The sequence below is a fragment of the Eptesicus fuscus genome, chromosome 4 (genome assembly GCF_027574615.1).
Source record: "Eptesicus fuscus isolate TK198812 chromosome 4, DD_ASM_mEF_20220401, whole genome shotgun sequence".
NCBI classification, from domain to species: Eukaryota; Metazoa; Chordata; class Mammalia; order Chiroptera; family Vespertilionidae; genus Eptesicus; species Eptesicus fuscus.
In genome coordinates, this window is record NC_072476.1 from 44,127,088 (window position 1) to 44,380,744 (window position 253,657).

The 253,657-nt window shown below is 42.6% G+C and overlaps 1 protein-coding gene, 1 long non-coding RNA gene and 1 pseudogene across 2 annotated transcripts; all 3 read left to right on the plus strand.

Moving 5' to 3' along the window:
- Positions 1–111,863: 111,863 nt before the first annotated feature.
- On the plus strand, positions 111,864–113,581 carry LOC114232608 (uncharacterized). The gene is made up of 3 exons (XR_003618693.2): positions 111,864–112,047; positions 112,871–112,989; positions 113,211–113,581. It is a non-coding gene; the product is annotated as an uncharacterized LOC114232608 (long non-coding RNA).
- Positions 113,582–115,257: 1,676 nt separating this feature from the next.
- On the plus strand, positions 115,258–240,038 carry SEMA6A (semaphorin 6A). The gene is made up of 21 exons (XM_054714974.1): positions 115,258–115,864; positions 181,438–181,575; positions 183,756–183,873; positions 187,816–187,876; positions 188,853–188,915; positions 189,634–189,735; positions 196,483–196,573; positions 199,345–199,464; positions 200,125–200,213; positions 201,071–201,288; positions 204,866–204,997; positions 207,411–207,566; positions 208,942–209,118; positions 209,492–209,632; positions 209,714–209,794; positions 211,747–211,805; positions 213,874–213,894; positions 214,028–214,078; positions 219,200–219,364; positions 238,051–239,479; positions 239,993–240,038. Exons 2-20 carry the CDS (start codon positions 181,476–181,478, stop codon positions 239,244–239,246), a joined length of 3,141 nt encoding a protein of 1,046 aa, XP_054570949.1. The 5' UTR covers positions 115,258–115,864; positions 181,438–181,475; the 3' UTR covers positions 239,247–239,479; positions 239,993–240,038.
- Positions 147,421–147,563, plus strand: LOC114232618 (U2 spliceosomal RNA; annotated as a pseudogene).
- Positions 240,039–253,657: the final 13,619 nt, after the last annotated feature.

Here is a 253,657-nt window from a genome sequence, read left to right on the forward strand (position 1 = left end):
ACCCCTGACTTACATAATGGAATACTCCTCAGCCATAAAAAAAGATCTTACCCTTTGCGACAGCACGGATGGACCTGAAGAGCATTTATGCTAAGTGAAATAAGCCAGTAAGAGAAAGACAAGTATCATACGATTTCATTCATATGTGGAATCTAATGAACAAAATGAACTAAAAAGCAAAACAGAGGTAGGCTTATAGAGAGCAGGCTGACAGCTGTCGGAAGGGGGTATGGATTGAGAAAAAAATGGAAAAAACAGTAAAATACTCATGGACAGAGACAACATTATAGTGATCGGGGGGGTGTTGGGAGGTATAGGGGAGATAAATCTTAATGGACAGAGACTTGACTTAGGGTGGTGAACATGCAATACAGTGTGCAGATGATGTGTTGTAGAATTGTGCACCTGAAACCTATACAATTTTGTTCATCAGTGTTACCCCAATGAATTCAATAAACAGGAAAAATACATATTTATTTTTTTAACATTCAATATTATTTTGTATTAGTTTCAGGTGTATGTACAGCATAGCAATTAGACAATCATATATTTTATGATGTTCCCCTGATATTTCCAGTATCCATCTGGTACTGTACATAGTTACATATTACAATATTATTGACGATATTCTCCATGCTTTACTTAATAATCCCATATAAATGTATTTTTATCATTTACACCTTGTCTGTTATCTTTCATATATTGCAGAAATTCTCATAACCAAAAGCTGTTAGATTTTTATCTACATTGTCATTGTTTTCAAAATCTGAGCCAGGGGCAGCTTTGGCATGCTGAAGAATGTGAATGTTACCTTGTAGGCAAGAGGGAGCTCTTTATTAAAGGGTTTGAAGCAAGTCAGTGATAAGCTCAACAGATGTTATGTTGTCAATGTTATCTCATTTCACTGAGGTAGAAACAACATTGGTTGCTCTGTGGCATAGGAAATGTAACTGAGGTACAAAGGAGTATTTACTGACAGTAACATTGGCCAAATGTTGGGATGAGTGCCTGAGAGAGGCTGGAAAGTCACCTCAGGAGGTCTTTAAGAATAGACTAAATCTTAACTTGTCTTAGATGCTGCTTCAGATATGATTACCTGTTAGGGCAAGGGAATTGACTCCAGGTCACTTCAGATTATACAGCTCTTTTGTTCACAAAATATTGTCGTGAATAGAGAGCTCTGCATTGGTTAGCAATTTGGACTTGATCCTATGGTTGCAGACAGATTACAACATGACAGAAAAAGAATGTTCACTTGAGAAATATGCATAGAATGAACATTATATGCATGGGAAGTAACTGATCTATTGAAGACAGAGCAACCTGGTTTAAGAGAGGTGAATTTTCCACTCACTCTCGCAAAGGCTCATGATTTATCCTTGCTGTACTCTATTCTTCTTAAGGTTATCTGAACATTAGAGCAGGTGCCATTGGGGGTGAGAAGACACAATAATGAGCTATAACAGAAGTGAAAGAACTCACCCTAGATTAACTCGCTATGTGGGGGTGCCTTGCGTCATTGCTCAGGAAATTAGTTAAAACTAGCTATTGTTGAAGGCGACCTCTGAGGTTATTAATAATATCCAGAAATTTTATAGTTTTAGAGTTCAGAAAGTAAGTCCATGTGCATTACCTGAGCAGTTCTTCCCAAGAAAGACTGAAGTGAGCAGGCTTTTACAAATGAAGACACAGGCTGAGAAAATGACAATAACCTGCCGTCTATACAGTTACCCACTGGCATAACCTGGGTTTAACCACCCTATGAAACACTCCCTCAGAAATACTTTATATGAATCTTAGTTCCTGTAAATCTTTCCAAAGTAAGGGAACAACAGTTGGAAAGGCAGAAGACAGAAAAAGAAGCCACGATCTAAATAAAATAAAGCTAAATAAAATGATACCAGAACTCAGTTTCATTTCAGGGTCATGAACAGTACCAAGCAGATTATAAATTTGCAAATACTTACTCTTGGTAAACAACAGCCTTCGAATTAAGAAAAATTTCCTAAAACACTGATGAGATAACAGATTAAGAAAAGGCTAATAATAATAATAATTTCACCATCGTAATGAGATCCTGTGTAGCTCCATGTGACTTATCTCATTACCAAAATAAAATATCACTGAATTGATTCATTAAACTATGTATAACTGAATTTTTTAAACTAAAATACCACTGATTATAAGATGCACTATTACCTTATGTCCTATTAAGAAAAGAACAGACACTGCCAATTAAACTGCAAAATGCCATTGATTTAAGATATGTCAAGATTCTAAGCTTGCTAAATGGAGAAAAAAATTCTACATTTAAAAATATATGGCCAGTGAGCTAAGCGGTTAGAGCAGTGGTCGGCAAACTGCAGCTCGAGAGCCACATGCGGTTCGCAAGCCGTGGTTTGCCGCTCTGTTGACTAATGAGTTTGCCAACCACTGCCTTAGGGAAAAACATTTAAAAAACATTTTAATAATGTACTAATGTCTTTAACCTGAAGTCAAAACTTCTGGGTAAGGGTAATGCCTTAGCAGTGGTCGGCAAACTCATTAGTCAACAGAGCAGCAAACCGCGGCTCGAGAGCCACATGTGGCCCGCGAGCCGCAGTTTGCCGACCACTGGGTTAGAGCATTCGCCAGAGCACCAAAGCTGGTTTGATTCCCAGTCAAGGGCATGTACCTGGGTTGCGGGTTCACGCCCTGGCCCTGATTGGGACACCTGCAGGAGGCAACCAATCTATGTGGGTCATTCCATGGGTCATGCATATATGCATAAATTCTTTGGTTAATCTCTCCCCCCCCCCCACCCACCCATTTTCCGTCTTAAATATGTCAATCTGTTTCATGCTTCAATTTATCTTCATCTCATCTTAATTCAAATGTTAAGATTATTAGCAAAGTTTAGAATATTTTCATTTGTTTGTTAGTCATCTGCATTTATTCTTCCAAATCTTCAGTTCATAGGTTTTGTGTAGTTTCCTATTTTTATTGTCTTCATTGATTTGTAAAAACTCTTTACATGTCATTGACATGATACTATATATATTTTTCACTACATATGGAAATAGATATATATATATAGCTATGTCACAGGTTTTTCCTTGACCTGTCATTTATTCTTTAACTAGAGGCCCAGCGCACGATATCGCATGGCCCTGCCCACCCACCGACCGACAGCCTTGCTGTGATCAGAGCCTGTGGTCAGGTCCGCGGGGGAGGGCCCGAGAGGTGCTCCATGCACCTCATGGTGACCCGTCGTTTGGTCATTTTGGTCGTGACGCCTCTTGGCCTTTTATTACGATATTATTTGCTGTTGTTGTTGTTTTACCATAGCAAACTATAAACTTTTATTTAGTAATAGATATTAATCTTTTTCTTGATGATTTCAGAGTTCTGTGTCATGCTTAAATCCCTGAAGATAATAAAATATTGCCTTCAGTATTTTAATTGTTCTATTTCTTATGTTTATATCTTTCATTCAATGAAATTTATATTTGATACAAGGTAGATATATAATTTTTATTTCAAAGAGAAATCCAATTGTCCTAGAATTAAATATTATAAACTATCTGCTCTATAGACTTCAAATGCAATCTTGTTTAGACCCTCTTTGCTGGCATATTGATTTATTTGTCCAATGTTTTAATAGAATTTATTAATATTTATTAAGGTAAGTCTCTCCATAGTAAAATAGCTTTCAAAAAATTTTTGAGCAATCTTGCACATATAAACTTTCAGATAATCTTTAAAAAAACAAATAAAAACTTGGCAAGTGCCCTTCTACTGTCTTCCCACCAAAACAACATTAGGTTTATGGTGGGAATTTCAGACGATTGATAAACAAATTTGAGAAAGATATATTTACCACTACATTTATTCAGTGCTATATCTTTTGGGGGAAAATGCCATTGCTGACTTCATGAAGACTTACTTACATTTCTTGTTACGTTTAGTCTGAGACTTTTCACAGTTGTTGCTACCATTAATGATATTTTAAAAATTGTTAACTATTTATTGCTGATTAACTAAACTATCTCTATATATTCACTTTGCTTCTAAACATCTTTATGAACTCTATTATTAGTTGAATGCTATCCCATTTAGATCTATTTCATTTTCTAGGCAAATGGTCATGTTTCCTGCAAATAATAATGATCGTGTCTTTTCCACTACAGATGCTATTGATTTATTATCTGATGGAATTAACTAGAATCTTCAAAAAAAGTAAATGATAACAATAGCATCTATATTTGCCCCCCACATTTAATGAGAATACATTTAGTATTTAATATGATGCTGTTGTTTATGTCTAAGATTGTTTTTCATATTTAGACATTTCCATCTCTTCCTATTTGGTTTTGACCTTCCACCAAGAGTAGGTGCTAAGTTGATAGATTTGCTAATGTTGTACTGTCCTTAAATAAATCCCATTTGATTATACTATATTTTAAAAAATAATTTAAAGCATCCTTGTACTCCAAGAATAAATCTTGAGTATGTGATATTCCCCTAGATAATTATAATGTACCATTTAAAATTTCTGTCATCATAGGTTAAGACTAATTCTAGTTTGTTTGATGTCATTGTTGTTGTTGTTGACCTCAAAGGTCTCCCATCCTATCTGAGCATATAACTCCCAGTCATTCTTTGCCCCTTTGTTGAATTTCACTTCACCAATGTTCAGCAAAGCCTTAAAGGAACCCCACACCAGTTTTGGAATTCTGTTTCTCTGTAGGTCCTTCATTTCTAGAACTCTGCACTGCCACTTCTGGTTGTTTCCGCCTCCCCAAACTCCAATCTGCATCTCCACAACTCAGCAGACTTTGTGTGGGTTTCTCCTGCCTGTGCCTATGTCTGAAAATGGCCTCCAAGTGTTAAGCCAAGAAGATCTTAGGGGATTACCTCATCTGTTCCCCTCTCTCAGGGATCATTGTGTGTGGTGCCTGTTGTCCAATATCTAAAAATAGGCAGTCCTTATATTTTGTCCAGTTTTAGTGCAGCAGCCTAAGTCTGGTCATTGTTACTCCTTCAAGGATGAGAGCAGAATCCTATTGCCTTTTTGATGGTAGATATTTAAAACTCTTCATTTCTTCAGTACTTAATTCTTTGTTTAGTTTTTGTTTTTGTCCTTTTATCTTGAAGCAATTTGTGTAATTTTAATCTCCTTACAAAATGATGTAGTTCATCTAGGTTCTCAAATTTAAATAATTATTCTCTTCCATTTATAGCACTGCCAGATTTAGCAAATAACAATATAGGACACTTCAGATAAGCAATGAATAATAATTTTTGTATAAGTAATGGGACATACTTCTATTATGAGTATGACCCATATACCAGAAGAATGTTGGATGTTTACCTGAAAATCAAATTTAACTGAATGTAGGGTATTTTATCTGGCAAGCCTATTCATTAGGCATCCTTGTGTGTTTTTTTAGTTTTCTTTTTTAAAGCTTTTGTTTTATTAATTAAGACCAGTGCTTTTGTATGCTTTAGGGGTAGGTTTTATAAAATACTAGTAGCCCTGCACACAAATCCATACACCAGTAGCTCTCTGAGGGGCCTGGCTGCTCCACACCTGCTGCCCAGAGGCTCTCCATAGCCCAGAGGCCCATCCACAGCCCGGCGCAGAACGCTTGCCTCATCACCATGGTGACGAAGCAAGCATTCCACCAGGCCGCTCATGCTGCCCCCCTCTCAGCAGCCGCTCCCCGGGGACTGGGGGACTCCGGCGGGGCTGAGAGGACTGGGCACCGCCATCTTTGTGATGGAGTGATGGTTAATTTGCATATTACCCTTTTATTAGATAGGCTAGCACTTTCTGACTTATATTTATTAATTTCTTGCTCTCTTGCTTTCACTTGTGATTTATTTTGTTATTCTTTCCCTAGTTTCCTAAGTTAAGTGTTTGATTCACTTGGATTAAAATAATTTAGAGGTTTGAAGTCATGAATTTGGCTCAGGGCAGCTCTGTCCCCATGATGGAGACGTCTCAATGAAGAGGCCTCATTTGCATTAATTGCTAAAGCATTTGCAATTTCTGTTATTTCCTCTTGATTCAAGAGTCATTTAGGAAAGTTTTCCCACAAAATTCTAAGCGGGTTTTTATTATTTTGTTTTACTATTGGAATATAATATTGTAGTTTTATAGTCAGAATGTGTCCCAGAAGTGTTCTAGTTTGGGGGAAAATGTTACAATTTCTTGCAGGCCAAGTATATAATTAAGTTTTGTGCATACTTTATAAGTATATTGGAAAAATATGTATTTCCTCTTTACTAATTTTGAATAGTTGAATACAATAATGTCAGTTAATCGTGTTATTTAGATCCTTCAAATTTGTCCTTGTTTTTGGCACAGTTCACCTTGAATAAGATCATAACAAATAGAAACCATACTGAACTTTTACTGAAGACCGGCCAATACAACAAGCTTTTCTCCACGTTTTATGAAGCATTTTTAAACATGGCTGAATGTGTCCTTTTACAGGGATTTATTAGAAACTGTATCACTGAAAGCCAATTAGTCCCTGTTCAGAAGATAGTAGAACCAAAACCATGAGGTTACACAAAGTGCTTTATACGCTCACCAAAGCCAAACTTGCTCATTCTTCCACATAAAAAGCATGATAGTCAATGTTTTCATCAATGAATTGCTTGAAGGGTTATAGAGAAGACTAAGAGATATTTTTGTAAGATTTAAATTTAACCTCCAAAGTAAAAGCCTGGAAAGGCAATATCAGAATTTTACCCTCTCCCAACAAGTTGAGGAAAGAGACAACAAAAAAACTAGAGCTTGGATGTCACTAATGCTAACCAGTGGATCACAAAAGGAAAGGAAGAGTGAGAGCCACATCTACATGTAATTGTGAAAACTTCCAAATGGAGTGGTTTTCAGTTTTCAGATGTATTAACCACAGATTTTTTGTGAAATAGACTGGAATTTCAACATGTGGAAGTTTTTGTTTTTATTTTTGTTTTTACATTTTTCTGAGCTTTTTAGCAGATTGCACTCCCTTTTGGAATGCTCCATGAAATGCCTGGGCTATGGAATGATAATTCAATTATACAAACACTAGGAGGCAGGTCTCTTTCTATGAGGATTATAGCATACTGGTTAGAGCAAAGGCTAAAAAATTAGACCTCCTATTTTCAAATTCTAGCTCTGACACCTCCTAGATAAAGTATGTAATCTCTCTCCCTAAGGCTCAGGTTCTCCATTTTAAAATAGAGATGATGATAATGCCTCTCTCCACAAACCTGACACTCCATAATATTGCATATTTTTAGAGAGTATTTTATAAGCATCATATCTTACTTAGCAAAATCTGTAAATAGAAATGGTTTTCCATGGTTTCTTTTTTAAAATATATTTTTATTGATTTCAGAGAGGAAGGGAGAGATAGAAATATCAATGATGAGAGAGAAGCATTGATTGGCTGCCTCCTGCACACTCCCCACTGGGGATCAAGCCGGCAACACGGGCATGTGCCCTTGACCACAATCGAACTTGGGACCCCTCAGTCCACAGGCCGATGCTCTATCCACTGAAGCTAGAGCTTCACATGGTTTCTTTAAAGCACTTCAACATACTGGTCCTCAAGCTTTACAAAAAGCCAAACCATCTATGGCTTTTACTAGTGAACAACCTAAATCAATTCCGAAGAAGATCGATAGTGTCATGTTCCAATTATTGCAATGTTACCACTCTAGAAAATGACGAAAGGGCTTCACCTTTGAAGCACTGACAAGGTCAATGCAACGACCTTAAGCACATAGTGCAAATGGCTTCTGCCAACAAGGCTGCTCACCGAAAATCTTCCTCCACCTGACCCAGCAGGATGCCATTTGGTAACTTACCCTACACTGGAGAAGCTCTGCAATTGGACTGCAATTCCATGAGAGCAAGATTCTGTTTTTTATTCCATGTGGTATCCAGGAGCTAGAACAATGCCTGGCCTATAGTAAATGCACTATGCATTTTTATGGAGATGTATCTGACAAATAACATTGTATTAGTTTCAGGTGACAACATAATGAGTGAATATTGGTATTTATTGTGAAATGATCACTACAATAAGTCTAATTAACATCCATTACCAATACATATTTTTAAACACATTATTGAAAAGGATACTGATAATGAAAAAAAAGTGCATTTTTAATTCTTCAAAGTTTATAAAGAAATAAAATGTTCATATCATCCTGCCAGAATCAGCCTCGCAGTCACAAATGGAAACAAACACACCTCGAGAGGCAGTGTAGCATAATGGAAAGCCCACAGGTTGGGAGTTAGAACACTTGGGTTCCAGACCCAGTTTAGCTTCCAGGCAAGTTACTGACTCTCCCTAAGCCCCAGTTTTCTAGTTTGTAAAGCAGCAGTCCCTGTGCATATGTCACAGAAAAGTTCAAATGAAACCAAGGATTAGAAGGCCTTGAAACCTAGAAAGCACTCCACAATACAAATGAGCCTTTAGAAGTGTAAAGTATAAGAACTATATTCATCACACCAAGCACATAGGAGTACAATGAGTCATAAATGGAAAATTGCAAAAAATATAAACATTCAGCAAAACTGTTTTCTTAAAAGAAAAATCCAAAAAGTATGTCTTCGTAGCTGATGTTCATTGCTTAATATTTGAAAAGAACATCTAATCATACATGTTGTATTCATTGCTGGGAAAGCCATTTCGTTTTGTATACTTTCTCCTCTTAATTTTTGTACAAAAATAAAATTATTACTTGTCTTTATTTATAGAACAAGAAATAGCTCCACTGCTTACATTGTTTCTTTCCTATCTTGTCAACAGAGCCCAGAAAATGTATGAAATATGTAGATGGAGAATTTAAGAAACCCAGAAAACACATATTTTACACTGTTCTATGCCCAAACATAACGGATTACAGAAGTAAAGAGAAAGAGAAGAGGAGGATCCACACACAGTACACAAACTCTTTCTAGCATGTCTGACAAAGCAACTGGGAAAGAATATTAGTAAACTTTCACAGTTCTTTAAACAGCTGAGATAGCCAGTGACACAACTGTTTTGTAAAGAAGTTGAGGTAATACCGAAATGAGTTGAAACAGCTTTCTTCACTGATTTTATGGAATACCAGTATTCCTTATAGTGATCCTGCTGCTTAGAAAATCTTTGGTTTTATGGATAACTATTGTGAAAATAAGCCATGAACACTGTGAGTAAACGTTTAGACCAGGGCATAAAATCTCTTGATCACAAATGTCTAAACGTTTGGTACTTTTATATGCATGTACAAACATGGCCATTAAAAAGCACACACAAGATCCATGACTTATGCTTTTGGAAATAATGTTTCTGAAAGAGAAAAAAATGTATGTATTTTCTTAATTTCCAATAGTAAAGTTTTATGCATCATTTTCTTTTGGCCAAGGTTCACTGTAGCAAAATTTATTAATTCTGTTTCTCTTTAAACACACACACACACACACACACACACACACACACACACACACACACATATATTTCATTATCTTTCCTGGAATTATCATCTCCTCCTTCTCTGCTATACATTTCCATCAGTGAAACAAACATTTTGTTATTTCTTTTGTTATTAAAGAAACTGCACAGGCCCCACAGACCTTTCCAGCTATTCCCACATTTTTTCACCTATCTTAACATCAACCCATTCCAACGCCAATTTGATCCTCACCGCTCCTGTGATGGATGTCACCTAGGATCTCCATCTCTCCAAACACCATGCTTAATTTTCAGTCTCATTATACTCAACCTTTCATCAACATTTGACACAGCTACCTGCTCTCTTCTTTTACAAATATTTTCTTCATTTCATTTCCAACTATTGCATTCCAAGTTACATAACCAAGAGAAATTCAGCTATATGTATATGAAAAGATAGGTATAAAAATATTTGTAGGAACAATATTTGTAATAGCAAAAACTAGACTAGAAACAAACTAAATACCAACAGTTAGAAGAGGTAAATAAACTGTGGTATATTCATACAATATACTGCTATTCACTGGTGTAATCAAATTAACTACAGCTCTATCTGAAACCTAATTCAAAATAATACATAGTACATAACTACTTTTAAATAAATTTTTTAAAACAAGCAAAAGTAATTCATGTTATTAGCAATCAGGAGAGTAACAGGAAAGGGGATGACTTGGGGAAGACAGGTGTGAGAGCGGCTGCTAGGGTGCTAGTAATATTCTACTTCTTGACTTCATTTGTAGTTATGTGGATGTGTTCATAGTGATACTCTATTTATTTATAAACTTATGTTTTATTCATTTTTAATATGTTTATTTACATTAGACATTTTATTCAAAAATACCTATAAACTTGGTTCATCCTGTTATTTTATTAGCCTTATATGTGTAAAGCTCAGCATCCCCATTTTCCTGACTGAATGACCATGGGCTGAATTCAAATGAACATTCAGGACAACTATAGAAGCAAAATTGACAAATGGCAGCAGTTTAGCAGTGCAGAAAATAAAATAAAGCTTCTTTAAACTACGTCAGAGAAAGTCTCATTGAATTAAAAAAATGTTTTTAAAGTAAAAATATACCTTGATCACTCAAAATACACTTAGGTTTTTTTGTTGTTCTTTTGCTGACATTTCTCAGGCAATTACTATACTATTTAGTTAGTATTTTCAATGTTTTTTTAAGCACATCAGTGATAAATCAGTATCTTGTTCATTGCTTTGTTCCCAAGGCAAATAGTTGCTTGGGACACTATTCTGCTATTTGTGTGTTATTGCTATTTTTACATTTATTACACATCTCACATGCTGTGCATATGCAGGTACGGTCCATAGGAAAAATGAGGGACAACTTATGTGAGGTAGTTATACATAAGAAATATGCACAATTGGATTTTACCTGTTGGCAGCCCAGTGCCTCTCTACATTTTCTTTTTTTTAAATATATTTTATTAAATATTTTTTATTAATATATTTTAAATATATTTAATATATTTTATATATATTTTAATATATTTTCTTACAGACAGGAAGAGAGAGGGATAGAGAGTTAGAAACATCAATGAGAGAGAAACAGCAATCAGCTGCCTCCTGCACAACCCCCACTGGGGATGTGCCCGCAACCCAGGCACATGCCCTTGACTGGAATCGAACCTGGGACCTTTCAGTCCGTAGTCCGATGCTCTATCCACTGAGCCAAACCGGTTTCAGCACATTTACTTCTACACAAATCAAACATGGAAAGAAAAATCCTTCCTGATAGAATCCCCTGCCCAATCTGATTATGAAGTGCCAAGTTTGCAGAGATTGTGCAATATATGATATCCATTTTAAGAAATGGCAACATTAACTTTACTATCTTTTGGCAAACATGAAAATTATTTTTTTTAAGTTTTTACTAGTAAGTTAAATGATCTTATAGTTCACATACACCCTTAGATGAATGGAGAAGGTGTGTGTGTGTGAGTGTGTGTGTGTGTGTGTGTGTGTAATAAATAAATACTCATATAATATAATACTACCAACAAGTGTCAATGAATAAACTTGGGTACATCTCAAACATAATTTTTAGCAAAAGAAGATGACACAAGATAGTGAATAGTATGTGGTTTGATTTTTACAAAAATTTAAAAACAAGCCAAATCAATTTATGGTTTTGGAAATCAGGAAAGCAAGAGGAAACTGACAAAGTTATATATGCTTCTATAGTGAAACAACTAATTCTACTGATTTTTCTTCATCTCAACTTTAACACGTCTCAATAATGAAAACTGTCTCCTGGCTTGATTGCAAACGTATCTCCATGAGTGCGGGACAAAAGAGAGTAGGAGTAAAGCATGAACTGTGGCTCAGGGCAGAATGGTTCATCACAGAGCCCCCCAAGTCCTGCCTCATCCTGGACCCTCCATAATTCCTCCCCTCCCTTGCGTCTGCCCCTGTTCTTCACCACAGAGGGCTGCAGAGTTGAGATGGAGCAAGTGATTTTAGCATTACACTTAATTTGTAAAGAGCTCTGCTGAATTGGGGAATGAAAAGCACTTTGGAAATCTATGTGATTATTGTTGCATTAGAAGCAAACCTAGGACAAGAGAAAATCCATTAGCAAGTGTTTTTGCTAAATGCTTTCTCAGGTGGTCATTCAGAGATACATTTGAAGACCCAGATGTAGGAGACCCAATGAACTGTTCCCAATAAGAAACACTTGGAGTGTCCAACAGGTGCTAATCACGGAAAGCCATCAGAGAACAGTACTATAATTTCTAAAACCAGGCTGGAAGCAAGCCCCTCCCTCAAGGACAATGCCTAAGGACTTGCTTAACAGAGACTTCCAAAATAACTGGCCTATTTTTACTCCAGCAAAGGTCACGATAACCACTTGATCTTACAGTTTGCCACTAGCCTGGGAGATTTGAAAAAACTGGAGTTTTTTATTACTGTCTTAAATCTGTAATACTACGCCAAAGCCTATTATTTCAAATTGAACTGATAGCAGAAATTAAGCTGTACAGTTAACATTAACAAGATATCACATTTTATTAAAAATGCTATAACTTTTATAAGTAATACATAGGCTCAGCCTTTGCATATGGGTGAAACACTTCTTTTCTGCCAAGATTTATGGTAGGCAGTTAGAAAAGACCAGAGCAAGGACAAAGGCCAGGTAAAGAAGGTCACCAGGGCAGAAAGCCACAGACGCCTAGCAAAGGGCAAAACTGGGAAAACAAGGACCTCACTCCCAGGGTAACCTTTCCTACCCCAGCATATTGCTGGTCATGAGGTTTGACCTTTCATATTGCTCGTCATGCAGCTGGGACCCTCCCCTGACCTTTCCTCCCCTGGAATGTTGCTAGTCATGGAGTAGGTTCCCTTGGAGGAGGAACAAGGGGCCCAAGAGTGGCCTCAGTCACTCCCATTCCAGCCTTCCAAAGACCACTCCCTAAGCATTAACCCCTGGGGATAACTGTAGGCCTCAGTTATGTCGCGCCTCCAGGCCCAGAAAAGCAGCAAAAGCAGACTAGCAGCACCTAGGCTGACCTCAGGATCAGCTGCATTGATTAATGACCCCCTGCCCTGGCACCGACCAATCCTTGGAGCGCACAACCCTGAAAGAACACACCTGGAAAGCTAATGAATATTCCATTGAGATCCTCCCCTTCGACCTCCCCTCAAATCTCCACCCTTAAAAGTCCTTAGTCTGGATGGACCCAGGGCACTTTCCCTCCTGAGAGAGAGCAGGACCACACATTTCCCATCCTCCTTCTCCTCCCCCTAGCCAGTTACCTTCTCTCTCCTAAGCTCCAAGGGCCCCTTCTTTTGCCTCTGTAACTTGTTACCAGAGCCTATTTCTTCTACCACTCACTTCTTCTATTTCTGTGACTTTCTAAATAAATTTGCTCTTATTTTTTTTAAAATATATTTTATTGATTTTTCACAGAGAGAAAGGGAGAGGGATAGAGAGCTAGAAACATCGATGAGAGAGATACATCGACCAGCTGCCTCCTGCACACCCCCACCGGAGATGTGCCCACAACCAATGTACATGCCCTTGACCGGAATCGAACCTGGGACCTTTCAGTCCACAGACCAATGCTCTATCCACTGAGCCAAACCGGTTTCAGCTAAACTTGCTCTTAGAGTTTGAGTCTTGGCTCCAAATTCTTTCTTAGCCAGAACTCAAGTACAGAGGTAGCTGAACCAAGATCGGGTCTGATTCTACTGGTCTAACACCTTGTGCCATTCTCTCCACTGCCAACAAAGTGAGCCACTATCTGTAAACCACTTAGTACACCAACCACATAATAGGCATCCAATGAATGTTAGTTGACTTCCCTTTTCCCTGAAGACTTCCTTGTTCTCTCAACCTTATTTAATCCAATCTGAAGGGGGAAAATAATGACAACAATAAGTATCTTTCAGTTGGTGTCTATGTGCAAACTCTTATACATTAAATACTCTCTAATTTATACAATTCTACAAGGTGAATTGTATTGGTATCCTCATTGTACATAAGAGGTTAAGAAAATTGCCCACCATTTGGATAGCAAGTTTTTAAATGGAGGATCATCTCCATTCCCAAACGAAAGTCCTGAAAAAATAAAAACTGTTATTAAAGAAGACTTGTTAGCTGTTTTTTCTCAATACAGAATTCTTCTTTCAGGATTCTGTGTTGAGTATATAACTAGACACATAGAGGTAGAGTTTGGAAACTTCTTTTGGTTTTCAGAGCAAGCTGCTTATTTTACTTTCTGTACATCATATGTTTATATGTTATATAAATATTTAATACTTATTTGAGGATATGTTTATTGATTTGAGGAGAGAGAGAGAGAGAGAGAGAGAGAAGAGAGAGAGAGTGAGAGACAAACATTGATTGGTTGCCTCCCATATGCACCCTGACCGGGGATTGAACCTGCAACCTAGGTATGTACCTGACTAGGAATTGAACCTGCAAACTTTTGGTGTATGGGACAACACTCCAACCAACTGAGCCACCTGGCCAGGACTTATATAACTTTCTTAAGGACAAATATATAGGCTTAATTTATGTAAGCCCTCATATGAAGCCCTATAAATATGCCAGATACCTTGGGGTAGCACAACACTCAGAATGTTGTCAATGCCAAGTGGAATCATATCAGAGAGTCCTTCAGAGTTCAATTCTTCTCACCCCTGAAAACAAGTTTAAATTACCTTATTAGTGAATATTGCTATATGATTCCTGATTGCTCTACCACGTAGCAATTACATGGTGTTCCATTAATTAGTTCCAGCTATTTATTAAATTTCCTGATAGAGCAAGGTAATTCTATTTGAGGGATCATTTTTCATAATTAAAAAAAGAAAGCCAGCCTCAAAAATAGGTTCATTCATTCTTAACCGTATACCTTCACTCATGTTATGGCCCTTGCTGGAAAAACCATACCCTAATCTATTTAAATTCTAGTCATTTTTCAAGGTCTAATTAGATTTGGCATCTGCAACCATCACTGACTTCTACCTTAACTCTCTCCTCCTCTTTCTCAAAGCCTCTCTCAGTGGCCTGCATATATCATCAAAACACATTGTTAATATATCATTTGTGGTCTGTAGTACCAAGTTTAGGGCTGACTTATTTGTTGTTTCACCTTTAAGTCATAGGTGTATGTCTAGCATATTTAACTGAATTATAGGATCCTTAAGGGAAGAAACCAAGGGTATACTTCTTTATTATCAAACACTGCAACTAACATGTAACTAGGAACACAGCAAGTGCTGGGAGAATAGAGCCTTAGAATTGCTCGATGTGCCACTTACCCACCCACACACGTACAAAAACATTGTAAGGCCTAAATGAGATGATTGACACAACGTTTGTTAAACAGCAAGCTCTCACCAAAAGAGCACTTACCCAGTAAACACATGTGCTCAATTTTTATTTAATCAACGACTGTCGTCTTCATTTGAAACATACAGGGTGACAAAAATGCAAAAGACAAAAATGCCCATGTTACTGGACTGGGAGAAGGTGGAGAGAGGGCACTTGGATAAACTATGAAGAATTTAAAATATCAATATAACCTTTTAGGAGGGAAGTTTGGCAGTCCAAAGTGATTCTACAACGATCATCATTTTCTTAGATCTTTTAAATTTTTAAACTCAAACTTTTCCCCATAATGAATAGGCCCATATTACTTTTTAACATTTTTACTGTTGTACATTTATTAAACATGATGAAGTTAATGATTGGTGATAAAATATCTCAAAAAAAAACAAAAGCCCAAATATGTCTTACACTAATAGGCATTGGCAGTTGCTGCATTTTATGTTCGAGGGTCTTTTTTATTAACATGCATTAAAGCTCTCCTATTGAAAATACTGAGACACTACTGTGGTAGTTAAAAGAGCACAGATGCTGGAGCCAGACTACTTATATTCAAGTCCCACTTCTGCCACTACCAGACTCTGTGCATGTGACTTAACCATTTCTATGCTTCGGTTTTCTTATCTGTAAAATGAGGATAAGAGTATCGCCAATTTAGGACTGCAGCAAGGATTGAATATATTCATGGATAATCACACTTAAAGCAATGTCATGAAATGTTTTTGCAAGGGTTTGCTTTATTATTATTATTAGAGGCCTGGTGAACAAATTCGTGCACGGATGGGGTCTGGCCAGCTCACCCCAATCCGGGCTGATCAGGCCAGGCCAGCCTGGGGGAGAGGACACAGGTGGTTGGTCAGCCGGCCCTGCCCCCAATCGGGGAGGGGGACCCATTGGGGGTAGGACTGGTGGGGGGGGAGGGGCCGTGGGATGTTGGCCAGCCTCATCCCCTAGTTGAGCTCCTGGTACCCGGTCAAGGGAACAATTTGCATATTAGTCTTTTATTATTTAGGATCACTATTTATTGAGCATTATGATGTTCCAGAGGCTCCTTATACTATTCTCATTTTTTTATTTCATTTCATTTCATTTGTTATTTTTTGCTGTTCTGATTGGATGTTTCCTGCTTCCTTCTCTTCCAAATCTCTGATTTGATCATCAGCTTCATCTACTCCACTGTTGATTCCCTATAACATAGTCTTCATTTCAGTTACTAGTTCTTTTTTGTGTTTTCTACTTCCATCTTTATGTTCCCTGTCTCTTTATTGGAATTCTAACTAAGTTCACCTATTCTTCTCCTAAGTTCATTGAGCATCTGTATAATCAGTATTTTGATCTCTGCATCTGGTAGATTGCTTGTCTCCATTTTGTTTAGTGCTTTATCTGGAGTTTTGTTCTGTTTTTTCATTTGGGACATATTTCTTTATCTTCTTATTTTGGCTGCCTCCCTGTGTTTGTTTTTATGTATTAGGTAGAATTGCTTCAGCTCCCAGGATTCATACAGTGGCCTAATATAGTAGGTGTTCTATAGGGTCCAGTGACACAGCCTCCCCAATCATTGAAGCTGGGTACTCCAGGTGAACCCCTGTGTGGGCTGGGTGCACCTTTCTGTTATAATTGATCCTTGATTGCTGTTAGAACATCAATGGTAGGGGTTTATCCCCAGGCCCATCAGCTACGAGAATTGGCTATAACCACTGTGGGGAGAATCAGCTGTTGCAGGAGCCAACTCCATGGACCAGGACTTACTGAAGTGGGGTTTTGATGCTTGCTGAGACTGCCCCTTGAGTGTGTCTCACGGAGGTGGCTGGGTGGTACTTCAACCTGATCTGAAGCGGTCCACTGTGTGTGCTGGCTCTGGGGCCTCCCAGGATGCACAAGCCAAGATCAGCTGCTACGTGTGCCCTCCCTGGGGCCACTAGGATGAGCTACACAGTGATCTTCAGATGGCTGCTATTTGCACTGGGCTTGGAGGTACCCAAGAGAGGCCAAGCTGCAAACCAAGGCCAGCTGCTACTAGTGCTAGGCCTGGGGCCACTAAGCAAGAGATATAGGGCACACTTAGTCCAGATGCTGCTTATTTGAGATATTTTAGGAAAATCTGCAGCATGAGCTAAGGGAGGCCATTGTATGGAAAAACCACTGGAATTGGCTTGGGTGGGCCCAATAGTTGGGTGGGGCATGGTCTCAGGGAATCATCAGGGCAAGTGAACAGTGTTAGCCTGATTGATAGAAACTCAGATATGGCCTCTTCCTGTCAGCTCTGTGAGGGAAAGGCTCAGAAAAGAAAAAAATGGGTGGGAGATGGGTGAAGGGGGGCAAAGGGAGGAAAATGGGGGACTCTCAACAATAAAATAAATTGTTTTAAAGAAAGAAAAGGAACACTAGGCTCTGCCAGCACTTTTGTCTCACAGAAAGTTGCCCCTCCAGCTCTTGCCCTGATGTCAGACAATTCAGTTCCTCCCCACATGTCCCTGGTGCCTTTTGAACTACTGCCCCAATGCTGGAGCTCAGAGGGAGTAAATATGAAAAAAGTCATGTTTGGGCCCTTTAAGAGGAATGCCTGGGACTCCAGCAGCCCTCAATCTCACTCAGCCTCAATTCCCACTGGTTTTACAGCCCAAAGTTATGGGGACTTCACTTCCTGGCACTGCAACCCTGGGCTGGTGGGCCTGGTGTAGGGCTGGGACTCCTCTCTCCTCTGGGGGGGGGGGGGGGTCCTCCGAGGCCAAGATATTCCTCCCAGTTTTTATCCACCACATGTGGGTGTGGGATCAACCCGTTCCACCTCTCCACCCTTCCTACCAGTCTTGTACCCTTAGTTTTAGGACTTTCATTCAGCTAGACTTCAAGCAATTCTAAATGATGGTTGTTTTATAGTTTAGTTGTAATTTTGATGTGGTTGTGAAGAATTCGAGTACCACATTTACCTACACTGCCATCCTGCCCGGAACCCCAAAGCCTAGCTTTAATAAATACCTATAATCTCCTGTCCTCTCCCCATTCCCCTGAAGTGCCACAATGTTGAAATTATGTGGGATTTTAATTCTAAATTTTATATACTAAATAACAAATACTCAATTAAATAATTAATAATCAATTATAAATTATGCTTATATTTTTGCTCAATATTGCTTCCGTAGCTTCCTTTTGAGTTCATTGTTAATATCACTGAAGTATATTTTCTATTAATTATTCCATGTAAGGTTCACAAGTGATATATTTTTAAGTGTTTTGCTATTTAAAAACATCCTATTTTACCTTCATACTTGAATGATAGGTTGATATGGTACGGAATGCTATTGTCTCACAGCTCTCTGAAAATACTAATTATACACATTCTGAAGTTTCCTCTTGATTGCTCTGTTAATTATGTATCTTCAGATATGTCTTTTTTTTTGTAAAATGTGATAGCTGTCTTTCAGGTCCTCTAACATCCTGATTTGGAGTTGTGAGGTTGTCATTTATTGCCCCTTTCTTTATAGCCTGTCTGTGACCATAGCTCGCCTCCAGTAATAAAAGGCAGTCCTGGGCTCAAGGGCTCCTCATTCCTTGTGGGCTTCACCAACCACTCTGGGTGTTGCCCTTCCTCCCGGGTTTGCAGCTATTACCTAGAGGAGAGAGGGTACCGCTTACCTCCATGATGCTTTCACAGCAAATGTCAAGCAGGCCCCTCCTCTTTCTCTCCACTCACTCTCAGCCCCGTGTTCCCCTGGGGCCATCTTGAACTCTTCATCACCCTCCCCTGCACCTTTTTTGGGCTATCGATTCCTCCTTCAATCTAATCTCATCTAAACTCAAAATTTCAGAAATTTCTCATAAATTCTGATCCCTTGATGCTATCTCTTCATATGTATTTAAAATTCTTGTCTGTTCATTCTAAGGCCTTGAGGGGTGGGAGGAAAAAAATGTGAATCTGCTCAATTCATTCCTTTAGCCTAATCCCCAATCTTACTAACATTTTTTTAAAGTCACACACACACACATGCACATCAAACATCACACACACATATACACTCTCCATAGTTTAATGCTAAATTTAAAAAAATACTAGGTCTGCTTTGCTCACTTTCACAAATGGTAACACACACTATTTCTATGACATACTTGGAATCAGCAACTTTCTTAACAATCCTCTACCAAAAAGTAGTTCCCTGAATTTATTTTTCTCTCTCGTTTAGGAGTCTTAGATTACCTGATAAGGAGATGCTGCTTCTTGGTTTGACAGCTCTTTGTTACTTTTGTCTACTTCGTTCCTTCTCTGCCTCAGCCAGCCTGTGGAGCCCTCACAGTCTGCATAGGACGATCATGGGATTCCAAGTTCAGTATGTTTTAAGGCTCCTTTCCTTTCTCTAAATCCTAACTTTGGAATTTGCATTTAGATGAAGTTACATGGACCCTGTATCAGAGGCCACAACTACACACCCAGCGCCAACAGACCGGAATATAAAAATGTGCTTCACTCAATTTACCACCACGTGAATATCACCAAGACAGGTGTATGCACTTCACATCAGTCAACCTTTCAGAGAAAATGTCTGAGGAGTGTTAGTAAGTTATGTGCAGCGATATAGATGCTTGTGCTGTGGACTGCACCTTTCTTTGGTTTCTGAGATAAATCTGCTTGTGATTGCTAAATCCTGTCACATATTTCCCCCCACTCTAATAAGAGCAAACAAACAAACAAAATATATCAGTGACTAAATACACAGTGAAAGACAATTTAGTATAATGATTAAGTGCCCAGACTCTGATTGAATTCAGATTCTTCTATTTATCAAATGTGTGTTCTTAGCCAAATGACTTAAACTCTCTGTGCCTTAGTTTCCACATCTATAAAATGGGGACAATAATAGTACCTAATTCTGAGAATTATTATGAAGATTAAATAACATAGTGTAGGCCAAGTGTCTAGAACAGTACCTGGCACACAGCAAGCCCCATATAAGTATCTGCTAATGTTACTAGCAATTGCTGCTACCATGCTCAGAAGAACAGACTAATCTGGGCCTCTATTTTTGGAAAGAGTGCGTCCCTCTTTCCAAAATCCACATGGAGATTATGAGAATAGCAATGCTACAGAGCAGACCACCCAAACGGTGTGGAGATGACAAGTCACTGTCAGACTATTGGGCTGGTGCCCAGGTGCCCCCAGGAGAAGAGTGCCTCCGTGTCCTTCAGATCTCTTAAGAAAATCCAAAACAACCCTCTGCCGCTTGGCAAACGCATCAGCCCACATCTGCTTTGAGAATCAAGTGGCCCGTAAGTGCAGAGCTGCCGTGTCTCACACTCCCCAGGTACAACTCCAAGAGCCAGGCCCCACTGCTCAGACAGCCTGCTGCTGCCAGGACCACGTGCAGGATCAGGTACTGCAGTTTTAGGCTCTGCAAATGGCAAATGGCCATAGGCCTGTTCAAGTCATACTCGGCTTCTAGATGGAGAGAGAGCATCTCTTAATCAGTCCTGGGGGTCCGGGCTGACTAGGATTGATTGTGAAGGCATCCATACTGCCAAGGCCCTGCCAAGAAGTCTCCTTCCAGTCCCTTATCTTTATTTAGCCAGAATCCACTGGATGCAGAATGCCAGCTTAAGTGCTTGTGGAGGGTAGGGAGGGACTTTTAGAAAGAAGATAAAGGTAGTGTGGCTCTTGGCTTATAGAAAAGAATAGAATCTGCTTATGGTTCTTGGGCTGGAAGTGTAAAAAGAGAGCAGACTGATGAATGGGTCTCCCCCTCCCCCCGCTTCATTTCATATTGACTGGATGGATTATAGTTTGTGTAAATTTTCCCTGGTCTTCCCCTTCCCTCTTGCATTGTTACTTTAGCCTCACAGACTCATTTAAGGATACATTTGTTTGCATGACTCAATCTTGCAACAGGTCTATTTACTAAATCCTAGAAATCAACAGTCTAGTTTGAAGGTATGGCCTCCACCTTGCTTTCCTAGAGATGGTCTCCAAAAGCATGGGGTCGCATCGTGTACACACACACACACACAGCGCTGTCATTTCTATGATCATCAGGAGACACATGCAATCCTAACCAAACAAGGTGAGACAGTAAAAGCAGCTCTAAGGTAAATGCATTTCATCAGAGTTTGCCAGAACCGGGCTAAGACAGGTGGGTGCCCTAGAGACTGATAATCTGCTTTCTCAGCCAATGGGTATTCATTAAAATATTGACAAAAGAACACCTGCCGGATGAATTAAGAGGGGATAGAATCCCTGTGGCAGCTTTCCACCTCTCTGCTGCCCAGCAATTCACCTCTTGCCTCCAACTCGCACATCCACCTCAGCAAAACAAAAGCCCATTAACTGAATCTTATGCTCTTTAGAAGGCAGTTTAATAACTTTAGGGCCCACTTAAAGCCCTTGGGTTCATTATACCGCTCCTCCACTCAGAACACCATACCAAATTATTCCAACAATGCAACCAAAACAATTGTCACCCAGAAAGGAATTCTGTCAATACAAATTTCCCCATGTCATTGCATTTCCAGGGATGCCTCTGTGCCTTTTATATATTGACTCGAGGCCCAATGCATGAAATTCGTGCAAGGGGCTCGGCCCTCACAGCCTCGGCCAGCCCTCACAGCCTCCCCACACACACACCCCCCGCAGCCTAGCTGGCCTTCGCAGCGCCTTGCAACCCCTCACAGCCTCGGCCGGCCCTTACAGCCCCAGCTTCATCCAGAAGGTCGTCTGGATGGATGTCCGGACGGTCATTCTGCTGTTTGGTCTAATTAGCATATTATCTCTTTATTATATAGGGTACCCAGGCAGCCCTGGCTAGTGCAGAAGGGAAACTAGGTGGAAAGAAGCAGGGATGGGAGAGCAGCTGCGCTCTCAATCTCCGTGCAGGCTTTCTGGTAAGGAGGGCAGGCAGGGGACTAAAACATTTTCTAAAACAAAACAAAACAGCCCGACCAGCATGGCTCAGTGGTTGAGCAGCACAGTATGAACCAGGAGGTCACAGTTCAATTCTGGGTTGCAGGCTTGGTCCCCAGTAGGGGGCGTGCAGGAGGCAGCCGATCCATGATTCTCTTTCATCATTGATGTTTCTATCTCTCTCCCTTCCTTTCTGAAATTATATATATATATATATATATATATACATATATATATATATATATATATAAAAACAAAGCAAAATAAAAATTTAAAGACTATAGGGATGAAAGTGACCAAGAATAGGAAGTCATGGTGTAAGTGCCAGCTTTGGTCATATGGAATATCACTTATAAAATTTATGAGGATTTAGTTTCCAATTTTCTCTTTGCGAACTCCTTCATAGAACACTTGAGTTTGTCTCAGAGAAAAGACATAAACTCCATCTTAACGCATTGCTGTCCAATAGAAACTAATAAGAGCCATATAATGTAATTTTAACTTTTCTAATAGCCAAGTTTAAACAGTAAAAAGAAGCAGGCAAAATTAAATTTAATATATTTTCATCCCATATATCCAAAATAACATCATTTCATCATATACACAATACAAAAATTCATTAATTTTTTTCATACTATGTATTAGGTAATGCAGTTATGGAAGCTCTTAGCCTTATGGAGAGATTAGTCCTTCTTCCCAGGGACTTTCCATTCTGAAGAGACAGTGGAAAAAATTTGAAAACCATCTGAGTGTGAGTTAGAGTTATCTGAAAGCTTATTCCAGAAATAAAGAGGTGGTATAGTTTAGTGACTAGAGGTGGAAGTTTGAAGAATTCTACCTCTTACTAATGGTGTGACTTTGGACAATCTACTTAACTTCTCCGAGCTTCAGTTTCTTGATCTCATAGGACTGTTTTGAGGCCTGGCCCTCATAAGAGAACTATTAGGTATAATAATATACATTATAAAATCTTTATTATCATCGATATTTTTACTAAGAACCTGGCATATTCTCTCATCTTCAGATCCCTGAAAAGGAAGATTTCTAATTTACCAATGAATGACAAAGCCCTATGATGAGAAAGAGAGAGAGCGATAACTAGTTAGTCAGTCAGCCAGTCAGCCAGCTAGTTGAATGGAAAAAGATATAGTGAAATTGGGAAATAGAACATCAGCATAAGAGAACAGGAATTCCCTCGATTTGTTCTGTTCTGTATCTTAAAACACTGATGAACAAATGAATTCCGGGTTTAGTAAGTGGGGACATTTCCCAACTGCCATATGGCTGGAACATAAGGAATAGAGTGGCCAGGCTAACTGGCCACTCAGCTCAGTCCCATGGTCTAGAGAAGGAGAAGAGAAGCAAGTAAGCAAGGAGAGCAGAGGCCTATCCAGTCAAGATGAAAGTAATTATAGTCCAAGCTCCTGCTCCCTGGCAGCAGAGTGGTTCTCAGAATACATCTCCCTCTTCCTTATCAGGATTTCCTCATCTCAGGACCTGTTTTCAATACTGTGTGATGAAAAGATAGTGCAAATTTGGACATCACTGGAGGTAAACACAAAGTCTCTGATGTTGTAGGAACTTAGTCCAATCTCCTATCTATCCCCCAAAAACCCCTTTCTTATAAGTTCCTGAAGGCTCCTTTATTCTATGCTTAGCCATTTGTACAATAAGCTCTTTAGTTGACAAGGTAGCTTACAGCTCTACATGTGAGAAAGATCCTCTCTCCCGCTTGGAGCCAGATGTGCTTTTGCTTTAAGTTGCATCTCACTCTTGGCCTTAGTTTTGCCCTCTGGACATGCATAATATCTCCTCCATAGACCAGTCTTCAAATACACAAAGGCAGCCCTTAGATGTCTTGATGTGTGTGTGTGTGTGTGTGTGTGTGTGTGTGTGTGACACCAATAACTTTGGTTTCTTCAGTCTTTAGTCTAGTACTTCTCTCATTAGTCAACGTCTCCAGGCACCTTCCTTGCCCTTCATGGAATCTGCTACATTTTTTTAAAATGTCCTTTCAAATCGCAATGCACAGGGTGGAACATCCTCCTCCTGACATGTGCTGGGCAGTGTCCAGTAAAGTAGACTATTGTTTGGGAGGCACAGCTTAGCAGCCCCGTGGCACGTCCACCTCACCATCCTCCCAGCTGATCAACCCTCCCTTGTCTTCTCCCATGGTAAATACTGTCTGTTCTCCTTCCACAGTGTCTCCCATATCTACCCCCAACCTCACCCAACCCCTCCCCACCCCTGCCTCACCCTGGGCTTCATCATTGCTCATCTGGATTATTAAAATGATCTCTGATGGCTTACCTACCTCTGGCCTCTTGCCTCTGCAATCCATCTTTCACCCTGTTGCCAGGTGATTCTTTCTGATTATAAATCAGTTCACATCACACCCTTACACAGAAACAATCACAACTCCAATGGCCTTATGCAGGCGTCCTCAAACTACGGCCCGCGGGCCACATGCGGGTGTTTTTGCCGTTTTGTTTTTTTACTTCAAAATAAGGTATGTGCAGTGTGCATAGGAATTTGTTCATAGTTTTTTTTAAACTATAGTCTGGTCCTCCAACGGTCTGAGGGACAGTGAACTGGCACCCTGTTTAAAAAGTTTGAGGACCCCTGGCCTTATGAATAAGGCTAAACTCATTGTATAGCATCCAAAACGCTCAGTGATCCTGCTTTAAGCTATTGTCTTGGCCTTATTATTCTCTACACCCTTCTGGCTATGCCAGACCCCTTGTCACTATCCTCAACCTCAAATGTTTTATCCTTCCTCTCTGGTAGAAAGCTTTTTAGTCATTCTCTGAAGCCCAGAATAAATGTCTTTTCTCCATGATGCCTTCAATAATCTCCTCCTTGAAAGTCCTACAGCATATTAGTTGTATTTCTTCATTGGATCATTCATTTATAATTTCTTTTGCTCCTTTATTTTTTCCCTTTTCAACCAGACACTGTCCCTGTACTCAAGGAGGTTCCAATCTAATAAGAGAACTAGACAATCAAAAAACAACAGAATTTTGAGTGCTCTACAGGGCAGTGGTGTGTCTAACCAGGCAGACTACAGGGTCCGGGAACATTTCACGGAGACCAGAACATCAAAACTGAGTCCAACGTGACTGGGAATTCCAGACAGACAGCCTTATCAGTGAAAAGCCACATGACAAGTGAGATCATGGGCCGTTTAGAGAAATAAATGTGTAACCTTGTGGCTGCTTTGTAGCATGAGGATGGGGTGTGATGAACACCAAGCTGAAAGACTGGCCACGGCCAGTTCAGACAGGACCTTGAAGACTGTGCTTTAGAGTGTGGGGAGTCACTGAAGGGTTTAAGCAGGGACTGACCTGCTGAGATTGTGAGCTTAGAAATTCCATTTTTTCAACAGTGTGGAGAATAGACCACTTTGGGGTAGAGATGAGGAGGCCTGTGATGAGGCTGGAGCAAAACTACGGATATGGCAGTAGGTCCAAAGATTGGTAAACAGACTCAAAAAATATTAAGTAGTAGGAACTTCAAACAGTGAACATGAATGTGAACAGAAAGAAGAAGGATAAATGCTGGGTCTCTGTTTACTTTATTTTGTCTTTTTTTTTTTATTGTTGTTTTTTATAAAATGACTTCAACAAAGCTTCAAGTCCCTTATAACAGGCATGATCTCTCAATCAGCTCTAGAGCCTCTGTGTTGCCTTCAGTGGTGTCCTGCACAAGTAGGGTCTAAACAAGCTTTTGCCAACTTTTCCAAAACACTTCATTTTTGGTAGGCAATTTAATGTATAATAATGTCAAGCAAGGCACAATATTTTCAAAGGAACCCTTCTATAGGAATATCACTTTGAGAAAGGCCTACAGTTGGGTCATCCCACGTCCATCCATCCACTTTTCATTCCACAGCTATTTACCGAGTGTCTCTCCCATGCAGACATCGTTTTAGGTGCTGGGATTAAAATGGTAAATAAGACAACAAGCTTCCTGCCTTAACAGAGCTTAAAGTCTAAATTCACGTAGGAATAATTGCAAGGAGAAAAACAAATTGAGCAGGAAGTGAAAATCAACCGAGGAGTAATAATAATAACTGGATGACAAGAAGGTGGCAAAGATGTGAGAAGAGTATTCTAGGCAGAGGAGAGAGCAACATGCAGAAAGCTTGTACCTAGGGACTGAAGAGGCAGGGGAGGAAAGTGCCTGGAGATGAGGTCAGAAAGGCAGGAAGCTCATGCAAGGCCTCATGGATCCTGAAGAAGAGTTTGGATGTTCAGCAAGAGATGAGTATAATCTGACCATGAAGATATATATTTTTCCCCTTAGAGGTTGTCAAAAATGATCTCCTTGGAGAAAAGCAGAACACTTTTCCATGACTGTGCCTTTCCTGGGAATATTCTACAGGGAGCCAGCCAAATCATATTTGTGACCTTCACTTAGTACAGTTTCACCTGGGCTTTGCTCCAGCATCTTTGGTCATAGTATTACGTATTCTTTAGACAGTTACAAGAATGTACACAGCTCTTGGTCCAACAGGGGGCGCTGAGCCTAGCAAGGGACAGAGTCTCTATTGTGAGCCTGCTTTGTACGCAGGCTTTACTTTTGATACCTGCCTTTCCCTGGAGCATGAGCATGGAGGTGGTGGTGGAGCAGGACCAAGCCAGCAGGCCTGTTGTAACTGGAGCACTGTATGGCCATGCAAGGGAAGAGAGGGAGGCTGGCGCACTGGTGATGCCAGAGGGTGGTGAGAGAGCAGAAGCCACAGTTGCAAATGATGAGATTGAGGCTGAAAGAAAGGGGAAATGAAGGCTGAGGAGAAAATTGGGCTTTGAGCCTCTTACAATGAGATAGTGGTTCACATCAAAGTAACAACTGTGGGACACTTGTCTCTTCCAGTTGCCCCAAGAAGAAACAGACTTGATTATTTCTGATGTTCCAATGAGGGGAAAAAAATGAAATAACCAAAGAAAGAAGTTAAACTATAACAAGAAGCTAGATGTTACAAGTCCCTCCTATTTCTCCATCCCCACTCCATTTTCACATCAAGTCTTTTCATTACCTTAAAGAGACCAGAGAATTTTTTAGAATAAGAAAACAGACTTAGAACTGAAATTCACATAAAGAGGAAAAATATCAGTGGCAAATGGTTCTCTGGATAGCAAATGCTGTTTTATTTTCTCTTATAAAGATTAAAAACAGACTGACAGCTGTCAGAGGTGAGGGGATTGGGGCTGGGTGGGAAGGGTGAAGGGATTAAACAAAGGAAAAAATGGACACAGACAATGGCATAGTGATTGCAGGAGTGGGGGGAGTGTGGGGAGGTAGAAGAAGGTAAAGAGGGAATAAATATCAACGGACGGACACTTGACTTGGAATGGTGAACACACAATGCAGTATACAGATAAAGTATTGCAGAATTGTATACCTGAAACCTGTATGATTTTATTAACCAATGTCACCCCAATAAATTCAATTTTTTAAAAAGATTGAAAATAAGAGGGCCTGCAATGGTGTTTTGGTCACTGCCATTCTGCCTCTTCCTGACCCGCTTCCCTCAAACAAAAAATTCCTCATCCATAGAAGAAGCCTGTCTTCAATTGTCTCTAGATTCAGAGATGAGTGTTCCTTTCGCTTGTTATGCATGTGGTTGTGGCCATATCATACATATGGGGTCCTGGGCTTTTTTTGCCCAATCACTAGAATTTCACCAATGCCCTAATAATTGAATGGCACCCATGTGTTAGTGATCTCACAGATCCACCATTGTAATGCTTCATGATGGTTTTCCTTAGAGGGGGGAGGTTTTGGGGGGGAGGTCCTGCATAGGCTCCAGCATGCACAAAACACTACTGTCAGAATTTCACCCCTAGTAGTAGCCTGAGCATGTCATTCTAATCACAAGGGAATCCTGTTGGCTCCTTGTCAAATGTTGAGTTGATTCTAAAATTGCTTTGATGACTTATATATTCAGTGCACAGTTTGGGGCCTCTGTTTATCTCTGCATATGAGCCTTGTTGCAGCTTGAGAGCATCTGAAGCTTGCTCCATTGGCCATTTCAAAACACAGGTTTCAGTCCCAGGGAGCATGTGCTTTCGGTTGCTATTGCGGCGTCTCACATTTGGAGTTCATTCCTGGCTGGCCTCCAAGGCACTGAATGAATAGATCTATTTAAGATGGAATTTCAGTTTTATCTTTACACAGAATGCTTTTGAATTAAACATACACATAAGTTGTGCATGATTTTATTTTGGGTTCTATAGCACATGAGAAGCTTGAAAGAAGACAAGAGGCAAGGAAAACAGAAACATCAGCCAGTTTACTGGTTAAATTGGTCACATGTTACCTGGTTTACCTTCTGGGTTCAGCCAGGTGTTCCATACAGCAGGAGGTTTGACTCTGGCCCAAGCCTCCCACCACGATAGGTAAGAAAATCTTGCTGGCGTAGAGTGAAAATTCAGAATGGGACTAGAAAGATTAGACCTGTGTTCACCTAGGAATCAATTAATAAGGAAAGGAGGAGGAAACTGAAATAAAACTCAGGAGGAAATCTGAACTGCCCATCTGAGGGAATGGCCAGGCTTTTGTGCTGTGTGTTAGATTAGTGAGGAGGATCATTAGTTGAAATCAGGAAAATGAAAAGACAGGAATCTGACAGCCTGAAAAACCAGAGTTCCCAGAGCTCTGCCTGTCCTGTCATGACTGGCTGATCCTTGCACAATTTTCCCCAGAGGGGGTGCAGCACAAAATTCCTTATGCTTATGGACATGTTTGATGGATTAAACTAAAATCTAACCTGGGATAGCCATTACATTGCAAGATGCATGCTTGATGCTGCTGGACTGAGTAGAAAATATTTATGATGGAAGGCAGAGATGAGGCGAGCCTGCTTTTTAAAATTCATAATGTTAATGACTATGGTACCCAAGGTCTAGAGAGCTAATGATTTCACTTTCTGATCATGCTTAGTTCCTATCTACATTGGAAAGAAGCCAGTTGCTTCAATCCTGTCTCCAGAGAATGAAAATACCCTTAAGTCATCTTCCTGGGTGTAAAATGATAGCCAGCAAGCTCTGAATTAGCATTTCTCACCCCCTTTCGGGGTTTAATGTGCATTGGAGAAGAGGCAGAAAGAAAAAATGATGTCACAGCCAATCCTGGCCATATTCTATCAATGCCATCATTTCATTTTCCAAAATCATGGGGCCCAAGTGCTGAATTCATTAGAGAAAAATATACTGAATTTGGGGCAGCTGGCCAGGGACAGGACAGCTGAAGTATTCACAGCTCTGAGGTTGCCAATCCAAGCTATAAAGAGATGAGACCTAAGGTCGAGGCAAAATGTGGTCAGTCTGTCTGTGCCAGCCAGCACGGTTCATAATAACGTTCTCAGTCTGAGCATCAGAGGTGGATTTCCAGTGATGCTAATGACACAGCTTCAGGACCCCTCACTTTGCACAGACCCTGAGAGGGTGACCTTGTCTCACAGTGCCCTGAACCACAAGTTCTTAAGTGGTAAAAGAGAAAAGCTTTTCACAATGCATGGGTCTAGAAGCTTTTCTGGAATGTTTTCTGGATTTGTGATGTTTGTGATATCTCATAGCTTTTTTACATGTAAACTTAATTGTGATTTCTTTCTCAATCTGAGTTAATATCTATTTTCACATCTAACTTATATGTAATTGGGTATCATTTTTTCTAAAGAACCCTGAAGGCCTGGATTCATTTCTGCCGGTGATTCAAGGTGGGGGTCCAAGAAGCCAGCCAGACAGCACCAGACATAATAGGCAAAGGGTTAGTGGAGTAAAGCTTTCTGGAACCTGAGATTCCAGAAGCTAAGAGAGGTATGCAATCAACATTCCCACAGATGCCAATGTAGCCTCCAGATATACCTGCCCTGAGCAATTCTGCCTGACCAGTTCATCAAGGGAAGGGATTTTAAACAAGATCTTTCGCTCTACACACCCCTCCCCAGGGATGACAGAGTACCTGAAGGAGCGCTGCACTCCTGCTGGGGTCCTAAGTCACATGCCATGCTCCTTCCCACCACTGCCTCCTCCTCCTAGGGCTGGACAGCGTACCCACTGAGGAAACAGATCATCTATCACCGTGGTCGGTAAACTGCGGCTCGCGAGCCACATGCGGCTCTTGGCCCCTTGAGTGTGGCTCTTCCACAAAATACCACGGCCTGGGCGAGTCTATTTTGAAGAAGTGGCGTTAGAAGAAGTTTAAGGTTAAAAAATTTGGCTCTCAAAAGAAATTTCAATCGTTGTACTGTTGATATTTGGTTCTGTTGACTAATGAGTTTGCCGACCACTGATCTATCACATGCACTTGGATAAACTCCTGTTATCACCGAAACTCAAGTCACGGAGGCAAATATAGGAGCCCCTCCCTATCACCTCAAATCTCTGTCTGTGCTCCTTCAGGATGCCAAGCTCCTCATTCCTTCCAGGATAAAATATGAAATGAAAACCAAGCTCACTATGATTTACTTAATCACTCTAACACATGCTTTCTTTCATTCCTTAGAGCTTAAGTATTCTGTTGCACAAACACAAGGCCTTGTTTAATGTCCTAACATGATTTTATTATTTTTCAACCTCTCTACTTCTTTCACAGCCCATCTATAAACCATACTCCAAAGAATGTTAATTAACAAAAGAAAGTAGCTGATAGAATGCAGTGTGGTGTCAGGATCTACGATCGCATGCTTTGTTTGATGTACAAAGCATAATTGTGACACTGATGTCCCAAGCATTTTAAGCCCATCAAATGGGTTAAAGTAAGGTATGTTCAGTATAGGCAGGCTATTTGCATATTATTCTCACACAGAATTATAGCAAACTGGAGACAATAAAAAAGCACCTAATAACTTTGAAAGAGTAAAGAATAGGCAAGCTTAAATCCCACATATTAAAACTGACAAGAAGTTTCTGGGTGTATGAAAACGCTTTTAAGCATACATGCAATAATTATATGGAAACTTTATACCATTGATGTTAGCCATGTGTCAGCAACCATGTGTCAGTTACCCAGTTGTAAACCCACATGCTCAGAAATCTGTTGTCAATTATTAAAGTAAAATTTAGTCTTGTGTTCAAAAGCATCAGACTGCAAGCATAACAAAGCATTATTTCAAATGTCCCCAAGCAAAGACAATACTAAATGTGGACACCAAACATACTAGTCTTACCCTATCTTTACCAACACCACATAAATAGTAAACCTTTACCAGCAAGATACCTAAAACTACAAACAGCATTCTATGATAGACAGTCTTCACCATGGCCACCAACCATCCTTGCCTCCTAGGATTCCCACCTGTCTCGCAGTCTCCTCCCACCTTGTATCAGGTTGGGTCAGTGTAGCCGATAGAGTACAGCAGAAGTCATGACATGTCACTCTTTAGATTACGTTACAAAAGACTGTGGCTTCTTATGAACTCTCTTATTTATTTCCTCTCTCCCCTCACCAATTACCTCCACCCCACCCAGCCCCATCACTTCCTCTGAAGGGAGAAACTGTCCATTGGGAGCAGTGCTATGGAGAGGTACATGGGGTGGAACACAGAAGCCTCCAGCCAAGAGCCACTAAGTGACTGAGGCCTGCCAACATCCACCTGAGTGGAGGGAGATTTGAGTGGTACAGTCCCATCCCCTATACCCCCTGACTTCAGTAACCTACTGGTAGAGGGCAGATCTCGATGACCTCACAAAAATAAGAAAAACCTGTGTCTGTATTTGAACATGAGAGGGTCACATGCTGAAGAAATAACCATCTCCCTTGTTCACCAAAATACAAATAAGTGCGCTTAGAGGCCATGAAAATGAGGCAGAGTCCAAAGGAAACTGTCAACAATGGTTCTGTTCCATTTCAGCTTCAAACTCATCATGTCTTTCAAACCCTAAAGAAAACTCTAAATTCAACCGCACGTTTTAGAGGCATGTTTAAATCACGGTGCACTGAATTTCTTGCAGTAGGTTTCTTTGAATATGACTTTGCATTTGCTGTGCATTCTGAGATTGTTTCAATAAGTCAATGAATGCTTTTCAGAAACTGTTAACTTATGCAATATGTCAAGTAAGGAAAGCATTTTTTAACCCACCAAGGGAATAGAATATGAAACATTCAATTATGAAAGTTCCCAAGTTAGAGGTCAATAGCTGCTAATTCACTGATATTTCTAGTGCAGATTGTATAGACAAGAAATCAATATTTCTAACCCCAAACTTTGGAAAGAAGCAGAGTAGATTTCAGTGACTGTGCATATTTTAAGCTGCCCTTTTCTTTTTCTTTCTTCTCCTTCCTATGTAGGACTCTCATTGACTTTTCTGCTACCATATTCTGGAGGTAACAGACTATGTCAAGTTCATGCCCACTCACAGTGCTTATCACAGTGCAAGCCTACACTAGACCTGTCAAATGGTTTGATTTTAACTAAGCCCTTTCTTCCCAGGCAAAACCTAATGAGATCCTATGAAAGAGAACAATAGTCAGTAGAATAAAAAGTAACATTCCAAGAAAGCAAGAAAAGTAACACATAGGCACATTGTCATACCCTCCTAATGAATTCTTGCTTGATTCAAAGATGAAATATACTCAATATACTAAAGTAGAACCAGAACTGATTTGTAACCAAGAAAGATTTAGATTCAAAGCAACATGCATTCCCTTATTCTACTAATCTGCCAGAACAAAGTAGGGGTTTTTCTGATTCCATAGAAATGACCAATTTCATACATTTTAAATAATTAAAACAAGAAAAGTGTTATACTTTTTTATGTGAAAATAGGTAATAGTGAATAATTCTTTTCATATATTTTTCCACTGAAAATGTTTTTCCATAAAGAATCAATTGCTACTCAGGCGTGGAATTTGTCGCATAAAAACCACGAAACTACTTAGTCTTCCAGGAGATAGTATATGCCATTAACATCTCATTCCAGGCAACCAGGAAATAGAACTTTATTTACAAAGTTAAAATAGAAGCTGTAATAAATAATTACTGCCAGAAATCTAAAAATAACTTTTACTCCTAATTACTATAAAAATAATACAGGGAAATGTTGGAGCCCTATTTTCCTGCACTTCCTGGCTATGCAAATGTCAAAGTGTCACTTGGCAACAGTTGGACAAACAACAGAGTTTTGTGTCAATGAAGACAAAGCAACTGATGATGGCTGAGATGCTTGCTGAGGAACGGGGGTGGAGGGCTGCGGGGGAGTGGGGGTTGGGGTGGCAGTTCCTTTATGAACAAGATTATTATCTGTACCCTACCCCAGCCCTTTCATATTTTTTGCTTTCCCCAAAAGTCTCTTATTAATTTCCCATTAGACTGAATCAAGAGGAAACATTCTCAAGTATTGAATAAGCATCTGGCCATAATGCAAAACAACTGTGTTGGTGAATCAGCACCTTTATAAAATGGAGTTTGACCAATGAAGCAAGCAGTCTATGAGAACGTTTGTGTTCAACAACATCTGTCACTAACGGAGATATTTCCAACTGCTCTAATGATGACTAAATAGTTCCTATCTGCTAAATAGTTCCCACATCGCTAGTAAGTTCAGCCTGACTTTGCTAAACTAATACTCTTCTGTGCAATTGGACATGGGGTACATGTTACCCAGCAGAATGAACTTCCCGGGTTTCAACCTTACTGTACCAATACTAGCTGTGTCCCTGGGCAAGTCACTTAATCTGATTTCAGCCATGGTAGAGAGGAGATAACAGCACCCATTTCCTAATGTCGCTCTGAGTATCAAGAGACAATGCACATATCACATGTTTGGCCAGGGCTGTGCATATAGTTAGTGCTCAGGAAGTGTTGGTGCTCATTGGTCTTGTGCTGGCTTTTTAGTCTTATTTCTGTTGTTAATATTATCACTATTGCAAAACTATGAGATCTGGCTTTCTAAAATAAATGTCCAGTGGCATAGTCACATGTAAATTTGACTATTGTCCACATTAAGAGACAATGTGCCCAGCTGGTGTGGCTCAGTGGTTGAGCATGGGCCCATGAACTATGAGATGATGGTTTGATTCCCCATCAGGGCACATGCCTGGGTTGTGGATTGGATCCCCAGGCAGGAGGCAGCCGATCTATGATTGTCTCTTATCATTGACATTTCTATCTCTCTCACCCTTCTTCTCTGAAATCAATAAAAATATATTCTTAAAAAGAATTGATCATGTGTACTCTCTTGTCCCATTTGAGTCACTGAGCTGTTCCTCCCAATATTCTGCATGATGATTATTTTGCATCTGCTATTAAAATACATTCCAACCTTTTCTTAAACCCAGACTCTTATACTCTGCATAGTATTCTCAACTTCAGTGATAGAATTCACAGGATAAGTGATGAAAAGAACTTTGAGAAATTCATCTTCACTGTAACGAACAAAACCATAGCCAACAGGGATTCTATAATTTACTCATGTCTTTATTCAAATTAAAAGATGGAGATACCAATAAAGGAAACCCAAGAATGCTGTAGGCTAAAAAATCTCTTCTAGAAAGGGGGAGAGGCTCTGAAATGAAGTCTTCTTCATAAAAGCAAAATTCCTGTAGGGCAAGTCAGCTGATTGGTTTTTAATGGAGTGCAAAGTTTAATCCAGTTACAAACTAAACAGCACCTAAATCAAATCAGCATCCCTCCAGCTGACTATAAAAGGAATCTAAGAGGGTACCATCCCTGTTGCTTTCCTAAAGATCTTACTCCTCTGTGCTACAGTCATCATTCAACAACATACAGAAATTATGTACTGCTAACTCTGAGTTAGGATTTACATTTAGCCAATTGTCTATGGGGGGGGGGGGTAACAAACAAACAACCAAAAACACCCTTTTCTCTTTCTAAGGGCAGGGAATAATACAGGGCTTTTTTGAAATAATATGAGACAATATACTTTGAAAGAGGAATATCAGTAATGCAAAAGTTAACTTTCATCTATTTTGAACTTAGCAAAAATAAACCAAATAATAGATGTGTTTGACGTTCTTACATATGGGAGGGTTATTATTTATGTCTATCAGTGGAATTCATCTGGCCATGATGTAGAGAAAAAAGAAAGAAAAAAAGAAAGAAAGAGAAAGGAAGGTTTGCCATTATGTGAGAATCTATTATGTGCCAAACAGTAGTGATTTGTGTAGACTAAGTCATTTACTCCTCAGAACAATCCAGCAGTGAGAGTATTATTGCTCCCATTTTAGGAATGAAAAAAAGAGTCTGATGTTCAAAGAACTTAAATAACTGCCAGAGTCCTACAGCTCCTAGTGATTCAGCCACAGAGCCCAGACCCTGTCCATGGTCTTTGCACTCACTGTACTATTAACCCTACAAATGGACCACATTGTTTCACACATATACACAGAAATTAACTTTTAAACAAGTTTTTAAAATTATTAACTTGGGTGTTAAGAATTCAACATGCATTTGAATATAGAGATAACATTATAAATGAGAGACTTGTGGACCAGTTTGCAAAGGGCTGTTAAAACCAGAATTTCCCCCCCAGTGCTTAATCGTTGTTGCATAATCACTGGTTATTTTGTTTTTCTTCTCTTTTCTTGGATTAGGTGTTTAAATTTGTGGGAGAAGGAAGATGAGGAATTATAATTCATGACTCCCAATATTAGCTGGGTACTTTCTGGCTGCAAGAGCAAAGCTCACTTAAATTAGTTTAAATTAAATAGGAGGAAAGGGGGACTGAGGCCGAGACCTGAAGGCTGGCAGGAATGGACAGCCCATCCTCCAGCTCTGAGGGTGCACTTCTTGTCTTTGTCTTGCTCTGTGAGGCTGCGGCTTTACCCCCTCTCTGAAGGCAATTTTCTCTGCCTCTCCACACTCAGGGCAAAGAATGTCCTACTTTATATCATGTCCCAGTTCAAATACATGCCTGGAAAAAAAAATCTCTGAATAGGTTTGCAAATAATCTTTGGAATATCTGGTTCACTGGAAACTTACATCTCTTTTCTGCTCCAGCAGCTAACAGAGAGGGGGATGGGGGAGCTCTCCAAATTCTCAGAGCATAGACTGTGTCTTAGTCAGCTCAGGCTGCTTGAGCAAAATACTGCAGACTGCAAGGCTTAAATAACAGGCATTTACTTCTCACAGTTCTGCAAGCTGGGAAGTCCAAGATAAAGGTGTCAGTGGATTTATTTGCTGGTAAATGCTCTCTTCTTGTTTACAGACAGCTGCCTTCTCCTGTGTCCTCAGATGGAAGAGAGAAACAGAGCTCTGTTCTCTTCAGCATCTTATAAGGGCACTAATCCCATCAAGGGGGCCACTCTCATTACCCCATATAAATATAATTACCTCCCAAGGGCCCATCTCCAAATACCATCACATTGGGGGTTAGGGCATGGACATATGAATGTAAGGAGGACCCAAACATTCAGTCCATAACAACCTGAGTCACCACCATCTTGGTTCACAGGTCCACTCCTCCACCACCACCAGTGCCCCCAAGGAAGTCCTGGTTCCTCAATTCCTGGCCTTCTCCTTCTTCTACCCCTAATCTTCCTTCTGCTCCTGGCACTTCTTTTTCTCTGCCTCCTCAATGGGCAAAGCCTGTGGAAGAGTTGTTGACCAAAGACTCCACTGGCAAGAGTAGATTTGGCACTGAACATTCTAGCAGCATTGGTCTCCTAGAGGGGTCTCTGATGGATGTGGCCCCAAGTGCAGCAGCCAGAGGGCAGATTTAGGGACAGCTCACTCTGGGTTTTATTCCAGGCATTAGCATCATATACAGTGTCCTGGACAAGTCAGTTCTTCCCTCTAATCCTCAGTTTAAAAGTGCGAGGATCTGAGTAGACGACCCCTAAAGTCGTCAGTTCCATGACCAGCACACAATGCCAGCTTTGCCATTCCCCCATCTTTTACAACATGAATTCTGTGTAACTATTCTTGATGCTTAACCAACACCTATCCCCATATTACAAGTTACCTTACCTGCATACTTATGAATACACTTATTTTTAGTTCTTCAAAATCACAATAAATCAAAAAGGTTATGTTGTTTTTATGAGTTTTTCATTGCTACTAGCACTCCAGGGAATTCATTTATTTTTTCACCCTTTCAACCACTGCTCAGTGAGCACCTTTGCCAGGCATAAAGAAAAATACAAGACATGGCAGGCCCTCAAAGGAAGCTGAACCTTACTGGGAAGAGATAATTGATTACCAAGAAACAACAGCAGAGGATACTAACAGCTTCTATGAGGGCTAACCATTATGGCAGGCTGACATACTTTATAAAGTTCAGAGAAATGGGGGGAAATATCATCAATGATGTTTGTCAGGTTCCCAAATGTGGCTGAGACAGCTGAGTCCTTACTGGAGCAGCTTCAGTAAGCTGTCTTCTGGGGAATTAGCAATATCACCAAGATCTACAGTTAAAATGAGCATAAAAGGGTTCGGGGAGGGAGGATTGACGATTGGTTGGCTTCTATGTGCCATCCAGCCCCAGTTCTTATTTTCTTGCTAGAAGTGGGGAGTCGTGAGGCAGAGAGGGTAAGGGTGTCAGACATCTGTCATTCATTATGCCAAACTGTAGCTGTAATAAGGACGATTCATTGAAGTACCAGGCCAGCCAGCTGTGCAAGGTCTTTCTGGTCATTTCATTAACACCCATCACCATTGCCACACCACATGGCCCAGAAACCTGTGCTTTACAAGATTGAGTTTTTCCCCACCTGCATTAGTCAGTGTTCTCCAGAGAAACAAAAAAAAATGCTTCATCTATATTTATCTAAGGTAGATATAATCAATTTTGTTTCAACAGATAGATAGGAAGAGATTGATTTATTATGAGAAATTAGCTCAAATGATCATGGAGCGTGAGAAGTCCCAAAAAAATCTGGTGTCACAATTCAATCCAAATTAGAAGGCCTAAGAACCAGGGGAGCATACAGGGTAAATCCCAGTTGAAGAGCAGGAGAAGATGAGATGAGAGATCCCATCTCAAGCAGTAAGGGGGGGGTGAGGGGGAAGTGGCCTATTCCTCTTTCTTCCATCTTTTGGTCTATTCAACCCCTGAAAACACTGGATGATAGCCACTCATACTGGGGAGGGCAATCTTATTTACTGGGTCCATTGTCTTAAATAATGCTAATTGCACCCAGCATCACCCTCATAGACACACCCAGAAATAATGTTTAATCTGCTGTCTAGACAGCCTGTGGCCCAGGCAAGTTGACACTACCTATCCACTATGGCATGGTTGTACTCTATCTGAACAGTTTATAAGGAGGGGTAAGGTGAGACAGGGGCCAGAATAATTAGAGAAATGTGAAGTAAAACCAAATATACAACTCACACAGGCAAAACAAAACTATGCTGGAAATCTAACCAAATGGCAAGAAGGATGACCTGTCCCACTCTGCTTTTCTTTCTGAATGTCTCCCGGGCCATGTTTTCCTGCCATTCCCATGCTGCCATCTTGGCTCATTCACAACAGAGCTCCCAGCTGGCTTCCCCAAGGCTATGTTTCCTGTCCTTCAATACTACTTTCAGAACTTAATGAGATTATCGTCTCCTAGCTGATTCCATCACATCATTCCCCTCTCAGAAACTTGATTCCATCTACATAAAAAAAACCAGACCTACCATTCAAAGCTTCCTGTTCTCCATGCCAGCCCAACGGGTCTCACCCCCACACAGGGGCATGCTCATTCCTGCCCCTCTGCCACCTTCTCTGCTGGAATACATGATTCCTCCCCATCACTCGCTTGAATCTTTCAGTCCTTCAAGGTCAATAAAGCTCCACTCTCTTCAGGAAAATGGGCTGTGACCACTCTGACTCTCTCCAGTTGATGGTCCCTTCAATAAATATCTATAATTCTATGTCAAACAATTTTGCAAGTAATGGTGCATTTTAATATCTTCTAATCTTGTCTCTCCAGTTAGACTGTCAATACCTGGCACTATACCTATCAAACAGTCTCAATAGGTCTTTTAATAAATAAAAGAATTAATGATGGCACTGGCCATGTCATTTATATTCTTTATCTCTCATATAGCAAGTCACCAAGCCAGTACCAACATTTTATCCAAAAGCACTTATAAATGGTCCCCAAATGTAGCACCTGGAGGAGTCCTGGAGTGGTAAGAATGTAGGCAAACCCATGCCTGCACAGAGCAGTGCACACAAGTAAGAAAGACAGCACTAAAAATGTACAAATGGTCGATTGAAAATTCTGGACATAAAAATGGTAAGACAGTTGTCATGTATGGGCTAAGGGCTCACGCAGGAGAGTGGATTTTAGGGCAGTGAGATGGCAGGCAGAACACCATGAAGAAGAGCATGGGTTAATAATGAAGAAGAGCATGGAGAAAACTGTCCGCATCCCATCTTGGACATGAGAAGGGGTAAAAGCAGGTGACAGAGGGAAAAGGCACAAGATGTATATACATCTGGTACCTGTTTTGATCTGTCCCCAAAGGATGAGTATGTGCCTGTCAGAGTTGGAGCAGGAAAGTGGGGGCTTGTTTGTTAATTTGTTGATTCTAACTCCAAGTATCTGAATATACAGCACCTATTCATTGATTCCAGGTGTTCTGTGTGGGTTCTGTTGGTGATTCATTTGTTCATACACAATTTTATTAGATACTTACTGTTTGTTAGATTCCCTGCCAGCTGATGTTAGAGCATATAAGACCTTGGGTTAGTCCTTCAGGTGAAAATAAGACTGACAGAAAGGAAGGAAAATGATAGTAAGAAAAGTAAGCAAAGTGCCTGTGGGCAGGACAAAGAGTAACCCTTGAAGTGTCCAGAGAAAGACGAGCCAATTCTGGAGGCAGCATACAGTTTATCAAGCCAGCTTCTAAGACAATTCAATCTTTTGTGGGTTTAACATGTATGTTTTTTACTTTACATTTCACTGAACCTGATTATCAGGATAATAGTAATAACAAATATTTAAATAGCACTTACTGTGTGCCAGGATTCATTCTAAACATTCTACAAATGTAAATTCATTTAATCTTTATAACAACCCTATGAGGCAGATAGTATCATCAGCCCAATTTTAAAGATGAGAAAACCGAGGCACAGAGTAGTGAAGGCCTTTGCCCAGGGCCAAAGAGCCTGTCAGTGGTGGAGCCAACCTTCAAACCAGGGAACTGGGCTCTGGAATCCACGCTCATCTGCAGCAAATTTAAGGGAATATTCACCACATACGTTGAGTATATCCAACCCCAAACAATTATGAAATCAAAGGTGTACCTTACAATCAAGGGTTCCTTCCTTAAAATCAAGGAACTCTGGATGTTGCCTCTATACTTGATACAATGCATTGAACTGGGAGTGGGAATTTGATATGATTTAACAAATATTTATTTAGCTGTGGAGGATTAAGAAATGAATAAGATGCAGTCACTCTCCTCAAGGAGGTCAATATGTAGTGGAAAACACAGATAAGTAAACAGCTCATTACAGTGCTCTGTGGTAAGTGCTTTGGTACTATTTCAATTGTGTCAACAAAGCTTGTGGGCTGCTAAAGACAAAGGGATTAATTCTGTCTGCCAAGTTTCAGGAGGCTTCACAAAGCTGGTAACTACTGAACTGAGCCTTGACAGAAGATAAGCTGCACGCAGTCTCAGGTGCATGCAGAGGGAGAGGGAGGGATGGGAGAGAGGACTTTCCAGGGGGTGGCTATGTAGAGAGCTAATAAGGAGATAATAAAATCGTACGTAATAGTACCTAAGTTCTGCTTTGGCCTCTATAGTTCTTTTCCTCAAAGGTCCCTGAGGGGTATATGTGCACACAAAAAAAGACAAAGCAAAGTCAGCTAATATTTTATTTTCAGATTCCCACCCCTCACCCTACCTCAAACCCTAGTGTAAACTGAGAAACTAAACTAGACTCCTGGAAAATGCCTTTTTCTGAGCTAGGATGGTTGAGATGCCCTGGAATCCCAATAGAAGGCTTGCTCTATGTCACCAAAAACCTAAACCCAAAATGTATGTCTCGCCACTCCTGGGGTGAAGGAAAGCTAAGCCAGAGCATAGTGCCCAAGTAAGAGGAGCCAGTTAGAGAGTGAGGGTGCAGGGACTGGCAGTGTGAGAGAGACCGGAGCCTCCCAATGAGGAGCCAGGGCTCTCCTGAGGGAACACGCCCCAGGCCTTAAACAACTCAGCCAAGGCCAGACAGTGTGGCTCAGTGGTTGAGCATCAACCTATGAACCAAGAGGTCATGGTTGATTCCTGGTCAGAGCACAAACTCATCTGAGTTGAGGGCTTGATCTCAATGATGGGGGGCGGGGTGGGGGGGGGTTGGGTGTGCAGGAGGCAGCCAATTGATGATTCTCTCTCATTATTAATGTTTTTCTCTCTCCATCTCCCTTCCTTTTGAAATCAATAAAAAGTAAATAAATAAATAAACCACAACTCAGCCAAATAAGTAGAAAAGAAGGTAAAGAACAAGAGATAGAATCCGGCTACTCCAGGGAGTGGCCTTGGTCCTCATTTCCACCCCTGCCTGGGGGATCCTTTGAAATTCTTACAACACATGCCCTGCAGCTGTTCTTCCTGTATTTTTTTACATGGAGAATAATGAAATCTCCAGCCACTAGCAGTCCTTATAAGGGACTAATCCATAGCACCTAGTTCTCCTTGGAGCAGAATAAGGGTGGTGAGGGGAAGACTGTGAGGAACAAATGTCCCCCACATAACACAGAGACATAAAATTCCACAATGTATCCAGGGGACTAGTTTAATTCTGCATGATGGGTCATATAGTTCATGCAATGAAGAGTCAAAGAAATGAGGCCATGTCCCTCTATCAGTCTTAGTTTTCCCATTTGACAATGAAGATTATCTTGAAATCTTAGCAAGAAATATTTATTTCTGAAACTCAACAGTTTTTGTTCACAGCTGGGGTGATAGAGAAGGCTTAAAGGAAAAATGGGTTTTTATTTTCTAGCTCTGTGCCTATAGGCAAATTACTCACCTCTTTAACCCTCACTCTATAGATAGGGACCTCAATAAATAGCAGTGATCCCTACCTTCTAGTGCTGTTGGCATGAGTCAATGAAAGAATGTGTGTAAAGTGCCTCAACTCACTGATTCCCTGTGAGGGTCTACTACATGAGGACAGTCCCTGCCCTCAAATTCTATAGGACTGGACACGAGTAATGTTATTTGCAGTAGGATCAGTACAGGAACCAGAATTCACCCCACGTATTTTAAGTAAAATAGATTTAACACAGGGATGAGTGGTTTACTATATCCCAAGGGTGAGAAGTGGAATTGACCTCCAGAACTAGCCTATTAGAGGAATGGCTAATTCAGAGGCACAACTAGAGCCATGGCAGTCTGCAGCAGGAGGCAAGAGCATGGACATGAGAAGCTTTGTTCAGAGATTAGAGCTCAGATCAAGATGTAGCATCACTGCTTCTTTGCACCCAGGAAACTAGAGAAGCCTGGAAGCCAATGCAGAACACCCACAGAGTTGCTGGTCAATAGACATAGAAAGCCCCATCTCTCTTCTTCTAAATCTCCTGTGAGAACTTTTATCAGTGGAACTTAATTTATAGCCAGAATCTTAGCTGCAAGGGAGCCTGGGCAATGTAGTTTCTAGGTAGGCAACTCATGTGTCAAGCCAAAACTCGATTATGAAAGAAGAGAACAGAATTTTGGAACCAACTAAATGTCTATCCCTTTCAGTACAAAATTGAAGGAGAAGGCATTTGAAGGCAGCAGACCCAGAGGAAGAAAAGAGGAGTCAATATGAACAACTGGGTAACTTGTTCTGTGCCTGTAGGCAAGTTACTGACCTGAAGGATAAGAAGGACCCTGCAAAGAAGTTAGACAGCTGACATTGTCTAATAGCTAAAATAGAGACCATTTCTGTCTTTTCACATTTTCTCTGTTTAGAACAGTGAAAACTTACTATCCTTTCTTGAAAGTTCTTCTTCCCTAGTAGTCACCAAATCTTGTTTAAGGTTTCATTAATTTGTCACTATTAAATAGAACATGCCTACCTAGGTCTGGAAAGAACTACAAGTCCCTTCCTCAAAGGCCAGCCAGCTCTGTATGGAGCTGGACCCCATGAAGCTGTACTATTTTGTCTGCTTAGTTTCAATTAATGCACAAAGCAGCTGTCTTTTTTAAAATATATTTTTCTTGAATTCAGAGAGGAAGAGAGAGAAACATCAATGATGAGAGAGAATCACTGATTGGCTGTCTCTTGCATGCCCCCTACTGGGGATGGAGCCCACAACCTGGGCATGTGCCCTTGACTGGAATTGAACCCGGGACCCTTCAGTCTGAAGGCCAATGCTCTATCCACTGAGCCAAATCAGCTAGGGCTCAAAGGAGTTATGAGCCACACCTGCCACTAGGTTCTCTGAATTTTTCTTTTAAAATTCCATGTGTTATTATTATTATCATTATTAATCAAGGTGTGCTCTTTGAAACAAGAAAGAATTTGCTTGGAGTTGAATATTAAGTGGCATGAAGAAAAGTAGACAACAGGTAACAATTACATATTTATAAGGAAACTGTTATGTTATGTCTCAAAGTGCAGCCCCTGATGGCTGGAGCCATTTTTCTTTGTTCATGCCTGTGGTGCAGGGAAGGCCTCTAGTTCTTCGCTGGTGAAAATGGGATGGCAGAAAAAAGCAAAAAAAAAAAAAAAAAAAAAAAAGACAGTACTGTTTTCAGTTCACACTGACGTCCCTAGACAGAAGCATGCATTTCTCACATTTGCTTTCTCAAGGCCTTTATTGTTTTAGCTTCCTGTTAAAAATCAAACTGGTGATGGCAGACCCATGCAATCCCATTCGAATACTGAAAGCAGTGTATTACAGTACCAGGCAGGAGAGTGAGGGCCAGACAATGGGTATAATAGGAAAGTGTTAACCACAAATGAAATTGATAGTAAGCACAAGCCATTACCATTGCAGAGCCCAGGCTATAGCTACAAAATGAAGACACAAGTATCATTGATGGAGTTTCACAAGCAAGCAAAACAGAAGAGGGTTAGGGCAAAGGAGAGAGAGATTGAGGAAACCCAGCTTTGTCCCTGCCAGCTCTCCCATGGAATTCACTATATCTCTTTAATTTAAATCAAGTCTGTGCTACCAGACACAAGCTTAGCTTAGACATTGAAAGAACAGTTTTGAACAAAGAATGCTGGAGCCATCAAACAGATAAATATGCTTGAAGTCTTTGATCTTTTTTGTGTGTGCATGCCACAGTGTGCATCACCATAACATCTAATCCAAACTCCTTCCTTGCCTGAGCAGGAGCGCCAAGAAGACAATGCCTTTCAAAAACATAGAAGATGAACTTCAGGGTCAGACCTTAAGGGCTTATAGCTAGATTCCCTTGACCCTTTAAGGAATCTAAGATCTAGTAGGCAAGAGAGAGATCAGCAAGCAGATAAACATACAAGGATAAGGATAAATGACTCTTCAGCTGGGTTTGAACATGTACCAACAGAGGAATTGTGCTGGAATGTTTCTAAATCATTATAGAGTATGTTTCTAAAGATGTAGACATACAGCCATAGATACATGTCCTCTGCCATATTCAACCTTGCACTAGAGAATGCAGGCCGTTACTTGCAGAGAAAGACTGATTTGAAATTCGTCATAAAGGTATTTATTCCAAGAAAAAAAATTAAATAAACTGCTAAGCTAAATGGAAACAGAAGAATGGATACATGGAACAGACAGCGAGAGGAGTGAGAGGGTGACTGGAAAAAGAAGGTGAAGGGATTAGCTAAGGAACATATGTGCATTCTCCATGGACATGGTGCAGTGAAGGCCAAGGGAGGAGGCAGCAGGGGAAGGTGGAGGTGGGCAAAGGGGAAGGATATGGGGATACCTGCAATACTGTCAACATAAACTATTTTTAATTTAAAAAAAAGAAAAAATTACCTTCCTCACATCCTCCTGCCTGAAACAAGTGTCAGACTTTTTAGACAGAGAGGATATATTATCGAAGGCATACAAACTTCGCAAAATATCAGGCTAGATGTTTTCAACAGAGAAGGTTTATACATACTTAACTGGTGTCAAGAAGTAGGAAACCATAAGATAATTCAAGTTAAACAAAATATTTTTGCCTTAAGATCTAGATGAATAAAAACATAAAACCTTACTGAAGGTCACAAAAGAAAACTTGAATAAATGATGAGACATACCACATTGCTAGATAGGAAGACTCATGAAAGAATTAAAAATATCAATTCTTTCCAAATTAATCTATAAATTCAGTGTGATCTCAAGTAAAATCCCAACAGTACCTCTCATGAAACTGACAGGCTGATTCTCTGGATGTCTGTGGAAAAGAAAATGTACAAAAAATAATAAACTATCTTTTTTGATGTAATTGATTAATTAACTAAAGCTATACTAATTGAAGTAATGCATGATTAGCACAGGAAAAGTCAACCACATCAACAGACTAGAATAATGTACCACATATCTGCTATAAATGTATGTGGTGTGTGTGTGTGTGTGTGTGTGTGTGTGTGTGTGTGTGTGTAAGAATTTATTTCAAAATAATGGGGAAAGGAGAATAAATGGTATAAATATAATATTTTACCCATCTAGAAAATAAAAGGTCAATCCCTACTTTATAACATACCTTGAAGACATTCCAAATGAATAATTTTTTAAAAACTAAATATTGTCACAAAAGCATTAGAACTGGAAACACAAAATCTAGAAGAAAAAGAAAATCAGATTAACAAATATAACTACGCAAAACAAACTCTTGTCAAAAAATATCATAAAACAAAATTAAAAGACAAGGAATAGGCCACAAGAAAATATTTGGAACATGTAACAGAAAAAGGAATAATATCCACAATATATAAAAAGATCCTACAAATCAATACGAAAAAGAAAGAGCACACTATAGTCAAATGGGCAAAAGGTTGAAAGACAACCACAGATGAAACTTGGCAAATAGAGTCTCCCTTGATTCCTCTCTTACTCACCCAACACATGCAATTCATCACCAAGTTCTTTTCTCTCCAGCTCCCCCATCACTACCCTAGTTCATACTACCATCATCTCTTTCCCTTCTACCATGACAACCTCCCATTTAATCTCCTTGCATCTAATTTGCCCTCTTAATTAGTCCTCCACACTGAAGCTAGACTAGCTTGATGAAACATATGTCACCTCCATGCCTGAATCAAGGCTTCCATTATTCTTAGGACTCAGAACCAAGTCCCCAGTCCTTCAAAGGTCTACAAGACCCAACAAACATTGGCTTCTTACCCACCACACTGGGCTTGTCTCCCACTGTGACAAACTTATTCTCTGGATGTTAGCCTTGCTTATTTTCTCAAATGCACATGCTCCCTCCGATTGCAAATCCTTGAAGCAAGTTACCTAGAAAACTCAGCTGCTCCAGATTCCCCCTTTTCCCTCTCCCTATCTTTTCCTAGGTGCCATCTATCCTCTGACTCCTCCTTGAAATCTAAAACCAATATCATCACTTCTTCAGGGAAACCTTCCCTGATATCCTGGATTAAGACCTTGCTCGCTAATGTAAGGTCTTATACTATGTACCTCTCCTTTATTGCACTTTCCACATTTGTAATATTATATCCACTTGTATGATTTTTTAATTAATACCTATCTCCTGTAGGCTGTTAAACTCCAGGAGGGGAGGGACTACTAGAATGTCTATTTGCCTGGAATGTGATAGGTGCTCAATAAATAATGTTGAATAAATAAATATTTATTTAAAATGTCTTTACACATATTTGTCTCTTATTTATATTTATGTATCATATAAAAAGTGCTGCAAGAATAGACACTAACTATTAGCAGAGTTTCTCACCTAGGATTTTTACTTTATTTGAATTTTTAATAGTGAGCATCCATTGCATTTAGAGGCTTAAAAAAATAAGGTTTTCAACATTTGGGAAAAAAAGACTCGAAGGTAAAAATTAAAGCTCTATAACTGTATAGCAGCTGGGAAATTTTTAAATATGCCAGACTTGGGGTAATGATGACCTATGTGCTTTCATTTTATGTTAGATGGTCCAAGGGCCACTGCTCAGGCGACTTGCTTACCTACCCTGCAGGGTCTTCAGGTCTCTCACAGCTCACTGACTTAGCTTAATTCCTGGGTCACTTCAGTTTCTCACCCTCATTTGTTGCCGTGGCTTTACTATTGTTATTATTAGCCTTTTCTTTTTTTAGTTCAGTAAGTGCCTTTTGATTGCTTACTGCAGATACCATCCACCTACCTGGCAAAAGAGACTGTCCTCACCCTGTTGGAAACCCTGCCTGATTAGGAATAATGCTAACAAAAAACTAAAAGGAAGAGAGTGGAAGAGGCAATGGAAACAAAAATACAAGCATACTTCCAAGATATTACAGGCTCAGTTCCAGACGAAAACAATGAAATGAGTATTCAATAAATCAAGTCATAATCTTTTTGCTGGTTGGAGGGTCTTGCCTTCAATTTGTAAAAAATGCAACATCTGTGCAAAGCAATAAAGCAAAGCACAATAAAATGAGGTATGCCTGTAGAGAGAAATTATTTTAAACAGTTAAGGGAAGGGCTTCTAGAAAGACGGAGATGGTCCTGATTTTTGAGTGATTGTCAGGATTCTCAAAGGTGATGCTTCTCAAATAATTACCATGGTGGAGCCAGAAAAGGTGTTAATTAACATGGAAGTCAATTACTTCCAAGATGATAGCTCTTTTCACCTTTGCATAATTACTCAGGCAAATGCAAGACAGTTGTAGGCTATCTACTCTGAGTCCGGCTCTACAATAACCCAGGAAGGGAATGGGGTAGCGTAAATGAAAGTTAATGAAACGAGATTTTAGATGAAAAGTTTTAGATTTTGTCTTCAGCATTTCTATGACTTCATTCCCCTTGAAACACTGAAAACTGTCAGGCATTGGACCACATTTTAACAAAATTAAAGCCATGTACCAATTTTAAGCCTTAGAGATCCTTACAAATCCAGACATTTGCTCTGATTTCATAGCTATTACGATATTATTACAAACCTCACCTTAAAAATTAATAAGTGACACTCCATGAGCATAATTACATTGTTCATCTTTCCATAATCCATAATTCCTCTGCGTGTAATAACATGTGATCAGTCCTTCCTGTAGACCAGCTGTTTCAAATAATTGCTTGCTGTCCTACTGAGAAAAACTTTTAATCAACAACACATTAAACAAAATAGTGCAACTCTGTTCTCACAGCTACAAAATCAGAAATTGTTTCTCCCCCAGAATTGAATCCTATGATTCTTTCTCCCTTTCACCATAGCCCTGGGTAGACTGAGGAGAGAGATTCAAATACTTCAATTAGAACCTCCACAGTTCTTCAGGAATGTGACCAGAATTTTGCCAATAATTGAAGAAATAGATAACGCAGCCTTTTGTTCAGCAGCTCTTATTTCCTTAATAGACTTTTTTTTCCAGCAACTTTAAGAAATGTGTCCCTTTGAAATACAATATCACATAATGGGCCCCATCTGGAATAGCAACTTTGCACACAAACTGAGAAATTGGAAAAAGAAAGATTCTTTTTTGTGTGTCTTTGTGTAGGGTGGATAATTGCAATTAGCTATCACAAAATCTATATATGTTACCATGATAGAAAATGAGCAAAGCTTTTCAAAGACTAGGCACTGAAAATGCCAATATCAAAGGAAAAATATCTAGTGAATTTTATTTATTCAAGTTGGAAGCCTTTTGCCTCCTATTCAGTTCTATACTACCTTCATTTTTTATAGTTCTTTTTTAAAAAAAGATAGGATTTTATTTATTTCAGAGAGAGGAAGGGAGAGGGAGAAAGAAATAGAAATACCAATGATTGGCTGCCTCCTGCATATCCCCCACTGGGCATGTGCCCTCACCAGGAATCAAACTGTGAACTCCTGGTTCCTAGGTTGATGCTCAACTACTAAGCCACACCAGCTGGGCTATTTGTTTTTTGTTTTTTTTTTTAAGATCCATTTGGAATAACATCTGAACTTTTTAATCCCTTTCTTCAAATTTGGATGGATTCTTTAAGGAAAGATGAGTGTTTTTGCTTTAAGTCAAAAAACATGGAGAATTTCACAGGAAAAGGTGGCCTCTGAAACCTTGTATGCTCTTGTTGGGGGTCAATGAAGACTGGAGTAAGCAGAAAAATTCAAGAACTGTGGACAGGAAAATACTAAATTGGAGCTGCTGGAGCACTTCATTCCATTCAGTAACAATTTCCTAGGTCCACATTCAAAGGCACATAAGAGGTATGGGTACAACTTAGAAACCTTAAATACCCTGCAATTGCATGAAAGCCAAGGCCCTATGAGGGAAGGCTAGGGACCAAAGGTGAGGGTTGAAAGGAAGCAGTAGATTACACTGAGTGGCCAGATTATTATGATCTCTGAACACATAATAATCTGGCCACTCAGTGTATATCCTATATAATAAAAGGCTAATATGCAAATTGTCCCCTCAACCAGGAGTTCGACCAGCAGGCAGGTCAGCCAACAGCCCATGTCCCCTCCCCCTTGCCAGGCTGGCCGGACCCCACCCATGCACAAATTCTTGCACCGGGCCTCTAATATATAGAGATCATAATAATCTGGCCACTCAGTGTATATGATGAGGTGATTATTATATTAAAAATCAAACCAAAGAGGTATTCCTAGTCCTGTGTGAAAAAGACCCCTAAACCTCAAATTATGTCAGTGGGATCAAACATTAGGTGGGTTAAGTGAACTCCTGAAGAATCCCACTTTGGCAGATATTCACAGTTAAGATTGCGCTGGTTGCCGGATTAGCACAACTTGGCATTTGCGTTGCCTTTCTCTGCCATCAGCATTGCAGTGGGACCCCTCCTAGGGAGCGGCTTCAGGCCGAGGCAGCCGGTTCAACCCTTTTCTTTAGTTCTAATTTATGACCTGATTCTAAATCAACATTTTTTCACCCAGTTTTGGCAGAGTTTTTTCCCTTCAGAAATTAAGGACAGGTATGTTACTTGGCAAATGAAAAAGAGAGAAGGGTAGGGCTAGTTCTAATTAAAAGGAGAACGTGAACGTGATTTGAAAGCATCGGGTCATGAATTCTCCCTTGTCATTATACCTGAGAACCTTTGTAAACCCAATCATCATCTCTGACAGTCAGAATAAGAAGGCTTCTCACTCTTCCCCAGCCTTTCTAACAAACAGTCTGGGGACTGCTGACTGTGGGAATGGAAATCCTATTACAGTGCCTGTGCGGGGAAACAGCAAGTGTCTTCCAAGATAAAACAATAAGCACTAAGCTCAAGAAGCATTAAAAGGAAGCTCTGGGTATTTTCAGACCTCAACGGACTATATATCCTTTAAAGATAATGACATTTTGGACACAAAAATCACTACTTGACAATAGAAATATCTGATATTCAATCTGCCTCTGTCAACATATGTTCAGAGCCAATGCGTGCTGCTTATTTCATTAAATCACTGTGAATCTGGGATTGGAGTCATTATGCTATCACATTGCAATGCCTTCTTCTAAAGCACAATGTTCCCCATAAGTGTTTACTTTCATTCTTTAATTCTAGCCCTCCATCCTACTTCCCCTCTCCATGGCAATTACCCATGACAATAAGAATGGTCTGATGATGCTGTTTTGTAATCCAGGAATACAGGAGATCATACCAAAGTTTTACAATTACCTCTGGGAGGTGAGATCAAAGACTAGATCATAACACTCCGTGATTGAACAAACATCTATTACCGCAGAAATAAGGTAATAACTACCTTGGCAAACGGCAAGGCTTAACAAGTAGAAATTCCTCCACTTGTGTGTGGTTGGGAGCCTCCCAGGGCGCTGCTGTCCAGCAGCCAGAATCCACAGCCTCAAATGATACCTCCCCCTGCACAAGCCGTGGGGCCCAAAGGGATCCCTGTGGAGGCACAGACACTTAGGGTGCTATGCCAAGCCACTGCAGCTCAAGTCCCAGTCAATAGAGGTGACCCCCAGTAAAAGTTCATCTTTCAGGCAAGGTCTAGAATCTATAATTAACACTTGACAAATGTTTCTCTGGAGAAGAAAAGCATTAAACACTCTACAAATTGTCATAACAACAACAAAAAAAAATGGTAACGTTCTGATTGCAGCCCACCCGCCACATAAACAACTGAGGAGCAGGGCACCCTGAGCACTCTCCTCCGAGGCCTGATTAAAGGCACCCCGCACTCCTCCTGAAATCTCCGCGTTATGACACACTCTCTGGCAAACCCTGAACCCTGTCATTACCCTCCTTCCTTCAACAACACTCAGAAACCCTGGTCCCCAGGGGCGCTGTCATGTTTCACAAAGGGCCACATTGTGTCTCTAATTCCTACTCTCTTTGTGGTTCATTTTATATCCTTTGTATGTACATTCTGATTTTCAGAACATGACTCATGCCTTTTAAGTCACTCTGTGAACGTACAAAGGGGAGAAAGGAGTAATGGGTTGGCTGATTGGAAGTGAAGGAAGGTGTCCCTCTTTCCCTGGACCGTGTGGCTTTTTAAAGAACGCACTAAGTGACTCCTTGGCTCAGCAAGATCAATGTGATGGTACAGTTGAGAAGGGACAGACAGAGCGGGTGTTCACCTTCTCTTCTCTTTAGACAGATCTTTATTTATTTATTTATTTATTTATTTATTTATTTATTTTTACTGACAGAAGTAAGTCGTTTTCTCTCCTGTCTTTCTCTCAATAAATCAATAAAATAAAAGAGAAACATAGAAAGTTTAAGCTTAGCTAGATCTTCGAGACAGCCGGGTCTAACTGAAAGATTTCACTAAGTGACCTATTTGAGATACAGTCTAAACGTACTGGACATGATCCTGTTGTCCAGGTTCACCCTGACGGGACCAGGATTTAGGTACTGTGTAACTGTTTCATGCTTTGGGAAGGAGGTGAAGACAATTTGGTCTCTAGATTCACCTAGGGAGACTCCATGGCTTGAAAGAGCTCCCTGTAGAAGATGAGCAGCCCCACCCAGGATCAGGGCCTGGGGTGCAGGATGGGGGTGGGGATGGGGGGCGGATACAGGGGTCGCTCTGCTTGAGACAAGGAAAGGAATGTGCTATTTGGCTCCCCTAGGGGTTAGGGATGTGGGGTATAGAAAGGTAGACAGAAGTAAGGAGGGAGAAGAACAGGCCTTTGGAAACTGGGTTTCAATCTCCTTTGGAAAAGGGTGGCCACTGTGGATAATACCTCCTGAACTGATGGATGCTGCCTTCACTATTGCCATGTCCACTCGCCCCCCACCCCCCGGCTCCCACCGCACTCTCACCCATGCCAGCACAATCTAATGGTGTTTGGACAGTGCTCCTGGTTGATATCAGAGAGGGGCTGAGTCTCTCTGTGCTTCGTAAGTTATGCAGCAAAGATATACAAACTCAAGGACAGAAACCATAGGAACTCGCATAACCACAGAAACCTGGGGAGCCTGCAGAAATCTCGGGGTGTTTAGTGGTTGCCCTGCTATGGAGCTGGGGATCGAGGCAATCTGATATAGATCCATAAGAGGAGAGACATTACAGCTACGTCTGGATTATCCTCTTCCCTTTCAACATTTACAGACGTTTATGTATTTCTTACATGTGTGTAGGTGTGTGTAGGTGTGAGTTTGTGTGTGTGTGAGAGAGAAAATTTGGGGTAGTATCCGACTGCCATATGAGCCCATTGCTCTTTTTCATTCTTCTTTTTCCCTGCCTAAGACAGTGCCTAATTTTAGAGAAATCTGTAAAAACAAGTTTGGGTGAATGCCTTGCTGCCTGAGAGAGAACTTGGCTTGTCCTTGCTCTGACTGACAGCTCTGATTGTCCTGGGTGAAATGCTCTGACATAATAGGAATCATAATGCTCTTTGTTCTTTAATTATTATGACTTACATTTTTATACTTTTCAAAGGGCTTTTGCATCCATTATGTCATCTCATACTGACAACACCCCTGGGAGGCAGGACAGGTATTATTATAACCCAGCCCCTCTCCCATCATCAGTCACGGTTCATGACTGAAGCTGCTGTTTCCCACAGCAGGGAAAGCAGCCAATGGCTTTATGTCCTGCCCTCCCCACCCCACCCCCAACCCCGACCCCAGAAAGGTCCTCCAAGGCTGACAGTGTGACCAGGCTTCGCAAGTGGCTAAAGGAAAGAGTCCTGAACAAAGGGTAGCCAGCCTAGATGGGCATGGACAGAAGGGGGCAGGGCGGGGGGAGGGAGAGTAGAGCTGCTGTCCTATAGGATCACTTTTCTTCTACGTCTGTGAAGGCACAGGGTCTGAGGTGTCAGGAGTCTAATGGGAGTCTTCCCTCTCTTCATTCACCTGGGAGATGATAATGCAATGAAACAGGATAAAAAAGAACAATCCCTCTGTTTTGTTTCGAGGCCTTCCTTTGGTAAAGCAGCAAGAAATAAAAAATCTCTCATTTCCAGGAAAGATGCACAATGTTCTATTTCTATTTCCCAGCCAGTGATGGTTAAGTTTAGATGTACCAAACAGTTGGACTACTTCATGGCCAGGTGAGTCATTTTTTTTTTCTTCCTCAATAATTTATATGTTCACAGCATGAGGTTAAAATAATATGTAAAGTTATCAGCCTAGTGGCTGGTACATAATACAAGTACACTAAGTGCTATCTATTATTATAATTATATGCATAAGACCTGCAACAGAGAGCATAAATTGGCATGTCTTTCCAAATGGCTAGATCTGCTACATAGCACTTAAGTGCCTAGACCTGTTTACATAAGGCTAATAATTTTAAGTAAGCAGGACAAGTCTCAGGAACGGCTGCAAGCCAAGCCCAAATGGAAAGGCCAGCACGTTTAGATTACCATCAGTCCTTCCTGACCAATCACTGCAATTGTACTGCAACCAGAAGACCACCTCCTGTGGCATTGCCATGTGAAATAGTTCATTAGAGTGAGGGAGGCAGTGCTGCTGAATCCGATGAGTCTATTGACATTTGTTTGATGATCCCCTGATTACACACAATTCTGAAGGCAAGAGTCTAAATGATTTTTAAATGTGTCCAATTCACAGCCAAGTGAAAATGTTTCCATACCAAGAATAATCTTACATTCAACTTTTTCTCCCCAGCGGCCTAAATTTAGCCAGTGGGAATTCTTTTTTTTTTTTTAGATGCTATTCTACTCAAACTTTAAAAATGAAAGATCTGATTTTAATGTAAAATCTGCATTCCATCCAAGATGGGACACACTGTCCTTTGAGTAATTATTCTTTGGAAATCAAGCACCTTCTCTACTGCATGCTCAACAGGTAGCAAGAACAACAAATTGCAGAAAATCCGATTCCACTGATGGCTTCTTGCACTGATCAAGCGCACGGGAACCCACCTTGCACTGCCAATGCTCACACGCCGAAGGAGCATGTACTGTACTAGTCAATGACGTCACTTATAAGGAGAATTTAGAGCATGAATAAGTAAAATGATAACACTTTACAAATCTATGACACTTTGCTTTATAACCCCCCAAATATCTATCGCTATATTTATTCTTTTATCAGCCCTGGGACGGAACCAGCCAGTAGGGCTCACGTAAGAGAGATTGTGGTTTTGACCATCCAGCTTGTAGGTGGTAAAGCCAAGACTTGACTCTCACCTTCCCAGAGCACTTTTTTTTTCTGTCTTGAAACTCCCTAATATATGTTGAGACTTTTGTGAATGGTGGCAGGAGGTGTGATAACTTAAGGGAGCCATTTCATAAAAAGGAAAGGGAGAGTGATCATTGGATTGGAAATCAGAGATAGCTAGACTCAAATTCTACATTTCTTACTCATTAGCCTCAGAAAATGACCTAACCTCCCCTTCCACCCAGAACGGGGAACAATACGAAGGCCCCCAGGCCCTGAAAGAGGATGCTCAGGGTGTGTTCTTGGAAACAGAAGTGGAAGGACTTAGGGAGACACTGAAGCGAACATGGCTGCCTCCATCATTAAGCCTGCCTCTGTGGTGGGAATATGGCATGACAAACACAGTGTCCCTCATCTTTAAAATCCTCTAGTGTTCCAGTGGGGATGTATAATGTGTAAAGGAGCTAAGATACCCTTATCTTCTCATCCATTTGTTATCTATGACAGCAATGAAAACCTAGAAGAAAACGTGTCCCAACAGAGATTTCTTTTAGACCCTGGGCAGACAGCTGGGGTCCAAGACTATAACTTTAAAGCAAAGGAGACTCAGAAGCAGCGCTATAAAATCCACGAGGTCAACCCTTTGGGGTCCTCTTAAGGTTTACGGACATCAGAACCATGTGTCCACATCCCCACTGCACAGCCAAAGCCAGTCGGTCCAGCAAGATATTCATTTAGATCTACTTCACTTTCTCACATAAGTAAGGTCTAAGGTAACCACAGACTGGCTAATATAGCTTATTTATATTAATTTAAAACTCCCAGAATTTTTCATGCCTGCATTACTTTCAGAGTAGCTACCCACAAACACACCCTCCTTCTCTCTCTCTTCCCCACCCTGCCTTCTTCTTTCCCTGCCTACTTTCTTTCCTCTCCAAGAATTGGTTTAGAAACCATCACAGCATTACTTGCAGAATCAGGGATCTATAGTGCGTACTGAGTGGTTGCACTTACATGAAATTCAAAAACCAGCAAAACTAAAGTATAATGTGAGAGGTCAAGGTCATAGTTAAGTAGGTGGGGGCTGTGATTGGGAGCACCTGCCAGGGAGCTCGGGAGTGCTAGTAATGTTCCCTCTCTTCATCTGGATGCTGGTTACATTATAGTGTATTTTTCTGGATGTTTATTTTACTTGATTTAAAAAACAAACTGCGAAGTGCTTTTGAGGGAGCAGACTCCTCCATTTCATCAGTAAGCCAAAAGTTCAATCTCACGAAAATGAATATTGTGTTAGTTCCATTTCAAAATTGAGTATATGGCCTAAAGAAAAAACGGTCCCCAAAATAAATGAAAAATCTATTACACCATCACATATTTTAAAATCAGCATGAATGCCTATAATGTTCTAGTATTAAATCTTTCAAAAATATCTCAAATAACAAGTCTCACATGTTCACATTAATATGGTATCCGTTGCCTACTAAAATACTAAATATATGCAATGCATGTGCTTAATTTGCATTTGAAATTTTGGGCAAAGCCAAAGCATGGTCTGAGAGCAAAGGAAAAATGGAATTCTAATCGATCTTCTGAGATATATTTCTCAGAAGAATCCCACAGTATAAAACTTCAACATAAATTGTGATATGGATCCTGTCTTCCCTGCCCAGATTCTGAACCAGTGAGGATGGGAAGCTGCCCCTGGGGAACAGAAGAGATCATGTGCTCAATGTAGCTGACAAGCCCTGGAGAGAAAAAAGGCCAGAGAAACTCCGAAAGAGGTAATTTCACACCCTCCTCTTTTCCTGTGGGAAGGAAAGAGTGAGGGCCAAGATGTGAAAACTATGAAGTTCTGTCCTCAAAGAAGGAAATAGCAGGAGGGGGGTCTAAACTTCCTCACTAAAAGATAGTAAGGTTTAACCAATAAGTCAACGGGTGCCTTTAATGAGGTGGCCATTGCTAGAAGGACACTTTATCAGCAGGGAAAGCCGGCTAGCCCACGTACAGGCCCAGCCTCACTTGGAAGCGGCTCTGATGCTGCTTTTCCGTGTCATCGACCGCCTGTCCCGGGTTAGGTTTGGCTTTGCCTCCATGAGCTCGATGAGGCACACAGCCACCCCAAAACGTTAGTATTGCTATTCTCGCCCCGCATGTGAAATAACTGACTTGCAGAAAAGTTAAATATGTGCCCAAGCGTACTGAGCGGCGGGTCCTCTCCTGCCTGTAGGACATACCAGCCCCCGCCTTCCTGCGGCCTTGGCCAGACCATCTTAGGAAGGAGAAAAGGTAGCAGAGGCACACGGGTGAGTTCTGTGGAGCTGGGGGTGATACAGTCAGGCTGTCTCCAGGAGGCCCTCAGGAACACCAGTTAGAAAGACAACATGATTCTTATCAAGCAGGTTTCCTCATAGCAGAATGGCACCAGAAGCAAGGAAGGATCAAGCTGCCGGCCTGAGGGCCTACATTCCAACCCCATGCTGCTCTAAGGGACCATCCTGGAGTGTATTGCGTATGCCCGTATGCCCCGGGGGAATCCAGAAAGAGCAACTTCTCTGCTGGGGAAAGAGCGGTTGGGCAGGTTAGAAGAGGGTGGTGGCGGGCCTATCATGACAGGAACTCAGGGGGCAAAGGAGAGGCAGTGCTACGCAATGTGGGAGCCACCACCCGGCTCCTCACCTGGGCTCAGGTACCTGCTCCAACCCCTCCAGCTGCACCAGCCCAGGCAAAGGGCTTCAACTCTGTGTGTCTCAGGCTCCTCATTTGCAAAATGGGATGACTATAACTATCTCATAGGTTTACTGTAGAGTTTAAATGACTATAAACTTTTAAAGTATTTCAAATACCTGGCATATACAAAAAGTTATGTAAGCTTTTACTCCTATTCATATAGTGTCACGTATAATAGATCATGCGGTATAAAAAAGGGAAGGCGGATTTAGAAGCCTGGAAACATGCACACTTGGCTTGTTTTGATTTGTTCTCCTAATTGATCAAGAGAGAATGCAAACAACGGTGTCCAGAAGAGTAGTAGCTGAACCATGTGAAATTGCTGATATTCAAACTTTTTTTTTCTCTGATGCAATGTGGTTTGAGCTATTATTAAGGAAGGAATAAAAGGTTTTGCTTTTCCTGAATGTTAAACTGCCAGAGCCTGCCTTGAAGCCAAGGTCAAGGATTGCATGTGGATTTGAGGGCCCTGGGCTCAGCCATTAAACAATCTTTACCCCCATGTGTTGCGTGTGCGCGTGCGCGCGCGCGCACACACACACACACACACACACACACACACACACACACACACACTGGCAAACATGGCACTGGCCCTGGGTGCCCTGGGAAACCCTTTCCTCTCACCTGAGCTTTCAGGTGGGCAGGGGAGACCGCCAACGCCTGAAGGCATCATGGTGTTATCCAAACTAACTGATGGACTTTAAAAAGTACTAGTATATACGATCTTTAAATTGAAAGGAATGTGAGCTAGCTTCCTTCTGGCACAAATCCCAGCACGTCGCTGGGACTGCCGCTACAGTTACTAAAAGGTGAATATTCAGCCCGTTTCAATGTGCAGAGTGGTGTTTTTTTTAAATCCATCCATAAAGATATAAAATAAACACCAACTCTTCCTCACTTACCCTCAATAACTGATCCCCTTCCCTGAAAGAAACACTTTTAGCTATTTCTTAGGTATTTAAACAGAAAAAAAAAGTTATGCTTTTTCCTCAATTCATGTTTATGCTTTTAAAATTTACACAAATGTGATCTTACAAGCATGCTGCTCTTCCGTTTTTTTTAACTTAAAGATCGACTTAAATCTGCCCACTATGTAGGTATAGAGAACCATGCATGAGGAGTGTCCCTGAGGAGTCAGAAAGACCAGTTTGTCTGTTGGGGAACCCTGGTTGCCCATGTTATAACAGTAGTGACAGTCCCATCATGATAGCAGCTAGAAGCTTCAGAGGCCAGAAGAGAGATCTACTTACGGAAAATTCCACTGCATAGTTGTGTCCCTAATTTTAAAAAAATGTTTTTAATTTATTAATTTGAGAGAGAGAGAAAGAGAAACATCGCTCTTTTTTGTTGTTCCACTTATTTATGCATTCATTGGTTGATTTTTATATGTGCCCTAACCAGAGATCAAACTGCAACCTTGGTGTATTGGGATGACATTCTAACCAACTAAACTACCTGGCTAGATGAAGACAGAAAAGAAGCAGTCCAGAGATGGAAGACACTGACATCGCCTTGCCATACTAGCAGTCAGCAGCTGTGCGTCACTGCAGGTTGCCCAGGACCAAACCAGAGAGGGTTGGACCTGCATTACCACCATTTGTCCACCATCCAGAACTGAAATATCATTGCTGACATGTGCACATAAGTAACTGTTTGACATTGAAATTGGGTCTCAAAAGAACTGTTGGCCCAGAAAGAAACTCACTACAGACTGATTCATTTGCCTTTCAAAAAATAAAAATAAATAAATAAAATAAACTACCCGGCTAGGGACCCCCTAACTATTTTTAAACAGTCTCTTATTCATGACCTTTTATGTTCCTCCCAGTTATTTGCTATTAAAATGTTAACATAGTATTATCTTTGGCTCGGGGATGCACTGTTTCTGAGACAATTTGTTCTACTGCAGGATACTCCTATGATTAGAAAATGTGTCCTTGAATTGATTCAACATCCAACACTCCTTGAGTTCAAAGTATTGGTTATAATTTATAATTTGAGTTAGCTAAACAAACAAAAAACATGTGGACTAATGTACTCTCAAGTTTATAAGACATTTCCAATCAACATTTCAACATGTATCCCGGGTAGGATTGAAAAAATTCAACAAATAAAAATACAAGGACCCAATCAGATATGAATTCCAGATAAATAGAGAATTTTTTTTAGTATGAGTTTGTCCCACATACTATCTGGGGCATAATTATCCTTTTAAAATATTAACTTGTTTATCTTAAATTTGAATTTAACCAGTGCCCTGTATTTAGTATCTGATAACCCTATACCTGGATTTTTTTTTTCTAGCTAAAAATGTCCAACTTCTGTGACCATATCGTGTATGATTTTATGTCAGGTCCTCTAGCATTGGGACATAGGGGTCCAAAGAAGCCCAGAGCTGGTCCTTCCTCCCATTTACTCATTCAGGACTGGGTCAGCCATTTCCATCCATCCCATAAAGATTGTGCCCCAAACAGATCTATGAGTAAAAACACACACATTTGAATCTTACTATATGAGAGAGATGGAGACCACTCACGAAGTACAGGAAACTGAATATCCATCTCGACTGTCTATAAAATGTGTCATCAGAAAACCGCTGAACCAGGAGGCCTGCTGTGCAACCTCACTTCCTTGGGCCACTATTCTCTCCAGTACAAAAGGGAGCCATTAGGCTAGAACTCTTCAATTCAAATAATCTCCATGCTCTAGTAGCACAAAATACAATGCTACTTGTACTTTCTTTAAGGCAAACACTAGACTTTTATTATTCAAACCATGCGTGAAATTTCTTTTGTACATATGTGTTTTGTAACTTTGTTGAATGGTTGGTTTATCTTTGAGACTTTTATAAGTAGCCAAAGCAGGCATGCTTCCATAGAACAGATCATATAACAGCTCAACTAATTAGTCATCAAGTTGATCGTGTGAGCTGGGGCACGGGCACTGGATCCATTTATTTTGACACTTTAACTATCAGTCTGGCTTGGCCTCTTTGCTAATCAACTGAGTTCAACTGGTTGATAATGAGAGTAAACACACACACACACACACACACACACACAGACACACACACACACACACCAGTTCATGGTATGTAGATTTGGCTCTAATTTTAACCCATGAGAAAAAGTGGTTAAGAGAGAGAATAATGTAGAGTGAAAAGGAAGGCAGAAGTGATAAAGAAAAATAGGAAGAAGTGGCTAAAGGAGGCAGAGTAGGGGAGAGGATTAATCACTCTCCCTATGCCAGGCCATTTGTATTAGGTGATCATTTTCCTAAATAGCCCTGATAAAATAGAATCATAGTGCATTTTTCATTCTGCAACCTCTGTTTCCACTCAATATCTCCTGAAGATTTTTTTCCATGTCAGCACTTTAGATCCACTCCCTGTTTTTATGACTGCATACAATGCCAGTGTAAAAATATACCACATTTGTTTAGACCCCTATTAAGTTGTTTACCTTTATTGCTATTATAAACCATACTACAATAAATATCCTGTGCATTCTTTCTCATGCACAATCAAGAGGTTTTCTTAAGTGTAACTTCTGAAAAGTAGAATTTTCGGGTCAAAGAAAATGCAGAATTTTAGTTTAAATAGATACTGCCAATGTGGAAAAAGTCTGGAGGATAATATTTTGTCTTCTGGGGATAGGATTGGTCTGACAGGCAAGAGGGACTTTAGCCTTATCTGCAATGTTTTAATTGTTTTTTTTTTAATTAAGAGAATGAATTCACTTATTATATAATGAAAACATTTTTTTATAAATGTTATTTTTTAAAATGTATTTTTTATTGATTTCAGAAAGGGAGAAGAAGAGAGAGATGGAAACATTAATGATGAAAATCATTGACTGCCTCCAGCACACCTCACACTGGGAATCAAACCCACAACCCAGGCATGTGCCCTGACAGGGAATTGAACCATGACCTCCTGGTTCATAGGTCGACACTCCTGCTTCATGGTTGACACTAGCCATGCTGGCTGGGCTGAAAACATTTTTTTTTTTAAGAGAGATTTTAGATGGACTACACCAATGGTTTAAATAACCTTGAGAATAAAAGAGATCCAATCAATCTATCTTATCAGGAACCCTGTCTAGGAGTGAAAATAGCTGAACTAATTAGAAGAGTCTGAGCTTGTTAGAGGCCTTCCAGACCCCTGTCCCCAAAACAAACACTGTCTAAAAGGCCCCCCTAAACAGGCTAAACACTTGGCTGTTCCTTCCAAACTTGGTATAAGCTGCACTTGATGGGGTTGGGATTTCTGAGGGAGTCATCAATGAGTAGCTTCCTTACTCATGTTCTGAATAATTGAAACACAGAATTAATGTAGAGGCCAGAATATATTTATCAACCTGATTCCTGTAAGTTTGAGGATGCTGATTCTATCTGTGAGTAAAGAGGTCCTACTAATACTAACCTTAGAACTGGGCACAGTGCCCGACCAGTCATGGGATGAGGGCCCTGGAGAAGGACGACCCCATGTCCCAAGCCCTATCAGTGAGAGTCCCAGCAGGGGTCAGAGGGCACACTCAAATTAGGATAATTCAAGAAGACTCCATCAAAAGTGTGGCAGGGAAAAGTGCTCTAAGATGAAGAGAGAACTATCCTAAGTTGGTGCCCCAGGAAGAAGGCTCTGAGACACAGATTAGCATGCAGGGAGTGTGTGGGGAGTCCACTCAAGACCCACACTGGGGATGGAGTGAAAGCAGTGGGATTGAGCAGAGGGAGATGTTCAACTGTGAAGAAATTGCAACAAAGGCTTCAGTTGTTCCAAAGACTGGGATGAACCTTCCCAAATGTCCTGCTCAATGCAAGGAAGTTGGGTGGCGGCTGCTTCTGGGGACAGTGTCACCTGTGGCTCTCTTCAGAGGAAGGCAGTTCCTGGAGAGAGTCTCAGCTGAGAGGCTCACTTCACACCACTAGCACTCTCAGAAGGTGGAAGAATGATCTCCTCTGTCCTAAGGCAGGATCTGGGCAGTGCCCCCTAGACCTCACCAGGGTTTAGCCCCAGGCCACTTGGGCCCATTTTCTTTAATAGGAAAACCTGGGAACGGCTTCGCCAGCATTCTGGCTGGCCTATTTTCCTGGGTAAACTTACAAGAGGAAGGTTAATGACATGAATTACAGCCCCCGTTGCTGCAGCTGTTTTTGAGGGAACTGATACACATGTGTCTCCACTCTGCTACTCGTTTTAGACTCCCCTCTCCCTTGGCTAGCACCTCTGTTGCTGTAAGAGGCTTACCTGGTGGAGTCACCCTGACCTTCAATAAGATGATCTGAGGCCCTGGTCACCACCTCCTCTTCATTCCTTAGGTACTGCCTTTGTCCCTCTATCGTTAAAACTGGGGAAGGGAGCCCTGACCGGTTTGGCTCAGTGCATAGAGCGTCGGCCTGCGGACTGGAGGGTCCCAGGTTAGATTCCGGTCAAGGGCATGTACCTTGGTTGCGGGCACATCCCCAGTAGGAGGTGTGCAAGAGGCAGCTGATTGATATTCCTGACTCTCTATTCCTCTCCCTTTCTCTCTGTGAAAAATCAATAAAATAAAATAAAATAAAAAACTGGGGGAGTTCAAAGAGATATCCCAGTGTGACGGCAGCCCTACCTCCTCCTGATCATCGGGGTCAATTACTCCTCTAGGATGGAGCCTCTTTCCCTCACCTGATACACTTGGAAGGCACCAGGGTCAGTCAGCAAGTAGAGCTTAAAGCTTAATGGGACCCCGACTGAGTTTCCAGATGGAAGTGTTCTCCCTCTGGAAATAGAGACCTCCAAACCCCAAAAAGCCTAGAAGTGCAGTAACAGGAAGCAAAAATCCCCTCAGTGGGTCAAAAGGAGTGGTATAAGCAGAGCCATTACTCCCCCTTCCCCTCCTCGGTTCCCAGACTCAGACTTGCTACCTACTAGGGACATACCCCATAAAACAGTTGTTGATGTGAGGTATTTACTGTGTCCTAGAGACACTGGTGGAAGAATGGTAGGTGAAATGATCTATGTTACCTGCTCATGTGGCTTCCTTGTGCCCCTGACCCTCTTGCAGCTCTGGGCTGTACCATAAATTGCTGTTGTTATATGGTAGGTCTGACAGAGGTCAAAGGAGGTCATTGATGTAGATCATTCAGGCTACGTTCCTGGAGCCTAGAGCAGGGTGCAGGTGGGTGGAGAGTGGACTCAAAGGACAACAGAAGATACTCAGGACGCCTCCAAACCCTGCCCACCACAGGGCAGAGAGCCCTGAGGGAATAGCAGAACCGTGTTCCTGGTGGGTAGCTCATTCCCAATTCTTCTTCCCAGATTATCCAAGCAGTAAAACACCTCCACCTCCCAGGAGTAGAATGAGTAAAGAGAAAGACAGGTCAGAAATGTGCTGTCAGGACTACTGCTTGAACCTGAGTCTTGGCCTCTTGCCTTCTTCCTCTCTGAGCAGCATAAGTATCAGCACCCGCTCCACCGTCTCCATAAACTGCTGCTGAGGGAAAATTCCTCCCAGTGGAAACCCAGAGTGGGACTAAGCATGTCTCCTCTAATAAGCAGGATGAGCTGGACTCTCTAGGCCCAGAAGGACTATGTGCAGCCTTAAGGGGAGGCCCTGTGAACAACAAGGACGTTCGATCTCCAGTGCTGTCCACCCAAACTCTTGGCAACGATGAAAATGTTCTAGAAGGTTTTGGTATCCAGAAAGATAGCCACTGGCCACATGTGGTTATGAGCAGGGATGTGTTGCCTGTGTTGTAACCGAGTCCCTTGTGACTTTAATGCCCCTGTATTTTTGGCAGCTACAAATAAATAATTTAATTCCTAATTAGGATGTAGGTATAGGCTTTAACTGAATGTTTCAATTGCTTTGGTTGTCATGTAGGTTATAGTCAAAGACTAAGAAAGTATGTTAGTCATGCCTAAAGGACTGACTATAAAGCAAACTCCAGGAGAAATGTTTAAAAGACACTTTGCTTGAGATAATAGAAAAATATAGCTAACTAAGCACAAAACAATGATAACGTAAACAATGGCTTGTAGTCACAAGATGCCTGATTTCTGCTTTTTGCTTTAAAGATAACATCACTGTAGCACAATTATGAGATATTTTGCAGAATCTTGGTTCTTCAACCCAGAACTCCTTGTTCTCACAGTATAATTTTATGTTGCTGATGTACTGTTAAGCAGGAGAAGATAACTTGAGGGTTTCAGGGTGAATTTATGAGTTTGTTTTGCAGAAAGAAAGAATGTCTTCAAGGTAGCTGTGACCAATTGCTGACGCCCAGGAGTCTGAAACGAAATAGTGTCATCTACAACTAAAGAAATACAGACTTTCCCTGGCCAGGTGGTTGGAGCAATGTCCCTATAAACCAAAAGGTTTTGGGTTCGGTTCCCGGGCAGGGTACATACACAGATTGTGGGTTCAGTCCCCAGTCAGAACACCTAGAGGAGGCAACCAATCGATTTGTCTCTCCCACATCAATGTTTCTCTTTCTCTGTCTCTCTCCCTTCCTCTCTCTCTAAAAATCAATAAAAACATATCCTCAGTGTGGACTAAAAAACAACAATACAGGCTTCTCTCTCAGTTCCCTGGAATTCCCCCTCTCCTTACTCCCTAGCCACACAAAAACTCCCTAATTTTGCATTTTGGGAGAGGCAGATTTGAGAAATCTTGCTCTCTCGTCCTCACACCTTAGACAAATAGAATGAAGCTTTCCTCCAAATACCAGTATGTCAACCTTTTGACCTACTAGCTCATCGGGTACACAAACCTGAATTTTGGGAGGCAATTCTGCCACAGTTTGGTAGAGGACCTAAATTGCTTTTGATTAATTTAAATAGCCACTGAACAGCACAAAGACTAGGGAATATGGAGACCTTGATCCTAGAGATAAAACCTTCAGAGGCTCAATCACACAAGTTCTCATGGATAATGAAGACACTGGTGCTTTCTCCTAAATCCCTTGCCTTTGATGAACCAATGCTGTTGGAGTCCAGAGTGAAATGAGCTTTGCAGTCATGGAGGCCCTGGCCCTGCTCAGCAGCTGTGTGATTTCAAGCAAGCTGCTTGCTCTCTTAGACCCAATTTTCTCTCCTGTGCAATGAGAATAATACTTTATAGGGCTAATGTGGATGTGGAATGAGAGGACATCTGTAAGGTCTCATTTCATCAGTACATCTTCTGATACCAGCCACCAGCCTCAACTTCCTACGACTCCTCCAGTTTTTCTTTAGCGAATCCCCAGTGTGTCAGCCCAGCTCTTACATCTGAGCTCGCTGTCCTCACTGCGGAAGAATGAAGCAACCAGGGCTTCCTGCTCTGGATATTCCCATTTTTTGACCTCAAGGAATTGGGGCATGGATTACTTAAGAAGGCAATGTCATTACTTTTGGGGAGGGTGAAGTGATATTCATTCTGTTACCTCACAAACACGGCATTTCCTTCCACATCATCCCAATGACATGAACAACACAATTATCTACTAAAACCCCACAGCCTCATTGCATCAGTGGAAGTGAGATTCTCACCTATTTCTGCTGCCAGTTCTCAGGAGTAAAAATCTAAAATGAGGCTGAACTTCTCAGTCAAGGGCTCTGGTCTGGGAATTACATAATCCCCGCAGGGCACACATCCAGAAGCCAAATTTGGCAACTCACCAGGGCTTACTGGAGGCTGACTTCACCTTTGTTTATTTGACTGTTTGGCACAGTTGCTTTTGTGTTGGTTTTGGGATGCTGTGATGGTGTTTTGAGCTGTGCGTATTCTCAGGTCTGCCTTTTCGCCTGTTGTTGGGCAGAAAGGAGAGTTTCCTTTGTTTATGTAGTTCATTAATGATCTTGTTATTTCTGTAGCAGGAGGTGGCAGGAAGTTCAGAGATTCAAATTTTAATCTAGATCCAATATAGGTCCTGCTGATGAATTTATGTTTTAAAAAATATTTTTATTGATTTCAGAGAGAAAAGGAGAATAAAAACATCAATAACAAGAGAGAATCATTGATTGGCTGCCTTCTGCATACCCTTCACTGGAGATCAAGACAGCAATCTGGGCATGTGCCCTGATTGGGAATTGAACTGTGACCTCCTGGTTCATGGGGTGACGCTCAACCACTGAGCCATGCTGGCTGGGCTGTTTTAGTATGTTGGCCTAGGGCAGTGGTCGGCAAACTGCGGCTCATGAGCCACATGCGGCTCTTTGGCCCCTTGAGTTTTTAGCAAAGGCCAGCTTAGGAGTACCCTAATTAAGTTAATAACAATGTACCTACCTATATAGTTTAAGTTTTAAAAATTTGGCTCTCAAAAGAAATTTCAATGGTTGATATTTGACTCTATTGACTAATGAGTTTGCTGACAACTGGCCTAGGGATTTGAGGCTAAGAAGCCTTGCTGAGTTTCAGGGGTGCATTTTAACATCAGACAGAGTCTCCTCAACTTGTTGTTATCACCTATGCAAAACCCTGTAAGGAAGGAACAAAGGAGGTCGGTCCCAGCTGTACCGACACAGAACACAGCGAAGGAATTATCAAATAAATTAAAGGCCCACCGAGGTCGCTGAAAGAGTGCACTTTGATAGGTTTTCTTGCAGCGATGACCCCGCAAGTCAGATCCATGCCAGAGGACGGACTTGCGCAGCCTCCTCACAGCACAGCAGTAAGTGAGCGCTGCTAACAGGTTTGTGTGGAAAAGAGCACCAGATATTCAGGACAATGAGAAGCCCTGGGAACCTAGAGAAACTCCCCCCTCCATACCCCCACGTTCGTTACTCTTATATCATTCTCTGCTCTTTCTTGGGGTTTTGTTTCCCAGTGTAAAATAAAATAACTTTAGGTAGTTTCCTCTGAACTCCTAAAAGTCACTTTGTACTCTTCCAAAAAATAAATCCATGTCTGAATAGAATACACCAACATTTCTCCAGATTACCTGCACTTACGGAGCTCCACCAGTTTGTAAGCTTTCTTTGGAAAGATGAGAAAAAAGGTTTTGGCAATTTGACATCTTAAAATGAACTAAAGTCAAATCCCTGGAGACAAAGAAAAAGTAAGATTAATTACAGTCCCAGTGTCTTAAAAGACAAATGTAATAAATGAAGGCACAGGGCAAGCAAAAAAGAAAAGAAGAAATTATGTCCTAACTAGAGTGCAGGGTTTCCTTTTCAGAGTTTTCCTCCAAGAGTAGCCCCAGTTGGAAAACATTTTTCTCACAGAAATAGTCTTAGCAGACAGCGGGGAGGGTCCCAGTCAGCTCTCCCCAGCAGAAAGGAGGCACCTCTTCTCTGGTTCTGGAAAAATGCAGGAGAAGCAGAGGGCCTTGTGCCTGGTCACTACACCTGGCCAGTGAAATCCCTTCTCGATTTTCTCCTGTCCACCTCCATTCACAGGGCCACGGGGAAGGAAACAGGAGATGCCCAGAAACATTTAATGTAAGTGCTTCCTTTCTCTGCCAAAGGGCACAGGAAACAAAGTTCTCTTGTTTGGTATTTACCCAACAGGTAGGGTGATCTGGGACTTTCACTCCCCTGAAGAGAACAAGATGCCTGCTCAGTCCTTTTCCCTCCCCTTCCAGCCTCCCCCAGGTCCCTGGTAGTATCTGTGCAATCAGGCAGCACGTAAGGGGCCATAACACCAGTTCTCAATGCCTCTGCAAGATCCCTTTTCCTCCCAAAGTCACTTCAGAGGGGAAAAGCATCCTCAAAGTGAAAAGGAGGAGAGAAGTAGGGCAGGTGATTTAGGAGCAGTGCCCTGCTGAGCAGGAGAATATCTCCTCCGCCCCCATCACTTGGGTCACATCACACACACACACACACACACACACACACACACACAGGCCTGCCCTTGCATCAAGCATGGAGGCGAGGTGCACGCCCGCTGAGGGCATGGGCAGCCCCTCATCCCCACGTGCAGAGCAGCTGCCCATCGTTTGAGACGAGGGCAGTGCTTCACCCAGGGCCCTGCAGACATGGTATGATGGCACAATCCCGGCCAAGTCAGAGGTGGATCCTGATTCCAGCTTCTCCCAGATGTGAAATCTTGAACAAATTACTTAACCTCTTTGAGCCTTCATTTCTTCCTGCGGTACATATGGATAACACCTCATTCACACAGTTTATAAAGATGCTCAAATAAGATAAATATCCATTCTCTCTCTCTCTCTCTCTCTCTCTCTCTCTCTCTCTCTCTCTCACTCTCTCTCTCTCTCTCTCTCTCTCACACACACACACACACACACACACACACACACACACACACGCACACGCACACACACACACAGCAACACCAGACAGAAAGGACAAAGGAGCCAGGAAAGGAATACACGTAGCCGTATATATACTAGTATGTCATTCAAGCTTCCAGGGTCACCACGTTCTCATTTGTAAAATCAGGAGTTTGGGCTGCATGACTGTCAATTCCATGAAAAACTGAACTGATCCATAATTGAGAAAGAGAAAATAAGTAAATTAAACTAAGCAGAATGGCAGGTGGGATCAGTCTGCTGAATTTCTAGAAGAATGAGAAGGCTGCCCTGGAGGGGATCAAGGCATTCCTGGTTCCTTTACAGATCCCAGCCCCGCAGGGAGGATGCAGGAAGATGCAGATGTCAACCGAGTAACTCCACTCCACAAATGGCAGGTGGGCAACAAGGCCAACAGCACACACTGCGGCTGGAAGTGCTTCCTCCTCCTTGGTTCTGTCTTGCTTGCTCAGAGCCAAGAGGAAGAGAGGTGGGCAGGTGGAAGGGGAGCACAGAGGAGAGGGCCAAGCAGGGCCTTCTCACACACTCCCCCCCGCCCCCCGGGGTTGCTCTTAAGCCCAGATTCCTTAAACAAGTGACAGGGCTGGGAGTTGTGATAACACATCAAAGTGTAGATTGTGAATGCTGAAGGGAGCATGAATTTCAAAACACACATTCTCAAGTGACATTGTGCACGTATCTTTTTTTACCTGACCCAAGTAAAACTAGGAAACTGTTGGGTCAGAAATGTCATTATGACATATATGAGAGAGTGAAAAAAATACCAGGTATTGTTCAGAATGGGCATATACACCCCATTCTCATTGGGCTCAGCTTAGGAGGGGGAAGACAAGCTTCCCCCCTCTGCCCCTGAGCTGTTCAGGAGCCCTGGGGCCCAGGGTGTGTGGCACTTCCTTCCGTGGTGTATAATATAGGACATGAAGACACTGGGTCTGTCTCTAGCTACCCTTAGGACACTAACACTTCAGTGGTAAGTGGGGGGTGGACAATGGTCAAAGAAAATACAAGAAGAAAGCAGGCACTCTGTCTTTTAGGATAGCTGTCTCTACCTTATCCTGAGCAGGGTGGTAGTCAGAAACCGGGTGGTCCTGGAGAACCACCAGCGACCCACCCAGTCAGTACCTAGTAGATAGAGTAAGCAAGCAAAATACTTTACATTTTTTAAAAAGGTGTTGGCTTGCCCAGCCGGCGTGGCTCAGTGGTTGAACGTCAATCTGTAAACCAGGACATCACAGTTCGATTCCCGGTCAGGGCACATGCCCGGGTTGCGGGCTTGATCTCCAGTGTGGGGCATGTGGGAAGCAGCCAGTTAATGATTCTCTCTCATCATTGATGTTTCTATCTCTCTTTCCCTCTCCCTTCCTCTCTGAAATCAATTAAAAAGCATATATATGTATGTATGTGTATATATATATATACATATATATATTATACGTATGTATATATATGTGTGTGTATGTATATATATCTATATGTATATATATATATATTATACGTATGTAAAAGAAAAGGTTTTTTGTTTTTCTTTTAAGCTGTTGGCTTTTGATTGAAATTCAGTTTAATTCAACAACATTCTTTCCATGTCTTCTATTGTCCTTGGGAGAGTTGAAGGCTGCCTGCCCTCGAGCTGATGATGGTGGCTTTGATGCCTTGCGTTGGACTCAGCAAAAGTGGGGGACTTTGTTTTCCTAACTCTGGGTGTTATAAGAGTTTTGCTTGGGCAGAGAAGGCCTGGCCTCTGTGCTGAACTCGAAGACAGACAGCTCTGCACATTCCCTAATGAGTGCTTGACTCTATCCAGCCAGCACCACAGAAAATAAACCCAAATCATTTTTTCCTGGCAGATTAAAGAAAAGAAAAAAAAGAAAGAAAGAAACAAAAGGGTGGGGCTCGGGGGGGAGATTAGTCCTAAAACCTGTCTCTCTCACTATTAGAGTTCTTTCCTTTGTTTTTATCGCAGGCGAAATGGCTGTGCTCTCACTATGAAACCTTAGGAGAATGAAAGACACAAAGAAAATAAAAATGTCCGGTGAAATAAAGTATCATGGCCTCCTGTCTCTCCCCACTCCCCCTCCTCCATAGCTATAAAAAAATAAAATACTTTTTACAATTTCCTCAAATTTTAACTCCGAAGAGGTTCACTGGACTCACTCAGAACTGGACCACACCGCACACCCCGCCTTCCAGCGCGGCACCAGGTCAGGTCCGCCCACAGCGCTCCGTCACCACCTCAAACCGGTGACCCTGTGGAGAGCCCCGTGGCATGGATTCGCTCTGCACCCGGGGCCTTTCTTCAGTATGTATGGATGGGAGAATGCTGACAGAGGAGAGCTCCCCTCCTTGTAGGAGGGGTCCTCCTTACTCCCAGCAAGGCTTTCATCACGCAACTGGAGAAGCGGGCCGGGTGCCACGGGAGTCCCTGGCAGTTTTCCCAGCCGCAGATTCGAAAGGAACATGTGTCCTGACCGTTTTGCAGTTTGGCCGGTGAGTGCTCTGCACCCTCCCCAGGCAGATCAGCCTGTTGTTAGAGGGAACACTGATTAGAATCCCCAAGCCCAGAGCGTAGAAGCCGACTTGCAGAGGTTGCAGGGTTGGGAGGCCCAAGTCTCAGGAGCCAGAGGAGCTTTTTGATTTAGTGGCAGCACCAATCTGATCCTGTAAATTGTTTCCTAGCAGAATGTAACCAGCTCTTTTGAAAGTCAGTCTGACTGTAATTTGCTACTAATTGTAGTTTGGAATGAGCTACTCTGGGCCCAGCTGATAGCAAAGCATAAATTCAAGTGGCTGCTTTTAGGATGTCCTTGGATTAAGGTGAGCTGTAGCATTTTCACTCCGGGGCTCCTGGAAAGTGGATCATCTCCATATCACCCTACTCATCAAATTAAGACAAACTCCCAAGCGAAGGGGGAAATAAGAGTTTTCTGGAGTGTTTAAATTCCATCAGAGAGCAGCGTCCCAGTGGCTGCCGCGCAGTTCGCCTATTACAGATGCCTTTCTCTGGCTGCCCATCCTCTGAGTGTTTTGCTGCTCCTCAGACCACTTCCTCCTTAGAGCCATGTCCACAGAATGTGGTCCATGGAGCACGCGCGGTCCTTGCAGGGATGTAGAGCTCTAGGTCCCAGTCCAAGTTACTGACTCAGAATGTGGGTATGGGGTAGGAGACAGGTCCCGGGAATCAGCATTTAAAATAGGATCCCATCAGTGCACCCAAGTTTGAGAACCACTGCCCCGTAGAGAGATTCGTTTGGGACATCCATAAGAGGTTTTTTAAGTCAAACAACTGAGTGCTGATTGTGGTGAAATCAAAATCAAGAGGAGCGTATGGGGTGGAAGTGCTAGTACAAACCCTGCCTCCCCCTCCAACCTCCACCGCTGTTCTCCCACCCTGGGCACAGATGTGCCAGCACGACTAGAGTGGATCAAGGGGTGGTATCAAGAAGGCAAACTGGCCCTGGCCTGTGTGGCTCAGGTGGTTGGGCGTCGCCTGTGCACCAAAAGGTCGCCGGTTTGATTCCCCATCAGGGCACATGCCTGGGTTGCATTGTAGGCTCAATCCCCAGTGGTCTCTCTCTCTCTCTCCCTTTTCCTTCCTCTCTCTCTAAAAATCAATTTAAAAAAATAAAAATAAATAAAGGAAAGAACATAAACCGCACAACAGGTTCTCCATCACTTGGCCTTGATCGCTTCCTCTTTCAAGCACACTCCACTCGGGCCAGGTCAGTGGCCCCTCTTCTCCTCACACGGCCATGCTCATGCCAGTCTCCATGTCTTTGCTTGCGCTGTCTCCTCCTCCCACCCAGAAAGTCTCGCCTCCGCCCCCTGATACATCCCAATCCTACACACCCTTCCTGCTTGAGTCCCAACTCCATAGGAACCTTTTAGGTCCATTTGGGAATACCTTCCTCTCTCCATTTATTAAAACTCTACTTCCCTTAGAATCAATCTTGGGTTTGTTTCTTTTTAATGAGCATTTAATCATGACATCTGTGTAAGATTCATCTTGCTAGCTAGATTTTGAAGCTCTCCAGGCAAATTTCCCACAATGTTTAGCACTGAATGCAAAGTAAGGATAAGGTGGGAATCTAATACATTCTTGTTAAGGTGTTGATGGATGGGACACCTCCCTGCCTGCCCAGAGAATTATGTGCTAATTTCTACCATTCCTAGCATGTCTGTCCCAGTCAGCACCCACTGAGTCAGCGGTATCACAGAGGACACTGAAAACTGGCACAAGAAACATGCACAAAAAGGAGAGGACTTGTGCTAGTCGGTTTGTGTCAGTGGTTTGATCGTCGGCCCTTGGACTGAAGGGTCCTGGATTCAATTCTGCTCAAGGGCACATACCTCAGCTGCAGGCTCGATCTCTGGTCCCAGTTGGGGCACATGTGGGAGCTAACAAATTGATGTGTCTCTCTCACATCAATGTTTCTCTCTCTGTCTCTCCCCCCTCTCTCTAAAAATCAATGGGAAAATATCCTCAGGTAAGGATTAACCAAAAAAAAAAAAAAAAAAAAAGGAGAGGACTCAACCATTCATTACATATTAAGCACCAACTATATGCCTGCCAGACATTGGATTAGGTACTGAGAATACAGTGATTAGTTTAAACACTTTCCTAATGGAGTCCCCACCCTTCTGTTGGAGACAATGATCCAGGTGGCCATAAAAGTGAATAGAAGACGATAACATGATACATATTAGAAGGGAACGATATATGTGGGCTCTGAAAGCAAGAGACGAAGGACCTTCCCTTCCCCACGGATCAGAAGGAAAGAATCGCTCTGTGCTGGAGACAGAAAGAAGTCTGAGCCTCCAGGTTAAGACTGCAAACCTCTCCCCCCATCCACCTCACTTAATTCAAGTTGCATGCCCTTCCCTTCAGTGGCTCCCACACAATTAAAGAGCTGCTTCAGTCCACGTGGCTGAGTTGTGACTGTCAGGTGATTAATCTGTTTTATCCCAAGATTGGCCAAATCCCTGGAATTCTCCCTGGACTTTCTGGCGGGAAAGTGGATATGATAATAGAGCCCTGCTAAACACACGCTGTGGAGATTGAGGAATGATTGTAACACATTTGAACTCCTGGGAAGGGAAAGCAGTCATGGCCCGCAGCCAGCAGAGACATAGCCCCAGATTTCTCTGCTAACCAACCCCAGAGAAAGTGAGCAGGAAGGAGGGACGAGCACTCTGTGTGTGCGCATATGTATGTGTGTGAGCGTGTGTGTGCATGTAATAAATACAGCTCAGTTGCACAGTTCAGCTGCTCTCTTGTGACTTTCTGTGGATTGCAACGAAGGGACTTTTAGGGGATTCCGAAGGGATCCTCTTAGGAAACTCTAGCGGCCTATCCAATGGCAGAGGGCACTGTTTGTCCCCGAATCGCTTTGTCAGCACTGGGCAAATTTAACAACAAGATAGTTACTCTGCGAGCTCCGTGTGTAGAAAAAGCGATAACATATGGAGACAGAGATGCGTTTCTATTACTTTTCTTTCCTGAAAGGCTTGCATAACGTGTGCGACACAGTCCCCTCGAGACTGTGTGGGAAGGGAGGGGAGGCTGGGTGCGCCACAGGAGAGGCTGGCCGGCCACATCAGATAGCCCTGTTCAGTCAGATGGGTTGTGTTATGCAAACGCACACATTGAAGACATTTCTCTTCAGCCTTTAAACCACAAGATTCAAAATAGCACTGTTATAAGACCCAGAAGATTTAAATAGATAAAGCGTCTGACTGTATTTAACAAAAAAACAAAACACTTTCAGTGACTAAATCTAGGAACACCATCCTATTAACTCTGATCGGCTTCTAAAAGCCATTTTATAATTACTCCAACCATAAAAGCAAAATACACCTGTTTTTACAAACATATGCTTTCATGGTCTATTTTGACTGTCTCTCTCCCTCTAGGATTCAAATAACACACATTTAGAAGACAATTCAATAAGAAGAAAATATATTTACATTTGCTTTCTATGTGTCAAGCACCCTTCTAAAATCTTTGGGTATCTTAACTCATTGCAACAACCCAGTGAGGAAGGGATTAGCTCTACTTCCATTCACAGAGGAGGAAACTGAGGCACAGAGAGGTTAAGTAGCTTGCCCTAGGCCACAGAGCTGATTAGTGGTAAAGCCACAGTTTGTATACAGGCATGGGGATGCTAGAGTCCACATTCTCGCCCTCTCTGCCACATCCTCTCTCTAAGGCTTAAGAAGAGGAATGGCTGGTAGTGATTATAATGGTCTTGGAGTAGGTTGGAAAAAATATAGTGTTTCCTTAGGTTTTCTGTAGGCTGGTTTTTAAAACTGTTGTTTGGCTAGATCAGTGATGGGCAACCTTTTGAGCTTGGTGTGTCAAACTTCGCCAAAAAACTGAGCATAACTCAGGTAGTGTGTCACTTTGAGGAAAAAACATTATTTCGCAAATGTTTCATCCTCAGGAGCAGCAAATGTTTCATCCTCGGCATGCGGCCGCGTGTCATCAGAAATGGCTACGCGTGTCAGTGCTGACACGCGTGTCATAGGTTCGCCATCACTGGGCTAGATGGTAAATAATAAGGTAGTCACAAGTTCACTCACAACAAACTAACTGTCATAAGTAAGTCTACACGGCCAATTTGTATAACCTAAGTCAGAATTTGCAGTGAAAGCAAGGGGGAGAAAATGTTTGCGAAAACTATATTCAGAGGGGGAAAAAAAGTAGCAAGTTGAAATTGACTCCCTGAGGTAAAACGACTCCACTCCTTGCAATTTACCCAAGTGCTTGGAGGTGACTTAAAATTCCCAGCCTGTGCTCAGATCTGAGTTTAAAAGTGCTTCTTTTAGCAGCTCTGGCGGGATAAATTATGACTTCAAAGCAGACATGTCTCCATTCACAAAATGGGTCACTGACAAAAGCTCCAGGGTGCACGGAAACTGTACCAAGCAAAGAAATATGGCAACAAGGAAAATGAATTTTTACCCGAGGTTCTCCTTCCTCATCGCGTTCCCGCTGCGTGATAGCGAGCCTCGCTCTCCCTCTCGTCACAGTGGGAAGACCAGGAGAAAGGGCGAAGACTCAGTGACACCCCACGGGCCTGGTCCACGCAGGGTGATGCTGGGAACGAGAGACGCACCCTTGACTGCGTCTCAGGCCTGTGTGGCTTTCGCAGTGAGAGCTGCAGGCCCAGGTCCCATCGTGGTGGTTGGCCAAGACTTAAGGACCAGCTTGGGGCTGGGAGTCTGAGCCCAGGCGACAGGGAAATGCCCCTCAGAGGCGAGACCTTCTTCTGACCGTCTGAGGACCCACGGAGGCCTGCGGCCCTCCTCGCTGTGCGATACTGCCCACCTCTACACCAACGAGGGGTCCCTGTGTAAACAGAGGGCGGGGATGGCAGCGCTGACCTGTGTTGGTTGCATGTATAGAAGTGGCTTTGGAAGTGCAGTGCTGACCACGTGGAGACGGAGGAAGACTGTTTAGGGAGCATGAAAGCCTCTGTGTGCTTGGAGGGAGGCGCCCAGAGCATTGGGTGGTGTGGGAAATGGGGCAGAGCAGCAATTCGAGCGCTAAGGAAGGCAATGTGTGCATGTAGAAGGGAGGGGCCCAGGTTAAGACACACATGGAGGTGGCAGGAAGACACCCCGTCAAGCCAAGTGGTGAAGGGACCGGGAGCCAGAGGCCTCTTGGCAGGATTAGGTGATGGCATTGCTGGGAAGCAGTCCTTAGCGAAGCCCAGCCGGGAACCCCCTACCCCCCCCGCCCCCCGCAGCCTCAGTGGAAGTAGTGGGAGGAGCCTCCTCCGTTTGGGCCTCTGGGCTTTGCCTTGGCTTCCAGGCTGGCCCTACAGCTCTTTCCAAGGGTTAGAACGTAGCGGGGACTCAGACCAGTTGGCTGAGTCCTGACGCCTTATCTGAGCCTGACCATCTCCCTCCTTCACCCTCCCGGAGCATGAATTCTTTCTCCTACCCTACCCCTGAAGAGAGGAAGCAGCTCTGTTTCATAACTCCCTGGTTCGGAGAGAATCTGTGCGTGGTTCCCGAGAAACTGTGTGCTGCCTATTGATGCCACTCAGTAGAAAGCACAACCCACTGCAGGCCGGCTCCGCGCCAAGCACTAATCTCACCTCTCAGCCGAGAGGGAGGGATTTCTGTCTCCGTTTTGCAGATGAGAACCCTAGGCACAAAGGGGTCATGGCTCCCCCAGGGCCTGCACCAGAAAGCGGAAGAGCCAGGGGTCAAATCTGCACAGTCTGCTCCTACGTGGCCCATCACAGTTCTTCCACGACACTCCGGATGCACCCCCTCTCCTTTCGGGGCTTCCCTCCAGCAGAGGCGAAGGTCTCGGAAGGGCGCCACGGGGGGAGCAGTGAAAAGACGCGATCTGATCCATGACTTAGCGCTGCAAGGCCCCTGGCACGGTGAGAAGATCCTCTTTTATAAAAGGGAGGGAACAGATTCCTACCATTATTTAAATTTCCCTCTCTACCGGCCCATCTCTCTCTACTTTTTGTGGTAAAAGAAAAAACAGGACAAAGTCAGCACTTCAAATCTTCCTGCTGTCTTGATTCTGCCAGGAAGACACAGAAAACAAACCCAGTTCCCTGGGAACAGAATACTGACAAGACAGGGTGGGGGAGAAAACTGGATGCATGGGGAGAAATTGGAAAAGAAAGCAAAAGTTAATTCTTTCATTACTTCTAATACATATAGTATCAAGACACAGATGGAGTGGGGAAAAATAAATAAGAAAAGCAAAGAAAGGAGGAAATTTTTGCAACTATGTCTCTTTCCCTAATGGAAAGACAATCCAGTTGGCAGTCAAAGCTGACGGTCTGATCTTGGCTGTGCTGCTAACTGGCTATGTGACTCTGGCCAAGGCACTGCCCATTTCTGCCCCTCAGTTCCAGGTTTCGGTCCAGCCACAATCTAAACAAACACATCCAACCAATTAATCAGTCCACTGGCACTGGCCTGTCACAAATTGTCCCTACATTTTTATGCCCACATACAGAGACCCAAAGGGGAAGGAGGAAAGCTGTCACACTAAGTTGCTTGCTTTTTTGTAGGAAGACTGTTTTATTTCCATATGCTTAGGAAAGAATTTAAAAGTCATGTTTACATATCCACACACAGGTACACACATACACACACACACACACACACACACACACACACACACACAATGCTTGCCCTGTGATTTAAAATATATATATATATTTAGTTTGTCCTGACATTCCAAAAATAAAGTAGTAGGCGATATACTGTGAGATGAATTTTGCTGTATCTCTGTTCTGCCGTCATTAGCTGTAGTAAGGCAGGGCACAAACAGAGCTGACTAAGCATGTGGGCTTGTAGAAAACAATGCCACTTTACTTCCAGGACAAGCACAAATCATTTTCTGCAGATAAAACAAGGACTCGGGGACTTTTGCCCTTTTCTCTCTTTCCAGAAGTTAGCAAATAATGTAGGCACAATCACAGAATCTGAAGATATGTTTTCAGAATACGTTCTTTCTTAGCTAATGAGACTACCACCCACATTTTTAAATGTTAAATCCGCACAGTGTTAAAGAGACGAGAATAACTGTGGCATCTGGTAGCAAAATTAGTCTTTCTATAGTTACTGGGAACTCTGAAAATTCTCTGAGCTCTCTGCGATTAACTGTTGATGAAAGCAGAAAACTTGAACATGGTAGACAACGTGTGGAGGAAAGAGATGTAGAGAATGGGGCCACCCTCCACCTTCGCCTACAAGATGCTGAGTGGAGAAACACAAGGCGTCACTTCTAACATCTGCAATGGCATGCTCTTTATTTAATGCGCTCAGCTACTTAATTAGCATGCTAATATAAATCTTCTAAAAACTGTGTGCAAAGTCAACAGGGGGTCTGAGTCCTGATGTTATTTTCCCACAGCTGAATAAATGATTTCCTCTACCACCACCACACTCATAGGCTGGTCCTCATTAGTATGTACGAAATGAGTGGAGTAAGCATTGGGAGATTTATACTGTACCATATACAACTTAATTAATAAGAAAGGGAGCCATTTCTAGAGGAGGAAGTAAATGTTCATAAGTTCCTATCTACCTCTGTTTAATTAATAACATAAATCCCTCATAAAGAAGAATTCTAAAAGTACCCTTCTCATTTTCTCTACCTATTTGACTGTTAATTAACCTTTTTCTCGGTAACTTACAGATGTTAAGGTGCCATGATCTAGATAGAGTCAGCAATTTCATTATAATCTTAATGTTTCTACCCTACACCCAACTCAGTCATTCAGTGAATATTAAATGAAAGTCAACCCGGCCCCACCGTGTTCTAGGTATACAGGACACAAAGGTGAATAAGGAAGAGCTGAATTTTTAGGTAACTTAGCTAAGCAGAGGAGACAAGGATAAAAAGAAATGTGACACCAGGAGGGCATTTGTGAAGGGGAAGGTGTGCATCACTTGCTAAAAGAGACTCAGGCAATGGTGGTGGGGGAACACAGCACAGAGGGAGGTCAGTGAAGGTTGCACAAAGGAATAACGATTGCAAGGACAGGTACCCATCTCCCCCCAAGACCCTAGTGCCAGGAAGGCAGGACAAGTCTTGTTCACCAGTGTAAACCCGGCACACAGCACAGACTACGCACTCAATAAAATTGTCTGAATGAGTTACTGAATGGGTCTGCCAGGCAGAGAAGGATGTGACTGCGCTTCAGAGGAGGCTCACGGCCAAGGGCCCAATGGTCACAAGTGACTTGCTACAATGGAGAATGCGGTTTGAGTAAGGAGGTGGTGAAAGGTGGGGTGGGAACGGGATTATAAAAATCCTGGCTTATAAAACTGGGTAAAATAAATGGCCGCCTTGCAAGAATTTTTATTTCTCTAAAACTTAGGCACATTTCAGAGCACATGTCATACATAAATAAAGCATATTTGTGGTACCTTCAGAACCACCCTGTATTGTTTTTGGACTTGTTTACATGAGTAAAAAGAAAACAGAGTTAATTTTGGGGTATGGTGTAAGATAATGATCCAGTTTCATTCTTTTGCATGTGACTGTCCTTTCCCCATTGTATATTCTTGGCTCCTTTATTGTAAATTAATTAACCATATATGCGTGGGTTTATTTTTGTTCTCTCTATTCTGTTCCATTGATCTGTGTGTTTGTTTTCATGCCAAGGAGGAGGAGATGTTTTCTGTTACTTCCAAGAAGAAGCATCCCTGCTCTTTCCTGAGAGTTTCTGGAAAGGACCATCGCTCCTGCTCTCTCCAACGACACATGTGAAAGCTAGCATACTGAGAATTTGTTAGCAGCCAGATTGCCACCATGAAGTAAGACGAGCCTCAGTGTGAATTCAAAACTGGGCAAAGAGGAGAAATGAAAAGAAACTTCGATGAGGCTGTTGAGCTACTGAGTTAAAGTAATCCAGAGGTCTGGCCTACATGTAGAGAGCCAGTTCGATAGACCAATATACACACTTTTAATGTTTAAGTCAGTTTTTGTTTCTTTTTGTAAGTGATACACGTACAGACGGAGTGGAACCCAAGTTGCCTAAAGGCCTGGCTGGAACACAAAAATCAGAGAGCATTGCCCATTTCAAAGCCATGGCTTTAAGCAGAGCCACGAGTCCAAGCTGCCAAAAATGACAGGTCATACTAAGTCACTCTCGTAGTTCCAGCCATGTTGAACAGAATGATAAAGAATTTTGGATAGATTCTTTTTTATTTTGGGGGAGCATGGGGGAGAGTGTGAGCAGGAAGGGAATGGCAGAGAAAAATGGCGAACACAGATCTGATGATAATAATAATAGCTAACACTATATTGTGCTTACTAAGTGCCTGGTGGTATATTAACTCGTTTACTTCTCATAATATCTTACAATAATATTATACTTATCCCCATATTTTTCAGAGAAGAAAACAGAGGCACTAGAGGGTAAGCACAGCGCCCCTGCCCCCGGTCCCACAGCTAACGAGACGGTCTGGCTCCAGGGCTGGCAGAATCCCTCTCTGCGGCTCTTGCCTTTTTGGTCCTTAAGTTAAGGCTGATGAGAAGGATTCCACTATCGATACGGGGCACTCTTTGTGCGTGGTTCCCTTTGAAACCCAGAGGACATACCTAGGATGCACCTGGATGAAGCAAGACGTTCAGACTGGGATGTAGAGCCTTGACAGAGCCCTAAGTGGGCAGTGTTTGCAAATGACTCACGCCGAGGACTTAGGCAAACAGAGGGAGTTCTCTGCCAGTTACCTGCACAGGCTTCACCGACACCTACTCACCTGGTGATGTCACTGAGAGCCAGAGCTGCTTCTCTGTAAACAGATTCCACCTTTCTCCCTCACACCTCCCTGCAGACAGGGATGCTGTATTAAGCTGAAAAAGCACCTATGTGAAAGAGGAGACATTCCGCTGAAGTTGTAACAGTGTTAGCTGAACCCAGCCCCGCTGTAAAAGCAAACACACTAAAACAAAACAAAAGGGGGCATTTTTAACTTCTAAGGCTGGCAATGGAGGCTCCTGCTGTGTTCACTGTACACGTGAAGAGCGAGCTCAATGCGCTAAAGGACACTGCCATAAGCTCCTTGCGCATGGTCACCAATGTTGTGTACAGCTCTGTGGAAAACAACAAAAAACGCCTGGAAATGGTTATGATTGTGAAATATTCGCTTACTTCTCTACTTCTATTTTTCATTTTTTTCCTCCTCTCCAAAGCTCTCCCACCGCACCCCATTCCAGCACAAGATCGGATCTCCACTCACTCGGGAGAGGCACACAATAGAGTGGAAAACAGGGCAAACCACACGCTTTTGTGTCTTTGTTTTACCAAAGCCTAACCCCCTGGGGACAGAGATGCTCTATTCACATCCTGAAGAAGCAGGAATGGAGAAGCTCCTCTGTGCTCCCCGGTTCCCTGGGCTTGGGGAGTGTGAAAGAGGCGGAGGTCTGGGACCAGTCCCAAGAGCGCAGTTATGCCCTACATTTTGCAGCCACTACAAAGGCTGCCAGCCCCAGAGGGGTGGCTACATTGTGCACATCGAGAGAAATATAAGCGGCCTTCATGAAGATTCCTGGCTCCCAGCATGACATGGGAACAGCAGTAGACGGAGGACGGAGAGGACAAGCGCTCAGGCCCGCCCTGTCTGGAGCACTAACAAGACTATGTGGTGTCTCCTGCCTCCCAGCACTAGGCTCGGTGGAAGATCCCAGAACTGAGGCACAGCTCCAAGGAAGTGGTTAGAGTACCCCAAGAGAAACTAAAATTTAGTTGTGTTTTTTTCTTGTTGGCTTGCTTTTCCACAGGCCCAATAGAATGGGCAAATCATAGTCTGGTCTCAAGTTGAGATGTGGAAAGTGACAAGCTGAAGTATTGCTCCTACACCAGCGTTTGGGGAGTAGATCCTAGCCACTAAAGGAGAGTGCATGAATCCTGCCACGAGTTTATAATTTTCTAGTGCACAGAGTACAAAGACTAAATGAACTTGAGACCAACATATGGTTAGTAGCCAAGTGAGAGACTATGTGGCAGAGGAGATATGATTGTGAGCCAGGGACACAAATGAAGCTCTCTGGAGGAGGTGGAATTGAGTGGTATCTCAGCAGAATATGTAAAAACTAGAGGCCTGGTTCCCAAATTCGTGCATAGGGGGGGGTCTCTCGGCCTGGCCGTCGATTGGGCCGATTGGGGCCAGTGGCCAGGGGGGATGGATCACGGGAGGTTGGCCAGCTGCAGAAGGTTGGCTGTGGGAGCACACTGACCACCAGGGGGCAGCTCCTGCATTGAGCATCTACCCCCTGGTGGTCAGTGCACATTATAGCAACCAGTTGACTGGTTGTTCATTCAACCAGTCGTAACAGTCACTTAGGCTTTTATTTATATAGACTAGAGGCCAAGTGCACGAAATTCATGCATGGGGGTGGTGTCCCTGAGCCCAGCCTGCACCTTCTCCAATCTGAGACCCCTCAGAGGATGTCTGACTACCAGTCGGTCATCCCTCTCACAATCTGGGACCGCTGGCTCCTAACCGCTCGCCTGCCTGCCTGCCTGATTGCCCCTAACTGCTTTTGCTTGCCAGCCTGATCACCCCCTAACCACTCCCCTGCTGGCCTGATCGCCCACAACTGCCCTCCCCTGCCACGACCCGCCTCCTCTGCCAGGCCCCGCCTCCACAGTGGCCATTTTGTGATGGCCATCTTGTGACAGCCATCTTGTGACGATGTTAGGGCGTGATGCATGAGGGCATGACAACCACCTATTAGTATAGATAGGATGTACAGTGGAGGAGGCAGGGCTCTCTAGGCCCTGGAACAGCATGAGTGAGGATTCAAGAGTTGATGGTGAGGGAAGTTATTCCAGGGTGATGGGAAGAAGAAACATTTGACAGACTTATCTGAGGGAATAGTAGATGATTAGAAAAGTAAATGTGAGCCATACCCTCAAGGGTCTTGAGTGTCTGGCTTGTAAGAGTGTATTGGATACCATACACAATGAGACACCAACAGAGAGTCTAAACTGGACTGTGAAATGGTTTATAAAACGTATAGTCTAAGATTAATGTGAAGTTGGTGTGACTGATGAATAGCCAGTGATATTAGAACAAAGTAGAGCACATGGGGTGCCATTTCAGTAATCCAGGAAAAAAAGGGAGTTAAAGGCCTGCATTAGAAGTGGAGGGAGAAAGAAATGCACACAAAATAGTGGAAGAAAACGTTTTGAAGAGTGTAATTCATTTAGCAAGTTGGAATTATGACTTTAGCATTCTGTTTGGCTGAGCTCACAATCAGTTGATCACTTTGGGCACAAGGTAGATCATTCCAATTAAGTAATGTTATAAGCAAAAATCACGTGATATATATTTAGCTTGTTTTGTAAGCTGTTGTTCACCTTAGCTTCTTTGAAAATGTGGTGTCTTGGTTTGGGCTGCAGAAGAATTACGGAAGTGAAGAGAAAACAAGTGTTTCCACCCTCAGAATGTTTTCATTCCTGTAATGTTTGGTGCTACTGCTGTTTAATGTCTCCTGACACGTTGACGCACTGCTGTACAAACCAACTATGAAGACAAACATGCCTAATTGCAGGCACGAAGCCACCTTAGAGAAGTTGAATCTGTTAGTTCTGGGGAAGGAAGAGAAAATTTAAAGAAACAAATAAGATTTGTGCAAAAAATGCCTCTGGAATACAAAATATTCTCCAGAGGCTGCAAGGCATTTTTTCAACAGCACAGCAGAGCTTTGAGAGGGAGAGTGCTTGGTTCAAATCCCAATCCTAACATGTAATAACCATGTAGCCTTGCACATAGTTCCTTAAAACACTATCCCCTAGGACCTCGTGCAAATTATAGATTTTTAAAAATTTATTTCAGAGAGGAAGGGAGACGGAAATAGAAACATCAATGATGAGAATCATCCATAGGCTGCCTCCTGCACATCCCCACTGGGGATCGAGCCCGCAACCTGGGCATGTGGCCTGACCGGGAATCGAACTGTGACCTCCTGGTTCATGGGTCGATGCTCAACCACTGAGCCACACCAGTTGGGCGACCTTGTGCAAATTAGAAACAGGTGCCTTTCGGGGAAGATAAAATCTCAAGGAGGCTGTAGGCCTCGTTTTGGACCCCCACTCACCCGGTGGCTGAGCACCACCTGCAGTAAGCAGTCCATACAACTGAACACAGCAGCTCTCTTCCTTCAAATCTCTGTGATTTCATTTCCTCTTTGGATAGTGAAGGGAATGAGAGCATCTACCTCATGGGGCTGTTTTGAGGATTCAATTGCCATAGAACACGAAGTGTTTAGTATAGTACTTGGCACACTTTAAACATGCTGCAAATGTTTACTATTTTTTAAGTATTTACTACTATTATAGTGTTTTTATTCATCTGAACCTTTCAGGTTTTAGGGCAGAGATTAGCAAACCAGGTTCCACAGGCAAAATCTAGCCCACCACCTGTTTTTGTTTTTGTTTTGTTTTTAGCCTGGGAGATAAGAATTATTTTTATATTTTTCAATGGTTGAAAGAAAAAGAAAAATATTTTATGACACATGAAAATTAAATGAAATGCAAATTGAATTGTCCATCAGTAAAACTTTATTAGACCACAGCTACTATCAGTCATGTGTGTATTGCCTGCGGCCACTTTCACGGCAAAGCAGTGGAATAGAGAAGCAGCAGCAGAGATGGGATGGCCCATACAGCCACAGATATTTTCCATCTGGCCCTTTGCAAAAAGCATTTGGTGATTCCTGTTTTAAGGTGCTGTCTCACTAGCTCTAGGATGTGCTCTTTGGTTTCTCCAAAGGATTAGAATGAAATCAAAATGATTTTTGAAATTCCTGAGCATCAGTGAACAACAAGCTGTTGAAAGGGAGGCATTCCTTCCAAGTATTCTGCAGTATCTTTCAAAACACTGTCACCTCTTTTCATGGGCGATGACAATGTGCTTAACATTAATTCTCCTTCTAATTTACAAAGATTGTGGCAGCACGGCGCTATGCCAGAGCCGGAGCAAACACATGCCTAGAGAGGCTGCCCCAAGTGTTCCTACATGTTAAACAGGTTCAAGTTGGAAACACTGTCTATGGACAGGTGCCAAGAGACATTTGGCTGTCACATGATGTCAATATATATACAACCAAAGCAACAAATCCAGTCGTTTTTTTAAGATGTTTCATCTATTTGATGCCCAAAACTCAGGTATTTGGAAACATATGGGTAATTGATTACATTTTTCACTTTTCATCTGGATTTGGCAGTCAGCCTATTTCAGCTAATAAGAACAGCCAAATATTAGCTGTGTTCAAAATACTAACCTGGGGGGAAAAACCACTTTCTCCGCAGCTTCTCCAAGATAAGTTTCCTGGTTCTACTTCTTCCATTTCAGTACAGGCACTGTTTTCTTCTTCTGGTCTCACCTCCTTTCTTTATCTTTTTTTTTTTTTTTTTTTGCCTTGACTATTCTCTCTAGCACAATCTCTACAGTAAAGTTGTTAAAGCGTGTCCTCTACTTTCTAATTCCCTTTATCCCAAGAAAAATAATTGGCTTCATAACAATTGAAATTCTCACTTAAAACCAAACATTCAAGCCCTGAAGGTGTAAATGGCTTCCCAATGCTGGGAGGCTGCTTCCATGCAATTGACCACACCCCAGCCAGGGCAGAGTTCACGGGAAAGGTCACAGAGACAGCCTTTGATTTACCTACCCATACTTTTTCTATTATTTTCAATTGATTTTTAACAATCTGTTCAATGTTATAAGTATATGTAAAACCCCTATGATATAATGCAGACTTCTCTGGGCCACTTATTTACAATTATGGCAATTACACCCTTTCCTTGACTTCAGCTATTTCAGGAGGCATGGTTATGGTCTATGCTGGTCCATAGCCTTCTTTTGTAATAACATGGACCTTGCCAAGACAAACTCACTCCTCTCTCCCTGCTCCCCTAAATTTTTGATTGATGTTCTGCCTTTATGAAGTCTTGCTGTGAACACAGCATTTAATCCATGACAGGATGTCTTTTGCACATTCCCACTGAGGGCTTGTTCTTCTCCAAACAACACTGCAGGGTTAACTGTAGCCCCGGATCATTTAAACGGGGATAGCAGCTGCAAAGCTGTGAGTTTTATTGTCTTTGGTCCTAAGCTACTGATTTCATATTTAAAAAGAAAGAGCTACAGAAAGAAAAGAAAAAATATCTTGATGTTAAAATAATTATTGCATGATTTCTGGAGGTAGTGAGCTCTGTTATATTCATACAAACACTTGGTTTCCTTTTTGCTTAAAGATCACTATTACAAAACTGCCCAGCTGGTGTGGCTCAGTGGTTGAGCGTCAACTTATAAATCGATTCCTGGTCCAGGGCACATGCCCAGGTTGCAGCCTCCAACCCCAGAAGGATATGTGCAGGAGGCAGCCGATCAATGATTCTCTCTCATCATTGATGTTTCTATATCTCTCTCTCTCCCTTCCTCTTTGAAATCAATAAAGTAAAAAAACAAAACAAACAAACAACAACAAAAACCCAGCCTGCATGGCTCAGTGGTTGACCATGGACCTACAAACCAGGAAGTCATGATTTGATTCCTAGTCAGAGCACATTTCTGGGTTGCAGGCTCAATCCCCAGTGTGGAGCATTCAGGAGGCAGAAGATCAATGATTCTCTCTCATCATTAATGTTTCTATCTCTCTTTTCCTCTTCCTTCCTCTCTAAAATCAAATCCTTCTTCTTGAAATTCTTTATAAACAAAGAGGAAAAGAATATGCTCCCAATACTAGATTGGTCAGCCTAACTTTAATGCCACTTAGCATCATAAATTTGTTAAAGACAAAAATCCTAGAAGAATGTCAGTAATGATGATGAAATAGCAACTAATATGGTTGTGTGACAGGAAAATCATGCCAGACAAATTGAATTCACAGGTAAAGTTACATTACAAAGTATACTATCAGAAAAATATCTCTGTATAGCTAAATTGCCTTAGTGTCTGGGGAAGGAGGTGGTAAACCAGGATGACAGTGATTTTTAATTAAATTAAAAATAAACCTACATAACGAACTATTTTATGGAATACACACTTTCTCAGGTTTGTGCCAAAAAGCTTATATTCCCAACCTGTGGACACCATTTTATCTTTTACCTGTGTTGGGGGGAAAAAGGAAAGTAGCCAAGATCATCTCAGTTCTTCTACTAAGATATCTATAAAAAAAGGCGTCCCCTTTCAACTCTCCTTCCCATCAGACACTTTCAACACCCAGCCACACCCTCAACACAGGGTTCAGTCCCTCAGAGCGGGGAGGAGACACGATGACAGCTCATCTTCCTTTCTGGTTAGAACTTACTGCTCCCTTCATTGCCTGACTCGCCAAAGAGCCTGGGAAGCAGCTTTGTTTGCTAAGAATGTAATTTCTACAAGTTCATTGATGTCTAGAAATGTATGGGATCACTTCTGTCCCCTTCTCAGAACCCGCCGATAAGCTTCCTATCCCACTCAGTAAGGAATCCCATACTGTTTTCTGAGAGGACCTACAAAGCCACTACATCCAGCCCAGCTCTCCTCCAGGACCTCGGGCCCTGCCTTGTCCTGCCCTTTGTCTGCTCTGTACCAGCTGCACTGGCCTTGCCTCTGCACCTATGTAGGTGTCAAGCTAACCCTGCCAAAGGGCGTCTATAGTTGCTCTTTGCTGGGAGAGCCTTCCATCAGGTCCTTCCATGGCTCCCTCGGGTCACTGAGGTGTCTGCTCAAGGTCAAACTACCACAAAGACCTTCCCTGACCACTCTGTGGTAGGCAGAATAATGGCCCCAATAGATGCCCTCATTCCAAATTTCTAAAACATGTGAATATATTACCTTACAAGGCAAAAAAGACCTTGCAGGTGTAAGTTAAGAATCTTGAGATAGAAGATTGTCCTGTATTATCTGGGTGGGCCCAATATAATTACAGGGTTCCTTATAAGAGGGTCAGTGTTGGTATTAAACTGGCCCCCATACATGGAGGGGCAAGGAGAGGCCAAAGAAAGATGCAGGTTAGTAGTTGGGAGGATTAGTAAGCAAGGGAACTTAACCTATAAGGTTTATCTTAGCAAGACGAGTAGACCTTCATATCTACCCACAGAATCTTAAACGTTTATATAGAGGCCTTAACTGGATTCAGTCACATATATTGTCCAAATGGTCTCAACAACACAGCTCTCTGAAGACCACATCCTTGAAAATAGCTCCCACTGTAGAAACAGAGGGCAGAACATACATTCCAAGGACCAGGGAAGGCGTGAGAGGGCCCAGATCCAGCTCACCGGTCAAACAGCAGTCAGGTCCTCTTGATGATCTCCTCCAACAGTAAGAGTCAGAGAGAAATTTGAAGATACTAGGCTGCTGATTTTGAATATAGAGGAAAGGGCCACAAACCAAGGAATAAAGCAACTTCTAGAAGCTGGAAAAAGCCAAGAAACAGATTCTTCTCCAAAAAGAATGTAGCCCTCCTGACACTTTGATTTTAGCCCCGTAAAACTCATTTTGACCTGTACACCTCCAGAGCAGTAAGATAATAAATTGTGTTGCTTTAAGCCACTAAGTTTGTAGTAACTTGTTACAGTAGCAATAGGAAACTTATATAACATATATACACATATACCGGTACACCCTATATAAATAACTTCTCCCTACTCCCCACTGAGTTGCTTTCAACTCCATACTCTGCTTTTTCTCCATAGTACTTACCACCACTGAAAATTATATTACTTTCCCATTTGCTTGCTTATCTATCTCCTGCAATAGCATATAAACTTCATGAGTGTAGAGACTTTGCTTTGTTCACCTCTGGATCTCACATAACTACAAGATTTTCTGGAGAGAGTAGGCACCCAATGGATCTTTACAGAAGGAAGGAAGGAAGGAAGGAAGGAAGGAAGGAAGGAAGGAAGGAAGGGAAGGAGGAGGAAGGGAAGGAGAGGGAGGGAGGGAGGGAGGGAAAGGAAAGAGGGAAGGAAGGAATACTGATGCCACTAAAACATAATTTGAATGCTTGTGGAGTTGCGTGTGTGTGTGTGTGTGTGTGTGTGTGTGTGTGTGTGTGTGTGTGTGTGTGTGTGTGTGTGTGTACAGAAGTCAGAGTGGAGAAGAAGGAACAGTAAATAGTAGTAGTGGTGATAGTAGTGGAATTGTGGAATTTGGCCTATTTCTCTGATGGAGCAATAGCCCTGACTGAGAACAGGTAAGATACATGAACATTTCAAGAAGGCTTTGGATTATTAGACCCAATACGAAAATGTACTCTCTATATAAGTTCAGAATTTTTCTGGACTATAATGTTACTATCATTTACATAACACCCTGAAATAAAAAGTTCTGCTCATAGGGCAACTATGAATAGTTCAGTGTTCATACATGGGTTGCATACTTTGAAGAATTGCCCCAAATTATATGACTTAAAGGAATTAATCTACTTGTGATCAAAGTTGTAAAGAAAAATTAATCCCAGAAATATTTAGGTCAGTATTTAAACCCACATTTTGTAAACTAAAAAGATGGTTCCCATATGAAAAAAGAATAAAGAAAAAGAGAAATAAAAAATTGGGAATTTAATTGGCATCAAAAATAGACCTTAAAAGAATTATGGGCCCAATTAGTAAATGGAAATTCAGCTGACATTTCTATTTCCTGTGTAATGGTGTATTTACTTAACTACCTTAAATGTTCTTTGTATTTGGAAAATAACAATTTTCTTTAAAATACTAATGATCCTTCAAAGAAATAACAGGATAACCTGTAACTTTCTTCAGTTTTATGTGCATCATGTCACTGTTCTGGCCACCTCAAATGAATCCTGGTGTCATCAGTTAAATCAATCTGCTTCATTCATTCATCATGTGCTGGGCAGTGTGCTCAGTACTAGGGATTCAGAAATAAAAGGCATAGACCCTGCTTTTAAGGTTCTAACAAATAAAATAGCCACTGTAATAATATAGTGTTACAGATCAACCACACAGTGGTAGTAGGATGGAAAAGGTGATAGTGAATGAACAAGGCTTTTTCTAGGAATAAGGAAGCAGGAGCCATGCAGGAGAGGGGGCAGGGGGAGGGAATGGAGGCGGGGGGGGGGATGGAGGGGAGAAAGGGGTTGCTGTGGGTAGATATTCTGAAAAGGCTGACAAGCATGGGGGGCGGGGACACCCAATGACACTCTTCAACTTACAGTTTTGATTTTTTTTTTCTACTTATGATATGTAGGGCTGTGTTGTATTCTTTTAAGATCTGTGTTAATTATAGGTACTTTATTTTATTCTATATGTTTTTCTTTAGCCTTGCTCCTTTAAATGACCCTGTTTGATAAATTATATATTCATTAAAGTTAGGTCCCTGGAAAACACACATATATATTGTTTGGCCTCATGGTCAGAGAATTTTGTCAAAGGCTTGAATTATCTTTAGCATAACCAAACTTATTAAGCATAAGTGTCCTTCTCAAAAGAGTTCTACTTGGATCATGAGTAAAAACATCCCAACATTTAATGAAGTGATTTTGCTTAATATCTAATCACAGTGTTTTCAAAACATATGTAGTAAAAATGTGCCTTTTATTTATAGTAATTTTCAGTAACTCTTGATATTCTTTCTACATGGGTATGTTCATTTTCAGCAGTTTAATGACATCTTAAAATAACAATTTTTATTTTTTGTAAGGATATAGCTAATTCTAGTTTTGTAAATAAAAAAGGAACAAGTTCCCATACTGAGGTGTTTTTTGTTTGTTTGTTTTTGTTTTGTTTTTTAATTTACCATGTTAGTGGTTCTTTTTAAATGGCATATGTCAGGATTGGGTTCACTTTAATAATATTTAACTAGTATATAGACCTGAAGGTAGCAAATTTATTATCTTGGAAATAAAATGCTATAGATTACATATATCTTAAAATTTCTCCAGAAACATTTAAAAAATGCTTTTAAAGACTAAAAGAGTTTTAATCAGAAATTTCTATAGACCCTCCCTCAAAGAAGTAGGCACAAATTTAAAAGATATAGAAAAATCAACATGAAATTTCACTTAGCAATTGGTAGAATTGGTAAATGGATATCATAAACTCTCAATTAGTCACAATGTAAGAGTAGAGCATATTTACAGAAAACTTTAATTCTCAGCCAGTATTTGAGACCTCTTTTTCCACTTATTATCTTGCAAGATGTACTAAAATATGGAAATATGCATGGATAGGTGGATGGAAGGAATGAGGTTTGCTTTATCTTCTTTAACATACCAACTTCTTTTCAAAGTTCTTTTGAAGAGCAAAACAACCAAATGAAAGAAGTAAAATGATGAAAGAGGTAAAGAATGCACAATCCACAAATACAATCATTAGCTTCCAAACCAACAAGTTTGAGGGTCAACAAAAGCAGTGTTAAATAACTGCACTTATATCTAGAATTAAAGAACGAGTAAATAGCGTGGGGGGGGAGGGGTTTGGACATGCAGGTATAATTGTGTTCTGATTCACTCAATAAAGATTTATATTTAAAACATAGAGTAAGTATTACTTCTGGTGAGGTAATGCTGAGGACAGAGGGGAAGAGAATAGAGGACATGGCTGGAAGTTTCTTTGTTTCTCTTTTTTTTTTTTTTTTTTTAAATCCTCACCAAAGGACATTTTTTTTTCCCATTGATTTTTAGAGAGAATGGGAGGGGGATAAAGAGGGAGAGAGCAAACCTGCAATCCAGGTATGTACCCTTGACCAGGAATCGAACCCAAGACCCTTCAGTGCATAGGCCGATACTCTAACCACTGAGCACACCAGCCAGGGCTGGAAGTTTCTTAAAACAACAGATTAGATTAACCCCTAGGCAGACTCAACTGCTCAATATTTCCAACTAAGAAATGAATCTGTGAAGATGCGTGAAGACCTTGCCTCTGCCATCTTCCAGAGGTTTCTTCTCTAAATACCGTTCTCTTTCTCTTCATCAGGATCCCTTTCCTCAAAACATCTAGCCAGCACAGGGGCATAAGCCACTGTAAAAACACACAGCTATTTCATTCTCCTTTGAGGGACTCTCAGGTTGCAAACTATGTCGAGAGAGGAAGTTGTGGAAGGAGTCTGCTACAGCCCGCAGCTGTGGGTCCATTCTCTTGATGTTGGGTGAGTCTCCCAGGCCGTCTACCTAACCATGCCAACCTTCGGGCTGAATCAGCCACTTCAGCACATTCAGATGGTGTCTGGATATTGGAGGACAAGCTCTGTGGTGAGACAGCCATGGATTTAAATCCGGGCTCCCTCCCTTCGCTAGTACTGGCCTGTGAGCAGAATTAGTCTCTCTGAGACACTATTTTCTTATCTCTGAATCTAGTGTGCACACACCTGCCTTTGTGGTGCAGAGCAAGGACCCTGAATGTCAAGTACCTGTGTGGCAGAAAGGACGCTCCTGGAGTCCAGTTCCAGTCAGTGGATGGAGAGCCCAGCGGTCATGTCCCAGATGGACTGAGGACGTTCAGAACTTCTCCCGTCCTTGGAGGCTGTGTGGGCAGATGGTATAACCAGAGGATGCGTCCCACGCCGATGGAATTCTGTGAAAGCAAGCGACAAACCTTGTGTTAAGCGATTGTGATTTTAGAGTTTATTTTCTACTTCAGCATCACCTGGGAACTGGATAGAAAAGGCCCCACCCCTTAGCTACACACTCAGAAAATCTGGAGATGGGGCCTAGGAACGCACGTTTTAACAAGCCCTCCAGGTGATTCTGATGAACTGTCAAATGTGAGAACCACTGGCATAGACCATGCTGACTAACCCAATCCAGCACATAATGAGACTACAAGAAATGGTAGTTATTAGAAGTTAAACCATTTGTGACAAACTAGTTAATGCAACCAAGCATAAACAATCCTGGCTATTTCCATTCCTCATTACAAAATATATTGGTCATATTTCATAAATGGAATCTGATCCCCAGTTAATATCTGCTCCTTCCTCAGTTTGGAAATGAAGACGGAAAAACTGTTCAGATAACCAAGAAACGTAGGACATGGTAATCCACATGCTAAAGTCAAGTTTATGATTATAATTAAAATGATATGTGAGATTCATTAGTGAAATTTAGAAATCAAAACCCCAGATTCATACATTTTTCCTAATCAATTAGGCAACAATGCTGCAGCTACCAAATAGTAAACCTCATCAGAAAAGTTTGAGCTGTATAAAGTTTACAGAAGGACATTTGTCTAATCTATACAAAGTGTGAGTGGTGTGTCTGTCTGTGTATGTATGTGTGTCTGTGATAGTAAGGTTGGCCTTTAATTAAATACTGAAATTTCATTATAATGAGATTTATTACAATTTTGCTTTCTCCTTTTTCTTTTGTTCTTTAATCTCTGTTTAGATTTTTAAATTTTGCTTCAGCCCCACCCAGTGCTTTAGGTGCTGGAGTCGCCAGCCTGAGCTTCTCAAACAGAAAGTGCAGGCTTTACAGGCTCAGGCTAAGCCAGGAATAGATCATATAATGACCTTGGAAAATTGTACATGCCTAAAGTCTTTACATTATGCTGTACAGAGCCCAAGGTTTTATTCTAAGACAATAGGGCCCCACTTATCATGCCCAGCCTCATTAATTTGATGTGATAATCCATTTTTCTCTCCAAAGTGCTGCATAACATTTATTTATTTGTCCTAATTAAAGTGAATTAAAGCAAATTTGGTTTGAAGTGGCAAGCACAGAGCTTTCCCGGAGATCAGCAAAATCAGATCTGGAAATCACTGTTTGGAGGATGCGGCAGCTCAACCATTCTCAGTGAGCAGGCACAGCGGAAAGAACGACGGGTTTCCCTCAAGGACTTTTCTCCTTTAAGAATTAGAGGACAACTTTGCCCTCGCATTTGCAGTGTTTGATGCTAATGGAAATTACGATGTTTCTATTTTGTCTGTGCTAAGGAATTTTGTCTTTTATAAAATACCAGGCCATTACAGTTGCACATTATCATTGTTCTCAAAACCTTGGAGGGAATCACCAGTGAATGAATGGATTTTTATAAACTCCTTCTGTTCTCTGTTTGGCTATTCCTTAAAAATTCTGCTTCCTCACCTTGGAGTTTCATACCATCTTCAGAATCCATTCATCATTCACTTGACAAACGTTTGTCCTCTCTTAGGTTAGTTATTTTTCTATTTTATCTTATTTTCCATGTCAATTCCTCCTTTCAATAAGCTGTCATTCTGATATGTTTAATGGGTACCCTTTTGTTTGCACTCTTGCCAAATATTGCTATTCTGCAGGCATGTATTTTTAGATTTTTTTTAAATGGCATTAGGATATACATCTAATTTTCTTTCACACTGCTTTCACTCAACACTATGTTTTAGATACAATTATATTGTATGCAGTCAGTCTGTTATTTCTAATTCTTGCATATTAATGATGGATTCTTCTTCTATCTATTAGGTATAAAAAAGCATCGAATAAGAAAACCGTTTCCCTGTTTCCACAGAGCTTACATTCTAGTAAAAAAAAAAAAATAGACTTTAAGCAAATAACTACAAGCAGTATGGTAAAATGTCCATCATTCATTTTTTCAATGAATATTTATCAAATGCCTTCCATATATTAAACATGATGTTTAGCACTGGGGATAAAATAGAGAATGAGACAGAAGAGATACCGGCCCTCATGAAGCTTACATTCCAGACGATTAGACAAGTCTTGCAGATCATGGTAAGAATGTAAGGCCAATGGCAAATGATTAAATGGCTCCTGCAACAGAATGCTATGGTGAGATCTATATCTTTATTCTGGATGCCGGGGGAATAATGGATTAGAGGGGAGCACAATGGGAGTCAGGAAAGCCAGTCGGGCTGCTGCAGTGAAACTGCTGAGAAGTGACAGTGGCTTCAGTGGGGATGGTGGCAGTGGAACAGAAAAGAAAAAAGAGGGTAGTGTAACGAGGGTAAAGTCGGAGATAAAACAGACAGAATTTGCTGATGGACTGATTGTGAGGAATGAGGAGGAATCCCTGGGTTTCTAATCTGAACACTGAGCTGGAGAAGACTGAGCCTGGGTCACATTTAGGGAGAAAAGCAAACTCCTGTTTGGGTCATGCTGCCTTTGCGGCATCTAAATGGAGGCCTCAAGCAGGCAGCTGAGAAGACAGACCTGATTTTCAGGGAAGAGCTGAAGACTGAAGATGCATATTCAGGACTCATCATACATGGATTGGTCTTTCAAATCATGGGGATGAATAAGAATGTAGACAGAGGCAAAAGGGGGGCACACGAGAGAGCCCAAAGGAATCCCAACATTCAGAAGCTGATGGAGAAGGGAGTCAGTGGGAAATGATCCTGAGAGCTCAGGAGGTGGGTTGTGTGAGCCACTTGGAGGCCTCCACGCTTCCCTAAGGAATACCTTTAGCCAAAGCTTTTATTGTGGAGAGATGGGAAATGACGCTACATAGAATGGTATAAAGAGCAAGTGGAAGGACGTAGAGATGGTGTGTGCAGACAAATCCTCAGTGAACATGAGGAAGAAGGCAGGGGAAGTGGGCGGGAGGGGGCGGGGACTAAAAGCAGGGTGATTACTGGAAGATAATTTTTTTTTTTAAAGTACTTTTTTAAGTGGGTGAGAGACTTGAGCATGATTAAAGTGTGATACACAGGTGCATAGGGATAGTGGATGGTAGCAAGTTCCTGAGAGGCAGAAGGAGATGAACTCCACGCCCAGGGGCAGGTCTGGCTCCTGGTGAGAGGAGGGGCAGCTCCCTGTGACAGCACCACTCCACACCTTTCTCTGAACGTTATTTCACTGATAAAGTGAGATAAGAGGAGGAGCTGGGGTGAGAGCTCTGCTCAAATGGGTTCACAGTGAGCAGGAGAGGGGCCTAACTTGTTGAAAAGCAATTTGTTCCAAGGTCATTCTGAAAGAAACCAGACCGCCAAACAAGAAGATATCTATAGAACATGGCAGAGAATCTGATTTTTTTATTATCACAGGGCAAATTTGGGTTGGAAGAAGGTTGTCTGGTGGAAGAAAATTACTCTTTTCTCTCTGGGAAAAGACTATAATAGGCTTTGACAGGAACCCAGATAAATCTTCCTCTGTGTTTATCAAAGAGCTGAAAACTCCCTCCTTTTCCAGCTTCAGAAGGCATATAGAGCAGAAGACAGAGTCCCCAGGATAAATAAAATTCAGGAAAATCCAAATAAGTAGGGGGGATGATAAACCACATGGGTAGCGATCGGAGGACACACTAACGCCTTTCAGCATTTAGTTGGGCGCTGGCCAGGGTGAATCTCCCTCTGGGACCTTACCTAGGAGTCCAAGAGGACCTGTAATGAATTTCCTGCTCAGGCCTAGGCAAAGACCACACGCAAATTAAACAGCATTTAGTCATAGCTAGGAGAGGTGCAAATGGATCTCAACAGATTTGTTTCTTTCAGTCTTAGGCTAAAGAGTACAGATGTTTAATTTTCCTAGTCATAGTATTCATAGTCTTTTGGCACTTTCTCAGTTGACTTCTTATACATAGTAATACATTTACAGAATCGCATCCTACGTTTTATTTTTCAGATCTTTATGCCATTGAGGAGTGTAGGTAGTTGACTTGGGGGCAGCTACATGGTCAACAAAATACTCAGAGAAAATAAGCCATCTCCGCAGGGTTAGACTCTCAAACCCAAGCTATAAAAATACATCACAGCTAGTAAATAGAGGAGTAACATAATGGTATTACTTTGGGCAAGTTACTAAACTCCCCAAGTTATTGCACATACCAGAGTGCCCACAGGTACTCAGGAATTTTTAAGGTTCATCCTAGTTTTTAAATCCCTTGATCTGATGTATTAATTAGAATTAGCTTGATACCTGTGACAAAAGCAGACTTCAAACTGATTTAAGTAAAAGGGAAGATTTATTGGTTCATATAAATGCAAAGCTATTGGCAGTCTACATAGTCCCTTTTGAGAAGTGGAAACAGGGACACCTGAGTGAGCATGTGGCTTGGCAAGCTATTAAAACCTTGTGTGGAAAAAAATTAAGAGAAATCGAACAAGTCCTTCCTCTAGGTAGACACAGCCTTGCTCCCAGATGCACAAAATGGATTTCAGCCCCCATTTTTCCCTTTGGCCGAGAACCCTCTTCAATTCACAAATTGCTCAACTCTCTATAGCGACCCCAAATCCAAGTAGTCTAGCATCAAGCCCAGCTGGATCTAGGGACTCAAACACGGTCACTGAGGCAGGATAGTAAGAAGCTAGGAACATTCCTTAGCAAATAGAATGGGGAAACTGAGACAGCTAGCTGAACAAACTGGTCCAGCAATTTACACCAGATACAGAAGGTCACCTCCCTAGAGGTAAAACATCTAGGCCTCAGTTGTATTTCAGTTCCAGGCCCTGAAAAGCAGCAAAACCAGGTGGGCCCCTGTCCTGGTGCTGACCAATCAGTCGAGACCATGACCCTAAAAATTGATGAATATTCCACCGAAACCCTCCCCTGAGGCCTCCCCTAAGATTTCTGCCTGCAGGAGACAGATAAAAATGCTCAAAACAAAGGACCACCACCCTCTCCCACCTGGGAACCTTTCCCTTCCCTCTCCTCTTCGCCCACAGGTATGAATCTCCAAGGGACCCGTTGAGACTTGCAACCAGGGGAGCAATGGGCAGTGGCAGCTCCTCCCAGGCTAACGCCCTGAACCTGTCTCCAAGGCCCCCTTTTCTCTGACTTCCTAGTGAATCAAAGCAGCCCAGCCTAGGCTCTCCTGTTGCTTCTCCTACCCTAGGCCCTTCCTTGTTTCACTGACCCCGTTTTTAATAAGTGTACCCTCAAAATCACCTGGACTCATATTGTGAAATCTTTCCTGCACGAAGTCAAGAACCCACACACTACCAGCAGGCCGGAGGAGGACCAGCTCAGAGCAGGTCCCCTTTCAGGTAAGTAACATCGCCAGAACTTACTGTCACTCTTTCCTCCTGGCTCTGCTTGCCTTTTATTGAATCCATTTGTGCATGCTTCAGATAGGCAGAGAGAAAGAAAGAGAGGCACCACACTGGGTCACATGCTGACCTCTTGGATCTAACCTGGGCAGCTAGTCATGAGCAGAGCAAGGATGATGGACCAGTTACACAAGGTCACCAGAGTGGAAAGCCCCAGGTGCCTAGCAAAGGACAATCAATTATAGGGTGGGACCCCTGGGTGACTTTTCCTCCCCTAGCATATCGTTGCTCGTGAGGTTTGGACCCCCTGACGTTTCCTTCCTAGAAAGAACATCTAGGCCACAAATTGTATTTCAGCTCTAGGCCCAGAGAAGCAACAAAACTAGCCCCTGCTGACATCAGAACCAGCTGCATGAAATGATGACCCCCTGTCCTGGTGTCATCCTGGAAAGCTACTGAAGATTCTATTGAGATCTTCCCCTGGGACCTCCCTTAAAATCTCCACCCTTAAAACCCTTAGGATGGAGGACCCAATGAGCTCTCCCTCCCGGCCTTTCTCTTTCCTGTCCCCTTCTCCCTCCCTACCCCCAGGCACGTTACTTTTACTAGTAGCTTCCTCACCCCCAAGCTCCAAGAGCCCTTCCTTGACCTCCGTAACTCGTTTCCTAAGCCCATTTCTTCTAGAAATTACCTTTTCTACCTCTGTAATTCACCCAATAAGTGTTCTCTTACAGTTTGGGTCTGGACTCTGAATTCTTTCCTAGCCAGAACCCAAGTACCGAGGTCGGCCACCCGGTGCCATTCCCACCATCTACAACATACTAATTGAGAGAGCAGAGGGACTCAGAGTTCCCAGAGGAAGAGAAATATTCAACTGATCTGGGAAAAATAATCCTTGTCTTTTTCTGTGATTCTGCAGTTTTCAATCAGTTCACCAAGGAGTCTTAGAAGAACTGAGTACCACCCCCCAAGTTTTTACATCAGCAAAACAATGTGAAATGATGCAGCCAGTGCCAACAACCCGGTGGTGAACCCAGTGCATCTGCACAATGCTGGGCCCATTGTTAACAGTCACTTGGCTTGGAAAAGCTACTGAGCAATTTTTATCAATAGGAATAAAAACTGCTTGATCATGGAGCCCTTAGTAATAGCCCTGAGAATGTATCCTAGAGAACTAATGCAAATTGTAAAATTCATGTGTGTGAAAATGTTTATTCAGCATTATCTATAATAACAAGTTGAAAATAGCCTCGATGTCAACCTCAGGGGAACAGATAAATTATAACAACTGAATGAAATATTGAGTAGCCATTAAAATGACAGTTATAAAGTGTATATAACAAGTGTGCTAAGAGAAATAAGGTATGCAGAAAATTATATAACCCTTTAAATGACAACAGAAAAATATGTAAGCATGAAGCCTAGAAAGGAACACCTAAAGAACTGGAAATCTTATTTGTTTTACAGTGGAGGGGTAATGGGAAGTTGTTTTGTCTTTAAATTTATTGCAATGTTGGCAAAATATCCTTTCATAGTAAATAAAATTTACTGAGAAAATTCTATGATTTAAGAATTATTATCTCAAGCTCCTCATAGGGGGCTTCATGAGGATTAAATGGAATATTACAGATAAAATGTTTAGGGAGTGCCTGCCACATACTGAGGGTGAAATAAATGCTGGCCATCCACAGTAAGGTAATATATTTGAAACACTATGTGCACATTATGTGGTATTAGAAGATGATAGAAAGTGACTTTTTCACTTGAGCCTTCTCTTCTAACACTAAGAGAGTGATTTCCCTTACCATTTCACACTGCCCTACTCTACCAACCGAACCTCAAGTGCCTTCTATGGTATTTCCTCAAAGGTTCATGGTCAGGGAGACTCAGAACATAAATGTCTGCCTGTATTAATATTGCTCGGCAAAGGTGAGGAAATGGGGGAAGGGCAGTCAAAGGGGAGGAGGAAAGAGAAATTGACTTTAAAAAGCTAATGTTTTAACACATGCATAATATGTAAGCACATTTCACTCTAAGTATGACAACTAACATGTCAGCTAAGGCTAAAGTCCTGTTTTACAGTTACCTTAGCTCGGGCTGCCATGATGAAATACCACAGATGGGACTTTAGAAAGACAGGTATTTTCTCAGTTTTGGAGGCTGAAAGTCCAAGATCAAGGTTCTGACAGGGTTTGATTCTGGGGGAGAGCTTTCTTTCTGGCTTGCAGAAGGCTGCCTTCTCACTGTGTCCTCACACGCTTTCTCTTCTTACAAGGGCACTAATCCCATCAGGTCAGGGCCCCAGCTATATAATCTCATTTAATCTTAATTACTACCTTACTCCAAATACACCCTCACTGGGGGTTAGGGCCCCAACATATATATTTTGGGCAACACATTCAGTCCTTAACAAGACTCCCCCTCCCTCCTTCCCCCCTTAGATGTTTCTTCCCCAATTATGACCTCCATTATCAATTCTCTGGAAATGGAAAGTATCCAGACTTTAAAAAAAACCTATAGATTTTATGAGGTTATTTTATTCTGTGCAGTTTTTTAAATCTTCCTGTGTGCAGAGTTCTTCAATTTGTTTTTTAAATAAAATATGTCTTGGCAAATTTTGAGAGTAGCATATAGGCATGTACTTTATTATTTTTTAGCTGCTGCATAATATTCTAAAATATGCTTACCAGATCCTATTAACTATTTTAAATAATTTATGGCATATTGATAAGTGTTTAAGTTATTTCTAATATTTTTCCTGATTAAAGACACTCACGCTCTGAAAATCTTTATACAAATGTGCTTCTTTGTGTACAAAGGTGATGTTTCTCTCAGGTAGACACCCAGATGAATTGCTGGATCATACAATAATTGCTGGATGAATTGCTGGATCATACAATATGCACATTGTATAAAGATGAATTCATTGAAGATGAATTGCTGGATCATACAATATGCACATTATCAATTTTAATAGATACTGTCAAATTGTCCTCCAAAGTGCCTATCCCAATTTATATTCTCATTTATTTACAAGGCTGCTTGAACATCCTTGACAACTTTTGAGATTATCAAACTTTAATATCCTTTGCTAATCTGATGAGTATAATGTTATCTTCCTATTTAAATTTAGATTTCCTTGATTAATGTTGAACATCTTCTGGGATATTTATTGGCCAATTGCATTGCCTCCTAAGAATTTCTTTTTTTATGTGTTTTGCCCATTTTTTCTTATCAAATTGTTTATCATTGTCTTCTTCAATTTGTACACTCTTTCATATATCCTATATGCTAATTCTTTTTTTGAATCCTCACTGGAGGATATTTTTCCATTGATTTTTACAGAGAGTGGAAGAAAGAGGAGAAGACAGGGAGAAATAACGATGTGAGAGAAAGACACTGATTGGTTGCTTCCTGCACACGCCCGACCAGGGCCCCAGCTGCCCTTGACTGGAATCAAACCTGGGACCCTTTGGTCCACAAGCCCATGCTCTATCCACTGGCTAGGGCCTATATGCTAATTCTTTATCCATTAGTTAGGTTGCAAATATTTTTTCCCAATCTGCCATCTTCCTTTTTACTTTATTTATGGTAGCTTGCCTTACAAAAATGTTTATTTTCAGAATAGTCAAAATTTCTGATTTTGTTCTTCAGAGGGTTTTGCTTTTAGTGTCGCAAGAAGGCCTTTTCTGTTCCAAGATCATAATTGTATTCTCTTGCATACTCATTTAACTCTCTTATATGTTGTTTTTATTTTACTTTTAGATTTTTAGTCCATCTGGAATTTACTTTCAAGAGTGGTGTGAGGTAGGAACTAACTTTACTATTTTCCAAACTATTAGCTAGTTGCTCCAGTGCAAGGAGTTGACATTTTTGCTAGAAGCTCAAGCTGCAAGATGAGAAAACCCTTTTGTAGTCTCTCCGATTCTGGATCCAGCTCAAGAGGAAAATGAGCTGGTGTACACAGCTGAGCCCAAGCTCCCCAGATGCACAGGACACACACTTGGAAGCACAGAAGTCAGGGCGCATTCATTCTTCATGTGCCAGACACAGTTATAAGTGATATTTTAGTAAAGCCAACCAGTAAACCTCAATGGAGAGCTTACCGCAATCTTGATGCCTCTCAAAAGCAAATTTTCTTTTCTATAAATCAATTACCAACCCCTGCATTTCTTTTATATTTAAGATTTTCTTCTAATTTGGTTTTTGAATGAGCATGCATTTAAACTTAATTTGCTGAAATTGCATCGGGGGAAGACTGGCCATGACGTGATACACATTTTGAACCAGATTCTATTTTGTTAAGTTAGCAGCAGCATTAAACACCGCATGCCTCTAGGATGTTTTGGACTTCCATGTTTTTCTCAAAAGCACTGAAACAAGGAACCAATTGCATATGGCAAGCATGCCTCCTTTGCCTGACTGCAATGCCATTGACAGCTGGGTGCTGAGGCCTGGGTTTGAATTCTGCCTCAGCCATGTCACAACTACCAGACTTTGGCCACATTTTCTGAACATCTACCTCATTTGCCTTGTCTGCTGAATGAGGATAATAAAAATACTTAGAATCATTAAAAGACTACATGGGCTAATAGCCACAAAGCTCTTAGAAAAGTCTCCAGCACAACCAGCATTCAGTGTGAGGGAAGCTGTCAGCCCCGCAGGGTCCTGCTTTCATCTTGTCCCACTTTTGTCCTTTTAAAAACTTCGCCTGTTTTCAGATTCACTTCTCTCTACCGTTATCACTACCTTCTTTCTTATGTCTTTTCAAAAATAGTCCTTGCCCCAAATTCATTGTCAAAGAGTGTCAGAAACTGTCTCTGTGGACAGCTGGATATCAGAGCACCGGATCCCCACACCCCAGCTGGACTCCAAGTCTCCGCCATGGACCTTTCCCAGTTGCCCTGGAAGGCCTGCCCCACGCCCGCATCATTCCTGCCCTCCCAGGATGCTATGAGAGCACGCCCGCCACCTTTGTTGCCTGGGGTCCGTGTTGTGAGCGGCACTTTGCTAAGAGATTCCAGGTAAAGAGCTAAGGCTCAGGACGGCCGGCTCACCTAGGTTCCCTGGGTCCCGCTGCGTGGCCCTTTTACCACACAGACTGCCTCACCATGCGCCAGAGGCCCCTGTTTTATAGAGCCAAGGCCTAGTCCTCATTTGGAGGCTTCCCTGTGATCCCCGCCCTGGGAGATGATAAGTTTGGGGAACAGTTCGCATGTTTTTGGCTCCACCTGGATACAGTCCTTGTCACCCAAGAATGGCCATGAAGAGCCCGGATCCTTGCAGGTGCTGTATTAGGGGAGAATCCGAGGTGAGATTAGTCAGTGAAGATGTTGAGAATGGGGCGGGGGGGGGGGGGGGGGGGGGCGGGAGGCATTGCTCATTCCGGAGAAGTCCCAAAGGACAAGGACAGTAAAGGGAAGTTTGGAAGGACCAAAAGGAGTGGGAGACCCAGTTGAGGGAGCCCAGAGCTGAGTGAGCAGCAAAACGCAGGGAAGAACTGCTGGAAGGAGGGCCATGTGTGCGTGATAAGGGAGAGTAACCAGGATGACAAGCATGGGGACGCAGTGCTCCACATCTGGAAGGCGGTCCCTCCGCCGCTGAGAAAGGCTAGACCAGTGGTCAGCAAACTCATTCGTCAACAGAGCCAAATATCAACAGTACAACGATTGAAATTTCTTTTGAGAGCCAAATTTTTTAAACTTAAACTTCTTCTAATGCCACTTCTTCAAAATAGACTTGCCCAGGCCGTGGTATTTTGTGGAAGAGCCACACTCAAGGGGCGAAAGAGCCGCATGTGGCTCACGAGCCTCAGTTTGCCGACCACAGGGCTAGACGGTCCACTATGCTGACAGGTAAGAAGTCCTAAAACAGGCTCCTGAGCACTGCGCAGATATTTAATTTGTAAAATAAAAATGCAATGGTTATATATGTGTTATGTATATTTTACATACATTATATTCTATACAGTAGGTCCTCGGGTTACGTCGGAGGTCCATTCCTACGGCGCCACATAACGCGATTCACCGTAAGTTGGAATCCACCTACATAAGCAACTAGTCACTCACATGGAGTGCATACACAGCAGTAATGAAGTGAAACAGTAAAAAAAATTAAAAGAAGGATAACAGTTCCTGACCTTTACTTGTTGTAAATAAATAACAAAAAACATAAAGCACATATGTACATACATTGAAATGCCAGAACTTGTTCTTTTTATAAATAAATGGGAGATGGCGACGTAACCACGAAACGACATACATCGAGTCTGATGTAACCTGAGGACTGCCTGTATATCTTATGTACATACATATGTTATATGTAATATATTGTGTTTATGTGGGGTGTATGTGTATGAACATTATTTGAAGAAAAGATTAAAGAAGATCATTTAAGAACTTTCCTGAATGTGAGACCCAAACCTAAGGGCCCCGCTGGCCCTGCTCTAGGTGAGCCTGCCTGGAGGGCAGTGGGCATGTGATTTCTCAGGATTCATTACTCCTGGAGGGAGGCTGTTAGGCACTGAGTGGTTGTGTCACCTGAAGTTCATATGTTGAAGCCCTGACCCCAGTGGGGCTGTATTTGGAATAGGAAATAACTAAGGTTAAAAGAGGTCATAAGAGTGGGGCCCTAATCTGGTAGGATTAGTGTCCTCACAAGATAAGACACAGAGAGCGTTCTCTCTCTCCTCTCTCTCTCTCTCTACTCTCTCTCTCTCTCTTTCCCTCCCTCCCTCCCTCTCTCTCTCTCTCTCTCTCTCTCTCTCTCTCTCTCTCTCTCTCCTCATGTGTACTGAGGAAAGACTGTGTGAGTGTACATGGAGAAGCCAGCCATCTGCAAGCCAGGAAGAGAGTGCACACCAGAAACTAAAACAATCAGAAGCTTGATGGTAAATGTCTAGCCTCCAGACTGTGAGAAATAAATGTCTGTTGTTTCAGACCCTGAGTCTATGGTATCTCTTATGGCAGCCTGAACCCATACAGGACCCACATGGAGGTGGTAATGTGAGGCCAGCTCCTTTTACTCTTGGTCTTTGAAGTGATCATCCGAGGTAACCAGCAAGTAACAGGAAAAGTCCTCATCATCCACACCATCGTTTCTCCTTCAGAGCCTCCTGGGTCAGCATACCTAATGCCTATCCTCACCACTACACAGCAGGTACTACACAAAAGCAAATTGTACTCAAAACAAAGCATACCACATGCTGCCTGCTGCTACAGAAACAGAAACAGTTAGAGAGAACTCTGTTCTTGAGAGCATTTCTTGACAGAGAACTACTCACTTTGCTCTAAACATTACCAGGTATATAAGACATGCACCCACTGGCCCTCACGGGGCTGACATCAAATGTGGGTATTTATTCATTCACTCAACAAATATTCGTTGTATAGGATGTGCCCAGCACTATGCTAAGTGCTGGGGATACAGTGGTAAGTGAAACCAGTTCTTGCCATGATGAAGCTTACGACTGAGTGGCAGGAGATAGAGACTAAACAAATAAACAAGTAAATACAGTCGGCCCTCAGTATCCACAGGGGATTGGCTCCAGGAACCCCTGCAGGTAGCAAAATCTGCAGATGCTCCAGTCCCTTAGCCAACCCTCTATACCCACGGTTCCACATTCGTGGATAGGGAGGGCCAGCTATATATACAGGGTCACATGGCACCGAGGGCTGTGAGGAAAAATGAAGTAGGGAAAGTACAATAGGTTGAGAAGTTTTACGAATGGTGATCAGGGAATCCTGACTTTTGAAAAGAGACCTGAAGGAGGTGAGGGAGTAGCTGTATGGACAGCTGAGGACATGGTGTTCAGGAAGAGGAGCAACACGAGCTTGAGGTGGATGTGCACAGGCAGTGAGACTGGAGTGCAGTGAGTGGCCAGGAAGACAGGAGATGAGGGGAGAGGAGATCACGTGATGTGGGCTTTGGCTTTCATTCTGAGGGAGATGGGAAAGAAACCATTGAATGGTTTTGAGCAGAGGATTGCCATGATTTTATTGAAAAAGTTAAAGAATCTTTCTGGCTGCTACTTGGGGACTAGATTGTATGGTACAGAATACAATTAAGGTTAAATGAGGAAAGACCAGTTACGACAAAGCTATTGGGAGACTCCAGATGAAAATAACGGTTGGTGGCTTGGACCAATGTGATAGTGGTGGAAATGAGAAGTAGTCAGATTCTGAATATATTCTGAAGGTAGGGCCAATAGGATTTGCTGATGAATTGGCTGTGACAAATGGTAAAACAAGTGGAGTCAAGGATGACTCTAAATTGTTCGGCCAGAGCAGCATGACATTGTTATGTGATCAAAAGACACAATGTTGACAAGTAAAATGCCACTGCATCTGAGTCACCATAGTCCAATAACACATTGACAGAACATTAGAGCATAAGGCTCATTCTCACTCCACCATGAGTGAATCCATACTGCCATACAATATTCTTATTACAGTTTCTTTGGCATATTTTGTAAGAAAACTAGCTAAACCATTTACAGGAAGGAAGGAGGGAAGGAAGGAAGGAAGGAAGGAAGGAAAAGGAAGGAAGGAAGGAAGGAAGAGGGAGAGAGGGAGGGAGGGAGGAAGAGAAAAAGAAAGAAAGATAGATTAAGAAATTAAGCAAAAAGGGAAAACTCCCTAAGACAAGGGATCTAGCAAAACAATGTCAATGCTGGGTTGCAGTAAGTAAAAAAATCCATACTTGAGATCTTGTTCAGAGGGTAGAGAAGGATACAGTGATGGTGAGAAGGAGGTGATGGTTAGGGACTTTCAAAAGTTGCTTAAACAAGAAAAGATTTTAGAAGACTCTTTGAAGAAAGGAAATGACTCAACTGCTTTGAGGTATGGAAAGAAAAGGAGAGAACTATGAGGAAATCAATGTGTGTTTTTATGAGTCCTAATAATATAGTTCATGATACAATTTTTCTTAAGAAAACAGATGTGTAGATTTTCAGTTCAAATGTAAAAATGTAACATTCTAGTTTATATTAACAAGTACCTGGTTATAAATAAAGGTGTATTTAAAAGGTTTCACAAAGAAACTGGCATCAATTGTTCCACTTGTCTTAAATTTCGGTGAAGTACAAATTAAGCACTAGTAACTACTGAATCATGTGAAACTTTTGGGACATACCAAAGAATATGTTATTTATTTTTAAATGTGATATTTAAGCTCATTGCAACCTAAAATCTGAAAACATTCTTAAATATAGGTACTTATGTGTCAACAGTGTTTTATAGTGCTATTAACTAGAGCAGGGGTCCTCAAACTTTTTAAACAGGGGGCCAGTTCACTGTCCCTCAGACCGTTGGAGGGCCGGACTATAGTTTTAAAAAAAACTATGAACAAATTCCTATGCACACTGCACATATCTTATTTTGAAGTAAAAAAACAAAAACACCCACATGTGGCCTGCAGGCCGTAGTTTGAGGATGCCTGAACTAGAGACTTGCCCCAGCACAAAATCCAAAGTCAGGTTAAGACACCAGGAAATCATCTTATCCTATATAATAAAGGGGTAATATGCAAATTGACCATCACTCTAACACCGAAGATGGCCGCCCCCATGTGGTCAAAGATGGCTGCCCCATGTGGACACAAGATGTCCACCACAAGATGGCCAGCAGGGGAGGGCAGTTGGGGGTGACCAGGCCGGCAGGGGAGGGCAGTTAGGGGTGATCAGGCCAGCAGGGGAGTGGTTAGGGGGTGATCAGGCTGGTAGGCAGAAGCGATTAGGGGCAATCAGGCAGGCAGGCAGGCAGGCAAGCGAATGGTTGGGAGCCAGCAGTCCTGGATTGTGAGAGGGATCCCAGATTGGAGAGGGTGCAGGCTGGGCTGAGGGACACCCCCCTGCCCCTTCCTCCCCGTGCATGAATTTCGTGCACTGGGCCTCTAGTATTTTATAGTTGTTTGTAGTTTAGAGGATAATTTTATATTCAACAATATTATTTTTTATACTTCATTTTAAAACCTGCTTTATAACTTTCCAAGCATATCTTTTTTAAAAAAATACTTTTATTGTCCACAATTATCCAGCCAAAATTTAGATGGTTAAAGCTACTGTTCTTTTAAAACTTCAGTGTTAAAGCAAACAAAATACCCTTAATTGTCTCTTTCTTTGGTTATAAAATTACTCTTAAATACATATTCAGCATAAACAGCAAGGAAAAAGTCTTTCAGTTGATATCAATACAGTGCTTTCTTACATAGTCTAAAAATTGGATTTGGAAAGAACTGAAATTTCATATGAACTGAAGTTTTATATTTTAGCATGGCCAGAACAATTCGCTGTACCAGGAGGCCTTCTACCACCTGGGAGAAGAGCCTTTAAAAACAGCTCTCAAAAAATAAGTATATTTTACTTTTCATCATTCCTTTGGCTAAATAACAAATTCCAAAGTGGTGTTTAATCATCTGGCTTATCTGGTTATGAAAAGTATAAAGTACATTTAGGTAACTGCATTTTAAAAACAATTTCATATCCAAGTAGACACTTCTAAATCTAAATGTTAGCAGGAAGGGCAATTAAAAGCAGTCATGTTGGAAGAGAAATGAAAATAAGGTCAGAGACAGCTTTTGCTCTTATTACATAACTGAAGTCTTCAATTAAATGTAAAGAGCTTTTGTGGGGGGAGGGGTGGAGTTCTGGTTTACTTAGCATTTATTGTTCATTCATTACCTTATTTCTAATCGAGCATTCTCTTCATTTCCCAAACAATAATTTGATATCAGAAGGGGCTGGAGCCCAAGCGGCACTGTGGCACAGAGCAGTGATTGTTCCACACGGAGAGAGCACCCGTGAAGCTATTCATGGAGGGCAGACAGTAAATCACTGTTCGCACACTCCAGCTCACTGGGAGAGTGGTCCTGGGAGATGCTCCTGATTGTTCCCAGTGGATTCAAATTGCACTTTTATCTCCTTCCACTGGCCTTTTGGAGTTATATTATATTCTTACTGCAGCTTATTTTCCAGCATCCTGTTTTGTAATTGTGGTATTTACTCATCACTTGCATCCATAAATCCTCATTTCCTTATTCAATAAGCAAATTAGACACCACGCATGGGAAGTCCTATGTTGGGGGAAAGCCTAGGTTTTGTTCATCTTTCAAACTGGAATCTCAAAATAACGGTCCAGGGTATTCTTTCTTTCTTTTTATAAATGGTCCTATTGCATCCAAAGATCTTTTTTTTTCCTTCTTCTACTTGAAAAAGCACTTTTCCTTGAAAAAGAACTCACTGCTTTCACTAACTCATCCCCTCTTTTATCTACCAAGCTCTTTCTCTCTGCTAGGTATTGCAAGTACAAGAGAAACAAAAGAGATGTATTCCCGCAACTCAAGGAGATTCAGATCTAATAGGAAAGAGAAGCTTTCTACAAATAGCTGCACTGAAAATTAACTCGAGCTATGACATATGGACTGATTTGGCAGGGTACTTTGAGAACACATATGGAGGGGGTCTGACATATCCTGGAATACAAGGAAGTTTTTCTTGAGGAGGGGACATTTAGGCTGAAATTTAAAGGATGAGTAGGCATTAGCTAGGGAGAGAGGTGATAGTGTCCCAGGCAGAAGCATGAGGGCAGGCCTGTAATTAGAAAGCAGCGTGGAACTTCCCAGATCTGCGATGCTGCAGAGGGAAGATAGTGCTGGGAGCATGGCAGAGAGATGAGAGCAGAGAGATGGGCAAGAACCAAACGGTGCAGCGCCTTGAAGGGTTGGGGATGCAAGCAGGCAGGCGATGTGATCAGATACACATCTTGCAAAGGTCACTTTAGCTACAATTTGGAGAATGAATTGGAGGGCAAGAGTAAAGAGAACATTATTTACGTTTAATTTAGGGGAAAAAAACCACCAAACACATTGCTCTATTGGTTCTAAGTACAGATGGTGCATGTAAAAGTCTAGAAAATGAATTACCAGGATGCACAGAAAACTCATGATCGTGTTACCTGTGAAGAAGTGGATGGAAATGGGAAAGATGGTGTTGATTATAAGTTAAGCTTTATACATCACATTTTACCGCTTGGAATCAAGGCCGGAAACAAATATGACAAAATATTAACAGTTGCTAATTCTGGGGGGAGGGTGAAAATTGAGTTGTTATGTTGTTCTTTGGAAATGTCTCAATCTTTCCATTTCCTCAAAAGACAAGTTAAAAATGGAGAGAGGTAGGAGGCAAACCAGGAGAGTGATGTGTTGGAGAAGTCAAAAGCGAAGAGTATTTCACAGAGGAAGGAATGGTCATGATCATCTTTGCAGTGAATGCAAACAAAATAAGAACTTGAAAACATCCGCTAGATTTACTGTCCTGGATGTCATTGAAGACCTTAACAAAAGACTTGTTAATGGAGCAGGGAACAGAAGCCCGACAGGAACGAGGAAATGGGAGAGGAGGAAGCGGCAATGGTGATTGTCAACAACCTGTGAGGCTATTTGGCGGAGAAGGGAGGAGCAAAGGGGTAGCTTGAAAGCAACAGAAGATCCAAGAAGGGCTGTTTCTAAGACATGAGAGACTGAAGCTTGTTTACTTGGGGATGGGAAGGTACTGGGGGCGGGGGGTGGGGGAGCGGGCCTTGGGGATGAGGAGACAATAGGACAGAATTTCTGAGAATGTGTAAATGAGAACAGGTGGAGGGACTGGCCTCAGATGGGTGGAGGGACACTCCCTCCACCAGCAGAGACAGGTAGGAAATGAGTACAGAAGCAAAGTTCCCCTCTGATCCGCTGGTGTGTGTGTGTTTTTTTTTCCAGGGAAGTAGGGGGCACAGAGGGTGAAACATCTGGTTGAAGGGGAGAAAGTTGAGACTGAGAGAAAAGGAAGATGATGAGGCAGTGCTGAGGGTCCAACTGAGGTCGATACCTGAGTGTAGCCCCACTGGATGTGTGCTTTGCATTGGCTTCCAGTGGTGTCAGCTGCCCATTGGAGAGCAGAGAAGGCTGATGTTTATATAATTCAGGACTGGTTTAGTCAGATGGGTGTGACCAAAAGATAGAGGAGCTGGGGAGTTGAAAGCATTCACCAAAGAGAGATTGTTGTTATGAAGCTGTGCTAGGTAGAGAGGGGAATGAAAGAAGGAGGGAGTGGAAGGATGGAGAGAGAGAGAGGCAGGACCCAGGGCTTGGAGGTCTCTGTGAAATGAGCGTGAGTGCAGAGGGGTGCCTGAGGAGCAAGCTGGGATGAGAGGAAGTGGTGATTGGAGAAGGTGATGAAAGCCTTAGTGATTTAGAAGATGCAACCCTTTCAGATAATAAGGCTAAACAGCAAGCCCTGGTGTGGGGGTGGCAGTGGGGGTAGGGGTGGAGCAGAGGTGAGTGAGGGGAAAGGACAGTGTAGATGAGGTAGAAGAGAAACAGAAGCAGAGGGTGGGTACTTCGGTGGACACTAACACTTCCATGAATGGTAAAAGGACTATAAGCCTGGCCCTAAGCCTTTGAAAAGTGGGGTAAAAATGAGGTCTGTGGATATACCACCAATGTATTTGTAGGGCAGAGCCTACAAAGGTTTGGACGTTTTTGAGAGGAGAAATGGCCTGAGAAGCAGGGACACGGACCTCACTTCCCAACACTGGGGTTAGTGGGCAAGAGGGACAATAAACAGCTCCACAGAAAAGGCTGGGGAAAGCAGTGTTCTAGAACACCGCCAGGGCTCACTGTGACAGTGGTTCTCATCCCCGCTCCACACAGAGATTCATCCAGGGAGCTTAACAAATACCCAGGCCCAGGTCCCACCCATGACTGACAATCAGAATCTGCTCTCCAGTAATTTTAACGTGCAGATGGATTTTTAATAACCACTGATTTAAGACAAGGAGGTGAAGGAGACTTTGAAGAAGGAATTGTAGATACAGAGATTTCCTGATTAGGATGGATAATGGCCTGATGTACAAACCGAACTCCCAGAGTGTCCGCCAGGAACTCATACTCACCAGGAGTTGAGTGGTTAGCACCAGCAGATCCTTATTCTCCAAGTTCACTACTCCCTTTTGTCTTAAAGCAGAGATTTTGATCAGGTGGCTAGAGGTGATCTTTAAGAGGACCCTGTGTGATTTTACCTGTCTGTGTAATCTGCCTCCATACTTTCCGGGTGATGTGAGGGAAAGCAGGTGTGGTCAAAACAGCGTTTATGACGAGGAGGTATGGGTAGGTCTCAGCACTGACACAGAGCAAGCCACACCTTTCCTCTGTGCCTCCATCTGACGCCTGTAAAACGTGGTGGTAAGATTGATGTGGAGGATGGCAAGCATGACCAGGATGCTAGTTAACTTTTACAGCGCAGTGTGTGCCGGCCCCTAGACGTGAGCTTTACATTCACCATCTCATTTAGTCCACACAGTCCCCGGGAGTGAGTGGTACATGAATCCCCATTTACAGGTGAAGCTACTGTGGCTCCAGAGAGACAAGTGACTTGCCCAAGGTCACCAACTAGTAAGTTATAGAACCACAGCTGGCCTCACTCTGCTTCATGCTACTTAACTGTAAAGCCGTCTACCTTTCCTCCTAGTCCTAACGCTGTGATACTTTCACTCCCATTGGCTTTCTTTCCCCTAACAGACAGGGTAGATTGCAGATTTCAAAATTGCAAATCCCTTTGGAGGGGCAGCAGTTTTTCTGAAAGGTTAAGGCAGGCTCCTGAAGTCATCTGAGGTGCGCCGAGGGGAGATGACATCATGGGGTTTCCTCAGCCTATTCCCCACAGGTGCTCCCCTGAGGGCTTCGGGGAGTGACACAGTAGCTGGCTTTTTTTTTTTTTTTTTTTTTCCAGCTCCTGGAGCCATCTCTCCTCTGGCAGGCGGACATGTAATCTCACCTGGTCAGGACGATGGGCACCTAATTGGGTGGTGAGACTTTAGGATCTAACAATTGCCAGGAAGATTCTGGGAGGTATTTCTTATCCTTGTAAAGTTCACTCAGATTCTTTTCTTCTTGTATTCTATTATTTTAAATTAGGTAAATTTAATCTCTCACTTCTTGGCTCAGCAAATTAAAATGCAACTATTAATGAAAATGATTTCCCTTTAAAAATATATCCTGAAACTCGATGTGGGGCATTTCCAATATACCCATAAAGCAAACAAGACAGCTTAATTGTTTGTTTCTCCAAGGGAAGAAGCTAAACTCGGAATTAATTTGGTTCAGCCTGTGAAACAATTCGGTGGCTCTGCCTAATTCTGCCAATGAAAGAACTTTTCCCAGATACAATTAGCATGTAAATCAGCGGCAGAGCGAGCAAGGGGCCCTGGCGGCGACCCGGGCAGGACAGAGGTGCCTTTAGGAGAACCGCGAGGACCGCGAGGACCCTTCGCCTCGGGCCCGCGCCAGGGGCGCAAGGAGGAGCTCAGGAATCCAGCTCGAGCTGGCCCTGCCGTCGCCAGCCAAAAGCTGCCTGTTAAATAGTGCAGTCGAGGATGGAGCCGTCCTGGCCCACCAACGCCCTGCTCCCGATCCCAACCGGACTCGAAAAGGACCTCGGAGAGCCAGCCTACACCCAGGGTGCGGGAGCGCACAGCCAAGCCCGCCGCTCCCATCCTCCTCACCCCACCCCAGCCCCCGTCCCCCTCGGCGCCAGCCCCCGGATCCCGGGGGCTGCGCGCGCACCTAGAATCGCCCTACTCAACCCCCTCCACCATCCGGAATCTGTAGCGACTTTGGTTGGGAAAGGTGGAGATAGCGGCCCCTGCTGGCAGCTCTGGAGAACAGCAGAGATTGACTTTTCCCCCTTTACCAGTTACCCACTTTTTCCAGGTGGGTTGTGGAAAGAATAATAATAATAATAATAATAATAATAATAATATTTACATATACATGGATGGTGTTGTCGCGTGTGCATTTATTCTCTGTGAGTTCTCACGAACAGGTGTCTGTACATAACTTGGGTTCCCAGCCCATTAGTGACCCTCGTCCCAACTAGGGCACAGGTACAGTTTCTAATCATTTACTGGAGGGCACTCGGCCCGAGGATGACCGCGACTCCAATCTCCCTCCCAGCGCTTTTCTCGCCCGACCCCTGGCTAGTAAATATTGCTTCCAGAACTGCGTGGCCGCCCAGGGTTACTTTCTTTAAAGGCCGTGAGTACGCCCGCGCCATCTGCGCAGCCCGCTGGGGAAACAGCGGCCAAAGCGCGCAATTGTTTGCACTGCGAGCGGGCGCGGCAGGGAGCGCGCAATGGGCCGGGTTTGGGGGAATGGGTCTGGCCGGTCCAGTTTGCACAAGTCTAAGTCAGCAAGGCTTTTTGGCGAATGAAACTTCAAACGATGGAGGAAGGCTGTGTCTACCATTCTTCGTGAAATCACATAACAATAGCGCCTTGGAAGAAGTTGAGATTTACTTCTTCCATGAAGCCACTGGGTTCTCATCGGAATTGTTTGCGTTTTATTTCTTAAGTGTATTTATTTCTAAGAACAGTCTACACACTTCTAAATTTTAAAACAAATCGTTATCAACACCATTCTTTGTACTATGACTTATTTGCTTACTTAACATGCCTTATTAACGTGCTGTATACGCGTTCACTCATAGCTGTGTTCCTATCTTCTAAGTGTATTATTAACCGCACCGGCTTCTATCTAATTCACTTGGGTGCGTAGAGCGTCCGTCACTTCTGGAATCTACCTCTTGAGACAGTAATCAGAATTAGAAAGGCTCACCGTTCACTTACCCTCATGCTTTAAAACTTTTCCATTTAAGAAAATCGATGGACAAATCCTTTCTTGTAACTCGCTCCTGCGCTACATCTATTTTTATTTATTTTTCTCATCTAGCAGGACTCAGCAATACTGTCCTGGATTTTTTTTTTCTTTTCCCAATGCTAGAGCAGATGCGAGGGTGGGGGAGGCAAGGGCTGGGCTCCGCCGGAGTCGCCCCCTCCGGGACCTCTGCCCAGAGCGCGTCGGCGGGGTCAGGACTCGCGGTGGAAGGAAAGCTTTACTGGTCAGTCGGTCCAGATCTCCACCTGCCGCCTCACCGCGTAGGTTCCCTCTCTCTGTCTCGCTCACTCGCATTCACACACAAACACCCTAGCTCTCCTTTGGGTCGGAGGAGAAGCCAGCCAAAGTAGGCGGGGTTGCAGGAGGAGAGTCCGCTGTGCGTAATCCAGTCCGGGACTTGGCTCAGCCCGGGAGCGGCGGCCTCTCCAGTGACAGAGGAGTAGTGAGCGGCAACGGGTGAGGCTGCAGCCAACTCTGCTCCCCTCGCACTCGGCTGCCCGGGCGCTCGGGACAACAGCAGCGGCGCTTTTCCCTGGGCTGACCGCCCGCAATGTCCACTTAGGAACGGCGGCAGCGGCCAGCATCGCCACACCCGCAGCACACCGCGCCCGGTCGCAGAACGGGGCTAGAGGGTGCACCCCTGCCCCAGCCCCCACCCCGCCCCCCACCCTGAAATGACTTGTTAATCGGCGCAGACACTACCGGAGGGACTCGCTGGAGTGGAATCCAAGTGGAATTTGGATTTGAAGAAGAGTTTCTTGAACATTCACTCCTCCCTTATTGTTTGTTTTTTTTTCTTTCTTTCTTTTTTCTGCTCCCCTTCTCCGCCTTTCATTGGAGATGAGCACAGAGCTTTTGCATCCCAGAAAGTAGTCGCCGCGACTGTTATCCCCAAAGAGACAAGCACACATGTAGGAATGACAAAGGCTGGCGAAGGAGAGAGCGCAGCTCGCGGCCCAGAGATCCTCTCGATAATGGATTACTAAATGGGATACACGCTGTACCAGCCCGCTCCGAGCCCTGGCCGCCTACCCGTCGATGCACCGAAAAGGTACGGCTGGGACGCCCCGGTGCGCTCCACCTCCCGGGCGGCTCGCCTCCAGCTTGCGGTCTTGGGGCCGCGGCCAGAACGCGCTGGCTGCTTTGTGGCGCTGGCGTTTTATTTTGTCTCGTATCGCTGTCTCCTGAGCATTGCCCGGCCCTGGGGGAAGCAGTCGTGAGCCCCGCCAGCCGCTCCTCTCTGCCCTGAGCCCCGGAGACCGCCGGGCTCCGTGTTGCGGGCTTCCCCACCCGCGCCGCACACAACGCCCGGTGCCGCCCGCGACCGCGACCGCGCGGCTGGCCGTCTGGCCCGGGGATGTGTGTGCGGGACCGGGCACGTCCTCACTTTGGAGCCAGCAGGGAGCAGAGATAGCCCCAGGAGGGTGGGATTCTCGGAAGCGCCCTGTCCTCGTGCGAAAGCCGGGAAGGGGGTTCTGCCCTCGAGGGCTGAAAGAGGTTGGGTGGAAGAGCGCTGTTTTCACCCATCCCCGGGTTTGGATTTTGGAGTGGGAGAATGGGTTCCGCGGAGACGGTGGGAAAGGGAAGAGACTCTTTTGTTGTCCGCGCGGGTCTGGGCTGGGCTCTGTGTGGAGCGTGTAAACTTGTAATCGCCCTGGCACCCGCGCGCCCTGCCACTTGGTGATGCCGCGGTCCCCGCGGCCGCGGGCACCAGAGGTTCCGGGCTTTGTTTGCTCGAACGAGCGCCCGGGAGTGGTCTCCTCCTGGGGTGTGCGGCGCTCCCGCCCTGGGCCCCATCCCTCGCCGCAGCTCCTGGGCAGTGAGGACAGCATCTGTCGGGGCTGCGTCGTCCCTCTCCAGACAGAGCCTGCCACTCCGGGGCGGGTGCCCGCCGCGCCCTCCTCCAGGATCTCTGGAAAGGAGGTTCCCGGGAGGTGGAAGGGTGGGAAGATCTGGCAAGAGATGGCCAGAGCTGCTACCCAAACAAGGGCTCTGCCCCTGCCCCAGGTTCCGGGTCTCCGAACTACGTTCTAGAGCTCTGCCTCGCAGGCAGCGGCGCTCGGGAGCAGCCCGGCTCTGCCCACCCACCCTGCATGGCCTTGCTGGGGTGGAAGTGCCTGTTCTCCCGGCTCCCCCGTTTCTTCTCAGCTCTGCGGTGGTACACAGTGCAAAGCAGGGTCCTGACGTCCGCTCCCTCTCCCCTGGACGCGAGCGGCACTGGGGGAGCCAGGGAGCGTGTGGGTGTCGGGAAAGGAAACCGGACTCCGCTGCCTTTCCCGCTCCCTCTCCGCCCCCTCGCCCAGCGACTCCTCCTTCTTTTCCAGCACGGGTCACTCCACCAGGCGCTTCTGGAAAGTTTCTCTGAAAGCCGCGGGCGGCGGGCATGACCGGACTGGGGGCTCAGCTTGTGCAGCCTGCGAGAAACTGACCCCCAAGGGAAGCCGGTGGACGGCCCAGGGTGCAGCTAGGAGCTGGGTGCGGGCTTCTTCCGACAGTGGCGCCCCCACTCCCCACCCTCCACCTCGGCCAGCGGCCCCTCGGGGTCGCAGCGCTGCACTTGCTGTACCAGTCTCAAGCAATGGAAGGAGGGGAAGTTCAGGGTCAGGGCTCGGGATGCTGATGCGGCCACTGCGGCCATCGGCCGGCGCGGGGGTGCGTGTGGGCATTCCGCCGGGGCTGGCTGTCTTGCAGGTACCAGTTCCAAGAGCAGCATCCCAGCCTCCTGCGCGCGCGCGTTCGGTTTTCCCGTCCGCGGGAGTCTAGGGAGGAACGGAGCAGGTAGCCGGGTGTGCGTGGAGCCAGGTTGGAACCTCTGACCTCACAGCCAAAGCCAGCACTCGCAGGGACGGCGACGGTCGCCGGCCTGTGTTGCAGTGGGCAGCCCTTCCAGCCCTTCGCCGTCCGTCCGTCCGTCCTTGGGAGGAAGGTGGTTGCGTTGGGGAGGCCGTGGCCCGACTCGGCCAGGGTGGGAACGCGCTCTGCTTATGCTGGATGGAAATCAAACTGCTACTGAACGGGATCCGTGAAAGGTTTAAAAACACAGACGCGCACGACACACACTTTCTCACACTTGTTCGCACAACTTTTTTTTTTTGCCTCAACTCGGAAAAGATCTTTAACCCAGTTGCAGTGTCCTGGCAGTAGGTCTCAGGAAAGCTATTGAATGCCCCCCGGAGCTGGTTTTTAAAGTCTTTTCCGAGTAGAAAGGTCGAGCGCCTTTGCTTGCCTTTCTCTAATCCTGTTAATGGTCAGCTTTCCTTCCAACACATTTCTTATCTTTGGCGTTAAGTCCACGGGTTGCCACTGATGGCAGAGGGGGGGAGACTGTTGGTTTGGGATGCATGACTCCTCTATTTAGTTGTGGGTTTTTGTTTTTTTTAATTTATTCTTTCCCAAAAGTAAAGATGCCTGTGCTCAATTCTGAATGAAAATATCTTACTTTTTAACACCTTATCCAACTGGCTAGCAAGGTGGTAAAAAAAATTTGTTTTTTTTCAGACCCTGTTTAGTCTGCATGGAGCAGTTTTATGATTTACAGTAAGCTTTGATTAAACCACTCCAGGCACCGAAGTTAATTATTAACCTAACCTTAAATACAGTGGCAGAACCGTGTCTCCACCTATTAACCTAAACTATCTGTTAAAAAAATAATTGCACTGACTATTTGAATTTGGTTTACCCGTGCTTGTTTATATGGTAACTTTAATTCAAATCTTGAGTAACCTCCACTCTCAATTAATATTCTGGTTTTAGGACATTCTTGAATGAGGCACCTTGCAAACCAACCTGAAAGCAAAAAGGAAGGAAATCCGATATAAAACTTCATTTTTGTGTTAATGTCCTTTTCCAACTTGATATAAAGAAGCATTCTAGTTCATGTTTCTTATTTACGATGTTTGTGTTCATGTTTCTTATTTCTGACAGTCTTCCCAAAGTGTTATGTTTTGCTGTTACCACCAGGTAGAGATGGGCCAACGTTATCAATAATGCATGTAATCCACCTGACATGTTCAGCAGACACCTAAAATCTTTATCTCAGGAGCCACCTGCAGAATATACTTATTGGCTAGAACATCTAAGTTTAAAGAGGTTAAAAATTCATAAGAATCAGTGTATAAACTTAACTAAATGTCTAATGAATCAATGAAATAGTCACACATGGTTCACATTTCTCTACTGACAGTGGACCTGTTTGGTTTTTTTTCCTAGTGAAAAAAAATCCATGCCTTCAAGCATGTGGTTATTATAAAGTAGCAATAAGCGCAACTCTTTATTTACACTCACAGAGACACAAACTTACACCCCTCAAGTTCTTTCCAAGTCTAGTGAATGCTTTTCTCATTAAAAAAATATAACATTTGCATTCTGAGTAGGCAGATAACATTGCCAAGTGTGTTGAATGAGAAGAATAACAAGAATTAGGGAGACGTATCTTCATGCAATAAAAATAAGACACCCAAATTAAGAACTTTTATTAAATTCAAAATAAATACTCATGCTTTAAAAGTAAATAGGTAATTGCACTCCCATATAAAATGGAAGGGAAAAATACTGTTTTGAACAAGGAAGTAAGTCAGATACTTTCCTATGTGTGCATAGTGGGTTCAGCTCTTTTCCAAGCAGAACAAAAGAATGATTATGGGAGGAAAACTTTTTTTTTTACAATTACACAGCCAAGAGCTAATATATTCTCCCATCTTTTGTTTGTTTGTTTGTTTGCAGAAAGGAATCACAGGACAAGCCAAGGTAATTGCAAATACTTTAATTAGCACTGTAAAGCCTGGGAAAGCCTGTAGCTATCACTGCGCTCCCCCACGCCCCATGTGAGGTTTAGACAATTGTCCAACTCCCAGAGTGGGTGTTCCCTGGGTGTTCACACTTCCAGGGGGAGGTGCAGCCTGGAAGCATCCTGCTGTGCCCCCCACCTCCCAACATCAATCCATCTCTCTGTGCCTTTGGAGCCAAGTTGTCCCTGATATTTCTATTCCAGGGTGAAGGCTTTTCTCATCTGCTTTAAATGTGCTGCAAGAGCAACTGAGCTATTCTCTGCTGGCAACCACAGGGTTGCCTCTTGGGGATATGGTAAGGTAGGGAAGGGAGGGAGGCATTTAATCCCTTTGAAATGGGCAAATAAGATATCATACCACACAAACCTCAAGGGGAGAAGGGAGCTCGGGATACTTCTCAGCATGGGACTATTACAGTATAGGATATACTAGTACACTAGAGTATCTTGCTTTGTGAAGCAGATGACTTACTGTAAAACTTTTTTTATTAGAATTATTCTAATTACACTAATGGAGAGTGTCACATAAAACTATCAAAACTCTGATGTTTCCCAAATAAACTGTATCTTTCAAGTAGTCAACATTCAAAACACCTAATTTTGGATCTTTCTCCCCCAAATATGCTTTTCTTAAAATCTTCTCCGTCTCGGTAAATGGCATGTTCCATCCTTTGAGTTGCTCAAGCCTAATATCTGTGACTCTTTCTCTGTCCACACCCTTTCCAGCTGCAATGCTGTTGGCATTCGGACTTCCTCCAGGCCTGCCACTTCTGGGGCCCACACACAGGCTAAGTGCCCTGAGCGCCCCTGCTGGGTTATTGTGCCTGCCTCCCAGCCAGTCTTCCTGTTTTGCTCTGGGCCCCCTACAGTCTTTTCTCCATGCCATCCCCAAAGCAAAAAATCAGATCACTTCTGCTCAGCTTTCCCACTTCATTCCAGTGAAAGCCAAAGTCCTTCCTGTGGCCTTTGTGGCCCCACACGATCTGCACGTGGGCCCCCACCTCGCTGACCTCCACTCCTTGGGGTTACTTCCATGTGCCAGTTGTGCTCTCCGTGGTCCTTTGCAGGCTCTTTGCACTTGCTCTTGTATGGCTTGGGAAGGGTCTTGCCCTGGATGTCTTCATGATTGTTCCTCACATTCCTTAGGTCTCTGCTCAAATGTCACTTTCTCAGTGAAACCTTCTCTGATCACCTTATTTACTTCACCTTTCTCCCCTCAACACTTCCACCCGCCCTGGCCTGCCTCATTTTTTTCCCTTAGCACTTTTCACAGTCCAATACACTATATGTTGTCCTAGTTTATTTTGCCCTCCACTAGAACATAATGCCATAGGATAGACATGTTTATGTTTTATTCACTACCGTACCTCCAGCACCTAAACCTGTGCCTGGTACATCCTAGGCCCTCTAGGACAAGTACTTGTTGAATAAATGAATGAATGAATTAATGGTGACTCTTTTTGCAAACAACTAGTCTTTATCTCTTTTGTCGGCTCATTTTCTTTTTCTTTATATATATATATATATATTTCTTTATTTCAGAGAGGGAGAAAGAGATAGAAACATCAATTATGAGAGAGAATCATTGATTGGCTGCCTCCTGCACACCCCACACTCGGGATAGAGCTGGCAATCCAGACATATGGCCTGACCGAGAATCGAACCGTGACCTCCTGGTTCATAGGTCGATGCTCAACCACTGAGCCATGCCAGCCAGGCAATGTCTGCTCGTTTTTCTATACCATGTTTCCATCAAATGAGCTATCTCTCTGCCTGCATGAGTGTGTGTGTGTGTGTGTGTGTGTGTGTGTGTGTGTGTGTGTGTAACAATGTCTTCCATGTACATAGGTGCTATGTCTCATGCACCATTAGTAGAACATTCACTGTGGGTTGTTTTCCCAGTCTTGGTGATGGATTGGAGCCTGCTCATTCCCACACTCTCACCCAGTCCCCTTCTGTGGCCAAGAACACACATCTGTGGGACACCTGGTTGAAGCTGGAGGGAATCTGAGTTAGGCAAAATCATCTTGCCAAGAAACTGAGCTAAGAAGACAGCCAACACTTATGGGGATTGAGCTTTTGACCTTGGCCTCATTTGTTCTGCATTCTAACCGTTGGCCAGAGAACCTTCTTGCTTTTTTGGAGTTTACTAACTGTAGTTTTCAAAATTGAACTTCCCACCAGGAGAAAATAATATGCTTGTTAATCCACATTTCTGTCTTGTACAAGTATAGCAGTAACTTGTTGAAGGTCCTATACTTGAAGTCAAAAGACCTGGGCTCCAGACTTTAACTATCTTAACCTTTCTGATCTGCATTATTTTAAACAAAAAAATGTGAAGAGTAACCTCTGCTTCCTACCTTGTAGGACTGCTGGAAGAATAAGATGAAATCGGGAGTGTGAATGTACGTGGTAAACTATGAAATGCACTCTGGAAATTTGAAGTTTGATGCTAGCTCCTCCCTCCCCAGTCCCTAGGCCTAGCAGAGACCCTACTTCATTGTCTTCTAAATCAGAAAAGAAAGATTAGACTCTGTTGATGTCATTTTAGTGTAAACCACATTGTGAAATTAAACAATATCCTCAAATTCATTGAAAACACATAGTCTACATTCAACAGGGATAGTAGCCATATTAATCAGAACGCCAACTGCATCAAGTAAAGATTGCTTTCAATGTGACCATTAAATGGAGCGAGGTCATGGGAGGAGCACTCTGCCAGTCATTATAGACAAAGAAAGGGCATTGTTTTTACTTAGGTAAGTTCTAAACTGGTTAACATCAACGTGCCCATGAATGTGGAACAGACCTGTCAGGGTGAACTAGGAGTAGTAGAAGTTCTGATCTTGGCTGTAACACAGGCAAGTGTTTAGATTTTGTGATGTGAAGTTTATAACATGGAGGGACTGCCACAGAGAGGCAGTGCTGAGGTCATGCTTCTTAGGTGGACAGACCGCATTTGATTTGCGTCCTAGTTTTTGCCATTTACAAATAGTGTGACTTTGAGCCAGTTACTTAACTTGTCTGTCTCAGCTTCCACTTGTAAAATGCTAGTATGATGAGGTTATAGTTGTTAAGAGTGAATATGATGGTATCTGTAAATGTGTAGCACAATGCCTGGTACACTATACACATTCATTAAATATAAGGTTCTTAAAATTTTTTTAAATCCTTACCCGAGGATATGTTTTTAATGATTTTTAGAGAAAGAGGGGAGGGGAGAGAGAGAGAGAGAAAACATCGTTTGGCTGCCTCCCTTATGCAGTGCATCTAGCTATGTGCCCTGATCAGGAATCAAACCTGCAACCCTTCAGTGTACCAGACAATGCTCCATCCCACTGAGCTACCCAGCCAGGGAAGGTGTTTTTATTTGGGTGACAGTAGTCATGGAGAGTGCCCAGATGGGGAGAGTACAGAAGGAAATGGCCACAAATCTGTAGCATAAAGAGATGATGCAAAGGAAACAACCTTTGGGCTAGAGATGAACATTCACATGGTCAGCCGGCCATCGTGTCAGGGGTTTTAAGCTGAGAAACATGTGAAAGCGTCACTTGCATGGGAAGAGGAGTCATGATCCTTTTTCTAACCGTGGAAGTTGAAATATCACACCCAACATAGAAGAAGAAAAAAACAACACTATACAAACAAAACAACAGCAAATAGCACAGGGCCTCACACCAAATAAGACCCAAAGGAGAGTTGTTTTAAAGAAATGACATCCTTCATTTACTAACATTTTAAGGATAAAACACACAATCTGAACCCACCAAAGAATCTGAAAGCGCCCACATTTGGCATCTGAGAGTAGCCGGCAATGACTGTTCAGTGATAAGTTGAATGGACCCCAAGCGCCATACCTGTGATAGGAGACACTGGCTGCCGAATGACTCCTCGGAGGCTGTCACCAACTTCTGCAAGAGGGTCTGCGAGCTGGCCATACACTTGCTGGGTCACTCTTCCCTGGGCAGACCTGCACTCCATTTGGGAGAGCATGAATCTTTCTCCCCTCAGAAGCAAAACATCACCTTCCCCACCAAATGTAGGAGATCGTTAGCTGACCCCAATAGAGACCGCATTTACTCTGATCACTATACTGCCATGAAATTTGATTCAAATGATAGCCATGCAAATTCTTATCAGTGAGGAGAATCTGACTTCTGAAAGGCACAGCAGAAGGTGCAGTAAATGGGCATCATCACCACATTCCCTGAAGGACTCCTGCTGCACCAGGAGGAATAGGAATCTCTCCTGGCTTAGACTTAGTTCTTTTCTCTAAGAGACTAATTTGTTTTTCTCTTAAATTTTGTAAGTAGAAAGATAATATAAAGAGAGAGAGAGAGAAATAAATCAGCAATTAACATGCCTCAAAGACTGAAGGGCCAGGTCTTCTGAGCAGTGAGTGAGATGACTTGCTTTGAAAGTATTGTTAGTATTCGGTATTTCCACACACAGCCCACAGACCTGAGGCTTTCATTTACTGTGACTCAGCGCTTCTGTGGTTTCCCACTAACCTATAATTGCCATTTGTAGAAAATTTAATTCAAAGAATCCCCGCCAATTTAAAAATTTAGCAGGAGATGCTATTTACCTCTCTCTTAGCCTTTCTACCCTCCCACGTGTTTAAGACCAAGCCTTTGGCCATGATTAGATTTGAAGCATTTATAGCACGAGCTGGCACTGAACACAATGAAAACACACCATTGGAAAATAACCATTTTGGGGACTGAGAAGAAATACTACATTAGTTATGGTTTAATGTTATATGAGACTTTTACAGACGAGCTTTCTGTGATGGATCCACTCTCCTTTCCTTTTTCTTATTCCTGACCCTTTTTAAAGGAGAGTATTCAATCTTTTCATTAATATTGCAGTGACTCCAGCTGTCCTTGAATGAGGAAACTGAGAGAATACTGATTGAGCTGGTGAGTGGGAATGTTCCTTTCCCGAAAATGGAATGCTTTATGAAAAACTGCATTCCACAAAAAACATTCCAACAATCCACCAACTGTGTCTCCTCCTTTTTACCCCGAGAACCACGTGACTTCATTCACTTATTTTGGTGTTTGTATGCATTAGTTCCTAGGCTTCAAATACCCAGGTGGAAAGCTGGTAGATTAAGCCTTTAGTTATTCTAAAAATGAGAGCATTAGAGTTACTAAGAACATGCTCATGTCAGCATTGTGAGCAATCCATGGAAACCGAATAGTTTACAGCATCCTAAACTGGAGTATCCGTAGCCGAATGGCAGTTGGGTGGATTTTTATAAGAATATTTGTTAATGGTTTTTGAGATGGATTCTGTGCTAATTTTTCTTGCTTCATGAATGATGGCCCCAGCTAGACGCTGTCGCTGGGATCTTCATCTATTAATCATGGAGGCTGCTTTCTTATTCGGTTGCCATAGTTTCAGTGCCTCCGATAGTGTTGGGGTGTCTTGGGGAAGGTTTGAGATATACTAGGGCTTGCAAGACTGGCAGTTATGTTGGCAGTTGCGGTGCTCTTGAAAGAACTGAAAACCACTTCTCTTCTAATTCAGTGCTGGATTCAAAGAGGCAACTTCTGAGAGCGTCTCTCTGGACCTTGTTATGTGCACAGCCAGCTGATATTTACTCCAGGATTTGCCTCTTGCTCAGTGCTGCTGGTAAAAAATTACAGTCCAGGGGCTGATGTCACTTTCATCTTTCGACGAGAAAGCACAAGGGTGTGAACTCTTCATTAGGACTATTTATAAATATGGAGGTAAATGAGGGCATTCATGACTTTGCTCAACATTTCAGCTTCATAAATTGGTGTTGGCTCTGCAGATTGCTAAATAAATAAAATGACCTCAGGAGTGTTGTATCCCCTGCCTGGGTATGGCAGTGCAAACATTTAGTGCTTTCCTTCAGGTTTCACCTTTATTTTTTTAGGTTTGACACACATTACTGAGGAGCTAGAGACCATTTGGCTGTATTTGCAACAATGGCCCATAGGTCTGCTGCTTTGTCAAATCTTGAGTATAGGAGCTTTTTTTTTCCTTTCTGTAATTGTAATATTTTGCTATTTTGTGTTTAGGTTTGTGACTTAAGGGTTGATTAGGAAAAGCTCTCCAATTGTGCATATATTGCATGACTGAGTCAAGAAAAGATTTGGAGAAGTAAATTGTTGCAAGAGGAAGACCCACATACTAGCTGGATTTATGTGCTTCATGTGTGATGTGGAACGCAGCCTTCCTTTGTTAGGTAAATTTGGCCTGTATAACACATACTGCTGGGGCACTTCTTAATGTTTTCTTCCCCATTCCTCAAGTGGACTTTCAAGGACTCCTCCTACCAGTCTAAGCTGAGCCATTAAATTCCTCATAGACTAAAACGTAAAATAAAACAATCTCACACTTGATGCAAATGGCACTGAATTGAGGACATGCAAAGCATCAGATGAAAATCCAGGCAGGTTCAGAAGAAGAAAACCTTTCATTCATTACAAATGGGCCTCATCTAGAAAAATAGTCACTTTTTATTTTATTTTTTGCTAGAAAATGACTAGTTTTCATTTCAGGGTGAGCTTCAAAGCAACTGGTTCAAATTTCCCCATATCCAGCCTGTCACATTTTTTGTGTGTGTGTCAGATCAACAAGCATGTTTAATGCACGTGCCTATTATATTGACCCCCTCCCTTACCCAACCACACTAAATGATTGATTTTAGAGGCCAATAACTTGAAGTAAATTAAAAGGATAACATGCCCTTAATTGCTACTGGCTTCACCAGGCTTCTGGGCACGGGAATTCCTTGTGGAGAAACACTTTTAAGTGTCACAGCAGTTTTTGATCATGTGGTCTGGCTTACCCATAGGCTGCAATTATCCCCCAGCCCTTCTCCAGGTCCCCCTCAAATATCTCCATGAAGCAAAACAAGCATGCATTTTTAAATTCAGCATTATGGACCCCCAATTGTTTGACAGGGAAAGAAAATATGTCCTGCACATTTTACAGTATTCTCGTAAGTTAGTTGTTTTAAGGGCAAGGGGGCGGGGTGGAGGGGGAGAGAACAGTGGGACTAATATTTCCGATCAGAAGCTTTTGGTGTGAGAAGAAGAGCTTGTGTGAATTCAGTTTGCTGTCCTCTCTACAGTCACAGATTGGCATTATTCTTGGGTGTCAGGTCAGGCAAGATACTACACATAGAGCCTTAAGAAAAGCAAGCAGTACTTTTGTGTGGATGTCGGTTCAATACAGTGTGGACTTTAATTAACCTTAATTAATGATTTCTGATTACAGATTTTCTCTTGTGCCTCCAAGGCACAAAATGTATTTTGGTGGAACATTTCCAATGGCAGTGACTTGAACATGCTTCCATTTTCTTGCCATGCACACCGCACTAGGTTCTTAGTGTATGAAGAATGACTTGCTGCATCCTTCCCTGAGTGGTAAAATGCATTGTCCCCCCCAGTGGTCATACAGATGCAGAGTATGTTGGAATGGCAGTTGAACCATTTTTAATTTTAAAGTAATTTACTTACAAAATAGGGGACATTTACTGGCTTCTACCTGGATTTAAGGCCATTCCTCCCAAAGACTGGATGGGACTTTGAGTGGTGCCTCAGTTCCTTCAAATGAACGCTGCCATACGCTGGGGATGGTAGAACATGTGGTATTTATTGCCTTTGCCCAAAAGTATTTATCAAGTGTGACAAGTACAGACCAGGGGCTATGGTAGGCCCTGGAGGAAAACAGGTCTCACATCTTGTTGAAAATGCTTTTGTCCTGTGTCATGAGTTTTAGAACAGTATCAATAAGATGAATTATATTGTTAGGGAACTATTTACATTCAACTTTTAACTAGAGGCTCTAATGAAAGTTAGATATAATAAATTAAGTCCAACTTAAGAACTGAGTTTCCGTGACTAATCATTTTGTAGCTTATATGATGAAACTAATAGCATATAACTCATCTAGTGTAGTAGAGTGTGTGCTTATTATCATTGCTTTGCTTTTACAATTAAGCTTACCGATCTATAAGCATCTTAAGGAGAAAGTGCCTAAATTAAATTGATCTGTAATGTTTGCTGTACTGTGTTCTAGGGTAGTGATTATGTAAAATAATTTCTAAGATGGTTGTCCCAGTGCATGCAGTATGGTTTTACTTTTTTTTTTTTTTTAATATATCTTTATTGATTTCAGAGAGGAAGGGAGAAGGAGAGAGAGAAACATCAATGATGAGAGAGAATCATTGATTGGCTACCTCCTGCACAACCCCTACAGGGGATTGAGGCTACAACCCTGGCATGTGCCCTTGACCAGAATTGAACCTGGGACTCTTCAGTCCACAGGCCGATGCTCTATCCACTGAGCCAAACTGGCTAGGGCTGGTTTTACTTTTTTAATAAAGTCAACCCAGCATCATGATCCCATGTTTGCCCAGCCAGGAGAAGAGGCTACTGGTGTTAAAAGTAGAAAGAACCGAGTAGTCTCTTATGCAGCCAAGAGAAAAGGTAACAAACATCTTTTGGATTTGTTTTTCTTTTAAAGGGATGTTCGGGAGTACAGGAAACAGTTTTCTATTAAAAAGTCAACTTTTATCTACAAGGTGTTTCCTCTCATTTGTGATGAGAGGAAGTTCAACATGTCAAATATGTTGATTAATTAATTCTCATGGGATATCTTGGAGGGTGGAGCTTTCGTTTTTATATTTTGTCATGTCCCGAACAGAAGACCTGTTAATATCGCCCAAACACATCCATTCCCAAGAATGAAAGGACAACAAAATTGCCTGTGTAGATCCTACAACATGCAGGTGTGTGAGAGAAGGCCTCGCAACACTGGGAATAGCTTGACATTCTCACATTGTTATTGAAATGCAAATTCTGAGCAGAACTTGAAAAGGTTTTAAATGTAGGGCAGGGCAGTATCTTTTCTTGTTGTCAACTATATCTAGTCTTAACTCCCGGGCTTGTTCTAGTAAAAGTAATCATAACTCATTTGCATATTTCATTGTTTTCCAGTGCCTGTGTTTACAGTGCAGACACACCTTCCTGGGTGGCACCTCCCAAGGAGAGGATAGGCTGCTTCCATAGTGAGGTGCCAGCACAGGGCTGTTCACCTGGAAGGAGTCTTGCTGAGCCCCACATCAGACTTAGAAATCAGGCTTACTTACAGGTGATGATCAACATCACCAGTATTTATAGTGTTATTATTAATAATAAAGACCTCATTTCCAAAGTGTTTATAGTTTTCAAAGTGACTCTATAAACATTGCCTCATTTAATATCATTACATCCTGGGTTAGGCAAGGCAGGTATTATTTTACCCAATTTAAAGATGAGATAACTGAGGTTCAGAGAGGTCAAATAATTTGCCTAGGAGAACACCTGGTAAGGGAAGGGCTTGGGACAAAGCTCCCAACCTTCTGACTCTTGAGTTCTGTGCTCCTCCATGTTATTTCACTGTTCACTCAATACTTAAAAACCATTACAGCCTTCCAACCATAAATGTTCTTACGTTATGCCTATTATGCAGATTGAATACTGCTACGGAACAAAAGTAGCTTTCCAAGGACTTACCTGCGGCTTCTGCGCAGCTGGGACCTGACTTCTGCTTCTCAGTGGAAAGCCATTTCTGAACATTGTCTCCGGAGGCTCTTAGGGTCTTGAGCCTGTCATCTGAAAGGAGATCAATTGAAAAATGGAGGCTGTTTTTATTTGGGATTCTAGTCCTGTTTTATAGTAGGGATAAAAATAAACAGTAACATGAGGATGGAAACTTTGGCCGAGGTGCAGGGTCGAACTGGAGGGACAGAAGGTTGAGCCAGATACCCTGGCAGGAGTAGCCTCCTGGGGCTTGCAACTTATGCCTATAAAACAGAAACACGTGTTTAGCAAGGAATAACGTGGTATGGCACGGCATAAGTGGATCTCCCCTCTGACTAAGTCATTTTACTCTCGGGTCCATGCTGCCAGGTCTAGTGAAGGCAGCAGCCTTCAACAGATACGTATTTGGCATCTACGTCAGACAAGTTCTAGATACTAAAGAGACAGTGATGACCCAGTTTAGAATTTATTAATTGTGTACTCACCATAGGCCTGAAATTGGGCCCAATTCTAGCGAGAAGGGTGGGTACATAAAAAATCACTGTAGTGTCAGGTCTGTTTTCCATCCCAGAAGCAGAGTGGTGAGGATGCTAAGGAGGACAGGAAGGAGCAGCTCTGTCCAGCTGGGAGCTCAGACAGGCCTTTGTGAGGGAGGAAGCATTTGAGTTGCATCTAAAGAATGAGAGAGGTTTCAGTAGGTGGGAGGCCAGGGGAGGAAGAGCAGTGGGTCTAGGAAAGGCAGGAGCAAAGGTCCAGAGGCAGGAAATGAAGGCCTTGGCCCCAGAGCAGCCAGGGGCCTCCCGGGAACTGGTAGTGTGGTGTGGAAGCCCTGAGGACAGAAAGGGGCATTGAGAGCAGCCTGCGGAGGACTCTGCCCTGTTCTACTGAGGGGACTTGGAGGTGTAGGCAGGTGATGCTTTTGATGACATCATCAAAGGTGTGTTAGAAATACAAATCTGCTAGCAGTGCAAGTAGAAAGGGGAACATATTCTGGGTGTGTTTACAAGATACAGTTGTCAAGACTTAGGGACCTTGCCCTGCCGACGTGGCTCAGTGGTTGAGTGTCGACCTATGAACCAGAAGGTCGCAGTTGGATTCCCAGTCAGGGCTTGGTCCCCAGTGTGGGACGTGTGGAAGGCAGCTGATTAATGATTCTTTCTCATTGATGTTTCTCTCTCTCTCTCTCTCTCTCTCTCTCTCTCTCTCTCTCTCTCTCTCTCTCCCTCTCTCTCTCTCCCCCCCTCACCCTTCCTCTCTGAAAATTTAAAATATATATATATATATAAAAGACTTAGGGACCAGTTGGATGTGTGAGATAAGGGAGTGGAAGGAGTAAAAAATGGTTCCAAGATGTCCCCTCTGGGGAACTAAGCAGAGAGTGGGGACATTGGCCAGGTTAAGGACCCAGGTTTACAGACAAAAATAGTTAATATATATTTTTAAATATACTTTTATTGATTTCAGAGAGGAAGGGAGAGAGAAATAGAAACATCAATGATGAGAAAGAATCATTGATCAGCTGCCTCCTACCTGCCCCCTACTGGGGTTTGACTCCATAACCAATTAGAGTTAGGGGCTAATTGGCACCTCCAAAATTTTCACTAACTAATAAAAATCAGTTTGATTCCACACCAGGAATCAAACCATGACCTTCTCAGTAGTCAATGTTCAACCACTGAGCAACACTGGCTGGGCCAAAGTAGTTAATATTTAACAGCTATGATAAACCTTATTTACATGACACATAATAGGCCCAACACCAAAGCCTTGGACCTCATCCCATTGTGCTCACACCCAGCTCTGTGAAAGGAGTGCTAAAGATTTGAAATTAAGAGTGTTTAAACTGTCACATTTGGTCTGACAGCTGGGACCACTTTCTCCAACATCAGGGAGGTTAATACCATAGCATGATGAGCAGAAGATGAGGAAGAGCAAAGCACCATAAAAACTGATTACGAAAGTGCAGAAGGAACAAGGGCGAATGATTCACTCATGAGAATCGGGGCATACGTTGAGCCACCTGTCTCCTATTTTTTTTTTTTTCATTCCGAACTATTTTACTTTATGCAAGTTTTTTAATTCTGAAATTAGATATACATGTGTTTGTCTCTCCCTGCCCCTCCCCACCCTGTGCTGGGCATATTTATGTAGGTGTTTATCTCTTAAGTTGCCTTGAGCAATCGAAATGTTACAGATGATGTCATTCACAAAACACAAATAACACCTAACTTGTGTTGTTTATTTAATAAGACAGTGTTAGCAGATAGCTAGGCCTTTTTTTTTTTTCTGCATTATGCTAACTTTGAAGAAAAAAATGTGTTTAGTAATATTTTATTCAGAAAGAAATCGATCTTCATTATACAGGTGATCGAGGTATCATAGACTTGGTTATGTTCCACCCCATAGATATTATTGATGTTGTACAGTTGCCCCAAGGAATCCTCCTGTTACTTTAATTGTTGAATATAACATTTGTACTCTAAAAAAGAATTCTAAAATAAAAAAAATGGGTATTACATATTTACCCTTCACTTTGCAGTTTTCTTTCAGAGGGTTCTAAATAAAACTTGTGACAGGAAAGTCTTATTCTATAATAAAATAAGGGTTTGTGCTACATTTTTAAAAGAGGTTGAAAACAGAAGTAAAACAAAGCAGGATTAGAAACATCAAGTATCCTCAGGGAGCTTTCACAAATTGAGAGGGTTTCTGGAAGGGAGAAAACCTTTATGATATAGTTTGCTTTGATGTCTTATTTTAAAGGCACATTAAAATTAAACATTAAGGAATTATTTGATTCCTTTATGTTGGGTTGCCATATTTAAGTTGGTGTCATAATGCTGAGAAAGTAAACTGTAGATTACTTGTTGTGATGTCAAATTATTGCACAGATGTAGTATCATTTGTTTTTCTAACTTGCAGGCTGCCCTCTAGTGTTACTTAATCTCAACACAACCACTTTGTTTAGATCCCATGAAAGGTAAAAAAACATAATAGAACAATTTACCAACAAGTCAGCAGCTAACCCAGGCAAGCTAGACTCTTGTCTCTAAATGCAGTGTTCACAAGTGTATAATTCATGGTTTGAAAGGCTGTGCACAAATTTAAGAGTGTCCAACACCAAAGCTCTGATAGCAGCAGATAATACAGTAGTAAGTCCTCACTTAATTTCATGGATAGGTTCTGCGACTTTAAGAGAAATGACATGAGTATAAGGAAATCATTTTTACCATAGGCTAATCACCACATCAACATTATAAGGAAGCCATGCTGTTCAAGGACCTGCTACACTGTGTGAGGAAAAACACAGCGATGACTGCAATTTAAAGTCAAACTCCGAATACAAAGTCAAATACTGGAGGAGAAGGTTTAGGACTACATTGTCCAATTAATTTCACTTACTTTCTTTTGTGTGTGTGTTCAGAAAAGTGATATATGATAAAATAAGCTCTCTCTAAATAAGCCTAAAAGACCTTGTTTAGTAAGTTTCAATAAAAATTACAAGTGTCAAGAAAAATATTTCAATCACCATCAGGTGGGAGATTTCTGAGCAGACAACCTCAAAGTTTATCATATAATTAGCCCTCAGGGAAGAGGTCTCAAACTTCAATGCACTATCCTATTCCAAACCATCAAAGAGTAAATTCCAGCCCTTTATAGATTATTCTCTGAAGCTATTAAGAAGAGAAACACATACTGCAGCCCAAACTGTGGGCATTAAGTATTTTCTGACACTGGTGCCAATTCTGCTTTTGCTCCAGAGTTTGCAATAGTGGAGGGTCAATTTCAGACTCAGTAGCTGTTTTTTTGCACGTATAATGTTGGCATTCTCAGTGGATTACAAAGGTAACGTTACAACATGCCACATATATCCAGCTCCTCCCAGCAGAGCAACTGATAAAAATGGCTACTGCTGCTGCTGATTTTTCTGAAGTTTTTGTTTTTAAATATATATTTATTGATTTCAGAGAAGAAGGGAGAGAGAGAGAAACATCAATGATGAGAGAGAATTATTGATGGGCTGCCTCCTGCAGGCCCCACATTGGGGATTGAGCCCACAACCTAGGCCGGGAATCGAACCTTGGCATCCCTGTTCCTAGGTCGACACTCAACCACTGAGCCTCACTGGCCACATGATTTATCTGACGTGTTGCAACTAAGATCAGGAAGAACAACTAAGAGCATGTGAGTGCAGGACATAGAGAATGAAGCCAATGGTCAAAATTACACTTGAGAATCAGCTTTTCCTCTGGGGGGGATGTGATACAGTAGTTAAAAGTGTGAGTTCTAGAGTTTCCTATTTTAGTGGCCATGAGATCTTGGAAAAGTTACTGAATCTCTCTGTGCCTGGTTTTCCTCAGCTGTATAATGGGAATGCTGACAGTGCCTACCTCATAAAGTGATTCCGATGACTAAATGAGAACCTATGGACCAGAAGGATGTCTGGTACACAGTAAGCACTCAATAAAAATCAGTTGTTGCTCCCTAGCTGGTTTGGCTCGTGAACAGAACTGAAGGATCCCAGGTTCTATTGGGTCAAGGGCACGTACCTTGATTGTAGGCTCCTCCCTGGCCCAGGTCCTTGTTGGAGCGCGTCCAGGAGGCAACCAATTGATGTGTTTCTCTCACATCGATATTTCTCTCTGTATTCCACTCTCTCTAAAAATCAATGGAAAAATATTCTCAAGGTGAGGATTAAAAAAAAATCGATTGTTGCAATTTGACACCAAGTTCTCCTAATAGAATGGATTACATTCAATGCGTTATGTCACCAGCTGTATGGTTCTTGGCATGTAGGTTAGAACCGAAAAGATAAGAAGATGACAAGATGAATACGGTCCAGATGAGTCTTTCTGCTGCTTCTGTCTCCTTCTCCATGTTCTTTTGTGGGTCAGGGCATGATTTAAAATAACTGATTGATCAATCATTCATCATTTCACTTTATTTAGGGAACATTTAGTAGGTATGTAGTACTATGTGCATTGAGCTATATTAGATCCTATTAGATATTCCCAAAATGCTAAGTAAGGTGTTGAGTGAGGTGACTAGGTTTTGTTCCAGATTTAATTTGCCTTTGTTGGGTCTAGTGCTCAGACGAGCCTGTGTTTATCAGGCTTAGGCAATGCCCTGAACTGCAGCCTTCCTAGACTCTGGGAATAGAGGATGTGGAAACTGAAGGGATATTAAGGGTTTTCTCACTCTGTTGTATGTAAAATTTAGATTGTAATTAGTGTTGTATTTGGGATCATAATATTCAGAAATTTTCACTAACAAAGAGGGCCCAACATCTCTGTTAACTTAATATCTGACTCAAAACCAATGTATAAAATGTATTTTATACAAAAAACTTTTAAGTTGTAGGTGGAATTAATGATTTATACCAATAAACTGAAAATGTTGAATTGATTAATTGGCTTTAAACACTTTTCACGACATCTGAGAGTTGAACCACTAAAACAGCATGGTGGATGGGTTGGAAAGTAAAACCCTATTCCGACCCTGCCCTCACCCTCTGAGCTCTAATGAGAAGGCAGAAAAGAAGTTGGGCAATTAAAGAAAAGCAAAGGCCAAACGGATCATTAGCTCCCGAGCTAAAAAACAAATTAAGTCTGGCTTTATCCATCCCAAATATTTCCTCCAATGCAAAGCCTAACTCACAAAAATGAGGGAGGTGCTGGTTAGGAGTTAGGCAATGTGCTAACGTGTATATCTAGAGATGGATAATAGGAAATGGGGCCCCCTCCCCAGTAGCAGGGAGCATTGTGTTCATTTGGTCAATTCACCCAAACTCAGGACCATCTGACAGCTGTTTGGTGTTTCCTGTGAAATGGACTTGGGCCCTGGCCAGATGCTAGTGGACAGATGTTCACAACACAAAAACCTTCATGAAAATAGGGGCTAATTGGCACCTTCCTAATGATCTGAACAAAAAAGGCGGGAATGGGCTGGATCTGCCTGCACCACCTCAAGGCCCATGCCTGCCCCTCCAGCCTAGGGAGGAGGCCTTGTTGGGAAGCTGAGCTTTCTCCATCCTCCAGGACTTCTGGTTCCTGGGCTCCCAGACATAAACGCTGCAAAGGGATACTCAGTGTGTGTGTGTGTGTGTGTGTGTGTGTGTGTGTGTGTGTGTGCGTGCGCGCGCTTGGGCACATGTGCTTAACCACGGAAGCCTTTCAAGAAGGTGGGCAAGTCAAGGGTCGACCCCCACCAACCAAGTCTTGAAGTGCAGAATTTTCTCCACGGATTTGGTTTCTGTGCAGTAGTCTTTGAGCAGAGACATCCTACAAATGATTACATATTACCTTCCTGTGAACCCTCAAACAGAATGTATACGCTTCATGTCAGACTTTTAGTTGTAATTGATCAGTAATAGCTGCAATATAATTTTATTCAAAAGTTTAACCAAAGTTAGATTAAAGTGAGTATTTCAGGGGCAAACTGGTTTGACAATTCCCCATTCATAATTAGGTGGACTTGCACCTACTTGCAAAGGCTACAATTAAGTGTCTTTGATTTCAGCTGTCTTTTTAGTGCCTGGGGCACTTTTGGAGTAGGAGCTCTCCCCTCTCTTTCTCTCAATTTTACAAGTTGGGAACAAACTCTCAACTCCTGGCCTATTACTAATCGAATCTGTTACCCATTTAGAGAATGACAAGTAATGTTTTTCTAAGGCAGGACATAGTTTTATAATAGGTGATTTACTACATTTTCACTGATGTTATTGTTCATTGTTTGCCATGGACTCTGATCACATACAGATTAGGGCACAGACAGAGACCCTCTCTAAACTCCTGTAGCCCCCACTCCCAACCACACTCATTTTAGCCTCCTTTTCCAAGAAATAAAGACCTAAGGCGGGGGTGGGGGTGGAGGTGGCGGGGAATCCATCTCCACCCAGACCTTCCTTTAAAAAAAAAAAAAGAGTCACTACTATACTAACCCAGTTGAAGGACTAGACATATTTTGCTAGTCGTTGCTATAGTTATTTATCCAAAAAAATTATAGATTTGGTTGAAGCTATCTCACGTTGAGTGTGAGAGGATATCTTAATCATGGTATTCATCCTGATTGAAAGTCCCTGGATTTTTTCCCCTAACATTTTACTCTCAGGATTTCGCCTTCCCATTCTCTAGTGTGGCTCCTGCTCCCATGAATGAAAGGCAGCCCCGACTAAAAGAGCTAGAATATGCCCAGCAACCAGTGCTGGGTACTATTGAGTCCATTGTTTGCTCCCAGCACTGTGGAGCCAAATCTCATTTTATAGCACAGTGTGTTCTAGGAATTCCACTTCATCTGTACAACAGACCTTCTCTAAAGCTTTCCTCTTTTCCCGACTGGCCTCTGTCACGGTCAGCGCCACACAGTCCTGCGGCAGGCAATTAGAATTCACTTCCCTCCCAGGCTCCGCTCTCCCTCATTTGCAAGGGACCACAAGGCATCAGCTGCCATATTAAACAGACGCTAATGACACCAAGCGTGATCAGCCAAAGCAGCTGACGTGGTGGCGTGTTGAAGCTTGAATCCCTTTGAGGGACTGAACTTGGAGTTCAGAAGTGGTCTTCCTACAGGGGTTACACTGAAGCTGATAAGAAATTCGGGTAAAATTATACTGGGTGGATTTTCAAGCGCTTAAAGGTAAGCAAGATGACTGTCTTTAAAGTGAGCATTATTTATAGAAGTTTCCCAACACAGGCACAAAACTAGGCCTGGTACCAAGTTATATCTACAGGGTGGGGCAAAAGTAGGTTTACAGTTGTTCCTATCAAAAATAATACAATTAATAAATCATAATACAAGAATCAACTGTTTCATGCACTCACAACTGTAAACCTATTTTTTGCCCCTCCCTGTATGCTATTTCAATGTACAATATATACTTAATTTTTTAATCCATAGTTTTCAAAGCATTTTGCGAATTAGTAATATTGTCCCCATTTTCCAAGTGGAGAAGTGTTCTGTGGTGATTGGCAGGGATTGGTGATCTTGGGAATGAATGAATGTCCTCTGGAGCACAGCCAACTCCTCCTGGACCCGTGTCTATGCAGGGAACCGCTCTCCTCTGGAGACAGGGTCTCCATCATTGCCTATCTACGTCTACACCCAATCCACATTAACGTTTTATTTTTTTAACTTTCTAGCATATTTTGGCAATGGTTGAATGAAAATATTTTCATTTCTGTCACATCTGGCAACATGTGGCACCACTTATGAAATAATTTTCTATTGGATTTTTGTAAAATTGCCCCATTAAAACACTTCCTGTAAGTAAGTGTAAGTGTGAGTAATCATCTCCCACTGATTTAAGGGTTGAGAGAGAACCCGATCTGCAGTCGCAGGTTCAGAGGCTGACTGGCGCCGTGAACGCCCCTGCCAGTAGAGAGGATGGGGCCTACTGCTCTGCCTAGGCGGAAGCTGGCTGCCCTCACTCACTCCAGGGCTTCCAGCAGCTGTGCTGAGAGATGGCGCAGAGCATCATCCGAATGGGCCCCACCTTGGAGGATTTCATTTAGTACCAAATCATTAACTGACCCACAGCGTGACCAAGTAATTAGTGCAAGGCTTTTCAAAGCTGTTTTAGGTGCTACATCACGGCACCTACCTTTGCCCTGGTTTGGAAAAAAGAAAAGAAACACTCTCCTCTTGAGTGAAAAGATAGTCAGTGTAAAGTTATGTGTTCTTGTCATTTTGCCTAAATGTTGTGGCAAAACTAAAACACGCTGAAAAGGACGATTGGCTACAAAATCCCTTTTTAAAAAGAAATGTGAACGTCAGAGGAAGCCTTAGGCAATGGACACAATACTTTTACACTGTCTGGGAGATATTGAAGAGTAGGCACAAAGGCCACGGCTGGCCTCACAGTGCTCTCCAGTTTCATCGGTAACTCTGACTGGGGCCAGTGACATGTGGGCAGTGGTTGGCATGCCTACATTTTCTGCGGTCACCGTTTGTTCAGATGAATACAGAAAACTGAGTCAGGATCTATGGACAGGATCCTGTGACCGACCCTTAGCAGAGTCCTTGTGGAAACATCAGGCAGGAACCTTTAAAGCCTTCCCCTGGCTGTCAGAAAGTTGATGGCTCCTGATACTTTAGGTTGTCAGTCCCGGCATTCTAATTCCTTAGTGGGATTATTGATGTTGTTGTTGTAGCATGTCTGCGTTTAATTGCAAACAGGAAACTAATAGAGCAAGCTTGTTGTGATTACATCCTCTGAGATACCTCTTCTATCTGAATTCAATGACCAGGTCAAAACTTAAGGGTGGGTGGGAGCGAAACGACATTAGCAAACAGAACCATGTGTACCCTGCAGAGAGGCGGGAGCCTGGATTCAAATCCAAAGTTCACCACTCACTTGCCTCTGACACAGGCAAACTACCTAACCTCCTGTGCCTCAGTTTCCTTCTTTGTAAAACCGAATAGCTATAGTGTCTGCCTCACAGGGTTGCTGTGAGGATTAAATAAATCAATGTGCATAAATTGCCTTAAGGGACTATTACATAGTAAACACTAGATATGTATTTTCTGTTTTTACTCTTTTCCCCAAAACCATTTGTTCATGTAAGCATGCTGATGAGGCATAAGTTGCAAAGTGTGTGAGTGTGTGTGTGTGTGTAGAATATCATTAGAACTGATTCTACACTTGAATTGTAACATGATCAAATTTGGCTTTTGTTGCCTACCTGATCATTCTGACACCTCTACACCCAAAGTTCCTGGTTATCACCCCTTCTCCACCTACCCCTTCAGGTATTTCCTACCCATGTTCTCTTTGGTCATGGCCTGTATCTCATCAAGGTGATGTTTTATGAATTCTACAAAGCCATTCACCTTCCAGGTCCCCAAGAACATACTATACTCTAATATCTTTGCACTCAGTGTGACCTGCTAACCCAAGTCCTCTTTTGACAGTGTTGGATTTCTGTCCTTAAGGGTGAGAATTGCAGGCATGAAGCTATTTGGGATAATGGGTTGCCAAAGACCTATCTTCAGCGCTGAGGCTGGGAATCTACAGGCATCAGATGTCCTTCAGGTGACTCTGATGGTCAGTGAATTTTGGGAACCTCTGTTTTCATTAATGGTTCTGAAAAGAGCATTCTTCATGTGCGAGATGATTTAGAGAGCCAAGCTTTTATCCCAAGGTTTTGGTGCACACCAAATGCTGCGTTTTATGCATCGTAAAGCCCCAGGTAACCTCAGGCACTGTTCTCACTGTTAGATACAGAGCACTGGGCTGCTGTGGGAGGTCTTCAGACCACAGGGCACAGAGGTGTCTGCTGGGCACCTGCTAAAAGGGCCTTGGGAAGCTGGTCATTTGAGAAAATCTCTCCTTCCATCTCATCTTTGCTTCTGCTGTGATTCAGTAAACCCTGTTAAAGGCCAGCTTTCAAGCTAGGCTTTAACTGACATGGGGGTTCTCTGTATCAGTAGATATTGTTAACATTAGCACATTTAGAGTATTATTTCACAGAGCTGGTTTCAAGTTCAAGAACTAAAAGGTGGAGTAATGGTGTCAGATAACCTCTGAGAGGATCATTCTCTTAGTAATCTCTCCTTTCTTAAAATAACCCAGACATTGCTGACAGCGTGAAATTTGTGACCTTCGGTAGATATATTTATTTTGCTTTTAAAATAAAACCAAGGAGGCTTAGAAGGAGCCATAAAATAAAATATTATGGAAATTAATGACCTGAAATAATTGAGGGATATTTATAATACTTACATTTTAAAATGACAATGGCTTAAAATGCCTCTAAAAAGAATAAACTCTTTACCCACCAACCCTGTTTCATTCAAACCCAGAAGAGATACAGTCCCTTATTTTCTGTCTGTACAAGGTAAGGACCCATCACTGACTTAACCATGATCTTAAGATGCCCATTTAGAAGGCCTATGAGCAGTGGAACACATCCCAGCCAACTGAGTAAGTGCTGTCACCTGCCCTCAAAAGAGCACTGGCCTTTGGCAGAGGTGTTTGATAGTGCACGGATACTTGTTGAGCCTTCTGATCATTGTTTGTGTACCACTCAAAGCTCTGCAAACGTATAATGTAATGATATGGGGGAACACTCTCATGAATTTTGCATAAATGGTTTACTGCATTCCTGCTATTACTAGGAAAGTACTCACAAGGCGCATTCTGTTAACTATAATTGGATATTTATGCTTCATTAGAAGAGGAGGGTGTAGTTTCTCACCTATTATAAATAACATTATAAATGAAATCTTTTTTTCCCCACATCTGCAGTTTCCATTTCTGTTTACTTTTGGTTTCACTGGTCAGTGCTGGCCGAGGTGAAAAGAAAAGGAGCCGCCCTAACCCCCAATCAGAGGATGGGCAGCACTGAGTCACTGAGGGCCACGGCTGGAGCTGCCCCCGTGTGCCGTCTCCCTATCCTACTCCTCCCCTATGTCCTGAGGGGTTCATGGGACTCCAGTCTTTTCCAGGAGATAAACATAATCATCCCGATCCTTCTGCTTCTTATCTCTCCAGGCTTTAGCCTGAATTGAGTTCTAGTATCTGAGATCTACATATGCTATGGGAGGTACAAAACAGAACTTAAACCATTATTAAGGCCAACCTCCCAGAATCCAAGAGAAAATTTTAAAAAAATATGTTTTTATTGATTTCAGAGAGAGGAAGAGAGAGGGAGAGAGAGAGAGAAACATTGATGAGAGAGAATCATCAATCGAGTGCCTCCTGCACGCCCCTTACTGGGGATCAAGCCCACAACCTGGGCATGTGCTCTGACAGGGAATTGAACCCTGACCTCCTGGTCCAGGGGTTGATGCTCAACCACTGAGCCACATCAGCCAGGCCCAAGAGAAATTTATGTTTTGATTCAGCCCTCAAATGGTAGAGGCTTGTAAAGTAATCTCTTAATAGGTTCTTGGCTTTATTAAGGGAATTTAGTATGTGATTCCCTCCCCCTCCCCCCCTAATTTTCAGAGACACATTCGAGATGATTTATCGGGTCCATTTTGTTGTTTGTTTATGATGATTTTGATTTTTAGTTGATTCATTGAGAGCCTGAACTAGAGAGTGCTTATTTGGTCTTCCCATTAGCCAGCACTGAGAACTTTTAAATTAGTGGTTTGGATACTGTGTCTACAAGCTCATGCTTCAGCTATTGTACACTTCTTTCTAGAAGTAAAAAATTGCAGGCAGAGAAGGCCAGACCTATCCCACGGTTCCCTTAGTTTCCAGGGCAGCATTCATGTAAGAACAGAGTGTAAAATGTTTCTGGATAATGACAAAACCTTTTTGATTATCCATTATGGTTTACGGAATGGAACTCTTGTGAAGAGCACTGTTTTAAGGTGAATTGGAGCCGTACAAGCAAAGAGAATAAAGTTGTCTTATACCTTCTGCTCATTTGGTATAATCTGTGGGCAAGATCTGTTTGTTCCTGGCCTCAGTTTTGTACTGAAACATCTTAAACCCTCCAGCTGAACAAATTACATCAATGAAAAATGTATTACCTAAGCACAACAGTAGATTTTGCATGGTATACACCATTATATTTATAGACTATAAATTAAAAAAGAGCTTTCAATGTAACGCAAATGCTAGGAGGCCTGCTTTATATTCTTGACCATCAAAATCCCAGGGATATATTAGCAGCCCTTGCAATCTTCCAGAACCACCTGCAAAGTTGTCTGTATAAAATAACACGTACTTTCTGTCCTCCATGGCAAGAGCTTGAAACTTCCCTCCATTCACCCCAAAGCAAGTTTTCTGCTCCAGTGTAACACGAAATGCGATATTCACTGAAGCACACCATGGGCCTTGAGAACCACTGTTGAGCTGACTGGGACATGGCAGCTAAATGGACAGGGTCGGGGGAGTGCCAGTCCTCCCTGGAAGCAAGCATTAAGGTCCATAAATCAAATCTCAAGTATGGAAAAGAAGAAAGAAAAGAGAAAGCTGTCAAGGGGGTGCAGGCGTTATAACTGGCCCTTGCTATTCTGTAGTGCCCCGCTGTGTTGAGGCCCACAGAGCTCTGAAACCAGTTCAAGACACGTCAAATCCAAACTAGGCAATGAGGTTCCAGGGCTGCCCGACATCCCTGTCTGCAGGTGTGAATGTAAGTGGTAGGGTGGATGGCCTTACACAATCACCATGGTAGCCAGGAGCCAGAGTTCCCCGCACAGAGGCATGTCCGGGGATAAGGCTCAGCACTTTGGAGACAGCATTCATTAGTAGCCCCTAAAAGCACTTGAGCCACTCTCAAAGAGTAGCTTACGGATTGCAAGGTTCTGGGTATAATATACCTTGATTAATCGTGCTGATCATGTTCCCTCCTTATTTGCAGAATGCTTTACATTCACGGGTGTTGACTCAAGGGATCATTCGGCTTCTTTTATTAAGTACCAGACATATAGCAGTTTACATCATTGGATTTTCTCCTGGTTTAGATCCAAAGACATTATTAGCCAGCCTTAATGCTCACTTCTTAGTAATCCTGTTATGAAATAAAAGCTTCTGCTTTAGAAGCTTCCTTAATAGATATGATTTTTTTCTTAATCAGCACATTACTTAAAGAGACATTAATTAAATAGTTAAGTAATGAGAAAAAAAGATACATACTTTGGGAAACAAAGCCCTTTTCATCTTAACAATATATATAAAACCACTATGTTCTAACAACAGACACACACCCAGTTTGCTGGCATTTTAGGAGTTCATTTCATATGTTTGAATATTGAAAAGTAAACAAATATAAATGTAGATACATTTAGAAGGTTTAGCACACTCATGCCTTGGCTGGGAGTCCACTTAGGGTGATCTGGAAGAAAAGGATCAAAGCTAATCTTTCCATAACATTGATGGTGAGGTTTTTCAGAGCTACACCTCTTAGGACACTTAGTGCACATGCCCAGAATCACCTACCATTTCTTTAAGGCACTAGAATAAAAGGACAGATTTTTTTTTTCCCTAAGGATAATAGATTTTTAAAAATCCTTTTAAAGTTTTCCTATAATAGCAGGAAAAACTGATGCAAAGAGCAAACAGGATGACTAAATGGAAATCAGGCCACAAGCCTAAGGGAAAAAATAGGTTTGGAACCGAAAATAAATTGAATATATAACACCTCTCCATTATGTTCCTTTTCCTTTTTGTTTTTCATGAGAATCTATATTTATGGAAAAGTCGGTTGACTGCTTATCAGGCTGAAGCTTGTGTTTGCTCAGACTCGCAATAATGAGTAATAAAAAGAGGTGGGAATGGCCGAAGTGCGAGGAGGTGGCCTCAGGGAAAATGGGCGGCCTCAGCATAGTGTTCAGCATCTGTTTTGAGAGCTGCATTTCCCCTGGTGCTGACCTGTTCACTGGAGGCGGGGTTAGATGAGGATCTGTATAATGAGTATGCGGGGCTTTCCAGGCAGTCCGGGAGGTCAGCTGGCTCCAGGGAAGAGTTCCCAGCAGTTACGTAGTTACAGCCTTATCCGGCTTGACAAGTGATCTAAAGCCTTGCTCCTGAAGTGTGGCCCACCAACCAACAGCTTTAGCATCACCTGAGAGCTTACTGGAAATGCAGATGCTCAGGCCCCGGGCTAGAAGGACTGGAGGTGAATCTGCATTTTAATAAGGGGGTTGGTGATTGGCATACATATGGACATGAGATAAGAGGACCCACTTAGGGTGTGGGGTGCAGACATGGGGTTGTCTTAGGAAGAGGACAGCTATTTTTAGAAAGCTAGCTAACAACACTGTAGGGATGTGGTATCTGTTGGTAGTTTATCTCTGAAGATGTAAAGCAATCAAAGTGTCTCGGGAAGTTAACTTGCACCCTGACATGCTTGTAACCTGTGGTGTCACAGAAGCCTAATATTTGCCTAATAGCCTCAAGGCCACGTGGGCAAATGGAGCTGAGACAAGATCTGGATGATAAGAAGAGCGACACTAATCTCAGTGGCCTTTAGGATTATGGCTATTGTCAGGTTTCAAAACCAAGACTCTGCCCTTGGTTTCTAGCATGTACTTATTAGTGAAACGATTTGCCACGTTTTATTAAAGCTTCCTGCTTTCAAAATGCTTTACAGCCCTTTAAAAACAAACTGACTCATCGCAACAGCCTCACGAGATAGGAGATAGCTCGTGACTCTAAAAGGCAAATGAGGATTTCTGCCATCACCCCTGCATTTGGATGGATGGCCCACCTGGATGGGGCCATGTAGATGGCAGGACGGATAGATGCTTCTGTTCAGCGCATATTGCTGCCACTCCCGAATGGCATCTCCACGCCTACAGAGAGAGAGTAGGTGGGTCCTTGTCTCTACGTGGGCTGCCATTTTCCAGAACAACCAAGTTTCCTGTAACAGTGAAGGGTGGGGCTGCAGGTAAGCCCTCTGCCACTTCAACCTTTTAGGCCAAAGTCTAAAAGCAATAAACACCAACCTAGAGAAACATTGACCAGAAATGGTGATATCACAGTAATTACAAATCTGTTTTTGTCTTTGTAATAACATTTTGATATAATGATCTCAGCCCTGTTTGGCAGGCAGAAGCCAATCTGAGCGTCACTGGAGGCCTCTCCTAAGAACCATATGAGGAAACTGCCAACTAGGCTGTGCCTGACCCCGGGCTGGGAAGGAGGACTGGGAAGGCGATTTCTTAGCAATCCCAGAAACCAACTCTGTGAAAGAAGGACCACCCATTGTGATAACAGTTGGAAGGAGTGCCTTCCACAGCAATAAACCAGAAGTGTAAATATGTTGCTGAAAGAAAGACTTGTCCATGACCAGCCTTCCCAGTACTGGTTATTTCTTGGAAACATTAGGGAGCAAAGAGCATTCTTTTTTTCCTATTGCTATCAAGGTTCATTTAGTCTGCCATATAATCAAAGGTCTGTCAAATGTATTTTAAGAGCTGCCCAAAAGATTAAAGAATTAAATGAAGAAGTAAAGCAGAAGGGAGAAGCTGTGGAGTCTGCCATGAGCGTGAAGAGGGCTAGTTTGGGCATAGATTGAACCATATTAGAGACCTAATCAAGAACATGGAGGCTTGACACATTATCTAAATGCATACTGGTCTTATCATATGGTCCCATTTACTTTGTCTTCTTCGAGCACTAACTCCTATCAGCATGTGGGAGTATATTTCTGCTACCTAATCTGGGCTAAGCAGCCCTGCAAAGCCAGGAAACCAGTCAGATTATAAACCTCTGGAGAAGATCTAGCAAGTATCACGTGCTAATCAGTCTGGACCACTCACTCTGAATTAAAAAATGATACTCTTGGCCTTATTTAAAACTGTAACAAGCTTAGATGTTAAGCTTTTTATATTAGTGGGCATTTCTGTATAGCCTGTTATGTTTCAAGAGAAATGAGAATTATTCAGGAAGAAGATCGTATTTTCCGTAGGAACTAGACCAAGAGAAAAACAAAAAATTGAGACATCTCTACAGTTTTGAAGACTACCCTCATGAGAGGTAAAGTAGTGGGGTGTCAGATGATAAAGAACCCCCCCGTCCCCCTGAACCGGGTCATTTTGCTCACCTGCTGCTACATAGGAGGGAGCAGGAGAAGGAGGGGGTTTTACTGAGCCAAGGGGTCTTGTGAGAGATTTGCAAAACACATCAGGGAAAATTTAGGTAGTTATGAAATAGAAAAACAGCACCTCTATGAATTAAAGGAATTCAGAGTCATATCAGAAAAACCAGTCATCATCCCATTGTAGCTGAAAGATGAAACTGACATGTTCTTGACACAGAAGAGTTAGTATTTTCTGAACTTAGGGGGGAAAACCCTTCCAGTTCATGATTTGCTGCTTGGGCTTTGTGAGCACTCAAACAGAAATGCAGGCACAGAATTTCAGGCTTCCAAATGGGAAACGATGCTGTCTCCAAAAGGACAAAAACTAACAGGGACAGGGGTCAAGTGGTGCTAGAGCCGCAGCTGCTGGAGGTAGTGGAAGTGGTTGCCAGTCCCGGGAAATGAAGACATGGAGACTGAACAAGTAGCCTGAACAGAGGAGACCCTACTGCCCTCACTCTCGCTCCCTGTGCCGTTCCTGGTCCTCCAAGCGTGGCACAGGAATCAGCTTTATTCATAGTTTAAAATGATGACAACCCCCACAAGGTCTGCCCTAATCTGCTAGTATCTGCAAATGGTCATTCATTTTCAAATAAATCCATATTATTTTGGAAACCTAGTAGTGTGATATTTGCCTCTTTATTTGATTTTTTAATTTTGTTTTTATTTGTTTTACTTTTAGTTTCTTTGATACATTAGATGCATGAACCCATTTTGCTTTTCAAATTCCCTGTAGTCTGAGGTAAATGAGAGGGGAGAAAACAAGTTTTTTCTGAACCATATTAATGAAAGATAAAGGGACACTCGGAGTCCTTTAAAAAGGCTATCAAAAATGATGTCTGCATATAAAGAGGTTGGGGAGGGGTCTCCTGGGGAAGAAATAAAATCCAAGAAGAGGCAAGAGCAAATGCTGAGTGTCCTTTGGAAGATAGGTTATTTCCCAAAGAAGTGTCCAGATCTCTGATTATTAAATACCAGAATATTGATCAGTTATGGTAGCAGCTTCAGTGGGTGGCTCCTAGATGATTTGGTTAGCAAATAACAACTGTGAAGGATATGAGAAATGATGATCTCAAACTCCCTATGCAAAGTCTTAAAAATCCCAAACCAATTCCTGCATCTCAAATGAAGAGGGGATAGAAAGAGATTCTAATTTTTGATGGCTCTCCAGGCTACCCTCTCAGCAGCAGTGACTGGATCCTCAGAAAACATGGGGAAGAAAATGCATGGGTAACCACCAATGCATTTACCAAGATATGACATGTGCTTCTGCATATGAGACCTCTTAACCGGGTAAATAAAGCATCTTAAAGAACTTAAGATTTTCTTCTGCCCTAGATACCAATTCATGTGTAAGATGTTACCAAGTTCACTCTAACTGTTAATTAGCATTTGAACTTGTAATGACAATAAGATGAGCTTGGTACTGATGGGATGAACTTGTGTGGGTGGCCTCTTAGCACAGGAACATGCACAGTAATTAACCCTTTATTTAGTCATGTTAGTCTGGAGTTGATGCCTTTTAAGAATATTACTTTCAAATGTCCTTGGATTCTAGTTATCATTTAAAAATAAGTAATAATCATTTTGGTGACTGTACCTTGTCCCTTGCACCCCACACAATAGATATAATAGGACTTCTGAAAGCAAACACAACAGATTTAGATTAAAGGCCTGTGGTATTAATTTGAATTCTGATTTTGAATATTTAAAGAGCACGGACATCGCTTCTCGGCCTTTTGGCTAAGATCAAGTGCAGTATCTGTTCTCATCAGTTTAAAGTGCACGGACACAGTGATCATCACTAATTAGCATTTTGTGTAGCCAGGCCAGCTTGTGATTCAACTGTTTTTGTGTTTACCCTCCACCCCCACCACTCATCATTAATGATCCACATGAATGGTACCTTGCATTCCCAGCCTGACAAAGACATGGTCCAGACCTGCCTCCTTTATTTGGCCCCAATTAGTATCAAGTGGGGCAAAACAATCTTCCCTATAAGTTGCTTACGTTGTCATCAACATAATCATTAATACTATCATAACTGTGAGTTTTATTGTTTTGGGATGGATCGAGAGCTTTGCGAAGTTTGTGGTACAAAAGTTCAGTGCTGCTAATGGAAAATTTTATTTGCACAGGACTTTTTTCTGTCTGCATTCAGCCATACAGAAATAAATATACTGTCATCTAAGTGCCAAAAGATGCTGATCTGAAGTAGAAGTTGTTGGCTGGTACTGGTGCCAGTCTGATGAGAATAAACTGCCAAGGCAGAAACAAAAATGATAGTTTGGGCCAAGTTTTTTTTTTTCTCTCTCTCTTGAAATTAGTTATGTAGCACATGCATACACAACATCAGTCTCTGTGAAATACGAGGGATGCCTGATTACAAGCAAAGAGGGAATCTTGGGCAAGAGTCTAGTGCAGCTGCATGCCCCACCCCTTATCTTGCCAAATCATGGTTCTGTGTGTGTGTGTGTGAGAGAGAGAGAGAGAGAGAGAGAGAGAGAGAGAGAGAGAGAGAGAGAGAGAGAGTAAAGTGACATGTGGGAATGATGGGGGAGTTCATTTCTCCTCGATGTGAGAGTATGACAAGGGGCCAGTACCTCCCAGTAGAAGTGAGTTGAAACAGAAGCGATAGCCCCAAATCAGGGGATCTTTGTGAACACCTGAAGCAGGAATTTATCCAGGGATAGAGACCTCCGATATGGTGGTGACTGCACACAGGCAGGGGCAGAAAACGGCCTCCGTGCTGGAGTTTATAATGATGATGGAGTCCAGTTTTACCATAATAATTTTTATACTCACCTACTTTAAAAGTGAATCAGAAGCATGATAATGGATATTTTTCCCAAATAAAAAAAATACACCTAATGCATGTATTACTATTATAATAACTACATGCCCTGAAAATGAGTAGTTGAATACGATCACATATCTAAAGAAAATATCAGACAAAGCATATAAAAAAGACCAATATTTTATCTAACCAAAAAGTTACAGTGTAAGAAAAGGAGTTTTATAAAAATACACAGTTTAGCATAAGAAAATGAACAAGATGAACTTGAGACAGGAAGAAGGACTTAACAGAACAACGAATTAGATCAGAAAATTCTCAAGAACACTTACCACACTAAAAAATTAACCAGACAAAGCAATATAATGCCTTCTATATCTAGCGTTAGTTTAAGGTAGCTTGGAGAGAATAATTGATATGACTGATGACTAAAATAATTAAAACTGTGTATAAAAATTAAGAGGTTAAAAACTTGTAGGACAGAAGTAAAATAAAAACTGAAACAAAGTATATGGACTTTAAAGACCTATAAAACATTTCATCTGAGCATCTACCACTGATGAAAATGGTGTTAATTCTAGTAGTGAAATCAAGATGTTGGAGGAAATCCATCAGTTATTTTACATTTATGTGTGACTGAGGGTCAGCATCAGAGGAACGGCTGAGATGCACTGAAATGAAAGTCACACGGTTACCATCCTGGGAGCCATTTCTTTGGAGTATAACCTCCGAGTATGGAAGGCGCTCTGCACGCTGCCCAGCACCGCTGCAGGGGTGAGACGATTCTTACAAGCAATGACTCTCAATGATTTGTTTTGTTCTCAGATGGCAAAGCAGAGAGAATGCTTTTCAAAGCATGTCAGTTTATGTGCCTACACAATAGTCGACAGATCTTCACCAGCCTGAGAATCAGGAATGTGACACACATTCCAGGCGAGAGACCAAAAGCAAACACAAACTGCAAAAGCAACCCAGTGTCACCTGCAGCTGTAGGAAGCAGACCTGCTGCGTAATGTGTGCCCAGGTCATCACAGTTACACTCCACTGCAAAACGCTGAAGGAAGCAATGCTGTTTGTTCTCACTTCCAGAGGTGGGCTCATTGTTTTGGTGCAGTCATGGTCATGTCTGCTTAACATCAGGGATACATTCTGAGAACTGTGTCTTTTGGTGATTTCATCCTTGAACAAACATCACAGAGTGCACAGACACACCTTAGGTGGAACTACACACCTAGGCTATGTGTTGTACCACCATCGTATAGGCGGTCTGTCGTTGACCAAAATGTCATTATGAATACACTAGAGACCCGGTGCACGAATTCGTGCATGGGTGGTGTCCCTCGGCCTGGCCGGTGATCGGGGCCATCTCGCCCAGTCTGGGGTTGGGGGGAGAGGGACCATAGGAGGGTGGCCAGCCAGCCAGGGGGAGGGACCTCGGGAGGTTGGCAGGCCACAGGAGGTTGGCTGTGGGAGCACACTGACCACCAAGGGGCAGCTCCTACGTTGAGCGTCTGCCCCCTGGTGGTCAGTGCATGTCATAGCGACCGGTTATAATGGTTACTTAGGCTTTATATATATACTAGCGTTCCCATTGCAGGAAAAATCCTGCAATAGGATTTCCTGCTGCACTCTACCCCGCCTCCGCTCCTCCCTTGTCACCCGCCCCGCCTTCTCCTCCAGCCCGCCTTCTCCTCCAGCCCGCCTTCTCCTCCAGCCCGCCTGCTTTTCCCTTCGCCCCCGGCCCCGCCTCCGCTCCGCCCTTGTCACCCGCCCCGCCTTCTCCACCAGCCCGCCTGTTTATCCCTTCGCCCCCGGCCCTGGCCCTGACTTCACTCCTCCCTTCTCCACCCCCCCGCCCTGGCTTGCTTGCTTCTTCGAAGCTTTACTCCCTTCTACAGCTCTTGGCTTCTTTCGACGCTGTCTTGATAAGCAAATTAGCCGCCATCTTTGTTGGGGTAATTTGCATACTCGTCCTGATTGGCTGGTGGGCGTGGCTTGGCTGGTGGGCGTGGCTTAGGTGTAGCGAAGGTGCAGTCAATTTGCATATTTGTCTATTATTAGATTAGATATATATATATAGATAATGAAGAAAAATAGGCTTATGACTATATAATGAAGAAAAAGTGTGCTTGCCTTACAGAACACATAATTGAAAATGTTACTTTTTGTTATGAATGACTTCCATAAAAAAATCCTGGCAACTTCAAGATTAATATAAGTACATGAAAAGCAGCTTTTAAGTAGTATAGTCTAACTTATTATATAACAGGTTAAATAACAGACAAAAACATCACAAACTGTTGTTGCAAGTAAAAGCACATCTAACAACACTAACTGAAATTCTGTTCCTCTGAACAGAACTATCCTGAGAGCTCATGTAAAGTGACAGTGCCACAGAGCTTTGGAAAACATGGAATACAAAGGGCCTGAGAGTAACTCATTATCCCAGCACTCTGGATGGCTCCTCGAACTGTGAGGCTGACATCTCAGGACAGTAAGTGGCATTGCATCTTTTTTTTTAACCCTCTCCTGAGGATATGTTTCTATTGATTTTATAGAGAAAGAAAGGAGAGGGAGAAGAGAGAAACATCGATTGGTTGCCTCCCATATGTACCCTGACCAGGAATCGAACCCACAAGCCACCTGGTCAGGGCTGGCATTGCATATTGGTTATCCACCTGAATTACGTCAGGACACCCATGGGTCATGGTATATGACCAGCAATAAGTTATTTGGGAAGATAAAATATTTTTAAATAACCAACAAAGCCTATTACTAATACTGGAAAAAACAAACTCAACCACTGAGCCAAATAGATGGATAAGAGGTATAATATTCACATGTGAAGACAACAGATTGTTAAAGTCCTATGAACCACTTGGCCCAAGTTTTTAAGAGTAGATAAAAAAAATTAAACGTTCTGTTTGCGTGACCTACCTGAATTTATTCCCCTTATGCTTACTCATATACCATTGTGGTTATTTTTAATATCCATTTTATTATCTTTTTTCCTCTCTTTCCCCCCCTCCACCCCCTAAAACATTAAGATTCCTGAGAAGGTGAAAATGCCACTACCACTGCTCCTAGTAGTACCAGTCATAGTAACCAATGTTTATACAGTGCTTGCTACACTTTCACTTAATCTCTGCAGCGACCCCAATCTCTGCAGTTATCCACAGTGTTTAGTCGAGATTCTGAATGATAAAGGGATTTTTTCCCTAGGTCACAAAACTGGAAAACAGGGTTAGGGGTTGCAGGCCAGACTGGGCTGATGGCAACACCCATGATCTGGTCCCCACTGACCCTAAACACTGTTTCCCATGCAGGGCAGTATGGGAGCACCGGGACATCCTCTTGTTTATTTGTGAAGGATCTGTGTTTTTGGACAAGTCACTTAACCTGAACAGGCCGCGTCTTGTAGACAGAAGCATTAGATGTTCTAGCTCTGTATTACTCCCCACATTCCTTTTCAAGAAGTGGATTTATTATGAATAAATGCTATAGTTTCCTATGGATAGATCTGAGTGAGTGTGTATGCACGTGTGGTGTGTGTGTGTGTGTGTGTTGTGTTGTGTGTGTGTGAGAGAGAGATTGTTGCCAAAAGATTTTAATCAAAACCACAGGAGTCAAAATACCTTCTAACTGCTGTTTGGGGCTGCTTATGGCTAGGTGGCTATTCCGCATGCTGGGCTGCTCTTATCATGGACTTGATTTTAAGGAACACCTATTCTTTTTACTTCGTTTTTCAAAAATGCTAATATATTGTCCATCTCGCCTCTCCTAATAACCCATGAGTCTTAAACTTGGAGCCAGAAAAGCACAGCCTTTGTAAAGCACAAAAGAACACCAGCTTTGTGGATTTTTTTTTTTTTTTTTAAGAAAAATCACACGAGGTCTGAATGAAAAGCTCCTGGGCCATTCAGAGGCCGCTGCATTGTGCAGCTGTTCTGACTCTGCTGAGAGCCCCTCGGCGGCGGACAATGCGGTACCTGGAGGAAGCGAGACACAGGGCGCTTATTCAGGAGCCGCGGGCCCTGGGATCCCTGCCAGGGTCCTCTGGAAGCTGGGGGGCCTTTCCCCCCGCCCCCCCAAACCCTGATAAGCATATGGCAGTGTGTGGTTGCGTTTTGTTGTTCGCCTGCCAGCGTTTGTTTCACGATTTTATTGCAGCGGCGTCTTCCCAACATGCTGGCACGTAGGGGCTTTCTGTTTTCCTGTTTGGGTCCCACCTCCGTGATGTGGACAGGGAGACTTTGATTGGTCATAGTCCGCTCCGAGTGAGCACTGCCTCACTGTGGACTGAGTTCCCAGGACTCTGGCTCCCTGAGACAAAGTCTCTTTCTTCACCAAGCTGATGGTAAATATCTGGTCAGCCTCATCTATTTAGAACCAGCCAAGCAGGAATCCTAGTGCTGGGGAGAAGATTCTTTTGTTTGTTTGTAAGTAAACAATGGACTCCACTCTTCCTAACTAAAATTAAATTACAATCACTCTTAAAATAATACCGAAGAACTAATCTAATTGCAACAGGAGGGCGGAGGGCGTTGAAGGCAAACTCACTGGTGCTTCACTTCTCTGTTTAAAGGGTGCTCTCCACCTGATTATTCTGGAGGACTTTTTTTATGCAGAGGAGATTATTATGTTCCTTGCAGGTAGACAGAGCTGTGTGAACTGAAAGCCAGGTGGGCACCTTTTTCTGAAATCATTTCCTTCTGGGAACATAGGATTGAGTTATTTGGGGGTGGGCATTATTTTTTTTCTTAGTGTTTTTAAGAATGCCTAAAAACGAAAAAGCTGTGCAAAATGACTTGTGTATCTTCTCGCTTTAGAGTGGTAAAAAGACCCCTGCTTTCAACAGCCTCAGTTAGGAAAATGTGCAGTGATGCAAAATCCAGGGAGTGGCTGTAATGTTTTACCAAATCATTTCTAGGAGGAAACTCTTAAGCAGAAGCTCCTGTAGTTGTATCATGGCCTATTTAAAAGGTGAATATTGTTGAAAGGTGCAGCCTGATCCCACTTCTCCCTCAGCTCAGCACCAGCCCCCTGGCACAAGCAAGTCCTAAAAGGGGAGATTCAGGCCTCCAGCTGAACCCCAGTGGATCGGCTGTCACTCATCCTCTCCCTGAGGTTGACAGCAGCCTTCTTTCCTGAGGTTTGCATTCCCATCTGATCCTGTAAAGACATCAGCCTTACTCCCCTGCCTTTCTGATTGGACACAAAGTCAGTATAACTGTGATGTTACCTTGATCACAGTTTCTAAATAGTTCAAAATCCAAAGATCACATGCCTATCAAGAAACTCCTGCTGCTCACTCATATGTGCTCACAACAACTTCCTTATACAACCGGGCCTTTTGCTCATCGCTGCAATTCCTATTCATCTCCACCCAAATCCTTCCTGTCTCCTTCCCAGCACCGTCTGGGGGAAAGCTAGCTTTGTGTTTATGCAGACTTGCTCTTCTGCACCCACTTGCTACCCAGCTTCCCTGTTTCCGGCCAGGTCAATGACCTTAGGACTGGGTCTAACTTTAGCTTCCCTGGCTGGGTAGGATTACCCGCCACAGTGGGGCTCACCCCTCCTTTGCACTCTGGACTCCTCTCAGTTGTGCTAGTGCTGACCCATGCCAGGCAGCCCTCCTCCAGGCCTATGAACACAATGTCTGTGGTTCCCTCATTTCCCCGTAATAGGTGTATTTGTATTACGCTAAGTGCCTTTCTCCTCCAGGCTGAGCGGCCTGATTTGCACACATGTAAACATGAGTAAGGCATTTCAAATGCTAGAAAGCTTAATGTGGATTCCCTCGGTTGTTCTTTATTGAGGTATGCCCCTGGTTAGGCTTCTGTCCTCCTTCTAGAACGGCCTTCTGTTGTAAAAGTATAAAGTCTTCATTTGTTCACTCCATCACACAGTACGTGCCTGATTCGGGGCTCAGCACTGGGTGTCCAGGGGCGAATAAAAAGGACACGATGCCAAAATTCACGGGGCTCACAGCCTCATGGAGGCAGAAGATAATTTAACCAGTACCATTCGAGTCCATTCCCCATGACAGCCTGTGGTCACCGGCATGAAGGGAAAGAATGGGGTGCCATGGAAAAGGGCCTTGTGGTGAGGGGTGGTGTGAGGGACCCACACAGATGGCTGGCCACAGAAGGTCTCTTCAAGGAAGTAACGTGAAGGAGGAGCCAGCCAGGAGAAGTCAGGGGGAAGAGCTTCCTAGTGAGAGGGCACCTCCGGGCAAGAAGGAGCTCTAGGGTATGTGAGGACCCAAAGCCTGGCTGGGATGTGATGAAGGCGGGGGCAGGACTCTCAGGAGCTGAGCATGTAGCCAGTTTAGGGATGTCCAGTTTAGGGATGTCCACATGCTGTTCTGAGTGCCCGGGGAAGCAGTGAAGGGGAGTGATGAGATCTGACTTACGCTCTGTACACAAGAAGTTCAGCAAAACAGTAGTGGCAGTAGAGATGAAGAGAAGGTAAGGAATTTCAGCTGAGTTAGGAAGAATCAACAAGGCTTGCCAAGATAAAGCCTTTGGATCTGGTAGCTAATCATCAGTGGCCTCTTTGAGAGCCGTGTTGGTGGAATCACAGGACAAGGGGGCTTAGCTGTGGAGGAGATGGAGGGTTAAGGAGCAAATGCAGGTCTTAGCTGTGCAAGGTGTTTGGCAATGAGGAAGGACATAGCCTTCCAGGGAAGGAGAATGAAAGGTTTCTTGGGAGAAGGGAAACAGGCATGTCTGTGGGCATGTCACTGGATGGTGAGCAAATGAAAGTGCTAGAGCAGGGGCAGCGAGGTGGGCACCCTCTGGGAGGTGGGGAGAATGGTCTCAGAAGGGTGAAGAAGGGGTCATGTGGAGACTGGAGGGAGAAGCCTGGAGGTGGAGGAAGGAAAGGTGAGAGCTGATGGCCTCCTGGCCTTTGTTTAATCAGCCTGGTAGGAAGTTAGGCTCTGTCCAGAGAAGGGAAAAAGAGTAGCAAGGGTTTGGAATTCCAGCTGCCTCATCAATCCAGGGGAGGGGGCAGGGGGGCTGCTCTCAAGCAAGAGAAAGCCCTGCAGAGCAGGTAGCAGCTTGGCGGAATTGTTTCGGAGCCCTTCCAGACAGCCAGGTGCCACCTTTTCTCCAGCAGTGCTGCCTCGCTTCAGAGAAAAATGTGCTTATGTACTTTGGAAAGATTTTCAATAACAAGGGCTTTCTAAATAACTTTCCGTTTAACCAGGGCATCATTCAACCAGAACGCCCTCTCCCAAGTATTCCAGCTAGTCAGAGTTTTACTGAAACATGTCAGCCCTGAAAAGTGCAGAAGGCAGCTAAGTAGGACAGACTAGAAAGGTGTCAGAAACCCCACATCTGTGCACAGAGCCACAACGGCAGGCCTCCGCAAAGCCTAACCCTTTCAGACCTGCCTTCCCGAATGCCTGGCAGCACCGCGGGTCGCACAAAGGAAGAAACAAAGGAGGGAGCCTGCAGCCCAGCAGAAAGGCGTCCAGAGTGTTCCAAGTGTGGTTATTTAGGTGAACACGGCATTTTGAAATGTTAACTTCGAAATGAACCAATAGCTTTGCATAGCTTGAATGAACAGTTCAAGGGACCCAAACGCCCACAACGTTAGCAAGCAGGTGCCTTCTAGGATTGATTTGCAAACAATCCTGTAGGAATGTGGACAGTGCACACACAGGGCCAAGCTAAGGTGTGTTTGTGAGCTGTTGGCAGAGGGCATGGAGAAATCCGATCCCGCACTTTGTAAATTATAAACTGTTTACACCTGTCATCTCTGTCTGGGTCTGGGCTAATGACACTTTAACAATTGGCTTATGTGTGACCGAGTGCTAAGAGCCAGGGTTTCAAAGCAAACACATCCGAAGCTCTGCCATTGATGTCCACTGGTGTCTGCGGGAAAATAACAAGCACAGTGACACAGGTGAGAGAGGACTTTTCCCAGCAGGCTGTGGGTATTTTTAGAAGGCTTGCCTTTGGAAATGTCTCCAGTGGAACGAGAGGGCCTTTACACAAGCAGTTGGGGCGTGGGCATGCAGTTATGCCATCCAGAGGGACTCAGATACCTCAGAGACACTAACTGCTGGGTCCCACGATTCCCCCAACTAGAAGGGCCAATTGGAAAAGGCGGGCTTTAGTGTATCCTATTAGAGTCATGTCCATCTGGCCCACAAAGCTGTGGTAGGAATTGTGTTCCCTCTTTTTCTCCACTCCAGACCCTCCCCATCCTTGCCCCCAACCTCTAGTGAGATGCCCTGCATTCCGGCGCTGATTAAATGTTAGTGAATTTACGATTTCAGAAATGACTATGATTAGAGAGCAGTGTACATAGTAGTTAAGAATGTGGGCTTTGGAGCCAGCTTGCCCAGGGATCAAACTGTGCTGCCCCACTTACTAGTGTGTGACCGTAGGAAGTCTCCTCATCTGTAAAATGGGGATGATAATAATAGGATGCATTTCAAAGTGTTGTGAAGATTAAATGAGCCATTACATGCTTGACACTTGGAAAACACGCAAAATGTTATTATTTTGCAAAAATAAATTACTCTTAGGCAGAGGAGCTCTTCTGAAAATACTCCACCTAAAATAAAGGCAAGCAGGGTTTTTTTGGTGACTGATTAAGAAAGATTCTACAAGTTTTGCATCTTCAGTAGCCTGTTTTTAAAGGTAAAATTTTTAGATTAATATGGGTTTGTAATTTTCAGAAGTCCAATGGGTTTTATATAAAATTTTATTTTTAAAAAAACAACAACAATACAAATCTTTTTTTTTTTTTTTTAAGTAAGTTAAGCTTGTTTGGCTGTTGTGACTCAGTGGTTAAGCATCGACTTATAAACCAAGAGTTTACCAGTTCAATTCCCAGTCAGGGCACATGCCCAGGTTGTGGGCTCCATCCCAATAGGGGGTGTGCAGGAGGCAGCTGATCGATATTTCTATCTCTTTCTCCTTTCCTCTCTCTCTAAAATAATAAAAAAAACATATTTTTTAAAGTGTGAAATATTTTTAAAATAAGTAAAGTAAGTTAAGCTTCTAAAATATTTTTTCTCCAAAAAGAACCCCAAACAAACCCAGATTCTGTTACTCTTTGGAAACCAATTCACATCTGGGATGCCAAATTTCAGTCTTAATACAGTATGGAACAGCTGAATGATAATTTTTTAACATCCCAGAACACACAGATTTCTCATGGGAACATGGGAAAGGACATTTATCTTTTCAGCTGCATGAAAATGAAACCCATACTATATTTTAGTGAATAAAAGAAAAATATATATGAAAACTTAAGGCCATGTGTAACAGGGAGTCTATGTAGCTGCAACATTGGAATTTGTACAGTCAGCCTATTGTACAGATTATAATGTCCCTTACCAATTATTGGAAGCAATAGTGCCTTTTATATTAGAATGAAAGTAATGTAAACAGTGGTTATTTTCATTCTAATATACTTAAGATTTACAACATTTAATTCAAATGGATGTATGTGCAGCCACATTGAATTATAACCACCTTCTGATTAGGAAAACAAAATGCAGCCCTCCAAGAAAAGGGGGAAATGCTGATGAAAATTGCTCACTTAATCCCTGGTTTTAGACCACCCAACAGCTGCCTTCTAGCTGCATCTCAAGATTCTAAACTAACTGGTTGAAATATAAAGTACTTGGTTAATCCCTGTTCACTCTAAATAGGTTCATTGTTCGCACTGGCCAGATTCTTTCTGTTTTGGTTGTTGTTTTACTGACTGAGGTTAATAACACCTTAGACCCTGCCCACATGTCCACCAGTACTGGCAGAGCCGTGGCTCATTATTATGCCAGTTTCACAATCAGAATCCATTAGTTAATTTAACGCAGTCAGAGGAAAACTCATTTATCTCCTTCAGTGTGTTTCACAGTCAACGTGACACAGGGTCAGGCATTATCTGGTGGAGGGGGACAGTGAAATTAAAGTCCCTGGGCACCAGCCGTTCTCGGCAGTAGAATGGGTGATTATCAGGCTGGATATAATTATAGAGCCGCAGCCGTCCCCCGCAACACACTGGCTATCTGCCTAGCACAAAGGTTTAGATCCTTCATTTGTTGCAGGCCAGAATATCAAGGAAGTAGTCATCCATTTTTGTGTACCATCAATCACAACGTAGATAGGCAACTGCTGCTGTTTGCATTTTGGAAGCTTGGCAGCTGCTAAGCTTTTGCCTAGTTTTCAGAAAGGAAGATAGGACGCAGGTCTTCGGAGAGGCTTTTAGTGGCAGAATGATGACACCTCTGCCAGGATCCTATCGCAGGCTCATTAGCTGAGTGGATATTTGAACCCAGCCAAAGATATACTCATATACAAAGTCATCTTTTTCATTAAGCTAATTTACCTGAGTTGGCTTTCCTGATAATCAGCTGCTCCTACAGTATCCGCTCCACTCTGTTAAGATAAATGAGGATTGGGGGATGGGGGTATGGGGGGGCGGGGCAAGAGGTATTGGCCAGCAAGGTACTGGGGTCCATGTGGTGGTGCTTCCCTTCCATTGGGGACTTCTAGAAATCCGCATTATATCCACAGGCAAGCGTGAAACACGGCAGGAAGTTTACGAAGGCTTGTTACTCACTTTTTGGTTGCAAAAGATGAAGTCGGGAAAATGAGAAAGAGACTGTGTGCCATGTTAATCACATAAAGTAGTACCCGATTATGAAGAAAGGAAATGAAGAAAGGAAAAGGAAGCCTGCAGTAAGGGGTACACATTGCTGATGAGGTGTTTAACCTGTAGTGATCCTGGAGAGTGTAAATTGCTTTACAACTAGATTCACTTAAATGACAGGAACTGAAGGAAATTATCCCTGCAACCTCTATCCTGCAAGGAGTTGCTAAGGAAAAATCTGCATTCCCCCGCCCCCATCCCTTTTTTGGTTCTCCAAACTGTCTCTTTGTTCATTTTTTAATAAGCTTTTGCTTTGTGGTATTTAGACTTGAGTGTTTATTAAATTAATGACACTTGAATTGGACTTCAGCGGGTTAGAGAGATTAAGAGATGTTTGGATGTTAAAATTTAATCTTATCTAAGGATTTGTGGTCTCAGAGTTTACTTTTAACTGAAAGTTCTTACTGACTTTCGTGCCATGCTGTTAACTCTGACTGCCTTAAAACTAACAATTAGAATTCATTAAACCAACTGGTTTGACAAAGAGACATGTGGTACCTAGCCCGTTCTCCTAGCATGTAGCTAGAACATAAGCTATTAGGAGGGAGATGGACAAGAATTCTTTCTCCAACCTCATTTATAATTTCACCTTTCATGGCCTTTTGGGTATAAAAGATCACTTTCTGAAACTTCTTAGGTAAGAAATATTTCCCTCCATATAATTAAAAAAACATATATGCCCTTCCATTAAGTCATTAGAAACAGTTTATTTTATTTAGCAAGCCCCAAATCCATTTGTTTAATTTGGCAATCATCATCTTTTGGCCATGTTCAGTTTTCTTTATCCAGCATTTTGCAAGATCCAACTCCACCCATTTTTAGGGCAGAAATGTTCAATTACTTAGTTCTGATGACAAAATGTTTAAAGCCAAGTATGACTATGAAGAATTAACCTCTGTTTGAATTGATATTTTGCTGGTACGAGGTTTAAGTAACTATTTCAACTTCATTGTCAGAAGTTGATAAAACAAATATCATCATTTCACACCTGGGGAAACCTGGGCCAGCTACATCTTTCTCAGTTCTTATTTCATTGTTCATATAATTGAATAAAAAATCGACTCCAATGCAATATTAAGGTCACAGATTTAATAATACAGAACTTGGGGAATGCCAAATTTACTTTTCTCAAGATAACCATTTCTTCCATGTGCCGGGCATTACATGCACTTAAGCTCTGCTTTCAGCAATATAACTAGGTCAGGGATTTCATAGAATATGGAGGTGTTCACGTTATTGTATGAATACCAGCGTCTTACATTTCATGTATATTTCAAGAGCCTGTGTGCCCAAGTACAAAGGCAAACGCTGTGTCAGTCTGCTGTCCATTACCAGGGTGTGTGTACACAATGGAGGTGCTGAGGCCAGCTAGCACTAAGGCCCTTACAAAAGAAAGTCCGGTGCAATCTATAGTGACTGCTTCAAGACCCCAGTCTGCTATGAAGTGAACTATGTAAATACATTTCCATCTTTCTGGAAAAATTAAAACTATGAATGTGTAGCATTTTTCGTGTGGTTTTATATGTATTTGTACTTTATTTTACAGTTTGTTATTGATATCTCTGTCTCCCCATAAATTGTAAATCCTCTGAGGACACAAATTGTGTATTCAATCATTCATTCATTGATCCATGCTAGTATATTTATCCATCAAACATTTGTTAGTCTTTCTCAGGTTCACTGTCTAGTGGTGTGGCAGATTAGTAAACAAATAATGTTGATTTGATTGTTATGATGGAGCTCTTGCATGTGGAAGAGAGACAATAGTGATTAACTGTCAGTGAGGATCAGAAAAGACCCCACTGAGGAGGTGATACTTGAACAGTGACTTAGGGAAGAATAGGAATTCCCAAGGCAGAAAAAAAGAATAGAATAGAGAAGTTGGGTGAGGGTAGGGGATAGCATTGGGGGAAAAATGGCCAAGGCAGAGTAGTATAAGATACAAAGGATCAGAAGAAGATAAGAAAGCAGAAGAAAATCCAGTAAAAGCCATTCTTGTAAACTCCACCAATTCAACTGAATTGTGAGAATTCTCAACTTTATTGTTAGGGGCAGTTCACTGAAACCTTTCCTTGTGTATGTTGTTAATCTTGGGTAGCAGGCAGAGAAACCAAGGTGCGTGGGCAGGCTGCTCACCTAGAACTGGTAGGTGAGAAGATTAGAAAAAGTTCTGAAGTGCTGCTTCCTTCCCAAGTTCTTACACGTCAGCCACCCCTCATCTTTCTCCGGTCACAGTGCCTGAGACAGTACCTTGCTCATCAACACAGTCTGACAAATGCTCAATTTAAATTGCTGAAAATAAGTGGAAGTGAAAGGGTCTCCTCTTTGAGATATTTTCCGTGTAGTTGGGAAGAGAGATATGAACCATGTAGATAATGACTAACATCAGCGACCAGAGACTGTTTCTCCTTTTTACATTGACATGGTCCTTAAAAAATGCATCATAAAAGTGCAACCCTCCTGCCTGGTCAGAGTGGCTCAGTTGGTTGAGCATCATACTATGCACCGAAAGGTTGCCAGTTTGATTCCCAGTCAGAGCACATACCTATATGAGGGTTCGGTCCCAGGTCAGGGCACGTATAGAAGGCAACCGATTGATGTTTCTCTCTCACATCAATGTTTCTCTCTCTCCCTCTCCCTTCCTCTCTCTCTAAAGTCAATAAAAATATAAATATTTTAAAAAGTGCAACCTTCCCCCATCCAAAAGGAACAATTTAGCCATCCATGAAATTTTGGTTAAACACCAAATGGTAGTTATCATCTTCTCAGAATGGCAGCTATGCATAAGTGAAACAAATGTGGGCAGCTCCAATGCAAGACATAGAAGGCTCTGGTTGGGAAGTTTTGGGGAAAGAGGAAAATTGATTACCACAGGAAGTATTTTTATGAAACAAGTGATGCTGAAACATGAGGATACTTAGAGTTTCCAGATGCCCACCAAAAGCACAAAGGGCATGGAGAATAAGATGGGAGCATATATTTATTAGACACGACTTTATGGGCCAGACGCCATAACAACCGAATGAAGACAAAGCATCACTATCCCACTTCACAGTCAGACACCTGAGGATGCCAGAGCTTGAATAACTAATCCAGGGCCACTCAGCTCTGAAAGGAAGGAATGGGATGGAGACCCACTAGAATATAAGCATAAAAGTGGAGACTTCTTTTGTTCACTGAGGATCCTCAGTGCCTAGGACACATCTGGCACATAGTGGGTGCTCAGTATTTTCTGAAACAACCCAGACTTCCAAGCCTGTGTTTACAAAGTGGTCAGGGTCAACTTAGTCACAGAGAAGACAAACTTTTGTACTTGCTCCTGGGATAAAGAAGTGCCTAGATAGGGCAGACATTCAGTTGGGATAAATGAACTAACAGCAGTCAAAACAAGTAAGATAAGGAAGATGAGTTAAGAGAGAGAATTGCCTAGGTCTTTACCCAAAACATTTTTTTTCTTGTATTAGTAAAAAATGTTCCCCTTGTCATTGAAATAATAGCTAAGACAAAGCAAAGAACATCTGATCCCCTAAAGAATACCTTCTCAAAAGTGTGTGTGTGTGTGTGTGTGTGTGTGTGTGTTTGAATGTACATGCAATCGTACACACATTCTATAGGAGGTTAAGAACCTGTGAAAATAAATGGTTATGTTGAAATATGTCTTTCACCTTAACAGGAGCATTTTTCTGGTGGAAACTCGATAATTACTGTTGTGTTTTTGGTGGGGACAGTTCAAGATTTTTTTAATGGTCTGACAGCTAGCTGCCCTCCTGGTATTTATGTGTTTCTTGTTAGGGAGCCCAAGATTCACAACTCTGAGCTTATAATCAGGAAAAGAACACAATACAAATAGCATGAAAAGGAATATGAACTGGGTATCGCCCGAGAGACAAATCACATATTCTATGCTGCTTTAATTGGAAAATGGTTCTTTCATGGGGTTACTTTCTCTTCAGCTGAGATAATTAAGTCTGGGCTGACACTGGTGACCAGCTACTGATGATATATAGTCAGTTACTAACAATGCAGCAATCAGTAATCAAAATTTATATTTCCCAGGTTACCAGGGCACACCAGAAGAGAAAACCGTTCTGATAAAGCTGCGAGATAGGCTTCCTAGCACAGGGCCTGTCCTCCGTAGCATCTCCGTGGGTTAATTAGGTCTGCTTTATTTCAATCCTGTCACTAAATAGAACGTACCTATTGTCTGTGTTTACATTAAAAACACTTTGCAAGCCCTGTGCTAGAAAAGAAGTTTCTGCATGGCTCCCCGTAATTTTTAACGTGTTAAATCATACTTTGTTAGTGGTTTGGCATGAGGGTAGGGGGGCACGGAATACACTTAGATGTTTTAAAAGCCACTCCATGCAGCTGGCCCAAGCACAAGTTTTTTGAATCATGATTAATTATCCCTGGCCATAGCGGCAGGCATTGAAATGGAAGGGATTAGGATTGTAATTTGGATACTGCTTGTGTTTATATCAGCGGTTCCCAAGCTTGTCTGCTCACAGGAATCACCTGGTGGCCTTAAGTCACAGTCTTTGGATGTGGGACACAGGCATCCTTAATTTTTGAAGCTCTCCAGCTGATTCCAATGTGCAAGTTTGGAATCCGTTGGTTTATACTCACAGTACGATATATGTTTGCCTTTAGCTATGGACAGAGCAGCATATCCTGGAGGAGTGAGGAAAGGAGAACGCGTGTGTCCCAATGGGCAGCTCTTGCTGCCAATGTTCAAGTTGGAGTTGAAACTGAATCAGACACTCTGTCTCCCGCCCAGTGAGAGACTCTGAGCCCTAAGGAGAGGAGCGTACTGTGACCCACCTGGTGAGAGAAGCAACTTCAAAGTGACTGATATGAACTTGAGGAGAAGGGGAACAGAGAAAGTAAGAAATAAGCCTTTACCCCTCCCCCCGGCACCCCTGCAGCATGTAGCTAGCTGTTTGTTGAATAAACGAGTGAAAAGATGAGAAAGGAGGGGACAGTCACTTGAAGCTCACTTCCTAGAAAAAGATGCTGGGATGGGATGAAGGATGCTTTCCATCCATCGGGTCCTGATACAGCAGGTGCCTCTCCACTCAACGCTCTTTGCTTTTCTGATAAAGTCTCTATCTTAGTCAGCGCCATCTCTTCTCAGAGAGCAGTCATTCTGGGATAGTCCAAGGTGACCATCCCAGAAGAGACACTCATTCGCCTTCTAAAAAGTGGGCCATCCTTTGGGGATGCTTGAGAAGCAGCCTTTGGCCTTTCTTTGCCATGGGAGGTGATGGCCAAGAAAGAGCAGTGACGCCAGAGAACATGGAGACACCAGAGATGAACATGCAAACAGAGGGGAAAAACATTCCCATGCACAGCACAAGAGCCTTGTTTATGGAAAGGAAAATGAAGAATATGAAGGGTATTTGCTTTGAGCACATCTGATTCTTGGTATTTGACTTCACTGCATGTTGGCTTTCTGAGTTTGCTACATTTCTATTTGACAGGCAATAAATTAGGCAGCCATTCATATGGCATGCAGGCAGGTTTATAGTGTTGTGCCAACTACCAGCTACCATATACACCCATCTGCGTCACAGGTAAACTAAAGTTGTCACTACTGACACTACAATGGCTATAAACTACTCGCATCCCATATTCCAGAACATTACCACTGGCTGAACGTCTCGTGAAGGGATAGGGTCCTGGGGAGAATTGTGGGAATTGGCAGAGATCAGCAGGCCTGAGCTCCAGGTTTGTCTCTGGGGACACCGATTTAAAAAACACAACAAACTAGTTTGGTTTTCTTCCAAAAATTAAACATATGTGCAAGAAAAAAAACAACACATGAAAGAGTACACTATAAAAAGTGAGTTTCTTTTCTACATCTGACCTCCAGTCCTCCTCCCTCAGAGACAACCACTGTTACTAGTTACTTGTATAATGGGCTTAAAATATTCACAATACTTTAAAAAAAATCAGTCGTGGTTTGTATTTCAACATTCGTTAAAAAAGTTGCCCCTTTTACAATCATTGTGGAACTCAATGTGCAGGTACTTAAAAATACTCAAAGCCACTTGAATCAAAATCAACAAATATTTAACAAGTACCTTCAATGTACAAGATGTTGCCTAAGCAAGCCATTTCTAATGAGGGCTTTATTTGTATATATTTCATATTTTTTCCGGTGTATAATCAAAGAATCTCAACTTATGTCTTTGTGTTAAAGCCTTTTCTCAGAAACAAAAAGCATCTCTTTCTTGCCCCTCACCTCCACCACCCGCTCCCCTTTAACTTCTCAGCCTTTCACACATTCTCTAATTTGAGATCCATGTTGAGCCCAGATCTCTGGGTGGGTGGTGTGTTTTGGCCAGAGTACTATCACTCATACCTTCTTCCAGATGGACTGGCTCAAGGACTTGATAGTCCCAAAAGAAATAAAACTTCTCTGAATTGCATAAGGAGAGGAGCTATAGTGCTCTTTGCTCAAAGACAGAAGGATGAGAGATGGTCCATGACAAAGCAGACATCCCCACCCATGTCTTGTCTGCAAAGGGGGGAACACCCACACTCTGCGGCCCACCAAGGCATTCTGGGCTGATTGCACAGATGAGAGCCCCCAAACCACCTCTAACTCCAGCCAGCAACATCTGTGTGTCTTTTCTCCAGCTGGCTGGCCCAGCTGTTGTGGTGTCAGGAGAAAGTTATGAGTCACTGGGAAGGGATTTGAGACAAGAGCGGAGTTAAATCATCTCTTGGGTTCTGTATGTCACTGGCAATTGAGCCTTAGTAACAAGCCAATGTGGATGACATTCATCCCCAGGAAGGCCACACACCAGAGCTTCACTTTGTATCCCACACTCGAACACCTTCTCTGAGTTTTGCGGAGATGAGAAGTGGTAGGGCAGTGCGTATGGTATATGTTCCCACTCCAGAAACCCTCTGGTGCTCATTTGGTTATGACCATCTCTCTCCTTGCATATACTTTTTGGCTACTGACCTATCACCTAGCCAAGATGGTCAAACTGGGATCCTGAATGAATGAGACCTGGCCAAAGCCTGAGGACTTTCTCTTTAGTCTTTTGATTCCAGACATGTTATTTCATCAACAGAGCTATCTGGGCAGCTTCCAGCAAGAGCTTGAGTCAACAGCAGGATTGTGCTGGACCGTCTATAGCTTCCTCCACTAAGCAGTGTTTCCGCACTCTGTGGGAATAAAGACTTGTCGGAGGATCCAAGAAGCATAAGTAATGCTTTCCACTGAAATCTTAAACATTGTCTAGTCCAGCCCTCCATCCAATGTCTGCCTCCCATGGACGATGTTCCTTCCACCCCGCACTCATCCAGCCTCCCACCCCCGTAGGTCAGCCAGTCCATGTTTGTGCTACTGTAACTACTACAAGTTCCTCCTTATTTTGAGCAGACATTATCTCCTTATAGTTTCTGCCCATTGATCTTAGTTTTACCATCATAACTGTCTTCCAGGTTTCTCTTAAGATATATGAAAATGCCTATCCTTGCCCCTTGCATATCCACTCTTCTTTAACATTGATTTGTCAGAAGTTGTTCTGATGTTCTTTCTTGGAGTAACACTTATTCAATCTCCACTATTTCCTGGGAGTCCACTGTGTAGTAAGCTTTGTTCCAGAACATGGAGATACAGTAATTAACAAGACAAACTTGCCCATACGAAGCTTACATTCTAATGGAGGGGAAGAACAGACAAAAGTAAACAAGAATACACTTGTGGAAATGTCAATAAGGGACAAATCCATTACAGATATTGAGAACAAAGTGATGGGGGGGAAAGCATTGGATTGTTTGGAGTCAGGGAAGGCCTGTTCAAGGAAGTGACATTTTAACTGCATTCCGAAAAGTGAGCCAGTTATAGGAAAACTGGATGCGGGGAGGGCAATATCGTTCCAGGTGGAAGGAGCAGCAAGTCCACAGGCAGGAGTGAGAGCCTGTGTTTGAGGGAAGCCAGGCTGGGGGCTGGAGCAGAGTTAGGAAATGGTGGGATGTAACAAGATGGGGGCAAGGGAGTATGTGGCACATTTTGCATCCTGGATTGTGGGTTTCAACCTCGTTGTAAACACAATAAGTGACCATAAGAGTTTCATGCAGGAGAGGACATGATCTGAAATATGTTTCTAAAAAGACCATCAGCCTCTCCGTGGAGATTAAATGGAAAGATCGCCAAATGGAAGGAGGGAAACTGATTAGGAAGCTACTGCAGTTGTCCAAGCAGGTGCTGATGGTGGATTGGACGATCCTAGGTGGCAGGTAGCATGTAGAGAAGTAGACAAATCTGGCATGTGTTTGGGCTGTAGAATCAGTATCTGGATATTACCTCTCAGTCTTCTGAACTCCTAAAGTATTTCCTTTTCCATTTACATTGCCTTCCACTTCGGTACAGCTAGCTGCTCAGGTACTATCTCCCACAGTGGTCTGAGGGCTCTTGACAGGCACAGAACCCATGACAAAGCCCATGACCTCAGTATCCCACTCTGTCCCAGCACAGTGCCCTGCTTGCACATGTTAGACTCCACCATTTCTTGAGTGAATGAATGGATGAGTGAAGGCAAACCACTAACAGAGGCAGTTTCTTATTTTACTGAACATTGAAAATAAAGTCCTGTCTCAATGCCTACACACTTGTACTATGTTTTCTCTGCCAAAACGTTAAAGAAGTAATTCATGATGTACCAAAGCAATGCTCCTTTGGAGTAAAAGTGCTTGCAAAAATGGAAAAAATTACTATTGATGCTTAACCTTCAAATATACTTTTTGTGTGAGGGAGGAGGAGGCATTCCTAGGCCCCTCACTTTCATATGGTGACGCAGTGCCCAAGCTTGGGTCATCTTGCTCAGGTGCCATACAGCATCTTGCTCTCTCCTCACTGAGGATTCTGGGTGGGTCTCGGCCTTCTTTCATACCTTAGTGTTGCTGGAAAGGGCTGATTAATAGGTCTGTGAAGAACACATCCGATTATTCTTGCATACCACTTCAGAATGACTTTTCTTTTTTCACTCTTTGGAGTGATGAAGATTATGTTAACCGAACAGGAAGAATATCACTAGGGGAATGTGCCGTTAGAAAAGTTCATGCATTATTCCTTTTCCACCTGTTCCAGAGCCTTGCTTTTTCCGTCTCACTGCTCAGCCCTTCAAATCCTTACCAGTGAAAGCCTGCCTGACCCAGATGGGCCTCTGGGCTTTCCAATAACCAGGCAATGAGTAGTTTTCAAAGCCGTTTACTATGCATTTCCTATGCCTCGGAGCATGTGCATTCAGGGATCCTTGTGCTCTCCTGGGGTGGCCAGCTGCCCAGGCCCCGCTGCTAGGCTGGACATGGGCTCAAGCTCGCTTTCTCTCTGATTTATCGCCTCTCATTTGTCTTACCCTCAGCACTTTAATTTGGTTTCCACTTGTCACACTCAAGCTTATTGGATAATTTCACTTTCCCTCCTGATTCTGGTCTCTCTCACAGAGATTGTAATTACAGTGATTGTCTGCTGGGCTATTAATTATGGGGATTGCAAGGCTTATTTATTTATTTCTCTTTCGATTCATGGGTTAATTGGTAATATCCATGTGCTCTTTTCCCTCCCGATAATTTGGATTGCTGCTATTAACCACGTGCCTCCACTTTATCGCAGAGTTAGAGCTGATTACCGCCGTACCTGATGCCCAGTGTCTACTCAGTGAGAGCGAAAGCAGGGGCCAGTGTGTGGAGAGGCCCTTCCTAGAGGAAGGGGAGAGGGAGAGAGTATGTCTTCCTCCTTTGTCACTCCCCAAGATAACCGTTGCCCTCCCAAATTAGTCTTGAAATACAAATTCTTCATTTTTTAAACTTAATCTTTCAGCTTACTGGTGTTATATGAAAAGAAAGTTGCAGGTATTTGAAAATTAGGCAGCGAGCAGACCCTGCCAGCTGACCATTCCCTCTGATTATGGGAGCTGGAAAAAGCCATCCCCAGGGTCATTCCTCTGGGGAGAGAAAGGTTACAGGCTGCAGACACTGGATATTCCTTTGGAGACACCACCACCAATTGCACAGAGAGCCTGCGACGGCGACACATTTAGCACGGAGAGAAGAAGGGGGCTGACCCACCTGTAGTTGGCTGTCAGATGGAAGGAAGATGAAGTGTGTCCAGGCTGGGGTTGCTGCACCAGGTGAGGCAGTCACACGTGCGCTGCGGGATGTCACTGCTCACCCGAGAGGCATGAGACAGACCACCTCTACCAAGATCACCTCCGTGCTGAGCATCATTCATGTTGTGGCAGCCAGGTCTTGTCAGTTGCTTGTATGGCTAGGAGCCTGGAACCCTGTTATGAACACAAGATAGGAAATTAAGACTAGATAACACAGTCAGCAATTCACAATCTCTGAATTATTCTTGCAAGTAAAGTATAATATGATAATATTCTTTATAATAAGATTTTAAAATATAAGTGAAATCGATTACATTTTTAAAATTCTATGGGAATCTCACGCTTCACCATGGGGTCACTAGAGAGTTCCTCGGTTTGGAACCAGTGCTGGAAATTCTCAGAGGGTCTCCTTGCCCTCCTTTTTAATCTCCTCAGGGATGAAGGAATAAAGTTCCACAGTCTCTTCTTGGAACAGATGTTTTTTGGGGTTTTAAATTTTTCAGATTTCAGGAACAGTAATCTGGGACATATATGCCTGTGGGGGCAGCATCCAGTAATCCAACCACCAATGATTGTGCAGTGAAATGTGTACATATGCATCCTAAGAGTTAGATTAAAAAAGACTTTAAATGGTCTCATGTCAGTGCAGGTCAAGTTTTGCCACAGAATGAATAGGAAAACTTTTGGTTTCCAGGTTTGGGGGTTTGTTTTTGTTTTGTTGTTTTTTTGTAATTGCAAATAAGGGATTGTGGACCTGTATTTCCAAAACCAACTTGTTTCATCCACATTTAGAGGAACAGAGAGAAATGAGCCTTGGTTTTCTTATAAACTTATGGAGAAGCGAGGTATATTTAATTAAAATTAACTACTACCAACATAATAGTTCATCCAGATGCTGACCCCCTTCATCTCTGTGAACGGGTCTGTAAATCTGTTTCTGTACTGTGACTTTTAAGTCACCTACGTAAGGAATCAAGTCGTTAAGTGCTAGAGACATTTAAACAAACCCATAGTTTCCTGGAACTTTCTCTTATTTGGCCTTAAGGAAGCATATTTTCAGGATGTTTGGAAATAGTTATTAATTTTGAGGGTAGGATTTCGCTTTAAAAACAGATGGGCATTTTAGGGAGTGTTATCACTAGATGTGACTGATTGAGAAGAGGCAACTAGTGAATGGTGCTCTCTCCACCCCAATTCAAACTGATACCCGCTCCCAGTAAATCCAGCCAGCCTGATGAGGAGCTCTCTCTGTGTAAAGAACATGAGCAAAGCCAATAAAGATATCACTCATTCCAGAAAAATTTAGCAATATCTTCCAAATTCAATAATAAATTTAAATAGGTTTAAATGTATGGGTTTGCAGTTTTCATCTGGTTTATCAGAACATAGCACAGGTTCTACCGCACCCTCCCTTCTCTCCCCCTCTCTCTACTCTCCCCCCACTTTCTCCCCTCCTTGCCCACCCTTTTTAATTAAAAAAAAAAATGAATTTCCTAAAGAATATAAGAGCATTGTGGAAACTCAAGAGATAATGTTTTCATCTCATTTTTGTTCTGGATGAGATATACATATAGATAATCCACTATGTTTATAATATTTTACTGATGAAAAACCCTAGTCAGCGGTATCATGCTTCGTTGTGGAGCGGATCCTAAAATGACATGATGTCTCTTGATATACAATTAGAAGCCTGTAGTCAAATTTAAACTCTGTTTTTGGCTCTCGGGGGACTGGGAGAGCATCAGAGCTCATTGAAGGAGACAAGGAGCACAATGAAAAGTGGCATGCAGCGAGCGCGAGAGAGCCTGATCCGAAGTCTAATGCAAGGGAATGTTTTTCACATCCTGATCTTGAGACTTGTTACCAAAAAGGCAGTAAGAGTTTTTGTAGGGTTCAGTCAAAGTTCCAATCATCTGTGATTGGTGATATTGTTATTTTAGGCCATTACTCAGAGTTCAGAGAAGGAGGCTTGCAGGTTGTTTTTATTTCTCTCTGAGCCAAGTTTGACTTGACTTCCACTCCGAAGTGGGAGAGAACACAGCCCTGCAGCCTTGTGGGCCTGAGCAATCCCAGGCCCAGCAAGGAGCAGGAAGGGGAGAGTTATGGCTGGGAGGCTCTGTTTTCTATTGACCACACTGAACAGAGGAGAAATTACCAGGGAGAGGCATCCTGTCAAAGGCCAACGATTGCTCTATTTTGGTTCAAATCGGCTTAGGGTTTTGACAAAGGATCATGGAAAACTCCGGTCATTAATATCTGTAGTTGAAGTCTCTCTACAAACCTTTTTCTAAGGGCTGGGGAAAGTGCCCTCAATTTAGGCATGTTACTTTTGCCCTTTACTTCATTTTTAATGAAATTACAAATGTGCAGACACCCAAAGAGAGAGGACTGTGACAGTAACTCACATAGCACCTTGAATGACTAAACACCAATTTTCTGAGATTTGGCTTCACACCTATGCCCCACTCCCTGCCCCTCCTTCTTCTTCTGCCGTATTCTTAGAAGGAAAGAGTAATCAGACACGATCTTTATTTTGCTATAATTATTAGACTGAACTTTAGATGAAGTGAAAAAAAAAATCCATCTATTTAGACAAATAATTTGAAACTCCTTAAGCAAAGAGTGAAATGGTCCAATTTGACTTTCTGAAAGTCCAACTGGCATGGAGTTGTTTATTTTAACATCCCACTCTCTTGACCTTGTTTTTCTACCTGAAATGTCTTGCTCCTCCCTGACCCTCCTCTAACCCCCACGGTCCACAGTGTACCAACGTGCAACCTGCCAGGCTTTCTCCAACCAGAGGCCTTCACCGATCACCCCACCCACATGCCTCTGCAACCTCTTCATGCTCCAGGCAGTATTCTTCCTAACAGAATTTTAATTTCTCTTTGAAAAGTTATTGTTGTCTGTTCATGTTCTATTTTGGGGACAATGGCCCAGAGCCGTGAGGCCCATCTACTAAAGAGTGAGGTCCCGTGGGGGTAGGGGTGACACAGGGGACCTTTTTTTCCATCTCTGTCTGTACCAGCATCTAGCACAGAGCCGGCTCCCAGCAGAAACGCAGGGAATCAGTAAGATGGAAATCAGGCAATGGAAGTAATGAACATCAGGCAGCAAGCCAAGGAGAAATGAATGAGTCTTGGCTTCCTTTCTGAAAGCAGCATAATGTAGGGACAGAGCCCGGTGGAGGAGTCAGGCGTCCTCAATTGCTGCTTAGCTTTGCCACTTTTGAACTGGGCCGCATTTCGCAAGGGACCTGACTTCTCAGGGCCTCAGTTTCCTCAACAGGAAAACAAAGGGGGCATTTGTTTCTGTTTCTGGAGCAGATGTTTGAGTTCAGCAAATCACAAAAGTTGAAAAAGACAGAGGTGGCAAAAAGCTGGGGTGTGACATCGGTAAATGTGATGGGAATTGTTGCAGCTCTTTGAGATCAAGCTGGTTTGCCACAGTATTATCAGGCCTGCTAAGATCATGACTATAACTGCAGAGCCCTAAAGAGTCGTTAGACTGTATCTGAAACCTCCAAGCAAAGTACATTAAATGCACTGGCTCAAGAGTGCGAGGGAGTGTGGGAGTGTGTAGGGGTATTGGTAGAGAGAAAGAAAACTGTCGTAACAAAGGATCACCTGAAACACAAGGCTTGCCTTCTCCCCTTAGAAGATAACAGGTTTACAAACAACCTTAATTTTTCCAAAAATATTTTTTCTCACTGTTCTTCTAAATTCATAGCTGGCTTCCTGTTCCTTTGTGATAGTGGTTTTAGACTTAAAATGGAACATCAATTATACACAGTCGATATTTATTATTATGCTCCATAGAATGCCATCATCATTCTCCAAAACATGTGGAAGTTTGGTCTGTGGCATTTCCCTTTCCTCCGAAATGGGTCCTTTTATGTCTCTGCTAATGACTGAGGACAGGAGGAGAGAAAGACTAGCTGCCTTATTAAGAGGCTAGAGCTATTTTTCTCATTTGCATGAGCCTTATATCTTAATGCAATATCAGCAAACAGTGGCCAGCGTGGTCCCTGAAGATTGGGTGTACAGTAAAGGTTTCAACCAAAATCAATGGCCAAGTTGTTCCTAATTCCATTTGGGAAGTAATCTTCGGAGGGCCCAGCTATGCATCCTGTGGACAGCAGCATCCTCTTTCTGCTCCAGTCCGGGACACAGGGCTGTGGAGGTTAGTGAAGGACACCTGCTGTTGAAACACTCTGTAATTCTCAAAATGTTCCTTTGGTGCAAGAATAATCAGCAGTTCGGATCTCTGTGAGACAGGTCCTCAGCGTGCAGCAAGCTGGATTTTTTTGCACAAACACCTGCCCTCCCTCCTCTCTCTGGGCAGAGGTTTCTTACTCTAACTTGAGAGGTGTCCAAATCGGTTTATCGTGTCAGCTAGTGAAGCAGGCAGCCTTGTCCTTACCCTGTTCTCTCTGATATATTGACTTTAAAACATTACTATTAAGGAGGCTGTAAGCAAGTGGTTTCTCTGAACACAGTGGTGTCACGAGATAATCAATTCCTCCTAAAACTGTGGTTGAGAAGCGTTTGCATCTTTCCTATCACCTGAGCCTGCAAGCACAGGCCCATAAAGTGGAATGAGCCTTGCACGCCGACATGTTTGCAAGCCACTGTGTATACTCCTTTTATAGATTTTTATTACTGAAGCCATTAGGGATGTTCAGCCACTCTGTCCATGTCAACTATTATCTTAAGTGCAGTTTCCGTTTATGCTAGCATCTCTTTCCAGCCTTCCTTCTGGTCCCCGTTCTTTGTACTGGGAAAGACACAAACTGTGGCATCACAGAGACCAGGGTTTGAGGCTGGCTTTCCCTTTTCCCGGATGTGTGGCAAATGTGGACTGTGTGCTGTCTGGACATGTTGTCCGGCTACTCTGAGCCTCAGTTGTCCTTGTGTGCACAATGGAGATAATGAGGCCTGTGTCTCTGGGTTGCTGTGATGTCAAATAATATGCATATGTACCTTGCACACACAAAGTGCTCAGTAAATTTTTATTTCCACCCTATCCATTCTCCATTTCCCAAATCATTATTTTCCTTTGCATTTGTGTGAGTACTGTGATCTGCATTTAAAAAATCCCACACTCTGAGTTACGCCATGCTGGGGCAGACTCTCCTCCTTCTCCAGCTGCCCAGTCCAGTGTGAGGCAGCTGGTGGCCTCAAGGAGGAAGCGGGAGAAGGAGGGTGAGAGAGGGCTGCTTCTCCGGTGAACAAGCGAAACACCAGTTACTAGTCTGGGGCCGTCCTGCGAATTTCTTAAGGAACTCCAAGAAAAGGTATTAAAAGGTAATTTTTTGTATCTCCACTGACAAACATTTTCCGAGAGCTACAAATGCTTCTGTACATTATCTCACAACCAATCCTGAGGCCGTTTTACCAAAGATGGGAACGGAGGCTCAGGAAGTGCCAGCATTTTGCCAGCAGTCCCAGCAAGTCAGTGGGACAGAGGAATCCAAAGCCCAGGATTTTACCCTCTGCTCTTCCTGCTCCCCTCTCTTTATTAGCAGTGGTTTGATTTCATGTAGGAGCTTTAAAACTGATTTTGATTCAGATTTACAAAGACAATCCCCCTTGTACGGGCAAAGATGCGGAGGTCAGACAGCAGAAGCAATAAAAAGGAAAATGTTATCCTTCGTGTAAAACTCAACGAAGCTCCGAATGTGATCACACGGTAACAATGGTGGTCTCTTTGGCCCGGTTAGAATTTCTGTACTTATGGGACTTGAACTTTGTCCTAAAACTAAGGCAGTGCCGCCTGCTGGCTTGAGGAACTGCAGCTTTCATGCGGGTCCTGGAGCAGTCCGAGGACAGGGACAGTGAAGGGAGCTTGGGCTGCTCCATCCCTCATCACTGCCACACACAGTGCCACTCCCTCACAGACGCACTGATTACCTCTAGAGTTCCCAAGCCAAGTGCAGTTGAGGGGAACCAGGAAAGAGGGCAGGAAAACCAGCCGTGTTCCCTTTGGAAAGAGCGCTCACCAGGTGCATGGGGCTTTTACTGCCCAACCGCTGCCATAATCCCAGAGCCATAAACCTGGCGCGTGCCAAGACAAGCACTAGCGCCAGGCCCCACTGCCCACCGTGCGGAGCTCCAGCAGCCACCTGCCTCAACTCCTCCTCCTCCTCCCACCCTCACACCTCCAGGTGGTGTCCCTGGCCTTGGACACGGGTTACAATGACGTGTCCCGGCCCAGGGTCACTCCATGTACTGTCCTCCCTAATCATCTTCACATACCCACTCCCTTCTTCATCGGGGCACAGTCGCCTAGAATTGTACAATCTCAGAGCCTGGAGGAGTACCAGAGGCTTTTACATTCCGTATCCTCCCAATTTACAGGTGAGGAAACTAGCGGCCAAGGAGGCTGTGTGACTTACCCAGGGTCACACTGTTAGCCTACCCTTCTTTCTATTAAGGCCAGTGTGAATTATTATCTTTAAAACTTCCCATGATGGCAGTAGAAAACGTGCTTTTTTGTTTTAAATCTTCACCTGAGGGCATGTTTTTATTGAACTTAGAGAAAGGGAGAGAGACAGAAAAAACACATTAGTTGCCTCACCCCTATGGGGGATCCAACCCATAACCTGGGTATGTTTCTTGACCGTGAATCGAATCAACGACCTTTTGGAGCACAGGATGACGTTCCAACCGAGCTACCCAGACAGGACTAGAAAATGTGCTTCTTAAGAGAATTACTGAAACCTGGTAGTAATTTGCTTCTTAGAAAAAGGGCCATTGCTATCACTTCCTTTTTATCTCTAGGCCACAATTATCAAGCACATTTTGTATTTGCTAGTTTTCAGGTAAATTATTTTTCTCATCTTTTTTCCCCCACTTATTATTAACATGTTCATTTGGATGCCAGTGTTCTGGAAGATGCTGTTGTTGTTCCAAATCAGACACAAATTGTACTGCTACAGCCAAGTCCAAGTGCACTGATGAACTGTTTGCTGCAGTTGGACATGTAAACAGTGTGCAGCTGCCCAACTGGGTGTTTGAAACAAGCAACATCCATTCATCTGTGCGCACAGACATTGGGTCCCACCAGGTTCACTTGCGAAGACTGACTGACACTGAGCAACTTGCGCATGATGGCAAGGACGAGCACAATAACTCGAGCAGCAGTGGTGGGGTGCTGCTCCTGAGTGGCGTGGAGGTTGCCCTCAGCGTTTTCCGGGGTCAGGCAGTAAAGTTTTAGGGGGTGAGAAAGGCTTCAGAAGACAATGGAGAGTGGTGGGAATGTTTCCAACTGGAGAGGGCCAGCGCCTCTGCTTTGGACAGCTACTCCTCAGCTCCGGAATGTAGGTCATGTGTAATTTTGGCCCACAAAGCCAGATCTCTGATTTCTTTTTTTAAGAAACCAGAAATCTGGAGTTGTATGTTAAATCTTCTCCACTTTTCTTTCCTCTCCTAAATGCTAGCAGCTAGTCTATTTGTTTATTTGTTCTCTGTGAGCCAGCTTTGGCCAATCCTACCAGTTTTGTGAGTCCAAGTAGATTTTGCCGGGGCAGGATTTGGGGAAATACTTGGGCGGAGAATTGACCGCATCTCGGGGTAAATGGGAGTGGCCCTGTGGCTGGGCTTCCCAGGCCTAGTGGCTCTTATGAAATTATCCTGATTAATCAGAAATAAGATGTAGCAATTTATAACCTCATTCTCTGACTTCATAAATCATTTCCAGTTCTGTCAGAGGTGGTCTCTGTGCCCTTGGTTCTTGTCTTGATGGTAGGGAGGAATTCAAACAAGAGACAGTACCAAATAGAAGCAAAGCATGCAAGAGTGTATTTGCAAGAAAAGGAAATACACTCAGAGATAGTCCAAGCAGGAAGCTTAGCTGGCCAAAGCTGAACCAAGTGCCCCACTCATTTGGGCATCTGAGATTTTATACCCTGGAGTTGAGTTGAAAACCTCCTCAGGTTTCAAGGATGCCTCACCTGGATTAAAGCTATAGACCACATTCCTGGAGGAGGTTTTAAGTCTCTCCCTTCCTCACTCTTGTGTCTTCTAACTCTTGGTTAATTCTTGTTTGTTATGTCTCCCCCGTGTTCCCTTAGATGGTAGCCATCTATCCAGTTCATGTCTGTCTAGCTCTACCTACTCTAACAGTTCTAGTGACATTCCCTTTGTTAATGCTTTGCTGACACAATGACCTGCTATATGAATGACAAGGGTATGGAGGGTGGAGTGGTGGAATGGAATATTTGATCATTTTAAAAAACAATTATCAACACAAACACAGTCACAGGATTTTCATACAGACTCTTTTTAATCTCGTTTGTTTGGTCCTCAATCTGGAATGCCTGAAGGCTAGTTTCCTGGCCTTCTGCAAGGTCCATTTAGCTTACAGCAGCCAGCGGTCACAACACCACTTTATGCATTAGTTTGGCCTTAAAAACTATAGGGGAAAATTACAATAAAAAGAATTTTTCTCAGGGCTCAGAGCATGTAGAAAGTCAACACAATTCTTGACCATCTGACTCAGAATAAAGTTGTATAATTAACTTTAGATTAACCCAAACAGACCTAATAAATTCACCAACAGATGCCTATTAAACTAGCTTAAGGTTTTCCATGAATTTTGTGGGTTAGGAAAGAATAGGATTACAACTTTATAGTAATGGTGTATTTTACAAAGGGCATTTCTCTTCAGGCTAAGCATAATGGAAGGTTGAGACAATTAGATGGAAAATTCAGGCATAATAAGCTTCCTTCTGAAGTAAATTACTTACTTTTGTTTAGAATCCTCATATTGACCATCTTTCCATTATCTAATTTTCTGGATAGCTGCTTTAGTCTGCCAGGTTAGCCTCTATAAGCAGGGTTACAGAGAGGGAAACCAACAAATGTCTGCAGATGCCCCAAAACATTTGTAGGTAACACTTAAAGTTTCGAAGATTACCTAAACAATACCTATAATCGCCGCAGACCAAGCCAACTCAAGATTTTGAGGCACAGTGGAAAGTTGTCGTTTGCTTTTGTTCTCCCAGCCAATCCCATTGCTCTTAGCGGGGATAGCCAACCTATGTTCTACAGGATGGAAAATGACAGTGTGATTGAATTGGGATCTCTCCACCAAGTAATCACTTCAATAAGAAAATATATTGACTATATATTTACAAGGTTTAGAGCCCGAAGTTGTGTAGGAAGGGAGCAGCTATACATCAAAGCCTCAGCTGAAGAAAATTGTAAGGTGTTCATGTGGACTGGCCAAGATTAACCGGTACTGCCAGAACACCCTCACCCATATGATGTACACGCTAACAAGTTGATGGTGTGATGATAGAAAGACACATGAAACAGCTATTTTTTTCCTGGCATAGAGCCCTATTCTAAACCTGGAGATATTTAAATTTTTTGTTAATCCTCACTGAGGATAAGTTTTTCCATTGAATTTTAGAGAAAGTGGAAAGGAGGGACGGAGAGAGAGAGAGAGAGAGAGAGAGAGAGAGAGAGAGAGAGAGAGAGAGACATCGATTGGTTGCCTCCTGCTTGCACTCTGTCTGGGGCCCGGGAAGGTACCCTTGACTAGGAATAGAACTCAAGACCCTTTGGTCCTTGGGCCGATGCTCTACCACTGAACCACACCAGCCAGGGCTAAACCTGGAGATATTTAAATAACCCGTCTCAGCCATGATCCTGGCTATGTGTAGGGATTAAAAGAAGCCACTGAAGTGTGTAATAAGTATATTTATTCTGCATCCAATGCTCTTCCTGCCTGCCTCTGGGGTTGAGAATGTTGCATCTAACCCAATTTTAAGATGGAAAAAGATAAAATCAGGAGATATAATAAAATAGCAGAACTTTATTAGCTTGTAGGACATTTGCACAAAAATGAATGCAGTTGTGGAAGGATAGAGATTCATTTGTCATGTCAAGAAAAATTAATCTTTAAAAGTATACACATATTCCCAAAGATTGCTAAAGAAATGAGACTCGGTCTTTTGAGTCCCATTATTCTTCCATTACATGCTGCAAACTCTCTGAGGTACTATGCTCCTGTATAACACTGTAATACAGCTCTGGAGCTCTTGGTAAATGTTGCCGCTTCCTCTTCCCCATATACTTTCTCATCTAAACTATAACAGCCAACTGATGTCTGGTTTATGTTTTACTTAACTCTTATTATTGATTTCACCTCTTCATTGTTATACTGAACACAAACTATGAGAAACAAATATGAGTACCTCAGAGCTTCTTCACTTTGGGATGAGATTCTCCAGAATAGGAAGAACTGGAAAATGAATAGATGAATGGGCTACTGTGTTTAACCTGTCTATAAATACATGTTTATGTCTCTTGGTAACAGGTCACCCCTTTGAACAAGTTATCATTTAAAGTTTAATTTTAATCTATACATCAGAGCTGAAGATATGGAATTGATTTGGCTATTCTTTCAGCCTCGCTCCCTCTTTGATTTTTAAGATAAAGCCAATTAGTTAATGTGCACTTTTCAACTGAAAAAACTATTAAGACCCAGCGGTAACTGTAAAATTGTAAGTTGTAATGCAACACTCCGGACTTATTAATGCGTTTTTTGGCATGAAAAAGAGAGACATAGGTATCTTATATTAAGTGGTGTTCTAAAAAGCATAAGTTAGCAGTTTGTTACTAAGTTTGACCTTTCTACACACAAATCTTAAATGATTGATGGACTAATGTAAAATAGCTTTGTTCAAAAGAGATCATCTTTGGCAGGCTACTTCTAAGGCTTTACTGCTCTGGAGAGATGAAAAGATATCCTCATTTTACATTAACTTCCCTGATAGAGCAACACTTGTTTGAAATATGCCTCAGAATTATGTGATATTTACTGTTTTAATAGTCTTCTTTCACTGTATCCAGCTGCTCTACATGGAATGGTTTTTACTTCTAAGATTTAGAGTTTTTTTCTACACATAAAGAGCATCTTTAGGAAAATACAGATGGGTAGAACAGTATATCTGGCACTTTTATTCATGACTATTTCATTGCAAGGTGGTATATGAGACTAAAATATACAGGGATATGCTTTTTTTTTTTTTTTTTAAATCAACCCTCCCATTTTAAGATGTGGCTTCAAATTCTCCCTAGAGTATTCTTCAGAGTCTGAAAAGAGCCATTTACTTCTTTTTAATCACAGATTCGATTCTGTAATTTTATGTATGTCTAAGGTCACTATAGAATTACTATGGAATTACAGAAAGCAAGGGTGAAAATCTCAACTAAAGGGTCAAGCAGGTAATGGAAATAGTGAATGGGACCAGTTATAGGTATAGGAGAGAGGGAGGGAGAGAGAGTGTGTGTGTGTGTTGGGGGTAGGGAGGGGTGTGGTGCCTGAGAGGAACTGTTATTTAGGTCAGTATGAAAGATATTCTGGCCCTAGCTGGTTGCTCAGTGGTTAGAGCGTCGGCCCTCAGACTGGAAGGTCTTGGGTTGAATTCCTGTCAAGGGCACGTACCTCAGTTGCAGGCTTGATCCTGGCCCCAGTTGGGGTGCATGCGGGAGGCAACCAATTAATGTGTCTCTCTTGCGTGATGTTTTTCTCTCTCTATGTTTCTCCCCCTCCTTCTACTCTCTCTAAAAATCAATAGAAAAAATATACTCGGGTGAGGATTTAAAAAAAAAGAAAGAAAAGAAGAAAGAAAGACATTCTGATTTGTATAAAGTTTAGAAATCTCCTAATTTTTCAATATTGGCACCTACAAATTTTTGAAAGATCCTGGGCTGGCCAAACAAAACACGTCTTGCTGCTAAAAACCTGCTGAGAAGGAAAAGGGATTTACACCTTTAAAAAAATGTTTCTTCAGTTGTTCACATTTTGAGGGATGCCGTTTCATAATTGTGAAATAGCCGCCGATAATAGCCTATTATAGGCTGAGGACAGAGGAACTAAGGCTCTCTGTCACATGTCTGGGAGAAACTGTGTGAAAGTGCGCGGATGCCTGGGGAAGGCGGGTGTGCCGTTGGGTAATAGATGGATACAGGTTCCTTATGTAAAACACAATCATCAGTGAATTCACAATGGAAAAGATGTGAAGCAGAGACCTCTTTTCTCTTAACTTTATCTTCAAGGCCATTTCATTTTTATGGAATAAAGCTGACTTGCAAAAAGAGAAAGAAAATCCTTCTTTGCTCTTTGGCAGGGTGAAGTAGAGAAAGAAAGTCTCCCCGCTGAACTACTATGAGGCCAGAAGCCTTGCTGCTATATCTCACACTGCTGCACTGCGCTGGGGCTGGCTTCCCAGAAGATTCTGAGCCAATCAGTATTTCGCATGGCAACTGTAAGTACCCACAATCCCACTCTCTCCCTTTGTGGACACTGTAGCCTGCATCAACCAGTAACACATTAAAAAGTTTAACAGAATAGGAGACTTGTTGGTCACTTTGAACTTGTGCAGGTGGCAAAGTTAATTCAAGTCGGTGAGATGCCCGTTCTATAACTTCATTAAATGCTGTTGTAGGACACATATGTGTGAGCATTTGAAACGTCCCTCAATACTTTCGATGAAGTCTCCGTTACCACATGGAGGCTGTGATCCAGCTGGAAACCAGCTGTGGGACGATATCACTATCCCTTGGGGATTACTAGTATTGCACATTTTCATATGTAATTAACATATGAATTTGCTAGAAGATAAAGACAGAAAATAGTAAGGCTGCTTTGGAGCATTCTAGAGACAAAAATTAACTTTTTTTTAGACTTAGAGATTATATCATTGCTAGATTTAGGTAGAGTGAATTTTAATCCCAAGGGCCTGTTTTAACTATATAACTTTCCTTTTGGTCTGCTTCATTGACGAGGATAGAAAGCAACATGATTGAGAATTTAGTTGACTCCTCAAATGAAGAAAATTTATCTGTATATTGGATGGAGCAGCCAATTTACTACTTTTTTTCCTTCCCTCCAAAAGACAAAATATTTTATCACATTAAAAATGAAAGAGGGCATTTTCCCCAAATATATATTTTCCCAGTAATTATCCCAAAACAAACATCAAATAAACCATACAAAAGATGTTTAAACTAATATGGAATACTAATAATATCCATTAATGCCCATCTTTCTGCTGGATGGTCTGGGATGAAAAAGATAATTTTATAAGGTGAGGTGGCAAGACTGATACATAAAACAATGAGAGAACAGAAGTCAGAACATGACTGAGGCCAAATTATGTAGTTTAAGATCATCATTCTCAAAGTGGCAGAGTCCACCTAATTCAAGGTACCAAACCTTAGTAAGCATTAGTTTAGCACCATTTGAGATAGGTATCAGAAGAGACCCCAGCCCAAATGCTGCTGAAAAGGATACTCCAGTGAGCACTTGAACCTTGATACTACAGAGACATGATACTGCTTTAGCAAGCTCCTTAATGAATGGGTAAATGAAATTTCAGAGCAGTGGGGAGAAAGGCATGAGATAATTCCATACTAAAGCTTAATTGTGAGTAAAATAACTGTGGCTCTTGAATAAGACACCCACTGTGAGTCATGCCCAGATACTACTAAGGTTTAAAGTGAGGGGTCTGAGCATAAATCTGTGAATGGTTTTCGAGTCATTATATACCCACCCAACCCCCTGAAAACAAATGCTTTTTAAATGTGACTCATCTTATGTGTGTCCTTAGTTTCTTTGGAGGAATACTTGTGCTCCGAAGTTTGTAGGATTAAAGGCAGAGAGATTTTTGAGATGTAGGTATGTCTAAAGGTCAGGCATTATTACAAATTGCCCACTGTCAACCAAAGAGAACTGTGAGAAAGGAGAACTAGGCTCACTGACTCTCCAAGCCAGGGAAAGTCCAGATCACCCGACTGGCTACACTCAGTTTGACCCTGTCCTGTCAAACTGCCCGTTTCTGTGAGATCAACCAATTGCTTAACTCAAGAGCGAACTTCCCACAGTTCCTAGAATGCCAACCAACCTAGCAGGGCCGCCTTCAATGGCAGATTATTCCAACTGGACGCCTGTGGAGACTGTATTTTTCTTCTGGCTCCTGGTCGAGGGCTCTCGCCTCCAGACCACATTGCCTTTGTGGTGATTGATGGGAAGGCCGCTTTGAAACAGTTTTGTCCCGAGACAAGATCTTTGGCAGACTGCCCCCCAGGCTTAGCACTCTAAAGAAGATGAAAAGAGAACTGGGGAAAAAGAGCACCTTCATGTAAAGGGTTCACTTGCAAGTTTAAGCCCCAGGAAGAGGGACAAGTCAGAAATGGTGACACTTAGAAATATAAATGCAGGCTTATTACCATCTGAAAATGAAACTGTAACATGATCATTCTTTTAAAGAGCACTCTTCCGTCATAATTTTTCCTAAAATAACAGACTCATTGAAGATGGAAAATGGTGGCATGGTCTGACTTAAATATGGTTTTGTTTTGTAGACAGCCCCCTTTCTCTCCCTGCCCTGTCAATGCTTGGCTTGATTTCCTTTTCCCTTTGTTGCCCCATCTCCTCTTTTCACAGATACAAAACAGTATCCGGTGTTTGTGGGCCACAAGCCAGGACGGAACAGCACGCAGAGGCACCGACTGGACATCCAGATGATCATGATCATGAACAGGACCCTCTACATCGCTGCCCGGTGAGTGGCCTGCTCCACAGCTCTGCTTTCCAAGCTTCCGAAGGTCCTAAGATACAAATGGACCCGCTATGCATCTTGTTAAAGATCATGACATTCCCAAACAGAGTGTTATTTTATTTAAAGGCTACTTTAGTGTGTCAAGCAATCATTCTTTTGAGACTTTCTGTGTTTGTCTGACGTAATACGGCTTTAGATAATTGCCTATTTTGGATTTTAGACTCAAGTAATCCAATGTTTTTCTTGAACATATATGCAAATATTTACTCAAGCACTGAGTAGAGTGCCTTTCTCCTTGATACTTGTTTGTTAAATTAAGTTGAATGTGTAAACATGCATTATTATATAGTGTGTGTATATTAAAACTGTTTGTATTTCTGCAGTGAATGGATAGTATATATCATTACTTTAACAGATTGGCAGTAGCACCCAAAGAGTCTTTGAGTTGGATCTAGTAAGAAAATATTCATCCACTGGGGAAATGTCATTTAAACACACTATGTCTTAAGGCTGACTGGCATGGTAAGAAAACTGCCTAAACAGGCATCACATGGATTTAGGCTTTTGTTTTAAGTTCGCTCTTGATTTACCTGGAATATTTCCCTGTCAAATGAGAGGTTGGAATAGATTATCTTAATGAAGTCTCTTGGGATTCTAACAATGTATGATCCCCTTTTGAAGGTGTGTAGCTCATTCAAAATAATTTCTAAATGAACAGCAACAAGGAACACCATGATGAAATTCCACTGTGGTCTTACTGAGTTTAGATTGATTAATAATCTCACAGAGGGAGAAGGAAATAAAGATTGTGTTTGTGGTTCTTGTCTGGCTGTGAGCACAGGTAAAGAACAGGTAAATAGCAACAGTGGTTGATTCTCTTAAAGCACGTAGATTTTCTGAAATGACAAGCTGTACGACATAAAGTAAAAACAACAACAAAACCATCGGTGACATTAAAATATCCGTTAAGTACCCCACATTTGGTGACAGGGAGAAATGCCAAAACACTTTTTTAAAAATTTCACAAAAACTATATAGTACATACTAGTTGTATGTGCCATATAAATTGCAAATATAATTTTATGTTCTTTATAAATGTTAATTCATTCGATCCTGAAAGAAAGTCTATGAGAAGGAAATATTATTATCCCCATGTCTTATGGGAGGAAACCAAAGTACAAAATTGGTAAATGATTAGGTCCAAATGACAGAGCAGGATTTGAACCAGAATGGTCTTGCTTTAAAGTCTGGGTCATTACTCCCTATACTGTACGGCCTACTGAGCAGTAGAGGTGATAATATTTGTCCTGGGAATAACCTTCTAAGAGCTATTGCCCAAGAACATCATCATTGCATGCATTCATTAAAAAACAAGGTCTTCAGTAGACATGTCTGTGGCAGAATATTAACTTCTTAAATATCATTTTTTGTTTCCTAAGACTACATTTATATCCAATTATCTAAAAGCTGGTCCAAACAAATGATTAAACATTGGGTCTGTGAGAAATAGGCTGACTCAATAACGTTCTATAGATTGTTCACTTTGCAATGGAATCTCTGGTACATGCCTGATGATTTAGCATGGCTGTGGGCTGCAGTTCCAGGGTGTACCTGAGTTAGGAGCAAAGTGCTATGCAGACTTAATCCTGACCATTATTCCAGCTGGTTAAAACCGTTTTAAACTAACCCCTTACACCAAGAAAAGGAGAAAGAAGAAATGGAAGGGGAAAAAGAAGAAACACATTCAATTTTTAAAAAGTATGAAGCAGACTTGCCTTTTGTTAGAGATAAAATTTGTGAAACCCTAGCACTGACAAGCTGCTTTCACTCTATACTCAACCACTGCCCTTCGATACACACTCTTGGAAGATTCCTAAAGGAGTTCCGTGGTGCCATGTTTAGGCTCTCTCCTCTCACTTTAATTTCACATTTTCCATCATTGCTCTGAGAGATCCAGGTTCCTAGGCAGCAAGTAACACGATTTCAAGTTAAATTCTTCCACCAGGCTCAAGCCATGGCAACACAATTCAGTGGTACTTACTGGAATGGGGAAGAGGAAGTCCTAGGATTAAGCCAGTTTATGTTCAAATAACTTAATTCAATAAGAGCTGGTATGATTCCTAGGATGTACTGGTCTCTGTTTAGGAATAACCTTTGACCCTGGACTGTTTCTGCTTGCTGGGCAATGTGATCTCTTGGATATTGAAAAAGATTGCATTGTCCAAAAGGAGATTTCATTCACAGATTGTATTTTTAAAAGGCTTCCCAATTCTTCTAGACAGTTATGTCAGCAATCGGAAGCGCCATCCAGAACCCATGGACTGACTGAGGCTTGATGGCAAGAACCTCTTTCAGTTCTGCTTCATTATTATCCATTTTGTAAATTCTTTTCTTCCCTTTAATCTCTAAACTGCTAATTAACATAAACAGGTCGTGCCAGGAGGGGGCAATCCAAGAGCTTTCTGAGGAATTGCCAATGCATATTAATCAGCCGTTAATTTACAATTCATATATTCGGCTCCTACTTAAAGTTTTGAGGAGAGGCAGAGCAAAGAAAACCTGGAGTCATCTCAAACCTGATTCCAGAGTCATAGGCAATTCCATTCCAATAATGAGCCTGACCCACAGCACCACCAATAAAGTCAAACAAGTAATAAAGGAATGCAATAAAACTGCCTGGAAATTAAAGGGCAGCGAAATTCTGGCACCCTACTGAAGTTTGAAGAACTTCCCAATTCAGCAATTTACAAAGCAGGCTCCCTGTTCTCCCCCTCACACATTCTCATTCGCACTCTCTTTCATAGCAGGCAAGGACATTTTCTAAGCCCACTGCCTTGCCCTCTTCTTTTATTTTCACACGAGAGAGCCTGTTTTTATTTTATTTTTATCTATTGTACCTTCCCTTAAAATGGTTGCAAAAAGATTTCAAAAATATTGAGAGGAAAAATGGGGGTGGGGGGGGGGATTGAAGTAAATCCTGACAGATAATTCCTTTCTTTCCCCTTTCCTTTCTCCCCCAGCCCCCCACCCTCCTCCTTTCTTTTAAGTAATGAGGGACTTGAGAGTCTGCATGGGAGCCTGGAGGTCTTGGTTTAAAGCTGTGGGTAATTTCCCAGCCTCAGGACTTCCTGCATTTTAGAAAAAGTCAATGTTATTTCAAAGGAAAATGAGCTGTTTTGCTTTCCCTCACTAACCCCCCATCTCCCCAGTTGAGTGTAGTTCTTTTCTTTTCTTTCTTCTGAATTCCAGACAAAAACACCCTTGTACTCAGCTCAGACAGAAGGGGATGGTTAAATATAGCCCCACACCTGAGCTGCCGATTCCTCTCTCCGCTTCCTAGGGGAGATTGGCAGCGAGTCACAAAGACAACCAAGTTCTCAGCGAAACAGGAAGGTGAACAGAAGCAAGAAACGGAAACTTAGGCTCAAGTACATTTTAGACCTTAATGGACCATCCTTGTGTGAAGAAGAGAGTGACTTCTGGAAATAATTTTCCCTTTATCATCTTCCATCTTGCCAATCACATCGCCAAAGCGAAGGCTGAGAGACGGAGACAAACGCTAGCGTTCATTCGCCCCCCTGATGAACAGATGCGGCATGCTGAATACCAAGTGTCTGGTACATGGGTTTGAAGACACTGAAATGTGAACCCATCTGTATTCCAGTTTGGGGCCAATTTAACTTTTGTAGGCCTTTCTCCTGAACTATACGATATGCAGAGGTTACAGTTCTGATATGAGAGAGATTGCAGGAGAGTTTTCATAATAGATGCTACCACATCCAAAGGTGCTGAAAGCTCTTCCCGCTTCCTTGCACGTGGGTGTCTTGTTGTTTTATAGCGGGATATGGATTTATCTGCCTTGGGTGAGATACATACTCATTCAGGAGAAAATGAACTGTCTTGATGCTTATGTTTGACATTGTATTCATTTTTCTTTGTTTATAGGGACCATATTTATACTGTTGATATAGACACATCACACACAGAAGAAATTTATTGTAGCAAAGTAAGTAGTTTTAAAACCATCTTTCTGAAATGAAGGACTTTAGTATAATTTGTGAAGAGGATTTGTATTTTAAATGCATGGATTGAGAGGACATGGCCAATTATAATTTAAGATAATTTTGTGAGATCTTAATTTGGGGCTAAGTTAGGGCTTTATATATGTTCAGAAACAGTTATATATGTCATATTTTATTCATCACATATGTGAACATACACATTTTGGAATCTTAGGTAATTCCTATATTCCTTCAATAAAATATTGCCATGTTTGTCCAGGAAAATATCAGTTTTCATGTGTAAAACTTTGTCCCACAAATGTTTAAATGTTATGTTTCCAGGTCTTGCAGTATTAAGTTTGATTTGACTGTTGTGGCTCAGGAATTTGATCATTATCCATTTCAGACAGACATAAAATATAGCCTGGGCTCCCCTGATATCTCCGCATGGAGGTATTTTAGTTAATAAAATCTGCCATAGACGTAGACGGCCCCTTTAGTGCATGAATTTACGTGGAGTGTAGCCTGAATTAAAGCTTTGTCCACCTAAAGTGAATGTCTCCTTTATTTTTAAGAAAATGACTTCCATATTTTAAGGAAAAAGCCTGCTTTATGAAAATTGATTTATCAACTGAAAGGAAAGGGCAACGGCATGTATTTTGTCAAAATGAGCATAATTTAGCAAGTTAATTTGGGTATTTTATGTGAAATTTCCACAGTTGTTTATTCTTCTTTTTCCTCCATCTGTATCTCAAAGAGAAGATCATTTTGTAGTTTAATGAATACATAGGAGTTCAAAATTAAATGAACATGTCCATCTTTAATCTTTTCTTGTTATGGTGAATTAACCATGGAGAAAGGGTGTAGAAAGCTTTCAATAAATATATGTTCAGTCTCTAGTCTCCCCAAGGGAACTCTTACTTCTAAAATCAAAGGCAACAATCTCTGGGCTTTTGTTGATTTCTTTCTTGGTCCCTGCAGAAACTGACATGGAAATCTAAACAGGCTGATGTAGACACATGCAGAATGAAGGGAAAACATAAGGTAGGCCACTTTCCTTTCTCCTGCAGCTGCCACTTTGGGTTACGGTTTGGACTGTTATCTCTAGCCACAGGCCGTGATGTGGAATGGATCATGCTAGGAGTCCCTTTACCACCAGTAACTGCTTTTTCCATCAACTTATTGAAGGCTTTAATTTGCAAAAATAGTTTGCTTTTAATGTGATGAAACACCAGGACATCAGCTAGGGCTGCATCACCAACTACTTAGGGGCCTGGGGATTACGGACACAAAGCCAGCTGCCCTGACTCTTCTAAGTGCACTCTCTAGTAGCCCACCTCACAGTCCAAAGCCCCCAGGGACTCTGCAGAACAGCTCCGAAAAGGCTGCTGCAGGCACACAGGGGTTGTGCCTTTGGCCACAGAACCACATAAAACCACACTTCAGCCTAGAGTCGTCCTATCTATCAAGAAACCCTACGACATCTGGCATTAAAATTAACACAATGGGAGGCTGCCAATTCCAGGCTTGCCTTCCTTTTGTGACGTAAACACAGACTCTACGCCATGTCTTTATTTACTGTTCTAAAGGCAATTGTTGTTGTCAATATCATCTTCCGGTAAACATGTGGAGGAGCTCGAACTTTTAACAGACGGGCGCCTCAGCCACCCTCCTTTTCACCTGTCTAGATCACCGTACACAGCGAAGAATGGGTTTCTGGGTTGAATGGATTGAATACAAAGGAGTCTCAATTATTTTTCAGGATGAGTGTCACAACTTCATTAAAGTTATTCTAAAGAAAAACGATGATACTTTGTTTGTCTGTGGAACTAATGCCTTCAACCCTTCCTGCAGAAACTATAAGGTAAGTGCGATTTCGTCAGTTGGAACCACATGTCCTGGAGGTATTTCATAATTCACTGGGATTGTACCTGCAGCAACCTAAGAGGGGTAATTCAACACTACCTGGGCTCCTCTATCTTGTTGGACTTAATGTGTTGTTCCACATGAGTGATCCTGAACAAGCTTCTAAGCTTCCTGTTAGTTCAGGATTGATTGACAGGTCTTTAAAGAGCCTAGCGAGCAAAGTTGGTTTCTGTAAGACCCTATTCTTTATAGTTCAGAACACCAACATACCTACCACACATACCATATGGATTTCCTCTCTCTTCCTTTCTCTTTCTCCCTCCCACCTCTCTGAGCACAGAAACACACTTATATGTATTGTGAGTCATTCCTATTTTTAAAGGTATCTCAAAAGCAGGCCATTGGAACCTGTAGACTTTCCTCTAGGTAACATTTTCAAGAACACAGGAATTTAATTCTATTTAATACTCTGCTTACTTAACCATGGCCTTACCTACCTCGGCCTTTATGCAAGGGGAAAAAAATTAATAAAGCCTTAATAAATCTAGATAGTTCTGATAGAGCTATTGCTGAAGAAGTGGGAGCTACCAGCTGCAAAGCAGAGGTGGCAATGATCTGAGGTCCTGGCCCCACAGCAGCTAGTTCTCCCTGTCCCTTCTTTCTGCTACACCAGGGGTCCTCAAACTTTTTAAACAGGGGGCCAGTTCACTGTCCCTCAGACCGTTGGAGGGCCGGACTATAGGTTAAAAAAAAACTATGAACAAATTCCTATGCACACTGCACATATCCTATTTTGAAGTAAAAAAACAAAATGGCAAAAACACACACATGTGGCCCGCGGGCCGTAGTTTGAGGACACCTATGCTAACAGTCTTTCATTCAGCATATATTGAGTTTCTCCTATGGCCAGGCCAAGTTTAAGGACAGCTAAAAGGCCTCCATCCTTAGGGAAGCCAGACTGGAAGAAGAAACCACAATTCCACAGGGTTGCTGCCATGGCAACATAAGGCAGAGTATTATGGAAGTACAACAGAAAAGTACTTAGCCTGAGATGAGGAATCTGGGAAAGCTTCCAGGTAGATGAAAGAGGTAGATGACCCCTCTCTTCAAATATCCCCCCACCCTGCTGTTCTTACGTATGGAACACAAACACCTGCCGCCTAGAAGAAACCCCTAAACTCTGTGAGTGCAGGGACCACACCTGTGATTGCCCAGAACCTGACATAGTGCCTCCAAACAGGTGCTCAATTAATTTTTGTGAGATAGTGAATGAGATAATGCCTAACCTTTGTCTTAAAGAAGTAGAAGTTAGTCAAATGAAGGGAAGGGCAATCCAGGTAGGCGGGACAGCATGAACTAAGGCATGGAGTAAACCCGGTCAGTTGAGCTTGGGAACCTTCATTTGGCCCTGGAGTGATGGATGTGAAGTGACAAGTAATAACAAAAAAGAGACTGGAGAGGTAGGTGGCCCCATGGGTGAAAGGAAGAGAACAGATTCAGGAAATACTTAAGTGACAAAAATCAATAGGACTCAATAACTGCTAACAAGCACAGGATAACGAGAGGGGAGAGTTAAGAATTACCACTAGGTGTCTCTTGGGTGAATGGATGAAGCGGGCTGCCTTGTTTAGACAAGGGATGATGGAAGAGCATTCGGGTTGAGCAGAGTAGTGAGGAGACGGGGGTTCAGTTTTGTGCATTATGAGTATGCATAGCACTGTGGATGGCAATGCCTATGAGACATGAACAAAGATATCTAACAAGAAGCTGGATGGCTAAGCCTTGATTTAGGGAGAGATGTGGGGAGTACTAAAGATTTGAGTTTAACCAGCATAAAGTGAAACCCTGAGGTATGAAAATGAGAAAAGGTATCAGAACCAGGGGGTCACCAGCCTTTGCTTTCACAGTTTTAAGAGACATTCTGCCTTAGACATTGGGGAGTCTGTTTTATTCTAATGCTCATCTTCAGTCTGACACTTGGAAATGGGCACCAGGATTAGGGTGAGGCACCAAAAAAATTCAGTAATCAAGCAAGATAAATGATATTTTTAATGCAATATTTTTAGAAACCTTAAATAGATGAAAAAAAAATACTATCATGAAGTATCAAAAAAACTTAAATAATGTCAGGATCCATGCAGTTTATAATAAACACAGCCAATCCAGTCAAACATTTACTCTAGCCAATAAGAGCACACAGCTGAAGTTTTTACTTTAATTCTACCACTTAATATTCCATTCGTCATTGTTTAGGACTCATTAAGACAAATTCTTCTAATAAATTACAACAAACTCCCAAGCTGGAGGGCTATCTTTTATGACAAAATACAGGCCGAGAGTGATCTCCCTCATTCTTCCCGCACATGTTCCATTCCCAGGATGCCTCACCTGTGGTGATCCCTTCACAGCTCACTTGTGCTAGCCTCACCTGCTGAGACATGTTCCAGGAGCACGAGCCTCTGAAAAACCAGACAAGATGTTCTTCCTGTGCAGTCCCCATCTATATGCCTAGCATGGCGAATGGTCATGAGAACATTTGGCATTTCTCAGAGAAGTGTTCTTTTATTTATTTACTAGAGGCCCGGTACACAAAATTCATGCACGGGGTGTGGAGGGGGGGGGGGGTCCCCCCAGCCTGGCCTGTGCCCTCTCACAGTGCGGGAGCCCCGCAATCGATCACCAAAGAGGTAGGCTGGAGTCGCGGGACCCGGGACCCGCCTCCATGCCGCACGGAGCAACAGGACCCGCCTCCGTGCAGAGAATGCAGCATCAAGCCCCCGCCCACCTGCACACACCCGCTTCGCACGCAGCCTCCTGGTGATCGCTCATTACAGCATGAGAGCTTCACATATGAGGGTGTCACAACCACATAGGCTTTTATTAATAGGATTTATCTATCTATTTATTTATTTATTTATTTATTTTTAATCCCCACCTGGGGATATTTTTCCACTGAGTTTTAGAGAGAGTGGAAGAGAGAGGGAAAAACAGAGAAATATCGATGTGAGAGAAACACAGTGATTGGTTGCCTCCTGCAGGAGCCCCAACAGGGCCCGGGCCAGGGAGGAGCCTGCAACCGAGGTACAGCCTTGATCAGAATCGAACCCGGGACTTTTTGGCCCGCAGGGTGAGGCTCTATCCACTGAGCCAAACCGACTAGGGCAGAAAAGTGTTCTTTTAGATTCAGGGCACAGCAGAACTCAGTTGATGAAACAGGACATATTGTATTTGGCTTCAGAGAGAATGGACAGCCTCTTAAGCACTTTTTATCAACAGATCAGAGCCAAAGATTTAAAGCAGAAACACTGACCAGTCTTCCACTGAAAATCCCAAATCCCATAGTTGATCCAGAGGCATCAAGTTGATTAGACAAACTTGAGGCAGGAGGGTGACAAAGTTTGCTCTCTGCTTTTGTTCCATGCCTTTACTTATGTAAAGAAGGCTGAATGTGTTAGAAAGATTATGGCCCCAAATAAGATTATCTGGGGAAGAATTCTGAAGGCTACCCACTATAAATCTAAAAAACTTCACTCCATACCTTTTCCCTCCTGTGCTCTAAACCTCTTGAACTTTTGCAAACGTCAGGCTGGTTCTTAGCATATTTATCTGTACCCTACGGTGATTTAATTTCCCAGGGGCTGCTGTCAAGTCTGAGAGTTGATGACTAATGCAAAGATTAGTTCTTGCTTCATGAAAAGAGGATTTCACTGTGGCATTGTTTTGTCTCTGCACCTTCCATACTCACAAACCAATCTATTAATTCTTCACTGCTTCCTGCCTTTGAATAGCTGTGCTATGGCCACTGTTTTAGAAGTAGGTACATTTAAAAAATATGCATTGTAAATTGTAAATCCCAATGCCAGGATTACACAGTGCACTGCTTGGGAGAAGGGCATTTCTGTTGCATCACTGTGTACTAAGCATCACTTTTTTGTTGCTGTTAATCTTCACCCAAGGACATTTTTCTCTATTGATTCTTTTTAGAGAGAGTGGAAGGGAGGAAGGGACGAAGAGAAAGGAAGGTGGGGGAGAGAGTGAGAGAGATATTACACTCTAACCACTTAGCAACACTGGCCAGGGCCTAAGCATCTCTTTTGAATACTTGCCAGACCCATAGATGGCAAAGTCGGTCACAGTTCATCAGGAAGGTCTAGTTGGAATAAAATATCAGAAAGACTTTCATAAAAGATGTGCTGGGGGGGCGGGGAGGGGAAGAGTGCATTTGCTTTAAAGGGTGTCTGACTTAAACTTCTTTCTCCTAAAAATATATGGTTTTAACACAATTGCTTTGTGATTCTCAACTATAGTTTAAACAAATAGGATGGCTTCAATAGTGGCTATCTCAAAATGGTTACAGATAGAAAAGGCCTGTCGTATTCCAGAAATGGTTTCTGGAGGTTCAGGACAAAAGACACCACTGACTGGACAACACTAATGGCTGCGTAGGAGAACCTCACTCTTTCCTCTGGGCAGTGACTCCAAGCACCTTGATTTAATGATGAATGCTTTTCCATGGATCCTTCCTCAGCAGCAATGCTGTCTTAGGTCTATCTTCTTTCAGTTTTCATATCTGTAGTCAAACCATGCAACTGCCAGATGATAAAACAAGTACCCTAAAACTAAAGAAGACTGAATCACAGAGGGGCATAAAAACATTAATGATGTTACCTGGCTGGAGTGGCTCAGTGGTTGAGCTGTGACCTCTAAACCAGGAGGCTGTTGATTCCGGTCAGGGCACATGCCCAAGTCGTGGGCTTGATCCCCAGTATGGGGCATGCAGGAGGCAGGCGATCAATGATTCTCATCATTGATGTAACTATCTCCCTCTCCCTTCCTCTCTGAAATTATATATATATATATATATATATATATATATATATATATATATATATATATATAAAATAAAACATTAAGGATGTGGAGGAGATTATTTTATGGGCTCTGTGGTTCTGAGATTTAAACGCTAGGAAGATCCCATGGTATAAGGAAGAAGACCATGAGGTAGAGGCGGAAACTACTGAACATACTGGTCAAGGTAGGCCAGCCTCTGACTACTGTTAGTGGCTGACCGATAGCACTTCATTTCCTGCTACCCTCACAGTCGAGCACTGGTCTGTAACAGAGATTTTGTTCTACGAGGTTATTCAGGAAGCCAAGCTCCATCGTGTGCTCATACCTCTGCCATCTCTTAGGGCAGTGATGGCGAACCTATGACACGCGTGTCAGCACTGACACGCGTAGCCATTTCTGATGACACGCGGCCGCTGAGGCGGCCGCATGCCGAGGATGAAACATTTGCTGCTCCTGGGGATGAAACATTTGTGAAATAATGTTTTTTCCTCAAAGTGACACACTACCCGAGTTATGCTCAGTTTTTTGGCGAAGTTTGACACACCAAGCTCAAAAGGTTGCCCATCACTGTCTTAGGGTATTGGAATTGTCCACTGGATCCTCTGTGTCTAGGGGGAGAATGTGAAGGAGAATAAGAGCAGAGGACCCTGGAAGTTTTTTAGGTGCCAGAGCTAGAGGTGATGCATAGTCTTACACTCACATTCCACTCAGTCATGTGATCACACCTAACCACAAGGGAGGATGGTAAATGTAGTTTAGTGAGATACTGAGGAAAGATAAATGGTATTTGGTGAATAGCTAGTAAGGCTTTGCCACACCTGTAAATGCCTATAGGATCAGGCAGGTAACGTAGGAGTGAAGCATGTAGGCTGTTGATACATTCTGTGGGTGAAGGGGCCTTGGTACTGGATACCACATGCTTTGAAGGAAATGGCGGGTGTCCATTATTCAACAAGTAGCTTGTTGCTGCCACTTGGGTAAGAAGGGCCTAAATTGACTTTCCCACTTGTTCAAAAGCAAGAATTTCAGGTTTTCATGTGAAAATTCCATTTTAATATAGGGATCAGTTTTCCTTCCTTCCTTCCTTCCTTCCTTCCTTTTCCTTCCTTCCTTCCTTCCTTCCTTCCTTCGTTCTTTTTTTTTTTTACATACTAAGATAGCCAAATAAAATTCACTGGCAAGCCAGTGATAACCGCTAGCATACAGTAACAAGGCCTGGGTTGGGCACTAGGGGACTGAAGTCAAATAGCAGCCCCATCCCTCACTGCCTTTGACAGTGTGGGCACCTCAGTTTCTGAGCCTCTACATGATCTGAGGCTGGGACATGTTTCTAAAGTAGGTGCAAAAGGCCACCTGAGCTCTGCTTACATCCAGGTTTTAGCACCTTTGCTGATGCCACACTAGTCTACCAGGTAACCCAAGGAAGAACTTGGTGTCTTCTCCTGGGATTTAAACCACAGTGGCAGATTCCTCGGGCAAAAAAACAACAAAAAAACTTAGGTCTTCCTCTGTAGAGGTCATGACTCCACAGATAATTGGGGGGGTATGGGTTAAAAGAGGGAAGCAAATATGTTTTCCTGGTGATTGTCTTGGAAATTCCTTCTCCAAGGAGAAGACACTCATTTCTAGAGCATTTTAGAAGAATATGGGAATCTCAAGCAGACATGACTGAATTTCAGACTCTTTTAGCTATAGAACCTTGATCAAGTAAGAGACTTAATCTCTCCTAACCTCAGTTTCCTCAGTTGAAACCAATAAACTTACCTAAGAGGGTACCTGAGGATTCCTCGCACCATGAATATGAATTATTTAGCACATTAAGTGCTTTGTAAATATTAGTTGCTATTACTACTGTTAGTTGTTGTTCCTAATGAAGTCCTATTATTTCATTTAGATGGATACTTTGGAACCTTTTGGGGATGAACTTAGTGGAATGGCCAGATGCCCCTATGATGCCAAACATGCCAACATCGCATTGTTTGCAGGTAAATGCTCTGATTTCTTCTCAACGCATTTGCTTTCATGTGCTCTGCTGGCTGCTGCAAACCTGGTCTGGGTGTTTGCAGAGTTACATCATACTTTACTTCTCTGGTAAATACTATAATTAACAATGCCTTTTCCATTTGGAATTAGTATGGAAGTTGTACTTTGCCTTCTTTGCTATATTTACCCATGCTTTTGTGCCTTCAGAAAAGGCTAATAGTTTTGCACTGAACATGGCATATTGGTTAGGGCCTGTTTGGGCTCCAATAATAGAAAACCACACCTCAAACCACTGATATAGGTTTATTATTTAGGGTAAGAGCTGGTTTGATCCAACAATTTATTAATATCATCCAGGACAAAGGTCCTTTTCATTTTTCTGCTCATTTTCATTTCCTTCTAAGAGAGACTGGCTGCCCTCACAGTCATAGATGCCTGCCAACCCCAATTAGGAAGTTTTTGGAAGCTCTTTCAGAGCAGTGAGGCTACATACCCCCCAGTTTCCAGCAAACACCTTCTCAGATATCACTGACCTAATTAGGGTACATGCCTATCTATGGTGCAAAGGTTGTAGTAGCCGAGGGGATGATGCTGGTTAGAATGGGTTGACCCATACTCCCCATCCTTACACCTTCCTTCCATTACAAAAGATAGAAAGCAGCAGGAAATAAGCCATCATTTTCAGATTGAGATTTTTGTGGATGAGTGTATGTGCTTTAATTAGAAATTTGTTTAGGAATTCAGTGCCAGCTGTGTGTGTGGAGGTGGGTGTAGGGAGAAGAGTTGGCATAATAGTGATTGTTATAGCAAGCAATGAAGCAGTTAGTTATAATTTCCATTATAAAAGATAAAAACTGGCACATCCTAGCTAGATGAGGAGCTTTAGGCCTTTGATTGTGAAATAAAATTAGCTCCTTGAACCTCACTCATCCTCAGTGTCATCCATTTGTGGTCCTAAATCTGTAGTCACAGAATGCAGAAACAGCTTGTGCCGGTTAAGGACTGTTTCCTTGGGCCCCTGCCAAAGTTAGAGCACAGTATTACTGGAAAGCAGCATTGTAAGGGTCATGAGGTCTTGTAAACCTATGTCAGCATGGGCAGGAGCAAGCCTAGCAGAGGAGATGCTTGGGTATATTCCCACATGTGTAACTTCCACTGTAGCACATTTCTGACACTTTAGGTGGTAACCATGGAGGATGTGGGCTGCAATGGAGAATGTAAATTTAACTGTAAATTAAAAAGAGGACTTATTGTAGCCTGGCATAGAAAAAAAGTAGAATGGACAAAGTATTTTCTAAATCCAACTTTCCAGGGGCTAAATAAAAGGAGCCACATGAGACAATCCTATGACTTCCCCTCCCCCTCCTCAATAGGTGTTCCCTGGAAGGTTTGAATTCTCACACACGTTCAGCCCTTACTAATATAAGAGCCTTGCTGCAACTGAATGGTTGTCATACTATCAAGAATGCCAGAATAGTGCTCTGTTTACAAGTAAAAGTCTGGTGAAATACCCAGTGTTGAATGTAAAACAAGAAGAGTAGTGGGGCGTGGTCAGAAGGAATGAACACACACACACACACACACACACACACACACACACACACACCACCTTCCCCCTCACCCCCACTTCCCAGTTCTATCTGTGTGACCTAGGGTTATGACTCTATAATTAAAGTTGTGATTCGTGTAGATATGTTTATCAACAGAAAGGTTTGTTGTCTGCAGTTCCAATCTAACCAAGTCAACACTTACTAATATATGGCTGTTAATAGTGCAGATATTAAGGCAGCTCTAAACTGAACCTGAACCACTTTCCATTTGAAGTCCAAAGGCAGACATTAAGAACTTTCCTTAGGTATTTTTGGATGAGCTTTTTATAAACCATTATGCTTTCCTACAAGTGGGAGAGCTTAAAGAATACTATATTGTACCTAAGTGCCGACGTGTAATTAAAGAAGATATGTAATCCATTAAAAAAGAACCAAGGAAGTAATTTTTTAGTTTGAATATAATTATTGTCTCTTTTCATCTATATAGATTTTTCTATTCTAGAACATCCCATTTAATTATTTGTGTGTAAAGCGTTTGCTAATCCAGGAAAAGAATCAACATTTTCAGGGATTAATCTTTAGTCTAATTCAGTCCCTTTTGCTTTGGATGTACTCTCAAGCCTATCTCTAATGTAGCTAAGTTGGCAGGGGTTAGTATGAACCCTGACTCTCGTGACTCGGGTAAAGGGGAGCAGTGCCTCTCAAGATCTAAGTAGCAGTTTAGTCAGCTCCTTTTTGTTTATGAACCCCCTTTCTTAATTCCCCTCCCCTGTTCAGTCTGAGGACTCCATTACTTCCGCTGAATGTAAACTTTCAGGTGGTAACAACCAGCTTCTGTCTTCCTCGGGGACCCCAGCTGATCCAGTTCACCACAGTGCGGTGGCAGCAGCAGCATCCAAGGGGCCTTGGCCTGGATAGTTTAGTCCAGGACCATCTAATCAATTGAAGCAAACAACATTTTTCATTCACCCTGTCCCTGGAGCTGCTGCTGCTTAGAAATTGCCGTGCAATTTAAAAATGAAAAATGTTTCCTCTCTCATGATCCCAATTTAAAATGGTTAGGAATGTGGGCCAAGTATTTTCCCAGTGCCTCTTGGATTTTTCCCAGTTGTCCTATCTAATTTGCCTGATATGGGAACGCCGTCTGGGGTATGTCTCTATTATCCCTCCATGCCCACGGTCTTGCTCCCCACCCCATCCACCTCTTTTCTTTTTCTTCCAAGATGGAAAACTATACTCGGCCACAGTGACTGACTTCCTTGCCATCGATGCAGTTATTTACCGGAGTTTTGGAGACAGACCAACCCTACGGACTGTCAAGCACGATTCAAAATGGTTGAAAGGTGAAAAAACAAAAGAATAAGGGTCGGGGGGAGGGTCGATAGGTGTCTTGAGGGACATTTAGGTCCCAAGGGACCAGACTGGTTTCATTTCATTAGTGGCTTCTGACAGACGGGAAGGTGCAAATTGCATCTTTTGCCTCAACTGATTTATTTACCTCCCTTTTTCACTTCCCAGGAGCTTCTGGAATGTTAACAGAACTACCCATGCTACTACAGTAGAGCACATTACATTCATCTTTCCTGCCTCAAACTCTCATTTCAGAGTCCCACATGAAAAGAACAGGGAGCAGGGGATTGGAGGTGTGGGGAACAGGAAAAGAGCTCTCATAGCTCTGCAGGAGTCAGGCTGGCAGGAGATGTGTACGACACCCTCTCTGTAACGTGGGCATTCCATTGTGGAAGATAAAAGACAGGGATATGCAGCGCTCATTTAGTCTTCATTGTTGGTTGCAACCACCTCTGAAACATGTAATTTGTAGGCTCCAATGCTTTCTGAAATCACCAGCACTCACATGTGTGCAGTCATTCGAAACGGCTGGTGTTAACCAAATGTCTAATGGCCCTGTGCTTTTAATTAATAACATGTCACTGGTTGCAATTGATTAAAATTCTTTCAACTGTGTGACTTGTCCCCAATTAAAGTTCCCAATTTGTTCACAGAACCATATTTCGTCCAAGCAGTGGACTATGGAGACTATATCTACTTCTTCTTCAGGGAAATAGCAGTGGAGTACAACACCATGGGAAAGGTAAGAGGGGAGGAAGTCTCCCTGTTGGGTCAATATGGTTATAAATGACCTTGGAATAGGAACCATCCATCTAATGACAAGGCCATCGTTTTGAGAAGATGCAAAGATTAGTGGAAGTGAAACATGGTGCTGCCTCCACGCCCTGGGTGCTTTAGCAAAAAAGTAACGGAGTACAGGGGACATCCTAAATATTTCTTTTCAAAATGTAATAAGCAGATGTTCAGTGATTTCCTACTGAGTTTCAAGTGTCTTGAGATGTAGTTTCCAGGTATACTCAACAGTTTTCTCTTTTTAATGAGATGCTCCACACAGAGAGAGTAGATATCCAGTATCTTTAAGCAAACTGAGAGTCCTAAATTTTATCTTTATTGAATAAAGCAAGAGAACACTTAGGGGATGGCCCTTTCAGTTATGATTACCAGAGAGTGGATCAAGGTCACTAAGTTGGAGGGCACAAAATCAATGCCAGGTAGCTTGCACAGTTAGAGGAACTCAGGGTGAGAGATTTGAGGCCCAGAGGCAGCTAGTGAGGTTGCCAGAGATGGTGCATACAAAGTGCGCTTTTGTCTGAGGAAATAAAAAGCTAAGCAGTCCATATGGAAATGAGTGTATGTGGCTGAGAGCTGATCCCCTGAAGGATTTATGGCTCTGTATTAAATGCCACAGCCTTATCTTTTAAAACATGCTGTTCCAATGCTGAGGTTTTCCCTTTTTTTTTTTTTTTTTTTTTTTAGAAACATGAGATTAATTTAAGCACCTTGTTGTTCTGTTTCTATTTTCAAAGAAAGGAAAATTCTAATAAGATCGCCTCGAAAAGGGAGTGCATTTCATTTTCCCTGTGTGTTTTCCCTCTGCAGGTAGTTTTCCCAAGAGTGGCGCAGGTTTGTAAGAATGACATGGGAGGGTCTCAGAGAGTCCTGGAGAAACAGTGGACATCTTTCCTTAAGGCTCGCCTCAACTGCTCAGTTCCCGGAGACTCTCACTTTTATTTCAACATACTCCAGGCGGTTACAGATGTGATTCGTATTAATGGCCGTGACGTTGTCCTGGCAACCTTTTCCACACCTTATAACAGGTAACCATGCCATGGCGGTGTTGACCTAATTGGTTCTTCCGGCTTCCTTTCCCCAGGGGCTCTCCTCTAATACACAAGATTCACAACGGATGGAAAACTTGCCATTCACTATTTGTGGCTAAAAAAGCACTTAACACTCAGTTTTCATCAACAAATTAACGGTCATTTACAGAAGTTATTAGATTAGGATTTTAGGGAAAGTAATTAGGTAAATTATAACTATATCTTCTAATTATAGGCCTGTCATATAAACACTATTCACGTGTTGTTTCTCAATCCTTCCTGTAATCCTGGCAAGGACTACTGTTGCCCTCTTTTACACTGGACAAAACAACTCAATTATAGCACCTGGTCCAGGTAGTCAGTAGACGGAAGAGGCAGCTTCAAACTCAAAAATGGTTCTCTCTCTTCTAGGCCATGTACCATTCAGTTTTGGTATCTTTTGAAGTAAAAACCCTGGAAAAATGTTAAAATGCTACAGAGTGAAAGTGATTCAGATGAGTCCATACCCACCTAAGACACCCTGGTTATTATTATCCCATCAGAGGAGCCTGCATCCCAACCATAGCACCACTGTCTGACTCTGGAGGGCTCGAATGAGGACTTATACATTGTCAAACCTAGAAATACTGAGTGTCAGCCTGTTTATTCCTATTTTGGTAGTTTTTAAGCTAAGACTTTGAGGAATTAAATAATATTCTAATTACTGTTCCTGGAGCAGTGGAAATATGCGGGGTTTAAAGAGCAGAAAGAATACGGGCATTTAGATTCTCTGGTACTCAGCTTTCCCAGGCCTTAGAGTCCTAGCACGACTGTGAAAATGGTCATCACTCTAGGTGTGGTCATACAATCTAAATGTACTGTCTTCTCATTTCTATGTAGAATTTTGGATATTCTATATTATCTTCCTTTAGGAATACACTGTTTTATTTTGGATTACACTTTTTACAAAGACTTTTAAGAACTCAATGAGTACCTAGATGACAGGCATGTACATGTTGAGATTGGAGGACAGCATCTAGAAAGAAATGTTTCAGAATTAGGTAAAGCCCGGAACAGAACAAGCTCAAGGATGAAATAATGTTCCTTTATTAGTTGGAAGTCAAGAGTTCCCTGCTGAAGGTGCATGAAAATATGAACCCATACTACAGCAAGAAGCACTCAGTGAGATTTAAGTAAGCTTTAACCATCTGTGGAGATTTGTAAGCCTGAGAATAGAAAAGATTCAATAATTCAGACTTTGACTGTTCAGACTTCCGAATGCATCAATCTAGACTGTTGAAAAGGAATACTGTTGTGGTACATGGGAAAACAGGGGCTAGCAGAATTTCAGCACACTTCCGGTTTGTTGGTTTAATTTTTGAGGGCAGTGAGTTACTTTATGATTACAATACAGCAGAAGATTCTAGCATATTATAGATACTCCATTTAAAGTATTTTCTTTAACAGCCCCCAAGAAACATTCAATTATTGCATGCTTATGCAATCTCAGAGACATATTTGCTCAGTAAAATCAGAAAGTGGTATAAATGCACATACCCATTTTATCTCTAAATTATTGGCCCTCTCTCATTTTATTCCCTCTAGATTCATTCCTCTCCACCCCATGCTCCACTCATGCAAACTTGGTCACTGTCAGGTTTCAAATCCTTTAGGTGCTCCTCTTTACCCTGGGGATAAAGTTCATGCTCCTTAGAATGGTGTGCAAACCCCCTCATGGTCTGGCCCATCTCTGCCAGCAGCATGTGCTTTCTGGAACTAAGATCTGTCTCGAACATGCCATGCTTGCTCATGTCCTGTTCTCTGCCAAGTCCGCTGGTCCAACCAATGTCTGTTTGCCCATTGTAACCCTAAGGATGCTCCAAGTCTCAGCTGGAGTCGCTTCCCATGAGATCTTGTGCATACCTCTTTAAATAATGCTCTTAGCAAGTTGTCCTGCATGAATTATTATCATCATTGTTTTTGTTATTTGCCTCCACACTGAACTGTGAGTCAACTGAGAGCAGTACTCTGTGTTATTTATTAAGCATTTACTGCCTGAGATTAGGGATTCCATAATTATAGGTTGAATGAACAGCAGGTAGAAAGAAAGGAATGAAAAAAAGATGAAAGGAAAGAGGAGGGAGTAAAGTAGGGAAGGAAGAATAATGGATGTCACAAATAATTCTAACCTTGGGAAGATTATAAAATCCCAGGGTGTCTTTAGTTACTACAAGGTTCCTCATAAAATAATTCAATATTTATCCTATTTTTCTTAATATTTAAAGTAAATATGTACACCTGTTACTTTTAGGAAAGGGAGATAAGAAGAATCTTACAAAATTAAGTAAGGGTTCTAAAATTTCAAAATAAATGGGGATCACTGTCTTGTATACTCAATTCTGTAAACATATATATATATATATATATATATATATATATATATATATATATATATATATACACTACTTTAAAAAATGTATTACTACTTTTAATTTTAAAATACTTTAAAGTTCATTCTGCCACCTTGTTTTAAATAAGCTTTCTAACCCTCTCCCTATTTCTTGCTTTACTAGTAATTTTCAGTAATTGTTGTGAAATTAAAGATAGCATAAAGTTTTCCTAATCATTATGAAGTGATTTCCATATCCTTTCTACATTTGCAAAATCCAGACCAATCCTTCTCTCTGTGCTGGATGATGTTCCCATACTGCAGAGCGCAGTCTTGCCCTGATGCTGCTGTGCACTGGTCCACAACCTCAATGCCTGATTAAAACACTGGCCAGCTGGTGCCTGCAATTTATTTGATCAAAACCAAGGAACAACCATAGTCAAAAGCAAACATGGGTTCAAAGAGTATAGCCAGATGAATGAATTATTCATGCCTCTCACCACTGATGAAAAAAAAAAAAATCCCAAAGTCCTTCCAGGAGTGCCAGGCCAGAATGTAATTATAGGTAGAGAATTACTGTCATTATTATTACTTAGCACTTAATAGAGCACTTTATTTGCAAAGTGTTGATGCTTTAGAGACTTATATTGTTCAGTCCTATGCAAATAAACAGGAGTAAAAACTGGAATGTACACCGACTAACAAAATATTCCCGAGTTCCGCACACAGACATTCTCACTCCTGGAGTCCTTAGCTTGAAGTTCCAAATCCAAAGAAGCAATATTTGGACCGTGGAGGCACTTTTATTTTAAATTTTTACCAATATTGGAGATGTAGAATATATTTTCTAAAAATTTTATTGGGGGAGGGGGTTATTGACTAATAATTAACATCAGTGAATTCATGAAACTTCTAAATCACCAGTTCAAGCACTCTTCCTTTCTAAACAAAAGCAGTCCCAGAAGACATGAAGAGGTCCTTTCTCTTTATGAGTTGCTTTAACTAGCCCTTTATCTAAGGCCACTGATGAAAATTTGATTCCCAGGAACATTCGCTTTCTGCACTAGGATCCCTTACATTTATTGTGTTCAGTATATGAACTTTACATTTCAATTGCCTGTAATAGGAAAGTTTCTTTGGATTATGTTTTCCAAGCTTCCTGTGCACTTGGGCATGAGTAACACTGTGTGAAATGTCGTGTTGCAGCATCCCTGGGTCTGCAGTTTGTGCCTATGACATGCTTGACATTGCCAATGTTTTTACTGGGAGATTCAAAGAACAGAAGTCTCCGGATTCCACTTGGACACCAGTTCCTGATGAACGAGTGCCTAAGCCCAGGTACATGCAAATATCTATATGCTATTTTGTTGTTAATCCTCACCTGAGGATGTTTTTTCCATTGAGTTTTTGAGAGGGTGAAATGGAGGGAGGGAGGGAGGGAGGGAGGGAGGGAGGGAGGGAGGGAGGGAGGGAGGGAGGGAGGGAGGGAGGGAGGGAGGGAGGGAGGTGGAGAGAGGGAGAGAGAGAAACATTGATGTGAGAGAGATTTATGGACTGGTTGCCTCCCAGGCCTGTCCCTACCAGGGCTGGGGATTGAACCTGCAACCCAAGTATGTGCCTTTGACCAGGAATCAAACCTGAGACCCCTCTAACCACTGAGCATACCAACCAGGGCCATATGCTATATTGAACTTCTATATAAATGGTACAGCTTGCTCCTCTGATAATGAATTGCACACCAGTGTCTTCCATGCCCATGCCAGCCATACAGATAAGATGCTGGAACAATAGCAAGGCCTATCAGGTCACTTATCTTCATCCACTTAAGCAAAATTCAGGGTTACTTATATTTAAAACAATGACTCTCTAGTCTTTCGCTTAATCTCTATATCTGTGGTTTAGCCAAGTAATCCTAGGATGAATAGATCCATTTCGCCCAGCCAGCTCCAATGGTCTGTAGTCAAGGAAACTGGGGCCCAGAGAGGTATAAAGTATATAGTGTAAGTTCACATAGCTGGATAGATTGTTTCCATTGTCCCTCCCTGCTTCCCTTCAATTTTACAGAAACTCATGTCTTTAAATCCTAATAAAATGTGGAACACAAATGGTGTGTGTTCCCTGGATTTTTTGACCAGGCTGGATCAGAGCTGAGTCAAGACTCAGGCCAAGGGCAAGAAGAGAGCACAGGTGCAGTGGACCTAACATGTCTCTGGTCTGCCAGGTTCTGGTCTATTTTGGGTCCATATGCAACCCAAATTCCCCTCTCCCCAAAGTGTGCCCCAGAATTGCCTTCATTGGGAACCTACTGTCCAGAGACCTCTTGGTCCTCTGTAATCTCCTTCAACTCCTCACACTAAAGCCGTGAATTCATCCTTTTTAACTGGGATGGCAGAAAACTGTCCCCCAGCCCTGAGCCTGCCCTCTTTATGTGGTACCCACTGGCTACCTTCATTACAGCATTTGCAGTCTAAGTTACCTGGAAACATCCTTGTGTGCCCAGCTTCCTCCACTGAATTTGTGGGCCTCTGGAAGGAAGAAGCCCAATGTTTTTTTTAAGTTTTTTGGTTTCCAACCATCTCCTCCAACCTCAAGTCCCCCACAGAAAATACCTAGCCCGAGCCATTTAATTGAACTAATTTAAATAATGTGAGCCCTGTACCCAGGAGAGAAAGCCTTGTGGTTCTGTCTTCATCGTCGGAATTGTCTGGCATATGCATTGGGTGCAAAAAGCACACTCTGGCAAAACCTCAGATAGATCTTCTAAGTCAATGTCTGGAACTGTTAGCTACTTTCTAGGTAAGCAGGAGGGGGATTTAGCCTGAGGGGTCAGGTTTCAGGGAGAACTTACTTAATGTGTTCTCCTTGGTGTGTAAGCCATGACCAGGAAACACACCGTAAGTGATTTGCTACTATTGGCAGTGTGTTTAGCCTCATCCTCCCGCATGCTTGCCTCGCCCCTCTTGCAGATATTTGGATACGCCCACAGGGCTGGCTGGGTCAGTGCCGGGACACAGTGCATGCATGGGCCAGACTGTGCCATTGCTGTCAGTCCAGCTGTGTGGGTAGGCCTGGTGTCAGTGTTTCCCTGATCTGACTTTACCGAGATGTCCCTTGACTCCAGAAGCCATAGCATTTCCTGTAGAAAAACATTTTCGCGTCACAATGACACGACCTTTCAGGAGGGAAGCTTCAGTGTCATTGGCTTTTCATACCTGCCCAAATCAAACAAAAACAAGAGCATCCGTAGAAAACCAAATACAGACGTTCTCTGACTCCCAGTGGGAGATGGTTACGTGGCGTCTTGCTGGTACATATGCTGGCTGGTGGCTTTTGAGTGCCTTTGTTTTCTGCATTTGTGGAAAAGTCAGCTCAATTCTCTCCTTTTGTAGAGCAAATGCCTCGAGAACTTCCAGCAGGGTTTTAGGGCAGAGAGAGCAGCCCTGGGACATGTGCACACCACACACGCCCCCCTTGTTTCAGGCTCCATCACTGTTGATGGAATTTGTTTGTACTTCTGGGGGGAAGCCAAGTTGCCCCCAGCCAAGGTTGAACTGCCCGGGCGGAGGCTCCTCTATGGCATGCGAGGCGGCCTGGAGGAAATCTAAGCACATTTATTTGGTGGCATCTGCATTGTTCAACTTCCTCCTCTCAGCCTCTGGTACATTTTCCCTCATGCCAGATGCTTAGAGAAGCAGTTCATTCAAAGAATTTGCCATAAGGCATGAAACAAACTCCCTCCCTTTCTTTTCAGGCCGGGCTGCTGTGCTGGCTCATCCTCCTTAGAAAAATATGCAACCTCTAATGACTTTCCGGATGATACCCTGAACTTCATCAAAACGCACCCGCTCATGGACGAGGCCGTGCCTTCTGTCATCAACAGGCCGTGGTTCCTGAGGACGATGGTCAGGTGGGTGCCAAGCACGCCGAGTCCTACAGGGATCTTCCCTACTCCATCTCATGCTCATATCAGCGGATCATGTTTTGAAATGGCACAGGCATCTTCTGTGATCACGTGCCCTGATTCCACTATGAAATGCTGGCGAGTGGGGTGGATGCCACCAAACCCCGCGACCACATTCCCATTGAGAAGAGTTTGGGTATTGTGGGGCTAACTGGGCACATGACAGCAATTAGAGGAAACAAAGATATCCCCTTCCCGGGTAGCCCGTTTAGTCCAGTCTGTGCCAAAGTGGAGGGACAGTGAAGGAGAATCAGTTGATGATGTGGACACCTGTTTGGTTGGATATGGTTGCAAAACAAGCTGCAGATTCCATTCAAGCATTGTGCCCTGGCTGTTAACTTTCAAGTGGAGCACGAACAAAAGGAGGATTTGCACAAGTATGCCAGCATGAAGGTTCATGCGTTAGCATTTGTTATCTGAAGTGGTGGCCAACTGAGATGGGATAGCTGGTGTGAAATCTGTGAAAGCATTAAGTACTCCTCCTTGTATGTATTTAGAGCTTATTTCCAAACAATTCAACAGGCTTTCCCAAGTACCATCCAGTCTGGGCAATCATCAAACACAAGGTCAATTAAATTTACCACCATTTTTAAACTATGCCTTTATTGAAATATATTAAAGTATTATAATGGCTCTTGTCCATAAGATGGAAACAATATAATTTGCAAGAGGGTCCATATTTTCTGGAACCTGCCATGGTGCTTAGGACAAATAGGTGTCTATGGAGTACTGAATGGCTGAGAGAAAGAGGCGGCCCAATAGGACTTATCCTAGATGTGTGACAAGGCGGATGCCCTTCACCTTTCCTCTAAATGTATCTTGCTTGGCTGGCACATCCTTCGGAACTTCAGTCCTTCTACATACAATTGAAAATCTTTCCAATCTGGCATTTTGTTGATGTGGCTTTACATCTCAGAAGAATGATATAAAAAGAAATGGTAGCCATTGCTTTTCTTTCCAATGTTAAATAAAATGTCCAATGAGTTCCCTTATTCCTCCCCTCTTCAGAGGAGACATGAGCCTTCCCTTCTTGATCAGGGCAGAGATGATTGTGGAGTGGTTTCAGATGGTTATGGCTGGCTACTTATTATGTAACTTGGCCTCCACACCCCATACCTCTGTTCTCCCCTTGGAGCCATACTAATGCTCTGCATATGGAAGTAACATACCAGAACAGCTTGAGAGCATTATTTACATGCATATATTTCTCTTGAGGTTATTACTAGAAAGCTCTGTCACAATTCAATTGTGTGAAGTGGGAAGGGGGACACTTGAATGACAGACCAACAGAGAGATGAAAAATGCGATCCTGTCATTTCAGATACCGCCTCACCAAAATTGCGGTGGACACCGCGGCTGGGCCCTATCAGAATCACACTGTGGTTTTCCTGGGATCAGAGAAGGGACTCATCTTGAAGTTCTTGGCCAGAATAGGAAACAGTGGTTTCCTAAATGACAGCCTTTTCCTGGAGGAGATGAGCGTTTACAATCCTGAAAAGTATGTAGAATGTTTGGTCCTTTCTCAGCAATTACTTATGTTATTCAGAGGAAGTCAAGGCAGACATAGGTTTTTTACATTTTTAGATGTGGCTTTTAAAATTATTTGTGAAAATCTTTTAATACATAAAAGGCATTATTTTCTCCTTGCCAATAATGTATGTATTTATATAGTTACACATATAGATATGTGTGTGTGTGTGTGTGTGTGTGTGTGTGTGTGTATGCATGTACAAGGATCTATTTCACCTTTACTTAGATCAGATTAAGAAATCACTTTGTGGGCTTGGTGTTGGGTATGAGGATGGTGGCAAGAAAAAGAAAACTGACCCAAGGGAAACTTTTAATGATATTATCCTGCCTTATACAATTAGGTGTAGCTATGATGGAGTAGAAGACAAGAGGATTATGGGATTGCAACTGGACAAAGCAAGCAACTCTCTGTATGTTGCATTCTCCACCTGTGTGATAAAGGTTCCCCTTGGTCGGTGTGAACGACATGGGAAATGTAAAAAGTACGTACTTTGCCTCATTGCCTACTAGGAAATGCTTCGAAAGGAGGCCTAGGTAACTCACGGCCATCTTCTTCCATACAGGACCTGTATCGCCTCCAGAGACCCCTACTGCGGGTGGGTGAAGGAAGGAGGTTCCTGTGCCTATCTGTTGCCCGGCAGCAGGTAAGGCGCCCCAGGTGTGGGAGAGTGGAAGGTGCTATCCATTCTATATGTATTAGTTAACTGTGCTTGCACATACCACCACCACTCAGCCTTCTGTGCACAGCCTCATCAATGGGACGGTCAGCCATTCTCCTTCCTTTTCCCATTTCACAGAACACCCCAATATCACAGGTGGCAGATTTCCAATTGATTAATCATGCATCCTCAGGCTGATTAAAAACACACAGAGAAGAAACACAGTGGGCTTCTGAGTGTTCCCTGGAGAGAGGACAAGGATGTGCATGCCTTAATCATCACAATTTGAGAACAGCAGAGAAAAGAAGCAGTTGGGTAGCAATTAGATTAGTGATGCGGTTTGCCCAGCCATCACAAAACGGGCTCCTCTAATTGACCATACAAGGCTGGGAAGAAATTGCAGAGCATTTGTTAAGGATGCGTTTGTACTGCAAGCATGTTGTATACATCCAATAAATCTTCTCCTGCGCTGAAGAACAGTTGACCCTATTACTCATTAGGTAGTCAATTCTTGGCAGTTCTCCAGCAGATCAGCTCGATCGCGGCAGTCTAACATGCCTGTGATTTCGGTGCTTGAAACTGTGACCCGGTCTTTAAATGCTCAGCTGGCATTAGTTAAAAGGTTTCTTTTATGTGTTTACTTCATTGGATGTGAAATCCAAAATAACATTGGAAAAACATCCAATGCATGTCCTTGACAGGTTATGGCAACTCAAGAGAGGTGCCATATGGCAGCACAGTTCTTTCTTAGCCAATTCCTTCAACTTCCCCAAATCCAAAGGGGGAACAGAAGGGCTCACATCACTGACTCTCCTCTCCCATTTTAGAACAGCTAGACAAATAGGCAGAAGGCCCCCTCATGACTATCACCTGCATCAAATGAGGGAAAGTATTCCCATAAACAGGGTGAATGATAACTAAATCTGACCTGGAAATTTGACTAATACAAAGGGTCAACTTCTATATTTTATTGCATCATCTTTACAAGTAGCAATATAGACATGCTACAGTGGTAGCACTTTATATCTTTTCCTGGGACTCTTGAAGTGAAGGAGGAAGGATCACAAAGCACAGTGAAGAAAGCTAAGGCATGATCTTTCTATATTCAAAGTATAACCAGAAGTATACTCCTGAGGACAGGGAGGAGTGAAGACAATACCTGAATGGTCTCAGCAAAATGCACCTCCGAGCCCTCTCTTCTTGGGCCCCACATAGCCACTGGCCATTTGTACCTTTAACACTTAGTTATATAAGTTACTGCTAAGCAAAGAAATAGATAAAATCTAGGAAGGCAAGGGTCAGGGTGAAAGAGAAAGTAGAGGGGGAAAGACTTATTTTTAACTAGAGGCCCAGTGCACGAATTCATGCACATTGAAAGGGAATTAATTAGAAGAAATATTTTAGAGGCCGGGGAGGGACTGCAGGAGGTTGGCTCCAGGGCGTGTCCAGCCCATCTCATCCAGTCCCAATCTGCCGGACCCCAGCTGCAAGCTAACCTACTGGTCGGAGCGTCTGCCCCCTGGTGGTCAGTGCACATCATAGCGACTGGTCGACTGATAGGTAGGGCCCTTAGAATATTAGGCTTTTATATAGAGAGATTTATAGACTTCTATATTGCTCAGAACAGTGTATTTTAACATTTAAATGTTTAAGACATATTCAGGGAATCAGAGTAAAAGACAGATATAAATAATGCACACACTAATTACCTCCTGAATAATATCTGAATTAACTTCTTAAGCCAGGGCCTCTTTTTGGATATTCTTGTACATAAGACTCGTTTCTGTAAATTTCAAAGATATAATTTTCAAGCTGTTATCTACATATTTTTTGCACCTGCCACTCAGTTTATCAAACTGTGTTAGTTGCTTTAGTGAAACCCGAGTAATGACTCACATGATTGAATTTGTTTTTTCTCCCCCCTCCTTTTCTGAAAGACTAACTTTTGAACAGGACATAGAGCGTGGCAATACAGATGGCCTTGGAGACTGTCACAGTAAGTGAAGCTTTTATCCGTGTTTATCTTTGGGCAGAGAAGCTTTCTGGAATGGCCTGGAAACATTACCCTGCATGTGGAACTGAGTACAGCTGGCACTAAAACATGCATACATAACAGGAACCATCTTCTAAATATCAAATAAAGAAAATAGTGTGTTTTAGAGCCAATGTTATTGTCAATGCTGTTGCTATAAATGCTGGCACCTAGTGCATTATTACAATACTGAGGAACAGACTCACTTAAGACGATATAAATTATGCGGAGCAGTAAGTTATGTCTGCATTTTCTTTTTTTTGAAAGCCCAGTTTTGTTGTTTTTTTAAAATGTGCTATTTACACTGTAATTTTTAACCAAATATGAGAAAAAGGTTGGACATCATACTCTAGCTTTTTAATTGAATGGAACTGTTTTATTCTTCTTCAACATAGAAACTAACAAAAGTAATTATATTTTTTAAATTAGATTTTTGTCTGTTAACATTTGCAGTAGAAAAAAGTTTCAGATATAACCCACTAAGAACAAGGTGACTCAAAATAACCTTTTCATAGAAATTAAACTGCGTGAATCTGAGTTCATTTCTAAAGTTATTAAATGGTAACATTTTAGTTAGAATTTCATGTAAAGGATCCTGGTTCTCCTATTTCTGATTAATATCAAAACTCTCCTGAAAATGCTAAGGTATCATTCAACTTTCTTATCTCTTATAGAAATCAGATATAATCAAATAAAAAGATGTGGCAGCCTTATCTCCAAATTCTTTGCATATATTTTTTTGTTTGCAAATATTATATATTGGCAAAAGCTTCTTCTGTCTTCACACACAAAATTTAATGAGTTAAAAAATCAGCATAGGAGACAGTGTCATTGCCAAAAGATCTACATTACTTTTGGGGAGTGAAACAATTTGATTCATGGATGTTAGTCACATTGATGCCTTAAGGCTCCATCTTCAGGAAACAGGTTTTGGTTTCTATATGAACTGAATTAGCTGACTTTAGTGAATAATTTTCATCATATTTTTATGATCTGGTGGTATGGGCATCTGTAGAAAACTGGGGTGTCAATTTGGATTTCATAGGTAAATCTATGGAAAATGTGAAAATGGTTGTTAATAGCTCTACCAAGTGTCCACTGCACCAGTGGGCTCACACCACACCTGTATTCTTGGCAGAAAAGCTGAAGGAAACCCCAGTATTAAGCACAGGGGAGACCCTCTCCCCTGGCCTGTGACTTACTCTTTAACCTCAGCAGTCAAGCCTCTGTTTTCCTGTACTCCCCACCCTTGAACCTCATTCCTGCTGAGGCTCTTAGAGGCCCGCTCAGGGCAGGAGGCCCGCCTGTCCGAGTGCCTTCTCAGCTCCCTGTGCTCTGCTGGAGCGTGACCTACTTCATAGGACTTACCTCTTCACAGACAGGCATTCAGAGGCGTTAGGTCATTGGTGCACAATGACTGCATCAGGATTTTAAGGGCAGATGAGAAAATCGTGCAGAGCCAGTGCCAGAGGCTGAGGAGCAGGCTGAGGGAACCAGTGTTCTGACCCAGACACAGCATGCACACACAGGTGTATGCTGCCTCTGTGTGGATGTGATTTCTTTTATTTTTGTTTTAATTACCTAAGTAAGCCCCCTGCTGAGTTCAGAACATTGTGATACTGGACAGTTCCTCACAGCATGGTTGTGAGGATGAAATGAGAGAATGTAAAAAAGGGTACTTTATAAGTGTGGGTCCATATGGTACTTATTTTATCCACATATATGGTAGGGCGTAAATTCTCAGAAACACATATAATCACAGTTACCATTTCTTTACTAACTCTTGCTTTTTCTCTGCCTCTTGGCAACAAAAACAGTGACTCTGAGGAAACTCACTTGGGGAAGAGATGTGGGGGTGAAATTGGACCGAATATAACGCACCTTACATTACAAGCCAGAATTGAAATGCATTTACTTAGTGTTGGGTGTCATATGTTCTTATAGTCCTGTATTAGTTCATTCCCACTTACTACGTAAGTCACACTAAGGAGTGTTAGACATAAGTGACCTTCTCCTCCCTTTTGTCTTTCAGATTCCTTCGTGGCACTGAATGGTAAGGACATTACTCGTGACTAATTATCGATGAAACTCTATTTAGGAAATCCTGCTTCACTAATCCTCTTCAGTATTCTCAAACTTTAGGTTTCTCTCTAAATTAATTTTTTGTCCTCGTTATTTTTTTATAGACATTTCAACTCCTCTACCAGATCATGAAATGTCTTACAACACAGTATATGGTCAGTTGATGGATTTCTTTTTTTTTTTTTTTTAATTCTTCAAGCCACTCATCTTGTGGTAGTTTATAGTTTTCATTCCTAAACACCATGGACCAGATTCTTTATTACTTCAGGGCCCCAATTCACTAAAATTATTTATAGATTGCATGATGCTTCAAAAATCACTCTGCCTGTATTTGACGTATGAGACTTGAGTCCTACAGTTTAATCCATATAACATGAAATATGCCAACCTTAGGGAATTTGGTGAATATCTTTAATGAGTTCTTGAAGGAGAAAAAATTGCTTTTGGACATAAGTATATCCAAGATAAAAGAATAGTGCCTATAACTACAAGGCCATAACTCTTTAACTGATAGAGAGCAACATTCCCAAAATGCTGACTCTCAGGACCATACCTTCTTCAGGGGAAAATCTATACAGAGTGAACATACCAGCTTCTTACTAGGCAAAACTTTCCAATATAGCATGAAATTGGCCATCAAATTTTAAGTTCACAAAGAGTGCAACTATTTAGACATATTGTCATCGAGATTTCTTTAGAATGTGTACAAGGAAGAGTGACACAGCGCAAATGATGTGCACACAGGGCTTCTCCCATTGTTCCTGCTCTGAAATGCAGGCACTACATTAAACAAAGCTATTAAATCCATAAACAGAATATTCTGAGCTCTTTATAAGAAAAGTTTAAATGCAGTTAAAACATTCCATTTCTCAAAGTTACTCCAAGTATTTATTAGGGTAAACTATTCATGTGTTTTTTAAATATAAAATGAAAAAATATGTGTGATGGCAAACTTAAGCTTATGCGTTCCTGAGGCCCAGTGCACAAAATTCATGCGTGGGTAGGGTCCCTAGCGGCTGCCGGCTGCCAGCCAGGGCCTCCCTTCCCCCTGCCGCCTGCCACCACCACCGCCAGACAGAGGGATGGGCCGTGGGCAGTTGGCCGGCCGATCCTGCCCCCTGGTCGAACTCCCAGTTAAGGGGATAATTTGCATATTAGGCTTTTATTATATAGGATAATGGGGACTATGGGTTTCATTGATACACAAATTTTATAGATTTTGTGTTTAAGAACAGTAACAGTTCTAGGACAGTCTTTAAATGTAGCGGTAGGTAAGAAACGAAGGGGAAAAATAAAGAAAAGAAAGCAAGGTGGATTTCGGATTCAAAGAAATAGTTCAGGATGGCTACAAATGTGTTTAATAGCTCTATGTGAACTCTCACTCCCTGTGAGTATTAGCATACATAAAAAGCCACTTAGAAAGTACTAAAGATTATCTTATAAACTGGAGCTGTGCAGATATGGAAAACAATGCCTGGTTTCTCCTGACTGGCCCCCACATGAAGTGAGGTATGTGGAGAAGAACCCAACAGAATTTATCCACCTTTAACATTCTCTCATCTGTGATTCCAACCAATGCATTAAACACCAACTACTATAAAAAAATTTCTCAGGAGGCATATGTCCTCTAACTTAGCCTGTCCTTCAGAAAGGGAACCCACTTAGCTTCTGCTCTTTCTCAATATCATACTTTGAAATCATTTCTTATAATTGAATAATCTTTACAGAAATTGATAAATTCAGGTCTTGAATCTAATTGAACCAGCAACCTCCCTAGCATTCATCAATTTGTACAATTTTAACTCCCAGGTAATTTCTCATATTGATAGAACAATTAAACTATGGATCTTCTTTATGAACAGAAATAATCTATGTATCTCTTTTTCCTTTTCAAAAGGAAAGGAACTTATTAATGTCTCCATATTAACACTTTTAAAGGACAATAACTCTCCACCCTCAGCTTTTGACCAGTAATTTCTGTGATGAAACTAAAGAAGAGTTGGAATACTGTATTCCTTTTAATGAATAATCCTGTCCATTTCAGGCTAAATCTATCCAGGAGGGAGTGGTTAGATGATTAACTGACCATCAAAATGAGGCTACTCGAGACAGTACTTAGAAAAATACAGGAGACTTTAATTAATTTATTCAGCAAATAGTGCCAGGCACTGGACTAGGTGCTGTATTGTTACCATCAAAGGAAATACCAAATTGCTATTTTTAAGAGCAAGGATGTAGCCCACAGTCCAAAGTGCACCCACTGCTCCCCACTGTGTCCTTTGAATGTTTCCATAAAAAGTTCATTGGCTGAGTGCAGGCTCACAGAGTGAACAACAAAACCACAACCGCCTAAAAAAGGGATCGTTTCAATAAACCATGCACTCTCTGTTCTGCAAAAGCTCTGTGCAACATCAGTTTCATAACCAAGAAACCCTTTTTAGTGAATTGGACCCTGGTTATTTTCCTTCTCTCTTCCTCTCTTGTATTGATATAATATCTCTTTTTTGTGTCTAATTGGCTATAACCATTGTTAATAAGTTAGAGTAGTTTGAAGGGTCTCTAACCTCTGGAATCACAAAGATTTGTAGATATAGAGAAACGGTATAATGCATAGTAAAGTTAACTTTTAATATCTACCTCTTCGTATATTATAAGAATACATCATAAGCTCCATTAGTTAAAACATGACCTCCCTAATTGGATTATCAAGACAAAATTATAGACTTGAACTCTATTGACATGTAATACTATATCCACAAATGATTGCCTATTTTTTGTAGCATGATTTTGGTTACACAGTCTCTTAGGGAATGCACAAACTAATAAAGCCTGTAGAATCAGATTCTCAGAAGAAATAAAGTGATTTTCTTTCAACATTTTTTTTAAGCTTGGAGAGGTAATAATCATATGCCTCTTTGATTTCAAACTAAGGACTGCTGCTTAATGGTCCTTTTCCATGGTGCTTCTACAATTTTTGAGAATCAGGTATTGCTTTCTGTGACTACTTGATTCACCAGTGACACGTGGTTGCCTGTCCTTAAGCATAAGTTTAAAAGATTACAAACCTCATGCTGCTCTATTTTTTTTTTTCATTTGAGTACATCAGATGCATGGTTTCTCTAGATTTACATACAGAAAATGGAGATGTGGTGGGTATTAGACTAACACTTCAGCGATAGGAAGGAGCTGGTTTCTCACATTTGTGTAAAGCATTTCCCTACCTAACTACCATCTGGCCCACATTAATATCCTCTCATAGCCATAGCTTTCCATTACCAATGAGTTTTCCACGTATTTGCAGCATATGGTCCTAGAAATCTTTCTACAGAGAATGTGTCCCTTAGGCATATATTTCCCCTAGATTACCGTATTAAGAAATGTTCTCCCTTAACCATACTTACGGTATTATCATAAAATTGCCCCTTGGACACAGTTACATTGAAAGTGCTCAAAATGCAAATCAACTCAGGTAAAAAAAAATTTTTTTTTTGCTACTTGGAGGAGAGGTTTTGTCACACACATACCCCTTTTAGCTCCCGACAAAGCTATTTCTAATTGTTTGCTTATGCTGGGTGCTGAATTCTTTCTTAGGTTAACAATATATTTCATTAGAGCTGTGTTGAATTGAAGGGTAGAAAATTGAGGCTGTATTATTTTAGAGCTCAATATAAAAGCAAGAGGAAGCAAAAGAAATTCCAGGTGATTTTCCTACCCTTGTTCTCTTGTCAGCATCATGAGATGAGGTGTGACGCCCAGAAATGTAAAAACAAAAAGTCTGGATCCAAGCCTTCTTGAGTTTTAAATGAACGTGTTTCTAGCAGTTGGTTATGAATCAGACTATTTGTAACAAAGTGGATGTTTGAAGCTGTGTGGGAGCCAAACAAGTTCTACGCAGAAAGCCGCCTCTTAAATGTTACCAAAGCTTTGCATAGCATCTAAGTGTGGTGCTTTCATAGAAATCGTTATAGCTTAGACAAGCCACTTGGCTGACTTGCTTTTCCCGGCTCTTTTACATATATATTCTGTAACTGGCAGTGGTACAGTCTCCTGGGAATCCAACTTCCAATAATAATTGTAAAAAGGAACAATGTAATGCATTGATCATTACAGCCTTTCTTCTGGCGGCCAGTATTTTATTTGTCACATGCACGGTGATGGCAGCCCAAGGTGGAGACCTCCTGGGATTCTGTCCTGCTTTCTACCAAAGGCACCAATTACACATTCACCGTAGTTGCCCCTAGATATCTTTCTAAAAATTACTCAAGAGGTTGCTACAGGTAAAATGGCTGGATACCCAAAGACTACTTAAAAATCCCAGAGAAGTCATATTTTATTTCTACTAGAAAGAACAGGTAAGGTGCATCTTTAAATCACTGCACCAGTTTAGATCAAAGCACTTAATAGGATCTGCATTTAACCTTGTGGAATGATGGAAGAAGGAAAGCTTAGGAATGTATTCACAGGAAATGTCCAGTGTCTGCCATAATTCCCAACCCAGCCATTCTTCCAACATCTACCACGGGCTACTCTGGATCTCAAAAAGCTACTTCCAACCGAACAGTATTAGTTGGTGTGGCATAAAAACAACCTCTCACAATTATGACTCATAAAACTTTGAAGCTAGCATTGCTGGAATAAGACACAGAAGACAAAGCCATAACAACATGGAGCATTTGAGGGGAAAGGAGGTGGGAGCAGATCCTTTTAGAAAGCAACCACTTCTTCCAGAAAGAAGTTGAGTTGCAGCTGAAACGTAGATGCACCCTCAGTGAGGAAGGCTCAGGACCACTGAGCTGTTGGTGATGGGGAGAGGCTGGTGCAGTACCATAAACCTCCCCCGTCAGTCACAGAGTGTCCCCAGAGTGGACCCTTCTGCCTTTTCCTGCTGCCATGGGAATACCAAACAAGGGCACTAGTATCTCCTGAGCACCTACAATGTGTCAAACACTCCTAGATATTTTCACCATTAAGTCGCTTTATCCTCCCAACACTGTGAGGTTAAGTGGCATCATTTTGTGCACAAGGAAAACCAAGGCCCAGAGAAGTTAAATGATTTCCCAAGGCTCGCTCAGCAAGAAGCAGAGATGGGCTCTTACCCTTTATCCTCTGAGTTCAAAGGGTCTTCTGCTGAATCCCACCCCCGTTTTTATTATTTATAGGGCCATCTCCTTCCAGTCTTACAGCCAGCTTGGGAGTCCAATCTCCTGGCCTCTGAGCTAAGGGGATGGGGGTGTCTCGGGTGATGCTTTCCCTAACTGTATTTGTGATGAAAACAGGGCACTCCAGTTCCCTCTTGCCCAGCACCACCACGTCAGATTCGACGGCTCGAGAGGGGTATGAGTCTAGGGGAGGAATGCTGGACTGGAAAGATCTGCTCCATTCACCCGGCAGCACAGACCCTATGGGGGCAGTGTCTTCCCATAATCACCAAGACAAGAAGGGTAAGGCCTTGGAATTGCCTCTTCCTCTGGGGGGAGAGGGAGGGAATGTAGGGAGAACTCTGTAACTGCTTCCAGCAGAATCATAGCAAGATGTAAGAAACCTCCAACACGCTATGATTGAAAGCATCTCAAAAAAGACTGCAACCCAATCCTCTTTGCTAAGCTCGATCCTAAATTATTGCCCACGCAAGGAGAAACCACACAAAACAAATAACACAGACGCTAAGCTTCCTCCACCCAAAAGAGGTGTGGCTTGGCCCAGCACAGATGCTGGCTCCTGAGACCCCCTCCGCCCCTCTCCTGTAATCTGTGGGTCCTCTTTTCCCACCGCATTGGAATGAACGCACTGAGGGCTTTGGCAAGTGCATGTAAGCAAAGTCAAAGCCCGCTTAATCAGTGAATGGAGAAAGAGCAGGGCACAGTCTTCTCTGGCTGGGAGCATCTCCCACTCTTGCCTGGTACTGCATGTGAATAGAGCCAGGGTCCCGAGGCATACTGTCACTGCCTCTAGGACAACAGCTACAACAAAAATATGTTATTGAACCAAGCAGAATTGCTATGCATGGAAAACGGAAAGGAAGCTGCCCTAAATGAAAGGGACTCTACTGTGAACTGTGCTAAATTCTCCCTGGCTTTTTCTTTGCTCAACTAGAGACAGAAAATGTCATCTTTTTTTTTTTTCTTTTCCTTGCCATTTGCTGCTCTGGTAACACAGCCTACTTTAGTTGCAGCTGCAACCAAAGAGGTCTTTACTTGTCCAAAAAACCAGTCTTGTAAATCAGAGACTGAAAAGCCCGGTTACGTTGCGAGCTGTTTCCCCCCAGTTCAGAATAGTTGACTCCTCTATGTTTTTAAGAGTTTCACCCAAGCAGGGCTTGGAGTCTGGAGGGCAGACCAGCCGCAGTGAAGGCAGTCTCCATCCTGTCCTCCCTCGGGGTTTTCTGTGCACCTACTCCCTTCTGCTCGGAGAGGGCGTTTCCCAGGCAGACCTGCATGCGCAATTCCCATCCTTTCTGCCTCTCATCTGCTGAGAGTGCTCGCTGCTTCTCTGCGTGCCAAGCCAACCTGTGAAGACGTAGCCCTTTTGACTTGTTCTCGAGCCATGTCCCCTTAATCAATTTTATTCTTCTTCTGTAACTTCTTCGTACTGTGCCCTGCCCCAAATCTTTTTTAAGTGGCTTTTGTCTCAGCGGCCTCTTTACGTTGGAGGGATCCTTGCCCTCACCCTTCCAAGAAAGCACCAGGCCGATCTGTGAAGGGACAGACGATCCCACAGGCCACAAGCCCTAGCATGTGCCATGATTTGTTATGTGTGGCTCCAGACCGCAGAGGTATTCATCTTGGCCGGGTTCTCAAGAAGAGACAACTCAGAAAAAAACACTTTGTGTTTGCCCACTGCGACTTTCTAAAAAAAAACCAACAGCCTTTCCAGTAAAGCATTAAATATGTCGACCAAATATCTAGCTGTTGGTTACAATTGTTTTCTCTTCACCCGAGACTCCAATTGTTAACTCCCCCAAGGGATGGAGGTTATCAAAGAGTCCAATTAACACTTTGACATCATTTTAAAATTCGGCATTGTTCATTCTCTCGGGTCTTATTGTGAATATTGACAAAGCTGGAAGCAGTCTACAACTTGTCAAACAATGGTGGCAGAGGTGTGACTGCATGGGTGTTTAACATGATCACTGTTCTTGTGCTATTAACTCCTTGCCTTGCCCTGTCAAATTTGATTTTTGACAATTGTGTATTTGATGGGGCAAAGACAATGAGATGCTGTGCAGAAAATTTTGAAAGATGTAGCTTTGATGTTCCTTTTACCATGATTTTTATGATTTTAATTTCCATTTTTTGCTCTGACTTGTTTTTGTTTAATGATCATGATTTCTTTTGATCTTTTGTTTTCTTTTGCCAAGCACTGTGTGTTGTGACTTGGTGGTGGCGTTACTCTGTTGGAAAAGTCTTGTTTCTTTTCTGACTCATTATGACGTTCCTTAACTTGACCCAATCTGTAATCCCCTCGCTGCTTCCCTTTCATTCCCTGGCGTGGATGCCTTAATGACGTCACATCCGTGTGTGCAGCATCTCCTGGGATGCAAGAGTTTCCTGGGTTTTCCGAGGGCCTCTGGCAGATGCTCTTGTCACTGGGTCGATTGTCTCATGGGAATGTGACATTTGTATGCTCCAGCTTCAGGAGCTAAATATACTCTGGAATTGTCTCTCAAATACTGCACATTTCCCCCACTAAGCAGAAAAGGTGTCCGCTGACCAGCTAGCTGAGGAGTCAAATGTCCAATGCCCTTTTTATTTTGGCCGCTGGAAAAACACACACCAGTGAGTAGACTAGCCCACAGCTCTGCCCTGCAGACATGCTGACCACCACGGGCTAGTCCCATGCTCTGACCCACCTCCTCCTCCAAACAAGTCCGCATTTCCAGAGTATGTTTGCTTGCCTTTTCTTTCTTTTCCTTGCTGTTGTCTTTCGTGTTGATTTAATCCTGTGCGTCCCTCACCTTCTGTTAAAGCACCTTTCCCAGCCTTGCAATCTAACCCCCTTCTGCTGCCATTGTTCTTAGCCTCCCCCTTTCAAAATAATAGACCCAAGCCCTCTGCCCCTCTGTGGAATGTTCCAAGGCTCTTTCCTTCTCTGCCGTGAGTAGCATTCGGATGTTGTCTGAATATCTAGTCATATTAACAAAGCGTGAGAAGAGACCTGCAAAGCACACAGAAGCATTATCACAGAAAATGAAGTAATTTTCTCGCTCAGTAACTGGCCTTGCCCTTCATTACCCTACTGGCCTTGTCTAATGTCTCCTGTCCTTGCTGCTTTTCTTTAAAATTGCCTGATATCTTTCAAGCCCTAGATTCATTAGTAAAAACACAGCCAACTGCTCTGTTTTATCTCTCGGTCCCTAGATGTCTGGAGCCTCTACAGCCAGCCCTTTAATCACCAAGTTGATAAATTAGATGCAGCCCTAGCTACTTCCTTCTTAGTTTTGCCACATTTAAAAATATATATTATATGTATTCTTCCTATAACGATTGAGGTAGTAATCAGTAGTTACAAAGGGGCTCTAATTACATGTGAATAAGAAAGAAAATCCAGTGTATTTTTAGATCTGGCTTGTCTCCCCTCACCACCAAACCCTTCCCACAGCAAAAAAATAAATAAAAGCTTCTTTTCTTAGGGTAAGCAATACTGAGGATTAATAGTCACTCTTGTGCTTCTTGTTTCTGACCAAAAGTAACAATACCATAAAACCTGATTTCCAAGAAGACTACAAGATATGGGAGGAAATTAGCCATGTACAGATCTGCCTAGCGAGCTGTGTAGCATAAATGTAAACTATAAATGCTGACCATTGGGATGCAAGAATAAATCAGAAACAGAAGAAAATATCCTACTTCAGACTTTCTTTTATAGAGTTCTTGTGAGCTCTCAGAAAATAGACGACATAGTCGATCTATACGATGGTCCCATTTGATTGGAAATGCCAGAATTGTAGTACGCTTATTTATTTTGGGAAATCTTTAAAGTGAAATATTATCACATTATCACATTTAGTCAAGATATGCTTGTTATAGACATGGAAAAGATATAGAAACAGAATTTAAACAAGAAATCAAATGAATAATTTAAACTAAAATGTATAGTAAATGTTGAATATATTCTAATCAATGTACGAGCTATTTGTATAAGCAATTTTTAGTCCGGGAAGTAATAGCCCGGTAAGATTCATAAGGTCTATAAAGGATAATGAGTAAATTACCCACACTCCATAACAATCCTGAATGGAATTTTATAAATCACAGGGTTTATTAACAATCCTCTTTATAATCAATTATCTATTCCTCAAAGGCATCTTACCCCGCAGCAGCTCTGCCTCCCGGTTGGACACACACAGCACCTTCCGTAAGATGCTTTAGGTGGCTCGGGGCATCATGGCTTTCAAGAATCCTGTGGTGGGAAGCCACACCATTTTCATTTCTCTTTCCACCTTATTGGTGATGTCAAGGAAAAGTCTCAGTTTGGTGCTTTATCATTAACAAGTCCCTAAACTTGCTCCTATCTCTTCTGACGAGAAAGTATTGGCTTTAGGTTGTGGGCTTTGACTTGCAGCTGGAACTAGCTGAAATTAGTATTGTTTTGCTTGCCGTGAATTTTATTTTTATAGCCACCTTTTATCTATGAAAAGTGACACTTTTTTCCATGTCTGGTAATGACATAAAGTTTCCATTTGAAATACATTCTAAAGGAAATATTAAGTAAATAACAAGTAAATAATATAGTCCATGAGACTCATTGGTAGCACTAAAATTGGGGTATTGGTAAGCTGAATGACTCAAATTTGGGTAACTCTGCCTATAGTAATTAAAAGACTCCACCGAGGATTAAACTACTACCAAAACTTTGCTTCTGGCCTTTGGAAGAACAGAATTTAATAATCGCTCTACCTTCTGTTGGCTGGGCTCTAAACGTTCCCATTGCATTATCTAGTGCTCTTCTGATTTCTCCTCAAACTACTAAGCTTTTGTGATTGGCAATGAAAAGTTTGGTCAAGGAGGAATTTAGAGTAAAATGAATTTAAACTTAAAAAAAAAAATAGTCATTCTAGGCTTGTTAAGCATCTGGTGAGATTTTTCTCCAGACAGCAGTGAGCAGCCAAGTGTAGACTGCAGCCAGCTATTACCCAAACTGTGGCCTGGGGGCGAGTTTACCCATATCTGGAAGGTCTCCTGTGTTAAGTGCATCCCTTGGCTTGGCAATAACCTACACTTGACCCTTCTTTCCCTTTTCTCCCATTCAAACTTTACCTATTCTGAGTCCCAGACCATTAGAGCCCAGCTTTCTTCATTAACAAGCTTAGAATCCCGGCTTTGAGTATATTTGCTAATAGAACCTAGCCCTGATCACTCTTCCATGTTAACGAACTCCAATGTTTAAAATCTCATGGGTTGGGGATTTTAAAGCATCCCAGTTCTCCCGATGAGGAAAGTGATTTCTTAGCTCCCCTCAAGTCATGTGTAGGTAATTTTCTGTGCAAACTATTGCCGATGACAGTAATAAAGGAAGGGGAATCAGCTTCCCTTCTTTTCCGGACTCCTTCACTCGGATCCGATTTTCTCTGCCATTTCTTTAGTACTGTCACCATAACAAAAAAAAAATGTTTTCTGACGCTTCTCAGACAAAATGTATTCCTGGCTCCATAGCACAGCGTTGGATGCCAGTAAGGAGGTAGAGGCCATGCTAGAGATAGACATAGTTCCTGTCCAAGAACTATCAACCCGCCAGACGGATGAAGCACACACAGACTAGGAAATGCACCAGAAAGCTTTTACGACCTCCACTGTCTTTGTGAAGAAGGCAAACCTGTGCACAGCAGATTTAAAAAAAAAAGGTATTAGACAACTTGGCCAAACACATCAAGGACTCAGGACTTGGAAACGGTTTTTCAGCCCCTTCTCTTTAGTCCTTCCCTGCAGCACCAGTATTATAACAGTCATAGATCACTTGACAGGAAGAAGAAAGTGAGCGGTGTTTGGGATAGGGTTCATATTTAAAATTGCTATAGAAATTCTGGCAAACTCAGGACTTTTTTTTTTTTTAACAGTCTGAACTTGATTTAAAAACACGCACACCACTAAGCCCATGCATAGCTTTTTTTAAGTAAAACTTAGTATCACAGCCATTTCTAAATGCGATGGTTGAACAGGACAGTCTTAGAGAATTCAGAGAAAGGGCTCTGTCTGATGAGAAGGACTGCCGAGTGGGAAGGGCAAGGAGCTGGACTCCCACCCAACAATTTGACCATTAGCTGAACCAGTTAGGAGAATGCATGGTTAGGGCCCAGGATACCAAGAGATGGGAAATCAATGGCGAGTGTTCCAACAACCCTTTTGAATTAGAGTTCATTTATTTCTGTTCTTGAGGGTTAGAGGAAAGGTATCCTTCAAAGCTCACAAGAAATTTGGTACCTAAGTGGCTGTTGTTACTGATAATGAAAAAATAAAATACAATTCTTGAAATCAGTTCATTAGTATTTTTTTATTTGCAAATTATAAATTTTAAAGGTTTAGTATTATTTTTATTATCTGTTAAACTATTTTTATTATCTGTTAAACTATTTTACTCTCCAAGACTTTAGAGTGGGTCTAAAGAATATTTCTAAGAATCATTAGAAGCACATTACTTGGGGGGAGGAGAGTAGGATTGCTAGGTAAAATACACACTGCCCAGTTAAATTTGAATCTTAGTAAACCATGAATAATTTTTTAGTGTAAGTATGTCCCACATATTAAATGGGACATACTTATACTAAAATATTACTGTTTATCTGAAGTGGAAATTTAACCAGGTGTTTTATATGTAGTTGCTGCCTGGCAATCCTATTGAAGAGGTTCCTGTTAAGTTATTCAGTGAGAATATAAGATCTAATCTCTAGATTACACTTGCTCTTTAACCCTTAGAATAACCCATATCAGAGGAATTAAAGTAAAAATTTAATTCTGTGAAAAATATTTAATTTTTCACTAAAAGTTATGTGTTTGAAACATAATAACTTAATTGATTATCACTGAAAGCAAGCTTTTAAATGTCAGTTTTAAGTAAGGGAGGCTCAGAAATCAAACCATTCCTAAACAAAGGCATTGTTAAAACTTTTGGTTCTTTCTAATTTTATTTAAACTCAGGTTTTAATCAACTATTATATTAATCATCTTTTTTTCCTTCTTTGTGTGGCTGTTCTGTTTTTCCATTTCTCATTTCCATGGCTCTGAAGGGGATGAACTGGAATTCAAAAGGCACTACAAAATAATAATTTAATAGTAGTGACAGTAACACTAAAAGAAAAGCAAAACAGCATCCTTCATTTCTTTCTTCATGCACTCAGCAGACATCCAACACGTCTGCTGTATATAAGCCTTATGCTGAGTGTTACAGTGCACACTGATCTGAAATCAACACATAAGCCCTGCACCCAGGAAGCTTACAGTGTAGCAGGCGATACACACACGTGACCTCCTGGCTAGCCAATGAGGCAGAGTGAAGTCTGAGAGTAAAGGAATTAAAGGAAAGAAGGGCTGGCCAAGGGCTGAGAGAGGATAAATGGAGGTGCAACTCATGCAAGTTGAGGGCTAGGTAAGGTCTTCAAAGTTTTGAGGGAAAAGGGGGAAAGGACATTCCAAGTTAAATAAGTGACATGACCAAGACACAAAGCGATTAAAGTACAGAGTATAATGATAAAGAGGCAAGTAGCATGCTGTGATGAACGTGATAAAGTATACAGAGGGCCAGAATGGGAACTGAGGTTGAAATGATAGTACGGAGCCCCATGCTAAAGGCTCTGGGCTTTATCTGCAGGAAGTGGGGGATAGGAAGGTAGATGGATGGAAAGAAAGGGACAAAAGGAGGTAGGAGATGGCAAGACAGAGATCCAGAGACTGATAGGTGATAGACATTTATTAAATTGATTATTCAATTTCCTTAGGCTCTAGGTTATTAATTACATATACACAAGAAACTTGGAACATGAAATTTTGCTTCAGTTTTGGATCTGAGGTGTCTACACATCCCTGGCATTTTCCTGGCAGAGCTCTGGCCAAGCTCAAAGCTCTAGTATGTTAGGTAAAGCCCCAGCCAGCTTCCCTTGCGCTTCCCTGCCACTTTAGTTAAAACACTGGGGTGCATGGCACATGGCGGACTTTTCATCCAGAACAGATTCTGAAACCAAGGAGACTGAGAAAGTAATGGTACTGTAATCCAGGGTGCCACCATTTATTTTTTGCATATTAATAGTTCTTTGTCACCTATTGGGAAAGGAATGTATTGGCAGTCTCTGACTTTTCTCTGAAAAACTGAAGAGAATGATATGAGGTCAGGAGCTGGGCTCTCAGACAGATGACATGGGGATTTCCCTGGGAGTGTGTGCTGAGAGGAGGGACGAGGACTGGAAGCCAATGTAGAGGCTGAAATTGTTCTTCCAGCAGCTGGGGCAGAGACGCTGATTTGATCTAATTAATTTTGTGTCCTCTTGACAACTTGCTGAATTTATCTAAGGTCTTGATGAGATTATTATGGAAAGGGTAGAAGAGAAAATAAGTGGTCAGCCATGTAGAAAATGGTTTCATCTCCGTCTATCTGAATCTGCACACCAGTATTTAAATTTTCTTTCTAGAGATAACTAACGAAACCTATTTTCACCTAACAACCATTTTTCTTTTTTAAAAAATGGACTTAAATTATGATTATGGCGACTTGAATTTTTTTCTTTTAAAATCAGCAACTTAAACCTCAGGGTATTTTAAAAAATCAATTCACCTTCTAGAAGTGCTTTTTACCTTTACTCCATAGCCACTTTTTTGAGCCACATCACCACTGACTTGAATTCACTTTGCCCCCTCCCTTTTCCTGAAAAATCTCTTTATTTCCATCCTCTCCCATCTTATGCACAAACACACACCACGATGACAAAGTTTTCTGACAGCCTAATGGGACTTTCAAGGACTACAGGGACGAGGTTAGGCACAATCTTATTAACTGAACATCTGGTGTAGTTAAAAATTTGCTCTTTAATTGGTTCAACTGCACTGTGTTCATCTAACATTTTTTTTTGTCCTAATAGTAAAACTGTGAAGAGTCATTCGAATTTAGAATCATGTATAATAATGGAAAAATAACATTAGCTTTGTAATAAAACTTTCTGATAGCCTCATTTCCTGGAGTTAAAAAAAAAGGGGGGGGGGGTTGTTACAAGTTTTACTTTGCACACCTCACTGCTCCATAGGCAAAGGAGTCCAACAAGGCAAAATAGTGGAAACCCGGACATTTCCTAAGGACATTTTCTCTTGTCTTGACATTATACATGAGAATGGCCTCGGAAGCTGCAAGAGTTGCTCAGAATACATAATTCATGCGGTTGCCAGAGAGAGAAAGAGGACAGAAGAGCTGTGTTCCTGTGCGGGTCCCAGGGAGATACAGGCTGTGCAAGTCATAGGGAAAGTCCTGCAAAGCAAGGGGGCTGTGCTTTAGGCCTGGCAGGATCCCTGTGAAGCGCGTCAGATGTCAATTCCCGAGCACCTTAAATCGCTGAGGGGCCCTGAAGTAAGCTAGTGAGGTGTAGTTGAAGATATTCAAACATATTGGATGCACAGTAGACGGGATCTTAATCGGTGTCAGGAAACTCATTACGAGCAATGTGAAGGTTTGTCATCCTTAATTAATATTTCTTCAGCTCTTGGTAGTCTACAGCCTGAAAACTGTCCTTGTAAAAAGATTCATTTTTAATGGGATAATAGGAACTTCCCACTCCAATTATTTTTAAATTTCATATTTCTCTAAAGGACGCATTCTTTTTCCAAGATGTGCCTGCAATTACACGTCTTCGCTGAAGACAGGGCAGTCATGATGAACTGCATAGAAATAATGGAAATTCAGTGTAGTCACCACTGACAGTGCTTTATTAGGAGGGAAAATGATGTCAAGAAATTTATAGGGCAGCAAACCGCATTATGCCTAACCTTTTGGACATATTAAAGCTTGTCATTTCTAGTCTTACAGCTTCTTGTTATTCATAAATAATAGATAACACTGGACACAATCATCTGACATTTGTTGAGGTAATAAATATACCCTAAGTGCTGATGGGTCTTGCACTCCATGATTTAAAAGCACACAGCAGAAATTTAATGTAATTTAAAATGTCTTATATAATCCTATGGATTTGCAGATTCAGTTCAACTCAGCAGATCTGTAGGCACTGAGCTCCGATGAGTGCACTGTTTTGCTAGGCATTTTTATTATTATAAAGCAGGACCTTAATGTGGGGAATGAACCATGAACTCAGGTCCCTCCTTCGATCCAGAAATATAAAGAAAAATAATCTTTCTGAGTTTCTTATTCTCTTGCCCAATCGTGCAAAGATAGGGAGAAATGTTGTTTGACGGCTGTGTGTCGCTTGAGTGGAGTTGATTTCAAGGTGACGAGGTGCAGGCCTTAAAGAAAGTTGTTTGGTCTATTCAATAGTGAGATTCTGCTGCTTCTCTCCCTGGGACCCAGTCCTGACTGGGCTGATCCAGTCTAGGACCTCTGTGATGGTCCCTGTGACAGAGATGGGGAGCAACCGAAATTTCCCTCTGAGTCTCCACGCTGGGACAGATAAAGAGACCACAGGCATTTTCCCAGCAGCTTTGGGCTCTAGCGAATTGGGTTCTGTTACAGGAGTAGTGGCATGGTATTTTAGGCTGTGTGTCAAGCTTTTGTCAGGTACCAAGGGGAGGTGTTAGGGATTTGCCTTTCCAATACAACCACATCAATTTTTGTGTTCTTTGTCAGAATAAGTAACCACAGTGAAGAAATTGTCATACACGAGAATCACCAAAGATTCATACTTTCAACACCAAGCAAGACTGCGTTTATTCATGTAAATTCTGTTTATATACTGCCTTAGTGGTGTGTGAGGTTGGACTTTAAAGCTAAAGATGTAGTTGCATTTTCTGGAATACTGTTCATGTCAGTGTTCCTCAAGCTTTTGTGAACATTAAAAATCATCTGGAGGCCTTATTAAAACACAAAATTCTGAATCCCAACCCCAGAGCTTCTATCTCTGGGTAGGACCTAGGGAATTGTGTTCTAGCAAGTTACAGGTGATGGTGATGCTGAGTAGCACTGGTTTAGAATAATTTCCCAGTTGCTATGGACCATCTTTCTTATTTACAGTCACTCTCCAAGATTTTGTTGTATTTTTAAATCCTATTTTCCACTCTTGGCTAACGCAAACCCTCCCAAAGTGTTGCATTAAAATAGTCTATCTTGGACCCTGTCAAAGGCAAGTTAACTTGTCACAAATTCTAGAAACACTTCCCTTACATTATTAATTGAGCATTAACACATGTCCTACCAACAACAAGTGCTTTATATGCATTCATTTACTTAATCTATTTAATCCTTCCAACAACACTTATCTCATAGCCAACACCTCTGGGACTTAGAGAGATCGAGTAACTTACCCAAGGTCACTCAACCAGTTAGTTATAGAGCCAAGACTTAAACCCAGGTCTTTATGACCTCAACGTTTATGTTCTAAACCATTAACACCCAGCCTCATCTATGACCTAGATCCTAAGAACTATACCTCTAGCAAGTTTAAGCTGTCAGTTTTAGGAGTTTTCAAACAGACCTATTTCCTCATATTTATTTTATCCTTGCTTTGTAAAGAAAAAAAAAGAAAAAAAAGAAAGCCTGAAAATTATACAAGGAATCACCTAAATTTCACAATTTTTAAAGGAAATCCTCTTCCCCATTTTGTTGCTTTGATGCCGTGTAAGAGAGCAAAGGAAAAAGATGGGACCAGGAAGCTGGACAATAGAAATGCTTTGTCTGGTTTCAGAAATGACTTAGATATTGGGTTCCCAGTGTTATCAGAAAGAAAACCTCTAAAAGGAGGGAAACAAACCATACAAATATTACTAAAACTTTGTCCATCTGAAATAACCATTACCTTTACAAAGACAGTGACAGTTCCAACACATGTAACCACAGACCAACATCCCAGGACCTGGCTTTTAAAGTTAACTTATCATGACTCCCCTCCAGCCTCAGTCCCAGCTCTGGGGGTAGCACGCCCATCGGCAGCGCCAAACCTAAAACACTGGAGCAGAGGAGGAACAATGAACTGAGCACTCCTGTTGGCACAGAGTGGGAAATGAAGCTGTTTCTCTCCTAAAAAATATAAAGTCAAATGAGTTTCATGCTCATTCTTCCTGTGATGGCCTCCCAACAACAACAAAATGCATCCGTTTCAAAGGAGATAGAACTGGAAGCGGATCCATTTGCAGTCAACCACACAGTAAGCACTACTGCAGTATGTAAATTATTTTAAAAATAGCTTCTGAGCTGAGGTTATTAAGCAGCCAGAAAGCTGCTTTTACGTTGGCATGGTCAGTCATTAACTTGATCATCTTGAAGACCATGACCCCTCCCAGCATCTAATCTTCAGCCTCCTGTTGGCACCGAGGGGGAAAATATCAAAAATAAAAGGAAAAGGAAAATTTGAGTTATAAAACTCTGAGCCCATTTCCATGGCTGCTGGCGTTTCAGCTTATTCCTAAGCCATCTGGTTCCCATTATCCCGTAAGACAAGAAGAAGGCTGCTTCCTGACCAGATAACCACAGAGCGCTCCCACTGCGCCTTCAGTGTGGTCATCAGCATGGGCGGGGTGTGGCTTGGAGGCTGAACGATCTCCAGTTAGGGTTTTTCCCCCTATTTATTTTCTTCTCTCCTTAATGGGGATTACAGCGGGCCCTCTGTGGTTAGCGGCCATGATGCTTGGCCCATGGTTAGTTCATTCATACTGCCTTGCAGGACTGTAAGCCTGGCATTTTGATGCAATAAGATTTTCAAACAAGAAAAACTGGGTTGTTAGATTCCATTCAACCAAGTTGTTATGAGGATTTCAAGGAAATTGTAGGTTTGTCTTACTATAAAGCAGAATCCAGAGTCTATTTTAGGGGATCCTGCCCCAGGGCTTTTCTTGGTGTTTTGCCATCTTTCTGAGCTCGCAGACCCAACACGGAACCCCACTCTGGCTCGCAGTGGAGGAAATGTCCATCCTCCTCTCTGCCTTTGCAGATTTTTCTAAAGGACACAGAGAGGCTTTGTTGTCTTTGTGGCTACCAGGTCCGATTTACACAGATGCCTATTAATCACTTCACTATGGAGACAGACACATCCATCATATCACAGCAGCTCTGAATCAGGCCGTCCCGTGAACACTGAGGGGAGCGTATACACTTAACCATTTCGAGGTACTGGCTGCCCTGGTCTCATATACTTAGCCAGGTAATTGGGGACAGATGGGCGGGCTCTTCTCTGGTATTTAGCTTAGTAGATGCAATTGATTTTATGTGGGGTTTTTGTTTGTTTGTTTGTTTTGCTTCATTTTTTGAAAGGACAGATAACATTTACACCTATTTCTGTAGTATGCAAGGGATAAGTATAGTTGAAGACTGTTTTAGTTTTAAAAATAGTAATAATAGATTCAAGTAGACTAGCTGTGCTTTAATGCAAAGGTATTGACTCTTTGAAGCCAGTTTTTCAATAATGGATTCAACCGGGAAAAGAGACCCTTGAAATTGCAGGCAAATTAACCAAGAACTTTCCTTCCAAAACTGGCATGTCTTCTAAATATCTTTTTTAGTCACTCAAGGCTTTCACAGCCTGCTTCCAAATGGTGTTCAGCTCTCACTCTTATTTTCCCTCCACAAATACTCATTCACTTAAACTACTTATTTAACAGATATTTACTGGGCACTTTTGTGCCTGGGACTCAGTGGTAAATCTCTCACTCCTACAAGCAGCCTAGGTGAGAAAAACAAACATAAAGCAAGTAGCACAGAGCGATGATTTTAGGATTGAGAAGTGAAGAGTTCAGGACACTTGGAGGAAGAGCTGACCGAGTCAGAGGGATTTGGAGAAGGTGAGTAAGGACATTCCAGACAGAGAGCAGCCTGTGGGAAAGCCCAGGAGTCACAGCACAGCACAGCTCTGGGCACCTAGGGCAGAAGAGACGAGAAGGGAATGAGACCTTTCACCATTAATGAGCACAGCACTCCTCTTTTCCCTCCATGCCTTGTTCTTGTTGCTCTCTCTTCAGCTGACATCCTATGCATTCATTTTTTTTTTAATCCTCATCTAAGGATATGTTCATTGATCTTAGAGAGAGACAGAGGGAGGGAGGGAGGGAGGGAGGGAAAGAGAGAGAGGAGAGAGAGAGAGAGAGAGAGAAGAGTGAGAGGAAAGAGAGAAACATCTATCAGTTGTCTCTCGTATGTGCCGGACTGGGGATTGAAACCCGAAACCTAGGTATGTGCCCTAATCAGGAATGGAACCCACAACTCTTTTGATGTATGGGACAACACTCCACCCAACTGAGCCACCCCGCCGTGATGACATCCTATGCATTCTTCAGACTTAGCTCGAATGCCACGTCCTACACAAAGCCTTTGCCCATGTTGAAGTAGAAGCGATGTATCTCATGATACTTGCACACTTTGGATGTAGTTCCTGTGTGAGCACCTGCCTCCTTCTCCCCTCCTGGATCACAGGGTTGTGTCTCCTTCACCTTTGTCCCCCCAGCACCTAGCACAGTGCCTTAGTCCATGCTCAGCAAATGTTTGCTGGAGACAGTCCCAAAGATGCTTGGGGTCCTGATTATACCAGGGGAGTGACAGGAAAGGCACCAAGAACATCACAATCCGCCCCTAGTGAGGAGCGCCCCTTCCCTGAGGTTACTGTTCAGAGCCTGGTGCTGTGCTCCCCGAGCAGGCGAGGAAGTTGGACAGAACCTGCAGGCAGGGCTGCCAGGAGCCATTCCTAAAGAATTCGATGTTTGAAATTTCAAAATGCACTGACATGGCCATCATAGGAAAAATCAGAACTGTGTTAGACTTCCTCTTATTTTACAGCTTATAATTGTTCCTATTTTGAATTACATATTGCAGGGCCTGGGGGGCGGGGTTGTTCACAATCTTTTCATCACTTCAACCTCTAAAGCCCTTTAACTGCTCCTCTGAGACCTTCTTCCAGCATCTCAAAACTCTCTCACCTCAGGAAAAAACACACAACAGTGGAGATTCTATTCTTTCTCGGTTCTGCCAATTTAGGCATGATTTCAGAGAAATCTCTAAGCCATTGTGTGCCTTGCTTCCTGCAGTAGGAAGGTGGAAAGAATAAACCATTTAGCACTTCATGACTGGTGAGAAATAGCTTGTGGTTAATGAATCAATGCAAAGGATTTTTCAGAAAATGTTTTCATTACTAATGTCCCATTTTCAATTGGTGAGCATAAAAAACCCAGGAGCTGGTAAAGAAGCTCAACTTCGATAGAGTCTATGGGGAGGGAGTCTACCACCCACCATACAAAGGTCCTTCCTCTTCCCCAGGGCTGCCCGTGACCATTGCCCAGATGCATTTGTTTTGAATTATTCAGTTCTATCTGAACACTCAGTTGTTACAAATAACCCACTTACCCTCATCTCTTGGAATTATCCCAGGAGGAATTTTCTTTTCATTTTTAAAATAGTTTCATTATTTTGAACAAATACTGAGCAGCTTTATAGATTCCTTTTGTCTAATGGATGCTAGTATGATTATATTCTGTTACATAATTGGAGATACATTTTTGTGACTTCAGAAGCAAGGTTATAGTCACTCCAAAGATGACCCACCAAGTTTAGAAGTCCACTTTAAAATGTCTCAACTACGCACTGCAAACTCATTTATTTAATAATCCTTTATTACGTGCCTAAGAGCCCTGGGAATGGTGAGGGTGGTACATCCATATAGAGTTCAGTCCCTGTCCTCAAGGAATCTAACTGTAATCACTATTTTGCTGAACATTGCCCACTTTTGTTGTTTTACTTATTTAAAAATTCAGCACCAACAGGCAGTGTTATCTTATGTTGTCTCAACATATCATCCTTTGGCAACATTTGGACAGCACAAGGTTTGGGGCTGGAAGAACATGCCTGCCCCCTCGCCCCAGGAGAGCCATAGCAAATGAAACCAAATGGAGCAGCTGGGACTATTGGTCTTGAGCTGGTGGTGAGGTACTAGCCCACCATTCCCTTTGGTGGCTTGACTTTTAGATTTGTCCAGCAAACTACAGCATCTAAGCTCTTTCTTATTCGTTATTTCATTTGATTCTTGCAACAACCCACTAAGGCATTAAAATTAGGTGTGCTAACCCCACATTACAGATGAAAAAACTGAGGTCCAGAAACGTTAAGTCACTCGCTAGAGGCCACCCAGCAGTAAGCATAGGCCTAAGATTCCAATGGCACAGAGATGATTTAATCATTTCCATGAACGCCCCTTTGCCCTTTTTCATGATATAGGCAAAAAGCTTCATGTTTAGAAGGCATTTTCCAAAAAGAACTTTTAACTTCTTGACTGCACTTTCAACTTAAATCTCTGACTGTTTCTAACTTTGGCGTGGAGTTTCTGAATTTGCACAAACAGATGAGGGAAGCCACCTGCTTCATGGTCGATATCAAAGCTGAAGAGATACAGAAAGGTTTTTAAGGGCACTATTTACATAACAAAATGAGGCAAGGGGGAACTGTCTGACACATCATTTTTCTCGAAGGTCAGACCCTGCTTGATTTGTTAACAACCAAAAACCTGAACCCAAAGTCATTCACTCAAAAAAGTTTTCCCAGTGAAAGAGCAGGTGGTTTCCACGAGTCTAAGATAGAAGTGGACCTTCAGATATGAGAGGAAGAATGGGAGCTGAAAGTAAAGAAGCAATAACACACTTGAAACTTTTGCAGTATTCCCAATTAAACAATGAATGAAAAAGGTGGCCTGCTCTAGCCTTATTCTTTTCATGTTCCTCTTCAGCTGAGAGGGCAATTTAAATTGTAATATTCATTCCAAAGGTGACTGTAGATAGCTACCGATTATGAGTATGCATTTATTGGGAAGACACGGCCCCCATAGATATGCTTGCCTGAAAGGGATTCATAAAGTACCCTTTGCTATGAAAAACATTACCTGGTGTCCCCATCAGTGGTCTAGCCCCACTGAGATCACCAAGTCAGCGAGGGAACTTAAGTCCATTTTATTCACAGCTTACATTTTTGTAGCATTATATGTAGGTGGTTAGAAATGATGTTCCATAGAACCCCATACACAATCAAAATGGAAAGAAAAGCAGTGCTGTTTTAGCATTACAACAAGGAAATGCAAATTTAAGGAAGAAATTTTCATTCGCACAGATCCTTGGGTGACTGGGTATTAAAACATATTTGAACACAGAGACACCCCACTGTTCGGGGAGTTCCACAACATAAAAGGTGTGAGGAATAGCTGAATTTCCTGCTGGCTTTTTGCTTCTCCTTTTCTACCCCTTAAAAGTTCATGAAGCTAAATCTAGAAGTATTTGAAAAGTGTCACGTTTGGAAATTATTCACTGTCTTACCATCTTACATACACTTTCCCTGGGGTGAATTGCCTCCCCTGCCCTTTGTTACCAAGGACATTTGTTTAGTCACAGAATCTTTCGCAAGAGATATCTGCTGCTTCTATGTATTCCCCACCTGAAGTCACAATCCTTTGTCACTGGACCATCCTTTCCATAGCAACCAACTGTGATGTCAAAATTGAGGGGAGGAGGACAGTTTAGAAAGAAAAGAGAATGTATCATCTCAGGCTAAAGTTTCTGAGTTTTAAGACCATCACTCCACTAATCAAAATATTTTACCAGAAAAGCCCCAAGGCAAAGCTGCGTTTCTTCACGGTCCCAGCTGTGACATAACAAAGCATTTCCGCAGAAATGTAATGGTTGCATGTTGTGGGTTTTGGGAAACAGTGGAGATTTTTATTTCGTTTCATTCTAATTCTGTGCCACTGATATCTGCCAGGAAAATACATTAAACATATTCCAGAAAGAGTTGATTTAGTAGATGAAAAATGTGTCTCCTGGGACCAGAAAAGGTACATGTTCGGTCTTACTATCAGTTTCCATAATAGGAACAATGTTTACATTTCCTCAGCCGGAGCGAGCGGTGTCTGTAATGTATTCATGTTCTTTCACTCTCCAGAGGCAGGAATTGAAGTATTTGAGGTTTTATTTTTTAGCTACCGCATCAAGCACTTAAGATCTGACGATGGTGATGTGTATTCTCACTTGGCATTAAATAATAAGAGCTTCAGTGTTTGCATTTGATTAGAGTCGCTCAGCTTGGTGGCTGATTAAGCAGGAACAGGGACAGCAACTTTCCTCAGAAACACAGAGTCTCGGTTAATGTAGTGTAAGTTTACTGACGGGTGTAGTGATGTCATTTTTATTAAATGGAAGAGATCCGCTCGACTGAAGAATCTCACCGTGGCCGCAAACTCCGGCCATCATAGTGAGACATGACACTTCTCAAACCCACTCCGGGGCCCCAAATGGTCCCTCCTTTTCTAACCATCCTTTTAGTTCAAGTAAGGGAAGAGCTTAATTCAGATATTCAGCACACTTACCTGAATTTGGGTGTGCGTGGGGATTTCTGTTTGTTTGAAGAGATGATGCAAAATGAGCGCACATTTGTAATCTGTGAGCTTTAGCTATTTTCTTTCACTGCAAATGACACCCTTTCCTCCAGTTGCTTGAAAGACAAATAGATGTAGCTTTTCTCCAGATAGAGGCCCTCGTGCCCACCAAAAAGTCATCAGAAAAGACGCGGGAAGCCTCAAGTATTGTGCAGTTTGTTCCTTTAACCGTGGGTAGAACTGCTGCCTCTTCCCCTGACTCAAAATACCTGGCTTATCCCACTTCTTTGAGGGGAAGACTGAGAAAAGATGAAGAGGGGGGAAAGGGTTGAATTTTGGAAATGACAAAACTGCCATCTTCCACGGAGTGCAGCCAAGTAGAAAGAGCGAGTACTTGAGAGGGAGAAGCACTTTTCAGAAGGCAACAAAGAAAGTCTATTTACATACCTCATGGGGTGGAGGGGGGGGGGGGCGGGGGAGGCCTTGGGGAAGGATTAATCAGTTAATGCTTGGCAAGCTGCGCCTGGAAGACAAGTTATGCTGAGGTGCTATTGTCACTTATTCCCGTTGTTAATTAACAGGGTGACTGCCACACCGAAGTAGGCTTCTTGGTGTCCTTTCCTTTCCTAACACCACGTGCGATGTCTGTTGCAGGAGTGATTCGCGAGAGTTACCTCAAAGGCCAGGACCAGCTCGTTCCTGTCACCCTCCTGGCCATCGCGGTCATCCTGGCGTTTGTCATGGGGGCCGTGTTCTCCGGCATCGTGGTCTACTGCGTCTGCGATCACCGGCGCAAGGACGGGGCCTCGGCGCAGCGCAAGGAGGAGCTCAGCCACTCGCGCAGGGGCTCCATGAGCAGCGTCACCAAGCTCAGCGGCCTCTTCGGGGACACCCAGTCCAAAGAGCCGAAGCCGGAGGCCATCCTCACGCCGCTCATGCACAACGGCAAGCTCGCCACGCCGGGCAACACGGCCAAGATGCTCATCAAGGCCGACCAGCACCACCTGGACCTGGCGGCCCTGCCCACGCCCGAGTCCACGCCCACGCTGCAGCAGAAGCGCAAGCCCAGCCGCGGCAGCCGCGAGTGGGAGAGAAACCAGAACCTCATCAACGCCTGCACCAAGGACATGCCCCCCATGGGCTCCCCCGTGATCCCCACGGACCTGCCCCTCCGGGCCTCCCCCAGCCACATCCCCAGCGTGGTGGTCCTGCCCATCACGCAGCAGGGCTACCAGCACGAGTACGTGGACCAGCCCAAAATGAGCGAGGTGGCCCAGATGGCCCTGGAGGACCAGGCGGCCACCCTGGAGTATAAGACCATCAAGGAACATCTCAGCAGCAAGAGTCCCAACCACGGGGTGAACCTGGTGGAGAACCTGGACAGCCTGCCCCCCAAGGTCCCCCAGCGGGAGGCCTCCCTGGGGCCCCCGGGAGCCCCCCTGTCGCAGAGCGGCCTGAGCAAGCGGCTGGAGATGCACCACTCCTCCTCCTACGGGCTTGACTATAAGAGGAGCTACCCCACGAACTCGCTCACCAGAAGCCACCAGGCCACCACGCTCAAAAGAAACAATACTAACTCCTCCAACTCCTCGCACCTCTCCAGAAACCAGAGCTTTGGCCGGGGAGACAACCCGCCCCCCGCCCCGCAGCGGGTGGACTCCATCCAGGTGCACGGCTCCCAGACGGCGGGTCCGGCAGTGACTGTGTCGAGGCAGCCCAGCCTCAACGCCTACAATTCATTGACCAGGTCGGGGCTGAAGCGCACCCCCTCGCTAAAGCCGGACGTGCCCCCCAAACCTACCTTTGCCCCCCTGTCCACATCCATGAAGCCCAACGATGCGTGTACATAATCCCAGGGGATGGTCAGGTGTCGAGCCGGCAGGAAAGGCGAGGCGCGCTGCGCCCGCGCGGTTCTCCGCTGCCTGAGGGCACACCAGACCGAGAGGGCCGCGCAGCGCCCGGACGCTGGGCCTCTGGGACTCGGGGGGGACTCGCCAAGTGGCCCACGCGGTTTGGTGAAGGTTTGCGACGCGGGACTCGCCTCCATTCTCTTCCTTCACTCTCCCCCCACGCCCCGCTACAGGTCGTACTCACGAAAGACTTAAATTATCATCACAAACATGAGCCAAAAGCACATACCCACCCACGCCCACACGTGTGCACATGTGCGCACGGACACAGAGAGAAAGACACACACTCACACACAGACACTCACACACAGACATTCACACACAGACACTCACACAGAGGTGAACAGCAATTGCAGGATTTTGTCCGGGACTGCACAGGGCGCTGCCAAGGTCGGCTAGCGTTCCAACTTGCAAAACACAAATAGATTTTTTTTTTTTTTAAATCATGCAAGTTAAAAAGACAAAGGAATTCATTGATAATTCTAACTCAGACTTTTAACAATGGCAGAAGTTTACTATGCGCAGATACTGTGAAATGCCCACCAGTGTTACAGCTTTCTGTTCTAGCAGGTTAATGCCATGTTGGGCAACGATGTCATAGATTTCTGCTCCTCTCTTTTAATGAAATAACGTGACCGTTAACGCAAGTAACTTTATTTATTGTTCACCCTTTGTTTTTCCTTAAGGAATGGACTCTTCCACACACCGCCCTATGAACAGCTCTTCAGAAAGCCCCTTGGCGTTACACTATTTAACGTGAAATCCATTAACTGGAATAATTGAGTTTCTTTATTTTTACAATAAATTCACTGAGTAAATAAGTTGGAGCTGGAATCTGAGCTTTGTGTTTGGACTGTCTGATCTCTAGCTAAAGGAGAAAGTTAAGAGGGGAGTGTTTATTTAAATCTACCAGTTAATGTGCTGGTGAAATCTCTGTGCTATAACATGCAAAAAAGTAATCGGTTTAAAAGTCCTTCCAGATCCTAACTTCTAAAGCAACCAGGAGAGGAACTTCTAGAATGGCACAGCCATGCCTCATTGCTGCCAACATGGCTTTGTCAGTGGTTCCTACTTTCTTGCGAAGGCACCAGCTTGTGATACGCCATCTCATTTCGCCTTGCATGTGAGACAGCAAACAAAATCCACAAACGGTGTGAACTAATTACTACGCTGGCTGCTACCTTGCATAAATTAATGGTTTGATCACACAGGTTTTTCGTGGGGTTACATCTGTGAATAGCCTGTTTTCCACATGTAAATTTGTGCCTTACACCCTGAGTTGTGTACACTTGTAAACTGTCATTTATGATAAACTTTTCCCTCCTTTTGAAATAGAGATATTTATTTAACCCTTGCCTCACCCCACTCCAGTCCTCTGGAGGATTAGCCGTCCAGCAGGTAGAAGAAGAATGCAGTGGTGATGCTTAGAATCTCACAGCCTGGGAAAGATGGGCGCACAACACCCTCCAGTTCACACCTCCTTCTAGTCGTGCCAACTCCAACCACCCTTTGGCCATGATCAACATGGACCCTAGTGTTGTGGGTGGCAAATCCCTTCTCTCCCTCTAGAGCTCCCTGCTTCCCTTAGATTCTCAGATCATTTCAACATGGTAATACCCTCATTTGCCAGCAGAAAAAGGACTAAAGTCCCAGTCCTTATTTCTGCCAGGTCCACTGGCTGGAGAACACGCCGTGTGCAGTTGGGCAGGCATCTGGGAGGCGTCTCCAAGCCGTGTGCTCCGTGCATGCAAGCGATGCACACAAAGAAATGACATGGAAATAGATGCAGGCAGGCTGGTCCCTGCTGAGATTAATGAGTAACTCCAAGTACAAGGCCAACTACAATGGATGCTGCAAAAACCTTGACTGGGGCAAGAGATGTTTAAAATTTTTTTTTAAGTTTCTTCTTTTTGTTGTTCTGGTTTGTAGGGGGCGGGGTGGGTGGGTGTTTTCCCCTTGGTTTTCATTGGCGCAGGCACACCGAAGGGACTTTTGTTGACCATGAACAAAAGACTTGTCAACATACTGTAAACCGTGAGCATTTCTGGTTGTTGTTTTAAACAGTTAAACATATTTGGTGGTCTCTTTGTCTTTTTAGTTCCAGTTTGACCTGGGGTTAGTTTGGTCTTTAAAGAAAAACTTTCTAAAAAGACAATTTGGGGCAATTTCTAGTTGGCTGGTTAAAAACACGACGCCTCCTTCATCCGAGAGAGACCTAGGTGTGTGGCAAGGTTGCCCGCACAACCTTTTGTCCCAAACATCTCTTGCCGTTTTGCTGTTGTTTCGGGTAAGCCTTGTTGTTTTTGTGTCCTTATACTTTTGTTAGTGGAGTCAATGTTCACATTCTGTGAACTCTGCCCTGAAACCGTGAAGTCTTTTTTAGATAGAAACCGAGACACTGGTTGATCCCTTGGATTTTCTTTAGAAATGCGGAGTTTAGGAAAGTGATGGGTGTATATTACCCTGCTCCCTTCTTCCCCAAGCTCCACTCCCAAGAGTATTGACGGGGCAGTGCCCACCGTCTCATCCCCATGTGTGGACGTCATTGCCTCAGCTGTGTTATGGAGACCTGTGTCAAAATTCCAACCCTTACTTCCCACAACGCATCACTTGCAGTGTTGACCCTAGAATGCCTACGTGTATTGAGCTGGTCTTCTGCATTTGAGTATTTTTCCGCCTTTTCTTTTTTTCCCCACCCCGTGTGGGGGGAGGGTCCATAAACCTGAGTGTGCCTTTGCTTTCCACCCTTGCTAGACACTGGTAGATGCAACAAACTCAGATTTATATTTGTTGTAAAGTTGTAAAAATATTGTGATGTCATCAACTTTCCTTCCATCTCCACATCCCTTAACATCTGATTCACAACTTAATGTATGTTGTAAAAAAGAAAAGAAAAAAAGGGGGGAAAAAAACAAAATAGCAAGCAAAAAGGCTCTTTATTACTTAAAAGTAATAAAACAAGACTGTTCATTGTCCTTTGTGTCCTGAATGCTTTTATTTATCTCTTAATTTTTCCCTTTTTAAATTTCACACTTTGGGGGTAGCAGTCCATTCTTCATCACTATTTGGCTTCCAACGCTTGAATAACAATGTAGTTAGACCCATTTGTTTGCAGTACCCATACCTTTCCCCCTTCCAGAAAAAAAAAAATTGTTGATGTGTTTTCTCTGCCTGCATCCAGCCTGGAGCAGGATTGTACAGAAGCCACCGGTAATTAAAAGGCAGAGCACGCACTGACTCCTTCTATTCATTTTATGCATTTTCTTTTTATGGGCTTGTTCATCATCAAACATTTATGGTAGGCTTGATAGTTTAAGAGATCAAAGCTAGGATTTTAGTATGTACAGTCCACTAAAAATAGATCCTTGCACAGATGTGACTTCAGCCTTTTTTACATATTAATAAGGTGGAAGGTGCTGGATTTCACTCCTTGTTAGCATTTATCTCTTGTAACCCAGAAGACACTGTTGGAGGTAAACTGGGATGCAGCACCTGATTTTTACTTTGCAAAATAGCATTATGAAATGCCTAGGTCAGGTTTTCCCCTCTGGGATATTTTTTAAGTTATTTAAGTCCTCAGCTACAATAGTTTACTTTTGATTTTCTGAACTAATTTTTTTTAACATTTTAGGTCAGTTTGAGTGTGGAACGCTCTGGGGTTGGGCCTCAGTTCACACCTGTAGTAATCTAGTCACCTTTGATAAGTCATTTCCAATTGAATTTCTGAAACCCCACCCTTAGGGCCAGGCACTGTCAGGCACAAAATTGACTAGGATATGGTTCCTTCTTCCTCTAGTATAAGGACAGATTGATGTGCTTCTGTAATGGCCTTTGGGAGGAAGTGGCCCAGAAGTTTGGGGCACGAGGCTGCAGTTGAGCTGGTTCTTACAGAATGAGTTCTCTGGACAGCTAGCCCAGGTAGAAGGGATCACTTGTGCAAAAGCACCAAGTGTGCTGTGTTTGGGAAATAAAAGTTCTGGCTGGCTTTGAACAGGGCCTGAGAGTGCCTGGCTGGGACAAGGCTGGGAAAGAGGGTCGGTGCCAAGACCAGGAGGGGCCTGGTTACCCTGTGCTAGGATTTTGGCTGATGGGCAGTATCTGGAGTATATGAAGCAGCAAACACATGTGTTTGTGCTTTAAAAAGCTACCTGGCAGCAATGTGAAAATGGATTGGTCCCGGGAGAGGCTGCAGGCTGCTGGGTGATGTGCCAACGGCATGCCAAGCTATTAGGAGGACACAAGTGAAAACTCCCCATCCAACATAAGATTCTTTAGGAAACAGCTCTGTGATTATCCCCTTTTGCCAGAAAGATCTTGTCCCTAAAACTGACAGGTTTGCCCTATCTACTTACACCCAAATGTAAAACAGAGAATGACCAACAGTTACTCTGATCCGTTCTTTTAAAAAATGAGGAAGCTGCCCGACTCGTGTGGCTCAGTGGTTGAGCATCAACCTATGAACCAGGAGGTCATGGTTCGGTTCCAGGCCAGGACACATGCCTGTGTTGCTGGCTCGATCCCCAGTAGGAGGTGTGCAGGAGGCAGCTGATCAATGATTCTTATTGATGTTTCTCCCTCTCCCTTCCTCTCTGAAATCAATGAAAATAAATAAAATATGAGGATGCTGAGGTCCTCTGAGTGAAGGGATGTGCCCACAATCCTAAAGCTATGGTGGAAGAGCTCTTCTGAAGACAATTCATCTGTCTCTTACTCGCCCCCCCCCCCACCACCCCCCCACACACACCCCATTCATTCACATCATTTGAGCAATACTAGCTGGGAAGCTGAGACCCCCTCAGCCCAGACAGCTTCTCCATCTCACTCAGTCATCCTTTCTCACAGGAAGCCCTTCCTACCCGCCTCCCCACCTCCCCCTTTCAGGCATCCCAAATTCCTTCATCTGGGCCGAGGGGAGGGTGGCCTGGAGCTCAGATCACACTGGCTGGAAGCAGACAGTCCCTGAAGTGCAACCTGACTCTTAGTAGGGTGGCTTCTGCTGCAGTCAGCTTTGTTCTGGTCTGGGGAAGAGGTGACAGAGGCTGAACCGGTGCCGCCTGTGTGTTAGTTGGGTCCCCGGGGATGTCCTGCTCAGGCTGAAGTGCCTCAGACAACCCAGCTTGTTCATTGTGCGTGCTTGCTTGCTTGCTTGTTACAGGGCTGGTGGTTTCTGCAGGGTGTTTTTTAACTATTGGCTTTAAGGAGTAGCTGTCCCACCCAATGCAACCAACGGGTGAGGTGTTTCTTGGGACCAGACCTGCTTGCTTTCCTTTAGCGCTCTGTTCGTAAACACAAACTGGTCCAAACTAGATGCCCCAGAATCGTGGTGCCTGGGTTTGACTGCCTGAACAAAAGCTCTTTCAAAAACAGTCGTTCAGCAAGTGAAGTAAAAGTGTCAGAAAGGCACCTACAATTTCAGACACTGGTGCTTTTGCTTGAGGGGAAGGGGGAGAGGGGAATTTAAAAGAACCCGTTAGTAACAGAATAACATGATTAAGAGCATAATCCCTGTCCTGGCTGAGCGCTGTGACAGCTGGGCGCTTAGACTCAGTAACCCTTAGAAACCCACATCTCATGCTTGTCTTCAAACCAGGTGGTGACGTGTCGCGTATACAGGATTGGAAAGGAAGGGCTCACATTTATCGATTGGGACTGCCAGACAGATGGGGATCTTCAATATTCCATTTAGAGTATTGTGTCTCCTTAGCTCTAACCCCCTGGGATGCCTGGAGGTGGAGGGTGGATGACCTCAGCAGAGGGTTAGGGCTGAACTGATGTGCATTAAATGTTGGCTGGGCAGAAACATGTGCAGATGTCCCTCTAGCAAATGGAAATGAAATTGGAGCAAATCAAGAGAGGCAGCTGAGCAGCGGGGAGTTCCCCATCTCCCTCTACAAACATCTCTGCACACACACATGTGCACAAAAAATGCTTTCAGGAGCCTTTCTCCTCTGGGTGCCTAATACCCAAAATGTCACAGTGTTCAGAACCCACGTCTTTCACCCCTTTTCCTGGTAAAACATGTGTTCCACCTCAGTGCTTTCTGATCAAATGTGAACTGTCCTAAACCACAGTTTTAGGAAGAACCAAGATCTTTGCAGGGAAGCCTGGACACGGGTCCCTTGCAGCCCACCAATGCTGACTGAGGTGCCTAGCAACATTTTTATTCTTCCTAATCACCTTCAGATGAAGACTCCCTTGAGAATCATTAACATCATCTCCAGAGCAAGTCATCAGCCCTGCTAACGGGTTGCAATAATGGTCCAAATAAAGCGATGCTAATGAAGGGGAGAAGTAGGGAACCATGAAACCAGAAGCATTTTTCATGGGTGATTTTCAGAAAAAAATAAAAGACAGATGAAGGGGACATTGGACACAATATCAAATGCCAGGAAGCCCACACGAAAGAAACGCAGGCAGGATTCCCCGGGGTTTCCTAGGATGAGGAAGGAGATGGAAAATCTGTCTGAGAGCCAAAGGCTCTTTTTTGCCTGCTCTTCCTGACAGCTGCCCTTCCATGGTGTAGGGTGGTGAGAAAGTGAGCTGATCTCACAAAGTGTCAGTTCTCTGGTGTGGACGCTGACCATTTTGCACACCTAGTCCATGTCAGCACAAAAGCATAAATCTCGACCACGGGGCTAACGTTTATTTATTTATAAAAAAATGAAAAGTGTACACCCATGAGGGGCAGGGCTTGCCACTCTCAATAACAACGACAATCAACATAAGTGGGATTTCAGTTCGCAAGCACAGCCTTGTCCATTATTTTGGTCGGTCCTCATGTGAGCTGTCTAGTGAAGTGGGCAGCGCATAGAGGATTACCCTCAATTTACAGAAATTGGAGTTTGGAGAGGAGGGATCTACTGGAGCACTGATCAACATGAAAATGTAGTCACGTTTCAAAACCCTGTGTGTTGACATCATCCCGTAGGCTCTCTCGGGGATACCTCAGGTTACACAATTACTCTGCTCCACCAGCGGGGAAAGGCCTCCCCCAGCACTTCCCAGGGGAGATGGTTACAACAATAAAGTCCCCAAAATAAAGGCTAGGCACACACGTTCTATTTTAAGGGCATTGTGCTCTAATATTTTTCCGTCATTAAAGAACACATCTCTTCCTTCCTGTGTCTGCAAAGTCCTGATGCCGGCCGTGTTATTAGGGACTGTCAACAAAGCAGGAGCAGAGAGAGCTGAAGCCAAGTGCCTGGCCTCCCCCTGGAGGCGCACCCACCGTGCTGCTGCCTCAGGGGCCCTGGCACCCACTGCCTCAGAGGAAGAAAAAGGGCAAAAAGCATGGCTTTTATCACTTCTTTATCCTACTCAAGCCACAGATCACAAGAGAAGTTTAAGAGAACCCAGGATTAACTGGGGACAGAGAAGAATAAGAAGGGCGAAGAATTTGCCCACCTTTTCCTTCATAGAAGACCCAGGTGAAGTAAGTGTGAAAGGAAGAGGTAAAAAAGAACGCTGTTGTCTTTGTTAGCCCCATTAGCCACGATGGCACTGTGGGTACCAAGCAATTTGACTTCATCCCTGATGTCAAAGGTGGGATGATTGCCTGGAACAATCTGCCAAGAGGAGACAGAAAGTAGCCATCGTCTGCATGTGGGTACCTATCTTCCTATTCCACATAACTGCCCGTGTTCCCTGTTGCTACTTCCTCAGACTGGCTCTCCTGGAGTTAATAAGCTATTTGGTGTTGAGTGCGTGAGGTGCAGGAGAGGCAGGGCCATCTGTAGATTGGGCTCCCGGCCTCCCTCCTGCCCTGGGAGCAGTGTGGGCTGGCCAGTCACTATACAGAGCACCCAGCACTTGGAAGAACCCAGCATCTTCCATTTGCTGCCTTGACAGTTAACCTCAGACAGATTTCACTCAGAAGGTGAGAAACACAACCCTTCTTCTCTTTTCTCTTTATGTTTCGTTGGTTGCTTTTCTCAGTACACAAATATGCCTTTTTAGTAAAGACATAGGCTTAGTTGCCACCAACTTTGGAAAAATATAGATTATTCCAACTGCCACACAGTGCTATTTACTTATGTATTCAATAAAGGTAACAACCTTTGAAACAATTAACTGTAACCAATCAACTTTTTTTTTCTGTTTTTAAGGTATCCTTAGTCACTTACACACGAGAGTGAATGAGTTTATCAGATCTTTCCTGAGAACAGAGAGAGGAAGAATAACCTCTTAATTTTGAAAAGGAAGGTTGCTATACCAAAGTGTGTATTTCAGGACAAGGCCAAATGCTATAGTTGTTCTGAAGACCAGTTCTTCCATTTCTGGAGAAAGAACACATTTTTATTTTTATGAAAAAATTGTTGAAGTTTGGTAGAGTTATTGGGTGATTTGAATACTTATTAGTGTTTAATTTTATATGAGAACTAAAGAGTAACACCTCCCCCCCTCTATTTCCGGGGTGAAGAGAAGTCCTGTGATCACATTACTTGCTGGGGGAAGAAAAGATAATGTGTTAGACTTATATGTATGAATAGAAACAGGTAAAAAGTCATATTTCCTTCTGACTTTGTAATTTAAACAGTGCAAGTCAGTAGGGAAGGGCTGTAATTGGAGCCAAAGTAAGTGAGGTGAAAATTACTAGGTGTTGGAGCATCTGCATCTCATTTTAATTAGGTGACTGTAATGGCAAGATCAAAAACTTTTCCTTGTCACTTAATCTGTTGAGCTTTCTCATCGAGAAACCAAAGGGCTTGTTTCATGCTCAGGAAAGAGCGACCCAAAAAAAGATCCTCTCTAATTACCTGGCCAGAGCAGCAGGGCCTGTGCCGGGCCTGGGCGGGGGGAGGCGGGGGAGTACGGGGGGGAAACAGGGCTCGGGGGGCTGGTGACATGAGGGTGAGGTGCCCCAAGACCAGCCCCACAAAGAGGCTCTTCAAGAAAGTCATGGCTAATTTGGTAACTTGGGAGTTTTTGCTTCTCGTGAGGTTGGGGTGATGGTAGAGGGATTGAGCAAAAAAGAAAAAAAAAGCAAGAAAAACCTCATGGACATGGACAACGGCGTGATGATTACTGGGGGAAGGGAGGGTGGAGGAGGGTATAGAGGGGATTAATGGTGATGGAAGAAGACTTGATTTGGGGTGGTGAACACACAATACAGTGTATTGATGATGTGTTGTAGAATTGTGCACCTGCAACCTATATAATTTTGTTAACTAGTGTCACCCCAATAAATTCAATAAAAAGGGGGGGGGAAAGTAGTTTAAAAGGAAGCTTGTCACCTTGTGAGTTGGGTTCTATCCGAGCTGGCCTTGCCACTTGTAGGACAGTCATTCCAACTCCTGGCACTTCATTTTCCCCGTCTGCAAAATAGACTCTGCAGTGGGTACAAGTCACACAAAGTGAGTGTTGACTGGCACTGGCAAAACTCAAAATCCCAACTTGGTATTCAAAAAGAGATACCAGTTCTCTACATCTTCAAGTTAAATAAATGACTTTGAGTCCCCATCCTGCTGATAATGAAAATGTCTCTTTCTCTCTCCCCCCAATACTTTTATCTGCCAACAAAAGCAGTCAGTAGGACCTGGTTAAACAAAAGCCCTGCTTGATCCGATACAGTTCTGGCTCTTCGCACTGGTGTGGCCATCTCAGCCCCACGATGCCTGTATGGAGGCCTGGTGGCTCTAACACTCTGGTACTGCCCTCCTCCTCCATTCCCAGATGGCTAGTCTGGGGAGAACAGGTCATGCCCTCTGTGAATTCTACCTCTCCTGCTACCTAAGACTCCTGTCTGGTTGGCCCGAACTGTTGCCTCTGGGCAGGACTCTCTGGCCTGCAGAATGGGCTGAGAATCCACTGCAAGGAACACAGCTGTAAGTTCACGCACTGCCTTTGTCCATATCCTCAAGGCACTAGCACATGATGCCCATTACCCTTGGCTTGCCTGTCTGCTTTGGTGACTTCCTCTTTGAGGCCATACACTCCTGGCCATTTTCCAGAGCACACCTGCAGGGCTGCCCTGTCCGGCCCAGAGCATTTGCAGTCTCAGCCACAGTTGGCCTGGAAGGAAGGACTGCCCACTCAGTCCCAAGCCTCTCCCGATCTCCTGTCCCAGGAGTTCGTGACGTTTCTTCCAAGAGAAAAACTGCTTTGATGCAACTGTAAAGCATTAAACCAAAAAATATAAGTGATAGTCATTATTATATGTCTCATGGTGCTAAGAGATCTAGTTCAACTCCTTCCTTTTGGAGAAGAATAAATCAAGACATGAGAGGTTGCACAAGAACACTCCTCTAGTTCATGACAGGTCTAAGGGCAAGAAGCAGGTGTCCTGATTCCTAATTCATTACATGATACCATAATCTATGAGGTATAGACCTAACTCCGGAAAAAAATGTAATGCCAGCTAGGGCAACTGAAAATAAGATAGAAATTTATTTCACTCTCATGTAATAGCCCCAAAGCACATGACCTAAGGTTGGCAGGACAGGTCTGCCATCTTCAATGGCTTCCACCTTCGGAATACAAGCAGTTTTTCCAAGTGTGCCAATTACTCAGTCAAAAAGAAGAGTAAAAGAGAGATTGGGTGGAACATACACAGTCATTTTTAAGAGTTAATCCCAGTTGTTGCACAGAACACTTTAGCTCAAGTACAAGGAACATCATCTCAGGGCCATAGCAGGTAGCAAGGGAGGCTGGGAAATGTACACCTCAGTGGCTCATGCTCTATAAAACTCAGGAGTGGGCTAGTACTTTAAAAAGGGAGAGGGGGGGGCGTAGTTGGCCCTGCCATTGTGGCTCAGTGGTTGAGCATGGATCTATCAACCAGGAGGTCGTGGTTTGATTCCTCTCAGAGCACATGCCTGGATTGTGGGTTTGATCCCCAGAAGGGGGCGTGCAGGAGGCAGCTGATCAATGATTCTCTCTCATCATTGATGGTGTTACTATCTCTCTCTCTCGCTTCTTCTCTAAAATCAATTAAAAAAATTTTTTTATAAAAGGGGAGGAGGGAATGGATACTGCAGGAAGTCAGCAGTCTGCCACATTCTGTACACATAGGAACATATAAATCTTATTACACAGTGCATGTGTATGTATATGCCTCTGTACATACTTTACAAAAACAAGATGCCATCAACCAGTGCTCATGCGCCTTGCTCACCAAGCCTTCCCTGAGCTCCCAGGCCGGTTGTGCTCTCCTTCCATCCTCCCCCAAAGCAGCCAGTCCTTAAAGGTTCTCATGTGCACCACAGTGGAAAGATCTGCTTCTCCATTAGACTGCAGGCACATCCAGGGCAGGATGTATCTTCTTTCCCTTTATAAGTCCAGTCTACACTGAGCCGGATAAATTGTAAGTTCACAATAAAGCATTTGCTAAACTACTTTGTCATCAAACATAAGATAGTAGAGGCTGAGTCTCCACACACCTCCACACAGAAACAATCACTGCAGTAGTTGCCGTAGTTGTCCCAGTAACTGTAGCATTGCTCACCCAGGCACCAGGTGCCAGGCATTGGGTATGTGTTTCCTTGGCTATAGCTCATTTAATCTCCTCAAGAATCCTACCCTTTGTTATTTCCATTTGACAGATAAGCAACTGAAGCACAGAGAAGTTAAAGAACTTTCCCATACTCACTGAGCTAGTACTGGGCGGATCCAGGGTGCACACTGGGGTGACCCTACAGCCAGTGCTGTTAATCATCTGGTGTCATATATGTGAGGCGGGATAGGGGATGCTTTTTGTAACATGATAAGGAGAGCCTGTCAGAAATCGAGAGACAGCCAACACTGTAGGAAGCTAAGTGATTAATGACACAAGGGATAGGAGTAAGACTAATCCCTTAGCGACACTCTTCCAACCACACAGACGGCAATGTGCGCCCACCCCGCAGATATTCCATATGTGCACGCCCCCGTCAGTGCGGCGGAGATGCTCGTCCTGTTTTCCAAAGGGCTTGCGCATATGAGAAAGTAGCTGAAACTGCAAGTGTTAAAAATAATCAAACAAACCTTCCAATATTCTAAAACCTTGACCTTCATGAGATCCCTGCCCCAGGGCACATGTAAGTACCCCAATCGTTTGCAAAATCACAATAACAACTGAACATGAAATGGTAGTGGGATATAAGTTAGAGATGACCCCAGAGAGAAGAGTGGGCGTTGGGGGGATTCTGACTTGGGATGACACTGAGGACACAAAGTACATGAGCTCTGGAGACCAAGCAGGTACATGGAGAGAGAGTTGGAGAGAGAGAGGGGTGGGGGAGGGAGAGATAGGCGTGGGCTGGGGGTGGATTTACTTTTCTCTTCATTGATGCTCTGTTGTGTACTAAAAAGTGCTGATAAGAATTTCCTAAAACTATTTTAGGAGACATTTGGAGATATTTTTAATGCAACTTGGGTCCTTTGGGGGGTGGGGGGGGCAGACTCATGATTTGGAGGGGAAAAGACAACAATATTTGATTTCACAGATGCTTCAGAAATAGTGACATAATCTTATCTGTTTTCAGCAAATACAATCTGAAGCATTCAAGCTTCTAACAAAGGTGTATCGTCTTCTTCATGGGTGCAGCAAAGTGCAGATTAAGTGTTTTTAATGGTGTTCAAACTGCCTGTGAAGCAACCTTGTAGGAGATATGGTTCAAATAATTTTGCAAAGAGCTGAAGATAAAGAATAGGTTTTTACACTGAACTGGTTTCCTAGGAAACACTAAAAAATTGTAATATGATATCTCCTGGAGGTAGTTTAAGGACCAGGACTCCTCTTTAATTTTTTTTGAATGGTGTTTAATATCTGCCTCTCCCTCTCCCTGCAGTGGGCAGTGGGAGGGTAGGACAAGCCCTCATGTATCCAGGAACCTGAGTGCCCTTTCGTGAATCGAGTGCCCGCTCTACACAAAGGAAAGCCATTTGAGCCAAGTTGAGCCTTTACTACTCTATACCAATTTGAAGTAAGAAATTAAAGGAACAGAATTTGAATCTTTTGCTCTATTATTAAAAAAAAAATCCCAAAATCCCAACTAAGAAATTTAGAAAAAAGAAGGCCAACCTACTCTTTTTCAAATAACATCTAAATTAATCTGTTTCAAGTCCTTCAAATGCCATTTATTCTAGGTTTATTTTTACTTTGGCTATTCACCCGTCTCTGTGATGTGCCAGCATATGCAGGCTGACAGAGGCTGCCTGATTTAGCAGACGTGCACACTTCCCAAGTTCAGATGCCGCTCACCAGGGTCTAGAGGAGGCGAAGAAGCTCTGGAGGAAGAGTCGGAATCTGCAGGTCAGGACCTTCCAAAGAGCAGGAGGTTGTCGAGATGACGCCTCCACCGGCCCTCATGTCTATCATTCATCACTTATGTCAAGAGGAAATCAAAACAGGAAAAGTGAAGGAACATCTGGGCTGTGTGGGAAGAAGTTAAATTTGATTTTTAAATAAATAAGGCGTCAAAATTTCAAGTTTTATTCAAAAATTGGAGATGAAAATTAAAAAGTTGCTTTAAAGAAGTTTGGGATCTTTCTTGTGGGTGAACAAGGGTGGGAGGGGGCTGCAGCCTCATGTGAAGTTCCTCACTCATGGATACTCTCACCCGACCTCTGTGCAAAGAACTGGGGAGAGCCCAGAGAAAACAGAGGGGCCAGGAGGACAGCGGGGGAGGCAGCCTCCCAGCACCCCGCAGGCCACATACACCTGCCTTTCTTCACAACCACTGAGTCTGGGGAAGTGTGACATTCTGGGAGGAAACCTCTTAAAGCTGAAAACAAAACCATTGTTTCTCGTTTGGGGTTTTTGAGGAGGAGAATCCCTGTAAGAGTCTTCAGGGTCATCAAAACACATTTAATAAGCACCTTTTTCGATGGGACACTGTGAGGAGTTGTCCAAGAAGGGGAGGAACCAAGAATTTGAAGCCTTTTCTCTAAATGAGGAACTATGAAGCCAAACGAGCGAAAGCAGAGAGACATGCACGATGGTTATTCGTAAGCTTCGTGGGACCTGGCTCATGCCAAAGGACATGGCAGGCCCTGGAGGGACACTACAACCCATGCTATACATTTTTAATGCAGGTTGAATTATATTAAAATAAATATAAAGAACCCTATTTGAAGATAAGAATTCCAATTTTAAAAGCATCCTGTTGGATACACGAAGAGGGAACAAAGCAACTGGCCTTGGTATAATAAGGACACAGGTGAAAATAAACAGCTGATATACATAAAAGCCTCAGGTAATAGCTGACATCCAAGGCCACATTTCCTCGCTTCTTTTTTTGACAACAGCATCCTATCTTCCTCCTGGAGAACCAGTGCCCCCTTTGTTATGATGCTGATGGACCCTTACAGTAAGATTGCTTGCCCTTCCCTTAACCAAGAAGTGGACAGGTAACCCAAGCCACAGCAAAGGA

What these genes read in the sequence shown, in the direction of transcription:
- SEMA6A (XM_054714974.1), top strand. Translation starts at nt 181,476, where the DNA reads ATGAGGCCAGAAGCCTTGCTGCTATATCTCACACTGCTGCACTGCGCT. An exon ending in CTTCCTGCAGAAACTATAAG is followed by an intron (nt 189,736 to 196,482) that starts GTAAGTGCGATT and finishes TATTTCATTTAG; the next exon opens with ATGGATACTTTGGAACCTTT. An exon ending in GTCTTACAACACAGTATATG is followed by an intron (nt 214,079 to 219,199) that starts GTCAGTTGATGG and finishes TGATGAAAACAG; the next exon opens with GGCACTCCAGTTCCCTCTTG.